The 226,090-nt window shown below is 50.5% G+C and overlaps 10 protein-coding genes, 1 non-coding gene and 1 pseudogene across 23 annotated transcripts; 4 read left to right on the plus strand and 8 right to left on the minus strand.

Annotated features, from left to right (window-relative positions):
- Nucleotides 1-888: 888 nt before the first annotated feature.
- LOC131482355 (leucine-rich repeat-containing protein 37A-like) lies at nucleotides 889-40,437 on the minus strand. Its single transcript, XM_058675811.1, has 9 exons — nucleotides 40,206-40,437; nucleotides 17,599-17,670; nucleotides 16,657-16,728; nucleotides 13,690-13,770; nucleotides 12,495-12,566; nucleotides 11,829-11,903; nucleotides 5,082-5,200; nucleotides 2,637-2,869; nucleotides 889-1,373 (listed from the first exon to the last, which is right to left on the minus strand). The coding sequence occupies exons 1-9, from the start codon at nucleotides 40,343-40,345 to the stop codon at nucleotides 1,005-1,007; spliced, it is 1,233 nt and encodes a 410-aa protein (XP_058531794.1). The 5' UTR covers nucleotides 40,346-40,437; the 3' UTR covers nucleotides 889-1,004.
- Nucleotides 6,509-6,615, plus strand: LOC131482456 (U6 spliceosomal RNA). The gene has a single exon (XR_009247012.1). It is a non-coding gene; the product is annotated as a U6 spliceosomal RNA (small nuclear RNA).
- Nucleotides 40,438-72,351: 31,914 nt separating the features above from the next.
- LOC101530902 (tubulin gamma-1 chain) lies at nucleotides 72,352-77,793 on the minus strand. The gene is made up of 11 exons (XM_004599123.4): nucleotides 77,516-77,793; nucleotides 77,118-77,230; nucleotides 76,783-76,950; nucleotides 75,370-75,438; nucleotides 75,026-75,105; nucleotides 74,541-74,667; nucleotides 73,953-74,039; nucleotides 73,701-73,850; nucleotides 73,139-73,291; nucleotides 72,897-73,058; nucleotides 72,352-72,743 (listed from the first exon to the last, which is right to left on the minus strand). The coding sequence occupies exons 1-11, from the start codon at nucleotides 77,562-77,564 to the stop codon at nucleotides 72,546-72,548; spliced, it is 1,356 nt and encodes a 451-aa protein (XP_004599180.1). The 5' UTR covers nucleotides 77,565-77,793; the 3' UTR covers nucleotides 72,352-72,545.
- Nucleotides 77,794-77,871: 78 nt separating this feature from the next.
- Nucleotides 77,872-101,155, plus strand: RETREG3 (reticulophagy regulator family member 3). 3 transcript variants are annotated; one of them, XR_009246882.1, is made up of 9 exons: nucleotides 77,872-78,176; nucleotides 90,502-90,608; nucleotides 93,413-93,443; nucleotides 94,349-94,475; nucleotides 95,128-95,212; nucleotides 96,378-96,515; nucleotides 97,718-97,800; nucleotides 98,593-98,702; nucleotides 99,081-99,216. XR_009246882.1 is itself a non-coding variant. In XM_004599122.2 (9 exons), the coding sequence occupies exons 1-9, from the start codon at nucleotides 77,938-77,940 to the stop codon at nucleotides 99,524-99,526; spliced, it is 1,389 nt and encodes a 462-aa protein (XP_004599179.2). In that variant the 5' UTR covers nucleotides 77,875-77,937; the 3' UTR covers nucleotides 99,527-101,154. The 3 variants fall into 3 exon arrangements, 2 of the variants coding, with proteins under 2 accessions (XP_004599179.2, XP_058531194.1); XM_004599122.2 differs by having other exon boundaries at nucleotides 77,875-78,176; nucleotides 98,570-98,702; nucleotides 99,081-101,154; XM_058675211.1 differs by lacking the exon at nucleotides 77,872-78,176 and adding an exon at nucleotides 78,198-78,491 and having other exon boundaries at nucleotides 98,570-98,702; nucleotides 99,081-101,155.
- A 956-nt stretch (nucleotides 101,156-102,111) lies between these two features.
- On the plus strand, nucleotides 102,112-105,375 carry PSMC3IP (PSMC3 interacting protein). Its single transcript, XM_004599120.4, has 8 exons — nucleotides 102,112-102,247; nucleotides 102,345-102,445; nucleotides 102,554-102,643; nucleotides 103,953-104,064; nucleotides 104,503-104,648; nucleotides 104,722-104,775; nucleotides 104,905-104,964; nucleotides 105,043-105,375. Exons 1-8 carry the CDS (start codon nucleotides 102,214-102,216, stop codon nucleotides 105,097-105,099), a joined length of 654 nt encoding a protein of 217 aa, XP_004599177.2. The 5' UTR covers nucleotides 102,112-102,213; the 3' UTR covers nucleotides 105,100-105,375.
- Nucleotides 105,376-106,269: 894 nt separating this feature from the next.
- Nucleotides 106,270-109,680, minus strand: MLX (MAX dimerization protein MLX). 2 transcript variants are annotated; one of them, XM_004599118.3, is made up of 8 exons: nucleotides 109,571-109,680; nucleotides 109,297-109,330; nucleotides 108,819-108,908; nucleotides 108,511-108,617; nucleotides 108,256-108,355; nucleotides 108,010-108,109; nucleotides 107,516-107,717; nucleotides 106,270-106,519 (listed from the first exon to the last, which is right to left on the minus strand). In XM_004599118.3, exons 1-8 carry the CDS (start codon nucleotides 109,610-109,612, stop codon nucleotides 106,463-106,465), a joined length of 732 nt encoding a protein of 243 aa, XP_004599175.1. In that variant the 5' UTR covers nucleotides 109,613-109,680; the 3' UTR covers nucleotides 106,270-106,462. The 2 variants fall into 2 exon arrangements, with proteins under 2 accessions (XP_004599175.1, XP_004599176.1); XM_004599119.3 differs by lacking the exon at nucleotides 108,819-108,908.
- Nucleotides 109,681-110,172: 492 nt separating this feature from the next.
- On the minus strand, nucleotides 110,173-113,902 carry COASY (Coenzyme A synthase). Its single transcript, XM_004599161.3, has 10 exons — nucleotides 113,776-113,902; nucleotides 112,861-113,568; nucleotides 112,105-112,319; nucleotides 111,730-111,861; nucleotides 111,443-111,632; nucleotides 111,307-111,371; nucleotides 111,080-111,164; nucleotides 110,877-110,974; nucleotides 110,636-110,782; nucleotides 110,173-110,527 (listed from the first exon to the last, which is right to left on the minus strand). The coding sequence occupies exons 2-10, from the start codon at nucleotides 113,555-113,557 to the stop codon at nucleotides 110,474-110,476; spliced, it is 1,683 nt and encodes a 560-aa protein (XP_004599218.2). The 5' UTR covers nucleotides 113,558-113,568; nucleotides 113,776-113,902; the 3' UTR covers nucleotides 110,173-110,473.
- Nucleotides 113,903-118,590: 4,688 nt separating this feature from the next.
- HSD17B1 (hydroxysteroid 17-beta dehydrogenase 1) lies at nucleotides 118,591-120,362 on the minus strand. Its single transcript, XM_004599160.2, has 6 exons — nucleotides 120,126-120,362; nucleotides 119,872-120,039; nucleotides 119,586-119,765; nucleotides 119,385-119,478; nucleotides 118,900-119,077; nucleotides 118,591-118,806 (listed from the first exon to the last, which is right to left on the minus strand). Exons 1-6 carry the CDS (start codon nucleotides 120,220-120,222, stop codon nucleotides 118,591-118,593), a joined length of 933 nt encoding a protein of 310 aa, XP_004599217.2. The 5' UTR covers nucleotides 120,223-120,362.
- A 471-nt stretch (nucleotides 120,363-120,833) lies between these two features.
- On the minus strand, nucleotides 120,834-129,990 carry NAGLU (N-acetyl-alpha-glucosaminidase). Its single transcript, XM_058675978.1, has 6 exons — nucleotides 129,570-129,990; nucleotides 128,924-129,071; nucleotides 128,298-128,444; nucleotides 128,049-128,134; nucleotides 126,849-127,105; nucleotides 120,834-122,160 (listed from the first exon to the last, which is right to left on the minus strand). The coding sequence occupies exons 1-6, from the start codon at nucleotides 129,947-129,949 to the stop codon at nucleotides 120,950-120,952; spliced, it is 2,229 nt and encodes a 742-aa protein (XP_058531961.1). The 5' UTR covers nucleotides 129,950-129,990; the 3' UTR covers nucleotides 120,834-120,949.
- Nucleotides 129,991-138,597: 8,607 nt separating this feature from the next.
- On the minus strand, nucleotides 138,598-190,262 carry ATP6V0A1 (ATPase H+ transporting V0 subunit a1). 9 transcript variants are annotated; one of them, XM_058676583.1, is made up of 22 exons: nucleotides 190,154-190,262; nucleotides 187,751-187,912; nucleotides 178,533-178,611; nucleotides 173,944-174,041; nucleotides 173,280-173,408; nucleotides 167,338-167,420; nucleotides 166,949-167,075; nucleotides 165,304-165,386; nucleotides 164,382-164,475; nucleotides 161,639-161,851; nucleotides 159,710-159,860; nucleotides 157,767-157,906; nucleotides 157,307-157,464; nucleotides 156,786-156,876; nucleotides 155,197-155,315; nucleotides 153,816-154,032; nucleotides 152,680-152,787; nucleotides 151,762-151,836; nucleotides 148,437-148,544; nucleotides 143,609-143,726; nucleotides 143,171-143,342; nucleotides 138,598-138,845 (listed from the first exon to the last, which is right to left on the minus strand). In XM_058676583.1, exons 2-22 carry the CDS (start codon nucleotides 187,865-187,867, stop codon nucleotides 138,752-138,754), a joined length of 2,574 nt encoding a protein of 857 aa, XP_058532566.1. In that variant the 5' UTR covers nucleotides 187,868-187,912; nucleotides 190,154-190,262; the 3' UTR covers nucleotides 138,598-138,751. The 9 variants fall into 9 exon arrangements, with proteins under 9 accessions (XP_058532566.1, XP_058532562.1, XP_058532563.1 ...); XM_058676579.1 differs by lacking the exon at nucleotides 151,762-151,836 and having other exon boundaries at nucleotides 167,338-167,441; XM_058676580.1 differs by lacking the exons at nucleotides 148,437-148,544; nucleotides 190,154-190,262 and adding an exon at nucleotides 188,908-189,108 and having other exon boundaries at nucleotides 167,338-167,441.
- On the minus strand, nucleotides 187,227-187,323 carry LOC118759701 (U6 spliceosomal RNA; annotated as a pseudogene).
- A 15,301-nt stretch (nucleotides 190,263-205,563) lies between the features above and the next one.
- Nucleotides 205,564-216,833, plus strand: CAVIN1 (caveolae associated protein 1). 2 transcript variants are annotated; one of them, XM_004599113.2, is made up of 2 exons: nucleotides 205,564-206,474; nucleotides 215,673-216,833. In XM_004599113.2, exons 1-2 carry the CDS (start codon nucleotides 206,004-206,006, stop codon nucleotides 216,372-216,374), a joined length of 1,173 nt encoding a protein of 390 aa, XP_004599170.1. In that variant the 5' UTR covers nucleotides 205,564-206,003; the 3' UTR covers nucleotides 216,375-216,833. The 2 variants fall into 2 exon arrangements, with proteins under 2 accessions (XP_004599170.1, XP_058532201.1); XM_058676218.1 differs by lacking the exon at nucleotides 215,673-216,833 and adding an exon at nucleotides 211,689-212,246 and having other exon boundaries at nucleotides 205,805-206,474.
- The last annotated feature ends 9,257 nt before the right edge of the window (nucleotides 216,834-226,090 follow it).

Genomic DNA, 226,090 nt, shown 5'->3' on the forward strand with positions numbered 1-226,090 from the left:
AAGGAATACACTTTTTGCAACTGAACAATAGGTGAACAAAGCCAGGATCCAGAAATGGGATATGACAAACACAGCACATCTCAGGGTTCAGCTTAGGAAGCAGGATTCAGTTACATTTAGGTGCATAAACAACCTGTCTTTAGACCTGCCTTATGTATTAGAACAGGTAGAATCTTCACCATTTGTTTTCTGGCGGTGTCCTGAGGACAGTAACCATTCTGTGAGGTGAGGTGAGGTGAGGTGAGGTGAGGTGAGGGTGCTGATACAGCTCTCATCATTTCACCAACGAGAAGAGACATCAGCAGTAGCAGAGGGGGGAGTGGTAAGCACATCAAACAGTTGACATAGCTGTGGGGAAATGTTATCATCTATGAAATCTGGTCTTCCACTTCACCTCTCACAATAGCCAGTGGCTTGGCTTGCTATCTAGTTTCCAGCTGCACTGAGATTTCCTGGGAGTAGGGTCTATTCAAAATCTCAAGCGTATGCTTTTCAGGAAAGAATGTCAACTGGCAGTATGTGGGCAAGTGGCCTTGATGTTCACTCTGTGCATTCAAATCTGTTGCAAAGAAAGGATGTTCTAGAAATCTGAGTAAATCGTTGTCCTTACCCCAACAAGACAGGCTCCCATTATTAAGATCACCACTGCTACAGTGACAGATATTGCCATGATCAGTGTTTTGTGAAGGGTGTATCTTGGGACTTCTTTTCTGAGCTAAAAGAAAAGAAAAAGAACAATTAAAACAGATCAAATAAAGAGACAGCATGAGCACTTCACTATTCCAGCCCATATTCTTCCAGGTGAGTGGCTTATAGGATCTTCAAGACCACACAAGATCCAATGTTACATGATCTATTGTCACACAGGTACTCTACAGGTACTCTAGCTTGTCAGGGCTGCTTCATTCTCTAAAGGAGCAAAGTGGGAAATCACCACCTTGGCCAAAGTTATGTGCCCAATACAAGATATGGACTGGGAGCCCCTGTTCCTCCTCCTTGGTGCTTTAATGACACTTCCTAAGCGACAGGAAAGGGCAGGTCTCCTGTCTCGTGGCCGTCCTCACCTCGGTTGACTCGATCATTCCTGCATCACTCAGGCGTCCCGGGCTCTCGCTGATGTAGTGCTCTTCTTCTCGCCGGTCTGTGTCCCATTCCGCCTTGGCCGCCGTTACTGGCTGCCGCTCACTGAGGAGCTTCATGAGGAGGCCCGTGCTGGAGATGAGCTTGGCGCAGGACAGCTGCACCTGGGGGTCTGCACAGTCCGTTTGCACAGTATGGATTACGAGTGAGATGAACTTTCTCACATCATTATTGGGGATGAGGGACCGTAGCTGCTGGTTCAGTTGACTTTCCAACTGGTCCCCTGGGGATGACTGCAGGGGGTAAGTAGTGCCTGTGGGTATGGAGGGGATGTCCTTGCCCATGTTAGGGTTCCCCCATTGCATTTTCTCAGTCACCACTACTGAGTTGGGGGCAATCTCAGGGGAACCAGCGGCCAATGGATGCCCCTGGGTTGTGCTGGCAGGGGGAGATTTTCCTAAGTCATTTCCTGCAGCAAGGCTGGCTTCAAGAATGTCTTCTGCAGGAGGTATTGGAAGAGCCTTCGCTTCCGGGGATGGAATATCCTGAGAACTCGGGTCTCCAGAAGAGGGAGAAGGCTCTCGGGGAGGGGAATCGATGAGACTCTGTAGGGCAAGGAGCGGAGGCCTCTTTACAGAGCTCTGTGTGTTGAGGGAATTCTTCCTTCTCAACTGCAGTCTCCGTTTGGCTTTGCGGGTTTTGAACACTGGATGGAGATCAATTTTATTGAAGTGGTACTTCACTCTGGAATCTGTGTTTGGTTCTGTTGCCACTTTTGTTTTCACTTTGCTCTTGGATGTTCTAAAGATAGGATGAGGATCAATTCTGTGTAAGCGGTAATTCACTCTGGAATACGAACTTTGTTCTGCTGCCTCTGTCTTTTTTGTCCTCATTTTCATGGTGTCAATTAACCCTTTTTCTAGGTCAGCGAGGGACTTTACAAGGAGTGCAGCAGATGGTCGGTCCACCATGTTCCTCTTCAGGGAAGAGGCGGCCCTGACACTGTGCTCCTCTGTGAGTGGGGGCTCTGGGTGGAAGGAGTTGGCCACCAGGTGCCAGGGCCTCTGGGCCACATGAAGCTCCTCCTGCTCCGTGGCACCTGTGCTTCCCAGCTCGCCTTGCACGGTGCCCTCCACAAGGGGGCGCGCGTTCTCTCTCCTCCTCCTGATTGCCTCCCGCTGCTGCCTTTTCCTCAGGCCCTCTGACCCCTTGATGACATTTTTCTGTCTCTGTAATCTTTGTCTTGTGCTTGGGGTGGGCGCCAGGCTGATCTGCTGTGATCGGGTCCTTTTTAACTTCCTTAAGAAGAATCGTCGTTTCCCTCTGATATCTAACGGAGGCTGCATCAGCATGGCAGTTTTTGTGTCTTTAACCTCACCCATTTTTTCCTGAATTTCAGAGTTTATCAATTTTTCTAGAAAGTGGATCTCTCCCAATTTACGTTTTTGTGCTTTCACAGAGAAGTCTTCTAGATGGTTTGTCAAGTGATCCACAGATCTATCTTCTTCTGGACTTGAAAAAATCAACTTGATGTAGGGTAGTAACGCTGACTCTACGTCTTCTAGATTGCTGCCTGAGAAATAACGCAGCACGTAATTTAGTGCACTGATAAAGTCAACTTTTTCATTCAAGTCTAGCTGCTCATTTGTAGAGTCTAGAATGTCAAGTGTATGTTTTTCTGAATTATCCGTCTCTGAAGTAATAATTAATTCGGTGCTAGTGTTCTTCTTCCGGGCTTGCAGTATCTTCAGGAATTCTGCTTTGGGATTCTCTGTCGATGGTTCTGGTACTGTCAGAAAGGAAGAGAATGCTTTCGTTAACAGGAAACTGAGTGTCAGTGTACAGTCATAGATCCCCAGCAGTTTAGGCTCGGAGTCACCACCATTTGGTTACCACATAGGAAGAAAAATTAACCCAAGCTGAAGTCTATGAAATGGCAGCAACAGAAAAGAAGAAAAAAGTGTTTTTTTAAAAGAGTATCCTCAGAGGAGTCCCGAGTATGAAAAAGCAGTCACTGTTTAGGATTGTTCCTTGGCTCCCCAGTGGTCAACTGCCCAGCACCCAGTAAAAGCCCAAGGCTGGGAGACGGTCTCCGTGCAGCTGCCCAGTGTGGAAGCGCCCGCCTCACAGGCACATGCTGCACCGTCCTGCCTCAGACACCCAGGGAGCACAAGGCTTCCTCTCCAGCAACCTTGTCTTCTGGCTGCTGTCAACAGGTGACCATGGCCAAATGCATTCACATGAGGGGAGCGAAGGCACAGATGCTAAAACAGGAGCCTGCTCCTCATTGGATGTGTCCTTTTCCATCGAGGCAACGGTTACTTGGTCCCTGCTCAATGTTTCCTAGCTCTTATCACAGAAGGTTCTTCATACAGAAAACCACATCCACCCTGGTTCTTTCAATCTGGGCAGGTCTGGGATGTAGGTGGAGTGATGTGTAGGTTGCTAGGTGGTATGCATGCACAGATTGTTCTGTGAGCTCTCTGGGGTGGTAGCAGTGTCTGGGTAAATGTTGCTCAGTGCCCTAAAATGCAAAAGGGAAAGACGCTGGAGCCCTGGAGTGGTAGCCTAGTGGCTAAAGTCCTCACCCAGTATGTACCGGGATCCCACATGGGCACCAGCTCATATCCCAGGGGTTCCACTTCTCCTTTCGCTCCCTGTTTGTTGCCTGGGAAAGTAATCAGGGATAGTCCAAACTCTTGGGACCCTGTACCCATGTGGGAGACTAGAAGACACTCATGGCTCCTGGCTTCAGATCAACTCAGTTCTGGCCATGGCTTCCACTTGGGGAGTGATCCAGTGGATAGAAATTTTTTTTCTCTCTGCCTCCCTTTCTCGCGGTAAATCTGAGTTTCCAATAAAAATAAATAAATCTTTTTAAAAAAAAAAGGGAGGGGGGAAGAAGCCGCTTTTGCAAATGCCGGTTTTGCTTTCATTTCTAGTATTTCCAGCTTGACTTGGGGATGTCTTCAAGCTTCCAAGTGCAGGAAGGTCAAGTGTGCTGTTGTGTGGCTGGGCTTCTGTCCCAGACCCTGCCGTGCCAGTGAGAGCAGGAGGTGAGCAACACGAGAAAGAAGGAACATGACAGCGTGGAGAGTCCACGGTGGGCAGAAGACCGGGTGTCTGGCTTCACCCCTTCATGCCTCCGTCTTGTGTCTCCTCTCTGTGAAAGCCCATTAAATTGTTTGTGCTGCCCCCTCTTGGAGAGAAGGGGTTACCAGGTGGAAAAGTGTTCTGGACAATAAACAACACTGTTTGTCAGCCAGCAGTGCGCTAAAGTCCTGGATCCTGACAGAGATGTATATTCAAGCTCTAGGGAGAGTAAAGCAGTCTTGTCTGGAATCCCAACATTAGTGGGACTTCCAGTTAGTTGGTGGAGTTTAGTTACTTACTTAGTGGCACTTCACATATCCAGAAAACCACAGCAAAGCCCCTGGGTAACTGCCCAATGAGAAGTCTGAGCCTCGGAGCAGGTTCAGAGCTGGGCTGTCTACAGTGGAACGGCATTCCGCTCCATCAGAGGAGCCAGGCGGCCATGCCTGGCTTGGCACCACAAACTCCCAGGCTCAGAATCAAGTAGTGTCACTTGTACTCTTTTCCACAATTGCAAAAACAAGTCAAACAACAATGTTCTGCACCTGTTCTCTAGGGCAGAGGCACTGGAGGCTGCTGTGTATAAAAGCAGGCTACAGGCTGTGGTGCAGTGCCCAAATGAGTGCTCATGGAAGCAAAGCACCAAGCTGAGAGCACGGTGCACCGTGTGGCCCTCAGCGTTAATTCCTTCCCTTCCATTTCTTTCCTGGGATTCTTTACGCACAAGGAACAGTTAGAGCATCAAATTTCCTATCAGTCACTGGGAGCCTGATGTTCACTGACAGAGTAGTTCAGAAATTGAGAGTTTTACTCTGAATAAATGAACTAAAATAATTACATTATAACTTTAAGCATTTATCTCTAATTTACAAAGAAGAAATTAAAATCACCAGGCATCTCAGACTCACCACAAGATAGAGGGTTTGTCAGACATTCATTGCGACAATGCAGCTTGACTGTCTTGCAGACAGTCTCAATGTCCTTTTTAAATTGGCAGAGGCAGCAGGCCATGTGGCTAGGTAAGATCCTGTTAAAGGGAAACACAGAGAATTCAGCTACAAATTAAGGGATTACCTTGGTAGGTCAAGAGGCAGGCCAAGGCTGTGAAAAAAGAAATCTTGAGATGTGGCATCAGGCTATGTGGCTGGGAACCCGATGACCAAGTGCTGCTCTTAAATGCTGCAAATATGGGGAGGAGGCAGAGGTGCCCAACAGAAAGGCAAACAAGGCAGTGGATGTGGTATGCTCGGGATAAAGGTGACAGGGGCTGGAAGTGAGTGCCACTGGTCAGCACTGTCACTCAGGAGCATCTTCCCCCAGCTCACAAGTCTCACTCTGGGATAATGTCAGACTTGTGAGAAGGAGTCAGAGCCCACAGCCTAGGGAGTGCCTTTCTCATCTGCTGTTGGAAGGATCTAATATTAGAAATTACTCTAACTGCAGAAAAGACTGACTAGCAATTGTTGGGAGAAAGATACAGAGTAAAAGGATCTCACAATCAAGGTTGGGGTCTACAAAAAGTTTGCCAGGGGTAGGCGTTTGGCCCAATGGTGAATATGTTGCTTGGCAACCCACAGTCCATGAACCTGGGTTTGAATCCTGTCTCCCCTTCCACCAGTGAATTCCCTGGGAGGTGTCAGGTAAAGCTTAATAAATACCCAGAAGTAGAATAGCTGGAACATATGGTAGGTCTTAAAGTTTTTATGATACTCCGAAACTAATTTGATTAAAAGCTTTTCTTGAGACATATTTTAAAAAATTATTTGAAAGGTGGAGAGAAAAACAGAGACAGGAATGTTCCATCAGCTGGTTCACTCCAAATATCTACCAGAGTCGGGGCTGGGCCAGACTGACATCGGGAACCCAGAACTCAACTTGAGTCTCCCGCATAGGAGGCAAGAACCCAAGAACTTGGGCCATCAGCTACTGCCTCCCAGGGTGCACATTAGCAGGAAGCTAGAGTTGGAAATGAATCCGGCACTTGAATTCAATCACTTTGATGTGCAGTATGCGTGTCCCAGGTGGTGGCTTACTGCTGCTCTTGTAACAGCTTCATTTGTGATAACCAAAACTAGAAAGAACCCAAGTGTCCGTCGACAGATGAGTGGATAGATGATACTGAGTTCACATAATGAGATGCTGTTCCACCAGAAAAAGAAATGAGCGATTGCTACAGACAACAGTGTGTCTTAATCATATTACGTAAATAAAGATGATGAGAAAGAGTGCATAGTGTTTAATTCCATTCATATAAAATTCTAGAAAATGCATTGTATAGTAACAGAAAGATGCTGAGACTTACACAGACACTGGGGAGAGCAAGAGTGATGGGACAGTGCTCGCTTCGGCAGCACATATACTAAAATTGGAACGATACAGAGAAGATTAGCATGGCCCCTGCGCAAGGATGACACGCAAATTCGTGAAGCGTTCCATATTTTAAAAAAAAAAAAAAAAAAAAAAAAAAAAAAAAAAAAAAAAAAAAAAAGAGTGATGGGACAGAAGGATTCCAGAGAGATAAGGACCTGTTGATGTGGTACATTTGGAGTTGGGTGATGGCTTCATTGTATAGACATATATCTATACCTTATTTATGGTCTCAATTATGCTTCATCTCTAGCATTATTGTGAAACTGAAGGAAGAAGGAAGGGAGGACGGGAAGAGGAGAATAAGGAAGGGAAGAAGACAGGCTACTCCAAATCTACGGGACAGGTATATGGACAACCATTATATTCTGTCCGTAAGTTTGAATTTGTAAAAATATTTACTTGAGGGTGCTGCTGAGTGTGTGGAGAGACAGGGACAGAATTAAGCAGAAGAGAGGCAGGAAGCGCAGAATTGCAGGAAAAGATGTCCGAAGCTCCGTGAAGTTGGTGAAACTGAGGCAACTTTCACACAGGCAAGAAAGAACCTGGAAGAACTCTCAGGACGGCAACCTGCAGCCTGAGCTTGTGGAGACGGATACCAGGACACCATCCGGGACAGGCAGGGACTCAGTAAAAACCTGGTGAGTCATGAATTGACGCAGGGAAGACACCAGCAGGAGCCTTGGCCTGCCCATAAGAGACAGAGGGAGTCAGAAGGACTCTCAGATCAGGACACTGGTGGGATTAAAAAAAATGGCCCAATGAGGAAACTATAGGCACAGATATGAGCAGCCTCTCCCAGAGGAGTGAACGCCTTTGGGGAAAGGGTAGTTGGGAAGTGAAGGGTGAGGGTCGGAGACACAGTTGGCAAGGTTTCTCAGACTTGGGCCACCCAGAGGGATGCCAGAATCCCCCAAAATGGAGATGCAGGAGCCCCCAGGGTTAGAGGTTTCTCTCAGTGACCCAGCAGCATAACAGCAGACTCCAAAAGTGCTTGAGAGTAGGTTAGTGCCATACCAACACCCAGCAGACCGCAGAAGAACCCAGCGGTGGAGGTACAAATTCCAGGGCAAACCAAAGCCACATAACCCCCTGCCGTCACTTGCCCATTGGAGGTGAGGGAAGGCGTGATGCACCCCAGAGTGCGGAGATCCCAGCCACTGACTGTACACTGTGGAGCAGAGGCTGGGTCATTTCCACTCTTGGCAACTGCACAGCGGGCAGAGGCTGTGAAGGCGCTGGGCAGCAGGGGGCTTGCACACAGAACTGGAATTGGCAGGCTTTTGGTTGCAAAGCTCCACACAAATGATGAGGAGAGTGAAAGCACCGGTCGCCCACAAGGTGGCAGCAGCTGACAAACATCCTAGTTACCTGGCTGTCGGAGACGCCTCACAACCCACAGGGCAGCTGACAGATACAGTGCTCCCAGAAACCCCCAAAGCACATCAGAGCTAAAATCTCAAAATGACAAGAAGGCACAAAGCAATGGGAAGAAATACCAGAAAAACTATTCAGATGAAAGAGCCAGTACTCCCCTCAAAAATGACCAAAAAATAACCTGCCTCAGAGTTGTAACAAGAAGACATTGATAAGGAATATTAAAAAAATGAGCATGAAACTCGTCATAGGGCCCGGCAGCGTGGCCTAGTGGCTAAAGTCCTCGTCTTGAACGCGCCGGGATCACATATGGGTGCCAGTATCACATATGGGCGCCTGTTCTAATCCCGGCAGCTCCACTTCCCATCTAGCTCCCTGCTTGTGGCCTGGGAAAGCAGTCGAGGACGGCCCAATGCCTTGGGACCCTGCACCCGCGTGGGTGACCCGGAAGAGGTTCCTGGTTCCCGGCATCGGATCGGTGCAGCACCGGCCCGTTGTGGCTCACTTGGGGAGTGAATCATCGGATGGAAGATCTTCCTCTCTGTCTCTCCTCCTCTCTGTAGATCTGACTTTGTAATAAAAATAAATCTTAAAAAAAAAAAAAGAAAGAAAAAAACTCTTCATAGACAGTGAGAAGTGTTGGGAAGAGCTCAAAGAATTCAAAAGTAACATTATCACAGAAATTAAACACGTCCAAAATGAAATTTCGGAACTGAAAAATATGGTAGCAAGCTTGACAATAGAATCAATGCTGCAGAGGAAAGAATTTCAGACATAGAAGGTAACCAAAATGAGATACACAACAGAGAAGAAAATGAAATACCTGGGAATAAACTTAACAAAGGATGTGGAAGATCTCCATGAGGAAAACTAAAAAACGTCAAGAGAAGAAATAGAAGACTTCAAAAAAGTGGAGAAAAATACCATGTTCCTGGATGGGCAGAGTCAACATCATCAAAATGTCCACACTTCCAAATGGAAAATATGTATTCAACATGATTCCAGTCAAAATACCAAGAAATTTCTTCACAGAGCTGGAAAAGATGATACAAAGGCTCATTTGGAAACACAAAAAACCATAAATAGCCAGAACCATCCTGAAGAATAAGAGCCTAGTGGGAGGGATCACAATCCCAGATCTTTGGACATACTATAGGGCGGCAGTTATCAAAACAGCCTGGTACTGGTACAGAAACAGAGAGGTAGATCAATGGAGAACAGGACATCCAGAAGGGAAGCCACATATGCACAACTATCTAATCTTCAACAAGAAAACAGAAAACAATCTGGGGAAAGGAAGGGCTCTTCAACAGATGCTGTTGGCACGACTGGTAATAGTCTGCAAGACCCACACCTTTCTCCACACACAAAGATCAACTCTAAATGGATAAAATCTAAATCTACACCCAGAAACCATCAAACTTTTGGAAGAAAAAGTTGGAAATACTCTGCAAGATATAGGTATATGCACTGACTTCCTAGAAAAATCATCCAAAGCAAAGGAAGCCAAGACCAAAATAAACAAATGGGACCTACATTAAGCTAAGAAGCTTCTGCACAGCAAAGGAAACAATCAACAAAGTAAAAAGGCAACCAACAGAATGGGAGAAGATCTTTGCACGTTACACAGGAGACAAAGGGCTACTTTCCTGAATATACAAAGGACTCCAGAACAATAATACAAACACACCAGTCAAGAAATGGGCAGGGGAAATGGACAGACACCTTTACAAAGGAACAAATTCAAATGGCTAACAGACACATGAAAAAATGCTCAAGCTCTCTGACAATAGGGGAAATTCAAATTAAAAACAACACCACTTAACACCAGAAAGAATTGCCCACATGCAGAAAACTACCAACACCACCTGCTGGCAAGGTTGCGCAGAAAAAGCAACCCTACTTCCACTGCTGGTAGGAATGCAGGCTGGTGCAGCCACTGTGGAAGTCAGTATGGAGAACACTTAGGCAATTAAAAATCCACCTACCATATGACCCAGCAATACCACTACTACTAGGAATATATACAAAAGACTTGTTACATGAGAAAGCAACACACACACCAATGTTCACTGCAGCGCAATCTACTATTGCAAGAACATGGAAACAACCGAAATGCCCACTAACAGTGGACTGGATAAAAAAAACTGTGGTTCATCTACACTATGCAATACTACTCGGGTATTAAAAAAAAGAAATACAATATTTTGTGGACAAATGGGCCAAACTAGAGACCATTATGCTAAGGGAAATGAGTCAACCTTAAAATGTCAGGTATCATATATTTGCTCTAATATAATATGATGTCAAATCTAGGGATATTATATGTCAATCTTACTCTATGTCACTTCATACTTACCTGTACCTTGTGTAATAAGGTGGAGAAGCAATTGTGTAATAAGATCTTGTGATGTAATTCACTAATCAGACATCCATAAGAGACCGATTATTTATAATTAAAAAAAAAATACAATGGTAAAAATATTTACTTGAAAAGTAGAGTGTTGGAGACACACACACACATACCACAAGAGAGAGAGAGGAAGAGAGTTAATCTTCCATCCTTGGATGGGGCTGGGCCAGGCTGAAGCCAGGAGCCAAAAGCTCCATCTAATCTCCTACCCCTGGCACTTTGGTCTTCTTCTGTTGCCTTCCCAATCACATTAATAGAAAACTGGGTTAGAAGCAGAGAAGCCAAGATTCAAACCAGCACTCCTAAGCTGCTGTGCCACAATCCTGGGCCCCATGTAGGTTTGAATTTTCTCACAACAAAATCTTGCAGCGAAAGATAGCCAAACTGATTGTCTTATGAGTCAAGGCTTCCTGCAGGTAGTTTCAGGGAGAGAACAGCAGTCTCTAACCGCTGTGCCACACTGCCCACTCACTACAAAATAAATTGAAATGGAAACACACAGATTGCAACCAGAAGTGGAGCAATCATGACTTCCATACCCTGCTGGTGACAATGCAAACAGCACTGTCATTTTAGGAAACTGTTGAACAGTTTCTTAAGGAGGAAAAAATGCAGTTAGTAGTTGCTGCAGTGATCCTAGCCTTGTGTTTATCCCCTAAGAAGGGAAAACATGTTTAGACAAAGGTCTGCCTAGGAGTGCTCTTAACAGCTTTATTCATCATTACAAAAATTGAGAAAGTCCAGATATGCAAACTGATGAGTGACTAAAACAAACTGGCCTATCCACACAACTGGGACATTACTCAGCCACAGCACTGCTGCTGCAGCCAACACCAGGGTAACAGCGTAATCTCACAAAGATTGTGCCCAGTTAAACAAGTCCAATGCTAAAGCCTACCACTGACCAGGGCCTATCACAATGGCTCAATTGCCTAATTCACCTCCTTCAAGCAACAATTTCTCTATGGGTGCCACTTCATGTCCTGGCTGCTCCACTTTCCATCCATCTCCCTGTTTACAGCCTGGGAAGACAACAGAGGATGGCCCCAAATCTTGGGATCCTGCACCCACATGGGAGACTCAGAAGAAGCTCCTGGCTCTTGTCTTCAGATTGGCTCAGTTCTGATCATTGTAGACACTTCAGGAGTGAACCATTGAATAGATTTTTGTCTCTCCCTCTCTATATATCTGCTATTAAATAAAAATAAATCTTGCTAACATTAAAAAAAAAACTCAGTAATGTTGAAAAGGCAAAAGCAACAGGTGTTTGGGTTGGAAAGGGTTGACTGCAAAGGGTTCAGAGGGCCCTTTTTGGCATGTCAGAAGCAATCTATAGTAGGAATTTAGTGGTGATTTTATAATGACACATATGATGAAATTTATCACACTGCATACTTAAAAGTTTTATGATGTGCAAATTATTCCTGAATAAGTCTGATGTAAGAAAGCAATTAAATCTTCAAAATGACAAAAACATAACCCTAAGAGAGTAACTTACAGTTTTTCCAGTTCGAGAGTCTTCATGAGGATGTTCTCAACTGTGCTGATGGACACCTGCGTTCTTCCGAGGTCTCTGAGGGAGAAAGCCCAAACATTCATGATGTGAACCCCAAGAAAAAGTTCTGTCCTTAAAAAGATGATTTCAAGGAACAAAATCTAATAAAATAAAATTGAAATGAAACGAAAAACTCAGATTTTTTTAAAAGTACAGAGTATTTTAAGAGCATGTGGTTGCATTAATTTTTGGCTACTCTGTAAAACAAGGCAGCTTGAGAGTTTGTCAAGGCAGATCCTTCCAAGAAATTCTCATTGAAGAAATTTAAGTTACTCTGCACTGTCAAGTCAGTGACCTTGGCACTGAAGGACAAAACCTGCACCGTTGTTGTTTTTTTTTTACCATTATCTTCCTTTTCATTTGCCTATTTCACTCCTTGGCTACTTAATATCTTTTCATCTGCTTTGTATTTCGACATGTATCCGAATATGCTCTTCCACACTGTCTCTCTGCTGGGGCTGTTTTACACATTGTACAGCTTAATCCAGGAGCCCAGTTCAACTTAAAATTGCAACTTTTTAGCCTCAATGCAAAATAAATTTTGATCAAAGTAAAAAACAAGGAGTATAAATCACTCCATGATTCATGAGGTTTATTTTTCATACTTACAGATATTTTAATGCTGGCAAATTAAAAAGATAGGAATCTTCAATAGTTGTCAATGGATTCTGATCAAGATTTCTGAAAAATGCAATGAGATTAAAATTATACACCTCTTCTCTATGTACAAACATGTGCAAAAGCTTGTATACATATACATATATATGAGAATTTGTAAATTAAAAAAAAAATTTTATGGGCCTGCCCAGTAGCCTGGTAACTGAAGTCCTTGGTTTGATCATGCTGGGATCCCCCCATACAGACACTGGTTCTAATCCTGGCAGCCCTGCTTCCCATCCGGCTCCATGCTTGTGGCCTGAGAGGGCAGTGAAGGATGGCCAAGGCTTGGGACCCTGCACCACATGAATGGAGGGAGGGAGGAGGCCATACAGCCTGATCTGCAACAACGGCTGGTCCACTCACTCCCAGCATATCTTAAGCCCCTCCCTCGAGCGCAAATGGAACTGTGAAATCATGAAGCACAGGACAGGTGGCTATCTTGTCCAAGGTCAGGCTTGGAAGAAAATCTCCATCTCGAATCTCAATTCCCCAGGCCGTGGACTATCACAGAATTGTTAAACTGGGAGGGAATAAAACTGCAACATTTCATTCAAGTGTGCCCAGGATGCAAACAAAATCAGGCTAGAGCAATGCTTTCCTATTACTGTTCACACCACAGCTTAACATAAACACCACCTTGGCTTACTTCAAAAGTTCCCTTGCCCACAGATGGTCCATAACTTCACAGATAAATACCTGTCAAAATACAGCATGAGCTGGGTGACTGTGTTGAATTTTCAGTTGTTCTTTCTGCTTTATCACTTAGAAGAAAATGATCCTGAGAAAGCACCAGCACCTCGGCTCCCCACACTGAGCGGCAATCCCAGTTAGATTCGGGGTGGAATCTCAAGGAGCATTTGGGAATCAGAGCAGCACTGTGGGGACTCTGGTAGCAGTGCTAACTGGAGTAGTATTTGCTTGATGTGCTCTCTTGCCCAAGGCCAAGATCAGCACGAGGAAAAGCAGAGCATGTCAGCTGTCACACACCTCAATGCACCTTGGTGTCCTCATTTTAAAAAAAAAGAGTGAAACTTAAGCCATACTTTGCAGAGTTTGTACATGACTTACACTCAGCTAACGATAACTGTATGGATTTTACATATACACAGCTCTTTAATATTTGTTTATCTTGTATTTCACTTACACCACGTGCAAAAAATGCATTCCATGCCATGCCTGAAATGTGCCCAAACTCACTTCTGTGAGTAAATTGCAGCCAAGATTTCTGTAAAAAGACACAAATTAAGAAGAAAGTTACTCTTTTAGAACATTCATCATTCAGCAGTGATCCTAATTTGTACAGGTGAAACATCTCCTCCACACACTAAAGACTTCCCAGTTGGAAGACTCTGGCTTCTGACTCAACACGTTCCCATTTGCACCTGTGGAGCATGAGGTGCACCAAACCACACGCAACAAATACTTGTGCTCAGTGATCTTCATCTCCTCTCTTTAGAACAAGTTTCACAACTTGAGCATTTAGACGTTTTGGGCTGAGTGATTCTTCCTTGTGGAGGTCTGTTCTGTACATGGCAGTTGTTCTAGAACAACTCATGGCAGGTGGTTTCGCAGCACTCTGACCTTGGCCCAAAATATCTCTGGAGACCAGAAAGAATTGCTACATAATTCTAGCGAATTTCCTACAAGTAGAATTATAATGATGTTGCAAAATATGAGTGACTAACAAGGGGGGTTACAATTAAGACTTACTCTAATTCCAAAGATGACATTATAACTTACACAGACTTCAAAAAGGGAAGTGATTCAAATGTACGTCTTTCAATAAACTGTATTTTATTACAGGATAAATCCCTAGGAAAAGAAAAAAGAAAATGTCTATTAGATCTCTAGTGAGTAGGAAGGAACAGAATTTGCATTTCTTAATGTTGAATATTCAGTTTTTGTCTAAACTACACCTTTGGACATCTGTTTGAGCATTCCAGAGCTCCTAATCAAACTTAACCTCTCCTAACAGTCTCACCTTCAGAGTCTATAGCCCTTGATAAGACCCTGAAGGGAAAATTTCCTGGCAGCAAGAGATATGATCAGATGACCTTTGGGTAGTCTCATCAAATTCAAGATAATGAGATCAAATTTGCATCTCTATCTGTAACTTCTAATATTCAGATGAATATTCTACTTTTATACCTTCCTGGTGTGGTTCTCTTTTTGGAACTAATTCAGTTCCAGAATAAATCAGAGAACCTTTCAAATCATTTGAAAGGAAGTTACTCCTCAGAGGAACTCATCATTTTGAATTAATTCAGAATTATATTATCATTAGTAGGAATTCTTTTCTGATTTCACGTTGTCTTGACATTGCATTAAAGCAGATTTGTTTCAGTTGCACAGTGGCAGAACAGAAAACACCATGGAGATGGATTCTTGTTGGAAAACACTCACTTGTGACCATAGTTACATGGATCCCAGCTTGCCTCACTCCTCACCCACATGGCTGCCACCTGCCCACTGTGGCTGTCTCCATCTCTAGTCTCTCTTCTGGAACTCTCCAGAAGTGATTCTCAAACACTGGCTTCACCTAGGCACTGAAGATGCAAATTCTCAGCCCGGATCTAGACCTCAGTCAGGAACTCAGCAGGGCTGGGGGTGGTAGAGACAGAACCTAGCCCTGCAAACCCCTGGATGATGTTGATGCAGGCTCAGTTTTGCTGTAGAGTGCTGCCAGGAACATGTGGCTCTCCTGGCTGGTGACTTTTTCCATGACAGTCAAAGCCCTGGAGGCTGTGGCCCAACACTCCTTATGGTTTTCTTCCGTGGATTCCACAGGTACTCTTGGCGTTCCTCAGACACTCTCCTGTGTTTTGCCTTTCTCTCACTTTCCTTCTGCAATCTGAGGGTATTGCCCATGTGTCCTTCCAATGATGCCCAGTGGCTCTACACAGTGTCCTTCCAATGATGCCCTGTTTAACCAATATCACCCTAGCTACAGCCCCTGATCCAGAAACAATTTACACATCATGTCTGTGCCCTTTTCTTGTTCACATTGCTACCCTTGCCTCTCCAGTTCCTTCAAAGCATAAACACCTTGAAAGCATGGACTTGGCCTTGCTCATGTGCACTGCTCACCATGTTTCCACCTGGCTCGTGGAAACAAAGCAAACTCAGATACTTAGGAAATAAAGGAATAGCTAAGGAGTGACTGAATGGAAAGAGGAACAAGTTACTAGTTTTTTTTTTCTTTTAAATTTTTTTCTGAATCACTAGTTTTTAAGGACTGTGGTTGCATTACTCCACGACCCTCTGCAGTGTGTTGTCATGACCTTTGTTGGATCATGCTTGATTTCTGTGCTTGTTTCCCCTGCGACCTTGCAGCTCCCAGGAGGGTAGGAAGCCTGCCTTACACATTTTAGAGCCTCAAACTAGACAAAGTGCTTAGCATTCTGTTTTAGCTTTAAACACTGATGGCATTTTAAAAAGCAATGACAATATAGATGCTGACAGAGAATAACTAGCTTGCAAAGGACTTCCTACTAAAAGCAAGGAAGGGCCTATTGTGCTGGACAGTTATTATCTCTTCTGTTTTTCTCCAGCTCAGGTCTATAAGGTTTGGGAGTCCAGAAGTAAAGATGGAAGCAATTGTCCCCTTCAGGCCTAGAGAGCTTGGTCATTCAAAGGATTATTGTTAGTGTCAGATAAGGCTGTTTCTATCCACTGTCCTTCAGCTGTATACATTGGAAAGAAGAATCTATTTCCTACAGAGTATCAATAATTGGCCTAATAAAGATGAATGGCATTTAGAGCCCATTGTGGTATAGTAGGTAAAACAGCCCTGCCGTGCCAACATCCCATATGGGCCCTGGTTTGAGTTCACTGCTCCACTTCCCATCTACATTCCTGCTATATGCCTGGAAAGGCAGTGGAAGATGGCCAAATCCTTGGCACTCCTCCCCCTGACCAACCCTCTCTAAAAGCCCAGCTAATATGCTTGAAGAATACAAAATAAATAGTATGGATTCAATGCATGAGACCCTATACATACTTACAGAATTGTTATTTTCATACTAGAGGAAACTAGAGATTATTTAAACACCTTACTCATTTTATAGAAAACAACTAAAATCTCAGAAATAAATGTGCTTAACTAACTTACAAGTGCTTCAGGGATAGCAGGCCTTCAAATGAATCCTTATGTAATTCAGTCAAATAATTTTCGCTGAGAATCCTGGATCAAAATGAAGAATAACAACAATTTTTATTCAGGAATAACTCTGATGTGGAGGAAACCTCAATAGGGTGCCACTAAATGCAGGTTAGATCTTTCTCCCTTTCTCTGTAACTCTGAATTTCAAGTAAAACAAATACATCTTTTTTTTTTTTTTCAAAAGCCCACATATCACACTAGTTTTCCTATATCTAAATTCTGTACAGAAAAACATCAGAGAAGGTCTGGAGCGATGTATATCACAGTCACAGAAGTTTACCTCAGGGATGGAATGTTACACTACAACAAGATTTTTACTGTATCAGTTTTTAGTCTCTTAAGAACATAATCATGGAGCCCAGCATGAAAGCTCAATGGCTAAATCCTCACCTTGCAAGAGCTGGGATCCAATGTGGGCACCAGTGCATGTACTTTCCATCCAGTGCTCCACTTTCCATCCAGCTCCCTACCTTAGGGCCTGGAAGAGCAGTAGAAGATGGCCTAAAGCCTTAGGACCCTGAACCCATAAGAGAGAGCCAGAGAGGCTCTTGGCTCCTGGTTTCACCTTGGCTGAGCTCTGCCTGTTGAGGCCACTTCGGAAGTGAGCCAACAGATACAAGATCTTTCTGTCTCTCCTCTTTGTAAGAATAATCTGTCCAACAAAAGCAAAGAAATCTTAAAATAAAAAAAAATACAATCATGTATTACTTGCAAGATGAAAAATAAACTTCAGTGGTCTCATTGCAAATACTGTGTTTTAGTAGAGGTTGATTTGTTAACACGAAGGGGTAAATACCTTTTCTGAGACATTCTGACCTCTAAATACTGGACCAAAGAGTTTGAGATGCAGTTGCATTTTTTTGTATCCATATTTAGAGAGAATATACTCACAGAGTCTCAACCCAGCGATATGCTTTCCACACATTTTTGTCAATGTAGGATATAGCGTTTCCTTGTAGATTTCTGTAAAGAAGCACAGTTCATATCCTTGAATAGATAGGAACACAATGAACAGAACAAGGAAAAACAATCATAGCAACTTCATGGGGATATCGAATATGGATATTACTACCAGTTTTCTAGTTTCTAGAGCTTCACCTGGGGCAGGCACAATTACGAAAGAACATGGGGCCCTGGCACAAACGTTGCGGTGTCACTTCAGAAGCTTAACTTCCTGTTGGTGCAATCTCGTTGACAGATAATGCCAATCAGTTGCATTTGAGGCACATACTGTCTCCAAAATTCCCTAGGTGTCTAAACTGACTCCTTTTGCAAATCAGTAAGAAAATAATTCAACTGAGAACAAGGGACCAATTTATCTTTATCAGTAAGTAAGAATAAAGAAACTCCAACATACAGTAATTTTAACTTTGGCCAAGTACCTTCTACTGAAATTATTCTACCTATGTGAATGGACATGGACAATGAAAAATCAGATGGACTAATGTGTTGACATGAATGGGTCACTGGCAATACCCATGGTGAGGGATGGAAAACACAAATGACTGAGCCAGGAGCAAAACATCACCTCCCTCAGGGGAAAAGTGCAAAGGAGAGAAACTGGAAGGAGGGACACATATCGCGATGGGAACGGGAGTGAATTATGGATAATAGAGAGGATAGGATGATAAAGGGTGTAGGGGTGCAGATTGATATTTTTCTCTATGTTCCATGACCCTTTGGCAAAGTGAGAATGTACCCATGAATGATGCACGTTCCAAAGCAGTCTGAAATACTGTGAGTTTCAAGTCTGAGTAACTTGGAGTCTTTACCTGTGCGTCTGTCTGCACTCCATCATCAACAGTGCACCTGCATGGCTTATGTACACGGTTGTACCTCTGTGTTCTTCTGCCTGGTGGACATTTCACTTAACCAGAAGGCTTTGTTTGCTCTATGTTCATCAACATGAAGTATTAAAACTGAACACACCTAGGGCCCGGCGGCGTGGCCTAGCAGCTAAAGTCCTCGCTTTGAACGCACCAGGATCCCATATGGGTGCAGGTTCTAATCCTGGCAGCTCCACTTCCCATCCAGCTCCCTGCTTGTGGCCTGAGAAAGCAATTGGGGATGGCCCAAAGCCTTAGGACCCTGCACCCGCATGTGGGACCCAGAAGAGGTTTCCGGTTCCCGCCATCGGATCGGCGCAGCACCAGCATTTGCAGTCACTTGGGGAGTGAATCATTAGACTGAAAATCTTTGTTTCTCTTCCTCTCTGTGTATCTGACTTTGTAATAAAAGTAAATCTTAAAAAAAAAAAAAAAAAAACCTGAACACACCTCCCTAAGATTGCCTCTCCTTTCTGATTGCTGTCTGCACCTGTGAGGCCATTCATTCTCACCAGGACAAATCTTGCAGTCATATTTTTTTCTTCTGTGCAACATCCACCACCAGCCTATGATCAGTCTCTAGGTCTGTCCGTCCTTTGTCATCTCAGGGACTTTCTTTTCATTCCTATCATAACTGGTGACTTAGTCCCATTCTCATTTTATTCCTTGATTTTACCAGAGGTCTTTTTTTTTTAAATGTCCTTGAAGTAAGCTTTCCTCTCTAGATGATTCTCCATACAGTGTCTAAAATCATATTTCTGGAACAGGCATTTGGCCTGGTTACTAAAACACATCTCACGTCAGAGTGCCTGGGCTCGCTACCCAGCTCCCGTTACTGACTTCAGCTTTCTGCCCACACACACCCAGAAGGTGGTGGAGCTGGCTCAAATAGTTGTCCTCCTGCCACCCTCATGGCAGACCTGGATTGGGTTCTTAGCCCACTTTGACCAACACAGTGCCTGCTGTTCAGGCATTTAGAGAATGAACTAGCAGATGGAAACTCTCTCTGAATCTGTCTCTCTGCCTTTCAAGTAAATGCATAGAAAAAAATTAAGACAATGATCAATTTCTTTAAAAACGTAAAAAAAAATAATCTTTCTGTTTTGATCACCTCTCTCTTGCTTGAAAACTTTCAGGGTTCTCTGCAGCTCGCAGTATAACTTTGAAACCCCTGTAGCTGATATTCAAGGTTGTTCATTTAATATCTTTGACTGCTTTGTAAGTCAGTTCTTTGCAGCCAGACTGTCTACTAACTCTTGCTGATTCCAACAGTCAAGTGTAACAGGCTGGGCCATCAGGATGCTGGCAGCCCAGACATATGGATACTGGTTTGATTACCAGCTTCTCCACTTCCTGTCCAGCTCCCTGCTAATGTGCCTGGGAATAGTGGGAAATGGCTCAAGTGCTTGGGCCTCTGACCCCACACAGGAGACCCAGAAGAAGCTCTTGCTCCTTACCTTTGGCCCGGCCCAGCCCCAGCCATTGTGGCAACATGAGGAGTAAAGCAGCAGAAGAAAGATCACTTTTTCTTCTTGCTGTAACTCTGCCTTTCCAGTAAATCTAATATTTTTTTTTTTTAAAGAGAAGGAGAAGGAGGGCCCGGCAACATGGCCTAGCGGCTAAAGTCCTCGCCTTGAACATGCCAGGATCCCATATGGGCGCCGGTTCTAGTCCCGGCAGCTCCACTTCCCATCCAGCACCCTGCTTGTGGCCGGGGAAAGCAGTCGAGGACGGCCCAAAGCCTTGGGACCCTGTACCTGTGTGGGAGACCTAGAAGAGGTTCCAGGTTCCCAGCTTCGGATCGGCGCAGCACCGGCTCACTTGGGGAGTGAACTCACTTGGGGAGTGAACCATCGGACGGAAGATCTTCCTCTCTGTCTCTCCTCCTCTCTGTATATCTGACCTTCCAATAAAAATAAATAAATCTTTAAAAAAAAGAGAGAGAGAGAGAAGGAGAAGGAAAGTTGACAAGAAAAATGTCACAACAGGAAGTCAGGAAAAACAGGTTGAGTCAGGAGGAAGGCCCAGCAAGGTATTGAGCAATAAAAGGCTACCATGACAGACAAGATCTAGAGAAGTCTGAGGAAGGGTAGTTCTTACAAGATGGTGAAGCTGGTGTCATTGCGGGCACCGAAGGATCCTGGCACAGGCACTTGGTGGAGCTTCTGCCACGGGCTGAGATTGGTACATGACAGTGTCTTATCTTTGCAGGTACACAGCTTGCAGAGGTCCGTATCATATTCAGCAGGATGTGCAGTCTGAAACTGCCCTAGAGGTGGAGCTGTAGTCTTCAGGATTTTAGAAGGGTCAACCTCTGGAGCAAGGACTGGAGCTTTGATAGGCTCCACCTCTGAAGGCTGACCCGTGACCCGGGGCGATGTTCCTACAGTTACAGTCTCAACAGCTGGCTCTGGTGGCTTAGTTAGAGTAACCAGAATAGTTGTAGGCTTGACCTCTGCAGACAAATTGAGAGGCTTGCCTGTGACTTGCTGAGTCTGGCTCCGGTCTGTGTATGTAGGTGGCACCTCAGAATGCCTTGGACGAGCAGCTAGTGTAGTCTCCAGGGCTGTAGACTGTTGAGCCAGTGTGGTGGGTTCTGCGATCCTGAAAAGTGCTGTCTTCACAGCTTGAACTGTGACACTGACTGGCACTATATGCTGAGTTTCAGCTACAACCTCCAATGGAGGCTCAGCTGAGGTCTCCTGCAGGGCTGGAGACGATTCAACCTCCGCAATTCTGGACTGAAAAGCCAGCTGAATAGCAAAAGCTTGAATTGTGATTCCAGTCAGGTTTGGCTGCTGAACCTGAACCAGGTCTGCCTGTGGAAGTGTCGCCTCAGGGACACGTTGGGGCGGTGTTGTGGCAGTCCTCGGGGCAGAACTCAGGTTTACATCCTGAGTCAGAATTGTGTCTGGACTCGTTCCTGTAGGCTCTTTCAGGGCGGTTGCATGCTCATCCTCTGCAGTGGGTTCTGGACCATTGGTAGGTGGTAGGTTCAAGGTCTGATCTGTGACACTGGGTGGCACTGGAGGTTGAGGTGGCGTTGGAATGGCCACCTCTTGCAACACTTGAAGTTGAGCTCCCACCTCTGTAGATGGCTCTGTAAGCTGCATAGGGGTCTCCTGAGTGGTTGGAGCCTGGTCAACCTCTGTATTGAGTTCTGGAGTTGGGGTATCTCCCAGGTCCCAGTGTGCAACTGTGACTTCGGGCAGGACTGCATGGTGAGTCTGGACCTGGTCTGGACGTGAAATGTCTCTCTCAGAGTCCGGAGGGGTTGTGGTCTTCAGGGCTGTGGAATGTTCAGCCTCTACACTGGGTCCTGGAGTTATGGTCAGCTCTACTTTCAAAGGCTGAAATGTGATCCTGGGTGACAGGAGATAGGGAGCCTGTTCCTGAGCTGGATTGGGGACTGTTACCTCCTCATGTACCTGCAATGGAGGTATAACTTCTTGAGGTGACTCTGGCATTTGGGTTAGGGGCTCAGAAAAAAGGACATCCTCCATAGTAGGAGGTGGAGCCGGGTGATATACTCGGGGTTGGGTTTTGGAGCCCACAGTCACTTCTGGATGCTGAGTTGAGACTTCCAGCCATGGTGGAGACGGGAGGGTGACGTGAAGGGTCTCCAGGGGTTCAGCTGGAGATTCCTGTCCTGTTGGAAACGGCTCTGTCTCCTTGGGGGAAGCTGCAGTCTCATCCACGCCCTCTGGCTCAGCTGCAGAAGGTAAGGCTGGGTAAGGTTCAACCTCTGAAGGTGAAGTGAAGGTGACCTCAAGATGGGCGGGTCTCTCCATAGTTGTGGGCAATGTAAGATGGTGACCTCTTGACAGGACTGTCAGGTCAAGTGGTAAAAGTGTCGTTGAGGTCTCTGGCAGCAGAGCTGGGGCTTCCTGCTGGGCTGGAGACAATCTGATTTCCTCAGATGAGGGTCCCTCTTCCTGAGGTACTTCTGGTGAAGGCATAGACTCAACCTCTTCCAAATTCTCCAAATGTGCAGGTTTAGCAGCCATATTGGGCAAGTCTGTGTGTTCTTGCTGGTGCTCTGGAGGTTGAACTGCGTCTTCTTCACGCTGGGTTTTGGATGATTCAATAGGTGCAAAGAACTCGGATGGCTGAGCAGACTGTTCCTGCTGGCCTGGAGAAGGTTCTGCCTCCACTGAAGGATCAGCATCCTGAGTTGGCTGCTCCAGCTGGGTGGGAGGAGATGTGACCTCCACATAAGGACGTGGAGTCTGAGCTGGGGTCACCTGGTGGCCTACAAAAGATTCTGTTCCCACAGCTGGGCCTGGAGCTGGAAGAATTGGGGCCACCTGCTGGCCTAGAGAAGGTTCCTCCTCCACTGAAGGCTCAGCATACTGAGCAGACTCCTCTTGCTTACCTCGAAGAGGCTCTGTACGCACAGTTGGGCCAGGAGTCTGAACTGGAGCCTCTTGTGGGATTGAGCGAGGGGATTCCCCTTCCAAGATCTCCGCAGGCTGAACTGGGGCCTGCAGCTGGCCCAGAGTACTGTAAGCTTCACCGCCTGGCTGTGGAACCTGGGCTAGGCCTTCTTTCAGAAGTATCGTTGGCTGGCCCTCCTCAAGAGTCTCGAGGCTTTGAGGTACGTCCTCTGGCTGCAGTTCAGACAGTTCTGCCCCATCAAAGGGCTCCAGGAGCTCACCTGGGTGCTCCTCCCACTCCTTGGGGAAGGCACCAGAAGAGATGACTTTGTCATCCTGCATAGAGCCCAGGTCGTCAAAGACACTGGGGTCTGTTTGGGGTGTCAGCGCACTGAGCAACTCATCTGGTCGACCCATGGATTGGGTAGACCAGGCCTGAGGAGTCAGCTGGACCAAGTCCTGGTCCCACTCCTGAGGAGGAGTTGCCTGCACCAATGCCAACACAAAATAGAGCCATAGGCTCATGTTGGCGGGGGACGGGCGGGGGTTTTGAGTTTTTTGGAAATAGTAAATCGAACTACCAAGGGAAACGCAATCCACCTTGTTAAAGGGTGCAAAGCAATATGGCAGTCCCTTGGCACCTGTTCCTTAGTAACCTTGCCTTCTGCCCCGCCCTTTACTTATGACATCATCATTACACAGCCTTTGTTGGCCTCTGCTGCTCTGAACTTGGGCGCCTTTTTCTCACAGTCACTGCTGTCCTTCTCCTGAAGGAAAGACAACTGTTCCCACTATAGCCCCTCTATTCCCATGGCAAGGCAGGCTGTGGATCACAAGCCCAGGTGGCCCCAGGACACTAGCAGACCATTGTAGTGGGGGAAGGGAGGCAAAGCTTCCCAAGGAAGTCACAAGACCTGTCTTCTTGGGGTATTCAGAATGGCTAGTCTGAATCTGGTAGCCAGAACTCTGCCTCCCCTTAAGTTGAAATCTAAGAGATGCTCTTCCTCTCACCAGAGACAGCTTAAACGATCTCATCAATCTATGGTGATTATGTGATAACTTTTATAATGCCACTTTAAAGATTTTTTTTTGATATGTGTGAGAGAGGAAGAGAAAGAATATCTTCCATCTGTTGCTTCCCTGTCCAAATGGCTGCAATGGTCAGTGACTTTTACCCAGGTTTCCAACAAGGGTGCAATTGTGCAAGCACTTGGGCCATCTTCCACTACTTTCCAGTACTTTCCCAGGGACCTGGTGGGGGAGCCTGGGGGACTCCCCAACTACTGGGCTGTAGCTCCCACTCGTGAGCACAAGAGTTTGGGTGGTTGTGGGCCAGACCAGGCAAGGATGGTCCAAACTGTAGCACAGTAGTATACACAGTAGTCGGGATAGGCTGTGGGCCGTGTCAGGCCAGGCCTGGGTTATATCACTGCAACCACAAGCACACGCAGGAACTGTCGCTGCGAACTAGCCTGGTCAGGAAATGAGGAGAAACACCCCCCCACACACACACCATCCCAACTGGTAAACCCAAGAGCCGGGAATGTGGGTGCATTGGGCTGAACATGGCTACAATGTCTGTCTACAAGTGTGTGGCTTGGGTCTTGAAATGTGTGAGTCTTGGCTAGGCTCCAGCACCTGCTGTTCGTGAGAGGCAACGGATGTGGGATAGGCTAAACTGGGTCCAAGCACCCACTGATCCACATCAGAGCTGGGTCTAAGGGTGGGCTAGGCAGGGCTGGGCAGTGGTACCCCACCAGTGAAGAGATGGAATAGGTGCAGGTTGATCTGGCAAGGTAATAGTACCTGCCAGTGAAGGTCGGGACTGAAAGTGGGCTAAGTCAGGCTGAGTTCCGCAACAATGTGTGTGCAGGACTGGGAGTGTTCTCACAGGGGAACTTAGGGAACCTCACTGTTAAAAGATGCAGCCCCTGCTGGTCAGCCTGAGAACCAAGGCTGGAGGCATTCCAGCCCAGGCAGGTTAGTAAGTCAGGACAGGGCGCAGGCCAGGAAGCAGCACCCTCCAGCATGAGCTGGGACTGGGGCAGTCTGGGCAGAACCAGGCTGTAGTACCTGCTGGCAAATGCCTATTTGAGGCAGGCCATGCAAGACCGGCCACCGGCACACTCAAGACCTGGGGACAGGAAAAGCCTGTTGGGGGTGCTTCAGGGGCTTCCCTGCTGGCCACTGTTCCAACTAGTGAGCCTGAAAGCTGGAACTGAGGGCAGTCTGGGCTGCAACAGACCTTGGGCAACTGCAAGAATTGCCAGCCTGCATAACTGGGTTTGGGAAAGGGACAGGCTAAGTGCAAGTAGTATCAGACTGGACTATGATACTCCCTGGAAGCAGCAAGATCTGGGATGGGAACTAGGCCTTGCAGGGAAACTGGGCACTCCCCTGCTTGGCTGCAGCTTCCACTGGTGTACATGATAGTCAGGGCTAAGGGTAGACGGGGATAGACAAGGCAGCAGCACTTGTCAGCACACGTATGGACTGGTTAGTGTGGTGGGGTGGGCTGAGCTAAGCTACAACACACATAGTATATGAGAGCCCAACTGGGAGCCCACTTCTCATTCAGCTCCCTGTTAACAAGCTAGGGAAGCAGCAAAAGACAATCCAAGTCCTAGTGCCCCTACACCATAATGTTTCCTTAAAATACACATTACCAAATGACATTAGTTTCTTGAATACAGTTACAAGCGATAGTTCACAGGAGGTAGTAGAGCTCTTTTCATCAACCAAATCTATTTTTTTTAAGATTTATTTATTTTTATTACAAAGTCAGATATACAGAGAGGAGGAGAGACAGAGAGGAAGATCTTCCATCCAATGATTCACTCCCCAAGTGAGCTGCAACGGGCCAGTGCTGCGCTGATCCGAAGCCAGGAAACCAGGAACCTCTTCCAGGTCTCCCACGCGGGTACAGGGTCCTAAAGCATTGGGCCGTCCTCAACTGCTTTCCTAGGCCACAAGCAGGGAGCTGGATGGGAAGTGGAGATGCCGGGACTAGAACCAGCGCCCCTATGGGATCCCGAGGCGTTCAAGGCGAGGACTTTAGCTGCTAGGCTACCATGCTGGGCCCAAAAGAATGGTTTAAAAATTAAATTAAATTTAGTTTGTACTACTTTATCATTTCAGTACAAAAATTCTTATTCATAATTACACAGATAAATCAAACAGATACAGGCTGCTGCCATGGCATACTAAGTTAAGCCTCCACCTGTGATGTAAGAATCCCACGAGTGCCAGTTTGCGTCCAAGCTCCCTGCTAATGCACTTGGGGAAAGCAGCTGAAGATGGCCCAAGTCTTTGGGCTCCTGCCCACGTAGGCCACACAGAATAAGCTCCTAGCTTCGAACCAGTCCAGCTCTGATGGTTGTGACCACTTAGAAAGTGAAGATCTCTCTCCTCTGTAAATCTCCCTTTCAAATAAAAATTTTTGTTGTTGTTGTTGCTTTATTCTAACCCAGCCACCCCCCAGGGATGTCACCAGCACACTCAAGGCCTGAGGACACTGGATGGCTGCAGAGGTGTGTCCCAGGACCCCCTCCCCTCAAGGTGGTGGGGGGCCTACACAGGCACTCAGGGTTCTCAGTTTTATTTCCCAAGGTTCTTTCCTACCACCACCTCTGTCCTCCATTACAGATTTCATTCTTTCCGGAGTAAGTGAAGGCCCCTAAACACCGCAAACGTCAGTGGAGGAACAGCTAAAGTCGAGGTCAAGTTCCCCAGAGGGTGCCCCTCCCCCCTCTGAGGCCGAAGGAACCTCGACCTCTTACCCCATTGCTCCCCCAGTGAAGCTAAGGGAAATCTCGGCTGCCCAGCCAGGAGCCTGAGTGACCATTTCGTCCCTGGTCCAGGGAGGGGGAGGACGGGGAGTGAGGCCGGACACCTGCTCCAGGATGCCCCTCAGCCCTGCAGTGGGCATTCCTAAGGCTGCAGGCCAGATTCTGGTCCCCTTCGTGCCAGGGGAGCACGAATCATTTTACGTAATTCGTTGCCACCCGAGATTCCAAGAAGCCAAAGGGGAAACTGAGGCCGAGCAGTGCAGCCGAAGGGCAGTGGCACGCGAAACCCGGAGCTCCGGCCCCTCGGTCACCGTGAAGCCCCTCGGCAGAAGGGCTCGAAATGGAGGGGTGTGGGGTGCGTTGGTCCCAGGCTGGGGACAGGTGGACCCCAAGTTGTCAGCTAGAAGGAAGGACCACCCGGGGCAGCGCCAGGGCAGGAGCAAACGTGAGGAGCCTCGGTTCTGAGGGCCCGCCACAGCACCCAGCGCCCAGAGCGTCCGGGCAGGGAACGCACTGCCCGCACTCCGGCGAGCACCCCGGGGCCCGGCGCTCCCCACACCCTGCGACCCCAGGCCCCACTCACTCACCGCAAGCGGCCGGCAGTTCTCTCTCAAATAAAAATAAATCTTCTTTTAAAAAAACTAGTAAGTTGGGCCCGGCGGCGTGGCTTAGTGGCTAAAGTCTTCGCCTTGAACGCCCCGGGATCCCATATGGGCGCTGGTTCTAATCCCAGCAGCTCCACTTCCCATCCAGCTCCCTGCTTGTGGCCTGGGAAAGCAGTTGAGGACGGTCCAATGCTTTAGGACCCTGTACCCGCGTGGGAGACCTGGAAGAGGTTCCTGGTTTCCTGGCTTCGGATCAGCGCAGCACTGGCCCGTTGCAGCTCACTTGGGGAGTGAATCATCGGATGGAAGATCTTCCTCTCTGTCTCTCCTCCTCTCTGTATATCTGACTTTGTAATAAAAATAATAAAAATCTTAAAAAAAAAAAAAAACTAGTAAGTTGGCACAAGCCTTAATTGATGGGAATCACAATTACCAAGACTGAGGCCTGCACTGTGGTGTAGCAAGTTAAGCCTCTCCTGTGATGCAGAATTTCCAAATGGGCCTGGTTCCTGCTCTGACTACTCCAATCCAGCTTCCTGCTAATGGCATAAGAAAGCAGCGAGAGACTGCCCAAGGACCTGGGCTGGTGCAGTCCACATGAGAAACTGGGAAGAACATCCTCACTCCTGGATCTGGCCTGGTCCAGCCTGGCTCTTGTAGCTATTTAGGGACTAACGCACAGATGCATCACTAACTTGGTAAGTTTTCTGCTTCTGTTTATTGCATATTGAGCCCTTTGACTTTATAGAACTGAGAAGTTTCTGGGCCCTGCGCAATAGCTTAGTGGCTAAATCCTCATCTTGCATACACCGGGATTCAATATGGATGCCAGCTAGTATTCCCAGCTGTTCGACTTCCCATCCAGCTCCCTGCCTGTGGCCTGGGAAAGCAGTCGAGGACGGCTGAAGCCTTGGGACCCTGCACCTGAACGGCAGATCTGGAAGAAGCTCCCAGCTTCAAATCAGCTCAGATCAGCTCAGCTCAGCTCAGCTCTGGCCGTTGTGGCCACTTAGGGAGTTGAACCAGAGGATAGAAGATTTTTTTTTTTAATCTCGTTCATCCATTTTTTTTAATCTAAGATCTTTCTCTATATACCTATCTTTCCAATAAAAATAAATCTTTTTTTGAATGAAATTTGAACCTTTCTTTACATTTAGTTTATGAGCATAATTTTCCTAGGAACATGGTAGAAAACTCACTATATACACATAAAAGGTTATGGATTTCTGCCCAGCTTGCAAATAACCCATTTTGGCCAATATTGAGGCAGAGAGTAAGAATTGAAAATTAATTAAAACACTATTCAATAGGGCCCGGCGGCGTGGTCTAGCGGCTAAAGTCCTCACCTTGAAAGCCCCGGGATCCCATATGGGCGCCGGTTCTAATCCCGGCAGCTCCACTTCCCATCCAGCTCCCTACTTGTGGCCTGGGAAAGCAGTTGAGGACGGCCCAATGCATTGGGACCCTGCACCCACGTGGGAGACCCGGAAGAGGTTCCAGGTTCCCGGCTTCGGATCGGCGCGCACCGGCCGTTGCGGCTCACTTGGGGAGTGAATCATCGGACGGAAGATCTTCCTCTCTGTCTCTCCTCCTCTGTGTATATCTGGCTGTAATAAAATGAATAAATCTTTAAAAAAAAAAAAAAAAACACTATTCAATAATAGAATGTGGTGGGCTCGGCAGCGTGGTCTAGTGGCTAAGGTCCTTGCCTTGATCCCATATGGCCACTGGTTCTGGTCCCGGCAGCTCCACTTCCTCTCTATCTCTCCTCCTCTCAGTATATCTGACTTTGTAATAAAAATAAAATAAATCTTTTTTTTTTTTTTTTTTTTTTTTTGCTATATATAAACATTTATTTTTTTTTTTTTATATATAATCCATTTTATTGTATTGTTGTTGACAATCTTTACATAGTTAACTATAGTTGAAGGAAAATCAAGAAAGAGAAGGAAAAAAAAAAAAAAAAAAAGGTTCAGGGGGATAGGGAGGTGGGCAATGCTATTATGTCCATATTGTTTCCATCATGTATCTGAGGTAAAAGGGGGTATTGAGGGAGAAGCCCCACCCGGTTTCCCGCCCACCCCAAGTCCCATATGTGGGGCATGCTCTGAGATATGTGCTCAAGTGGAGTTAATAGTTCTCCAGTTATGAGTCACTGCCAGTTTCGCTCGATGAGGTGGTCCACTGATTGATATGGTCCATCATGAAGTCTCCATTTGTCCCATATTTCGCTGCCAACATGTAGCTGAGATGAATGATTGTCCTATTCTGTCTTCTGTCTTTTCTTGGTTAGAATTCTGAGTCCAGCAGTTCAAGTGGGGAGATCTCCAAAGATACTTTGAGGTATTCCCAGACCAGATTCTTGTATGTTCTAGCAAGCACAGGGCCCGGCACAGTCCATCACCTTGATCAGCTGGTGGCTGCAATTGCTGTGTTGGTTCTGTTTTCAGTCCCGAGTTGCACTGGAACCAATGGGTGTTGCAGTCCAGTCTGGTTCGGCCCTTACATCAACCAGTGGGAGCTGCAGCCTAGTTGGGGCGACCCACAATAACCCCCACCAGACCGCCCCCTACCCTGGTTTGCCAGTATGTGTAGCAGAAGACCAATCTGTCCCCCATCCCATTTGGCTCTGGTACTTGTCAATGGGTATTAAAGCTTGGGTTCAGCTAACCAACTCAACCATCCAGCCCTCACGGGTATTGTTGAGTACCTCTCTATCTAGCCATCCCAGCCCCCGTCCTAGTTTTCATGCCCTCCCACGGGAATAGTGACCCAAGAAGGGGGAACCCACTTTTTCCCTCCCAGGTCTCTCTGTCCCGGTTTATGCACTCTTTAGGTGGTCCTGTGATTTGACTCGACAGAATTAGTCCCCAGTGCCAGCTTCTGCCAGCTGATGCTGTGGCCCTGATCTTGTCCACATGCAGCGCACAGGTGTTGTAGCCTTGCTTAGTCATGTCTGTCTCTATCCCAGCCAACACTCTCCAGTGGGAGTGGTTGTCCAGCGAGGGGACCAGCCCCTTAACCCCCCCGCCAGCTCTGCCCCTCCTTTCCTGGATCTCACGTGTGCTGGATGGGTGCTGCATTCATATCCAGTACAGGCAACCACGCCCTGGCGTTCCATAATGTGTACTGGTTTTGTCGCAACCAAACCCGGCCCATTCCACACTCTGTTCTGGTGATCGGATTTGCCAGAGGATGACATGAACTGATTCAGCCTGGTCTGCTCCTGACCCATGCCGAATGCATGCCAGTGGGAAACTTTCCATGGCCTATTCTGGGCTGTTTCCAATCATGCTTCTCGCGCTTACCTGCAGGGACTGTGTCCTGCCAGAGGAGTTGCCCAGGCTCCTCCATCAGAACCCCTCCCAATGCCAGATTTTGCGCTTGCCAGGGGGTTCTTGAGCCAACACTACTCAGTTCACCTCCTGTCCTAGCAGGAACAGTGGCTTTTCCTGGCTGGCTTTCACCCCATTCTGACTCTTGTTGTTGGATGTTTCAGCCCAGCCATGGCTCGTCCATACCCACATACAGCTCACACATGGCTCAGAAGGGGATTGAGACCCAGCCTAGTCAGTCCCACATCTACCCTGTTTCTCCGTAACACCAGATGGTGCTGGGATCTGAACCGGCCTGGTGCATCCAATCCCAGCCCACACTAGTGCCTCGGGTGACTGCAACTGTTTCCTAGATAGAACGCAGCCCCCATTCCAGCACATACACCCCTTGGTGGGAACCTCATCCCAGCTGTGGCATCCCAGATTGGGACCGTTCCTAGCCGTAAATCACGCACCTGCACGTGGTTGCTCCGAGGACCATTAGGTGCCAGCCTGCTACACAAGCCGGAGCTTATCTTTTACTTGATAGGTGTTCAAAGCTCAGCATTATTAAGGGATTGGAAGTTCTTCAAAGGAAGAGTTACTGGCATTGGGAATCTTTAGGATTGACTCAGATCCCAGAAACAGTGGGGTCACTCTAGAGCTATCTCAGCAGCGATTCAGATGTCCAATACCCCAGAGCCCCCCGGCCGGGCGGCCAGCAGACTCAGCCTGGCGCCAAATGGCACACTGGCCACCCGGGCCCAGCCCGCCATGAGCCATGGGCACATGGCGGACTGGGTTCGGGATCCGAGCTAGACGTCCTCTCCCGCAGCCCTCGGCTCGCCTCTGGCAGCCGGAGGTTAAATCCTGCAGGCCCAAGGTTGCGCCCCTCCCCAATCCCGTTCACCCACCACCCAATGAGGGTGGTGGATGGGTCCCGGACATGCCCAGTCACGGAGGCCTCCCCCCTCGGCGTACTCACCCCAGAAGGAAGCAGGCCGCACCCAGGCATGTCCGGGCCCAGCCCGCCATGAGCCATGGGCACATGGCGGACTGGGTTCGGGATCCGAGCTAGACGTCCTCTCCCGCAGCCCTCCACAATACAATTTTAAATTTGAAATAGCAACAATGGTAGAATCAAGATGGCGGAATAGGGTAAGGACATGTTTATACAGACGGAAAAACATTTAATCAGGATGAAGCAGAGAGGACATATTTCAGGTTGTAGGAAAGGACAGAACAACAGCAGAGGGGTACCTGGAGACTGACCAACACAGGAAAGCAGCGGACACAACGGTGTGGTGCTGCAGAGACTGATATTCCAGCATGGCGATCTGAACTCCACAGCAGCCGAAATCCCACCAGCAACCAGGTGGGAAGAGACTTTCACTGGGAGCTTGGGAGGTGAACCCAGACAAACAACTGTCCATCCTGCTGGTCCATTTGATTTGACCAGGAGCAGAGACAGAGCAGCAGATCTCAGAGAGGCAGTATGAGAACAGAGTGGATTTCACAGCCCAGTCAGCCCCCTAGAGCTGAATTGGGCGCCATTTTGTGTAAAGAGGAAAGGGCAAGGGAAAGGACGGAGCATGCGCTGAGCTGGGAGTGAAATCATTTCTGTCTCAGTGAACTGCAACGACATGGCATTCTACGTGTTCCACCCAGGGCAGGTCTGGGATAGCCCTCGGGTCTGACGGCCAGCAAATCAAGAATCTTAGTGGTTGTACATCAGGCGCCATTTTGGGCACTGTGGCAATAGCTTTAGGACTGCAGGGAACAATAGTGAACTGCGCATGTGCTGATCTCGCTAGAACTTGCTGAGGTCCGTGACTGCACTGGTCCCACAGGAAAATAATACCGACTGTGACATCGTACCGGCCAAAATAGGTCCGTGTGGCACCCAGACCTAACGTCCAACAGGTTCCAACAAGATCAGCACCACCAACAACCTAACTATATAGGACACCTGGTGTCTCTCTAATCCTGGGACCTGCTCCAACTGAAAGTGGGAGAAAGGTTGCAGAGACAACTGTGAAGCCTCAGCACGGTATCACAGGAGGTGGAGAGTGGTGAGCCAAGAGCTGGGACTGTGGAGACCACAGTGGAAATCTGACGAACCCAAACCTGGAACTCGCTGGAGGTTGTAGCACAAGTGGCTGCAAGCAAAAAGGTGTGTACCAACTGCAATAAGTAAAATCGCATTGTAGACCTGTGGGTGACACAGCTTAGAAACCTACTCCAAGGAGAAGACTCTGCTAACCAGAAGTACAATGATCAAGAGCAAAAGAAGGGACAAAGGCACAATGAATATTCCCGAAAACTCCCCTGAAAGGGAGCAAAACCCTATGCCAACCTCAGAGTTAACTGAGGAAGACATCGAGACAATGGGGCACACAGAATCCATAAGACTCATTTTAAAGATTCTGATTAACAATGAGAAGCTCATGCAAGAGTTCAAAGAATTTAAGGAAGCAATAAAGCAAATCAAGGCTGGTATATCAGAAATCAAGAACACAGTGGAGCAAATTAAGAGTACAGTGGAGAGTCTCCAAAACAGAATGAAGCAAGCAGAAGAAAGAATCTCAGAATTGGAAGGTATTTCCTGTCATCAGCGGGAAGCAAATAAAAAGCTGGAAGCAGAGCTGGATCAGGCCAAAAAAAGTATTCAAGAATTGAAAGACACTATTAGGAGGCCAAATATAAGAGTTATGGGAGTCCCAGAAGGGGCAGAAAAAGAAGCTGAGTTTGCAAATGTATTTAATGAAATAATAAAGGAAAATTTCCCTAACCTAGAGGAAGAACTGGGAAACAAGTTCCAGGAGGGGCATAGAACTCCTAACAGGCTTGATCAAAAACGATCTTCACCACGACATATGATCTTCAAGCTCTCTTCAATTGAACATAAGGAAAAAATCCTTAAATGTGCATGTGAAAAAAATCAATTGACATATAAAGGAATGCCAATTAAGCTCACAGGAGATCTCTCACAGGAAACTCTACAGGCAAGAAGAGAATGGAGTGACATATTCCAGATTCTAAAAGAAAAAAATTTTCGGCCCAGGATAATATATCCAGCAAAGCTTTCTTTCGTCTTTGAAAATGAAATAAAATTCTTCCACAGTAAAGAAAAGCTAAAGGAATTTGCCTCTTCCAAACCTGCCCTACAAGGGATACTTAAAGATGTTCTCTTCACAGAGAAGAGGAATAGCACCTACCCAAACCAAAGGCAAACAGGAAGAACATCCCAGTAAAATGACAACAGAAGACTAAACCAATGAACAACCCATTCCTAAAATGACAGGACCAAAGTACCACCCATGTATATTAAACTCTGAATGTAAATGGCTTAAGCTCAATCAAACGTCATAGATTAGTACACTGGATTAAAAATCAAAACCCATCTTTTTATTGTCTGGAGGAGACTCACTTCAACAAAGATCAGCAGAAACTATATCACATGGGTTTTGTTGTTTTCTATCAGTTTCATCTCTTCAAAACACTTCCTTCTGATTAAATCATTCAATGACTCGTAGATCATGCAGTGGCATCATTTTCTTCAAGAAGGTTCTTGATTTTCATTTCTTCAGCTACACATTAGTCATTTAATAACATGTTATTTAACTTCTTGATGTTGTTAATTTCTTTTTTCTCCCAGATGTTGATTTTGTTTTGTGGCTCTTCATTTAAGGGGATGTATAGTAGCTGTGTAATGGAGACCATCATATCTAGTAACATGTCATTTAACTACAGGCATTGTAAATTTCTATTTTTCTTTTAATTGTTGATTTTGTATCACGACTTTTCATTTAAGGGAATGTACAGCAGTTGTGTAATGGAGACTGTCATATCTAGTAACATGTCATTTAACTTCATGGCATTGTAAATTTCTATTTTTCTTTCTATTGTTGATTTTGAATCATGACTTTTCATTTAAGGGGATGTATGGTAGCTGTGAAATGGAGACTAACATTCAGATGTGAGGATGTAGTGTGGTATGCATTTCTACTTTCAGACAAAGATGGACTTACAATGAAACTGTTTACTATATCTTGACAATAGGATTCTGGACTCGCTGCCATTGTCCGTGCCCACAATGATGGACATATGACTGAGTATGAAGAACTTTATGTTAGTAATGATATAGCGAAACGGGGGGAGGGGGGAGGGAACTGGGGAGGGGATAAGGGAATATGAAACTGTATTATAAAATAATAACAATAATAAAAAATGTATTTAAAAAAAAAAAGAAAGAAATAGCAACAATGCACCTGGATACCTGCATCCAGTTAGCTCTCGGGCCTCATCTCTCATGACTCTATGAAACAGGCCACACTTTGCTCTGTTATCTGAAATTTGTCAAGAACTCTCCATCTACAGAGGCTTAGCAAACTCTCCATTCCTGCCTACTCCTTCTCATCGCTGAAATCTCAGATTACACGTCACTTCGTGAATAGACTCATCCTCACCACACGCTGACACTGACATACACCCTCCGAACACTCTCACCTTGCCTCCCTGTGGCACCCACAGTTGTAACTCTATGATGCGTATAATATGCTTAAGTGATTACCTCTCTCTACCCTATCCCCATGAAAACAGGCAAGTCATTCTCTCTCTCCCAGTCTACTAGTACCCCAGCATATAGTGAGCATTCCACAGAGACCTAAAGACTGCATCAATCAAGTCCCAATACCCTCCAGTGTGAGGTGTTTTGTATTCCTTTATCTTAAAAGCAGAAAGAAACAGTTCCTATCCACTGCCTGACTTCTTAACTGTCCACAATGGCTAGAAACTTATCTAGATCTCCCACCTAGGAGGGGACCAATTACTTGAACCTTCACTGTTGACCTCTCCCCTACACCCCTATCCAACATCTACATCAGCAGGAAGCTGGAGTCAGGAGCCAGCGCCAGCGATCAACAAGAGATACAGGGCATTTAAACTCCTACTCCAGATAATGCCAGTTAAGGAGGTAAGGTCTCCTCATACATGGTCTATTTACAGAAGATCCCTTGAAAGTTCATTAACTGATTTCTTAAAAAGATTTATTTATTTTAATTGGAAAGGCAGATATACAGATATACTCAACTCTGATCTGGAATAGATCTTTCAGGAAGCTTTTAGGAAAATAAAACACAAGTTAAGATTGAACATAAGAAGGTATTTGGTGCAGCTGTGTAAATGTTCCTTGGAACACCTGCATCCCACGTTGAAGTGCAGGTCTGAGTAACGGCTCATCTGCTTCCAGTTTCGCTATCATTAATGTACTTCCTGGGACAGAGAAGTTGGGCTCCATCGCCCATGTGGGAGATGCACAAACACCCCCAGGTTCCTGGCTTCAGTGTGGCCCAGTCCTGACTGCTACTGGCATTTGGAGTGACCAGCAGATGGTGGGTCTCTGTCTTTACACCTTTCAAATAAAATGAAGATAAATATAAATTAAAAAGAAAATGAATAACAATGCCCAACAGGAAGACCTATAAGCTTGACAGTAAACTTCCAAAAACCAACAGGAAAACAAAAACCTCCAGGATGGCGCTGTGCAGGCGCACTGCTGCTACAACACCGGCATCTCATAAGAGCATCAAGTCTCAGCTGCTTCACTTTCCATACAGCCCTCAGGGAAAGTGATGAAAGACAGCCAAAGTGCTCAAGTCCTTTTGCCCACCTGGGACACACCAAGAGTCCTAGAGTCCCAGGCTCCTGGCTCCTGTCTTCCGTGGCCCAGCCTCAGCCACTAAGCCACTAATGGAGTGAAGCAGTAAACCCCTCTATGTCTCCATCATTCAAACAGACATAAATTTTAAACAGAAGCAGAAACCTACTGAACACAGATTACAGTATCCAGGTTAAAACAGACTAAAAGCTTAGGAAAAAATACAAGTATTCTTGATAGCACATTTGTTTCCCTGAGGTTCTTACAAAGCTACTTAGGGAAGAAAAGTCCACATATGTGGTTCAGGTGCCTTACTGATCTAACACCACACTCGAGACACTATTAGGAAAAATTATTTCAACAGCAAGCACTTACTACAGCACAGGCCCAGAAAAAACCAAATTGAAGCAAAATGAAAAACAGATCCCAAAATTCATAACAAAATAACAGAAGAGGGCCCGGTACTTTAGATCAGTGGCTAATGCCCTCGCCTCACACACGCTGGGATGCCATACAGGCACCAGTTCTAATCCTGACAGCCCCACTTCCCATCCAGCTCCCTGACTGGAAAGCAGTCAAGGATGGCCCAAAGCTTTGGCACCCTGCACCCACATGGGAGACCTGGAACAGGCTCCAGGCTGCTGGCTTAGGGTTGGCTCAACTTGGCCACTGTGGCCATTGGACAGTGAATCAGCAGACAGAAGCTCTTCCTCTAATAAAAACAAATCTTTAAAAACAAAAAATAGCAGGAAGAAAAAGAAACCCAAAACTCACAGAGAGGAAAGCAGAGCAATATAAAAACCCTAAGTGAAAGAAAGCAAACACATGAGCATATACGAAACAGCAAGCTCACATATGTAATACCTCTACTTCTACGACCAAAACCAAGCACTGAAATGTTTATTAAAACACACAAGTTTAAAACAAAACACCACACACACACACACACACACACACACACAAAGGTTCCTGAATTTCAACCGAGATGATGATCTCTAAATCCCCACCACTTCCAAGGTGACATTGGTAAACAAGGACATAACTGGTCACAACAAATCTGAGATAATGCAGAATTTTCAAAGAAACAGTTATATGTCCACTGTACCAAGACAGAAAGATATATGGAACACCTTTGGAAGAGTCAAACTTAAATTCTTTTAAGCAAACATGAAATCAGTCAACTGAAAATAATTAGACAAATAAGGTGGAAAATATACAAATATATATTTGCCAAAATTTCAACTATAAGAAACAATTCTTACAACTGCTAGAAGAGTCAAGGACTTATAAAATTTCACTGTTTTCCCTCTTGCAGGTAGGAAAAAAGAAAAAAAGCCACAATTCTATGAGAAGAGCTTGCAATTTTCAGAGAAATGATCCATTTGTAATTTAAAAACATCACTTAAAAACAACTACTGGGGGGCCCCCTCCCGGTGGCATGGCTTAGCGGCTAAAGTCCTCACCCCGGGATCCCATAAGGGCGCCTGTTCTAATCCCGCAGTTGCACTTCCCATCCAGCGCCCTGCTTGTGGCCTGGGAAAGCAGTCGAGGACGGCCCAATGCCTTGGGACCCTGCACCCACGTGGGAGACCTGGAAGAGGTTCCTGGTTCCTGGCATCGGATCGGCGCAGCACCGGCCTGTTGTGGCTCACTTGGGGAGTGAATCATCGGACGGAACAGCTTCCTCTCTGTCTCTCCTCCTCTCTGTATATCTGACTTTGTAATGAAAATGAAATCTTTAAAAAAAAAAAAAAACTACTCAATCTCCTATTCAACATAATTCCCTAGTTACCCAGCGAAAATTTAGCCCAAGGTGTCCCTTGCAAATGAATGGATTAAGGGCACCAGGGAAGCAGAAACTGATCAGTTAGGATCCCAAAATGTTAACCAACTTCTCATTCTAGGACTCAACTGCTATCAGTGTAAGCAGATTTGGGAGGTACTATTATAAAACAAAAGGAAAACTTCTCTACATCCAAGGAACAACTTCCCTTTTTTCTCTTATTTTTTTATTTTAATGAAAGCAATGCTTCTAGGCATACTGCCTGGCCAACTGTGAGTGCAGAAATCAATAGACACCTGCTCAATGAGAAGTTTAAGGTTGCAAATACTTTCTGATGGCTTTAAACACATTATAATGTGCAAAAAGTACATTTACTTGATAGTAATTTTAGTGCTCAAATGTCTTTACTTAAACATATCTGAAACATGAAAATTCACTTTTTAAAAACACTACTTCACTGACTTCAAAAGAGTTCCAAAATTTCTCAAAATGACACCTTCACCTTGGCTGTCCTTATACTTCACACTCTTCCAAGCACCACACACTTCTGTGAAAAAACAGCTCAAAACCAAGTGATGAATGAATGGACTAGCTCTAGAAAAATCAAGTCATTATCCTATTTTTTTTACAGTAAGAAAAGCTCTCTCAGTTATTTTCACTTTATCAGACTGGAACACTCACTCAATAACATTACCAAAAGTCAGAAATGCTTTCAATAGAATGTATCTTTTGAAAACAGTTAACTTTGCAGTTCTAAATATACAAAGTAAGAACGTAACAATTTAAAATGCTTCAACCATAATGTCTGTTATACATTAAAAACAAAACAACATTCACCAAGGTATTTTTCACCTGGGCAGTACAGTCACCGAGTATGATGTCAGAGCTACTGGCAAGCTTTCTTCAGCTAATAAACCATTTAAAGGAAGACAGCAGCAAACCTCTGAAACGCAGCTGCTTTGAACGTGAAGATGGAAGTAGACGTGAGTACAATAAGCCAACAAATCATCATAGAACTGGAGTTACAAGAAATTCAGCAAAAATGATCCAGACTTTTCTCAAAATAAAAATGACACACATTGTAATCCATGTAGGCAATATAAATAAAATTAAGAAACTAAGTAGTCTGCTTAAAAACACAGTTGTTTAATCAAGACCTCCAGAGAAAAATTCAGTAACCCTTTTCACTGTCACCCAATCACCAGATAAGGAAAACTTCATGTTTCTAACACGCTCGCACATTTCAACCTTCTCTCACAATCCAGAGAGCAGTATCTCTACCCAAACTATCCTGCTCCTGTTCTGTAACTTCCTGTGTCCCTTCTCATAATGCCTGTTAGCACAGATCCACTGACCTCTCAGTGTGTTTGAAGTATATAAAGGTGGGACTGGTAGGCAAGAATAAGATGAGGCTCTTTGGGCTCCATGATGCTAATCTGCAGTGCCACTCATGAAGAGCTGCTTACAAGTTCCCCCAGTTCCCCCAACAAATGCGGAAAAACCAGGAACGATTTATCCAAGCTGTGCCAATACACTTAGCCAAGAGAAAATAAAACATGAATCTGATAAAGCAGGCTCTTTTAGGAAAACCAACAAGCTGTGAAAGTGGACGGAAAGGCAACCAAGAAAATATTCTCAAGCATCTTTTGTCTGTCCTGACAACATAAAGAAAATCCAAGTGCTATAAAAAAGCTAAAAACCGGTTTTGCACTCTGAAAGTTCAATTTTAACCAACTACAAATTCCAGTATGATCAGGTCAACTAAACCTTTGTCTCCACTTACTAGAAATAACAAAATCTGAGTAGTCAAGCCACAAACACTTAACCAAGATGTCCTAAAGCTTCAAAAGAAAGTTAAATTGTTCACTGTGAAAGTACTGGTACAATTCTGCAAATCAGTTATCTTGCTTTTTTCTTAAGTAAGATTTGAAAGGAAATCAAGGCCTTTTAGCCTATAACACACACACTACGCAAGTATCTTCCATTTTTCACTAGAAGCTAAACACAACAGCCTACCTAAGATTAGGAAACAGACAAATGGAACCTAGAACACCTATGCAGAATCTCTCTCTCCACCAGGAGGATTCCTTCAGCCTTTCCTCCTTCCCCCACAATCCACAAGGACAACCGGCATGGGTTCTACTCACAGGGGCTCGTGACGCTGCTCAGCATCCGCTCTGGTCAGTTCTTCCTCTTCTATGTCAGACTCTCCTCCTGAACTACTGTCAGTGACATCGGAATCAAAGGCTTGTTCACTGCACCTCAAGTTGGATATGCCACTAGCCATCAATCTTTCCAATTCTTCTGAAATTGAGTCACTTTTCAAGAAGTTGCTAAGTCCCTCTGAAGTGGTAGTCTCGTTGGCAGCTTTTCTCAAGGCAGCTTCAGCCTTTCTTTTTTTTAAAAAAAAAAAAGATTTATTATTTTTATTACAAAGTCAGATATACAGAGAGGAAGAGAGACAGAGAGGAAGATCTTCCATCCGATGATTCACTGCCCAAGTGAGCTGCAATGGGCCGGTGCGCGCCGATCCGAAGCCAGGAACCAGGAACCTCTTCCAGGTCTTCCACGTAAGTGCAGGGTCCCAAGGCTCTGGGCCGTCCTCGACTGCTTTCCCAGGCCACAAGCAGGGAGCTGGATGGGAAGTGGAGCTGCTGGGATTAGAACAGGTGCCCATATGGGATCCCGGGGCGTTCAAGGCGAGGACTTAAGCCTCTAGGCCATGCCGCCGGGCCCTTAACTGTTCTTTTTAAACAACTAAATTGGGTTACATATTATCTCAAAGGCACAACCTATCAATTTTTTAAAAAGATTTATTTTATTTTTATTACAAAGTCAGATATACTGAGAGGAGGAGAGACAGAGAGGAAGTGGAGCTGCCGGGTTTAGAACCAGCAGCCATATGGGATCAAGGCGAGGACCTCAGCCACTAGGCCACGCTGCCAAGCCCAACCTATCAATTTTAAATGCCAATTATCCAAACTTGTACTCAGCAACTGTATCAAGAATCTACCCAACAGAAATATTCTCATGGGTACACAAAGATATATTTATGATTCTTTCACTTCAGAAATGTAATTTCCCCCCCAAAGACTAAATTTTAAAAGATCAAAATAATTAACAAGCAGAATCACATTTAGCAAAAATAATGACTATATCAAACCATAGTTAGTATTTATTTCTTGCTCTGAATTTAAGTCTTCTAAGGCAAGGAGGAAAAATATACTTCTATCTATAACAAACTTTAATGATGCAAGTGCTTCTGAACAACTGTGAAAGTAGAAACTGCTTAAAATTTCAAGCAAAAAGTTCTTTCTGGGGGACAATGGCCAAATTCCAGTTATCTCCCTGAACATCAACTTTTCCAATGTCGGGAGATTTAGAAGTTAACACTAACATTTTTGGGTCTTCAAGAGGCCAAATCAAGCAATGAGCAGCTAACTGCAAAAAAAGCAGTTGGTACACTTAAGATGTCCAACCAAACAGTTCAGTGAAAGCTATGACAATTCAACTACAAGACTGGCATTTCTGCAAAGCCTCTCCACTCAGGGACAAGGACCTCATCAGCTGTAGCCGCTCTCCGTTCACACCCTCTGGCGGAGGTGCTAACAAGCAGTTCCAAAGGTCAAAGAGCAAGGGCCAAGAGGAAGCCTGGGTAACAATTCTTAGCAATTTTTGATTTATCATCCTAACAATACAATTGTTATTCATCTTTTTTCATAAAGTAACCTTTATTAAACAAGTATTATTTGCTACACTTGCTGCCCAAAGTCAAATCAAAAATATTAAATGTTTTCTTCACCTTGAAGAGCCTGTTCACATAAAAGTTTACAATCTTTCACGTTTTCTTTTAAACTTCCTGAAGAAATGTTTCACTCATGAGCTGTGCTCTCTACATTGTAGAAATCAGTTTCCTCCAACTCTGCATTTTAACTTTACCATTATTTACCTACAAAATTCAAGCAGCAGCTCAACATATAAAGGAAAAACACCCACTGCAGCCTCTTTGGGAGTCTAGGCTCTTTGTTCCAAAATACAAACGGTATCTAGCAGGACCATCCCCATTAACTGGTCTTAGGATCCTCAATTATCTCCATGATCTGCAAGTGACACTCAAAGATACCACTTAGCTGCTCTCTCTTTTGGTAGCCTTCAACAACTGTAGATGTGGGATATTTGTCTTTTCCAACTATACTGGGAGCTCACGTTCCAAAGTACTTGTGAGACAGTCTTATCTAGTTTTGTGTTACGGACTGTTACACTCTGGCAAAAATATCTGCACAACTTCTAGCATACCTGGAAGCTACATGCAATTCATTAAAGTAGAAACTACAATTTCAACATACATCTTCAGAAGGAACATGAGAACTCAAAAACCAGGCTTAATATAGATTTTCAGGAAAAAGAAGTTCTATTTTAGGAAAAGGACTGCACTGTCACAGTAGGCAGACCAGGGGTCCGGGGTCGTTTTATCTGAGACACCAGTGCTGTAGTTCTTCCTGAAGTGAGAAAGCAGAGCACCATTATATAAAATACGAACAGCATAATGTATTCAAAGTGGGACTTACTACATGGAGAAAAGAGAGAAAGGCACTTTGAAACCCGGAGGCTCAAGAGGCTAATCCTCTGCATGCAAATGTCAACATCCCATGTCATTACATCCCCGGTGTCCAAGCTGCTCCACTTCCAATTCAGCTCTGTGGATGGCCTGGAAAGGAAGTGAAGGATGATGACCCAAGTCCTTGGGATGCTGCTCCCGCGTGGGAGACGCGGATGAAGGTCCTGGCTCCTGGGTTCAAATCGCCTCAGTTCCGGCAATTGTGACTATTTGGGAGTGACCTAGAGGGTAGAAGATCTTTCTAACACTCCTTCTCTGTAAATCTACCTTCCCAATAAAAATAAATAGGCCTTTAAAAAAAAAAAAAGATACTGGGCCCGGCGGCGTGGTCTTGCGGCTATAGTCCTTGCCTTGAACCCCCCAGGATCCTATATCGGCGTTGGTTCTAATCCCGGCAGCTCCACTTCCCATCCAGCTCCCTGCTTGTGGCCTGGGAAAGCAGTCGAGGACGGCCCAAAGCCTTGGGACCCTGCACCCGCACGTGGGACACCTGGAGGAGGTTCCTGGTTCCTGGCTTCGGATCGGCACGCACCGGCCCGTTGCGGCTCACTTGGGTAGTGAATCATCGGATGGAAGATCTTCCTCTCTGTCTCTCCTCCTCTCTGTATATCCGGCTTTCCAATAATAACAAATCTTTAAAACAAACAAAAAGATACTATATAACTCTACAGACTAAATGATGTGATCTCCATGAGGCAGTGAGTAGTCTAAACTCTTCTCTCTAAATTTAAGGGAATGGTGGGCATCTTTCCTAGTAGAGGAAGGACCAGTAGCTCTTGGTGGCAGGGTCCCAATGCATTGGGGGGTCCTCTGCTTCGTTCCCAGGCCACAAGCAGGGAGCTGGATGCGAAGTGAGGCAGCTGGGACAGGAACCAAAGCACATATGGGATTCTGGCACTTGAAAGGGAAGGATTAGAAAATTCAGACATTGTGCTGGACCCTGTAAATTTAAAAAGATTTATTTATTTTATTGCAAAGTCAGATAGTGAGGAGGAGAGACAAAGAGGAAGATCTTCTCTCTGATGCTTCACTCCCCAAGTGAAGTGACTGCAAAGGCCGGTGCTGCACCGATCTGAAGCCGGGAACCAGGAACCCACATGAGTGCAGGGTCCCAAGGCTTTGGGCCGTCCTCGACCGCTCTCCCAGGCCACAAGCAGGGAGCTGGATGGGAAGTGGAGCTGCCGGGATTAGAAGCAGCACCCATATGGGATCCCGGCGCGTTCAAGGCGAGGACTTTAGACACTAGGCTACTGCACTGGGCCCAAATTTGAAAATTATATCAAACTATCCTGATTTTCTGAAAGCTCAACTTTAATTCATTAAAACAAACTTGGGGACTTGGCACAAATAGTCCAGCGGCTAAATCTTTGCCTTGCACGTGTCAGGAACCCATATGGGCACCAGTTCATGTCCCAGCTGCCCCGCTTGCCATCCAGCTCTCTATTTACAGCCTGGAAAATCAATAGAGGGGGGCCCGGCGGTGTGGCCTAGCGGCTAAAGTCCTCGCCTTGAAAGCCCCGGGATCCCATTTGGGCGCCTGTTCTAATCCCGGCAGCTCCACTTCCCATCCAGCTCCCTGCTTGTGGCCTGGGAAAGCAGTCGAGGACGGTCCAATGCCTTGGGACCCTGCACCCACGTGGGAGACCCGGAAGAGGTTCCTGGTTCCCGGCTTCAGATCGGCGCACACCGGCCCATTGCAGCTCACTTGGGGAGTGAAACATCGGACGGAAGATCTTCCTCTCTGTCTCTCCTCCTCTGTGTATATCTGGCTGTAATAAAATGAATAAATCTTAAAAAAAAAAAAAAAAGAGAATCAGTAGAAGATGGTCCAAAGCCTTGGAAATCTGCACCCATGGGGGAGATCTGAAAGATCAGAAAATAAGAAACCAGTTTCATAATAAGGGTAAGAAAATTATTAATGTTTTAAAAATACCTGCAAATATGAGCCTATATGAGTATGGCAAAATGATATAAGGGGAGAAGGAAAATATGAACTATAAGGTTATCAAAAACTTTTTAAATTACAGTACCTTCTACAATATGAAATTGTATTGATACATATTTGTTAATTTATAAACATTTCTGTTTATTTCCTAAAGTCATTGTAAAAATGGCTTCTTAATAAATTTATTACAAAAAATATCTTTTAAAAAGGGCACTTCAAAATTTGTGGAAGGTAAAATGGAAATATTAATTTTGGCATGAAAAATTTTTAAATGTATGCATATGCAGGATCTTCAGAAAACTCAGAAAAGTATGTTATGAAAAACGATGTGTTGGGCCCGCTGCAGTGGCATAATATCCAAACCCTCCACATGCGGCATGCGCACCTCACATGGACACCAGTTCCTGTCCCGACTGCTTCGCTTCCTATCCAGCTGCCCTCTTACAACCTAGGAAAGCAGCAAAGGACGGCCCAAGGCCTTGGGACCCTGCACACACGGGGGAGACCCAGAAGAGTCTTCTGACTCCTGGCTTTGGATCAATTCACCTACAGTCGATAAGGCCTTTTGGGGAGTGAATCAGCAATGGAAGATCTTTGTTTCTCTAAGTCTTTAAATAAACGTGAAAAGTTGTGCATGGGCTTCAAGTTTTGTTATATCAAATGTATTTCTTGGGCCCATCACAGTAGCCTAGTGGCTAAGGTCCTCGCCTTGCATACGCCAGGATCCCATGTGGGCGCTGGTTCTAATCCCACCAGTCCTGCTTCCCATTCAGCTTTGCAAAGTCAGATATACAGAGAGGAGGAGAGACAGAGAAGATCTTCCATCCGATGATTCACTCCACAAGTAAAGTGAGCCGCAACGGCCGGTGCCGCGCCGATCCGAATCCGGGAACCAGGAACGTCTTCCAGGTCTCCCACGTGGGTGCAGGGTCCCAAGGCATTGGGCCGTCCTCGACTGCTTTCCCAGGCCACAAACAGGGAGCTGGATGGGAAGTGGAGCTGCCGGGATTAGAACCGGCGCCCAAATGGGATCCCGGGGCTTTCAAGGCGAGGACTATAGCCGCTAGGCCACACTGCCAGGCCCAAACAAATCTTAAAATGTATTCCTTTTAATTCCACTTTTCCATGAATTTTCTGAATTGCCCTCACAAAAATCTGCAATAGGTCACTTAATTGCTGTGCTTTAACCATCTCACCAAAAACAAAAATACCTAACAGTCACTAGCAGTAAAGCCTCCAGGAAGTTGAACAAACATGAAAGGAACATGCATCACTCTTGCAAGGCATGGTTTCCTATTACTACTGTTTAGTAACTCCAATGTGTTTCGTTAGAGTATTTTAAAAACTGATTTCTAATAACTAAGCCTTCATCAAGTTTGGGCCTAACCTCTTAATAAAAGTATCATCAACCACAGCGGCACAAGGTTTACTGACTACATGAAGCAGGTCCTATCAAATGGAACAGAGCTATAACCTGTTTATCGTTCAGTTTAAAATACAAGTAAAATCTGGAGTCAACCCCTTAAATCCAGGGAATGTAGAGACACTGGCTGCAGCGCAGCATTTGCTACTAGGAACCCAGAGAGTGCTTGAAGGAAAACAAAAAGGTAAGATAACTATTTTCCTCCCTTCTCATCTCAGTAAAAGTTCACAAGCGAATTAGGCTTACTCATTTTCTAGCTTCAAGAACTTCCTCAACAGGACACTGATAAGTCACCTAACAATCAAAAAAGTGCTCTGTAGGTTCAACGTTACAAATAACGTATAGGCAATAAGAAGGAAAACCAAACAGAAATTTCACATCTCACTGAGGTAAAGGCACCAAAACACAAAAATAAATGAATAAATAAATACTGATGGTATGAATCAGGCTTCCGGGCAAGATGCGGGAACAATTCTAAACATCTCACTTCCACTGGGGAAAGACCAAAGCCTCACTGGACCAAAAAGCCCTACCGTTAACTGATCGCTCAGCTGTTTACAGCCACAACTCACAAGTACCGATCGTGTAACCACTTAAAGGAGGCAGTCATCAGAGACCACCATCGTCAGCACAATACAGGGTAATATTAAGAACGCCTATGTCACCTGATGTGTCCACCAAGTACTTCACACTTGAGAAACGCAGTCAACCACCTCAAATCATGAGGTCACTAACAAGCACATCAAATAAGCTAAAGGTCAAAAGTACTGCATATTTCACTGGAAATCCAACTAAGAAGTTTGACTAAAGGTAATTATCCAGCATTTATAATACATGTTTTTAAGTTCTTGAGGGATAAGCATTTTTTACCTTGCCTTATTTTTAGAACTACACATCACACTGCACATATCACATGACATGATGTAACTGCTAGCAAAGAAAACGGCTCAAACCATTGAAAATACTCCCAAGAAACAAATCGGTGCATGCTTCACAACGTTTCATGTTTACTTTTTTAAAAAGTACAATTTAACATACCATAGGTTTTTTCCATTGGAAAAATGTCTATCAGATTACATTAAAAACAACAGAAGTGTACTGTGTATTTTACAATAAATCTACCCAATCATTGGGAAAACTGACAAGAACCAACAGATAACTTTCTTCTAAAAGCTGCAGGATTAAAGGCCAATATTCTCTGGATTAAAACTGCAACAGAAATGTTGATGAAACGCCCAAAGGTAAGAAACAGTTGTTACTTACAAGTATTCACTGTTGTTAGGAGAAAAAGAAACATAGTTTAAACTGTCACGCATGCACACAATGACATTTTCTCAATTGGTCAGTGTGTTAGAAAAGGAACTGAGTGCAGCCTATAAAAGAGGGGGAGGGGAAAACACACCCACTTCAGCCTTTGCAAATAGTGATACTTTAAATGACCCAAAGGCAGGGAAAATAAGACTACGTGCCATCCTGAGAAATGGAAAACACGTCCTAATGCACTACTTTCCACACTTGAAAGTGCTTTCCATACGAAGTTGGGTAACAATCTACAACTATATCATGATTATGCAAGTCAAAGATGATGTAAGTTTAACGTTTATTTTAAAATGTTCTCCGATTCTAAACACTAAAACCACCAAGATATTTTGATTTCGCCAATGGGGAGGGAGAATATTCCTAGGGCCATAATTTAAAAACATAAGCATACACCTCCAAACAACCCACAATGATTGCTAGCCACGTGACAAAGGCGATGGCAACATCAGGCCTGTGAATGGAGGGGAGGGAGGCGAGGCTGGAGCTAAGGACACTTCTGGGGAACTTTGGGGACCGCGGGACTCGGGGCGCCGACCCTCGAGGTACCAAAGTCTAGCCCCCCACGAGCGTGCCGCCAACACCCTCAAGTGCAGTTTTTACTGCTAGGTCACGGAGAATGCTCCGGTCACCTCCAGGATCAACGGGGAGAAACGCAGGAGCAAAGAGAGCAATTCAAAGAGGCGCCATCACGTCACCCCTTCTCCCCTAAGGCAATCAATAACCAATAGTTCAGTAACAAGTTTCTCCAAAACCCGAAATCAGAATTCCAACACTGAAACACAAAAGGATTTTTAATAACACATGGGAGGAGCGGTATTTCGCATATGTAAAATAAACTATTTCCTAAAAATCAAAAGACCGTCAGCCGGAAAAGAGGTCCCCCCTCAAATAAAGCTGTTAAGGAGTCCAACTCACAAAAATAAATTTCCCTTCCTCTTTCAACACACACTCTCAAACACCTCAAACGCACTCGCCTGAAGGAGACTAGATCTGAAAACCTAAGTGACCTCAATTTACAGGCAACAAAATAACAAATGAAGCAATCAGAGTTGGGATACAAACCGTGAAACGCGCAAGATGTGTTTCAGCAAAGAAAGGCCTTTCGCAGTCCAGAGAAGTTAAAGGCGAGAGGCAGAGTTTGTTGTGGGAATTTTTACGGGAATAAACTATGTTCCAAGGGCCGCCTTTTCAAATAGAACGCCAAAGCCAAAGCTAGCGAACGAGGCGGCAGCTGGCGGGGAAGGGCCCCGCACACCCCCGCCCTTGGGGCGACTCCCAGCCCGGACCCGCCGCTCTCCTCCCCCCCGGCGCCCGGAGCCGCTTTTTCTTCTCTTCCGAGCCCTTCCTCCGGCCTTGCTCCGCTCCGGCGGAGCCCGGGCGCGGCCGGGGACCGCAGCCCCGCCGGGAGAACGGACGAACAGGGCAGAGGGCGAAGCCGCCCCCCACGCCCCGCACAAACAAGCGCCGCCGGCTGCAGCCCGAGCCCGCACCCCGGCCGCCACCCCAGGCCGCCTCTTCCCGGCCGGGGAGCGCGCTCCGGCCGCCCCCCGAGCCGCCGCGGCGAGACCAGTCGGCTTCGCTACGGCGAAGACAGCATGGGCTGGACGGGCGCCCGCCCGCCCGGGGTGAGGCTCACCTGAGGCACTGCCGCCGTGACCGTCTCTCGGCGCCGCGCGCCAGCTCTGAGGGACGAGGCGGACTGCGCGCCGGGGGACGTGAGGGGGGAACTGTGCACTGTGTGAGGACGGGGCCACGTTACTCCAGGGTCGGCAGTGCCCTCCGCCGGCACGAGGCTCCCCGGCCCGCGGGGCGCCCCGCCGCCCGCCCTTTGTGCCGGCAGCCGGCCGAGCACTGCCGCACCGCCGGGCACTCGCCCCAGCACCGCGCTCCGCAGCCGCCGCGGGCGGGGGAGCACGTCGCCGCTGCGCAGGCGCGAGCTGCGGCCCGCGCCAGGCCAGCCCGGGAAGGGGCGGCGGGAGGCGAGGGAAAGTGCTGGCCCACCAGCGCCGGGCCCGCTGGGAACTGTAGTTTTCATGAAGAAACACGCGTCTTGTTTGGGGTGTCAGGACTTGGCAGATCCGGCCGAACACACAATCAGTATTTATACTTTCTGCCGCCACCAAAAGGAAGTTCACTGCCATGCTAAAGTTTAACAAAGAACTCCACGGAGAAACCCGAATCTCACAACGGAAAGCAAACTTCCCGGTTTGATACCGGAGCTGGTTTAGAGTTACAGTATCTTACCATGTTTCTAGACCAATCAGTTCATTACTTTAATCCTTTCCCAAAATAGGGCCTTAACGTAATGCTGCTGCTTCTAGATTTACAAAATTTAATTCCACCATCTAGTAAGGCTAAAGTTGCCAACCGATGGGTTCAATGCCCCGAGGTTTATCCAGATTAGCTGAGTTGGTCTCCTGTTTAAGCATCACGTTTGAGAGGCCTGCATGGCGAATCAGTCAGCCTCAGCAGCTGGTGGCAGAAGGCGAGGCTCCTCACGTGCGAGAACCGGCTGCAGGTGCTCTGTGTGAATGACCCTCTGCCTCTCATATACAGATAATCTTTTCAAGAATAAAAGTGACTGAGGAAAAAAGGTAGTTCCAACAATTAAGTCATGAAATTCAGCATTCAAGGTGTGCTATACTAACAAACAAAAAGATGTAAAATGCTCACTACTTTTTTGTGGTTTGCCAGAACCAATATCCGGTGTTATGCGTCACTTCTGCTCATCAAAAAAACACCCATTTTTTAATTAATGAAATTACCAGAGTGGCAAGGATAACAACAAACAATTGGATGCTCACGAAATGAGACCAAATGCATTAATACAAAGAAGCTTTTTTGTTGTTTGCATGACATACAACAGAGAACTTAAGATGATCATAAAAAATAATTTAGGCAACTAATAAGAAACTGTTTTGCTCCACAATAACTTTAATTGCTGCCTTACTATCTTTTTAAAAAAAAATTTAATAATCTTAATTGATTAGGGTACAAAGGGTCAAGGGCTACAGGGTGAAAGTGGGTAATACCATTGTTTCCACACTAACATTATCACTTTTTCCTGTATCTGGGGTCAAGGGAGAAACAAAGGGAAAAGCCCCACCCAACCTCCCACCCATCCCCAGATACCCAACGGGAGGCATGCTCCGAGGGTCCTGCTAAAACAGTTTCAATAGTTCATCAGTTCTGGATTGCTGCCAATCTCGCAGCTCCAATCGCAATGAATCCTATTCAGACTCCACTGGCTGACAGTCTCTTCATGGTGGTGGTTCTAAGATCAGCAGTTCAGTTGGAGGGATCTCCAAAGAAACTTCATCTGAGATGATCCCAGACCTGATTCTTGCATGAGTTTGCTAGTACAGACTCCAACACCGTCTGTCACACCAATCAGCTTATGCACATGCTGGTTGTTGTGATTATTGGGAACGTTCTGTTTCCAGCCCTGTCTTCCTCGTGAACCAACGGGGTTGTAGTCCAGCTCGATCCTGCCCACTTCATACTCGGTCCTCATGCAAACCAGTTGGAGCTACAGCCTAGTTGGAGCGACTCCCCATGACCCCCACCAGTTCTGCCCCCTACCCTAGTTCCCATGCTTGCCAGTATGTACCGCAGGTTTGTCCAGTCTGTCCCACATCCCATTTAGCTCTCGCCTATCTCAATGGGCATTGAAGCCTAGTTCAACCCAACCAACATACTATCCAGCCCATACACCCACTGGCAGGTGCCCTTCTGTCTAGCCACCCCTGCCCCTGTTCTGGTTTTTGTGCTGTCCAGTGAGAGTGGTAACCCCGAGGGAGGTGCCCACTATTTCCCTTATAGCTGCGTTACTATCTGCAGCACTTACTGAAACCTTGTCTAACACTAAGCTATTTAACCTATGTGCAATGTCAAGAGTGACTTTAGCTACTTTTTCTTTCATACATTCCTAAGCCAGGTACACTACACGTATTTGTCTGAATCCCAAATAAATCAGTGTAAAGCCTGACAATCAGTCTAGTCTTTCTTTTAGCCTGGGCATACTTACCCTTTTGGGTTTAACTAATACTCTATGCACTGAGCACATTTGGCCAGGATTCCATGGTTAAATGGACAATTCACTTTTCTTATAACTGGAAATCATTACAACATCTTCTGGTATTCACTGCAGCATCACATCAATGCCTTCTTTTGAATTTGTGGTGGTCACTTGTAATTTCTTTGGTAATTATCATGAATTTGCTTTCACTTATGGCTGAATGGCAATGCTAATATGAAATGAGAATTAATGCCAGACATACAAGCACAAGTACAAGTTGTTCGGGGGGCAGGAATTTTAATAGAATTCAACTGGATATCTAAATTAAATCCACTTTTATTAATAACATATTAGAAGCTGATTAAGTCCCAAGAACAAAAATGAAATCTCTCTACAGGTTTCAGATTCATAATTTAAGAATTTCAGGCCCGGCGGCGTGGCCTAGCAACTAAAGTCCTCGCCTTGAATGCGCCAGGATCCCATATGGGTGCTGGTTCTAATCCCGGCAGCTCCACTTCCCATCCAGCTCCTGCTTGTGGCCTGGGAAAGCAGACGAGGACAGCCCAATGGCTTGGGACCCTGTACCCGCGTGGGAGATCCGGAGGAGGTTCCTGGTTCCCAGCTTCAGATCAGCGCAGCACTGGCCATTGCGGTCACTCGGGGAGTCAATCATCAGACAGAAGATCTTCCCACTGTCTCTCCTCCTCTCTGTATATCTGACTTTGTAATAAAAAATAAATAAATCTTCCACCATCCATTCATTTCCCAAATGCCTGCAACAGCCAGGGCTAAGCCAGGTCGAAGTCAGGAACCAGGAACTCCACCCAGACCTCCCAGGTGAGTGGCAGGAACTCTGGTATTTGGGTCATCCATACCCATACCCACATGAGAGATTTGCATACACCAGGATCCCATATGGGTACCGGTTCATGTCCTGGCTGTTCCACTTCCCTTCCAGCTCCTTGCTTGTGGCCTGGAAAAATAGTTAAGGACAGCCCAAAACCTTGGGACCCTGCAACCCATGTGGGAGACCCAGAAGAAGCTTCTGCCTCCTAACTTTGGATCGGCTCAGCTCCGACCATTATGGCTGCTTGAGGAGTAAATCATTCGGTAGAACATCTTTCTGCATCTTCTTCTCACTGTAAAACTGACTTTTCAATAAAAATGAATTTTAAAAAAGGAGAGAGAAATGGATATAATAGAGATTAAAGAATGAGAAGCTCCCAGTACCATGGATCACGAGGGTGTGGGTGGGGGCTGACAGCAGGTCACAAAGTGACGGGACAGTCGGCTTCCAGATCCTTTTACCCACTCAAGAAGCAAACTGGAGGTCTGCCTTTTGGGAAGATGGATCCAGAGGCTGGCTTGCTAACAATGGGAGGATTTGGTAAACCCCGACCTTCTGGTGTCTCCGCAAGAGGCTAAAACACTGGGGAACAGAGGAGAAAAATCTTCATGTGGGCTTGTCATGGTAGCCTAGTGGCTAAAGTCCTTGTCTTGCTTGCGTCAGAATCCCATACGAGTGTTGGTTTGTATTCCAGCTGCTCCACTTCCCATCCAGCTCTCTGCTTGTGACCTAGAAAAGCAGTAGTGGATGACCCAAGGCCTTGGAGTCCTGTGCCTATATGAGAGACCCAGAGCAGGCTCCTGGCTTCTGGCTTCAGATCAGCTCTCTGGGGAATGAACCAGTTGATGGAAGATCTTTCTGTCTCTTCTCTCTATAAATCTGACTTTCCAATAAAAATAAATAAATCTAAAAACTTTTTTTAGTAAATGCTCTAATGGCTGGTGTGGTGGTTCAACAGGTTAATCCTCTACCCTGTATTGCTGGCATCCCGTATGGATGCCAGTTTATATCCCAGCTGCTCCACTTTCCATCCAGTTCCCTGTTTATAGCCTGGAAAAGGTGGTCTGAAGTCTTGGGATCCTGAAACTATGTGAGAGACCTGTAAGAAACTCCTGGTTCCTGGCTTCAGATCAGGGAGCTCCAGCCATTGCAGCCATATGGGAAATGAACCAGCATATGGAAGATCAATCTCTCTGTCTCTCCTTCTGTACAAATATGCCTTTCCAATAAAAAAATAAATCTTTTTTTTAAGATTTTTAAATTTTTATTACAAAGTCAGATGTACAGAGAGGAGCAGAGACAGAGAGGAAGCTCTTCCGTCTGATGTTTCACTCCCCAAGTGAGCCGCAATGGGGTTGGTGCTGTGCCGACCTGAAGCCAGGAACCAAGAACCTCTTCCATGTCTCCCACATGGGTACAGGGTCCCAAGGCATTGGGCCATCCTCGACTGCTTTCCCAGGCCACAAGCAGGAGGCTGGATGGGAAGTGGAGCTGCTGGGATTAGAACCGGTGCCCCACGCTGGCGTGGATGTGGGGAGAAAGGCACCCTCCTTCACTGCTGGTGGGAGTGTAGGCTAGTACAACCACTTTGGAAATCAGTATGGAGAGTGCTTGCAAAATTGCAAATAAACCTGCCATATGACCCAGCAATCCCGCTCTTAGGAATATACCCAAAAGGAGTGAAATCTGCATATGAGAAGGGGATCTGAAATCCTATATTTACAGCAGCACAATCTACAATAGCAAAGTCATGGAAACAAAACAGATGTGCGTCCAAAGAAGAGTGGTTAAAGAAACTGTGGTACATCTACTCTATGGAATATTATTCAGCTATTAAGAAGAATGATATTATTCTATTTAAAACCAGGTGGTCCCAACTAGAAGCCATTATGTTCAGTGAAACGAGTCAATCACAAAAGAACAAATACCATATATTCTCTCTCATATAAGGAAGCCAACATGGAAAGTGTAACTCCAACAGTCCAATCTATACTGGTTTTTTTTTTCTTTTTTTTTAATTTTTATTTATATATTTATTTATTTTTTGATTGTTTGCTCTTTTGGCTATACCTCATATGTTTTGATGTTTTTATGTCAATTTGCTTGCTTCCAAATAATCTCTTTTCTCTGGTAGAATTCATCAAGTGCTCATGAGGCATACGATGGCATCATCTTTCCAAGAGACTTCTGTGTTTCCTTTTAGTTAAGCATGTGTTGCTTACTCAGTGGCACATTGTTTTATCAGAGTGTTACAATGTGTTGTTGATGTTGTTGTTGTTGTTGTTGTGCTCGATGTGGCTGTTATGAAATGATGTCAATCCGAAAAACAGTAATATTATTTCAACCCCAAACAGCCTGTATCTCATGCAATAAGATATTGTGAAGTAACCAATGATATGTGGCAGAGTGCTTATGATCTACATCAAAGAATTGTAAAACCTAATGTACTTGTAAGGCCCCATGATACTTGGAAATGGGGAGGGAGAGCAGAGAAGTCTTACATCACCCTGGAAGGTGTGAGGAAGACGGGAAATATAACCTATCAGGATCATAACTGGTAACTCATAGACAACAGACTCGAATTAGCATTAGACAATAGCAAAACTACAAAGGCATATGGGAGAATCAGGAGTAATCCTAACAACCTCTTTACAGGCGGTCATACGCATAGAGCAGGGGGGGAACCCAGAGTGGAGCAGGCAGACAGGAGGAGGCTTTTATCCCAACCCTGAAGACTCCCAGATCCTCACCAAGGACTATCAGTACGAACACCGAGGACTACATCCCTACTGCCAAGGAGACCACGGGGAAATGGAGTGCCTTCGGAGACCACGAACTCTGAGGTCAACCACCCCCATTTGGATCTACCACATGGGATGGAAGAAGCCCAAATTCTGCCTTGCAGGATCCAAGGCCATCGGAACAACAACCAGGATCCCTGAGCGGTCCGCAGAAACAGAAGAACAGTAAACTTCCTTCGGGACTAGGGAGAGGAGCTTTCTCTGGTCCTTGCCTGCTTCCAACTTTGGGTCCCTACCCCCTCTCATAATAACCATCAGGAGCGCTCCAGAAACCCCTCAAAACAAACAAACAAACAAACAAAACTAGAATAGATAGACAGTGAACAACAAGGAAAGCTTAGAACCAGACAGGAAACGGTCAGCGGGGATGCACTTATACCTCACTGGGTGGGACACAAAGATTAGTTACTCCTAACTGGGGTATGGAAGATTTCTCTGCACACCTCTCCTAAACATGCTCACCTAAACTGTTGACCTATATCCTGTTAGAATTATAGAGTTAGACCACCCGAAAAACAGCCAGGTTCAGCGAAATCATGCTTCAATGCTATAAACTGCTAAAGACTAAAATTAAAATAGGCATGAGACAGCTGAATAGCAATCTAAGCCATTTTAAGGTGTATAGAACACGGTTGAATGTAAACCAAAATTGAAATGTCTATGAAGAAGTCACAGGTTGTGGTTGAGAACCTGCATTTTCCTATTAACATGTTGGTTAATCAATACCATGTCAATTAATGCCATAATGTTGTAAATGGTTGGAAATATTATGTTGGGGCTTTTGGTTGATTGGGATGATGCTCTGCTGGCTCTGCCTTCAGACCAGAGATGGTCTCACCAAGAAACCATTGAACTTACCAGGACAATAAGCGGCTGAACTTTATGCTTGGTAAATACCTCCAATGAAAGAATGCCAACTGAATTTGAACTATGGAAATGCAACAAGGTGGAGCAATCCACCGTGGGGGGAAGGTTTGGGGAGGGGCGGGGGGAATCCCAGTGCATAAAAAATGTATCACATAATGCAATGTAATTAATAAAAAAAAAGGAAAAAAAAACAAAACAAACCAAAAAAAAAAAAAGAACCGGTGCCCATATGGGATCCCGGTGCATTCAAGGCGAGGACTTTAGCCGCTAGGCCACGCCGCCGGGCCCAAAAAATAAATAAATCTTAAAGAGAGAGAAATAAGTTCGATTCTAGTGGTCTTCTTACAGGTCAAGCAGCTCATATTAGACCTTGTTGCTTTCTGGCCTTCCCTGTCACTCAGACACAGAAGATCCCTTGTCACTGGCTCCCCTCCCAGGCCGGTCCTTTCTCTCTGGCCACATTAGCCTCCTGGCTGTACTTTGAGCCCATCAGGCTTGCCCCTGCCGCAGCCTGCCCCACCTGCAGAATTAGGTATTTCCTGTGCTCAGATTTTTTTCCCAGACATTAATGGAGAAGAAGTTGAGGTGATGAAATCAAGGCCTGTCTCTGGGGGACACAAGGGTACAAAGCCGGGCGGGAGGCTTCTGTCGGCCACCTGAGGGCTTGTCTAGGTCCTGTTCATGCTCCCTCCTGCTGCTTTTCCAGAGAGAGAGGGCAAAGGAACTCACACCTCCGTCTTGAGCTTCCTGAGATTATACCAGCAATTCTTTGAAATATGTCACTGTCATGACAGTGGTTTCGTGAAAGGGCACCTGGAGTCACAGGCAGGTTGAGTCACACACAGGCAAGGCCATGCGGGCAGCTGAAGAGCTACAACAGAGCCCTGTGCCCATTCCATGCCACCTCTGCTGCTCCGAAACCGCTATGAGCTGCCCGAGTCGCACACCGCTGCATTGATATGCTGTTTATACGTGAAACAAACAGCTGGTAGCATAATCATCCTCCTTGGGCAGATAGACAGCCAAGGCTCAGAGGGGTCGGATCACTTGTTTATGGTCACACAGCTAACGAGAACCAAACCTGACCTGCCTCACTGCAAACCCAGAGGCAAGGGGAGAGGTGTAAGCGGGTGCCCTGAGATGGAAGGAACGTCCTACAAGGAAAGAATCATCTTCCAAAGGGAAGAAACAAAATAAATTCAGGGGCTGGTACTTGGGTGTGCTGTGCCAGATTTTGCGATCTCCAGAAAATCAGCAAGAGTCTGAAGTCAACGCAAACGCATAAAGATGGTTTATTCAGAACTAACCTAGGCTCCCAGTTCAGCAGGACAGGGAAGCAGTAGCAGCCACCCCGGCGATGGCCACTACTGCCGCCAAGGTGCTAGATTGGTTTCCTAGAAGGCAGTCTTGGGCACATTTGTTCCTTTATTCATCAAATATTTATCACATTCCCATTGTGACTCAGCCCTGCTCTATGTGTCAGAGACACTACAGCAACTGTAGCAAAAAAGGTCCTTGCTCCCATCAAATACAAGTCCTTGGTCAGTCCTGGTGAGGAAACAGCCAAAATGCAAGAAAACAAGTGAGGTAATTTGAGGCAGGCTGTGGCAAAGATAACAGCCACGGCCAATGGGAAAGGGAGGAACCAGAAGCGCCTTCTGGTTTCACAGCCACCGGAACCTCAGCACGCTGGGACATCCAAGCTGAGCCTGGGTGTCACAAACTGGGGCATGGAGCTCTGAGCAGAGGCTCAGCCAGTGCTGGAGGCAAGTGGGTACCCCAGGGCTCTGCACTCAAAGTATCGGTTTTGATTCCTGACTTCAGCTTCAAGCCAGTGCAGTCCCTGGGGAGCAGATGTGATGGCTCAAGTAGTCAGATCCCTGCTCCTGTGCTCCCCCCTCTTCCCCAGCAGACCTGGGTGGAGTTCCTGATCCCTAGATCCACTCTCAGCCCAGTTCTGTCTCTCAAAGAATATCTTAAAACAGAGACCACAATGGACTAGTGCTGAGCTTTTGAAGCTGGTAGCCATGAGCACTAGCAATGTGGCTAGTCCAAGCTGAGATGTGCCATAAGTATGCAGTCAGCACACACCAGGTTCCAGAGGCATGACATGAAAACATTTACAACGGTTCATTAGTATTTTATTGATTACATATTGATCACATATTTTGGGTACTTTGAATATACCTTTACAGAAATGTAGAACCACCTCGGCCAAGGTCACTTTCTTCAGGGCACAGCCTATTGTATGTAGTGCACACACCATGGTCTCAGGACCTCGGCTCAGGACAACTTCACAGGACCCAGTGGGACATACATTGCAGGTTTTTTTTCCAGGTTTCCATAGAGGAGCAGCGAAGGGGGCTGCTCCTTACTGTCAAACTACATCACCATCCAGGCATAGGAGACAGTGATTTGATGACACCTTAGAGATCCCAGTGTGGGTAAGAGTATTCCAAGGGTGTCACTTGAGCAATTTTGATAGTTCTGAAAAGTTGTTGGTTTCATTGTTCCAGGGTTGAGAAAATCTTTCCAAGATCTATTGGGTCCACATACCCAGAAACATGCTGCAAAGCTTGGCTAGGAAAATTTTCCAGGTTGTTCTGCTTTCCATCCTGTGATGAAGCTGTTGATGTCCACTGCTGGTCTAGATGAACTGGCTGTCATATTCTTTATATACATCCGGACATGTTGTCCACTGCACAGGCATTAGCAATTGAGAAAGCCCAATCTTGATACACGTACTCCAAGGCTGGACCATACATCCCGTGATTTTCGCTGTGGCTGGGGTCTGAGTGCAGCAGACTAATATGAGAGCAGCCCAAGGAACCTCACCTGGGGCGACCTTGGATTTGACGCTTGTGTATACCAGACAGCACAGGGTCAGGTTCAGTTTGTCATCTGCAGCAGCCAATGCACATACTGGTATTTGCAGCTTCCTGGTTAATTCCCTCCCAGCTCCATCTCTTACTTAAAATAATTACATCAAGTTTTTAATATTTGTAACGTAAGATATATTTATCATAGAGACAGGGATGTGGTGCAGTACTTAAGTTCCTGCTTGGGACATCTACATGTCCTGCTGAAGTCCTGATTCTGCCACTTCTGGTCCAGCTTCGTGTTTTGGGGCACTCAGGGAGATAGCAGGTGATGGCTCAAGTAATAAGGTCACTGCCCAACTTCAGGGGAGACCCAAACTGAGTTCCAGGCTCCTGGCTTGGGCCTGGCTCTAGCTGCTGTAGGCATTTGAATAGTAAACCAGTGAAAAGAGGATTGTTTTGTTTGTTTGTTTGTTTTTCTGCTTTTCAAATGAAATGTGCACACACACACACGCAGTGGTAAATACAGGTAAGTATAAAAATAAAATAACCTGGAAGGATTGATACAGACCTTTTGGGAATTCCTAATTCTGCTCTTTTCAGTATGTAAGGATTTAAATTGTATTTGGTGGTGCTTGAACTAGTTTTAAGGTCCAGTTAGTAGATTTCAGTTCAATAGCACCTCAGGGTAAATATTGAGTTCCCAGTAGTAACGAATCAATAGGGTGCTGTTTTTGTTTTTCTTTGAAAGAAAACCTTAAGGCATATCCATTTCATTTCAGGTGTGTCTAGGTTTGTTTCCAGCCCCTCCTCACACCCTAGTCAGTGATGTTTCTTTTTAGCTCAGTGTGTAGAGAAGGCACATAAGGATACATAAGGATACTTTACAATGTTTGTGGATAATAGAAACACATTTGGATGCCTACATAAGTATAAGCCATGCACATAAGAGATGGTCAAAAAGGCCACCAAAATGTGTATTATGAAGAAACTAGGCATAAATCTCAAAGCTTTTTCATCAAAATAAAGTTACTGAGGTGGTTGCAGTAGTGTATTGGAGCAGTGGTCCATGTCTTGATTCTCCTACTTCCAATCCAACTTACTGTTAATATGGCTGGGAAGGCAACAGAAGATGGCCCAATTATCTGAATTTCTGCCAACCATGTGGGAGACCCAGATGGGGTTTCCGCTTCCTGGCTTTAGCCTGTGCCAATCCTGGCTATTGGCAGCACCTGGAGAATGAGCCAGCCAATAGAAAATCTCTCACTCTCTCCTCCTTCTCTTGGCTGTTGTACCTATCAAAAAAATCTTTCAAAACCCTACCTTACCTTTTGGTTCCATTGTATATAAGCGTTTTGAAGTCCTCTCCTGTCATGTGATCCTGCCCTTTGAATTGGAACAGATTAAATTTTACCAACTATTATTTACACTCCTGGGTGACCATTAGAATTGGGTAATGCAAAAGTCTGATACTGAGACTCTGGCATCACTTCCATTTGGAAGATGTGTCAGTGCCAAATGGCAAAGTGCCAGTGGTGAATTCCTTTTTATCTGCAATGAGAGGCTAGGGTTGTTCCCCAAGACAGAATCTGCATGGCCACTGTGTCCTTGTGGAGTGCAGCATGAGCTTAGAGTGGCAGACTCTCCCACAAGCTCCACCCGAGGACCCCTAGTCAGACACAGGTACTCCCCTCCCAGTTTCCCTCTGGGACCTGGTCCAACCTCCGTGAGAGCCTTAATCATACAGGAGCGCGGGGCTCTGTTGATGTTAGCGCAGCAACAACAGAATGAGAAATCCTTCCGCTGGGTTGTATCTTGCTCATCTTTGTTGTCTCAGCACTTAGCACTGTACCCAGGACTTATTAGCTTTTCAATAAATATTAGCTGAGTGAATAAATAATGAAACTAAGGTCCAGAGAGGAAATGACCTGCCCAGGATCTCAAATCTAGTTAGTGGCAATGTTCTCAGAAACAAGTCATGCTAACATTTCAATAACACTGCATTTCTGGAAAACATACAGAAAAGCATGTATTGATGTGGATTTTGAAACAAACATTTGGTGAAAAGATAGTCACAGAATTTGAGACTCACATAATCATCCAAATCTAAGAGCATCTGAAGAGCTTTGATATTTTGATGCCTTAGACTTGTTTAAGTATATTTGAGTGGCATAGTTGCAGAGACAGAAACAGAATCTTCCATCAGGGATTCGTTCTGCAAACCCCTGCAGTAGTTGGCCATGTTGAAGCCAGAAACTCCATCCAAGTTGGCCATATACTGCTTGTGCCATCCTCTGCCAACTCCCAGTGTGCTTGTCAGCAGGAAGCTGAATCACAAAAGGAGGCAGAGCTCAGTATCAGCACTGAGCTATGGCTGAAGTTGTACCAAGCGTGGTCTAAACCACGGTACTGCACTGCCTACCCCTGGACATGCGTTGAATTGCTCCTGTTGTGCTGGTCGCCATGAGGAGCCGTGTTCCTGGTGAGGGAGGATGTCACCTGGTGACTCTCTTGTGATGGGTGAGTCTAGAACAGCAGCAGTCACTCCCTGTGGAAGGACAGGAAGAATGTTTTCTCCGCAATGTTCATAGCGAATGCACATTAAGAGTTTCCCCTTAGGCCTGGGGAATACGTTCTAAGACCCCTATGGATGCCTGAAACCCTGGGAAGTCCTAAACCCTCTGTATGGTGTGTGTTTTCTAACATGAACATGCCTGTAATAAGGTTTACTTCTTACAAAAAAAAGATTTATGGGCCTGGTGGATAGCCTAGCAGCTAAAGTCCTCACCTTGCATGTGCCAGATTCCTTATGGGCACCAATTCTAATCCCAGCAGCCCCACTTCCCATCCAGATCCCTGTTTATAGCCTGGGAAAGCAGTCGGATGGCCCAAAGCCTAGGGATCCTGCACCCACATGGGAGACCCGGAAGAGGATCTTGGCTCCTGGCTTTGGATCGACGCAGCTCAGGCCATTGCAGCCACTTGGGGGGTGGTGAGTCAACAGATGGAAGATCTTCCTCTCTGTCCCTCCTCCTCTCAGTAAAACTGACTTTCCAACAAAAGTAAAATGAATGTTTTTTCAAAAAGATTTATTATTTTTATTGGAAAGGCAAATTTATAGAGAGAGACAGAAAGATCGTCCATCTGCTGGTTCATTCCAGAAATGGCCACGATCGCTGGAGCTGAACTGATGAAGTTCCAGGCTCCTAGGCTTCAACCCCTTCCAGCCTTGGCTGTTGAGGACATTTGAGGAATGAGCCAGCATATGGAAGAGTGACAGATCTATCTAGCTACCATCTACCTATCATCTACCCACCTCCCCACCTCCCTGTCATCCTGCATTTTTATAAGTCCTTTTATAGGGCCCAGAGTCATGGCTCAATAGCTAATTCCTAATCTTGCAAGTGCTGGAATCCCATATGGGTGCTGGTTCATGTCCTGCCTATTCCAAGTATTTGGAATAGCATCTTCCGCTGCTTTTCCAAGTACATTAACATAGAATTGGATCAGTTGAGGAGGACCATGGCACACAGAAACTGGGGAAAGTGAAAACTTGGATGCTGTGTATGAATTGGGGGTGGCTGCAGGAATCATTTTGCACAAAAATTGGGAAAGCTGAAGTAATGCTTTGTGCCTGTGATAAGCACCTAGGATTGTGCCAAAATCAAGGCTGTTTTTGTTTGGTTGAGATGGAGGGGGTTGGAGTGGGATGTTAGCATTGAAACATACAGGTGCCTTTGGTCTTGAGGAGGTCAGAGTGACCCAGGAAATGTAATCCAGCTACGTGGCCAGGTGGCCATTGTCACTGAGTTCACTCAGCAGAACGCTCTAACAGGCCTCAAGATGTTGCTACTGGTTTTTCCACAGAGAGCTGGGGTGTGGCAGGTAGACAGGAAAGGAGAAGAGGGGAAACCAAAGAGATGCTATGCCCAGCAGACCTAGTGAAGGCCTTTTGCACCCATATTTCTTTTTCTTTTCAGAACATATTTTCATTCTATTTGAAACGCAGAGAAAGAGAAAGATATCTTGCATCCACTGGTTCAGTCCCCAAATGCCCACGGTAGTTGGGCCTGGACCAGGTGGAAGCTAGGAATCCAAACTCAGTCTGGATCTCCTGCAAGGGTGGCAGAGACCTACATGTTGAGCCTTTTTTTCTGCAGCTTCCCACATTAGCAGGAAGCCGAGTTAAGACTTGAGTCTAGGCACTCCGATAGGGGAACAGGCCTCTCAAGTCCCATCTTAACTGCTGTGCCAAATGGTTCATTTGTTTCAAGGTGACAGAGTGAACCCCAGATTCATCTGCCAAGCCTTGGGAAAGGTGAGAGAGGTTGGGTTTGAGAACCAGTTGGAACCTGTGTGTTGGGTTCGTAGGAGCTCTTTCCTGCCTCAGTGGACATGATGAGTGCTGCCGGAGCTCAGTGGACAGGTGACAGCAGCACCCGGCTGCACACAGATCAGGTTGGCTAACTTTTCCCCCAAACATTTTACAGGTTTTAATGTATATGGAAAGCATGTAGGAGAAAGATTTAAATTTAGGCTTTCATTCTTTTGACTGCCTATTAAAAAGTGTCCTTATTTCTTAACATCAAGAATTGTAGCATCAGGCTGGGATACCAGGAATGAGCTTTGTGAGTTATGAATGACTTTTTTTTTAGTTGCCATCAATGTCTTGAAGGAGCAAACATCGTAGTGCAGTGCCTGTGACACCTGTATCCCATATACTGCTGGTTCGAATCCCCACTGTTCCACTTCTGATCTAACTCCTTGTTAATGTGCCTGTAGAACCAACAGGGAATGGCTCAGGCCCTTGGACTCTTGTACCCATGTGGGAGACCAAAAGAAAGCCCCTTGTTCCTGGCTACTGGCTTGAGGCTGGTTCAACCCTGGGTGTTGTGGCTATTTGAGGAATGAACCAGCAAATGGAAGATCTCGCTCGCTCACTCCCTCTCTCTCCCTCCCTCCATCCCTCCCTCTGTCTGTAATTCTACCTCTCAAATTAAATATTTTTCTTTAAAAAAAAAAAAAAAGAACAACTGGTATGGGGAAAGCAGAAGGAATGTGTTTACTTATAGGGACCTGTTCACATGGTGGGTACAAAAATGGCTGGAGTGAGAAAGTGTGGAAATGCTCAGACTGGGAGCCCAGGGTGTATTAGCAGCTGCAAGATCATCTGATAACAGTAGTTACCTAAAGGCATGTGCACTGAGATGGGTTAGAAGTAGAAGAAAGAAACTTGCTGAGTGAGCTAGCTAGGGGTAACTGCAGTACCTTCATCAAAGGAAGAGACCCTGTAGGAATAGCACAGTCACTGCAGTGAGATCATGGGCACAGCTGGATGCCAGACGGGTAGGGTGTTTTTCTCAGTCCTGATCTGATTACAGAGTTTTCCAAGGGTCACACTGGACTTCAGTTTCAGGTTGTTTCCCAGCCCTGGGTGGGACACAGTCTTGGATGTTGTTGCCCATGGTTGTGTCTTAGAAGCAGAGGTGATCTGGCCTTCTTGGTCCTGTTCATCTCTTCTGCATCCTTTGCATGAGCCTTGGGGACCCAGCATTCTTTGTAGCTATTCTGGGGCCCACATTCTCCGGGATTCTTGCCCATCCTTGGTTGGGATCCAAGACTGATGGGTGCACAGGGAAGAACTATTTTCAGAACTGGAGACCTAGGTGGACAAGACAGCAGAGTTTCAGAGAGTGGCTTTCTCTCAATTCAGGAATCCCCAGGAAGGAATGGAGTTAGAGGAACAGAAACTTTCAGGGAGGGTGTTGGGCCAGGGAAGGAGGTGGGATACTCTCAGGGCTGTGGATGAGATCTGGGACTCTATCGCCCACAGCCGCCTCTCCAGCTCACCTAGAGGAAGCCCTTGGCATCTGTCACTCTACACCAACTCCTGCTGGCCCTCCCTGGACCATGCTCTGGCGCAACAGCACAGTTGTGTGAGAAGATCACATCTAGCTGACACATTCTGTGAGAGAGATTCCAGCTGTGCCAGTTTTCTAACTGCCCCTTTTCCCAACAGACTTTGCAGCTCAGGCTTATAACTGCCTTAACCTCAGTTGATAATCTGTTTTGTGCAGCTGTCTACACAGCCAGCCCATGATTCATGACAAGTATTTGATCTTGCAGGAAGTAAAATTCTTGTAGTCACTGGTTTGTTTCCAGTCAGGTGCTCATGGCACCTTGTATAATATATCTGTTGGGAAATTTTCCAAAGGATCAAATATCAGAAATTCAGTTCTATCCAGCCATTTGTTTCCTGACACCGTAAGTGATTCAGTGTAAGAATATTGGCATACTAAATATGGCCCATGTGTGTCTGTGACTTTCTGACTTTTTAAATAAACTTTACAAAAAATAAAAAATAAAAACCTACAAATCAGAGAAATAAAACAATCTTGGGATAGCTTAACTTATATCACATGTAACAGATATAAAACAATTTATTTCTAATTGCCAAAATCCTGTATTTTTCCCCTTTGTCTGACATCTTGCAAAAAACTGCCTAGGATGAAAGAAAGTCACAATATTCCTGAGCTGCAGACCAATGTGGTGAACACATGAATTTTTCCTGGATTACAATATGATTTGATTATGTGGCAAGTCTTTTAGCATCTTGCTAAACACAAGTGGACGAGGAGAAGCTATGTCGTCATTCTTTCATTTGTTCAGCAAATGCTTGTTGGATAGCTACAATGTGCAGGACTGCCGTGGATACCAGAAACAGATATCAATGACAGTGTCCCTGCCCACAGGAAATGCTAGGACAGCCGGGAAGATGGGGGAATGAACCATGAAATGATGACCATTTATACAGTGGGAGAACAGGATGACAGAGTCCCAAGAAGGTCATTGCCTCCTGTACTGGAAAAACAGTACTCCTTAGTGTTAATCCCTGGTATTTTTTTTTTTTATCAGGAACAAATCAAGGGTTTCCAGGGATATATTTAGCCTAGCTGTTAAGATGCTGGTTAGGATGCCCAAGTCCCATACTAGAATACCTGGGTTTGGTACCCAGGCCTGGCTCTTGGTTCCAGTTTCCTTCCAATATAAGCCATGGGAGGCAGCAGGTGATGGCTCATGTAGTGGAGTCCCTTCCATCCGAATGGGAGAAACCTGGATTGAGTGTCCTTGTTCTCGTCTTTGACCTCACCTACCAAGCCCTGGCCACTCTGGGAAGTAAGCTAGCAGATGGGAACTATCTGGTGACTTCTTTTTGTTCATCCCTGTTTCTCCGCCTCTTGAATATATTAAAATTTTTTTCTCCATGTAGATAACTCACTTTAATATCCTGTAAATAACCAAATATTTTCCAAATAATTTCTGTAGGATTTGTAACTTAAAACATGGAAATTATTTTAGGTAGAAATATAGTAAAATCTATCTTTTACTTTGTTTCTTAAACAGAATCTACTGAATATAATATCCTCTTTTCCTGATGACTCAGGCACATGCCATAAATACTAGTCATTATACAAGGCTGTTCGTGGAAAATGAAATTAGGAGGCTGGCATTGTGGGAGGCAAAGCCACTGCCTGAGATGACAGTATCCCATATGAGTTCTGGTTCGAGTCCCAGCTGCTCCACTTCCCATCCAGCTCCCTGCTAATGATCTTTCATTTGCAGATTTACTCCTCAAATGACTACAACAGGTAGTCATTGAGGTTGGGTCAGTCAGAAGCCAGGAATTCCATCCAGGTCTCTCATGTGGGTGGAAGGGGCCCAGGTACTTGGGCCAATATCTGCTGCTTTCCCAAGCATATTAACAGGAATCTGGATTGTAAATACATATAATTTATTTGAAAGACAGAGTTACAGCAAGAGAGAAGAAGAAGCAGAGAGAGAAATCTTTCATCCACTGACTCACTCCCCAAATGGCTACAATGGCCAGAACTGGGCTGGTTTGAAGTCAGGAGCCTGGAGCTTCTTCTTGGTCTTGTACATGGTTGCAGGTGCTTTTGTACTTGGTTCATCTTTCACTGCTTTCCCAGGTACATAAGCAAGGAGCTGGATCAGAAGTGGAGCAGCTGGGACTCAAACCAGAGTCTACATAAGATGCAGACACCATAGGCGCCAGCCCCCCATACACACACACACACATAAATATTAAAAACAGAAAGTGAAATATCACTGAACACTTTTGAAATTTAACACTAAGTGATTCCAATTTGATCTACATACCAGCTCAAGCTGTCACTTCCCAGCTCACCATCCCACACCTTCAGGGCAGGCATACCTCTGAGCATTTCCCAGACACTGGCTGTGGCAGGAAGATTGTGGAGTTGATTTGGAGGCAGAGGACCTGATAAGTGCCTTTCACTTATCAGCTGTGCCATCTTGCACCAGTTACTTTACATTCCTGAGTCTAGAGTCCTCTGATGAAAAATGAAGAAATTCCTCCCCAAAAGGCCCAGCTAATTCATGTGTGTGAAAGGCTAGCTAATTCATGTGGGGTAAAATGCTGCATTCCTTCTTCTGGTGAAATCAGAAACTCCCTTAGGTAAGATCCATTGCGATACTTATTGCTGGGTAAAGTGGTCTCCATTTTAAAGGAATGTTTGCTTGCTTGGGGCTGGTGTGATGGCTCAAATGGCTGATCCTCTGCCTGCAAGTGCCAAGGATCCAATATTGGCCTTGGTTCATCCACTTTCTTTCCAGCTCCCTGCTTATGGCCTGAGAAAGCAGTGGAGCATGGCCCAAAGTCTTGGGACCCTGCATCCATGTGGGAGACCCAAAAGAAGAAGATCCTGGCTCCTGGCTTTGGATTGGCTCAGCAATAACTATTTTGTGGCTATTTGGGGAGTGAACCAACAGATGGAAGACCTTATCCTTTGTCTTTCTTTTACTCTATAAATCTGTCTTTCCAATAAAAATAAAGGAATCTTAAAAAAAAATTGATTACTTAAATCATGAATAAACATCCATCAGGCCTTAATTCAGTTCTGATCATTCATATGTATGGCTTCTGTGTTTTCTTTTAGTTTTTCCTCTGAGAGGTAAAGAGATAGAGACACCAAGAACTTCCAACTGCTGGCCCACTCTCCGGGTGCCTACAAAAGCTGGCAGTGTGCAGAGCCCAAGCTAGGAGCTGGGGACTCAACTGAACTTTCTCACGTGAGTGTCAGGAAATGAAAGAATTTCAATCTTAAGACCAAATTGTTGGCGGGGTTGGGAGGGGGCAGCTCTCAGGCTCAGGACTTCCCTGCTACAACCAGAATGGATTAGTCACCCCATTAATCATTGAGTGATAGAATGGAGGACTGGAGGGAGGAGCTGCCCAGCTCTGGCTTCCATAGCAGATCAGGCCAGCATAAGAGAGGAAGGCATTTCACTTTGGGTCTCCTAGGGGCTTCATACCCTGATTACGGGGGCCCTCGAGAATTGAATGAAAACTTAACAGCTAACAGATTAGTCATCAGAATGTCAGTTCGAAATATTTGTATTCTTCACTAGGGCAAGCCCTTTCCTGCTTAAGGTATCTGAGAGGGAACTGATCAGGAGTGAGCACTGGCGGGAACACCACTGAAGGGTGCATTCTGTGTTGGATGGTAACTAACTCCACTGAATCAGGAAAACTGTTTTCTGGAAAGACCTAGAATGTGAGGCTGGTGCAGTGGCATATTAGGTTAAACCTCTTCCTGAGATGCCAACAACCCATTTTCAAGTCCTGGCTGTTCTACTTCTGATCCAGCTCCCTGCTTACAGCCTGCAAAAGTAGAGGAGGGTGGCCCAATTGCATGGGCCCTTGCATTCACATGGGAGACTGGAAGAAACTCTTGAATTCTGCTTTAGACTGACCCAACTCTGAACATTGCTCGCACTTGGAAAGTGAAGCAGCAGATGGAAGATCTCTGGCTCAGTGTATCTCTCTCCTCTCTCTCTAACTCTAACTTTCAAGTAAAAAATAGATAAAGCTTAAAAAAAAACCCTAGAACTTTCATGTCTGGTGAACACCACTGACAAGCATACCAACTAACCCATCCTTTTTCTGCAGTCAGTGCTCACCATGGATCCTGATCTTGATTTGTGGTTATCATCTTTTTGCTGCATGCATTCCTCTTTCTAAGTTATAGTCTATACATTTTGTTTATGTAACTCAGTTTTGTGTATTTGCCTACTGCAAGTCCCAGGGTCTCTGAGGTCACATCACGCTGGAGTTTTCTAGGAATGTTACCTTTGTTTTGTTTTTAAAGCCTGTTCATTTATTACTCTTCTAGAATTTGAAAGGCAGAGACAAAGATCGCCATCTGCTGGTTCACTCCCCACCTGCCTGTAAGAGCTAGGACCAGACCGGGCAGCCACCAACAATCTGTAACTCAATCTAGGTCTCCCATGGGGATGGCAGGGACCCAAGTACCTGAGCCATCAACTGCTATCACCCAGGTGTGCATTAGCAGGCCACTGGAACTGGAAATGGAGCCAGGACTCAAACCCAGGTCCCCTGATATGGCCTGCAGGTATCGCAAGTCAGGACTTCACTGCTGCTGAAGCAAATGCATGCCTGAAGCCTTCCCTTTCTGTGCCAATTTTCTCTTGTTGGGTTAGTTAACAGAGGTTCCTTTCCCAGGCTGGAGCATTGACCTTCCCTCCAACTTTCTCATGGCAGCCTTGTCTCTGCAGGAACAGTGACTTTGGTGCTAGCTGATAGTCTCACACCATGGGGACTCTTCTTTCCTAGCACCATCTGTTGCCTTCATCCCAGATGCCTCTGTCCCTTCCCACTGAACTTGGCACTGCCCTGTGTTTGACACACTTAAGAGTTTGCCAGTGGTCAAGAACGGGCTAGACTGCAGCTGGGGGATGGGAGATCTGGAAATAACCTCCAGGGAGGGGCCTGGTCCTGAGTCTAGCACTGAAGTGCTTGTCAGGCCTGGCACTGGGACAGAAAAAGCAGGCAGCCTTGCCAGTCCAGTGAATCAACAGGCCCTCTGGGTTGGTGATTTGTACTATATGATCCAACATTGTTTTACTAGGGACCATCTGGGTATGACTGCCTGGGACGCCACACTCTGTTGAAACGGATTCCTGAGACTGAATGTAGCGTGGAGGTAGGCCAGGTGGCTGCTCAGTTCTAGCGGCCTTGTTCCACTGGCCGGGCCAGGATGTCCGACTCACCACCGACCACTTGAGCAGATGTCCTAAGTGATGAAAGGCTGGTTGTGAGGGGGGTGGAATGGGGCAACACAACGGGAGGACACTGAGGCCAGGCCAGGGGGACAGAAGTAGAAGATGGAGCTGAAGAGAGACCAGGTGCGCATGGGTTGTCATGAAGTCTCACCCCATCCTGGGAGCACAGGCAGCTGGTGAGCACCCACCTACTGGCTCTGCCTGAGACTCCTCTGCCACCCTGGCGATGAGAGCAACAGGCTTATGGGCTCCCTGTCACCTCTCAAGCAGCTTGGGGCCTGGCTTCCAGTCTGTTCTTGGCTCATCAACGGTCCTCTCTGTTCATCAGGGTCTGGCCTGTTTGTTGCTTACTCTGCTTGCACGCAGGGCTAAAGAGAAATGAGCTCAGGGCCAGTACTGTGGTGCAGTGGATTACGCTACTGCCTGTGATACCATCATCCCTGTGGAGTGTCAGTTCAAGTCCCAGTTATCCGTTACTGAGCCTGGGAAGGCAGCAGATAATGGCCCACGTGGCTCCTGCCACGTGTTGGGAGATCTGGATGGAGTTCCAGATGCCTGGTTTCAGCTTGGCCCACTCTTGGTTGTTCTGTCCATCTGGGGAGTGAACCGGCAGATGGAAGATCTCTCCAGAATTCTGCCTTTCAAATAAATATAAACTTGGTAAGTGAATTTTTAAGATAAAATGGGCTTATGGGAGGCAGAATGTGAGCAGGCCGACGCGCACAAGGATGGATTCTGATGGAAAAGGAGGAACATCCACACCTGCACAGATCACTCTGCTCCTCAGCACAGGGAGAACGGCACGAGCACCCCTGGGCTCCTGCTTCACCTTCCGGCTGATGCCACCAAGGAGGGATTCCCAGACATCCTGATGTGGGTACAGGATGCCAGTGACCCCCACCTGAGTGATGGGGACACCCCACCCCACCTCCACGTGCTTAACCTGTCTTCTCTGCACATGGGGTTCAAGGTTCCCACTTTCCCTGACAACCGTGGACTCATGCTGTGGCTCCAAAAATTCTCTGAAACAGGACAATTCTGTAGCAGCCTTTAAGGTATTAGAAAAGGCAAGAGAGTGCACTGATTAGGGGCACAGATGTCAATCAAACCAGGGTTGACTTCCACTCTGCCCTTTACTAACTCGGTGCCTCAGCCTCAGTTTCCCCACTTTTTTTTAAAATGCTCATTTTCATTTATTTGACAGCCAGAATGATAGGGGGAAATCTTTCATCTACTGGTTTATCCCTATAATGCCAACAACAGCCTAGACTGGCAAAGACCAAAGTCGGGTGCTTGATTCCTGGGTCTCTGATGTGGGTGGGTGTACTTGAGTCATCCCCTGCTGTCTCCCAGGATACACGTGAGCAAGAAGCTGGATGAGAAGCAGAGGGGCTGGACTTGAGTCAGGCACTGCAGTGTCTTAAGTCACTGCAACACAAACACTTGTCCATTTTGTCTTAAAAAGTCCTTACCTTGTATACACAGGGATCCCATATGGATGCCGGTTCATGTCCCAGCAGCCCTGCTTCCCATCCAGCTCCGTTTGTGGCCTGGGAAGGCAGTAGAGGACGGCCCAAAGCCTTGGGACCCTGCACCTACGTGAGAGACCTGGAAGAGGCTCTGGGCTCCTGGCTCCTGGGCCGCTGCAGTTCTAGCCGTTGTGGCTGCTTGGGGAGTAGATCAATGGATGAAACATCTTCCTTTCAGTCTCTCTGACTTTCAAATAAAAATAAACCTTAAAAAAGTTTTTTACAATCCTTGTCACTTTATAGGAATGTCATGAGAATTAAGCAAAAATAATGCAGTCAGCATGGTGCAGGCATGCTTGTTGGCTGTCACTACAACCCTCAACTCTGGGTTTTCTAAGAGCCTAATGGAGCCCTGACAATGCCCTGGAGTCTACAGAGAACCTGCTTCGCTCTTCCCAGCCTGAAGATTTAAATCCCTGAGTACTGCTGCTTCTCTGCCATCTTTGCACCAGATAAGGAAGGTACTGGCCATTTAAATATCTGGACATCTCCTGAGGAGGGAACAATGATGCAATAGCTAGAGACCACTTTCAGCCCTGCTTGCAGGTTATGGTCTCTTACTTAATGTTGCCACTGCAGCTGCCTGAAGCAGAGGCCTGGTGACAGGCTCAGCAGCAACGCCCTGCGACCAAGAAATTCACAAGCACTCGGTCTGATTCTGCTTGTCCTGGCTTACTGTTGAAGGCTGTAGTTGTAATGGGACACAGGACATGCTGATGTGAGACAGAGAAATGGCTGGCCTGTTCACTGACTCAGAAGGGGACAGGAACATCACACAGAGCACACCTTCCTCGCTGGGGGCCTTTGTGCCCTGAGCAAAGTTCAGGTGTGTCACACCCCACCCGTGTTCTCCAAGCCTGGGTGGGAAAAGCTGCGCTAAGTTGAAGAAACTGGAGGTAGGGGCAGCTGCTTGTCAGAGCGAGGGACAAAGAACAGACGTTGCTGCCTCTTGCGGCTTGAAGGCTGCACAGAGACCAGTGACTTGAATGCTCACCAGTGCTTTATTAAAGATAGTCTCATATGAGGAGAAGTGAATGCGCCCCCAGGCCAACAGAGTACGTGGACGTGTGCATGAGGAAGTGACCCGTGAGGTCCCTGATCTGTACTGAGGGGTGGTCGGGCAGGCGGGGCCTGGGCCGACCAGTAAGGCAGATGAGGGTCCCGGGCCTGGGAGACTCACTGCTCCTGAGTGCCCCAGGAGATGTAGTCCGGCCGGGTGGCTGCGTGGTACTCATCAATGAGCTGCTGCACAATCTCCCTGGATGTGTCCATCTCGTCAAAGTTGTCCTTAAAGATGTCCTCCTTACGGAACTGCTCCATGAAGGCCTCCCGCTTCCGTAACTTGTCGAACTGGCGACACGTCCGTTCAAACAGCTTGGGAATGGTGGAGAACAGGGGTCACAAAAAAGGTGGAGGAACAGTGTGGCCCAGAGCCTAAGGATGTAGGCCAGGCTATCCCCCAAGCCAGAAGTGGGACCAGTAGGGCCTTGGCAGAGGGACAGAGCAGCCAAAGAGCAGCAGACTCACTGAGGAGATGCTGGTATGGTTGGCCATCATGAGCCCGCTGACCCGGTGGGCTGAGGGCAGGTAGGGAGACTTCCTCGACAGGGCCACCTGGATGCTGGCCGGGCCCCAGGGGATGAAGTTGGCTAGTTTGCGCTCCCGGATCCTCTGCAGGCTCTTGTGCACCTGGCGGGCACAGGGAGGGTGAGGGCAGTCTGTTTCCTGGGGCCCTATGGGTTCAGGGCTCGAGGGCAGGGCCTCCCTACCTGGGTGGGGTCCACCTCCCCCTGGATGATGTTGAGGATGGCGATGTAGCAGTGGTTAGTCTGGCGGTCCCGGCCTGTGGACACCATCACATTCTTGGGCTGCAGCAGCCTCCGCATGACGTCCAGGACTGTGGTCTTCCTCACGCTGGCCACCTGAGGCATGGGACAGTGGGTCACAGGGGCCCGCAGGCAGGGCACCATTTGGGGACACAAAGGAGGCAACATGTGTGTCCTGCAGACTCAGAGCAGATGCTGTCTGCCGTGGGAGGGGCATTTCCGTGGCTCTCAGCCCAGCAACTCCCAGGGTCCCTCTGTGCTATCACAGTAGCTGACCACACGCCCTCTGTGCCACAGCAGCTGACCCCATGTCCCTCTGTGCCACCACAGCAGCTGACCCCATGGCCCCCTAGGCCCACAGGATCACAGAGCAAAGGGAAGATGGAGACATGGCAGTAAGGCCCTCACTTGCTCTGTGCCAGTCCCTGAGCATGAGGGCACTGCCATGGGAGGAGAGAAAGGCTGGTTCAGGGCTCGGCCCAGGGACCCTGACAGCTGCTCTTACTGACTGGTCCGTGGTGAGGGGGGTGTAGCCGGTCATGAGGAAGTGGAGTCGGGGTGTGGGGATGAGCGAGGCGATGAGGCCGATGAGGTCGTTGTTCATGTAGCCGGGGTAGCGCAGGGTGGTGGTGCTGGCTGACATGATGGTGGACACCTGGGGACGGGAAGCTGCGTCATGGGCCTGACCTGGGCAGGACCTCCCTTCCCCAGAAGGCCTCCAGCAAGAGGTTTTCCGGTGTGATGGAGTAGGGCTCACCAGCTGGTTGATCTGGGAGAAGGACGGGTTCTGGATGTGCAGGCGGTCGGTGGCTATCAGGTTCAGGGCTGTGTTGTCCAGCACCACCTGGGGAGACAGAGAAGCGTGTGGCCTGTTTATGGGATGAGAAATCACAAGGCCCACCTGAGACTGGGTTCCCAGGCCTTGGCTTTCATCGTCAGAAAAAGCCATCTAAAAGGAATTGTGCACATGGTTAAAAGACACATTGTAAAGGGCTCAGGAAGGCTGTATGGACATTGTGAAGAAATTATGTATTTATTTACTTATTTAACAGGCAGAAACAAAGGGAGTAGACAGAGAGCTAACAACTGCTGGTTCACTCCCGGAATGCCTTCAAGTGCTACAGGCCCAAGCTACACGATGGCAGGAGCCTACGCAATCTGAGCCACTGCCTCTGCCTCCCAGGGGCTGCTTCAGCAGAAGTTGAAGTCAAAGCTTGAGCTGGGCACTGAAACCGGGTACTCTAGTGTGAGACACAAGCACCTTAATGCTAAATGCCCAACAAAACTAGATATCCTAAGTGTGTGACAGGGATTATCAGTGTGGACAGGCAGACCCCAGACTCACCACGCAGTCTGCATTCTGGGTCAGTCTCTTGAGTGTGAGGAGCGAGTTATAGGGCTGGACCACCACATCGCTCATCTCGTCCTGGTTGGGAAACACCGAGTAGGTTTGCACCAGCTTCTTGGGGTACCTGGTGGTGGTGGAGGTAGGAACAGAGCATCAGTGCAGCAGACTTGAGGCTTGGCGAAGGAGCTCCCCAAAAGCTATCCCAATGTTCATGGGGTTATTGGGTTATAACCTTCAGTACTGAAGGGGAGACTTGGCTTTGAAACACCGTAGTCCCAAAGAGCAAAGACAGAGAGGCAACTTGCTAGCTAGGGTTCCAACTGCAAATCCAGCCACAATCCCCTGACCAAATCCAGGCCCAAGTCCCAGTACTGGGAGCTTGGCTTCACACTTACAACTCACTTTCCTCAGCAGGGAGGAAACACAGGCTCTTTCTGCTGAAGAAACAGGGAGCAGCTCCGTTGCTCCAAATACAGGCTTACCTGTCATTCAGCCTCTCCAGCAGGTAAGAGCCGAGGCCAGAGCCTGTCCCGCCAGCGATGGAGTGACACAGCACGAAGCCCTGTGCAAAGAAAGGGCAGTCAGAGCCTAGGAGTCTGGTGGCAGGATTTCAAACTTGATCCATCCTATCATCTCATGCACGATGATCTTCTCAAGTGCCTCCCCCTTCCCTCCAGTCCCCTCACATACGCCGTTGGAGACTCTGCCCCATCCTGGGGAAGGCCCGTGGCTTCGGTCCAGTGCACAGGGTACACAAGTGGGCCTGGTGCCTCAGGGGCTTGAGGGTGTCACCCAGCCTGGCCACCAGCTCTCCTGCCACGCTCACCTCCAGACTGTCGCTCCCATCCGCCTCTCGGTCTATGATGTCAAAGATGTCCTCGTGGATCTTCTCCCCCTGTGCAGGCACGATAGGGCCAGCGTGGGACAGGGCTGTGGTGACAACTGGGCCTTAGCAGAGCCCGATCCCCTCACAGGCCTCCGGGTCCTTTGTGGGAGCATGGCTGCCTCACTTTTCACCTTTCTGAGGCTACACATCACAGTGGTCCCAAGTATACTATACACAGGTCACTGGAGTCCTGTGTCAGCTCTTGTTCTATTGAGCTAAGGGGCTGTGGGCAGGTTACTTAGTCTCTCAATGCCCTGGTTTCTGCATCTGTATAATCAGTGTAATAACACAAGTCCACATCTCTTATCTACAATTCTTGGGGCTGGAACAGTGTTGTGGTGCTATGGATTAAGTCACTGCCTGCAAGGCCAATATCCCGTAGTGAAATGCCAGCTGCTCCGCTTCCCAGCCTGCTTTCTACTAATGTATCCTGGGAATGCAATGAATGATGGCCCAAGCACTAGGGTCCTGTGAGACTTGGATACAGTTACTGGGTCCTAGCTTCAGCCTGGACTAGCTCTGCTTGTTGTGGTAATTTAAGGAACCAGTGGATTTAAACTCATTCTCTCTCTCTCTCTCTCTCCCCTTCATTTTCTGGGCAGTCTGGCCTATCTCTGGCTGTTGGGAGAATTTGGAGAAAGAACCAATAGAAGCTCCTTCTCTTACATTGTTGTTCTGCTTTCAATAAATACATAAATCTTAAAAAACAAACAAACAGGACCCAGCGCCGTGGCCTAGCGGCTAAAGTCTTTGCCTTGAACGCGCTGGGATCCCATATGGGCACCGGTTCTAATGCTGGCAGCCCCACTTCCCATCCAGCTCACTGCTTGTGACCTGGGAAAGCAGTCAACGATGGCCCAAAGCCTTGGACCCTGCACCCGTGTGGGAGACCTGGAAGAGGATCTGGGCTCCTGACTTCGGATCAGCGCAACACCGGCCATTGAGGTCACTTGGGGAGTGAATCCTCGGGTGGAAGATATTTCTCTCTGTCTCTCCTCTCTGTATATATCTGACTTTGCAATAAAATAAATAAATCTTTAAGAACAAACAAAAAACATAAAACAGTCTATTTCCACTGTGATTTGTTGTTGCTGCTAAGCAAGCCCTAAGTCTTCACTGAGTTTTTTGGATTCTGAAAATGCAGACAGGCGCCTGGGAGGGTTAAACCATTTAGTAGAGGGAAGCAATTAGAATGGCCTAGCAGATTATTGATACTGGCAATCCATCGTTAACTCCCCATAGCCTCTCTCTCTCTCCCCCAAAAGCACTCACACATCCCAGAGCCCATGCAAAGTCAAAGGGGCTTCTCCCCTCTCAGGGACCTGCAAGTGGTTCAAGGAAATAGCAAATGACCTGGGAGAATCCGCTAGCCCAGTTGTTGCCAGCTCCGCCTCCATGTTCGGACAGGTAGATGTTTTCTGGGTTGTAGAGCTTGGCGTAGGGAGAGTTGAGGATGGAGTGGATCACCCGGGGCTCCAGGTCCAGCAGCACGGCTCGTGGGATGTAGTGCTCATCATCTGCCTGCGAGCAGGGGTCCAAGGAGGGGCCCTGTCAGCCAGCGCCCGCCTGGTCCTCAGGCCCCCCCAACCCTGGCTCATGCCCGCCCTCCTGCCTCAAGCCAGACTGGGCAGGGAGATTTTCAGGCCCCCTGCGGGGTGGGGAGGCCCTGGTAGAGTCACTGGGGGCACCTGGTAGAAAAAGACGTCCTTGCGGTCCGTGCCCTCGGTGGCAAATTCCTCCACGATGCCCTCCGGGCTGATACCATGCTCAGCGCAAAGCTGTTTCCAGAACTCGAACCCAACTGGAGGAAGAGGTAGGCGGGGAAGAAACAGGATATGTGGGGCTGGGTAGGTTCCGAGTGGGAGCTAGAAGACTGAGAACCTAGGTCGAGCTGCAGGACTCGCCTGCGAGCGAGACACAGGCTGCCTGACTGCGACCGGGCAGGGGAGGGCCCCTCGGGGAAGGGCGACGGGACCCCGGGCTCAGGGTCGTCCCTCCTTCCGCACGACTACGATTCTGCAAAGGGCAGCGAGGTCCCACTGCAGCTAAGCAACCTGGCTGGTGGAGGGGCCGGAGGTTCGCTCACTCTGATTGCCGCACTGGCCCAACTGCAGCGTGATGATCTCCCTCGGCATCGCTGCCAGGTACAAGCGTTGCAATCCCTCCCGCCAGCAACGCCGCCGCTCGCCGCCCGCTGGTCGCAGGACGCAGGCGTCTCACACCCCACGCCGCCCGCGAACTTTCTCCGCTCCAATGAGAGCCGAGTTCTGCTTCCTCATCCATTCAGCTTCAATCCTGCCAACTGCGCGTGCGCTGCCCCAGACCCGGTCTCTGCGCACTGGAACGTAGCGTCCTCCACGCCTCCGCGGGAAAACGCGTGCCTGGGCGAGTGCGCAAGCGCGCAGTGGCGGGGCTCCCGCCTCCTCCTCCGAGCTGCGCGTCTGCGCAGTTGATGTTATTGTGACTGTCGGGGCGGCGGACCCGGATGCTGTGGCTGCGGCCGAGGAGATGGCGGAGTTTGAAGGGGTGGCTGCGGCCCCGGGCCCATCTGCTGGGTCGACTTTCAGGGGCCGCGGCGCAGTGACAGGCTTCTGCGAGCGAGACCAGCAGGTGGAGGCGGTGCAAAGGGCCCTGGTGGAGGTGCTGGGGCCGTACGAGCCTCTCCTGAGCCGGGTGCAGGCAGCCCTGGTGTGGGAGCGGCCAGCCCGGAGCGCCCTGTGGTGCCTGGGGCTGAACGCGGCTTTCTGGTGAGAGACATGGATGGACCCTCGGGAACTCAGCGTGGCGCGAATTCGTCGGGTTTCCTTGGGGGTGCTCCCTCTGATCTGCCGCGTCTTTCCTGGACGCACTGGCTGCTCTCTGTACTGGTCTCGTTGTACCTCTCCTGCTTCGACCCCATCCCACCTCCCTGATTGACCTGCATCCTCACCCTGTCCCCGCACGCCCAGCCGGGGAGCTACTCGCCCCGTACGTTGGAAGGCGCCTCTTAGCTGGGATCTATGAGGACTCCACTTCCTCTTCCTTGTCTTGGATGCTCCCGTGTGCAAACTGTCCCCGGAGATGTGAGTCGCTCTCTTGGGAGTGGAGGCAGGTGTTGAAAGAGCACGGTCCCTAGGTTGGTGAGAAAACCAGCTGGAGTGGTTAGCGTGAATTGGCAGGTGCAAGGTTTTTCTCGCCCACTGCTGGAAGTTTGTGAAGTCGGCTTCACGGTGTCAGCTTCCTGAGCTGAGATGCAAAGAAAATTAGGAGATTGAGAAAGAAGAAGAAGAACTCTAACACTTTTGAGGGAGCTATTGTGAGTTTTCAGAGCCACTTAGGATTGCAACTTGCAAGAGTAACCAGCAGGGAGATTAGGGTGTCTGATGGTGGCTGGCTGGTGATGTGTGCATTCTCAGCTGGCCTGGGGCGCTGCACTTCTGCTGAAGTATCTGTGTGTGTGCTGCTGTTTTGGGAAAACGGAGCAGCTCCTGCCGTTTGTCACCCAAAGTGGACGGAGGTGGCCATAGGATCTACCAGGCTCATGTGAGTTTGTGAGCAATAAGGAAGTGTTAGGAATCCAGTTCCAAGGGACACATAGGAAGCATAGCCTGACAACAAGGGTTGTTGTTTTTAAAATGGGACTTCCTCAAATCAAAGCATTTACCTTTCTCTTGTTTGAAGAGGGTTTTTGGTGAGGCACATTCGCTGACGGGAAGCTGCGAAGTTAACTTTCTCCCAGCTTGAAGGAAAGCCAGGCTTAAAGGTGTTCTGGCTGTCTTTGGGTGTCTTGCTTCCACAGCCCTCAGCGATCTGGATGACAACTTTTTCTTCTACAACCCTCACTTTTTGGTTCCACCCTTCCTTGACACTCCCCCCCACACACCTTCCCTGCCCTTGAACTACCTAGCTCCTCATTCAGGGGTGTTTACCCAGCAGAGCCCGACTTCCTCCGTGGCCTTAATACTGCCTGGAGAAAGTTGATTCTCATTAAATGAGTTTGTGTCAGTGTGACTGGCTGATAGAAAAAACAAGTTTATTTTTTAACTTGTTTTTTTGAAAGATGGGATTAGAGATAAAAGAGCGAGAAACAGAGATCTTCCATCTGCTGGTTCACTCTCCCCACAAAAGGCTTCAAGGGCCAGGGCTGGGCCAGGCTGAAACCAGGAGCCAGGAACTTCCTCTGCATCTCCCACAGGGATACAAGGGCCCAAGTGCCTGGACCATCCTTGGCTGCTTTCCCAGGTGCCTTAGCAGGGAGCTGGAATAGATACAGAGCAGCTGGAACTCAAACCACTGCTTGTAAGGGGCGCTGGTATTGCAGATGGTAGCTTAGGTCACTATGCCACAGTGCTGCACCCCCCCTTTTTTTTCTTTTAAAGTCTTATTTTTATTGAAAAGCAGATTTATAGAGAGAAGGAGATATGGAAAGAAAGATCTTCTGTCCTCTGGTTCACTCCCCAAGTGGGCTCGGTAGCTAGAGCTGAATTGATCTGAAGCCAGGAGCCAGGAGCTTCTTCCAGATCTCCCATGTAGACACAGGGTTCCAAGGCTTTGGGCCATCCTCCACTGCTCTCCCAGGCCACAAGCAGGGAGCTGGATGGGAAGTGGAGCAGCTGGGGCACGAACTGGAGCCCTTGTAGGATCCTAGTGCATGCAAGATGAAGATTTGGCCACTAGGCCAATGCACCGGACCCACAGTGCCAGACTTTTAAATGAGTTTTCAAATTTTATTTGAAAGAGAGAGAGCTTCCATCCCCTGATCGACTCCCCAGATGCCTGCAGCAGGTGGAACTAGGCCAGGCCAAAGCCAGGAGACCAGAACTTAACCTAGGTCTCCCACCTGAGCTTTAGGGGACCCGGTGCTGGAGTGATCACTGCTGTCTCCCTGCATTCTTGTTAGTAGGAAGGTGAAGGTGGGAACTGAGCTGGGATGCCCACTCAGGAGCTTTCCTGTGGGATGCAGGTGTCCCAAGGAACATCTTAAACCACTGGACCGAATGCCCACCCCTGACTGAAATGCATTTTTAAGATTTGTGGAAAGGCACATCTACAGAGAGACAGAAAAATCTTCCATGTATTTGTTGGTTCACTCCCCAAGTGGCTACGACGGCTGGAGCTGAGTGAATCTGAAGCCAGGAGCCAGGATCTTCTTCTGAGACTCCCATGTGGGTGCAGGGTCCCAAGGCTTTGGGCTGTCCTGTGCTGCTTTCTCAGGCTACAGGCAGGGAGCTGGATGGGAAGTGCAGCAGTCAAGACACAAGCCGGCACCCATATGGGATCCCGGTGCTCAAGGGGGGAGGGTTAGTCAATTGAGTCATCATGTCAGACCCTGAAATGCATTGTACGCCAAAATTTTTACAAATGTAAGCAAGCATTTGATGGCTTATAGATGATGTTATTTCTGAGGAGAGAACTTTCCGCATACCCCTTGCCTGAGAGATTCCTGAAGCTGCATTTGAGGTTGGGGTCTGCTGGTAACAGCTCGCTGCTGTGCCTGCGATCCACCTGTACATGGTAACAGTGATCTTTAACTTGCTGGTCCCCATCAAGGTGGACTCCAGGTTGCTAGGTTAGGTTTGCACTCTTACCCAGAACCCCCTTTTGTACTGCTCTTCTCTTACTGTATGATTGTGGTTGGGCGTTACCTCTAGCCTTTCCTGACAGCTCAGCTCTGGCCCTCCAAAACACAGTTCTCCTGTTAAGATTCCCTTCCCCGACACTCTGGGAAGGTGGCAAGAGAAATGGTAACACGAGGGTCTGGGTAGGCCATTTACAGAGAGGTGTCCTACTGAAGAATGGTGCAAAGAGTGTGAAGCCCCTGGAGACTGGGGTAGACCGGCATTGGGGTTCACAGAATGGTCTAGGGGCTAGTGAGTGTCCCTTGGAGGTAGTTTGAGGTTTAAACAGAAAGTTCAGACTTCATGTCCAAGTCATGTATTGTTGGGCAGGCTTGGTAGCATCTCCAGAAAAACGTCCATGGAACGCTTAGGCACTTTTTTTTTTTTTTGTAAGATTCATTTATTTTTATTGGAAAGAAAGATCAGATTTTCATAGAGAAGGAGAGACAGAGAGAAAGATCTTCCATCTGCTGGTTCACTCCCCAAGTGGCCACAACAGTCAGAGCTGAGCCAATCCAAATCCAGCAGCCAGGAGCTTCTTCCAGGTCTCCCACGTAGGTGCAGGTTCTCAAGGCTTTGGGCCATCCTCAACTGCTTTCCCAGGCCACAGAGTGGAGCAGCCAGTGCCTGTATGGGATCCCAGCGCTTAGAAGGTGAGGATTAAGCCATTGAGCCATCCGGCTGTGTCCGCTTTTAGGAATTTAAATTGTTTCGAAAAGAGAGGAGTGTCATTGACCCAGACCAGAAAAAATCAAACCTGAAATAATGTTTCTGTCATGAGCTGTTGGTGTAATGGCACATCATTTACTGAGGCATTTAGAAGCAATGGAAGACTGGATAGAAGTGCAGAAAAGCCTGGGATTCAAGTGGATGACTTCCACTGCTCTGTTTTTCTCTCACGGTTTTCCTGTAGCTGTGAATGTGCTCCCCTCACAGCTCAAAAAAAGCTAAAGCCTAGAGCTCCTTTATCCCAGGACTGCAAGGCTCTCCTTGTCGGCCTTCAGGTTGCAGAGGGGTTAGGGTGTGTCACCTGCCACAGGTCTTGCAGCCCAGGTGACTGGTGGCGGCTCTGTCGATACTGTCTCTGGGAATGTCAGGCCCTGTATTCCATTAGCCTCAACCCCAACTGTGAGTAATGGGGGAAGAATTTGATGGTCAGCCAGAGTGCATCCTGACAGGCTCAGCAAAGAACAGGTCCGGCTGACTCCTGGGTTGGAGTCATACAGCCAGACCTGAGCGGAGGGCCAAGAACCCCTGGGAACGGGGGTGAAGGGTGTGAGCTCCAGGCCGCCTTCCCGTATGGTGAAGAACACCCGGAAGGCTGCAAGACCCCGAGCTCCTTTCTTTCCTGTGATTTTGGGGAGCTTTGGATTCGGGGTATGGACTGAGAGACTGGGGCCCTGCTGTACTGCCTGTTGGCATCTGCTCTTACAGTCACTACTTGGAGTTAGCTCCAGTAAGCTGGGAACAGACAATCTGTTTCCACCAATTGAAAAAAAAAAGTGGGTTAGGGTGAGGGGGTGGGATGTGGCTCTTCCCTCTAAAAGACAAACAGAAAAATTACTTGAGAAGCGATTAAGAGTATTCAGAAAGTCTGACTTAGAAAGTTGGAATTTGAGGGGCCAGCACCATGGCTCAGAAGGTTAATCCTCCACCTTCAAGCTCTGGCATCCCATATGGGAACCAGTTCATGTACTGGCTTTCTTTTTTTAATTATATTTTTGGCAATCTTTACATAGTTAATTAGGGTAAAAAAGGTTCAAGGGCTATAGGAAAGTGGGTAAGACTATTATTTCCATATTGTTTCCTTCATGTTTAAAGGGGGGTATTAAGGGAGAAGGCCCACCCAATTTCCCACCCTCCCCAGGTCCCGGATGTAGGGCATGCTCCGAGGTTCTTGCTCAAGTGGTTTTGATAATTCACCAGTTACGAATCGCTGCCAATCTTGCCATTCCAAGCACGATGAGGTCTTCGAAGAATCCACTGATTGACATAGTCCATCATAGAGTCTTCGTTTGCCCCATATTTCGCTGCCAACATATAGCTCAGATGATTGATTGACCTGTTCTGTCTTCTGTCTTTTCTTGGTTAGGGTTCTGAGTCCAGCATTTCGATTGGGGTGATCTCCAAAGAAACTTTGTCTGAGGTGTTCTCAGACCAGATTCTTGTATGTACTAGCAAGTACGGGGCCCGGCACAGTCCATTGCCCTGATCAGCTGGTGGTTGCGATCGCTGGGTTGGTTCTGTTTTCAGCCCCGACTTCCACTTTCTACTAAAATAAATCTTAAAAAAAAAAAAAAAAAAGGGATGAGGAAGAAGAGATGTAAGAAAGGGCCCATTTAAATGAGATTTGTTCTATAGGGGGAAAAAACAATTACTTGTGAAACAGCTGAGTAGGTGTGCCTGATGCTAGCATTTGGGGGGCTCTGTGGCCTCTGTACCAGGACGTCTTGGCTAAGGTTGCTGCCAGGAGGAGGCTGCGGTCCCTTGGCTTTGGGGAGTCCGTCCCCACGGTAAGGCTGCTTCTTCCCCTGTGTAGCGTACAGTGGGTCCTCTGGGTCCTCAGCGGCCAGCCAGTTTCATTTCAGCTTTCCCGCAAGCAACAGCTATCACTCCATGGCAGAGGTTGGCTTAATTCTTTCCTTGTAAATTACCAGTGTCTGGTTCATTAACTAGTGACAAGTGCTGTGTAATAATGGGCTAACTGTCCCTGTGGGTTGGGAAGCTTTGTTCTGAAGTGCCTGTCAGACAGGCTCCCTCCGTGGAAACAAAGGGACCAAGAAATGACATCTTAGGCTAAAAACAGTCATGGGCCACTCCTGATCATAACATACCCTAGCTTACCTGGATGAGTAGTCTGCAATTATGGCGTAATTATCCTAGAAAACGCTGTTTGGTTGTAGAATTTCTCATCTTGTTTGGATACCATGTTGCTCTTCTTACATAGGAAGGTAGTTTCATTGGGTTATAAACCCCTATTAAAGTGGAGGTACAGTCTGTACAAGAGGAAAAATAATAGTGACTAACAGTTTCATCTTCACTAGTAATTTAAAAATGCAAATGGAAGCAAGTTACTAATTTCTGCTTATTCAGTTTGAAAATTTAATAATATTTATGTGTGGAGCAAATGCAGAAAACTGAGCTTATGGCTGATAGAAATATAGGTTAGGTAGCCTTGTTTGGAAAGCAGTCTGAAGGCTGATGCTAAAATACTTCAAAGGTTTCCATCTTTTCCAAGGCCAGGAAATGAGCGGTTGCTGATAGATAAGGTGTCTTTGGGCGTAACACATGTTCGAACACCAGATAATGTATTACGTTGAGTCAGTCAACCTCATACAGTGAGTTTTAGGGACCCCAGACTCCAGGAATAAAGCTGTCATTTTAAAAAGCTCATGCTTTTTGACCCAGTAATTCTTCAGCGTTTGTCACAGCAACAAAGATTTATGCTTAATGAGATATACTCCAGCTTTTCTTCATTACATCAGAAATTAGAAACATCTGAGCTTAAGGAGAAGCTTTAAAGAGTGGAGATGCAATCATTTTTAAAAGTTTTTCAGACTTTTTTGGCAATGTGAAAAAATGTGTGTGTATTATAAAGTGTAAAAGAAGGTTTTAGGGCCCAATGCGATAGCCTAGCAGCTCAAGTCCTTGCCTTGCATGCGCCGGGATCAAATAACGCCAGCAGTTCTGCTTCATCCAGTTCCCTGCTTGTGGCCTGGGAAAGTTGAGGACGGCCCAAAGCTTTGGGACTCTGCACCCATGTGGGAGACCCTGAGGAAGTTCCTGACTTCTGGCTTTGGATTGGCACAGCACCGGCCGTTGCAGCTCACTTGGGGAGTGAATCATCAGACAGAAGATCTTCCTCTCTGTCCCTCCTCCTCTCTGTATATCTGCCTTTCCAATAAAAATAAGAAAATCTTAAAAAAAAAAAAAAAAAAAAAAGGTTTTTAAACCAGAAATGTTGTCTACTTCTACAGCGTTTTCCTAAACGATTTTTTTATGACAGAAATAATCAGTGTTCACATTGTAGGCTGTGCTTGTGAATGGTTGATGGTCTTTTATGAAAAGGCTGATATTATGTACTTTTAAGTGTTTTCCAGTTTATGGCCAGTTTTTGTGTCTTTGACTCTTTCCGACCCCCTCTGTTGCCTTGAGGCAATTCCTAGATAGCACATCTTTTAATCTATAGATACAGCTTAAAAAATTGGGTCTCTTAAAGACCATTCCCATCACCATACATGTAAAAGTTGTAGCAATTTCCAGTCAGAGTTCACCTGTCCAGCCTTGTGGTTGATGTTGTGACTCTTTGTTTTGATGAGGTTCATGTGCCGTTGTCCCGCGGAGGGTGCTGCAGGCTGGCTTTGCTCACTGTGCCCTGTGGCTCAGCTGTGTCCCCGTTCGCTCTGTAATTGCCTACAAATTGGTGGTTGGAGCTCACAGCTTGATCAGATTGTCTCAGAGATAGAGATGTACGAATTTCACTTTTATCTTTATTTGTGGACTTTCTTTTGACTCTTGGCACTCGTTTTCACATGGGAAGCTCTCATGCTTATTGTAGTTGCTGAAAATGTATCTTTTTTTTTAAAGATTTATTTATTTTATTACAAAGTCAGATATACAGAGAGGAGGAGAGACAGAGAGGAAGATCTTCCATCCGATGATTCACTCCCCAAGTGAGCCGCAACGGGCCGGTGTGCGCCGATCCGAAGCCGGGAACCTGGAACCTCTTCTGGGTCTCCCACGTGGGTGCAGGGTCCCAAAGCTTTGGGCCATCCTCGACTGCTTTGCCAGGCCACAAGCAGGGAGCTGGATGGGAAGTGGAGCTGCCGGGATTAGAACCGGTGCCCACATGGGATCCCGGGCGTTCAAGACGAGGACTTTAGCTGCTAGGCCGTGCCGCCGGGCCCGAAAATTATCTTTTTTAGAGAGAGAGAGAGAGCCATCTTCCATCTACTGGTGTATTCTCCGATGGTCACAATAGCCAAGGCTGGGCCAGGCCAAAACACCAGGAGCCAGGAACTCCATTTGGGTGACAGGGACGCAAATACTGGAGCAAACTTTTGATAGTTTTCCAAGTTGCATTAGGAATGAGCTGGTTCTCCAAATTTGGGATGCCAGCATCACAGGCAGCAACTTAACCCACTAGTTACGTCGCCCCCTGCCTGTTGTCTTAACAGAATTCTACGTAGCTCTGTCACGTTGTTGGCCTACGTGAATATAAATTGCAGACTAAACTAACTCCAAGGAACTCTCTTTTATTTTTCTGCCATCCTTCACAATCTCATGTCTTCATTATGTCTTGTAAATAGTTGTCCTTGTATAGATTTATTTCTTTATTACAGATTTATTTATTTGAAAGGGAGAGTTGAGTAAGCCCTCTCATCCTCTGGTACACTCCCCAAATGGCCACAACAGCTGGAGCTGGGCCAATCCAAATCCAGAAGACCTGAGCTGCTTCTGTGTCTCCCGTGTGTGTGTCTGCAGGGGCCCAAGAACTTGGGTCATCTGCTGCTTTCCTAGGCACATTAGTGGGGAGCTGGATTGAAAGTGAAGCAGCTTGGGCTTGACGTGGTGGTCTAGTGGCTAAAGTCCTTGCCTTGAACACACCAGGTTCCCCTATGGACACCGGTTCTAATCCCAGCAGCTCCACTTCCCATCCAGCTCCCTGCTTGTGGCCTGGGAAGGCAGTCAGGGATGGCCCAAGGCCTTGGAACCCTGCACCCGTGTGGGAGACCTGGAAGAGGTTCCTGACTCCTGGCTTCGGATTGGCACAGCACTGGACGGAAGATCTTCCCCTGTCTCTCCTCTTCTGTATATCTGACTTTGTAATAAAAATAAATAAATCTTTAAAAAAAAAAAAAGTGAAGCAGCTGGAACTTGAACCAGCACTGGTGTGGGATGCTGGCACTGCAGGTGCTGGCATTATAGTTCTGGGCCCTGAAGTCTCAGTGGGGAGGAGGACAATGGTGTTTTCCTGCCAGCAACCCCTGAGATCACCAAGGGGGTGAGGCAATGGCCGGAGACAGCCTGATTGGACATGTCCCTTTATTGTAAAGCAAACACAACTTATGTAGACTAGGAAAGGGGAAGGCAGAAGGGTGGTCCCAGATAGTCCTCCCACCCAACAGTAACATTGTAACTGGCTAGAAGGCTTGTCTATCTCTTAGGACCCTCCAGCCAAGTCACAGGTCACACACAGCTGGAAGCTGTGCCTCAGGTCATGGGCAGGTTAACAGCTAAATCTCACCCACCAGCTAGCATGCAGGGATCCAGGGGCCACAGGCAGGGAGCTGGATGGGGAGTGGAGCAGCTCGGATTAGAACCGGTGTCCATCTGGGATCCTGGCATGTGCAAGGCGAGGACTTTCGCCCCTAGGCTACTGTGCCGGGCCCTGTGTCTCAATTCTATCAGACTGCTTCTGCTTCCTTAGCTGGAGCTTGCTAGCTCGCCATCCTCTCTGAAGGTCCTTCCTCACCTCTTTTTGCCCCTATTTCTTTACCATCTGCTGTCCAAATCTGAGTTTGTCTTCTTTGTTACTACCATGTTAGTTGTATATTTGTTCTAAGCGCACATGCACAGCTTGGGAGAGGGGTTCATGTCTTTTTCCGACAACAGAATTGCCCATGTACATACAGTAGCACTCAGTAAATGTTGGGTTGAGGTACCGTTCATGAGGATGGAATGTAGAGGCTGCGGGAGGGCACAGAAACCATCCAGGTCTTGGGGAAAGCGATTTTACTGCCATTGCAGAAAACCAGCCTTGCTAGGCAAGCCCTGTGTCCTCTTCCCACCCCAGTTGCTATTTGTGTTAGTGATCACACGCTGGAAACCCGAGAGCACGTAGCCTGGCTCCCCTCCCTAGAAAGCTCTTTCAGGTGCTCTGGAGAGAACAGCTGGCCTGTCACAGCCTCCTGCTGGCACTGGGAGGGCAGCAAGCTGGGGGATAAGGCACTCGGCTTTGGCGTTGGCTTTGCTGAGTTTGCCCATTTGTTGGGATGATGCCCTGGCTCTGTGGAGGGAATTAACATCCTGGGGCTGCTTTAAGGGTTTGTTGCTGTTAAGCTGCTTTCATCCTTTGATCTCACGCGTAATTACAGAGGGATGGAAAAATTAGAATAGGATTGTCATTGGTGACTGCATTTCTAAATACTTTGTCTTCTTTCATCCCTCATTCTTTGTTTGGTTTTAGAAATTGTCATTTAAAAAATTATACTGAGATGGGCCTGGTGTGGTAGCCTAGTGGCTAAAGTCCTTACCTTGCATGCACCGGGTTCCTATATGGGCGCTGATTCTAATCCCAGTGATCCCACTTCCCATCCAGCTCCCTGCTTGTGACCTGGGAAAGCAGTTGAGAACAGTCCAAAGCCTTGGGACCCTGCACCCATATGGGAGACTTGGAAGAGGTTCTGGGCTTCTGGCTTCAGATTGGCTCAGCTCCAGCCGTTTTGTGGCCACTTGGGGAGTGAATCATCAGACAGAGATCCTCTCTGTCTCCTCCTCCTCCTCCGTGTATCTGACTTTTCAATGAAAAGAAATAAAATCTTTTAAAAAATTTGTACTGAGATGGGCATTTAACCAAGAGTCAGCATGCCTATGTCCAGGGGTGGGCCTTGTGACACAGCTGATTAAACCCTGGTTTGGGACACTTAGATCCCACAGAGTTACCTGTTCAAGTCCTGGCACCTCCCCTTGTGATCGGCTTCCCTGCACACCTGGGAAGCAGCACATGCTGTTCCGAGTCACTGGGTTCCTGTGCTGTCGCGGGAGAACCAGCTAGAGTTTCTGGCTCCTGACTTCAGCCTGGCCCAGCCCTGGCTATTGTGGGCATTTTGGGGAATGAACCAGTGGATGAAGTTTCTCTGTCTCAAATAAATAAACTAATTAAAATTATACAACTTAATGGGTGAATGCAGCAAAATTATTAAGACAGCAAAAAAAATGACTAGAGGCTAAAGATAACCATCTGTGTATCTCTATATTCATGTATATGCCCAGGTGGAGTTTTTGGTTTTGGTTTTTATGATGCAGGAGTTGTACTCTTAGTATTGTCCTGTGTTTATGTCAAGTCATTTGGCCATGTGTCCTGTTGAGAAGAGGTCATTACAGATGCATCGATTTCTAACCAAACCTTGGTTATTTTGTAAAAATAGCTTTATTGCTTTATTTATTTGAAAGGCAGAGCAAGAGAGAGAAGCGAGAGGGAGCAAGAACAGGAACGCTTGCGTCTGCAGGGTTTCTCCCAAATGGCAGTAAAGGCCAAGGCTGAATCGGGCTGAAGGCAGACGCCTGAACCTCCACCCCAGTCACCCGTGGGGTGGCAGAGCCCCAAGCACTTGGGCCTTTTTCCGTTTCCCTCCCAGGTGCATCAGTTAGAGTGCTGGGTGGCAAACAGGGCGGCTGGGACTTGAACCGGCATTCATGTGAGATGCCAGCATTGCAGGCATCAGCTTATCTTGGGCATCACAATGCTGGCCCCATCTTGGACCATTCTTACTCTGATCAATTGCAGTTGTAATATGTAGCTAATAACATTGTTACTTTGTACAATTGCATGGAAGTGGGGCTACTGGGATTAGAACCAGCACCCATATGGGATCCCAGCATGTGCAAGGCGAGGACTTTAGCCACTAGGCTACCGCGCCAGGCCCAAAAGTTTTGTTGTGTTTGAGAGGTAGAGAGAGAGCAGGAGCTAGCAGATGGGCAGAGTGAGTGAGCTCCTGACTGCTGGCTCAGTTCCCAAGTGTCTGCTATGGCTGGGACAGTGCTAGCAAAGCTGGGAGCTGGGCACCCAAGATTCCAGTGCAGGGGATGGGAACCCAATTATTTGGATAATCACCAGCACTGCCCGGAAGCTGGATTTAGGTGCTGAAACTGGGAATTGACCCACATACTTGGTTGTAGAATGCAGGTATCAACCAGGAGGCTGAGTAAACTCCCACTCGTATTTTAGTGAGAGTGTTTGCATCTGGATTCCTAAGGGATATTGGCCCAAAGTTTTCGCATAGCCTTATTCTCAGCATCAGAATAATTTTGACCTCACAAAATAAAATGTACCAACACTCATGCGTTTTTATCTATATTTATTTAAAAGGCAGAAAAAATACCAACAGGACTCAGTCTCCTACGCACCAGATCACAGATAGTGCTGGGCAGGCCAGAGTCGGGAGCTGACAGTCTGTCACCTGGGTGGAGGGATCCAACTTCATACCACCCTTCTGGGCGCACATCAGCAGGACACTACAGTTGGCAACAGAGCCGGACCTCAAGCGCAAGTGTTCCAAAGTAGGATGCGCTGGACCAAATACCCGCACCCCCACCGAAACGCTCTTTAATGCCTATCAAGTCAGTGCCAGCACAGCGAAAAAAGAAACCCCCTGGAGTTCAAGTCTACCACTCGCAGCCTGCGGTGCGGTGCCCATTTCTTGAAGTGAACTTGACTCGGTAATGGTCTCCTTCGGGCTTTCCTTTCTCGCAGGTTCCTGGCGCTGACTTCCCTCCGTCTGGTGTTCCTACTTGCGTTTGGCCTGATGATCATTGTGTGTATTGATCAGTGGAAGAACAAAATTTGGCCTGAGATGAAAGGTGAGTCTCACAGCATTTGGAATACTCAGAGGCAGGAAGGGGTCTCTTCTCAGCTCTGTACCTTTAGTTTTGGGGGGGTTCCCTCATCGGTAGTGGAGCTGGGGCTCTCATTTGAAGGGTTTGCTTCAGAGGACACTTGCAGCGCTCGTGATGCTGCGTTGGTGGTTCCATGGAACTGGTCCGGCCTTCCCACGGTTGGGAAGCTCAGGAAGTGTGTTGTTCCCCACGTTTTGACGGGGGACATTCTTGCCAGCTTAATTGCCCTTGGGAAGAAGTGACCTTTAGTTTTTTTTGTTTTTTTTTTTTTTTTTTAGAGTGCATTTTATTTTATTGGAGGAGTTGAAAAGGAAATATACACACTTTTCTATGAAATACGTGCCTGTTCTATGAAAATTCTTACCATTGATACAAACGTATTAGGGTTGGCATCATTGTGCTGTGCTCCCTGGTACAGTATATTCTTTTTTTTTTTTTTTTTAATTATTTATTATTTAACTTCAGTAATTACATTGTATTATGTGACACAGTTACATAGATACTTGGGTTCTCCCCACCCCTCCCCAAACCCTCCCACCATGGTGGATTCCTCCACCTTATTGCATAACCACAGCTCAAGTTCAGTGACCTTTAGTTTTGATTTTTTGATTTTTGTTTGTTTATTTTCCAACAATTCTCTTTGGATACCACATCTTTACTCCTGAAGCAATATCAATTTACCTCTCAGGAATTTCTTTAAAATTTTTTTAAAGATATTATTTATTTTTATTGGAAAGGCAGATATACAGAGAGGAGGAGATACAGAGAGGAAGATCTTCTGTCTGATGGTTCACTCCCCAAGCGGCCGCAATGGCTGGAACTGAACCAATCCGAAGCCAGGAGCCGAGAGCTCTTCTCCGGATCTCCCACGTGGGCGCAGGGTCCCAAAGCTTTGGGTCATCCTCTACTGCTTTCTCAGGCCACAAGCAGGGAGCTGGATAGTAAGTAGGGCAGCCAGGATTACAACCAGTGCCCATATGGGATCCCAGCCCATGCAAGGCGAGGACCTTAACTGCTGCGCTTTCGTGCCGGGACCCTAAATTGTTTTGATCTAATTTTAATTTCTTTGAATTTTTGAGGCAGTCAGCCTTTGTAAGTTACAGCAAATGCCCTAAGATCAGGTTTCTCCTTCAACGACTGAACATGCATGGACTAGACATATCCACATACATAAACATATGGACAGTTAAATGACAGATGCAGAGCAGTATCAGAGATGTCACACTGCCGTGTGTGACCCAAATATTTGTCCTGTATTTTGGCCGTAGCTTAAGAAATGAGTGAAATCATTATTTGGACAGGTGGAGAGAAAGTGTATCCAGAGGGGTTCCTGCCTCCATTATCCTAACAAGCACAATTAAAAAAGAATGAGGGCCCGGCGGCGTGGCCTAGCGGCTAAAGTCTTTGCCTTGAACGCGCTGGGATCCCATATGGGCGCCGGTTCTAATCCCGGCAGCTCCACTTCCCATTCAGCTCCCTGCTTGTGGCCTGGGAAGGCAGTTGAGGATGACCCAATGCTTTGGGACTCTGCACCTGCGTGGGAGACCCGGAGGAGGTTCCTGGTTCCCGGCTTCGGATCGGCGCAGCACCGGCTGTTGCTCTCACTTGGGGAGTGAATCATCGGACGGAAGATCTTCCTCTCTGTCTCTCCTCCTCTCTGTATATCTGACTTTGTAATAAAAATAAATAAATCTTTAAAAAAAAAAAGAATGAGAGCAGAAAACTGATCGCTGTGTTTAGAATGAAGAGTTCGTTAGAGAACCAGGTGGCTTTCAAATACATAAATAAATCTTTAGAAAAAAATAGCTGGGCAATAAAGCCTGTTTGGGTTAGATCTTCTGAGGCCTTGCAGTAAAAGCTGGAAGTTTAGGCTTTATTCTGTAACTAGTGGGTGTTCTTTGGGATGTCCTGAAATCAGCGCCTCCTGCTGAGGTGACGGGATGAGTTTGCTAACATTAAGTTAGGACCACGTGGAAGGGAGCTGGGAAGAGGGCTACCTGTTGGAGGGGACTTGTGGCATTGTCCTTGTGCGAAGTGGTGAGAGAAGTGTGGTAAAAACAAAGGTTGGATGGCTTGAAGAGGTTTGAGGAAGATGCATCAAGACCAGTAATGGTTGGCCTGGGAAGCAGAAGAATACAAACTACTGTTGCGACTTCACAGGTCAGAAGGGGCAAGAGGCGTGCAGTCCGCCGATGACAGCAGGGACTTGCCTGGGAGTGTGAGTGAGGAAAATGGTCATTGGTGAGGCATTGGCATGCTATTAAAACCAGACCAGAGAGCAGTGTTTAAATACATCCCCATCCTGTTTTATAGAGACTTCAAGGAATCGTGTAGTTCATGTGCTTGATTTATGGCTGGTGAACGGCAAGAGATGATGTTGTTTGGAGCAGATAATGGGTCCCTTTAAAGAGAACAGGCAAATTTATAGGATTGGCATCCTTACATCATGCCACAGCAGCCTGGCATGCTCAAGGGGTGGGATGGACCGTTTTACTCAGACACCTCTGCTCTCAGCAGAGGTCATTAGAACGAGACTCCCTTGTCCCCTTCCCCCACCCGACATGAAGAAACGAACAGAAAGAAGGCATTGTTCCCTTGTCCCCAGCTCCCTGACACTGACAGTGTAACCTGGTGTCTCCTTTGTGTTGGATTTTACTGTTTTCTCTCCCCAAAACCTGTTAAAACATGAGCTGTCAGACCAACAGCCTAACATTCTTGTGTTTAGTTTTTCCTACCAACTAATGCTGGTGTTTGTTTTAATATTGTAGTGCCAAGACCCGACGCGTTAGACAATGAGAGGTACGGACCACTGATCCCTTCTTTGTCGCTCTGATTGACTCTTCTATAATAATCCAGTTATGTGTTGCTAACCCGTGCTCTGGACCCAGTGTAAGCGGAGAATGTGATCTGCTCCAAGTATTTGTTTTAGCAAGTCCTAGAGTTGAGGCAGCAGCACGCTGAGAGGGGCCGGTGTGCTGTGAGCAGTAGGAGTCCCACGAGAGCAGTGTCCTAGTGCCCCATCCCCTGACGTGCCAGGGTGTTCACAGCAGTGTGCCCCAGTGTGAAAACAGAGAGACGGCTGATTCTGTCTGCCTCCCGGTTTTTCTGCCAGGTCATGTAGTGTTTTCTGTGACCTCTGGCTATTTAAAGATGCTGGTCAGAAAACACACTGGTTCCTGGCATCGGCCAATGCCAAAGATTCTGTTTGTGTCTTACAGTTCCCACTTTCATTGCTCAGTTCATCCACCCCTTATGTTTGGTCTGAGGAGTTTTCTCTACTGTGGTTAGTTTTGGATTTGCTGTATTCGTTTTCCCTCTGAGGGGCGCATCCCTCTGCTCTCCCTCCCTGCCCCCGGCAGCAGTGGTGGCCATCGGGCTGTGCTGTTCTTTGCCCCCGGGGGACAGAAGTCCCAATGAACCCCAGTGGCCTGAGTACAGGGGGAGAAAGACTTCCAGGGCCCTGGTGCTGGTGGCAGGTTTACACACGTGGCCTGGGCTGCTTGCTCACAGGGTGGAGTTGTCAGAACAAGTTTCGCCTCCCTGTCCCCAAATTCAAGTTTCAACCTGGAGAGCCGGGAAGAGTCACGCTTCCCCTCCTGAGCACCTGGGACTAGCCACTCCCCAACCCTGTTCAGACCACAGGCAGCCAGATGGGGGGACCCTCAGCACCTTCCTTTCACAGCTCCCCCTTCTCTCTCCCGTAGCTGGGGCTTTGTGCACCCTCGGTTGCTCAGCGTGCCCGAGCTCTGCCACCATGTAGCTGAAGTCTGGGTTAGTGGGACCATTTTCATAAGGAACCTGTTGCTTTTCAAAAAGCAAAACCCAGGCAAGGTAAGACTCTTCCCTTTCTCACTTCCCTCTCCAGCCTGTCAGTTCAGTTCGTGCTAACCCGACATGGCTGTTCTATGGGGTGTCCTCACTGAAGGAAGAAAAGGTTGGGACACTTCCTGGAGGCCAGGGGGGTTGTAGGAAGGGTTCCGTGCAGCCACTGAGACCGCGGGTGTGGCGGGCCTCCAAGGGGCGGTGTGCTCACCCCTTTTCTCAGGCCATGTTCTTGTTCCAAGAGGGGGAAAAGAAAGCTTGCTTGTGTGCATTCTATGTCATTTAAAACATGTGGCAGGCTGTTGGGTTTTTTGGTTTTGTTTTTTTTTTCTTTTTTTTGCTTGTTTGTTTTGTTTTGTTATGTTTTGTTTCTCACTTTGACTTTAAAAAACCCAATGCTAACGCTTGCTTTCAGAGAGAATTTTTGGCTCAGTCCTGTTTGAACCAGTTTTCTGGCATGAAAGGTGTAGCCCTGTGAGGTTAGCTATGTAAAAGCAGTTTGAGTGGAAGGGGTTGGTCCTCCTTTTTCTCCCAAACTGGATATAAGAGTGGCAGCTTTGTCACTGATGTGTCCATTCTGAGTCACATTGCCACATTTCACCCCCACCCCAACCTCCACCATGTGGCAGAAACTTAATGCTGTGTCTCTCTTCCCCCCCAGTTCTGCCTGCTGAGCTGCGGGGTCCTGACCTTTCTGGCCGTCCTGGGTCGTTATGTGCCCGGGCTCCTGCTGTCCTACCTGCTGCGTGAGTATGCCACACACCTACACCATAAGTGTTTCCAGTTACAGCCAGCTCTGGGGCAGAGGGAAGACTTTTGTTGTATTTTGGTTCTTTAGGAAATAACCTTTTCATTTTATGGCCTGTTTAGTATGTTGAAAATACTTTTCTTCTCACCTGTAGTCAGCTCCCCACATATAGTCTTTTTTTTTTTTTTTTAAGTTTAAAAATACATTTAGTGTCATCTACTTGAAAGGCACAAGAGAGAGGTAAAGAGAGAGCTTCCACCATCTGCTGTTTTGCTTTCCAAATACCTGCAGCAGCCAGGGCTGCGCCAGACCACGGCTGGAAGCCTACCCAATAGAGGTCCCATACACGAGGGGCCTGTGCCCAAGCACTTGGGCCGTTGTCTGCTGCCCCCCAGGCGCACTCACAGGAAGATGGATGAGAAGTGGAGTGGCCAGGGCTCACACTGGGACCCCAAGAGCGGGTACGGGTACCACCACCAGCAGCTTCTTCAGTCCACTCTGCCCCTCAAGTCTGTTTCTTCAAGCTTGATCTTAGAAACTGACAAGAGTCCAGTAACACTATATAACCAACTGTACTCAAGCTGCGTGTCCCTGTTCGAGTAGGGAATTAGAGAGTCTGCAGAGCTCTGGCTGCTCTCAGATGTACTCAAGCTGCGTTTCCCTGTTCGAGTAGGGAATTAGAGAGTCTGCAGAGCTCTGGCTGCTCTCAGAGGGCTCCTCTGCGAGGGTCTTTCATGCTGGGGCACCGCCCCAATCCTGGACATTTTTGTAAATGGAGCCACTTGCTGTGGTATGTGCTCTGCTGGTTGGGGACTAGAAGAACTGAGTCGCTCTGCCAGTGCCCACTGTATCTCAGGATCCCACGTGATTTATCGTATAGTTTCTGAGGCATCGCCACCATTTAGCAGTGCTTACAGCTCGTGACACATGCACATGACCACCACCTCGCTCTGTCCGTACTCTTGTTGGGTGCAGCCCTGTTCTAGGCCCTGTGGGTGGCCTAGGCCATGGAAATCCCCCCGCCTTCAATGACCATAAGAAATAAGGAGAACTCTTTCACACCAAGTGTTGAAGCCCTAAGGACACAACAGCACCAGGACAGTGGGATTGGTTTTTGTAGCCCATTCTTCATTTTTCCACCCATTTCCCTGTCTTGGTCCCAGTTGTGTCCATGATGATGTGGCCCCTTGCTGTGTACCACCGACTGTGGGATCGAGCATATGTACGGCTGAGGCCAGCCCTGCAGCGGCTGGACTTCAGCGTCCGTGGCTACGTGATGTCGAAGCAGAGAGAAAGACAGTGTAAGTTGCACATGGGGAGACTTCCTTTCACTTGGGCAATCTGGGGCAGAGAAGAAGCCACTGGGGTGGACATGCAGGTCCCTGAAAGCAGAAAGATGGTACGATTAGGAAACAGCTAGCTCTGTCCCAGGGAATCCTCTCTCTCTCTCTCTCTCTCTTTTTCAAAAAATTTATTTTTATTGGAATGGCAGATTTACAGAAAGAGGGAGAAAGATCTTCTATCCACTGGTTCGCTCCCCAAGTGACCACAACGGCCAGAGCTGAGCCAATCTGAAGCCAGGAGCCTCTTTCAGGTCTCCCACACGAGTGCAGGGTCCCAAGACTTTAGACTGTCCTGTACTGCTTTCCCAGGCCACAAGGAGGGAGCTGGATGGGAAGTGGAGCAGGCAGGACACGAACCAGCGCCCATATGGGATGCCAGTGATGATTAAAACTGCCAAGGACATTCGGATACTGACCAGAGGGACACCCAGCACTGAACTTTTCCGTCTATCTAGTCTCGTCAAGTTGGGTATTTCATTAACCCTTGGCTTCAAAGAGCCCTGCATGTGGTCATCAAGGTCCATCTGCCCATGGGCCAGTCTGATGAATTGTACAAGTCCTTAAAAACCAGATTTTAGGACAAAAATTTTAATTTTTATTTTATTTGAAAAGCAGAAAGAAACAGAAATCTTCCATCTGCTTGTTCACTCTCCACATGCCTGCAGTAGGCAGGGCTGGGACAGGCTGGATGCAGGAGCCAGGTGCTCCATCCAGGGTCCTGCGTAGTGCCTAAGGACTGCAGAGTCTGCATTGTCAGGAAGTTGGATGGGAAGCAGGTCCACCAGGACTCCAATCCAGCGCTCCAACATGGGATGGCCACATCTTCGCCCTACAAAAGCCTGATCTAGTCTTACCACCTTTCTTCTCTCCCAGCCCATCTGAGAATTGCTGGCAAGCCTGATAGCTAGTCATCTGACTGCAATGGAAATGTGCTGGTGTTGGTGCAGGGAGGGACTCTAGGAGAGAGCCAGCCTGGTCCTGTGTTGATAGCTTACACTGTCTCTCGGGCTCAGCATCCTGTCCTTCAGGGTGCAATGGACACTTAGGGCTGCCCTCACAGGGGCTCCTGGCTGTCCTGCTCTGACTTCCTGCCTTGAAAGTTTAATGAGGGGTTTGTCCCTTGAAGAAAAGCCTCAAAGCCGCCTTCTCTGTCTACGCAGTGCGCCGCCGAGCTCTGCATCCTGACCGGCCCACGGACAGTCCCAGCGACAGCGAAGAGGAGCTTGCTGCCTTCTGCCCTCAGGTACCTGGTGGGTGGGAGCTGCGCCGCTGGCTGCTTGTCTTGACTCCCCCTGCTCCCACTCTGGCAGTTCACAGAAGTTACAGGCAGTTCCCTGGAGACCCTTGCTCCCAGGAGCACTGGTGAGGGGAGGAGCTTGCTGGGTCTCTGCAGCCTGGGTAACCAGCACTCCTTCATCCACGTCCCCTTTCACTGCCATGGAAGAACTCCCAAAGCTGTGTTTGTGTGAACTTTTATTTATTTGAAAGGGAAGAGTTAGAGGAGGGGCTGTCTGCTAGTTCACTCCCCCAGATGGCTGCAGTGATCGGGGCTGGGCCAGGCCAAAGAGAGGGGCCAGGAATGCCATCCGGGTCTTCCATGTTGGTGGCAGAAGCCTGAGCACCTGGGCCATCCTTTGCCACTTTCCCAGGCACATTAACAGGCAAGATCAGAACTGGAGAAGCTGAGACTCAACCAGCACTCAAACGGGATAATAGTGTGGCCGATGGCAGCTTAACCACCTGCTCCGTGCTTCTTGCCCCTGATGTGGTCATTGTCTGAACGGCTAACCCACCCTGAGGTCTGGGCAGTGTGTGTGTCTTGCTGCTCACCTGTGGGAAATATGTTCTGAATCAGTGACATGGTAAAGATGGAGACCAAGATTTCTGTCTGCTCCTGGTAGAGCTGGGTCCCTGGGTGGTGCCCAGGGCCAGCTTGTGAGTGAAGGCTGTCACTGCGGGCTGCTCCCGGCGACATCCTCTCCTCAGGCGTGTCGCTCTTCTCTTCCCCTAAGCTGGATGATTCTGCTGTTGCCAGGGAATTGGCCATCACCGACTCCGAGCACTCAGACGCTGAGGTCTCGTGTACAGACAATGGCACATTCAACCTCTCAAGGGGCCAAACACCACTCACAGAAGGCTCCGAAGGTGAGGGCTCCGACTGCTGCTTCTAGGTGTCCCTGGACAGAGGGGACACTGATGCTGCCACCTTCCCGTGTCCCGAGCTGTCCACTAAGGGGCCAACAAGGCACCAGCCCTGTTTGAACCCTTAGTCCGTAAGTGGAGAGGAAAAGCCAGCCATCCCTGTGGGTTTTCCTTTATTCTGGAATCCATGGAGGGAAAAATAGTCATGTGGGGTTAGTGGGGAATGGGGCAGGGAATTGCACTGGGGCTGAGCACTGTGATGGCTCAGACACCCCGTGTGTGTGTGTGTGTGTGTGTGTGTGTGTGTGTGTAGTGCCAGGCGTGTGTGTGGAGTGCTTGGACTGAGCACAACCATGGCTCAGGCACTGCTGTGTTCCCCAGACCTCGATGGGCACAGCGATCCGGAGGAATCCTTTGCCAGAGACCTTCCCGACTTCCCTTCCATCAATGTGGATCCCGCCGGCCTGGATGACGAGGATGACACCAGCATCGGGATGCCCAGTCTCTTGTCCCGTGTGCCAGCAGGCGCCGAGGAGCCCCAGGCGCCCACTGCCCGCCGCGATGAAGCCATGCTGCTTGGTGCTTTACCTGCAGGTTCCAGGCTCACCAGCAGCCTCGCCAGCTTGGTCTCACAGGGCATGATCCAGCTGGCCTTGTCCGGGGCCTCCCAGCCAGGCCCAGCCGGCCCACCAACCCGGAGAGCAGCAAGAGGCCTCCTCCAGGCTCCCAGTTCAGACCTGGACACTGATGCTGAGGGAGATGACTTTGAACTTCTGGACCAGTCAGAGCTGAGTCAGATGGACCCTGCAAGTTCTAGGAGTCACTGAGACAGGACTGCTTTTGGGGATCACTGTGGTTTAGGTTTTTTTCCCCCATCCCACTTAGGGTGACGGGACAAAGGCAGAGTACAGGTCCCATGCCCTGACACACGTATGCCGGGGGGCCTGGCTGACGCACAGAGGCTGCCTTAGTGGGGGACACTCACTCCCCCGTCCCCAGCTGCACCCTCATTTCTGTGCTCAGTCACTGAAGTAAAAGTGTGCCACTTCCCCCAGGAAGGCTTCCATCTGTCACGCTGGTACTTTGGGGACAGAGTAGTCAGGGACATTGCTTCCCCTCCAAGTAGGTGCTGCTGTTTGCTGTTAGGCTCGGGTCCTCTGGGACCCTCAGTGATAGACAAATCCATCCCTTCCTTCCTCCTGTCTCTGCTCCCCGCAGCCCCAAAGACGGACAGCAGCCACGCAGACGGGGTCATCATCTTTTGTTGAAACAGTTTGGTTTTATCAAGTGAGCTTGTCCTTTGGTTCTGCTGCGCAGACCTGCTCCCCACAGCCTGGCCCAGCCCAGGGCTCCAGAGTACTGCTGTGAGGTTGAAGTGATGTGGGTATGATGCAGGGATGAGCCTCTTCCACACCAGCCCAGGCCCTGCAGGTGGGGGCAGCTGGCTGGGAGGAGCCGTGAGCATCCCAAGGTCTCGTGGAATCTTCTGGAGCTGTGTGGTTGTCCTTGGTGCTGCTAAGTCCTGGCTGTGTTGGACCATCACAGCCTGAGCAGTGAGCAAAGCAATACCATACCTACGTCTGGTCCTCGCGCTGCCCTGCTCCTCCTCTGGAGAGGCAGTAACCCCCTGGGGGATGGCGAAGTAGCACTTTACAAGCGGCTCCCTGGCCCTCCTCCCTGGGGCCACCAGCTCCTCTTGCACCAGCTCTTCCTACTCGTCAGTCGGCTCCTTCCCTGCTTTTCAGCTGCTTCCCAGCGTGGCAGGGCCCCCTTGAAGGATGAGCCCAGTCAGCAAGCTGTAACCAGCAGGGACCACTCTGAGGGTCACTTGTTCTGCAGTCCCCCTATTCCCTTGTGAAATCATGTGAGACAAACCCAAAAAGGGTGATTGGCACTAAACCTGTGCCAGTCAGCTCAAGCCAAACCCTGCGTCCCTCTTGCCCTCTACGTGAATCCTTTGCTAATCCTCAGGGACCACTCCCCCTTGACACCCCGGTACTTGGGTGAGGGATGTTGGACAGAGCTCATTTTCACGTGCAGTGTGCAGCCATGTTTGCCCGTGGTTAGTGGACGGGGTGGAGATGGTGAACAGTGCGAGGGGAGGAGCCAGGAGTCCGCTGTGCAGTCACTCACCTTTGTGTGAAGTTAGGGGGAAGGGTGTCCCTCCCCCCGCAGGCTGCTTAGACGGGCTCCGGACACCTTGACGGCTCCTCTGTGAGTTCTGATGTGGGGAAGATGGGAGGTGGGGAAGGAGTGGAATTGTGTGTTCGCATGAATGTGTGCAGCTTCAGGCCGTGGGAGTTGGCAAGAGGGAGGGAAGGAAAGAGAGCAAAACCTTTGAACAGTGTCTTCTTGTACCTGGGGGGATCCTGCTCTGAATCTCCTTCGTCCTCCACTGTGAATTGGGAGTGTGGGGGGTGGGTGCTGGGGAATAAATCTTGTATGAGAACAATCTTCAAGAGACTGATGTTGAACTGATGTCCTGTCTCGATAGATCTTGTCTGTTGCTCTAAGTTCTGATGAATCTGTCACGCTGACAGACTCCTCAGAAGAGGAAAGTCAGGCCCAGGGTTCCCTTTGTGATGGCCAGAGCCACAGTATGAGGCCACGCCCCCTCCTGGGGCACCCAGAGTGTGGTTGGCACTCACCTGGCCTTGAGCCCGCAGTTCCTCCCCAGTCCTCTTCTGCCTTCCCAGGCCACAAGCAGGGAGCTGGATGGGAAGTGGCGCGTTCAAGGCGAGGACTTTAACGGCTAGGCTACCGCGCCGAGCCCCAGCTCTGTACTCTGCTTCTCGGGATTGCCTCCTAAATATGGAAGACAGCCCGGGTTTCCAAGGGTCAGGGAGTACCAGGCTCCTCCGTGGGATTCTGAGCTGCCAAGGACAGCTGCTCTCTGGCCTTCAGATGACCTTAGAAACTAGAAATGCTTATTTCGGGCACTGGCCTGTTGGTCACTGTGGTCAGGAGTGGAAAGCACCTGTCAGGTGTTGCCGTGGCATTGGGCTAACGAGAAACTTGTGCAAGCTTTGTGGCTGAAAAACGGCCCCTTCTACCCTACTCTTCCTGGGTGAACCAACCACAGCGGTTGGGGAGCGCCCCCTGTAAGCGAATCTGGGTAACGGGGTTCGGGCTCGCCCTGTGGTTATTCTTATAGATGACTGCCCGAGGAACAGCTGGGATCCGAACTCGAGCCCCAGAGCTGGTGGGAGGCCCCGGCCAGGGAGGCTGTTCCTGAGGTTGGTTCCTGTCCTTGGTCTAGCCAGGCGCACCAGTGCTCGGCGGCGGCTGCAACCGGGTCTGGAAGCCCGAAGGCGTCCTTGGCCGCCTCGCTCCCCAGGGGCGCAGAACCCGAGGCGAGGGGCGAGGGGTTGAGGCGGACAACAGCGTCTGGCCGGCACCGCGAAGCCCTTGAGCCAATCACCGCTTGAGGCTCTCCCTCACGTCCTCGCCGCCGGAAGGAGCGTCGCCCCGAGCAACCAGCACGGCCGGTTTTCGATTGTGGCGGCGGGAAGCCATGAGTAAAGGCCGAGCCGAGGCGGCGGCGGGAGGTAACCGGGGGTTGGGGTCCCGCGGGAGGCCTGGGGGGCCGCGAAGGAGGAGTTGGAGGCCGGCTGACACCCCGCCCGGCGTCGGCGCCCCCCGCAGCCCCCGCCATCCTCCTGAAGTACCTGCAGGAGCAGAACCGGCCCTACAGCGCCCAGGATGTGTTCGGGAACCTGCAACGGGAACATGGACTGGGCAAGACGGTGAGGGCCCTTTCTCGGAGGCCCCTCCCCGTGGGTCAGGCCGGGGTCCTGCCGCCGCCCGGGCCCAAGACGCCACCGGCGGCCCCTCCTCCCCTCTCCCCCTTCCAGGCGGTAGTGAAGGCGCTGGAGCAGCTGGCCCAGCAAGGCAAGATCAAAGAAAAGGTGTACGGCAAGCAGAAGATCTATTTCGCTGATCAGGTGAGGGCGACCCGCACGGATGACCCGGCTTTGTGTGTGAGCGTCGAGCCCCCAGGAAGGTGGTCTGTGGCAGGCTGGTTCCAAGGGGGCGTCTTTAACCCAAGTCGTGCAGGCTGGCCTCTTCGTGCCAGCCAGACTTCGTGAGGGTTCAGTCCTACGTGCCCTTCTGGACTCTGACAGTCACAGGGCCTAAATGCAGGCGTGCTCCTTCACTTTTCTTCCTTGTGACTCACACAAAGCTAGGCAGTCTCCATGGGATAGAAAATGGACCACCCGAGGGACCCTGGCTCACCAGCCCCATGTGTCCCTGAAAGCCAGACAGCCCAGAGGTGGTGGTGCCCCGATCCCTTTGTGCTTCGCTTGGAGTTTGGGACCCTTCTGCCTCTGCCCAGCCTGCAATTACCTTTTAGAATTGGCCTGGGGTGTCACCTGCCCAGGCAGCCTTCCCAATACTCAGCCACCTGATGCTCTTGCAGGCCTTTATTAGCCCTTCCGACACCAGCTGGGGCTGGTTACCTTGGTCGGGCCTGAAGCTCCTCCAGGGCACACCCTGGCCCCATCTCACATTCATTGTCATTTGTCCATTCAGCACCCCTGGGTGTCTGACAGCGGCAGACATTATCTGTTTGGCCCAAGCTTCAGGCAGGGATCACTCCCCCACTCAGTGTGACTGCTCTGTTGACTTCTGGGGCGGGGGGTGTGCCTGATCTGTCTTCATTCCTCCGCCCTGCTGTGACGGGACAGCAGGCACCAGGGACTATAACAAATGGCCTGGCTTTTCCCAACACTTGTCTTTGGCAGCCGCGAGCTGGCTGGCCCAGTTGGCTAGCCTCTGCACCGAAGGTTCACCTTGCCCAAGCCTAAGGCCCCAAACTGCCTGCAGGATCCTCACTGGTCCCTGGCAGGGTCCCCTGGAGCAGCCGGGAGGGAAGAGCCCGCAGACTTGCGCTGGAGCCCCTTATTCAGTGAGCTCCCACCAGGCCCTGCTACTGGCAGGCTTCCTGTTCTGGAGCCCTGCACGCAGGGCTGCCCCATGATACTATCTCCAACCTGGTGAGGGCTGTAGCTGGTGGTGGCATGGTATTTCTGTACCGCTGAGTGTCCTGAAAGCTTGGCAGTGCCTGGTGACAGGCATCAGGTTCCACATTTCTTTTTAAATCTTTTATTGGGACCAGTACTCACTGATTTTTCTCCAAAGTGACCTCCATGGTCTCCTCAGGGCCCCCTCAATGGTTTGCAGGCTTTTTTCCCAGCTGCGTTCCCATCTGTCCTCACATCACGTGGCTGTGCTTGCCCTTGTCTCTGGCAGGCCCAGTTTGATGCAGTGAGCGACGCTGACCTCCAAGGCCTGGATGCCCAGATCGTGGCCCTGACCACCAAGGTGCAGAGCTTGCAGCAGAGCTGCCGCCACATGGAGGCTGGTAGGCCTGGGTCAGCCCTGCAAGACGCCGCAGTGCCAGGTTCCTTGTGCAGGTCAGGAATTAGTACTCAGTGAGGGGTTCGCTTCAGCCAAGACTCCTCTCCTGCCCCATTGGGCACTGCATGACACGTCTGATAACTGATGGCTTCTGTGTCCTGCAAGCAGCACACACATGTGCCTTCCCTGCCACCAACATGGGTACGTGTGCCACATCCCCCTTTACATGAGCTTAACTGGCTGCTCCCAGGTCTGCTGGCCCACACCCCCACCACTTCCAGATACAGGAAGAACAGGAAGATGCTTTGTTGTGTCAACCCTGTCCCCAGAAGGGAATCTGTTGTGGACAGAGCAGGGAGCATGACAGGAGACAGCTCAGGAAGCACACCTGGTGGGGGGCAAGTCCCCTCCTCGGGCAGTGACCCCACTGGGGTGCTTTCAGAGCTGAAGGACCTGACGAGTGCCCTGACCACTCCGGAGATGCAGAAGGAGATCCAGGAGTTGAGGAAGGAATGTGCGGGTTACAGGGACAGACTTGAGAACATCCGAGCGGCCACCAACCACGTGACTCCTCAGGAGAAGGAGCAGGTGAGCCGGGAGGGCCGTGACCCAGTGGGCTGCCACTGGCCAAGGACTTAGAGTAGCCTGTTGCTCCCTCCAGGTGTACAGGGAGAGAGAGAAGTACTGCAAGGAGTGGAGGAAGCGGAAGAGGATGGTGAGTGTGTGGGATTCCCAAGGCAGGCTCTCACACGTCTGGAACTGGCCACTGCCTATGGTCATGGACCGCACCGGCGATGTCCAGGCCTGCCCCTCTGAAATGGGGTGCGGTCTTGTTTCTTGTCAGGCCACGGAGCTGTCTGATGCAATCCTCGAAGGATACCCCAAGAGCAAGAAGCACTTCTTTGTAAGTGACACTTGCTGCCCTCCCTGCCCCGCTGGCTCCTGTCGGGGAGAGCTCATGCCTTGTCTCCCTGCCTCACAGGAGGAAGTTGGGATAGAGACAGACGAAGATCATAATGTCAAGCTCCCAGACCCCTGAGGGTCTTCTCACAGGCTTGATGGAGAGGAGCGTGGGCCATGCTGGACGGGCCACCTCATCAGCGCGGCCCTGTTGCTGTAGCTGTTCCTGCTGCTTCCTCCTGTGAGCTGAGTGGTGGGAAGGCACAGACCATGTGTCAGGTGGACAGGGATGGGCTGAGGGTGGAAGTCATACCCACTGTCCACACTGCAGTGACAAGCTTGACACATAAGGTGCAACCATGCTAAAGGAAAGCATTTGGCAGTATTTATTGTAATATAATCTGTTATAAAAATATTGCATTGCCTCTGGATAGTCATGCCCTACCTGATAAATCTGAGGGCGGCTCTGCAGGGAACCTGGGGGATAGGACAGGGAGCCTGTCACACACATGGCATCTGGGAGCCCAGGGCTTTCACCCACCAGAGTCCTGGGGGGTGCAGGCAAGGTGGCACAATGACTTCAGGCACCTATATCCCATGTTCGAGTGCTGGTTTGAGTCCCAGCAGTTCCACTGCCATCCAGTTTCCTGTTAATTCATCCTGGAGGCAACAGATGGTGGCTCATCTGCCACTCACATGGGAGAGCTAGGCAGATCTGGGCTTTGGCTTCACCCAGGCCCAGTCTTGGCTATTGTCAGCATTTGGGGAGGGAACCAGCAGATGGAAGATCTCTCACTGTTGCTGTGCATCTTGAGTCCATAAAAACAGACATTTAAAGTAAACGAGATCTTGGAGTTAAGAGCCTCCCTCATCCTTCTTTAAAAAATAAAAAGTTTGGGTTAGTTTTGAGGTCTAGTTAATTTTCCAAAGTGATAGCTTTAAGAAAACTGGTGTTTAGAAAAATAAAACATCTCAGATACATAGTGCTATGTCACATCTGCCTTTGCATGAAGTGTGGGGACAGGAAAGCAGAAGTAGCAGCACACACAGGCCATTTCTCCCACCCAGGGCAGGGCAGGGAGCAGAGTGGGAGCAAAGGGAGACGCCCAGGAACCCCAGGTCTCACCCCAGTGCCTGGGGGAGGGTCTCCACTGACTGCTCCCAGCAGCTGTCAGAACGGCCAGGCGTCACCCAAGATCAAAGTCCCAGCAGGTGCAACCACAAGCACAGGTCCAAGGCCAGTGCCCCCCAGGAGCCTGGAGCAGACCTCCCACCAAGGACTTCTTGGGGGTAGGGGAGACCAGGTAGGTTCAGGTTTTATGGTCACTATAATAAATTAATCAGGAGCTTTGACAAAACACACAGCCCAGCCCCACAGAAGATGGAATGGGACTGGGGAAACCAGACAGCAAGTAGGAGGCAGCTGACCCATGTGAAGTGTCACAGTCCAGGCTTGAAGGCCCAGGGGCTCCAGGGCCAGCCTGGTGGGGCTCTCAGGACCATCAGTACAGCTGGTTTTTCAGCTGGTGAAGGACGCCAATCACGATCTCACGCAGGGTCTGGCAGGGCAGTGGAGGGAGAAGACTGTGCTGAGTGGAGGCCAGGCTGAATCAGGAAGCCTGGCCCGCCCGGCCTGCCCTGCGCTTGGGGACTGGAGTGCTATCTAAAATCAACCCGTATCATGGTCAAAGTCAGAGTAAAAATATTGGGAAACAGGAATCTCTGATACAAGCTGCAGCCTTCGGAAAAACTGAGAAAGGAAGCAGTGCCCTTGAAATGTCCCAGCAGCCCTAGGGCTGGTGACCTCAGGCAGCTGGGGCGGGGAGTGGAACCTCCTGCAGCACCAAAGCTGGGAGTAAGGCCTGGCATCCTGTTTGCCAGATGAAGCCCCCATGGAAACGTGAGCCACAGCAAAGCAGCAGAAGCTGGAAACAGAAAACACTCTCAAGAAGCCAAAATCTGGAACCCAGCACAGTAGCCTAGTGGCTAAAGTCCTCACCTTGCACGTACCAGGATCCCATATGGACACGGGTTCGCGTCCCAGCTGCTCTACTTCCCATCTGGCTCCCTCCCTACAGTCGAGGATGGCCCAAAGCCTTGGGACCTGCACCCACATGGGAGACCTAGAGGAAATTCTTTCCTGGCTTCGGATTGGCTCAGCTGGCCGTTGAGCCGCTGGGGAGTGAGCCAGCTGATGGAAGATCCTTCTGTCTTCCTTTCTCTCTGTAAATCTTTCCAACTATAAAGAATCTGATATGGAACAGGCATTGAAGCACAGCAAGTTAAGCAGGCATTTGAGCACCCTGGAGTGTGGGTTCAAGTCCCAGCTGCTCCGCTTCCAAAGCAGCTTCCTCAGTCCTTCCCCCACCAAGCAGGCGGGAGATGAGGTTGGAGCCTGGGGCTCCTGGCTTCAGCCTGACATTATCACTTCCTTTCCAATCACTTTTTAAAGCCTACAAGTAGCTGCCTTGCTCTTCTGAATGAATGATGCCGTGGCCCCCTATGTCTGTGGCAGGCAAGAAACCCAGCCCCTCCACTGGCCCTGGGCCCTGTACCTGCGGCTTGCAGTGCTCCTCGATCCAGCTGAAGACGCAGGCCGACAGCTCCTGGAAGCTGGCCACTGAGATGGAGGCATTGAAGGACTGGAACAGCGAGTCCATGATGCCTTGAAACACATTGAACTTGACCTGGTCTGAGACCTGGTCCTTGCCCTCATGGGGGTTGTCCTGGTGCGCCTTCACAATCTGCTCATAGTTCCTGGGAGCAAGCAGGTCAGGGTTGAGGGGCAACAGCACACCCCGGCCAGGGAAACCCACCCATGTGTGGGCCATGCGAGCTAGACACGGCTTCCAAGTCAGAAGTGGTGACCCCTTCAACCTTCTCGGCATCAGTTTCACAGGCACCCGCTGTGTTTGGGCCATTAAGTGGCACCTCAGGAAGTGGCTGTTGTCTGAGGTGGCGTGTGAAAACCAGCAAGACAGGCCCAGATCTGGCTCCCAGTCCCCTCTAGAGCTCTAGCTGGCTCCCCCAGCTTAGCACCCCCTCTTACACTTTCATGATTTTTAGGGCTGTGACGTCCTTGCGGAGCGTGGACACCTCCTCTTCCTGCTTTTTCTTCTCTTTGTGCAAAAACTGGATGTAGTCAATGGCTGGGTGGGGGTGAGAAGGGCATGGGACTAAGGCTGGCATCCCTCCTCCGTGCCCCCGTCAGTGCACTGTGGCCAAGGGGGCAGGGTGCAGAGCCCAGGCCTCCTCTCCGCTCCAAGCTCCCCAGGCGCCCCAGCCCCAGTCTTACTCTTCTGCAGAACGATGGCTTTGCTGAGCTTCTGGGAGCCTATGGAGAAATCCTGCTGCTGGCAGGTGGGGACGATGGTTTGAAGGTCGTCATAGCCTCTCTGTGGGGACAGCGGGGAAATGGCGTCTTCAGCCCTTCCATGAGACTCCAACAGCACGCTCAGCGCTGGGGGTGGGGGACCTTTTGTGCCAGGGCTAAGCAAGCTGGCCTCAATGGTGGGGCAGACCCCGAACCTGCCCAGGCCTCCCCTCTGACCTTGATGGCGTCCCTCCGCTTCTGCTCAGCCTGCGTGTGTGCTCGCCGCCGCCGGTCCTTGTAAGACTCCTTGTAAGACTCCTGCTGGTAGTCGCTGTCCTCGTCATCTGTACGCATTTGGGGACAGCAAGAGGTCACCCCAGGGCCCTGTGATCCTCGGTTCGTCCAGCTTCAAGGAACCTCAGATGCTACAGGTAGCCAGTGTCCTGGGTCTGGCCCCTGAGCTCCAGCACCCCCACGTAGGCAGACACTAAAACTAGAGCCTGTCGGCCTCCCTCCTAGTCAGGGAGGCGGGTACTGCTGCCTACCTGTGTTGGGGACAGAAGAGGCACTGGTGGACCCGATGCTGTTAGCTCTGGACACTACACTCCCCTTGCTGGCGTTGTCTACAAAAAGCCCTGCAAGAGAAACTCCCCAGTTACTCTGCGGGAGGAGTTGTAGGGCGAAGCGCAATGCCAGGCCTTCAGGCACAGCCACAGGATCTTGGCTCCAGCCACAGCCACACTGGGCCTCCCTCTGCTATCCCGTGCCACACTGCTCTGCCTCCGGTGTCTGCACTGCCTCGTGGGACCTCTGGCTCGCAGACAGACACTGTGGGGGTGGGGAAGAGAGTGGCCAGGTGCCCCAGTTCCATCATTTCACTACGCGGGGGGCCCAGGGAATTAGGGGTCACCCTCGGTCGCTTCCGGCCCGCGGCTCCTCCCTCGCTTCTCTGCAGCCGGGAAGCCGGCTGGGGACGGTGGACTGTGCTCAGGTGTGGCTGTCAAGGCCAAGGGGAGCACTCACCGGAGTCCACGTTCTCGCTGTAGGCGTACTCCACCTGCGCACAGAGCCGCGAGAAGCGTCAATCGCGGCGCCCCGGGCCCACACTCGCCGGGCCCGCCTCCCCGCCCGCTCCCCGCCTCGCAGGTCTCCCCACCTGGTCTTCTCTGCAGCCCCGGGGCCCGGACACCAGGGGGGACTTGGGGGACAGGAGGGCAGCCCCTCGTCTTCCGGACCCCTTACGTGCACGAACCCGGCCCGCCCTCCCCTCGCTGGCGTGCGCGCCCACGGGGCTTGCCTTGACCCAGGGGTCCTCCGGAGAGGCGCCCGGCTCTGTCATCCTGGACCCACCGAACCGGAAACCAGCCAGCAGGCGCCCCCGCCCCGCGAGGTCGAGGGCTGCGTGCCCACGTGAGCCCGCCCGCCAATCCGCGCTCGGCTGCAGGGGGAGGGGACTGCCCATTGCGCACGCGCAGCTCGGAGGCTGTAACCAGCAGCTGGAGCTGGCCGAGCCGGGCGCTTGGTGTAGCCCTGGGGTTGGGGGCTCCCTGCCCTTCTCGCGCTCGGCACCGGGATGGTGGCGATATGAGGCATCTGATGCTCTAAAACGTCTCCATTCCAATGGCTCCTCTGTATACGGCGACAGATGATACGCGCACCGGCCCATGGCACCGATTCCCACTTGTCACATCATCTGACCCCACGCGTGCACAGGCCCCAGCGCCACCCTGCCCAGTGCCTGGCGGGGCACTTGCGGAATTAACTCCTGCCCAGGGCCGGTTCTGTGGCTTCCCAGGAAAGGAAGGACCACAGCCAAAGTTGGCCTGGGTCTGGGCAGCTGCAGCCCCCGAACTTCAGGCCTGAGGACTCCAGTGATGCAAGCAGACAGCACACCGCAGCAACAATCAGAAACATTTACGTTTAATTCTGTTACAAGTTCTGGTGTTCTTTCTGGACCCATTAGCCCTGGTGTCAGACACCTGTGGACAAGACTGGGCGTGGAACCGCAAGAAGGGCCTCCCTCAGGAGCCCCATCCTCACTGCTGGCCAAATTCCAGCATGCTGAGTGGGCTGCCTGAACCACCAGGCTGGCTGCGTCCTGCACAGCTTAGCATGGAGTCCCCAGGCTCGACCCAGGACCAGCATCAAGGTCCTCGTTTCTGCTCACCACTGGGTCACCGTCAGCAGTCTGCCCTGGCCTCTAGGCCTGAGCCTGGGGTATGCGCTTCTGCAGGAGGTCCCAGGCCTTCTCCACCTTCACACAGTCCAGAACGTGGGAAGGAAGAGAGGCTGAGGTCAGCCAGGCACCTGCAAGGATGTCCCCACACCCTGGCCCCTACCCAGCCCTGCCCTGGGCCCTGACCTGGCGCTGGATGACCTGTGGCTCCCACAACGTGCTCAGCACCACGTGACTCTGGTCCACAAGCTGCTGCCCGCTCATCTGGCTCTGCAGCCGGCTTTGGGCTGCAGCCTCACTCAGGCCATCCCGTTCCACGATACGCCGGACAGCCTGGGCAGACCACGAGTCCTGGCTCAGCCACCGGCTCTGCAGGCTCCCGCCAGTGGGGGCCCGCGGTGGGCAGCGGGCAGTGGGCTCAAGCTACCTCAGTCTCCGGGATGACCACGGTCCACACCTCATGCACCATGTTCTGCCAGCCGGCTTCCAGCAGCACGGCGGCATCAATCACGCACACACGCTTGCCTGCGGGGACACCTTGGTCACTGCCAGTAGCACTTGCAACTAGCCACATGGCTGAGGACACACAGGCAGGCTGGAGGCAGGGGCAGCCTTCATGTCCCCACTCACCCTCCGCCACGGCCAACTCCATCTCCTCTCGGGTCAGCTTCGCAATAACCGGCCACATGATGTCCGTGAGCACCTTCAGCTGCTTCTGCATATGGGGAAGGAGGCAGGCAGGCCAGAGGTCAGGCAGGAGTGGGAAGAGATGCGTGAAAGTTGGGCTATCCCTTGCCAGATCAGAGCCCAGAGGATCAGGGTGGCTGAGGGGCCTGGGCCAGGGAGTGGGCGGTTACCTTGTTCCCAAACACCCGGCTGCCCAGGACCTTCCTATTGATGATGCCATCCTTGTGCAGGATATCTGGATGGCAGAGGCGGGGGCTGAGCGGGGCGACCAGGTCGCCTGCAGCCTCCCCAGGCACCACGGGTTACCTGTTCCAAAGGCTTCCACCACTGGCTGGTAGGCAGGGCCCCCAGGCGCGTAGGCGCGATGGCCGAGCTGGTCGCTGTCGATGATGAAGGCCCCCAGGCCCTTGAGGAGTTTGGCGACAGTGCTCTTTCCGGAGCCGCTGATGCCAGTCAGCCCTAGTACATAAAGCTGCGAGGGCAGGTCTGGCCGCTCCTGGGAGTGGGTGAAAGGGAGTCCTCAGGCTCAGGGGTGCCACCCGCCCCCCCATCCTCCACAGCTCCCTCACACCCAGGGTCCGGGGAAGTCTTACGTTGGGAGGCCGGAGCAGGTTTCCCAGCATTCGCTGGCGGAGGCTGGAGGAGCTAACTTTGTCCTCTTCATTTTCTTGGTGGCTTGGGTCCTTTAGCAGCTGGATCTGGTACAAGGCAAGTTCCTTCAGGCCCTGTAGGGCAGCAGGGAGAAAGGGAAGACAGAAGGTGCCAGTGGGAGGAAGGCCAAAGCTGGACACCCAACGCAGCCCCCTTGCTCCCCTGACCTACCCCAGGTTCCAACTCCATGGGCCAGAGGGGCCAGTACTTCCTAGCATCTGCCCGCCTCCTGAGCCCAGGCTTTCCCTCCCCTGGGGGCCCTGGCGGCCTTCCTCCTCCCCCGTCCACTCCCTCTGCCCATCTCCCTCTGGGGTTACATTCTCGAGGCGGAAGCGGTTGACGGCCATCCCCCCGCGATGGGTCTCCTCGCTGACCACCAGGAACTCCAGGCCAGGGTCAGAGCCCGCGGGCCCATAGGGGTCCAGTAGGGGGGTGATATCAAAAGTCAAGGAGGGTTTGACGTCCACCAGGAACTCACTCAGGTGGTCCACACGTTCAGTGTAGGGCTGGAGCAGCTCGGGGAGCAACTTGCCTGCAGAGGGAGCCCAAGAGATTAGGACTTCAGGCTGAGGGGGGCCGAGCGTGGGGGGTGCGGCAGTGGGAGCACTGTTGGGAGTACTGTGCCTCCACGGGAGCGGGCGCGGGCAGGAAGAAGGGGCACCGCGGGGAAGGCCTTTGGTGGTGGCCAGAAGGTGCTGGTTGGCAGCTGCACAGAGACAGAACCACCACAGGGGGGCGCCTGGAGGGCCGACGGGGAGAGCAGCCCAGGGATCGTTCCAAAGGCCAGAGTCCTGTTCAAGTGCCCACTTGCTGTCCCGGGCACACTGCCTACATAGAGCTGACTCTCCTGCAAGTGGGTACAGTTCAGACACTGGGGGGGTTCCAGTCTGCGCCAGCTGAGAAAGCTGCATTTATTCACTGAACCCAATTCCATAGCATAGCCCAGGTCTCGGGCACCAGGACACAGGGAGGTGACCAGGGAGGGCGCTGCCCGTCCCGAACCTTGGTATGAGAAGGGGGTCGGGGAGGGAGGTGACACTCCACTGACTTCATCCAAGGTCCCTCTCACTCACTCTTCAACAGGTCTTTATCCGCTACTCCCACCACAAGCTGCTCCTGGGCCAGGACGCAGGCGACACTGAGCAACACCTTGTGGGCATTGTGCAGACGGTCAAAGGTGCCCCCCACGGCCCCGCGGTGGTAGCCGCGCACGGGCTGCTTGGGTGACCTGGCCACAGGGGAGGCAGGTCTGATGGTGGAAGGGAGGACATCCAGGGGCCGGGTGGGCAGCTCCCCCGCGCCGTAGTCGGGGGACAGCAGCACGGACGTGAGCTGCGGACAGCAGCTGTAGCAGCTGGTGGCGTAACGTTCCAACTGCTGCTTGACCGGGTTGTACTGGCTTCCGTCGAGGGTCTGGAAGTCTGTCAGCACCACTTCTGGCGGGTGGGCCAGATTCTGGACGGCGCTGGGCAGGGGTGGGAGGAGGGTGCTCTTGGTGTGGATGTTGGTCAGCAGGATCCTCACGTCCAGGTGCCGGTGGACGTCGGCGCCGGTGTACAGGTGCGAGAGGAAATCGAGGACCTCAAAGGTGGCCTGCACGGGGCTGGACCGGGGCTGCGCCGGGCCCTCGAGGCTCAGGCCCGGCTGCAGGTGGACATAGAGGGTGTGATTTACCAGCTGGGAGGCCGAGGTCAGGATGGGCCCCAGACGCGAGGCCAGCGAGCCCAGCGGCGTGGTGAGCACCAGGAGGCCCGAGCGGAACACGGCCATGGTGTCCTGGCCTGCGGACGGGCAGGGGCAGTGGGGTGGAAGGAGAGTGACCACCGGGCCCGCGGCCGAGCCCTACACCGGGGTAGTGAACCTGGCCGGTCGCTGACGCAGCGAGCTGGGAAGCCCCAAGTCCCCGGGGCCGCTCGCTGAGCCGCCCGAGGACCAGGAGGAGGGGACCGCAGGAGGACGCTCGGGCGCAGGCCGGCCGCCCTACTCACTCGGGGCTTTGGCTGCGTTCGCGCCGCCACGGACGCCTCCCCGGCCGGCGGGCCCAGAAGCACTAGCTCGGGAACGCGCGACTCGGCCGCGACGGAAACCGAGCAAAAGCCGAGCAACTCCTCCCTCGGTCGGGACGGCCTTCTCGCGAGACTTCCCGCCCGGCGAGGAAGGCGCTCGGGGGTGGGGCGGGGCCTGCGACGTAGGTTCGAGTCCGTGCACGGCGGAGTGGAAAGTCACGCACGCCGCGGCTTTTCTGCGTTCCGGGGACCGGGGCGGGAGTTGAGGGAAGGGGGAGTGCAGCTCTCCGGACGCCCCAGCAGCCCCTGTGCAAGTCCTCGTTTCTCAGATGGGGAATCTGAAGCCCCAAACGGGGCAGGGATGCGCGAAGGGCAGTACCCGCGGCTCCTGGAAGATGCTCGGGGTGCAGGGAGGTGCTTGGTGGCAGGGGAGGGAAGAAGCCGCCAGGAGGTCCAGGGGTAGGAAACCGGGAGGCATGGGGCATGGATGAGCCCCTGAGGGAAGGCCGACAACTGAGGCTGGTGATCTGGGGCCTGGCTGCCATAGGTGACTTTGTCATGAAACTTCAGTAATGCAGCGTGGCTTGTTTTCTGCAACCACATAAATGTCTGCTTTTTAAAACGTGTATATTTATTTTGAAATGTTTTCATCGGAAAGGCAGACCTATCACTTCTCGGCCTTTTGGCTAAGATCAAGTGTGGAAAGGCAGACCTACACAGACAATGGAGAGACACAAGGAGCCAAGAGCTACTTCTGGATCTCCCCACATGGGTGCAGGGTCCCAAGTTTTCCACCATAGGCAATGTCTTTATGATCTCTTCCTAGCCTCATTGGGCTTCTGTTCCTACCCTGCATGATGAACGTAGCTCAGAAGTTTCTCTCAGGAACAAGTGGCTGCTTCAATCATGAGCCATCACACAGGTAGAAAGCTGAGGACTCTCCTCCAACTGCCCCACATCACTGTGCCCGGTGCCCTCTCTACACAGGGTCAGGAGCAAGGAGAGAAACTTGCATTTTTTGCCCTCCAGATAGTAAACAGATATAAATACATCATCTCCCACCAAGGACTCTTACACTACATTTCAAAAAAACAATCTAATCTGTCTACCACCTTCTCTGCATCTTATTCCCACCTGAGAGCAAGACCCACCAAGAGTGAATGCCTGTGGGGAGGGGAGCATTGGTGCAATGACTCAACTGGTTAATCCTCTCCCTTCAAGTGCCAGGATCCCATGTGGGCACCTGTTCATGTCCCAACTGCTCCACTTCCCTTCCAGCTCCTTACTTGTGGCCTGGGAGAACAGCAGAGGATGGCCCCAAAGCCTTGGGACCCTGCAGCTGCGTGGGAGACCCAGAAGTGACTCCTAGCTTTGGATCGGCTTAGCTCCAGCCATTGCCATTTGGGGAGTGAACCAATGGATGGAAGATCTTTTTTCTCTATCCTTCTCTGTAAATCTGCCTTTCTGATGAAAATAAAATACATCTTCATTGAAAAAAAAAGAATAAAACAGGGCCCAGTGTCATGGCCTAGTGGCTAAAGTCCTCACCTTGAACATGACAGGATCCCATATGGGCGCCAGTTCTAATCCCGGCAGCCTACTTCCCATCCAGCTCCCTGCTTGTGTCTTGGGAAAGCAGTCGAGGAAGGCCCAATGCCTTGGGACCCTGCACCTGCGTGGGAGACCTGGAAGAGCTCCTGGTTCCTGGCTTCAGATTGGTGCAGCACCAGCAGTTGTGGTCACTTGGGGAGTGAATCATCGGATGGAAGATAGTTCTTTCTGTCCTCTCTGTATATCTGACTTTGCAATAAAAATAAAATAAATCTTCTAAAAAATAAATAAAACAGCAAGAAGGAGGCAAGAGTAGCTGTTACACCTTAGATGACAAGGAGCAGAAAGTGTTGGGAGATGAGGCTGGAAAGGAGACCTGATGGGAATGAAGTTGAGGTGGGAAGGCATGGGAAAGGCCTGGAGCAGAGCCATAAGCAGACTTGGATTTTTTTTTTTAAATATTATCTTGCAGCAGCCAGGAATTTCCTCCATGGCACCCATGCAGGTTCAGGGCCCCAAACATTTGGGCCATCCTCTGGTGTCCTCAGTAGCTGAGCCGCCAGAACCTTGACTGCTGCTCTTATGTGGCCCAGAGGACACCACAGCCATAAGCCTCACCTGCTGCACCCCGACACAGGCCCCCAGACTTCCAATTTATTATTATCATTATTATTATTGGAAAGTCAGATCTACAGAGAGGGGGAGAAGCAGAGAGGAAGATCTTCTGTCTGCTAGTCACTCCCCAAGTGGCCACAATGGCCGAGGCTGAGCTGATCCAGGAGCCAGGAGCTTCCTCCAGGTCTCCCACGCGGGTGCAGGGTCCCAAGGCTGTGGGCCGTCCTCTACTGCTTTTCCAGGCCACAAACAGGGAGCTGGATGGGAAGTGGGGCTGCCAGGGTTAGAATCCACACACATATGGGATCCTGGCATGGGCAAAGTAAGGAATTTAGCCACTAGGCTGCCATGCATGGCCCCCGACTTCCAATGTTAAAAAAGATTTATTTTACTTATTTGGTAGAATGAGGGAAAGAGATCTTCTATTCCCTGCTTCATTCCTTAAATGCTCACAATGGCTGGGGTTGAACCAGGCCAGAAGCAGGAGCCTGAATCTTTCTCCTGGTCTTCCACATGACTGCAGGGTTCCAAGGCCTGGGGCCATCCTTCGCTGCTTTCCCAGGGACAATAGCAGAGAGCTGGATCAGAAAATGGAACAGCCAGGACTCAAACCACTGCCCATGTGGAATCCTGGCAATGTAAGTAGCGGCTTACCCAACTAAACCACAGCACTGGCTCCCAGACTTGGAGTTTAAAATGGTCATTCTGACTGCACTGTGATCAGGGGAGTTCAGAAACTTAGGCGGCTGCGGCAGCAGGCAGAGAGCAAGTTAACAGTGCCTGGAGTCTGGTGGCTTCCAGCACGTTCTGGACTGTAGGTGGAACTGTCGGTGCCAAGGAGGAGAAGAGGAAGAGTCAGGGTCACCACTGGTCCACAGCCCTGGCACATGAATGGGGGGCAAAGCTGTCATTGGAAATGAGCAAAACTTGGGGACTGGCGTGGTAGCTTAGCAGCTACAGTACTCACCTTAAACACGCCAGGATCACATATGGACGCCGGTTCTAATCCCAGCAGCCCCATTTTCCATCCAGCTCCCTGCTTGTGGCCTGGGAAAGCAGTTGAGGACAGCCTAAACCCTTGGGACCCTGCACCTGTGTGCGAAACCCAGAAGAGGCTCCGGGCTCCTGGCTTCAGATTGGCTCAGCTCCAGCCATTGCGGCCGTTTGGGGAGTGAACCATTGGACAGAAGATCTTCCTCTCTGTCTCTCCTCCTTTCTGTGTATCTGCCTTTTCAATAAAAATAAATTTTTTAAAAAATTTAGGGGCTGCCGCTGTGGCATACGTAGTATTTTAAGCCTCTGCCTGTGGTGCTGACATTCCATACAGGTGCTGGTTTGAGTCCTGACCGCTCCACTTCTGATCCAGTTCCCTTCTTACATGCCTGGGAAAGCAGCAGAAGATGACTCAAGTGCTTGGGCTCCTGTAGCTACATGGGAGACCTGGAAGAAGCTCCAGGCTTTTGCCTGGCCCAGTCAGGCCATCATGGTCATTTGGGTGTGAACCGGCAGATGGCAGATCTGTCTCTCCTCTCTCTGCCTTTCAAATAAAAGTGAATAAATCTTTGAGAGGATGAGTATATGCAAGAGTGGGGTCACACTTCGTCTCTGCTCCACACAGAGGCGTGAGGCATGGGTGGGGCGTGTTCAGAACTCCACATCCCCCACATCCCTCTGCTTCCTGCATGCTTTGTGCACAGCACATCAGCTGGGCCAGCAGGACAGGGAGGTCCAGGTGGCAGGGCAACTGGGAGGTCCTCCCCTGGGGCAAAGGCCCAGACAAGACCCTCTTATGGATACGGGTGTGGACTCAGTGCCCCCCTTCCCAGACACCCCCCACAAAGCCCCAAGACTGCAGAAGGGTTCTCTCCACTTCCACTCCCCAGCTGCTCCACAGCCACACTGCCTCACACCGCAGGCCCTCATCCCACCCTTCCTGGGAGGTGGTACCCCCAGGCCAATCCCCACCCCCAATCATCCTTTCCTGGGGCAGGCCTGTGCACCTGCAGCCTCCTCACTTGACCTCCACCTGCCCTCTGCCCCCCCCCCCCCCCCCGGAACTTAGGAGCTGGGCTGTACCCTTTCTGCAGGCCCGGATCACCCAGTCCTGCCACAAGACAAACCGTGGGGTAGTCCAGCCAAGCCTGGCCCGCAGCTCTGCTCCAGACTTCTGCTTCCTGCCAACCAGATGCTGGGAGCCGCAGGCAGGACCCCGCTGGCTTTGCGCTCCCAGCTTCTGCTGGTCTGGCCCAGGCTGTTGAGAGCATCTGCGGAAGTGAACCAGCTGAAGGGAGTGAGCGCTTTGTGTCTCTTCCCCTCTCCAATTACAAATGGAGGCCTCTCTCCTAACCCCTTTCAGGCCTTCTCTCGCTTCATTATTGGGTCCATTTTACAGATAAGAAAATGGATAGTACAGATCAATTACGACATTATGGCTTGTTCTCCCCAACAAGTCCACCCGACTCCATGCTGTGGGCTGCTGAAGCCCGGACCCTGGGCTGGCTCTGTCCTCTGTCTCTGCTTCTGTTTCCGTGCAGGCGTAACCGGGGCTAGCAGGACCCACGCAGCTGCCACCCTGCCCCATGCGTGGAAGTGCACATTGAGAAGCAAAGGAGGGCACAGCAAGCCAAGTTTTTATTGTGGGATGGCAGCAGCGGCGCCGGGCTCAGGTCCCCCGGGTCCTTGGGCCATAGGCCAGGCGCACTGATCCGCGAACACCACACGGTGCATCGCGGCGATGTAGTTGTCGCCGCTGGGATCGTCCAGACGCAGCCGTGTTAAGGGCAGGAAGCGGTTGGTGCTGAAGTAGCGCAGGGCAGGCTTCGGGGCGCTCAGCGCGGTGAGGAAGACCTGCGGCGGAGGGAGCGGCGCTGGTCCGGGATGCGCCACCGCGCCACAAACCGCCCCCGCTCCCCGGCCCGGACTCCCGGACCCAGCTCCCACCTCCGTCACCTCCTCGGGGTCCTGCCCCATCTCGCGGAAGACCTCCTGGCTGTGGCGCTCATAAAGAGAGTAGAGCTGGCGAGTCTGGGCGTCCGCACGTTCCAGGGAGCCGCCGGGGCCGCCTTCCAGCTTCTCCAGGAAAGCGGTGTGCACAGGGCCGCACTCGACGAGGCTCAAGCTGAGGGCGGGGAGGCGAGGGGGTCAGTGCACGCCGGCGGCGGCGGGACTTGGGCCATGCGGGCCCCCGCAGCAGCTGTGAGACCTAGGGCCACTCACCTGGCTGTAACCAACCCACGCCTTCCCCTGTGGCAGGAACCGCGCATGGGCGCAACACGATGTGCGCCAGCCAAGTGCCCTCCTGCACGGTGCCTGGCACCCACTCTTGACCCGGGACCAGGATCTCGTTCGAGAGCGGCCGGTCCAGTAGGACGCGCGTCTGGGGAGGGGGGTCCCCGGGGGCTCACGGGGCTTGGGAAGCGACTCACTGGACCCCAAAGTGTGGCAGCAGAACCGCCAGACTCTCGCATAAACCTTCGATCGCGAACTTGCTGGCGCAGTAGACGTCATTGAAGGGCAGCCCTTGAAGAGGACGTGGTTGGAAAGACCGGTGCAAGAAGGGAATCTCCGCTAACAGGTGGCGCTTGCCCTCAAGCCCCACCCCTGCGCTCCAGCTTATCCCGGCTCACCCATCAAGCCCCCCATGCTGCCGGTCACCAACACGCGACCCGAGCCGCGCCGCTTCATGTCTGGCAGGAAGGCCTGCAGTGTCCGCACCATCCCCACCACGTTCACGTCCAGTACGGAGGCCACTGTGTCCACCGAGTGCGCCTCCAGCGGCCCGAGCACTCCCCGGCCGGCGTTACACACTGCAGCGAGAGGGGCCAGACCCCGACCACCTCACCCAAGGCTCCTAGGCACAGCCCCACCGGCTAGGGCCCCTATGGCTATGACACAAGGGTAAGGAAGGCTCACCCAACACATCCACGCGGCCTTCGGTCACGTGTGCCCGGGCTGCAGCTACAGAGTCTGAATCCCTTACATCCAGTTGCAAAGTCTCCAGGGAGCCTGGCGGACATCCGCGGGCCCGGGCTGCCTCCAGTAGCGGGCCCTGCGCTGCCAGATCTCTCAGCGTGGCGTACACTGGAGGTGTGAGAGAAGGTAGTCCTGAGGACCCCACGTCCTCCTAGGGGCTCTGGCTCTTCTTTCTGCCCTGTTGGCCTCCGTACCTTTGAATCTCTGGGATGGGTCGGCGGCCAGGCGCACCGCCAGGTGCAGGCCGATGCCAGAGGAGCAGCCGGTAATGAGCACCACTGTGTGGTCCATGGTGCAGCGGCTCAGGAGCACTGGGGGAGCACAGAGCCGGGGGAGGAGGGCAGCTTTTCAAGGACTTTGCCCCGCCCCCTGCCTGTGGGTACCCCACCCCTTGTTGTGTCTGCAGGGCAATCTCAAGGCCCAGCTGAGCACCCACTCCACCCCACCCCTTCTGCCCCGCAGCTCTGGGTCCGAAATGAGGAGGCTGCAGGGGAATGCCACTGTTTCCAGCTGCAGGAACAGCTGTGCGATTAGATGTGGGTGTCCTGGGGGCGCCCAGTGCCTCCCCCATTCCCTGGGGACAGATCTTCGCTGGTGGGGGGGGGAGTGACAGTTACCAAAGCTTCCTGGAAACATCAGTGCTTTGAAGGTAAACACAGTGATGCTGAGGCAAGGGCAGAGGAGAGCTGGCCCTCACGCCAGGGTCCCTGCTACACCCTCCAGTCCTCCTCCCACCCACCTCCGGGTGACCTCACCACAACAAAGACTGGCTCATCTGTTTATTAAACAGATAGAAAATGGCACACCGAACCCAGCTTTGGGGTGCTGAAAGGCATGTGCGTCTTTTCCCTGTCATCCCTTTGTGCTGGACCCCACCACAGGTGCTTCTCCCCTGCCCCAGTGGGCTGGGGGTGCAGGTGAGGCAGGCTATGCACTTGGCGTCCGTCCAGCTCCAGGTTCCGGGGAATCAGCTTCCACCTGGAGTTTGAGAACGCAGCTCAGAGGTGGTTCATCTGTCTCACGGTGAGGCAACTGCCTCCTGGGGACAATATTTAAGGAAGATCCTCTTGGCCAGTTCGACTGTGTCACCTTGGGGCCTAGTGGGATACTGGTGGGAGCCAAGAACGAAGGCCAGCTCCGCCTGGAAGACGAGTTTGTCAAAGGCATGCTGTTGGAAAGGGGTGCCCTGGGCCAGGCTCTTGGCCAGGGCCTCCATAAAGAGATGCCAGCGCGGGGTATAGTAGTCGGCCACCAGCCCAGCCAGCTGCTTGTTGGCGTAGTCCAAGATGTTGCCCTCTGGTCCCCACAGGGTCAGCTGGTAGCGGCTATTCTGCTCATACAACTGGGCCTCTGCCTCACTGCTCGCTGCAGCCCGGGCCTGCTGCAGCCAGCTGCCCAGCAGAAAGCGGCTGTCTGTGGCCAGCACCTTGTCCAGGGCAGGCAGGAGTTCGTAGGCTAGAATGCCTCCAGCTCTCAGCAGGGGCACTAGCTCCTTAGCCAGGTAGGCGGTCCTGGCCTTCTCGTAGTATACACTGACCAGCTCCTGCAGCGCCTGCCGAGTGATGTCCAGCAGGTCGTAGCGGAAGGTAGGACTGGTGGCCAGGGTTGGGGCAGCTGTGAGCAGCAGGTGCCAGGCCTTAAACACATCTGAGCGGTTGTACCATGTGGTGGTGTTCATCTGGAGGGAAGGCCGCCTGACCAGTGGGCTGTGGTTGTGTCCCCGGCAGGTGTCACCAGAGCAGTTGTACACGCTCTGCAACAGCAACCTCCAGGCAGCCTCTGCGTCAGGCTGGGAGGCCCCATACCGCCGCCTGGCCCAGTCTGTCACCCACGCCTCAAGGTCCTGCACTGGGTCCTTCCGCCAGCCCAGCTCAGCCATGAGGGCGTAGACCACCTCGTTCTGGCCAATACCCTCAGGCACGATGCCCGTGCCGACCATGGTGGAGTTGGGGAAGCGGCGGGCAGCAGCGGGGCCTTGATTGACGGCTCCCAGAGCCCCAAACAGGCCATGGTTGCCCCCGAAGTTGTGGAGCATGCACCAGATGAAGGGCTGACCCTGGAAGGAGTCACTGCGGCTATACACGGGCTCGTTCTCAGCGAACAGGTCCAGCACCAGGAGGCGGCCACGGGGCACAGCCCTCAGCACCGCCTTGAGCTGGGAGGGCCCCCAGAACTGGGGCTGGTGCTGGAAAAGCCAGCCTTGGAGCAGCCACACAGCTTCAGGATCCACTGCAGTGGGGTGGGAGGGAGGGACAGAAGAGGGTGATGAGAAGAGAGGGGCCTGCCTACGGATGCAAACAAGTCCCCCACTCCCTCCTGCCTTCCTCCCTCAGGTCCACTGGGTCACACAGAGCCCCCCCAAGCAAGTCCCACCCCTTCCGTTATGGGCTTGCTCTTCAGGCACTTGCCCTGAGCTACTCTGACCCTGTCAGGGACCTCAAGGCAATTGCTGTAACCTGTGGCCTTGGAAACCCACAAGCTGACAACTGGTGTCCAAGTGCAAGCCACAGAGAAGCCAGAGCTAGACACACTGTCTGCCCGGCATCGGAGGCTTTTGTCTCCTTGGAAACCCATGACTACAGTTCTTTGATGGAAAGTGAGACAGCCACCAGCATCCGTGCTTTAGGTGGGTGTTTTCAGGAGCTGGAAAACACTATTGTATACCACTCTGTATGCATCAGATTGGTCTTTAAGGTACGCGGAAACAAACATAGTGGAAAAACTTTCTATCTGATGTCCTGCCTCAAAAATTGCAATCATCAACGTTGCTATGTTGGGTCAATAAATACAGCACAGTAGGGTGGGATGGGCTGCTGGCCCTGGTGCCTCTAAGCCTGGGACCCTGGCTACTCGCTTTGCTAGTTACTTTGTGTGCTCTCATTCTTCCAGCGCCTGTCTTCCAGCCTTGCTTGTTGCAGCCTGGAACCCCAGCTCTGGGTCAGCGCCAGCTAAGCAGTGTGACCACTAGGATGTCCAGGGAGCTTGCAGAAGCACACACTCTGGGTCCCCAGCTGCTGGCCCTTCTGACTGCAGAAATCCAGGGTGATGCCCAGGAATCTGCATGTCTGACCCTGCTAGGGTTCGAGTGTGTCGGCCAGCGCATGTGTGATGAATTTGAGCCCCACTGTGAGGTCTCAGGAGGGCAGAAGCTGAATCTGGCCAGTGTTCATAGGAGAGGCCTCTGGGAGGCGGCTGGGACTAGGCCAAGGTCAAGGGGGAATCTCAGTGGCTCCCTAAGGAGACAGCAGAGAAGACACTGCGCATACTCCCTGTCTTCTGCCAGGGGCTGGGGGATGCCCTGCACCCCTGCACAGCTCTGTCAGCAGGAGGACCATTGCCCGAGATGGACCTGCCCTTGGAACTGGACTTTAAGCTGAAATGAGCTTGTTCAACTACCTGGTTTCCTTGTACCTGGGCAAGTGTTACACTGCTGGGAGAGAGGCAGCCAGGAGCTGGCTATTTGGGCCAAATTTGTGTTAACTAGACCAGTGTGCCAGCCTAGTTACTTATTCTTTTGTTGTTGTTTTTTTGTTTGTTTGTTTGTTTTGTTTAGGTAAGTCAAGAAAGGCAGTAAACTCCTGGCCAGGACACGCTACCACAGCCCCCAGGTTGGGGGTGGGGAAGGGCTATAAACTACTCAGGAAAGACAGTCTGGGGACTATTGGAGTGGGAGTGGCTCAGGGCAGGTTTGACAGGGAAGGAATGACTTCTGGGATCTTCTATGGACCAGGCCACTGCACTTGCAGGTAGCAAGAGAGCTGAGATAGAGTGGTTTGGGGGGGAGGGGACAAGAGGGCATGTCTGAGTCAGGCCAAGGCATCCACACATGTGGGAAACCTGAACTGGGCTAAATGGTATTGCCTGCCACCCTATGGTGCATATAAAAGCTGGGGGTCGGGGTTGTGCCTGGCTGGGCTAGGCTGTGGTACCTCCTGGTGAGTGTCAGCACAGGGGGTGGGCCATGTCAGGCTGGGCTACAGCACCCACTAGAATGTAAGACAACTGGATCTGGGGGCAGATTTCTGTAGGAGACTTATGCGCTCCCCTCTGTGGGACTGCAACACCCACTGGTTTATGCAGAGAGCTGGGGATGGTTATAAGGCCGAGGCAGGCTGGACCATAGAACTCACCTAACAGGAATCTACCTAACACTCATAGGAGCTGGGGCCAGGCTGTAGCACTGCTGCCACATGCAAGGGATGGGACTGAGGGCAGCCCATGCCAAGCAAGGGCTGTTGCTCCCGCTGGCTCTCATGAGATCGGGGACTGGCAGCAGGCCTGGTAGGGGAATTTGAGAAACTTTCCTACTAGGCTGCAGCTCCTACTAGGGAGCATGGGAGCTGGGGCTGAAGGTAGGCCAAGCTAGGTCAGCCTCAGCACCCACTGGCACACACGAGAGCCAGGACAAAGTGGGTTGCACCTGGCTAGGCTGGACTACAACACCCACCAGCAAGAGCTGAGGCTGCAGCTGGGCCATGCCAGGCTGGAATGAAGCACCTGCCAGCATGTGCAAGACCTGGGTTTGGGAATGGGCCAGGTAGGGGAACTTTGGGGACTTTCCTGCTGGCTGCAGCTCCCACTGGTGACTGTGAGAGCTGGGGCTAGGGGTGGACCAGGTAGGGCTAGGGTATAGCATCTATCAGTTCATGTGAGACATATAGGGCTGGGCAGAACTGCATCTACCAGTATGTGCAATGGCTGGTGCAGGTGACAGACTGCATGTGACCCTGTACAGCCTGACACACACAGAATCAAGTCTGAGGTCACCCCAAATGAGGTTTCTTGGAAGACTCCTTGACTAGATCGCTGGACTCAGACAATGGCCACAGGAAAAATCACAGGATCTGTGGTTCAACCTTGCAGTACATGTATCAGGACTGGGCCTCCTCAGTTGCTGATGCCAGTGCAGTGGACAGCACACCTAGATGCACATGGGATGTGATGGCCAGCTCATCGAGGCCATCAGGGGACGGTGACTGCCTTGTCAGAGGATGGAAAGCAGAACAGGTGGATTTTGTCAACTTTCTCCACCCTGGAGCAGCGAAAGCAACAACTTCTCAGATCCATCAAAACCACTCAAGTAACACCTTCAGAACAATCTTTCCCACATCAGGGTTTCTAAGACGTCATCAGATGAGAGTCCCCCATCCCTGGGTGCTGACACTGTTTGACAGTAAAGAGTGGCCCCTTTCTTCTCCTCCCCTGCAGATACAGGAGAAAAAATAAACAAACCTGAAACATGGGCCCCACCCACCTTCCTCCCTACCTGACCCTCCCCGCGCTAATTGGAGACCCACATGGGCATGCAGCTCTCTCAACTATGTAAAAAATATTTAAAAGGAAATGAAAATTTGGAAAAAAAAAAGAAATGAGTCAATTTCTTTCATAAAGCCCCAAGCCTCTGGCTGCATGACAGCAATGGCAGCAGACTATACAGAAACTGGGTGCTGGGGAGTGGAGTCGCTGTTGTCGCTACCTCCGAACGGCATCAGTGGCTCAGGGAGGAGGCGGTCAGCCAAGGCCGACAGAGCTGGGAGGAGCAAGTAGAGGTCTGGGCGTCGCAGGACTGCGTCTCAGTCCCAAGAGTTTGTGCCAAGCTGAGGTGACGTCATATCTGCTTTTACAGTGGGATTTGGGAGCCATAGAAGCCTTGTGATGCAGTGGGTGAAGCCACTGCCTGCTGCACCAGCATCCCTTATGGGCACTGGCCTGTGTCCCGGCTGCTCCGCTTCCCATCCAGCTCCCTGCTTGTGGCCTGGGAAAGCAGTCGAGGACGGCCCAGGGCTTTGGGACCCTGTACCCGCGTGGGAGACCTGGAGGAAGCTCCTGCCTCCAGCCTGACCCAGCCCTGGCCATTTCAGCCATGTGGGGAGCGAATCAAAGGATGGAAGAGTCTTTCTCTCCCTGTAACTCTGCCTCCCAAATAAATAAATAAATAAATAATTTCAAGAAATGATTGTAACCCGAAACAAACAAACAAACAAAAAAAAACCACCATTCGGTTACACCGGGAGAAACATCAGTCTCCAAGAATCACAGAAATTTAAAAAGTATTTGTTTTCCTATTCTGGATGTAACTGGGAAGACCCACTGTAGGGGAGGCATTCCGCAAGGATCAGGAATGCCCCAAGGATGGACGATGTGAAACAAAATTACTTCAGAAATGACTAACCTGGGTGAGATCTTAAGGAAAATATGTGTGAACCGAAAGCTTCCAGGAAAATCAACACGTTCCCAAGGACAAACCCGGGAAGACCAAAGGGCAAACAACCCAAAGTGGGCTCCGGTCCTCCATGCTCCCCTAGCAAGGTAGCTGGCCTCCATGCCTGCCAGCCAGGACCAACCCCACAGGGCACCCTCATGGTTCCACTTCTGTCCCCACTCTCAGGAAGTCACCCTGATCTTCCTCGAGGTTTCTGGAGCTCCAGCTGCCCACTTCCTGGTGGAATAAGAAGCCATTCTGGCCAGGGGCCCATCCCTTCTGACCCTGGAGGGGCAGGGAGGAGGCCTGGCGGGCCAGGCACCCACTGGCTGCGGGCACAGCTCCTGGACTATGGTCTGCATCCCTGCCTCAGTTGGCAACAAGGTGAAAGGCTGTACGAGACCTTCAAGGGCTCGCGCTTGACGACCCTTGGCTGGGCAGGGCGTCACGCTCCCTGGGATGCAGCCCAGGTTAAGGATGAAGCAACAGATAGCAAAAGGGACAAGGGTTATTTGTCTAACTAGGTCAGCCAGCCAGCCAACAATCACTCACGCTGGGCTTTGTCCCTGCTTGCCCCATCCATTTCCATATGCGCCGCCCCCAATTCTTGTTGCAAAATGAATGTGGCTGCTTCCATGACAGCAAGGGGGAGGGGGCTAGCGGTCCCTTGGGGGGCAGTGGTTCGGACAACTCCTTCCCACCCCAGGCAGTGTACCTGCGGTCATGGCCTCAAAGACGGCGGCTGTAGCCGCAGCCAGGTAGGAGGGCTCCGACGAGGGGGGCTGCATCTCATTGAATGTGTCGGCTCCATAAACATGGTCGCTGCCAAACTCTCGGGTCAGCTCCCGAAGGAAGAGGCTCCCGATGATGGGGAACAGGGGGTCCCCTGGCGCCAGCAGGAAGGGGCAGGAGTAGGAACAGTTGAAGTGCCCCCAGCTGCCTAGCTGGGTGACATTGACCTGAGGGAACACCCTGGGGAGAGGGGAGCCAGAGCTCAGGTATTGCTGAAAACTGACAAGCATCTCCTGACTTCCACAAGGCCTGTTACTCATGTGGCCCACAATCATCCCCCAGCCCCCAGGCTCTCTGAGTCAGCACCTTCCTTCTCCCCCCTCCCCCAAGGGCAGGGCCAGCTCCTGATGTTGTCTGACTTCCAGGGTGATCTGTTACTCATCTGACCCATAGCCCCTCTCGCCCCAGGCTCGCTGATTCAGCTAGCAGTCAGCTCCAGGCGCCTCCAGCTGCCTGGACCTCTAGGCCTTTGCATACAAGGAGTTCTCTGTCCTCCCTGCATCCCCCAGCTCCTCTTCAACATCCCTCAAGCTTCACTCACCTGGAAAGCTTTTCCTAGCCCCTCCACCCTCGTTCCCACTGTTGGAGGAAGCATCTGGCTCACCAAAGATCAGGGCCCTTTCCGCATAGTCCTGCCCTTGTCACTGCACTGTGTGCCACTGCCAATGCAGCCCCCTTCCATGGCAGACCTGCACAGAGGAGGCCGCCAAGGGAAGTGGCAGGATCCCCAGGGTGAGGGGAGATTTCCCCTGGTCCCAAGAGATGGGGGTGAGGGCGGCCCCGGGTGTAGCAGAGGATTGAGGGGGCAGTTCTACTATGCTGCCACATGAGGGCGCAGTCATGTCCTGACAGCCAAGGTCAACACAGATACAAGATTGGTAGGGTAAGGGTTAGAGATACAGATAGGGACAAAGATAGAGACAGGCACATAGACACACTATGCAGAGACAGACAAGGAGATAGGCATAAAGTGAAAGGGAACCGGGAGAGAGCAGTGCAGGAAGGTGGGAGGGAGGAAAAGGAGAGGATGGGAGAGGATTGGAGCCAGAGTCGTGGTGTCACATCTTTCAGGACATAAAGAATTCCCAGCCCGAGCTGAGTGGCGGACGAGGGTGGCTCTCACCTGGTGATGGCCTTGGGGACGTGCCCAGCGAAGGCAGGCAGCACCGCGGTCATGCCGAATGAGCGCATGCGCTCCAGGATGCGGTGCTGCAGCAACAGCAGGGAGCTGATGAACGGTGCTGCCATGGCCTCCCGGTGGGCGGGCAGAGGGACCCCACCTCGGCTGCCCGCAGCATCCACATGGTCCCCCTGGGAGCCCCAAGGCTGGTCGACATTCTCTGGCCGTCCCTCTTTCTCCCTGTGGTCTTACCTGCAGGTAAAGCTGCTTGCGGTGCCAGGAGGCGGGCAGGGGGCCACCCCACGTGTGCAGGTTGCCCATGCGCCCCCAGGCCAGGAAGGCAGGACCCGTGAAGTATTCATCAACCTCCGACTGGGTCAGGCCCAGGCCCAGGTATACCTGAGAGGATAAGGACAGCCACACATAGAAACGCATTCTTCTCCACGGATTCATTTTCACCTTCCCTGTACTTAGCGCTGAGACAAAAAGTAAGCTCCTACCTGCCAGGCGCCCACTGCCAGAAGGGCGTGAGATACACCTGGCACAGGTGAGCTCACTGTGTGCAGAGGAGGTGGGACACAGGGAGGGGTTGGGGGAGCTGCATGGTCAAGGCTGCCTGCACAGAAGGGGGAACTGGGGCAGCCCCAGGAGCAGCCAGATCACAGGTGGGCTCCCAGGGAGGGAGGGGATGAAGGCTGCGGGGAATGCCACAGTGGGCAGAGTCAGGTGATGAGCCGTGCTGGGGTCACCAGGAGGAAGGAGTCTCCCCCCACCTCTCCTACACCCAGTGTTGGTGAGCCTGTGACTGTGTTTAGGGAGTCCACGTGCAGGCCACAGACACCCCCAGGCTTCAGTGTGGTGTTCGGGTGGGCACACACCTGCTGCCAGATGGCCTCCTGGCCGCTCCAGGCCAGCGCCAGGTTGATGCCATTCAGGGCCATCCAGTCGATCTCCTGCTCCCAGCGGGCCCAGTCCCACCACACGAACGAGTAGCTTTGCGTGCACACATTCTGGTAATAGCGGTACCTGTAGGCACGGGTAGGGGGGCTGAGGACAAGTGCCAGAGGGTCCTGTCCCTCATTGGGCTGAAACTTGGGCATCTGAGCGTATTCCATTTGCCTGTGACGTGTCAGAGCCCCTGCTCTGGGAACTGCTCCCTCAAGGGCAGGGTGCCGCTATCCCGCATTCTAACGCTGCTGGCTCTGATGTGTGATGCTTTGCTTGCTGTGGGGAGGGGGACCGGCAGGCAGCTTCAAACAGAGGTTGGGAGTGCAAGTGCACTGGGCGTCACCGGGCACGCTCTCACAACCTGCTCGGTGGGGCTCGGACATCGCTACTGCCACCCTTCCGATGGGCCGCCAGGCGTCCGGTGTCACGGGCAGAGCCGAACTTGGGAGGCGGACTTGCTGCACGGCGAGGCCAGCGCTGGCTTCGCAGGCCTCCAGCCTAGGCAGGAGCGCGGCGGGGACTCCAGGAAGCTGGAGGTGGCCGCCGGGAGCAGCGAGGGCCTGGCGGGTGCGATACCTGTGGGGCGTGGCCTCCGTCAGCTCCTCGGGCACTGCGGGCAGCGGGCGCGGCAGGTGCAGCTGCGAGCCGGACCAGGCCACGTGGCAGCCGCAGAAATCGCGCAGGTAGCGGTGCAGCCCGGCGGCCGCCGCCACACCGCTGGAGCCGCACACCCGCACGGGCGTCCCGCCGCCGCCGCCGCTCAGCCTGTAGGTGTCCAAGCCGGACTCGGCCGCCAGCGCGCGCTCCACCGACACCACGAACTCGGCCGCCCGCTCGGGCCCCAGCAGCCGGGCGACGAGCGCCCGCACGGCCGCCGCCTCCCGGGCCTCATCGCCGGCCGAGCCCCCGGCCAACAGCAGGAACCCCAGAGCTGTGGCCAACGTCGCCGCCGGCATGGTGTCCGCCCGGGGGTGGCCGCGCCCACCATCAGCCAATCTGGGATCCGGGACTTGGAGGGACGGGACGGTCAGCGCCCAATCAGCTGCGCATCTCGGGTCACGTGGACGCGAGAGCCGAGCGGCGGCTGCGGTGGGGCGCCTTGGACTTCCGGGTCTCGGACTGCGCCCTCGGGGCGTCCTCTGACCTCACCAGGTGGCGGAGCGCGAGACCCCAGCAACGTCGGAGGCCCCCCACAGACGGCAGAGACCCAGCTGGGGGGCAGTGTGTTCTCACGCGCAGAGCCTGCCCCTGCCATCCATCCACCTAACGACTTTGGGGTTGACTTTGCATGGGCACAGCTGGCCACCGCGCTGGTCTGCAGGAAGCAAACCCTCACACGGCTGCGAGACTGCAAGGGTGTGTTGAGGCCCCCCAGTCCCATGCTTCCAAGAGGAATCCTGGGATGAACTGGAACCTGCTGGAAGGAGTGGGAGGGGGAAAAAGACCCCGAGGCCCAGTGCTGGGGGTGTTGGAGGAGCTAAGTGACCCAGAACCGGGCAGGAGCCTGGTGAGGGCACTCCACCCCACAGTGCCAGGGCTCAGGGCAGCAGTCGTCATGCTGAGGGCTGGGGGACAGAGTGATGGGATAGGGAATGTGTGTATGGGGTATATGTGTCTGCTAGCAGATGGGAGGGCAGTGCTGGGTGGAGAGTATGGGACTCCCACAACAGAGCTGCCCATCACTGAATTCCAGGCCCTGGGACTCGTCCAGCTGCTGCCTGTGCAAGGCATGGCTGACTGTGGCCAGCTGTGGCCGGTGGGGGAGAGAGTAGTGGGCTCTTTATATATGAAGATTTGAGAGAGAGAGAGAGAGAGAGAGAGAGAGAGAGAGAGAGAGGCTGATTTCATCTCTTGTTTCATTCCCCAAATGCTGCCTTGGTCAGGACTGGGACAGGCTGAAATCAGGAACCAGGAGCTCCCTCCCTGTCGCCCACATGGCTGCATGAGGGCAGGAAGCTGCATCCTGGCCCTAGATGTGAGGCTGTGTTGTCAGGCGAGCAAGAATGCAAAGGAGAGAGGGACAAAGAAATGGCTGAGAGTTCTGGTAAGACAGGAGGGGGACCCGAGATCTGGGTGCCCCGTAAGGAAGTGTGTACCCAACTGCGTCACCGGGCTGGGCACAGGCTGGGGTTGGGTCCACAGGAGCTGAGGTCGGGGCAGGGTTAGGGTTGGTCCGCCCGAGAGCCTGGCAGGAGCTGAGGTCAGAGTGTCTTTTTTCCTGCACCCTCCAAGCACAGAAGGGAGCTGGACAGGTCAGGTCCAGGCTGATGTTCAGATGGGAAGCAAAGTGATGGAGGAAAGGGAAGTGTGAGCATACAGGTCCCGGCCTGCCTCCCCTCTCCCTACAAGGTCCTGGGTCATCCTTGGCCTTCCCAGGTGCTTTGGCAGGGAGCTGGATTGCTTTTATTTAGTTAGTTTTGGAAAATCAGATATACAGAGAAGAGGAGGGACAGAGAGGAGGATCTTCTGTCTACTGATTTCATTCCCCAAGTGGCCAGTGCTGCACCAATCCAAAGCCAGGAGCCCAGAGCCTCTTCTGAGTCTTCCATGCAGGTGCAGGATCCCAAGGCTTTGGGCCAACCTTGACTGCTTTCCCAGGCCACAGGCAGGGAGCTGGATGGGAATCAGGGCTGCTGGGATTAGAACTGATGCCTATATGGGATCCTGGCGCGTGCAAGGCGAGGACTTTAGCCACTAGCCTACAGGGCTTAGGTAGCTGGATTGAAAGGGGAGCAGTTGGGACTGGGGCTGGTACTGTTATGGGATGTGGAGCTGCAAGTGGCGGCTTCATCTGCAGTTGCCACAACCCTAGCACCAGAGGGCTTTAGATAGGCCACTCTTGGGGCTGGCACTTGGCCTGGCAGTGAACACACCATTGACTTGGAGTTCTTGCTTCAGCTTCCTGTCGGTGATGACTCAGGTGGTTGGATTCCTCTTACCTGTGTGTGGCACCTGAGTTGGGGAGCAAGCAGGACAGCCTTTCTCATTCTTTCTAAATTGATTCTAAGTCTTCTGCAGGTAGGTGTGGATTTTTCTGGATGGCTAGGACCTTAGGGATAAGGAGAGGACAAGTTATGGGTGGTGCCGTGTAGAGAATCCAGGGCAAGAACAATGGATGAGAGAAAAGTTTCAGGATGTTCTAGATTTAATGACAGATTGAAAGGGAAGAGATGAGGCAAGCTGGTCAAAAAGCTACAGGCCGTGGCCGGCACCTGTGTGGTGCCGCAGGTTACACCGCTGGATGCCGGCTCCCCACTTCAGATTGCCGGCTGCTCTGCTTCTGATTCAGCTCCCTGCTAAAGCAGCAGAGTGTGGCCCGAGTGCGTGGGCTTCTACCCTCTAAGGGGGAGACCTGGAAGCAGCTGAAGGTCCTCATTGTCCTGGCCTGGGAAAAACACATATGTCTGCCAACAACAGCAACAGAAAGCTGCTGGGTAGAAGATCCCAAGGCCAAGGGTGTTCCACATTCCTGCCCGTGACCGCTGCCGTGCCCTGCTGCACCCCTGCCAGCCCAGCAGCAGCCTGCATTGTCCTTTCCACCTCCACCTGCAGCTGTGGGGGACTGTCCCCAAACTAGCTGGCATCAACAGTAGCTAACTGAGCCCATTCATCTTAGAACCTCCTCACTTGGCCTCGGGAGTTCTGGTTTCAAGCCTGTCTGGTTTGCTGCTGCCCTGCTAAGGCAGGAGGTGCACCAAGCCACTCCTGCAGGGGGAGTGTGTGCCCCTCCACTCCCTCCAGCCCTCTACTCAGTTTCATGAACAAGGAAATTCTCAGGCCTTTTTGGGAAGCAGCTCCAAGACCGGCCCCCAGGGGTCCTCCTATAGGACTTGGGTGTTGCACTGTGGCGGGTCACTCTCTGGCCTTCTGCTCTTCTTTCTTCTCCCTCCCCAGGGCAGCTCATGCCCACTAGAGCTAGCCTGAAGCCAACCCCAAAGCCCAGGAATGTTATTTAACCTTTCCTCACCTTTCTGACAGTGGCTGATCCTTGTAGATATTGAGTCACACAGAAGTCATGCCTTGTCTCTGGTGGCAGGAATGCTGTGCAGAGATCACCAGGTCCGGGACACAACTGGCATGGCTAGCCTTTCCGCTGAGGTGGCCACCACCTTTAGAAAGCCTCCAAATCCCATGACACTGTAGCTGGGGATCTGTTTTGCTTTTCTCTTGCTAATGTCTTCCACAGAGGCACTGGCTGCAACTCTCACTCTGGGAGAGACAGAGGAGCCCACCCTTCTGTGTCCCAAAAGGGATGGCTGCTTTGGATATTCTGAAAACTGCACTTAAAGACAAGTACCCGTGCAAGGCTCAACTGGCTGCTCCTGTACCTGTAAGCATCAGCATCCCATATGGGCACCAGTACATGTCCCAGCTGCTGTACTTCCCATCCAGTTCCTTAATGATCTGGGAAAGCAGCAGAGAGCCCAAAATGCTTGGGTATCTGTATCCACATGGGAGTACTGGAAGAAGCTCCTGGCACCTGGCTTTAGACTGGTCCAGCTCTGGCTGTAGTGGTATTTAGGGAGTGAGTGAACCAGCAGGTCGAAGATCTATTTCTCCCTCTCTTTCCCCGTGACTCTTTCAAGTGAACTAAATCTTTCAAAAAAGGTCAAAGTGGTATGGTACATTACTGTGTATGTGAAAAAAAATGAGGAGCTCTCAAACAGAAGGTGCCCTGGGGTAGTAGGATGCTGGTGCGGAAATCTTGACTTTCTAATATGGCCTTACAGTGACACATGATTTTCTGCATTAAGTGATACAAGGAGGCTGGGCTCTGCTTGCCGTCCATCTCGTTACTTTTTTTTTTTTTTAAAGATTTACTTATTTTTATTGGAAAGGCAGACATACAGAGAGGAGGAGAGAGGAAGATCTTCCGATCAATGGTTCACTCCCCAAGTGACCTCAATGGCTGGAGCTGAGCCAATCCGAAGCCAGGAGCTCTTCTGGGTCTCCCACGCAGGTGCAGGGTCCCAATTCTCTGGGCCGTCCTCGACTGCTTTCCCAGGCCACAAGCAGGGAGCTGGATGGGAAGCGGGGCTGCCGGGATTAGAACTGCGACGACATGGGATCCTGGTGCTTGCAAGGCAAGGACTTTAACCACTACACTGTTACACCAGGCCCAGTCTCGTTACATTTTTGCTCTGGACCTGTCTGTGCTCTATCCACACGCATCAGGGCCAGGCTCACTCTCCACCCTGCTCGGGCCTGGCCAACCGACTCTGCCTGTCACAGCCCATCTTGACTAAGGAGGAAAGAAACCTTCCCAGCGTGACCACCAGGGAGCAGCCAGAGGCTAGGACATGCCCTGGGGAGGCAGGTGGCTCCTCCCAGGCTGCCAGCAGGCCTTGGACGCCATTCCCCTAGCTCCCCAGGGGCAGAAAGGGGGGGCGATCACACACAGGGAGTGCTGCCACTGTCCCCTCCCACCCCCATCCCCCAGGGTCTCAGGGCTGAGACTTCCCAGGCACAGCAGACCTCATCCCCCACACTGGTTCTGGGCTTGATGAGGCTGTTCCCTGGCCAGGGGCCCAGGCCCACCAGACAGATGGCAAGGTGGAGGGCGTTCCTTGTGTTAGCATGTCCCTTGAGAATGATCCAGCCTCTTCCTCGCCCCATCTCCAGGGCTCTGGAGCTTCCAGCACATTCCTGGCTCCTCAGTGGCTGGGCTAGATGCCGCCCAAGGCCACTAGACCAAGGGAATGTGGTCCAGCCAAGGACCCTCTGGCCCTGTGCTACCAGCTTCTATCACAGGGGACGGAGTCTTCACCTCAGGTCTCTCCGGCTCCCCTTTTATTCAGATTGTATGCCTTAAGATTATTTCATTTGAGGGCCCGGTGGCGTGGCCTAGTGGCTAAAGTCCTCGCCTTGAAAGCCCCGGGATCCCATGTGGGCGCCGGTTCTAATCCCGGCAGCTCCACTTCCCATCCAGCTCCCTGCTTGTGGCCTGGGAAAGCAGGAGAGGACAGCTCAAAGCTTTGGGACTCTGCACCCGTGTGGGAGACCCGGAAGAAGTTCCTGGTTCCCAGCTTCGGATTGGCGCATACCAGCCCGTTGCGGCTCACTTGGGGAGTGAAACATCGGATGGAAGATCTTCCTCTCTGTCTCTCCTCCTCTCTGTATATCTGGCTTTCCAATAATAATAAAATCTTAAAAAAAAAAGATTATTTCATTTGACAAAATGAGCAACCATCCGCCAGTTCACTTTTGAATGCCCTCTACAGCCAGATGCTGGAAACTCAATCCCAGTCTCCCGTGTGAGTGGCAGAGACCTGGCCACTGGCACCGTCATCACCGCCTCCCAGGGTCGGCATCAGCAGGAAGCTGCAGTCAGGAGCCAGAAGTGGGAATTGTGCAGGTTGGCATGAACTGAGGCACCCCAACTCGGAAAACGGGCACCTTAACTGGCGTCTCACTGCAGACTCAGTGCCTGCCTTGGGGCTGACGCGGGGAGCTCCAGAGCTTTTAGTGTGTTCACAGGCTTGTGCTACCATCACCATAGTCTGTCTTCACAATATTGCCATTCCCAGTGGAACCCCGTGTCTCCTGGCCCATCTTAACCCTCTCCTCCAGTCCAAGGCTCTGACAACACCAATTTACTTTCTCCTGTCTAGACCTTTCACAGAAACACAACCTTGCGCCAGGTCAGCTTCTGCTTGCCTTCTGCGTGAGGTTTGCCATGCCGCAGCATGGTCAGTGCTTCATCCCTTCTTACTGCAGACTAGCATAGTGTGGGGCCAGGGCCTTATCTACACCTGCCCACCTGCTGGTGGACTTCAGGCTGTCCTCACTGTTGGGTCATTACATGCAGTGCTGCTACCGACACTCACCGGTAGGTCGTTCATCTTGAGTAGATATCCAGAAGTAAAAATTCTCTTTCAATTTTAATTTTAAATTTTTTTTATTAATTTATTTGAAAGGCAGAGGTAGATACTCCATTTGCTGGTTCTGTTCCCTACAGCTGCCCCAGGGCTGGATGAGGCTGCGGTGTGGAGCCTGGAACTCCAGCTGGGCCTCTCGCATTGGGCCATCCTCCACTGCTTTCCCAGGTGTGTGAGCAGGGAGCTGGATCAGAGTGGAGCAGTCGGGACTCACGTGAACACTCACATGCCTCACCACGCTGGGCTGCGGCTACTTTCCAAAGCAACTGTGCATTTTACATTCCCAGCAGCAGGCATCTGGGGTTCTAATTTCTGCTTGCCATGACCCGGAATTATCTTCTTTAGCACAGCTTTTTAGTGGATTGGTGTGGAAATGCTGGAGTTCTTTTTTGCTTGTCCATGGTACAATAATGAGGTTGAGCACCTTCCCAGGGGCTCACTTACATAGTTATTTGGAGAAATGCCCACTCAAATTGCTGTGTAAAAGCCACCTTTATTAATGAGTTGTGAACCATTTACATATCTTACCTACATATCATCCCTTATCAGATGGGTAATTGGCAAATACAAAGGGTCTCCATGAACTATGGACTATGCACAGCAACATTTAACTCTACGTTCCACGAATGTTCTAGGCATCCTTAGCTTCCTGACCCTGACCACAGACACGTTTTCAGTTGTGCTCCATTCCAGCTTCCCTTACTGACAACCCTTGCACTTGGGTGCTACATTCCTGCCTTCCACATGGGATACTCACACGGAATCTTGCCTGGCCCCAGACTTTAACCTGAGCCAGCTCTGGTTTGGTGCTATTTGCAACCTCTGTTTCTCTGCCTTTTGAGTAAAAATCAGTCATTGTCCGACTTGAGGTCATGAAGGCGTGCTCCTGTGGCTCTACTTTTAGGGCTGGGATCTACCTGGAACTGGTGTTGGTAATGGGGTGGGGGGAATAGGGGTTCAACTTTGTTCCTTTGTGTGAATGTCCAGCTGTCCCAGCTGCTGAAAGAGTTCTTCATTTGGTCATCTTGGCCCCTTGTCGAAAATCATTTGACTGTCAGTGTGAGCATCTATTCCTGGATCCTCAGTGCTATCCCAGTGATTCTAAATATTCTTACCCTGTTTTGACTCAGCAACAGCCGGAGGTTCAAAGAGCTCATTGCCTGGTCCTTACACTCCAAAGCCAACATGAGCAGCCTGGTAGGGCTGCAGCCCCCAGGGCCTGCTCCAGGTGCAGAGGGATGGAGTAGAGTGGGGTGTACCTTGGCTTCTACTTCCTGCTTGCCTTCCCTGGGGCAGCAGCCATCCAGCTGCTGTGCAACCCTGAGCAGGTGCTGCAAGCTGCAGGAATGAGGAACGGATGGTGGGAGCAGAGGCCACACTCCCTGCCTTGATGGCATGCAAGCTGTGGACCTTTCGGCCTGCTGCCTGCCGACCTCAGCACCTTGCACTGTCCAGCTGCCCTGAGGATCCCATGGTGGGCCTCCTTTAGACTAAGACGAAGGCAGCAGGGCCCAAAATAGTCATGGAGCAGGAGCACACTCAGAGGAGGGAGGGGGAAGGCAGAGGCCCAGAACCCCTCTTCCCCCAGGCGGTTTGGATGTACAGCTGGAGAGAAGTCTCCACCCCTCCCCACAGCCCAGCAAGGCTGTTTTGGTGCTGGGGAGTGGGAAGGCATCTGGGAAAGCTGAGATAAGGTAAGAATTTCACAAGCTGTCTGCCAGCCAAGGTCTTTGATCGGAGATTAGCAGCAGTGCCGGAGGAGGCGGGGAGTAGGGAAGGCCAGGCTGAGGACTCAGGGCTGTGGGCAGAGAAAGAAGGCTTCCCGGGAAGTCAGATACACTTTATTCAGTGTGGGAATGTTTGACACAGGGGCCCCTGACAGAGAACTTCCAACCCCTCGGTGAACGAAGCAGGTGAACAGGGGTGGGAAGGGGAGGAGTGGGGAGAGCTGCACACAAGGTCTAGATCAAGTCACAATGCTCAGCGTTGGGTGAAGCTGGGGCGGGTGGCCAAGCCCAGGGCTGCCCTGCCTGCAAGTTGAGGGAGCAGCTCCAAGCGGCCCCCAAGGAATTACAGGGTAGGAGGCGGCCATGGGTGGCATTGTCTGGACCACCGAGGGTAGTGAGGAGGAGTTCAGCTGGGCCAGCACGTAATTAGAAGGCCTGGGGATATACAGCCCTGTGCAGGTACAGGACTAACAACGCTGGCACCTGGCCAGGGTCAGACAGCTCTCAGAAGGACCGGCAGGCTTGCCAGTACCTCCCACGGGTTCGTGGGGAAGGGAAGAGGGTCCCCTGGGGGAAGGGGCTGGAGCCAGGCAGGCTGGCAGGCAGCAGTGGCCTGGGCCACAGTTTCACACTCAAGACTTCATGATCTGGGTGGCGAAGGTCTCTGGATCTCCCTCAGGACAAAGTGTCCATCTTTCTCCTGAGGGCATGCTTGTGGGTGGGGCCTGAGGGAGACCCACATCTGCTGAACCCGTCAGGGGCTGTCTGCATTCCCAGTTGTGCTATACTGTGCTGGGTACAATCAGGGAGGGTTGGGGGACAGTGCAGGGCGGGGCTAGGAAGGTGCTGCTGGGTGTCTAGGGCACCTTGGGGAGGAGTCCCTGGTAATGGCCCAGGTGGCTCTAGCTGAATTCCTGATTGAAAGCACTGGAGGGAACACCCCTTTCTGGATCCCCCTGACTAGGGGAAAACAGCACAGAGAACCTGTTGTGCCGACTTCTCTGCAGGAGATCATGACACACAGCAAGCTGGGCAGGGGGAGCCAGGTGCCAGGGGCAACACAGAGCCTGATACCTGGGATCACAACCAAAAGCCAGAAGGAACACAACCAATCACCACGCAGGGCAGGAGGGGCCAGGGTCACATCAGCGGCTCACTCGTCAAACTTCCCCTCCCGAATGTGCTCGAAGGAGAAGGGTAGGAACTTGAACCCAGACCCAGTGTAGAACTTGTTCTGGAACTCAACCCTAGAGGGAGGGAAGAGGAGGGGTATCAATTACAGAGGCCTCCTGAAAGCTGGGAGATACCATAGTGGGGCCAGGAGGACGCCACAGTAGGGCTGTGAGAAGGCCTGGCCCCCTCTTCCTGACATGCAGCCATGGGCAGCGTGCTCTCAGGTGGCTGTGCACACACACAAGTTGCCCATGTTAAGCCTCACTCTCACCTGTCCTCGTCCTTGCCCTGTGTCATGAGGAAAGGAGCCGGCTTTGTGGCGCTGAACCTAAGCCCTTGGCTGAGTCCCTGAGAGCCACAGGACAAGTCCCAAGAGCCCTCCTGGCAGGGTGCCCACAGCCCACTCCCATGGGAAGCCCTGCAGGGAAGCCGGGGCACCCGGGGGTGTCTTGCTTCTCCCTTTCCTTGGGGGAGGGGGTGACACCAAGGGCTGACGGTGTGATTCTGGACCCTAAGGTCAGGGGAGGAATTCCCAGGGGCAGGAACAGAAGCCTTCTGTGATCACAAAATCTTCTGGGAGTTTCTCTCCTGGGGACCAAAAGGAAAAGCTGAGGTGGACTGCCTTCCCAGGCATCCGGCATGCATCCCAGCAGGCTCCTTGGGGGCCCTGTCCACTGGGGGGAGGGAGGGCAGGAAGGCCACCCCCTCCTGCAGAGGAGTGGGCTGGGTTTCCTCCCTGGGCTTGCCCTGGACGGCTGCCCACAGCCAGATCACCACCAAATATGGGCCGAAAAATGCATGATTCAGAGGAGAAAGCATCAGCAGGGAGCTGCCCAAAGGAATAGTTTCCACTCTGTGACCTGGGGCTCCATGCGTGGAGCATAGGGGGCTGTGGTAGGCCAAGGCCCCAGCAGGCGGAGGCACCCAGATCTCACTAGTTCCCCTACCTCCCTCAGCTTTTAGCCCCAGCTTCCACCCCCAAATCAGAAGGCAGCGGGTACAGGGGGTGCCTCGGAGCTGCTGGGAGGGGAGTAGGAGCAGACTAATTCTCCCAGGGGAGCAGGATTCAGCCCAGCTCTCCCTGCTGATAGGAGCAAGTCTGCATCCTGGGGAGGCGGTGGCCACATCTGACAAGAAAGCTTTTGAAAGCAAATTCCCATGACTCAGACCCCAACCTGTGACCCAGGGCAGATGCTGGGGGTGGGGAGGGACTCTCCAGAACTGAGCCCCCAGCTGGCAACCCACACAGACAACTCTTAATACATGCTGTTCAGAAGTGTGGGGATAGCATCCTCTTCCTGGCACCCCTCTGGGGCCTCCTATAGGTCCAGGCTCCATGGGAAACAAGGGACATGGCACACAGGTTCTGTTGTGAGGGCAGATGGTGGCTGACCCCTTTAATAGACCACCGATGCTTAGGCCTGGGGTGGCCATAACCGGGGACTTCATGCACTGATCTCAGGGTTGGTCACCTAAGTCCACCTGCCCCACAGCCATCTCCACCTCAACCCCACTGCACAAACATAGAAGCTATTCCCTGGCAGATGCCCCATCATCCTCTCCCAACCCAGGGAAACAGCACTTCCTGAGAAAGGACAAACACGGAGCTCTCCAGCGCAGGCAGGCCCTGTCTCTCTACTGGCTGCTGCTCTGCTTGGGCCCCTCTGGGACCTGTGTGCACTAAGCCACCGAGATGCCCTGCTGTGCAAATGGGCTCCTCCATCACCCACTGCAGCCTCAGCAAGGGGCCTAATGGGGATGGGGATGGGGGTGGGGACAGTGCCTGTGGCACACGGCAGCAGATCCTGGCTGGGCCAGCAGGGCATGTGGGGCCTCGCCAGCTCTGTGCCCAGTGACTTCTCTGGCTCCTTCCCCAGTGCTGGACACACATGTGTCTGATGGTGTGAAGGGCAGGCCCTGCTGCTGACACTGAACTCCACCCAGGGGTGCTTCCTTCGAGGCCGCCTGCCTGCTCCAGGCTGTCACGTGTGGCAACTCTGTGGTCCATCTTGTAACCGGGTCCCCAAGCCTGTCTCCTGAACCACTGGCCAGTCGTACATGCACATGTGCTGCAGTCTGCCAGCTGAGCTCTGCTGGCCACAGGTATAGCCATGACACAGCCTGGCCTACGCCTGCTGAGGAAACGAGGACGGCTGCTCACAGGAGGCAGAAAGGCCAGCATGCCTCACGAGGCCCATGGCACAGGGGACACAGCGAAGGGGGCCGTGGGATACTGTCAAAGGTCACCCACCTTTTAGGACCCCCACATGAATCTCAGACAAGAGCAGCCTCTTATCAGATCCAGAGCTTTCCCTGTCAGCCAGCCAAACAGACATAGAATGTGTGTCATGGGGCATCCCAGAAAACACCAAGAAAGCTGGCAGGGGGCCCCTAGCCCTCAGCAGGGGAGAGACCAGCACCCAAGGCGCTGCCATGCTTGAGGGGAGGGGGCGCACAGCACCAGTCCCACTACTCCTCTGGTGGTGGGGAAGATACTACAGGGACCCCCTGCCCCACGAAGGCACAAAGGAGGCCTCACAGATTTTCCTCAGCCACATCATTTTTCTATGACTAAATGCATAATTTAAGCATGACTCGTATGGCGAGCCTGTTCCCCTAACCACACCTGAGGGGTATTTAGACGCCCTCATGGGGCTCCCCTAGGGTCACCCTTTGCTGTAGGCGTCTCTCAAGCAGGACAGCCATGATCCCTACTTGTACCCTTGTTGACAGTGGCCAGGGTGCCAGCCCAGACCCAGGGGCATGATCATTTCTGTTTGTCATCAGACCCCCGGTCCCGTGGGTATGGTGTTGGAGGTTCAGGGGGCAGTGTCCTGCCCAGGGGCTCCAGACCATCTGCCAGAATGGCATAGCTGCGACTCCAGCCCAGGTGGCCAATCTGGAGCTTACCCTGGCCTTCATTCTCTCTCTTTCTCTCTCTCTCTCTCTCTCTCTCTCACACACAAACACACACACACACACACACACTCCCATCCTGGAGGATGTGGGCAACACCTTCACTGGGAGGCGCTGGTGAGCTGAGAGAGCCAAGGACTCAGCACAGCACGGTCCCCTCCTCACTGAGTGGCAGCTCCCCACAAGGTGGGGCGGTCACTGCTCCCTTCAGCTGGGGCACAACAGATAGAGTGAACAAGGGTGGCAGGCAGCCAAGAGGGCTGGGCAAAGTCACCGAGCCTGGCTCCTCAGCTGGCCTTGGCCCGAGCCCTGAGGAAGTGTGCTGGGGAGAGCGGACTGATAAGGAGGGCCGTGATAACAGGTCCTGGCCAGTGCTCTCAGCATGGGCTCTCCTGAGGTTCCCCCACCCCTCGCCACCACTCCACAGTGAACAAGGCTGACAGGGAGTGGGCAGCTTGGAGGGAGGTTGGGGTGGGAGAGCTGGGCTAGAGGCGGCAGCCTGGAGCGAGGTCATGCCTTGCCCTCATGGGCCTCATTTCTCTCCCCCAGAATTTCCCATCTATAGTGGAATCTTTGAGGAGGCTGAGCTGCAACCCAGCCAGGAGAAAGCTTCAGGGCAAACGGAGGGAGGGGGATAAGGGTTTCCCAGGTGTAGAGGCCTGGGAGGACTAAGCGAGATGCCCGGAGGCCTCCTCAGGCCCAGAGAGGACCCCATATGGTGGTCACCAAGCAGGCTGCATTACAGCACTGTGAGGAGGGAGGTCTCCCTTGGAGCAAGGGTCCAGGGTCTCAGATCTGGGGGTTTGAGACACTCCCAAAAGAGGGAGAATCTCCACATAATGGAGGGAGTAGCAATCCCCCAGGCAGATGTGGAAAATCCTGGTTCTCTGGGTCTCAGAGTGCATACGCCAAAAATTTCAAGCTCAGTGTACCCAAGTGCCGTCTATTCTGATTCGTTAAATCTTGCAACCCAAGTGTGAGGTCATGTTCACTGCGCACACAGATCTGGCTTTCCCTCATGGGGCCAAGAGGGGGGCCCAGGAATCCTGACCCCACAGGGGCACAGCCAGGGGTTGACCCAGAGAGCACTGGGGCAGAATGGGTATAGCAGCTGCAAGCTCCTTTCTGGACTTTGGAGATTATTCTAGAATAGCTTTCACTGCTCTCAAGTCAGGGCAGTGACACACCAGTGCAAGACACAAACAAGCCTCAACCAAAAACCACAAGACCTCAGCAGCTCTCACCAGCCACAAAACCATGCAGGCAGGAGCTGGGACCTGACCACACTCGCCAGGGACCTGGCCTGGGTACCTGTGAGTTGGCAAGCTCAGCTTCCCTGGCTGTGCTCAGACCTCATGGCTCAAGCAGGTGCCAGGCTGCTGCCGTGAGCAAGTCCAGGTCATGCTTCCTGGTGAAGGGACTCAGGCCCACGCCAGAACTGAAGAGTGGCCCTCCTGCCACCCCAGGCCCCAGCGCCACTCACCAGTGCAGCCGCAGGGCATGCAGGAAGGCCGAGAGGCCCTCCATGATCAGCAGGATGGCCACAGTTAGGGTGGCAAAGGCGGTGAAGATGAAGAACAGCGCCAGGCCTCCCGCCAGGCTCTTCACGCTCAGGCCCAGGTGAATCACCATGGTCCACAGCACTTCAGACAGCTCTGTGGACAGAAGATACAGCACCCTGGTCACAGGACAGTAGGCGGCGACTGTGGGCCTCGGGATTGCCTCTCCTGGGATGTCCCCACCCTCAGGGTCCCTGAGTGGGATGACCCCAACTCACAGCCCATCCAGCGCAAGCGCAGGTCCTATCGTCTGCACTCATCCTCCTCCCAGCCCATGGCCAGTCTCACTCCATCTAAGCCGCCCACTCAGGGAACCTGCAGAGAAGGCAGCCCACGGCCATGCGTGGGACAGGCACACTCACGTGCATGCGCCAGGCTGAGGGCCCAGAGTCGCAGATAGGAGGCAGTGTTGGAGATGCAGCCCAGGCAGTACTCGATGGTGTGGATGGCCTGGTACACCATGGTGTCCCCAAAGTCAAACTGTTGTGGAGGGAACCAGACAGAAGACGTGAGGCCGGGACTGGAAGGCGCAGCAGGGCAGGGAGACTGGCCCAGTGCAGGGGCCTGCCCTTCTCACCCTCTACCTCAAGCAGATGCCTTTCAACCTCAGGTACTCCTCCCTGAGGACGAGGCAGCCACAGGGATCCTAGGGATGGCCTGAGGCCCACTGGTCTGATTCCCACTCCTGGAGCCTGGTAGGAAAGCAGAACTGCTGGGACCAAGTCCCCCAGCCTTAGTGGGAAGCCTCCTGGAGATGTCTAAGACTACCAGGGCCACTTTCCTCTCCGTGTTACAGCCTCTGAGAGCCACAGGACCTCCTCTGGCTCACTATGACCACTCTGCAGAGACAACACAGGGACACTGTGGCTCAAGTCCCACAGTTCCCACGGGTGCGTCTGGTGCATGCCCTGCTTTTTACTGTCTGCCTCACGCTCCCTTTCTCTCAGCTTCCCTCCCAACACCAACAACGATTTGCAGACCGGAGGGGTGCTGGAACCAACTCTGCAAGCCCACAGGAGGACTTTCAGGGCAGCTTGGGCGGACATAGAGTGTTCTAGAAGTCCTAGGTGCTTTCTCTGGCCTCCAGGGGGCAGCAGGTTACCTAGGGCTCCTTTTGGAGTGCAGCCCAAGACTCCTTAGTCAGGCAGGCCCTCACATCAAGGTCTCTTTTTTCATTGGTTTAACTCCATTCCACAAGGTCCTCAGCGCTGCCTCGGAATCACCCAAGGGCCGAAGGAGGGAGAGAGGCTGGGCCAGGCCAGCCATCAGGGCCTGTTTCCCACTCCTGACTTCCCACAGTGAAGTTGTGAGCACTTCTCCTGAGCTAGGCTCTTCAACTACGACCCCAAAAGCTTCGGTTCCCCTAGCCACCCGGAGCCACCTCAACCCAATCCTGAGGCTAAGAGGCCTCCCCCACTGGCACAGCAGTGGCCCCCAGCTGTACTGAGAGGGAAAGCCAGCTGCTCTGGACAGCACAGAACTAGGTCTGGAGAGCTTGGGGGCTCCTCCGTCCGCCTTCCCATTCCACGTGGAGTTTCCCCTCCGAGAAGGGGAGAGGGGAAGGGAAGCACCATCCCAGCAGGGCCCTTGCTGTCCCTCACTCCATCCTCTTGCTCTCCAGCCCTGGGCAAGCTCTTAGGAGGGGTGAGACATGAGAGAAACCCAGGCCTGCACATGGTGGTCTGTTACTCGGCACAGCCTGGCACAAGCCAGCGTGTATGAGCCTAGGGTCATTGTAGTTCCTCCCTGCTTGGCCACTCTGTCTCCCTCGTGGCGTGTCCCCTCTGCTCCACACGCCAGTGACTCTTCTCAGCAAGGTCACCTGTGTCTGTCACCATCACCCCCACCCCACTCTCCTGTCAGTTTTTCCCAAGGGTGCCAGTCTGAAGGTACCCAATCCTTGGAGACCTCTCTGGCCACTCCGGGAAGTGGACATCCCCATGTGTGTGCACTGCCTATCCCCAGCCAGCCATGCTACCTGCTCCTGCTGTACCGGGGGGGGGGTGCCTCCGTAGCACTCAATGCCGCTCACACTCACCTCGTCGGCTTCTCTCCTTCACCCCTGCCAAGCCCTCTTCCTACTCCGGTCCCATGTCCACAGAGCAGCCTGGGAAGTCAGACTTCAATTTTCACTCACTCTTGGACTTTTACCAAGGCCTGGGGATCTGCAACTTCCACTATGCTCAATCTCGTATCAGCCCCTTCCTTTCCAGTTCACCCTGGTCCACAGCTCCCCTGAACCCCAGCAAGCTTGGTGGTATCTGGGCCTCCATGCTGCACCCCTGCCCAGCCTGCATGCCCTGCAACACCATCCCTGGGGATTTCCAGAAGCATGTGCATGAATCTGTCACTTCTGGCCTTACTGCCTTCAATGGCTCCCTGTCGCCCAAATGAGGCAATATCAACAGTGGCTGGACCAGGCCAGACACCAGCCTCACCCCTGCTCAGTTCCTGAAGTCCTGATTGCACCACAGCCAAGTTGAACTCTGGCCCATCCCGCCCTCTCATCTCCACACACGAAGCTTTGGGGTTACCACCCAGGGAATAGGAATCCCTTCCCTGAACCCCTTTCCCCAGCCTCAGCGTCTGCAGGTGCCTCTTCTGTGATCCCATAGTGCCCCGGGCTCTCTCCCCACCTTGTCTGTGAGATCCTTAAAGGTAAGAGCTTATTTTTTTTTTCATTCAGTTTCTAAACAGCGTTTGACACACAGGGTGAATGGAGGCAGGGACAGTGGGTAAGCATCTGGTGGGAAGACACAGTGGGAGACACAGGTGCCGCCCTTGCTGCATGGTTAGGATTTCCCAGGCAGCAACTGGCTGGTCTCTGGCTTGCAGCCAGCCTGAAGGCCCCCAGGGAAAGAGACAATACCTCCACCAGACCAAAACAATGGCCTGCGTGGGATGATTTTCATTGCCAAAATCTGGGAAGGTTGGGGGTGGAGAATTTTAAAAGCAGCCTGCATATTTTTAAAAGAACCTGTTTAATTCAAAATCATTAAGTAATTGTCACATTCATTCTCAGTTAGGCTGGAGGCAAGTGGCCTGATAAAAATGTTATGGCTACTAAGGCAGCCAAGGAAGTCAAGTCCTTGAGTGGCCGCCCAGGACTGGGGAGAACAAATTAGAGACCTCCTTCCAGTTCCCTCGCCATGGACTGGCTGCAAGTAAGGACACCAGGCAGGCTGGGTGGCTGGATTGTTCTGACAATGACCATGGCACTGGGTGTGTGGCCTGGAAGGCCTTTAGAAAGCAGCACTGCAGAGGTGGTGATACTGGGAGCGGGCAGGAGCTTCCCCCAGCATGCCAGGCAGCTCAGCCAGTTCCGGCACAGGTGAGCAGCCAGGAACACGATGCCAGCCAAGGAGCCTCTCCAGACCATAGGAAGTCCAGGCAGTGCCTGGTGCTACCTCCAGCAGCAAAGCTTCCCCACCCCCAGCCCTCTGTCCCTCAAAGAGAACCATGGAAGGCAGGAAAGGGAAGGGTTTCATTGTTGACAGGTGCAGGTATCTGAGAGAGACAATTTGGGGGAAGATGCAAACAGTGCAGCACGGCCTTAACAAAAACAAACGAACACCAATTCAAAACGTGTGTGTGGCCCAGGGAGTCACTGCTGGGCGAGGCATTCTACTCTAGACAGGGCCCAAATACTGAGCCAATCTCCGTTCCATCCTCTTGTCACTCCCATGCGTGGCTGACACACTAAGCCCCTTGCACAGAAGGCTTAATTTTTCTGGGAAGGCCTCCCACGCCTCAGCTGGGCCGCTGGGTGACAGGGCGAACCCCGAGCCAGGGGTGGGGATCTTGACTGGAAGTGTGGTCAAGCTGACGAGGGCAGCGGGAAGAGGAGGCTGTGTCTCAGCGAGGAAGGGGAAGCTCTGCTCATAAGTGCTGAGAGGAGCAGGGAGGAGACAGCCGCCCCCGGCAGCCGGCAGAAGCTGCCACAACACCAGATCAGGAGGAAGGCACAGGCCAACGGCTTGGAAGCCCCAGGAGCCCCCGCAAGAAAGCCACTGCAGCCATTACTCGCACCTCCTTCAAAGCCATTCTCAGAGGTATCAGATCAGCCAAGTCAACGAACGACACAGAGACAGAGGGGACCAACACGAGATGTAGTGAATGGAGATGAGCTTGCTCAGAACACAGGTTCACGGAGGGGTTAGAAATGGCCGGTGAGATGCAGGATGCGCGGTGTCAGGTGCAGCCCCGGGGTGCGGCAGGGTCAGCAGAGTGATCACAAGGATGAGGAGAAACCCCAGATACAAGGAAAGGCAAAGCCGGCTGTCGTCTTACCACCTCGTCCTCGGTAGGCTTGCAAACATAAATTCACACTTAGTGGGCGGCCATGGCACACACAGGGTCACAAGGGAGGAACGCAAGGCTACTAGCTGCATCTGGGCAGGACTGTCAGTGTGGACCAGGCCTTCCACGTGGGATGGTGGCCTCCTCAGAAACGCACAGGGAAAGCCAGAGGCATTCAGAGCAGTGGATATGTGGTTTCTAAAAGGCACCCCAATCCTTGCAATTTCTTATGTTAAAAAAAAAAAATCCTACACACAATGAAAGTGGCCAGAGTCCAACTGTGTCCTCAACTCCTACTTGCCTTGTTCAAAAAAGTCCCTACATGACTAGATGAGCCCAATAGCGCAGTTAGCTTTGCTCTGAGGTTTTGGGCTACAAGGATGCCAGGCAAGGAGGGTGATTTTTAAAAGCTGGCTTGGAAATGGTATATCAGGCAAAAGTGTAGCTTGGCTGACTCCTCTGCGAAGTTCCTGTAAAAATGTAGGGAAACCAGTGGTTCAAACAAACAGGTGCAGCAAAGCCACACCATGGGCTGGGAGTCACAAAGTGCCAGCAGCTACAAAGGGGGAGCAGCTTCACTGGATGACTCCTGCAAGGATCTAGGGTTGAAGAAAGTAGCCAAGTGAGGTGGCCTGGTATCCAGTAACAAGAGCTGGGACGTGGGGGCCTGGGGCTGTAGGGGTGGTGTGCTGGGCACTGAGAACCTCGGGTGCTGAGGGCAACACTTGGAGGCTGGGGCAAGTCTCTGGAAAAGGCTGTGGGGCTCTGAGAGGCCCAGAAAGCAGAACCAGCTCCAAGCATTCCTCATGGAGAACACTGGTGAGAGTCCCTCGGCTGCCCAAGGGCTGGCCCGAGGTGGAGGGAGAGGAAGCCCCCAGCACAGGATCTTACCTCTTCCGCGTCCTCTGAGTGGGTGGAGAGCTGGTCATGCTGAATAATCTCAGCATCCTCCTCTGTGGGTCCATTGCCCACCCTGATCCCACCAAAGTTGAGAGTTCCCTACACAGATGAACAGAAAGAGTAGAATTTGCCTGGGCTTTAGTGTACCGTTCTGTGAGGTGGAGAAGGGCGATGGTTAGTACATACAAACCTCAGAGAGGCATAGATTGCAACAACCAAACAGGACCCACACCTGTTCCAGCCCCAGCCACCACCTCCCCAGTCCCAGCCCTAGCCCCGCACACCCAAAACCTATGTTTCCCAGGTCCGCCATGTGCACCAAGGACAACAGTGTGGCTTTAGTCACACTGCTAACTGGGACTCCTGCCTGAATGAAAAGCAAGCGTGGCTCTCTGCGAAGCCTAAGCTTTTCTGGAACAACAGATTTGCCTGTGCAGGCGGGACCCAGGCTGCCTGTAGCAGGAGCCGAGGCAATGCACAGTGGCTCTGTCCAGGAACAAGGAGCTGTCAGGGTCAGGGAAGGAGAAAAGCTTAATGGATACGTGTCTATGCCTAGAGGACACTGAATGAAGAACAAACAACAGGAGTCCCCTTGCCCTCAGTGTGGGAATGTGGGGCGTGAAAGCCCCCCACCCCACCCCCTACCCCCACAACACGGGCATGGTACTGACTGAGCAGGACTGTAAAGTCAACTGGATGCAAAAAACCATGAGCTTATTGAGGCCAACAGACCCTTTGGGGACAAAGAACAGGCAGAAGCTGATCCAGTCTGACAGGTCCCGAGGGGTGCTGCCCTGGCATGGAGGCAGGACTTGAGGACAGTCCCATGGTCCTGTCCCCCAGAGAGCTGGGCAGGAGTCAGAGCTGCATGAGGGCCTCTGGGAAAGTGGGCTTGGTCTGCTGCCCTGCAGGCCCCACCCTCAGCTTCACCTTGTGGGGTACACTGCCTACCACACTTCTACTCCAGCCTGCTCACCAGCACAGACCGCAGGGTCTGTGCAAATGCTGCCTCTTCTGGCAGTGGTCCTCATGCACTGGTCAGAGAGCCATCTGCACAGCAGTGACCTCCGAAGCTGCATTCTGAACACAGGGGCTCAGATACTGCCCCGAGGTAAATTTGGTAGGGTTGGGGTGGGGCCTAGGGACTCCACATTGCCAAACAGTTTCTCCAAGCACCCAAAGTGTGACCAACATGAAGGGTCTGTCAGGGTCTGCAACCACACATTCGTGCAACCTGGTGGCCCCACGGCTGGGACAGCTATACTTGTGGGACTGACAAGACATATGGCCAAGGATACTCCCTGCTGTGTTGTTTGTGATCACATACAACTGGGAACAACCAACATATCCAACAACAACAGAGCAATGACATAATTTTGGCATATCCAACAGAGTATTTCATGGACTGCTGGGCCACCACCAAAAAGTGATTCTCACTACAAGACAGCCTCTAAGATACCCTCAAATGTTTAAAGACTGAGTAAATCCAGGGGAAGAAAATGCAATGCTACAGTTTAAAACACAACTCCTAACATGGCTCTTGCGCTTCACAAACGCAGCGGACAGAGTGAGGGTCAGTCAGGTGAAGTCTCCGTAGCGAGATGCTATAGAGGATGCTACAGAGGATCCCTTCAGAACACTAGGAGTGAGAGTAACAGAAAAGGGGCTGAGAGACACAGCAGCAAAAAGGGGAAATGGGGTAGTGAAATGCCACTCACAGACACCCTGTGGGTGAGGAACAGAAGCCGAGCAGAAAGGACAACCCAACGCTCTTCTGAGAACCGCCTCTGAGCTGCTCTCTGGGAACACATCTGGCTGGACAAGGTGGGAGATAAAACCTTACCAGATCAGGGTGGGGTCAGGGAGGCTTTGAACTTGCAGTTGATCTGAGAAGTGGCCAGAGTTCAGAGACTCAAGATCTGTTCAGAAGCACACGTACGGACACTAAACAGCAGAGTGTGCAAAAGAAATGTCAGGATGGTGGTTTGTGCTTCAAGGGTTTTTAATTCCTTGTGGGAAAGAAGAGGCCAGGCCCCTGCTTGAGAACAACCCTTAATGGCAAGACTGTCATTTCCTGGGACCCAGGAGATCAGGGTTCTAGAAGGACAAGGAAGGAGCTTTGCAACTTCAGAACGATTGGGAACAATTAGTGGAGGAAGCGGCTGCCACATCATCTCTTACTTTCATTCAAGGAGGGTACACTACTAAAAGTGCAAGTGCACGAGCAGTCATAGTCACTGCTAGGCAGATCTGGAAAACTTGTAGATTCATAACTTAGAAAACGATGGATTCATCAGATATGAATACAGCCTGAGACTTTGGTTAACGGATGTGTCTAAGGACAAATGCTCAAATGCTCAACACTCAGGTGTTATTACTGAATCATGCGTTAGTGCCCAACGAAGCAAAATCAACATGGATGCCTCTGATTATAACAGGGATTCACAGAACACACGAGGCCCCTGGCAGAGTGGGGGCTTCACAGAGACAGCAGAGGATCTGGGGGTTTCTGAGTGTCCCCAAAAAGAGGAAGAGAGAATACACCGTCATAAATGTGAAGAGAGAGTCACTGCTCACAGGGCCCTGTGGCCACCGTCCCTGTGAAGCAGAGCTCAAGGTACAAAGAGCTCAACTGAAGACAAAATCATCCAACACATGACCATGAAGCAGAGGCATGAAAGTGGTGAGAAGTTCAGGAGCTGCCATGATGAATTAAAAGGTTGGGCAGCAGCCACTTTGCTTCTGCAGACACAATGGCACTCACATATCTGAACAGAAACTTGGATCACCAGCGAACAGGACACCAGAATTGACTCGAGGGGTCCGTGCTATGGAGCAGCAGGTTAAGCTGGCATGCTACATGAGCACCGGTTTGAGTCCCAGCTGCTCCACTTCTGATCCAGATTCCTGCTAATGTGCTTGGGAAAGCCGTGAAAGGCGGTTCAAATACTTGGGCCCCTGCACCCATGTGGGACACCTGGATGGGGTTCCAGGCTCTTGGCCTTGGCCTGGCCCAAACCTGGCTGTTGCAGCCATTTGGAGAGTGAACCAGTGGATGGAAGGTCTCTCTGATTTTCTTTCCCCCTCCTCCCCTCTTTAACATTGTCTTTCAAATAAAATAATTTTTTTTTAAGGCAGAAGAATCTACTCTTTAAGAGGTGGCAATCTCTTCTGTCATCGTGGTTTTGGTGGTAACAAGGACACACTCTGTGAGAGCGCATGCTCCATGATCTCTGTATGGTCCAAAAGAATGCTGCTGCACTGTTTGCTGCTTGGTGAGCCAAACGGGACACTTTGTGGGGTTTAGTTCACTCACTGTTGCAGCCGTTGCTGCCTCTAGTGCCTGCTGGGTCGGGGCTGGACTGACTAGGGCCGCCACAGGTTGCCCTTCCTGATAGTGATGGGAAGAAAAGAGGAAGGGAGAAGAAAACAAATGGGGGAGGGGACGAGGGGGATGAATGGAGGGCACATGGGAGGATGAAGATGGTCAGAGAGGGGAGAAGGAGGGGCTCGTAACTCAGCTGCTCTCCAACAGGAGGGACCGTCCCACAGGGGCACTCGAGTTTGCATGCACCAGGGTCACTGGGCTTTCCCAGGCAGTGTGATATGCAAGCATTATTGGATAGCCAGAAATTATGCACAACACTGAACATTGGGCACACTTAATATTGTGTGTTTATGTAGAATTTGTATGTACATATACACGAAGTAGGAACATAGGCATATACTACTTTTTAAAAAAGTAAAAAACAAACAAACAAACAAAAAAAAAACGCATCAGCATGCTTTAACCAAACCCTCTGACCAGCTTTACTGGCTGGGAAAAGTGTCAGCGTCTAGTTTCACAAAACGTGTGGGAGTCAGTGCTGTGGCTGCCTGGGCAAACCACCTGGGTGACTCAGCCGCCCGTAGCTCCTGCAGGCTGGCCTGGGCCTCTGCTGCCTGAGTCAGGCCTGAGCCTGGATGCTGGCTTCTGCTGAGCACAGCAGGAACAAAGCAATACAAAAGCTTAGGACTTGCTGCTTTAGCTCAGTGCTGAGTCCAGATGTGTGAGGGGCAAATATGTATCTCTCTCCTTGAGCACACCCAGTGCTCCCTCTGGGCTGTTAACACCATGCACTCTGAGAGGCCATAGATTCAGGTACAATGACTCAGATCCACTGGGAACTCGCTTGGATCTTAAAAAAAAAAAAAAATAGCAGTCTGGTTGCTTTAGCAACAGAAATATACCCACCAAATGCTTCCTCCTCAGATACTGATGGCGAAGAACCAGGGGCTTAAACAGCAGCATCCAAGGGACACACAGCAGTGCAACCACCACCAGGAAACACTGAATTCCTTTCTGCCAAGTAAAAAGAAAAGAAAAATGAACATCACAGGAATATCCACTACGTGGGATGTTGCAGCACAGTGCGTTAAGCCATCGTGTGGGACACCAACATCCCAGGTTGGATGTGGATGTTCAAGTGTCTTGGCTGCTCTATTTTTGACGCAGCTTCCTGCTAAGCTGTGCCTGGGAAGGCAGCAGATGACACCACTAGTAAGTAGATCCTGTTGTTCATGTGAAAGACCCAAATGGAACTGCAAGCTCTGGACTTCAGCCTGTCGCAGCCCTGGCTGCTGTAGGTATCTGGGGGAGTGAACCAGTGGATGGAAGAGCTCTCTCCCTCTGCCCCTGCAGCCCCTCTCTGAGTCTGCATTTTAAGTGAATGAAAATAAATGCTAACTTTGTTGTGTGAATTTATTTAAGAAGCAGAGTTTCAGAGACAGGAGGACAGTCAGAGAAATCCTCCATCTGCTAGTTCACTCCCAAAATGGTCACAACAGCCACGGTTAACCAGGCCAAAGCTAGGAGCCTGTAGCTTCTTTCAGGTCTCCCACATGGGTGCAGGGACCCAAGCCCTTGGGCCATGCTTCACTGACTTCCTAGGTACATTAGCAGGGAGCTGGATTAGAAGTAGAGAAGCTGGGACTTGAACTGGCACCCATATGAGATGCTGGCATTAGCAAGCACAGGTTTAGCATGCGACACTGCAACAATGATCCCTAATTTTTTTTAAGTTCACTGTTTAAATATGCAGCTTCCAATGCTGGCACAAATTTACCCCAAACAGTGTGAATGCCACTGATCTATGAATACCACTCTCTAATTTCTCAAGATAACTAACAGATGCTGTGGCAAAACCCACAGATCATTAAGTCCACCCTTTCTTTCTGGATCCCGCAATGTGAGGACAGCGGAGCCTTGCAAGCTACAGAGGATGGTCAGAATTCAGATCCAGAAGCATGGACTAAAAAGCAAAGACCAGAGAATGGTATTTCTAGACTTTCTTTAGGATGACCCAGATGGGCCCACTTTCACTGACGCACCTGTCCAGAATACAGCATCGAAGCACCAGAGTCCGGGTAGGAAAAGAGGAACATGTTAATGAAATGGATCAGAAGGCTCGGCGCGTGCTCAGATGTGTGTGCGTCATAGGCTGTCCACTTATAGAAGATGAGGATGACCAGGTAGCCAAACAGCGAGGTCATGAAGATTATTTCAGGAATAAAGCCGAAGTAGATATTCAGGGATTTCTTGAAGTAGCTAACGAGGAGGGAAAAAAAAGAATGCTACAGGTAAAGAGACCCACGGCCGCTTATGCACGCAGCTCAGTACTCCTCAGACTTTTCTGTCGCAGTAGCCTGAAGCTTTGAAGACAACACTGTGCAGGATTAACTGCAGCTTCCAGACATTTGGACTCAGTGTCCCTAGTGGAACCCCCATAAAAAAGACTTATTTATTTATTTTTATTGGAAAAGCAAATATACATAGAGAAGGAGATTCAGCAAGAAAGATCTTCCATCCATTGGTTCACTCCCCAAGCAATGGTAATGGCCAGAGCTGAGCCAATCCAAAGTCAGGAGCCAGGAGCTTCTTCTGGAACTCCTATGTGGGTACAGCGTCCCAAGGCTCTGGGCCATCCCCCACTGCTTTCCTAGGCCACAAGCAGGTAGCTGGATGGGAAGTGGAGCATCCAGGACATGAACTGGTACCCATATGGGATCCCAGTGCATGCAAAGTGAGGACTTTAGCCACTAAGCTATGGCACCGGGCCCTATTAAGTTAAAAAAATTTTTTCTGAGGTATCGGCACAGTGGTGTAGCAGCGCCAACATCCCATCTGGGGACCAGTTCTAGTCCCAGTTGCTTCACTTCTGATTTAGATTCCTGCTTATGGACTGGGACAGTGGCAGAGAACAGCTTGAGTCCTTGAATTCCTGAACCCACATGGGAGAGCTGGAAAAAGCTCCAAGCTCCTGGCTCCTGGCTTTGGATGGGCCCAGCTCTAGCTATTGCAACCACTGGGGGGGAGTGAATCAATGGATGAAGATCTCTCGCTCTCTTCTCTTTGTAACTCTGCCTTCCCAAATAAATCTTTGAAAAAAATCAGTTTGAGAGGCACAGAGCACATTCACTGGGTCACTCTAAATGTATGTACTGGCCTGGGGCTGGGAGTCTCCCAGGGGATGGCAGGAGGGCAGCTGCTGCTACTGCCTGCTGGGGCCAGTACTGGCAGGAAGCTGAGCCAGGAGCAGAGATGGGAACCCTAACCAGCAGCTTCCCAGCAAGCTAAGTGCCTGCCTCAGGGCTGCATGTCTACAGTGCAGGATGGGTCCCTCGTGAGTGAGCCCCCTGCAATACGCTGTGATTCCTTCGGAGAGGCATGCACTAAGCTCCACACCCGCTCTGCACCAAAACGGCAACTCACATGTGGTTGAAGAGGCTCAGGCTGACGCCAAACAGCATGTGGATGATGCCGAGCACAACAGACATCTTCATCTTGAAGGAGTTGAGGAAGGTCAGCTTATTGGTAGCAATGTTCCAGATCTGCCACCACCCGAGAGAACAAGAGGTATCACAAAGAGTTCTCCAAGGGAAGAATACTGCATGTCGGTTTAAAAAAGCTTTTTGCTTTATACTATGGACAATTCTAAATGTGTACTCCAGTAGACAGAACTGTGTAACAAGCGCCCAGCTTCAACATTCATTCTCAACTCAGACTCATACCTATCGTGTATCAACAAACCCACCTTCAGCTCTGTATCAGAATTCAGATACCATGTCATTTTATCTGTAAATATTCCAGCATGGCTTTATAAAAGGTGAGGACTCTTTTTTTTTTAATTTTTAATGACCATTCTACTGTCATCAACGCAAAAGAACAATTATTCTTTTATTAAAGATGTATCTATTTATTTGAAACAGCAACAAAGAAAAGGAGAGGAACACATACAGAGGTAGGTAGGTAGATTGGCACAGATCTTCCACCCACTGTTCACACCCTGAATGGCCACAATAACCAGGGCTGAGCCAGGGCTGAGCCAGGAGCGTGGAACCCCACCCTGTACTCTCACTTGGGTGGCAGGGCCCAGGCACTTGGGTCATCAACTGGTCTTCACCAGGCACATCAGCAGGAGGTTGGACTGGAAGTAAAGGGGGGACTTGATCCCAGGAACTACAACACAAAATGCAGGCATCCCTACAGGGGGCTAAAGCTACTGTGTGACCGTGCCCTTCGCCCAATTGTTAAAAGAAATTCATTTATTACAGCAGACAACATCCAGGCCCAGGCCTGACATAGTTCTAACTTTCTAACCCCTAGGCTTTCCTTACAGGATGGCCAGCTCACTCATGCTCTAGTGTTCCCACTGTCTGTGAGCTGCCACTCCCGCCCTGGGGTACTGCCGCTCCATCTGGTTTGAAGCCTTGGTTCTTATCACCTACAGCCTGGGACACTTTCCTGACAATTTTGACTTAGCCAACAGCTCATGCTCGCCAAATCATGACTCTCATTTAACATTTTCCTGCGATTTCCTGTTGCCTGTGTTGGAGACCCACATGGAGTTCCCAAGTCCTGGCTTCCACCTGGATCAGCTCTGGCTGCTGTGGGAATTTGGAGAATGAACTAGTAGATGGAAGATCTCTCTGTCTTTCTCCCCTTCTTTCTGTCACACTGCCTTCCAAGTAAATGTTCAAAAAAATCTGCTGAAAAAAAGAAAAAGCAAGCACAAATAGGAATCTGGAGGAGTCTGGAACATCTGCCTCCCCCGGGTTAACACCTGGGCCACCTCAGAAAGAAGTGGCGTGGGAAGAACACAGACCTGTCCCCCCAGTATACCCCTCCTCACCCCTCCCCAAGATTCTCAGACCTCCAATGGCTTTGAAGTACCCTGAGCAAACACATCAAGGTTTTCTGTCAACTGAAAACCAAATCAATAGTTATTTTCACTTCAGTTCTCTCACTTCAGGGTCAGAGTGAACACACTGAGGGTTGACATATAGCAAAGGAGTTGTTACCGGATCAATGCCAAAAGGGTACGGTCCACCGAAAACACCAGGGACAGACGGGTTCAGCTGGAGTACAGGGTTTCCCCGGAGTGTGTCCTCCCTACACACGAGCACAAAAAAATGTCATGCTTAGTTTTGGTCAAAAGCAGGAAACTTTGGCGTTCAGAAACTGATCCCAAAAGAAACAACAACAGCTAATTTCCTCCTCTTCATAAAGAGGAGGTGCTAATAGCCAAGACTGACAAGGGATCAGAGATGACAAAAGGAAAAATTAAACACTTTTAATACACTTTCCAGCTACATCAGGAACACATGTACCTAGTTGATATTCTCGGTTCCCTGACCCTTGCTGGACACATCCCAAGGCATGGTGTAGGCTGAAGCACAAACCTCAGGAGACCCTGAATTCTTCTGGGGTGGGCTTGGACAACTGTTCCGGAACGAAGGAGTGTTAGGTTACTGTGTGTCTCACAAATGAAGGAGGGATATGAGAACCACAGGTTTTCACTGTTAGTTTTTCCATAACTTACGTCCAATTATATATAGTGAACATTGGTCGTACACTCCAGGATGACCCAAAAATGTTCAGAGACTTGGAAAAGCAATCATTGTAGATGAGGCCAGTGTAGATTGAGAACACGCCCATCAACAGAATAATGTAGCGGCCACTGAACACAGTGCTGAACATCTGGGGAAAGAAGGAAGAAGGAAGGAGTGAGAATGGACTCACTGCAGCTCATAATGAATGCCACTTAGAACATACCAGCCCCTGCCTCCCATCTTACTGTGCCCCACCCTGGTTCAAGGAGCTTCAAGCAGATGCCAGAGGCCAGACTGCAACATCAATGAGAAATTTCTGAGAAATTCACTTGTACAACACACGGCCTCATACTCAACATTTGTACTTCCTTTTGGTAAATGTACGGATCAAAGACTTCCACATCAGAGTTTCCAGAATGAAAGCAAGAGAAACGACGTGGAAAACATCACCTCGTTCTCATTCTTCTGGGAGAGGATCCGGCTCTCCCTCAACACCATCCACACCGCAAAAAGAGTCATCAAGATGCCATGGCCAAAGTCTCCAAACATCACAGCAAACAGGAAGGGGAATGTGATGATGGTATAGGGAGCTACAAAGAAACCCAAGAAAGAAACAAGTTACAGGAAACCACAAGTCCCCAAAGGTCAACCTGGAGCCATTCGGTCCCCCGCCACTGCACAGAGGGACGTCAGGCAGCTCTTTCAGGGCAGGCTCTGACCCCGTCGCAGGGTGGCTATGGGGATTTTGAGCTCCTGCTAACATTTTAAACATAGATGACCACAGGAGATGAGCATGCAGCCCCAGTGAAGCCAGCTTCATCCTTCAGTTCCCTTCTTCTAACCCTTGGGACACTGCTCCAGGGACAGGCCAAATGTGCTCTTATGGTGCAGCCACGTTTTAAGATTTACTTCTTATTTGACAGGCAGAGAAGAGGCGAGAGGAAGAGAAAGGAAAAAGAGGGGAAGAGGGAGAGAGAGGGAGGGAGACATAGAAATCTACCATCGAAGATTCCCTTCACACAGGTCCAGCCCAGGCTGAGGCTAGGAGCTTGGAACTCCATCCAGGACCCCCAACATTAAATGGCAGGAGCCCAAGTATTTGGGCCATTATCCACTGCTTTTCCAAATACATTAGCAGGGAGCTGGATTAGAAGCAGAAAAGCCTGGACTGGAACCAGCATTTGGATGTGGGATGCAGGTATTGCAGGTGGCAGCTTAACCTGAGCACAGCATTAGCCTTGGGACCATTTCTGAGCTGAGTAGCAAGTAGATGGGGAACCCACGGCTGAAGCAGGGCAGGGTGTACAGAAGCTGCTAGCTGAAACCAAATCCTGACTTCATTTAATCATTAACTTTCTTTTTTTAAAGATTTCTTTTTTTTTTTTTTTTGGAAAGTCAGATATACAGAAAGGAGGGACAGAGAAGAAGATCTTCGCCTGTTGATTTACTCCCCAGGAGGCTGCCAATGGCTGGAGCTGAGCCAATCTGAAGTCAGGAGCCAGGAGCCTCTTCCAGGTGTCCCACATGGGTACAGGGTCCCAAGGCTTTGAGCTGTCCTCTACTGCTTTCCCGGGCCACAAGCAGGGAGGGAGCTCGATGGGAAGCAGGGCTGCCAGGATTAGAACTGGCACCCACATGTGATCCTGGTGCATGCGAGGTGAGGACTTCAGCTGCTGAACTACCGCGCCAGGCCCTAATCATTAACTTTCAAACAAAGAATGAATCTGCCCTGGTCCCAAAACAGCAAAATGTTGTCTCAGGGCCAGCACAATGGCTCTGGCTCCTCCTCCACCTCTAAGCACCGGGATCCCATATGGGCACCAGTTCATGTCCTGGCTGCTCCACTTCCCATCCACCTTCCTGTCTATGACCTGGGAAACCAGTCAAGGATGGCCCAAAGCCTTAGAACCCTGAACCCGTGTGGGAGACTCAGGAGAAGCTCCTGGCTCCTGGCTTTGAATCAGCTCAGCTCCAGCTGTTGTGGTCTTTGGGGAGTGAACCAGCAGATGGAAGATCTTTCTCTGTCTCTCCTTCTCTCTGTAAACTTTGTTTCCAATAAAAATAAATGTTCAAAAAAAATCTCATCTATCTTTCTATCCTATCGCAGGAAGGCCACAAGAAGCCATTTATAAACACTAGGTATCTCAGAAGAAACAGTTTTCAAGTGGCTCCCATACACTGCTTCTGGAGAAAGTCAGGAGTTAGTAGCCCCTGGGTGACTAGCTCCTCACGACCTCTTCCCGAGAGGTGTTGATACTCCTACTCCCTACACCCATGATTACCTCCCAGGGATTCTATAACAGCTGAGATCAACTGCTGTAAAGCATTAGTGAGGAATTAAAACATATACCCAAACAAGAAGTTCTGGAGGGAAAGGACTCAAGCTGCCTTACCTGGATTTATCTCTCGGTAAGTTCCAATTCCATAAGCATCGACCAGGTTCTGAAAGCCGCATGTGAACTTGTTGGTTTTGTTATAGGTTGGGGGAGTCTGGTTTGTCTGCATCCTATTCAGAATGGAGGGCACGGTGGAGCCACTGTGTTCCTGGAGACACCAGCACAGACATCAACATCAGGCTGGCTTCCTGCTGCTGGTGCTAGCCACACAGCTGAGTCTATCAAAATTCACCAAGCTCTGCACACTAAATACACGTCTTTTATGTGCAAATTGTTATCCTAATAAAACTAATTAAAAAAACAAATTACAGGCTATTTGCCCCTGCATTTAGAGAACTGGGATGAGGTATAAGATGTATACTGGCAGATTCCAATGAAGCCTTGGGAAGGATATGGTTTCCATGAAAGAAAATGTGTCCGAGGGGAATGAATCAGTGGACAGAAGATCATCCTCTCTGTCTCTCCTCCTCTTTGTATATCTGACATTCCAATAAAAATAAATAAATAATAATAAAAAATGTGTCAGCAGAGCCAACGGGAGCCCTCCTCTGCAGCTGCTTTCTGAGTACTATCATTCTCTGCTCCTCTCACAGCGAAAACACCCCCTTACTTTCTACTCCCAGATCTGTGCCGTGTGTCTGAGTGTGTTTAATCAAAGTGGGCTCATTACCCCATCTGAGGTTCTTTCTTCCCGTAAACAAGTCACCAGCCCTGCAGATCTCCCTGCTTAGGGAAAGTGCCTGTATCCCTCAGGCACCCCGTTCTGGTCATCAGCCTCTGTTGGCTTTCTCTTCTGCCTAAGGGCCTTGCTTTCTGTGCCACTGCCCCGTCCCCTTGGTTGTCTCTCACCATTCTCATCCCTTTAGCTTTGTCCCATGGGGACTTTGATCTAGCACCTCCTTACAACTACAACTTAACACACGCTCCCCTGTCAGTTAAGACTGTGGTGAAGTGTTGACTACCATGAAGGGAATCTACATCCCCCTCGTTAACTATGTTCATCTGTTCTCTTTGCTCCTCCTGCACCTGGCTAGGAGCACAGCCTTTCCACCAGCCCACTACTTCCTTTTCCCACTGTCAAGCCCTATCTTGGAGGTCCTCATCACTTATATGTCTCTGATAACCTCCTAACTGACCCGCACCCACACACTCTCTTCCCTAGAGATCAGTAGCAGATTCTTCTTTTTTTTAAAATTCTTTTAAAACCACATTAATTATGTCCTTTCTCTGTTCCCACTAGGATTGGATCTAAACCCTCTAATCTGTTTGGTTAGCACCTTCCTATCAGGTTCTAATTCATTGCTGCAGGTCCACCTCCTGTTCTTTGAGCCAGCCCATTCCAGTTCTTGCTCTTTCCCAACCACGTCCTGTTGCACCGTATTTCCTGCCTTTGTCCATGTTGTTTTCCTCTCCTCATTACCCATTCTTCAAAGTCCTCATCAAATGGCACCTTCCTGAAGCTGTTCCCAGTCCCCGCAAAGGGAGAAGCTCCACCCTCTCCATATATGTGCCACTCTTGGCACAGTCTGTCTCGGGGTCGGCACGTTGCCCTTTCCCACTAAGCCACAAGGGGCTCACGGCCCTCTCCGTGCCCCTCCAGGCTCTCAGAGCAGTGTCTCGGCTCAAGCAGCTGCTCTAACCGAAATTAACATGTAAGCAAATTGGGGATGGGTCAAGAAACTGATGCGCAGGTCATGAGCTACCCAGAAAGATCACGGGCCTCTGATCAAATCATTCACCTCTGTAAAGCGCAGCTTCCCCAAGTGCAAAACAGGGCTCAGACTCCAGGCTACATTAGAAACCTACCAGGGTATGAGGTGAACACATTAAGATCTGTGTCAGTAAAAAGGCCGCTAACCTGGAGACACCAACCCATGGGACCCTCTCATCCTGGACAAAGACCACGCTGCCAGCCTGGGGTCTTACCGTGCCTCTTCTGAGTGCAAACTGTATGGAGTCGAGGTCAGTGACGGGACACCACACTTCCGCAATCAGGCACTTCTGGGTCACATCTATGTTGCACAGGTTCAGTGTGTGGTAGATGGCTTTCATCTTCCGCACCTTGATGAACCAGACCCGGATGTTCTTAGCCGCAGCCTGAAGAACCCGCTGGCGGTGATCCTCCGTTTGATTCAGAACCTTTTGGAAAAGGAACAAGGGAGAGAGCCTTCTAACCCCAGGCTTGGAGCTAAGGGTATGAATGGGGGAAAGGCCATTCTTTCCCTAAACGAAAAGACAGAGAACTGTCTTCTGCTCTGGCTAGGTTACACACAAACAGGTATATGTATTTGCAAAACTACACAAGATGTGAGTTAGTAACATTCATTTCCATTGAGCTTCACATTGAACACAAGTAAGGGAAAATGATTTTTGCTTCTCTCTTTATATTCAAACTAAATTCCAACACAAAGCAAACACACAAAGGTTACCAGCTGTATCTGAATCTCAGAGCACAGGCCCAGGAGCTGTCAAACACGCAACGCACAGTCCAGAGCAAGCTGCAGGAGCCCTTGCCCATGAGCCAGCACCAGGGCTCTGTGGGAAACTCTGCCTGCCAGTGTCAGCCTTGAGACACTTGGACTCAATGGCACCTCAGGAGTGCCACTGTAGCTTCCATGGCTTCTGGCCCTCATGGTGGCAGACCCTTACAGCAGCAGGGTCTCAAGGCCTGTGGCCCTCACGGCATGGCCACAGGCCCTCATGGTCTGTGACCCTCACGGCCTGTGGCCCTCATGGCATGGTGGCAGGCCATTATGGCCTGTGGTCTTCACAGTGGCAGGCCCTCACAGCCGACAGGCTCTTGTGGCCTGTGACCCTCACTGAGGCAGGCAGGCCATTATGCTTCTGTCTGGCTTCTCAGAGGAAGGAGGCTTTAGTGTGACTCCTTTTGGAAACCAGTGCAGAGCTCCCGCAGAGGAATCACTGCCAAGATCAGGGTGAGATGAAGGGGCAGGGATATTTCACATTCCATTGCCTTAGTTACCACCAAATGCTGCAAGTTTCCAAAGCTAGAAAGGTTAAATCCTTGGCTTGTGATGGGGAGGGATTAAGCAAAGAACTCACCACTCACATTCCTATGGAAATCTCCACATCTGTCTGAAAACAGCCACATGCTAACCACATTAATTAGTCAAGTCCCACCATGGAAGGTTCTTTAAGCCAGTTCAGGACAAAACAGCAGCTATCCCCCTGAGGACCTTTTGGGTGAAGACAGGTGGCTTCCCCAGACAGCCTGCCACGACCTGCTGTGAAGCTCTTACCGTCACTTGAGAACAGCGACTTCCCCTCCCAGCTGCTGACCATTTCACAATCACTTTGTATCCCCTCTAGAAGGGCAAGCTTGCAAGAAACCCTCTGTTGGGTTTTCTCTTTCCCCATCCTACTCCACGGTTCCTTATCCCTTTCTAAAGATCCAGCTGCAGAGCCAGCACCAGAGCCATAGTGTGTTAAGCGGCCACCTGCAATGCTGGCATCTCATATGGGCACTTGTTTGAGTCTCAGTAGCTCCATTTTTTGACTCAGCTTCCTGCTAATGCACCTAAGAAAGCAGCAGAGGCTAGCTCAGCTGTTTGGGACCCTGCACCCACATGGGAGACCTGGAAGAAGCTCTTGGCTTCTGGCTTCTGCCTGGCCTAGTCCTGGCCTTTGGGGAGCGAATCAGTAGATGGAAGATCTTTTTCACATGCTCTCTGTAATTCTGCCTTTCAAATATTTTTTAAAATTTATTACTTATTTGAAAGACAGACAAAATGAGTAAATACAAGCAAGAACAAAAGACAGCAGATACACTACTATCCACACCAAATAACTACAACAGCCAGAGAAGCCACAGCCCTGAGCCAGGAACTCATGCGGCTGGTAGGAAGCTGACTACCTGAGCCATTACTGCTGCCTCCCAGAATCAACATTAGCAGGAAGCTACAATTAGCCGCCAGTGCTAGGCGCTGATCAAAGGCGAATGGCTGTGGGTATGAGATGCCAAAGCAAATTTACATGGACTCCTTTATCATTTGTTAACTAATTGCATGCATTTTATAATTATGAAAAATATTTCAGGGGCTAGTACTGTGGTGCGGCACATTAAGCTAATGCCTGTGATGCTGACATCCCATATGAGCTCCAGTTCAAGTTCTGGCTGCTGCATTTCTGATCCAGCTCCTTGCTAATGTTCCTGGGAAAAGAGCAGGAAATGACCCAAGCACCTGGGCCCCCATTACCCATGTGGGAAACATGGATGGAGTTCCTGGCTCCTTGCTTTGGCTTGGCCCAGCCCAGGACATCACAGCCATCTGGGGACTGAACTAACAGATGGAAGATCACCCTGTCTTGGGGTGTGTGTGCGTGTGTGTGTGTGTCCTTCTCTCTAACTGCCTTCCAAGTAAATAAATACACCTCTAAAACCCACTCAGACTTTTGAGGCCTATGGGCACACAGGAACCGAATACTCTGAGCGACTCAGATTCCAGGCGCACAGCATTCCTGTCTTGCTATTTTGAGCAACCGTTCCCTGAGACATTCCGCAGCTCCTGGACAGTCGTGTCAGCCATGGGCATTTCTTTTTTTGGTATCCTGGGCTGCTCCAGGTGCCTGATAAACTGCCAGGGTCGGAAGGAAGGCGAGCAGTATCCCGCCATAGTATTTCACAACTTCCCCCAGGCCCTCTGTGTACCATTTGGAGATCATCAATCCTGGTGTTCACTCCAGAAGCCATCTCCTTCCTCTCCTGCGGAGTCTCTGGGCAGGGATAGAGTGAGGCTCGGAACCTGGGACACACAGAGCTGGCCTTAGAATCAGGCTTAATGTCAGCAACATTATTTATGTCCAATAGTCTATGGGCAGGGCTAGGATGTTTGAACTGGACATTCTTTGTAGCTACACAATTTTGTTGAAACAAACAAACAAACAAAAAAAGCAAAACGTGCCATAAATTACTAGAGAAAAGTGATGCGGGGGTGGGGGGAACCTGTCCATGAGGCAGAATTAAAAAAAAAACAACACAGAAAGATTCAACCTCCATGGCTTGGAGGCTGGGCGCACACGCCACTATCCCCAAGTGACCTGTCCCTTAGAGTCCTGGTTACTTTTGCCAGGGAAAAGGAAGCCCTGGCTCTAACAGGGCTTTCACAAAGTGAGCCTGGGCTACTTAGAGTTGTTTGAAAAGACCGTAAGTGATTAAAAGGTAGACCCTGCAGGGAGGCCAAAGAACAGGATTCCCTTTCGTCCTCGCCTTGAACGCCCCGGGATCCCATATGAATGGTGGTTCTAATCCCGGCAGCCCCACTTCCCATCTAGCTCCCTGCTTGTGGCCTGGGAAAGCAGTCGAGGATGGTCCAATGCATTGTGACCCTGCACCCGCGTGGGAGACCTGGAGGAGGTTCCTGGTTCCCGGCTTCGGATTGGCACACACCGGCCCGTTGCGGCTCACTTGGGGAGTGAGTCATCGGACAGAAGATCTTTCTGTCTCTCCTCTCTGTATATCTGACTTTGTAATCAAATAAATAAATCTTTTTTTTTAAAAAAAAAAAAAAAGGATTCCCTTTCGCAGCCAGGCTGCGCTCCTTCGTGTGAAGGCCCGCCCACACATCTCTTACCCTTCGCAGATTTTCTTGACTCTGTTTTTCAACTGATCGCCTTGGAAGAAAATGATAAACACAGACTTGTGCACGTAGTCACCCTAGACCCCAGAATCAAAAAACCAAGAGTTCAGGCCTCTGAGTCAGAAGGAAACTCAAGTTACTTTCTGGGTGACACAGGAACAAGGAGGTTCCTGCAAGGGAGTGGCAATCCTATACGTCAACTGCTGTCGCACTCCACTCGTAAGCTTCTGTAAGAACATATACCCTCTAATTTCCAATCTCTAAGCTCCTCCTCTACTTGTTACTGAGCCAACCAGGAGCTTGGCAGAGAAGCTAAGATGATGTTCTTCTTAGCATTAATGAGCCTTATGCACAATTCAGCTTTAAACCTTACATTGCCTAAATGATCAAAGTTGAGCAGAGAGGAAAAAGCAGTCGCCTCTCCTGTCAGATCCAGGAGGACTCATACACTCCCAGGTAGAGGGGCTGCGGAATTACAAGGAACCGAGTTGACCGAGAACCTCCTGACTTACGAATGCACGCTGTGGCAAGAGAGGCAGGCAACTCATTCTGAACATGTACCATCTTTGTGTGAGAATACAAACTTCTGGAGTTCAAAAACCACAGAGACAGAGGCCCTCGGTCTGAGAGTCTGATCTCTCAGCTGCCTATGAGGCTCCTTCTCTGTGCTGTTCTGCATAGACTTTGGGCCCCTTTCCCAGCTGCCCAGAGGAAGCCTGACTGCATGTTCCCAAGAACAGCTCACGTCAGGTGTATCCGCAGGATACAGCATTTTCATAACCTGAACGCGTTGGTCAGACTGTACAGCCGAGCCCCTAGAGAGGCATGCAATTCCCTCAGCCCACAGAGGGTCCGAGCTGGAGGTGCAGGATCTGCCCGACCCGAGATGTCTCACAACTCAATCTTTCTTGTCAGGCAAGCAAAGAATATGCAGAGCTGAGAAACCAACTCCAACTTTCTAAGTAATATGAAAACCTGAAGGGAAGTGAAGTATTTGCAGTACGTGTAATCTCTGTTTGCAATCCTTGGTGTCAGGACTGGCCATACTTGGGTATAAGTGCTCAGGTTATCCACTCCCGTCCCAGCAAGTCAAATGCCAGCACGCTAAGCTGTCCCCCCTTGCCAAAGCACTGAGTTGGGAGGGTCACCCTAACTCACGCAGTATCTGCTCTTATATTTGGTTTCTAATTCTCCTAACAAAGACCAGAAACAAACCATCACAAGCAAAACTTTATCAGCTTACAAAATCACAGTTGAGAAAATCTCTCCTCCTTTCATATTATAGATACTCCCAATTTTGAAATCACCTGTTTTAAGTTAATTTTCATAAAAGGCATATTTTCTGTTAGTCCCAGATCAGTAAGAGAAAAATACAAAGTGACAGTATAAACTAAATGAAGATGCAGATTTCTCCTAAAAATAATAGCCATACGGAATGAGCTGGGAAAGTGTGTATGCCACGCACATGGCATGGGTCCAGCTCACTGGAGCCCATGTGGAGGAAACATCAAGGCCAAGGCAGGGATAAATGTCAGGGCCCCTCGGTAGCAGGGTCAGATTTGGGGGGCCCTGGCTGGGCCTCCTGCTCTGGGCTCCCTCTGCAAGGCCCACGCCACACAGTGCAATCTCCTTGTCTTACAGTCACGGGATCCTCCAGGGGACTCTCGATCTCGGCCTGTCGCAGGAACACGTTGCCCCGGCACACCCGCCAGAGCATGCGCTCGAAAGTCGGGATGCGCTCACGGTTAATGACACCAGCCACGAAGCTGCGGGGAGAGGAGTGAGGGTGGGTGCTTGGCTCCACACAGAAGAAGGGTTGATTTTAGGACAAACGGGAATGATGAAAAGGGCAGAGCAAATGGAGGAGGTGATGTGCTATGGGGTCCAAACGGTTGGTAGACAGCTCAGGGGCAGAAGGCAGAGACCGAGCGACAGCCCACAACAGGCTCAGGAGAGTGAGTCCTCAGCCCCAGTGTTCTGTGAAGCAGCAGCGGTGAGGACGGGCAGACAGACAGCTATGATCCTTACCCCAGTCTCAGCGGTGTGCCTCTTCCCATCTCACTCGGCTCCAGGAGGGATGAGGATTCTTCCAACAGGTCTGGATCCGCCATCTGCTGATGATGCAATTCAGCCTGAATTCACAAATCAATTAATATCTAATGAAAATAGTTAGTGGCATGCAGGGAACGAGGAACCAGGAGACAGGTTCAGAAAATAAAGATGAAAAGGAAAACCAAACCACCAAAAGACAAGACACACCCACAAAAGACAAGAAGAGGGGAAGAAAACAAACAAATACGGATGAGATAAAGAAAGCATAACTGCCCCCAGGAAAGCATCTGGGGAGATGGTTTTGGAAATAAGGAACAAAAGCAAAAACATTCAATGATGGTGGCGTGTATAAACCTGCTACTTGTGGAAGCCATTTTTTCTGCTGAACCACCCACAAGAAAACCAGGAAGCACCTTTGCTCCCTTGCGAGCAAAACAGAAGCAGTTGTGCAAATGCTCTCTAATTTAACTCCAAGGCAGCTGCAAATGGGAATGTCCCCTATGTGAGCGGGGGGAGACAGAGCCTCTCACCAGGCGAGAGGTTAGGCAGCACCTGTGGCATTCAGGGTGACCCAAGAAACACACAGGGGCGTCTCCAGAGGCCTGGGTTTGCCAGGCTTTACAAGTTCCTAATTGGAGAGCCTGCAGCACAGCCACGTATGAAATGCCTCAAATGGTGGGATGTAAAGTGCATTTCTTTCTTCCCAAGGATAAACAGCAACATAGCTGGGTGGGCCTGGGCCTCCGTTGTGTCCACAGAGGGAAGAGTGAGCTTCTACAGGTGCGCCCATGTCTGACCAGGGCTCTAGGAAGATGGAGGTCACGTGGGCTTCGCAGCAAAGGATTCCTGCGCATGTGCTTGGGAGTCAGTGAAGGAAAAGGCAACAGACAGGAAACCAGTCTGGGGCACGTGGGCCAGGGTGATTGGCTAGGCTCAGAATGACTTCCACTGTGACAGTTTATACAGGGCAGCGAGGGGAAGAGGAGCTTTCCCCACACCAGGCCTCTCTCTGCCCCACTCCCTTAGCCCTGCTTACTCCCAGGAAAAAGCAGAAGCTGCCCTGCTGACACAGCCCAGTCAACTTCCCCATTGCCTGCGCTCCTCGACCGGGCAATCCACATGCTGCTTGCCTGACCAAAGGCTAGAAGCCACAACAACCTTTCCTGTGGACAAAACATCAACAGAACTGTTCTCTACCATCTTCATGCCAAACTTCAACCAGATTCTGCTCCTGTCAACCACACTACCATAAAATGTTGCTCGGGGACTCACTTGAAGGGCACATGTGTAACGAAGGGTGTAAACCAGACGCTGGGTGTGAAGCCCTAAGCCGTGAAGGCAATGGTTTTGGGAAGCAGAGACAAACACCAAAAAAGTAGAAGAAAAAGGGAGTGGGGCAGCAGTGATGAGCACACCCGGGGCAGAGCAATCCCACATGAGATTCAAGACGTTCAGGGTGACCCTGTGCGGATGCTGGTCACTGCCTGCTCCACATGGAAATTCAGGGGGTTCTTTTGCTTCTACTTAAATTCCATCATCTGACTGTGGGCAGCTTTTTGAGGATCCAGTCAGTTGCAGCATTTCAACATATTTGTCCCTGGGCAAAACCCAGCGAAACCACCTGCTACCCACAAGACTCCCCCCTACTTGCCTGTCTGGGTCATAAGACTGACTTTATACCCCACACATCAGACTCCATGCAAACACAGGTGCTCTAAAGGGAACAACCGAGGGGACAACAAACGGCACTCGGCAACCACACCACTCCAAAAATGGAGCGAGAGCTCTCAAGATAAAAGGCTTCAGATGAAACAGAAGCTTAGAGAACATTCTGATACTCATTTCACTACTTCAGACTTAGGAATCCCAAGTCTTAGGGAACTTACACATTTCTAAAAAACTGTGCCTGGCAGGGAAGTAGGAGGACCAGAGCCCCTAATGGAGGGCCTTAAAAGCAACACCTGACCACCGTGCTGTTGAGTGTTGAAATCTCAACCTCAGATTCTGGCAGTGGCGACACCAACAGTGCCAACATCCCTCTCAACAACTTGCTACGTCCCCGGCCCTGCTCAGACACTAACAACCAGGACCCATGGAAAGCGGAATTTCAGTTCCATTTCTATCTTTTTTCCTCCAATTTCTATCTTCTATGCGCTGAAGTCTAAGCAACACAGCCAATCAAGCCACATTAGTCACCAAGAGCAAACGCTTTCACCGTCCGGCTGCAGGGAGAGACAGACTGTATCTCGACACGTAAGGGTGCTCACCCAAGCCCCAGCGAAGATGGCACATGGGAAAGAAAATAAAGAAAGCAGATGGATGGAAAACTCAGAAGGGAAGGAAGGCGGGGAGCTGCATGCCATTAACCATTACTTTTCCAGTCTTCTTTACGTTCTCATATGTTATGGTGCTTATGGTAAAAGATGCAGAGAAATCTCTCCAGCTCTTACAGCTCTTCATAAGCAAGAAGACTGAGAAAAGGATAATCATCAACACGTCATTTTTAAATGCTCTACATAAGAAAAGGCGACACTGGAACCTGTGTTCCTCCCACATCATAAGTGCATTCAATATGCTTATTGTCCCCTTTCACAACCCCATGCCCGAACACAGAAAGGCTCATTTTTGGACTGAGCCGTTTTCTGCCAACTGAAAGTACTGACTAGATTCACCAAATGAGAAGAAAGAAAAAAAAGATATAAAACTGGTGGTGTTTTAGGTCATTTGTAAACATCACACTTTCTGGCATGGAAGATAAACCCTAGGTTTCGGATATTTAAGTGTCTTCTGGTTTCCTTGTCTTTCGCCGTAAGGGCGGAGTGAGCATTCTGGAAGCCTCACCTATGGCCGTGGCAGGCACTGTTCTGCAGCACAGGGCCAGGTCTGTGCCAGGGACACGACTGTGTCCAGGGCCAGTGCCAAGCAGCAGCAAAGAGCTGACAGTGCACCTGGAGAGAAGAGGCAAGTGGCTCTGGCTGGCCCACTTCCTGAGGCACCATCAGGGGGCCGGGAAGACAGAAGGGGAGGGAGAAGCACCCACAGCCCAGGGCTCCAAATACCCACACTTCCAGAGATTTAAAAAAAAAAAAAACTTATGTAAATATGAGAACAGCCCACCCCAGGTGGGGCATGCAAGGTCATGAAGACCCAGAATCTGCCTCAAATAAATAAAGATGCTTACTTTCATAACCTGCAAGGTTTAAAACTGTCTACCATCTTTGGGAATGGTTCCTCTTATTTCAGTTTTACTTTATTTAAAAATCATTTCATAAAAATAAAAAAACATTTCATTTAAGGGAGCCCACTTGTCAGTTTTCACTGAGAATTTTCTCCTAAAAAGACCAAGAACAGGAGACTTACTCCAATCCGTAGACTCAGGTCATGAAAGACGTGTTTATACAATCATGGTAACACCCACACAGGGAATCAATGGGCATGTCAGAAGGGGGAAAAGCAGATGAGAACAGAATTAAGCTCCAAATGATGTTAAAAGTAGCAAGTCTTGACCAAGAGGCAAGGTTTATGCTGGATCTGTGGACAGCAGCTTGAGCTCATTTAGAAATCCAACATTTGCAGACTGCCACTGTGGTGTAGCAGGTAAAGCTGTCCCCTGGGATGCCAGCATACTGTCTGGGAACAGGTTTGTGTCCCAGCTGCTCCACTTCCAATCCAGCTGGAGGACGGCCCAGGAGTTTGGGCCACCCACGTGGAAGACCAGGATAAAGCTCCTGGCTTCATTCAGATCAGCCTAGCCCTGGGTACTGTGGCCATCTTGGAGAGCAAACCAGTAGATCAAGGATTCTCGCTCTCTCTCTCTCTGTAACTCTTTCAAATAAATAAATATTTTAAAAAAAATAGAGAGAGAGAAAGGGGGCCCGGGACGGTAGCCTAATGGCTAAAGTCCTTGCCTTGCATGCACAGGGATCCCATAGGGACGCAGGTTCTAATCCTGACAGTCCCACTTCCCATCCAGCTCCCTACTGGTGGCCTGGGAAAGCATTAGAGGACAGTTCAAAGCCTTGGGATCCTGCACCTGTGTGAGAGACCTGGAAGAAGCTCTGGGCTCCTGGCATCAGATCGGTACAGCTCTGGCTGTTGTGGCTGCTTGGGGAATGAATCAACAGACAGAAGATCTTCCTCTCTATCTCTCCTCCTCTCTGTATATCTGACTTTGCAATAAAATAAATAAATCTTAAAAAAAGAAAAAAAAAAGACATGGCATTAAAAAAAAAAGCCATATCTGTGGCAAAAGACCTCAAACACTCGGAAAGAGCTGGTCCCATTGCCCCACTGCCCCACTGCCTGCAGCATGGTGAGCCCAGGGACTGGTCAGAGAAGTGAGCACCAGTCTCAGAATTCTCCACCCAATGAGCAAGCTGCGCAGCCACGGCAGATCTCTGATTCTTGGAAGGACCTTGGGCTTAGATTCACAAGAGCCTTTCCCCTTCCTAGCTCCAGCTGACATTTTTAATAAGCTCAGCTTTTCCGAGCCAAATCCCTGCCTCCTGAGGAATGCACCACAGCTGCAGCAGACTCTCACCCACTGCTTTTCTAACTAGTACTCCTCAGCATCCCCTTAGTCAGACAGTTGGGTGCCATCCTTAAGGTGTGTGCTTCAGCAGGTGCATTTCTAGCAGGAGCCTTACAGTGTGGAGAAGCCCAGCTCCAGCCTAGAGAACCAAGGAGAATTGGTCTCTTCTCAAAAGACAGAAATCAAAACCAGGAACACACAAGACACTAAATAAATGAGTCCTCTGCATTCAAATGTTTTGCCAAGTTTGTTGTTGCTGTTAGGTAGAGGAAATAAAGAATCTTATAGAACTACACAGTGACTAGAACAATCTCACATGTGTCAAATGTTGCTAATCTGCTAGCCAAAACATCTGACAAAGAGTGACCTCAGGGCTGGTAATGTGGTGTACTATGTAAATTTGTCACCTGTGGCACTGGCATCCCATATGGGATAGTCCCAGCTTCTCCATTTCGAACTTAACTTCCAGCTAATGTGCTCGGGAAAGCAGTGGAAGTTCACCCAAATGTTTGAGCCTCTGCACCTATGTGGAAGACCAGTGCAAAGCTCCTGGCTCGTGGCTTTGGCCTGGCCCAGCCCCGGCCATTGTATTCATTGGAAAGTCAATCAGCAAGATGGAAGACCTCTCTCTCTCTGAATATACCTTTCCAATAAATAAGTAAATCGAAAAAGAGAGAGAGAGAGAAACCGGCATTTTAGGCCATCAGAAAAGCCACACCAAGGGTGAGAGCTAAGATTTCTCCTGGGGTTTAATTAGAAGGACGCATTCTGCCGCCAAATCCTTCCCATGGGATCATCCCAGCAAGCTGTCACCTGGCAGTTTAAGCTGCCTATGTTTGTGACCCAGGAGCTTATAAGAACATTTCCTCCATAACATTTCCATGTGACACAATGAAAAAAGTCTTGAAAACTCTGTGTGACATTGTGCTATCCAAAGTTCTGGAAAATCTACCCAAGGGTTGATAAACAAACACAGAGAATAATACATAAATAAAAATTTGATGGCAAAAGGCCTGGAAATTCAACCTTTGTTATACTTTGGTATATCACCACGCTTATTTCTTCCACTTTAACCAAAAGCATATACTTACCTTACAGTATCCAACACGGAAAGGTGACTTAACATATTTCAACTATGCTTACACAGCTACTTTAGGGTTCCTTTCCCCATCTTGAGATGAAAAATTGCAGAAAATGTGAAACCATGGGCTGACTGTACTGCATGAAAAATGGAACATAATCTGACATTTCTTCAACTAAAATAGGGTGCAAAAATGATACTGCTTCCAAACTAGCAAATTAAAAATAATTACTGGAATAAAAATATGGCCCACTTGTGCGAGTGTAGTATCAGCTGGTCAAATACTAAAAGAAACAATAGTCTGACCTCATCAAAAAACTGCTGGGTTTTTCGAAGTATAAATTTTAATTCAGTTAGTTCCAGGAAGTTTCTCTTCAGCGCTTCCTGGTTCGTGTTGATTTCTTTCAGCTCATTTTCAATCTTCTCAAAATTGGCCTAGGAAGAAGGGAAATACATGAACTCGGACGAAGCATAGGATGCTTCCTTGTAGAGATGTGAACGGAATTTGTCCCACTGAACTGCTAAACTGCTGAGTTCAAAGATGCTCCACCACCCAGCAGAGGCTGTGTTGCCGACGCGCAATTTTCCACACGCTATTTTTTTTTTTTACTTCAAATATTCCTGCTTTGTCTATAGATCCTACTCTGTGTGTGGTCAATTTCTCGGAATTTCAAATGGATAGAATAATGATCAAAAGACCCATTGGCTACTCATTTACTCTGTGAAATTAATAAACTGCTAGATAGATTCACATTTATACGAAAGTTTCAATGAACCAATGATACTCTTCAAGATACTATTTGCTTTAAAAAATAAGAGAGAGTCCATTTCAGTCCCAAGCACAAGAAATGTGCAGTTAACTGACTACGCTGACAAGTCCAGCAAGAATTACCTGACTGTCCCACGCTCAGGTGAGGGATGTGGGTGCCAGATTGGAGAGACATGCGGCCCTCGCAGGAGCATGGCTTACCTCCAAGTCAATCATGTCCCTTGGGAAGGGCACCTCGGGATTTTCGCCTGTGTCCATGATTGGGATGTTAGCTTTTCTGATTTCTTTCTCAACAAATCCTGAAACAACAGAAACCAAACATTCAAAAGAAGTTGCCCATGCCTGAAAGTGTCAGTATTTAGCAGGGGAAGAGGATGGCAAGTTTCAAAATCTGGCTACAGTTTCTAAAAAAAAAAATTTTTTTTTAAAGATTAAAAAGGCAAATCAGATTATGGAGAGCAGAGACAGACAGAAACATCTTCCATCTGCTGGTTCACTCCCCAAATGGCTGCAACAGCCAGAGCTGAGCAAATCAAAGCCAAGACCTTCTTTCGGGTGTCCCACACAGGCACAAGGTCCTGAGGCTTTAGGCCTCGACCGCTTTCCCAGGCCATAAGCAAGAAGCTGGATGGTAACTGAAGCAGCCGGGACATGAACTGATGCCCATATATGATTCCGGCACGTGCAAGCTGAGAATTTAGCCATTGAGCCAACGTCAGGGCCCAAGAAAAACCTTTCCTGTGGAAACAACTGTTTCCCTCCACATCCTCCCTCTGCCATCTCACACTCTGTAAAGCAAGCCCAGAGAGGGCAGCTACCCTGTGCTGCCTTCCTTCCCTCTTCTGCTTCAGTTCTCCACCTTCTGCAGCTGCCACCCCAAGTCACAGTGAGACTGGTTACAGACACCGTTGGCGAAGCAGAGCTACTGGAAATTGAGTTCAACAAAACATTTAGTGAGACAGAGGCTCCTGTAACACCAGGAAGGCACAGGCACCTGGCCCAGCAGAGAGGACTCCGGTAGGGACATGGGGTCCCCTATCGGAGCGCCTGAGTTAGAGCCTCAGCTCCATTTCTGATCCCGCTCCTGTTGAAATGTCTCCTCGGAAGCCGATGGCTCAGATGCTTGGCTTCCCACTGTGCATGTGGGATTCCCAGATTAAGTTCCCGACTCCCAGTTTTGGTTTGGCACACTTCTGCCAATCACGGTCATTTTTTGGGGGGGGTGTAGTTAACAGATGGAAAGTTTGTTGTTCTACTTATGTTTTTTCTATTTATTTTTTTTTCTATTTTTTTAAAAGATTTATTTATTTTATTACAAAGTCACATATGCAGAGAGGAGGAGAGACAGAAGGGAAGATCTTTCGTCCGATGATTCACTCCCCAAGTGAGCCGCAATGGGCCGGTGCGCGCCGATCCGAAGCCGGGAACCAGGAACCTCTTCTGGGTCTCCCACACGGGTGCAGGGTCCCAAATCTTTGGGCCGTCCTCGACTGCTTTCCCAGGCCACAAGCAGGGAGCTGGATGGGAAGTGGAGCTGCCGGGATTAGAACCAGTGACCACATGGGATCCCGGGGCATTCAAGGCGAGGACCTTCGCCGCTAGGCCACGCCACCGGGCCCTCTCCTATTTATTTTTTAAAAACAAACAAATAAATAACAAAACGCCAGGGGCTGGGTTTGCGGTGCAGAGAGTTAAGCTGCCAGTATCCTATATGAGTGCTGGTTTGAGTCTTGGCTGCTGGCTGCTGTTCTTGTAATTCAGCTCCCTGCAACTTGCACTTGGGAAGGTAGCAAGAAATGGCCCAAGTGCTTGGGCTCCGGCCACCCCTGTGAAAGATCCAGATGGAGTTCCAAGCACCTGGCTTCAACCTGAATCAGCTCTGGCCATTGTAGCCATTTGGGGACAGAGATCTTTGTCTCTAACTCAGCCTTTCAAATAAAATAAATCTTCAACAAACACCCATCACCTGAAACACCTCACACGTTTTAGGTGGAGGCCAAATCCACTGTGAGCTACCTGAAGGCTGCTCTAGCAAGGCAGCCAAGTCGGGGCTGAGAGCCAGTTAGCTCCCAGCTGATTCCTTCCCAGCTGCTCATGCTCCTGGGTAGGGCACCGAACCTCTTGCAGATTCCTTAGTCAACAAGGGAAGTAGCACCTTCATTCTTTTTTTTTTTTTAATCAAAAAAGTATATGTATCTTTTATTTATTTGAAATGTGAAGTTACAGAGAAGGAGAGAGAGAGAGAGAGAAAGAAAGAAAGAAAGAAAGAAAGAAAGAAAGGCTTTCCACCTCTTGGTTCATTCTCGAGGTGGCCGCAATGGCCAGGAGAGAGCCAGGCTGAAGTCAGGAGTTTCTTCCGGGTCGGCCACATTGGAGACAGGGGCCCAAGCCCTTAAGCCATCCTCCCCTGATTTCCCAGACTCATTAGCAGCGAGCTGGACTGGAAGTAGAGCAGCTGAGTCTTAATTGCCTATATAGATTTAATCTGCTTTTCAGCCTCAAGCACTTTTTTTTTCCTTCTTTTTCCTTCCTTCTTCCTTTCTTCTTTCTTTAATCAGATTTCTTCAAAGATTTGTTTTTATTGGAAATGCAGATTCACAAAGATAAGGAGAGACAGAAACGTCTTCCATCTGCTGGTTCACTCCCCAAATAACTGCATCAGCTGGAGCTTAGCCAATCTGAAGACAGGAGCCAGAAGCTTCTTTTGGGTCTCTCACATAGGTGCAGGGTTCCATGGCTTTGGGCCATCCTTTTCTGCTGCTTTCCCATAAACAAGAAGCTGAATGGGAAGTGGAGCAGCTGGAGCACAAACCGGTACCTATATGGAATTCCAGTACTTGCAGGTGGAGAATTAGTCTGTTAAGCCACCATTCCTGCAAGGGTGGGAGGGTGGGGAGGTGGGGGTGCATTCTTGAAGAAATGCTGTGGGGAATAAATAAAACAAAGTATAAAAGCACCTGAACCTCCAATAGGACCTTAACCGATGACAGTTTACTCCCTCATAAATAGCTCAGATTAAAAGATGGTTCTGGGGCCCAGCGCCGTGGCCACTGGCTAAAGTCCTCACCTTGCATGCGCTGGGATCACATATGGGTGCCAGTTCTAATCTTGGCAGTCCTGCTTCCCATCCAGCTCCCTGCTTGTGGCCTGGGAAAGCAGTCGAGGACAGCCCAAACCCTTGGGACCTGCACCCGTGTGGGAGACCAGGAAGAAACTCTTGGCTCCTGGCTTCAGATTGGCACAGCTCCAGCCGTTGTGGCCACTTGGGGAGTGAATTATTGGACAAAAGATCTTCCTCTCTCTTTCCTTCTCTCTATATAGCTGACTTTCCAATAAAACTTTTAAAAATCTTAAAAAAAAAAAAAAAGATGACTCTGGTGCTGCTGCCTCCAATGACAACATCCCAAACGGTCACTGGTTCATGTCCTAGTTGCTCTATTTTTGACCCAGCTCCCTGCCAGTGATCTGGGAAAAGCAGGGAAGATGGCCCAAGTGTGGGGGACCTGGATGAAACTCTCTTGACCTCTGACTTTGGCCTGACCCAGCACTGGCCACTGAGGTCAGTTGCGGAGTGGATCAGCAAACGGAAGAAGACATCTCTCTCTCCCTGTCTTTCTACAACTCTGACTTTCAAAATCAACAAAATTAATTTTTAATGATTTATCTTACTTGCAAGTCTGAGTTACAGACAGGAAGTGTAAGGAGCAGAGGCCTGGAAAACTAACCCCACCATCCTGGACTCAGCCCACCTCCAATGCCTGTTTATCATAAGCCTCCTAGGTCTCAGCCCACTGAAGGCCCACTTGCCTAAGTAAGCTTAGTGACTTTCAGGCCCACCAATCCCCCGAAGCATTGAGCCTGGTACCCCTGCAGCTGCACCTGCCCATCCCCACCCTACACTCCCCACACCCCCCTCCGGGCTGTAAAGGTGCCTCTCCCCTTCGTTCTGGTCTCTCCTCCACATGCTGTCTGCCTCTCTCCCCTCCTCGTCCTCTGCTCTGCTCTTCTGTCTCTCTTCTCCCCTTCTGCTTAGTTTCTTTCTGCTCTTCTCTCTGTCGCTTTCTCCCTGCCCCACAGCTATTTGGAAATAAAGACATCTCGTGTGGCTTGCTGATTGTGTCTGGCATCTTGAGTTTATAGAAAAAGCTAACAGGGAGAGAGACATCTTCCGTCTTCTATCTGCTGGTTTACTCCCTAAATGGTTGCCATGGAAAAAGCTGGACTAATTTGAAGCCGAGAGACAGAAGCTTTTTCCAGGTCTCCCGTGTGGGCGCAGGGGCCCAAAGCTTTGGACCTTCCTCCCCTGTTTTCCCAGTCCATCAGCAGGGAGCTGGATCAGAAATGGAGCAGTCAGAACAAGAACAGATGTCCATATGGGATGCCAGCACTTGCAGGCGGAGGATTAGCATGCCACATCACCATGCCAGCCTCAATAAAATGCACGTTAAAAAGAGCAGGGTGAGGCAGGGGAGAAGGGAGAGAGAGAGAGAGAGGGGTGGTTGTGCTGACACTGACAGTACCCTGTGCTGTGTTGGAGCTCAGCCATATGGTTAAGGTCCCATAGTGGTTTCAGCTTGCATCCTGTTGTTTCAAACCAGGTTTACACCCAGCACCCCACCAGCCAGAACACTACAAAGTCCATTTGTACACCAGAAAATCATCTCAACGTTAGAATCACAAGAGTGATCTTCTTTTCATCTTCTCCTTCCTTGATTCTTCCTTTATTAAGATAACTGATCTAACACCAACGATTCGTTACAGAATACCATACAAGAAAAAATCACACGTACGGAGCTTCCGATCCATCTCTTCACATCTTCTCACTTCATTCACAAATTTTCGCTGGAAAACATTCACATCCGGATTCAACTGGAAAAAAAAAAAAAAAAAGAATATCAAACATTCAAATGCTGACTCTGGTTCCTCTATTTCAAAAGTGTTTCCAGGGCCCGGCGGCGTGGTCTAGCGGCTAAAGTCCTCGCCTTGAAAGCCCCGGGATCCCATATGGGCGCCGGTTCTAATCCCGGCAGCTCCACTTCCCATCCAGCTCCCTGCTTGTGGCCTGGGAAAGCAGTTGAGGACGGCCCAATGCTTTGGGACACTGCACCCGCGTGGGAGACCCGGAAGAGGTTCCAGGTTCCCGGCATCGGATCGGCGCGCATCGGCCCGTTGCGGCTCACTTGGGGAGTGAATCATCGGACGGAAGATCTTCCTCTCTGTCTCTCCTCCTCTGTGTATATCTGGCTGTAATAAAATGAATAAATCTTTAAAAAAAAAAAAAAAGTGTTTCCTGCAAGATGAAAACAGCTTTGTGTCAACAGAGATTGTAACACTAACAATAACCGCCTTCTGCATCATGTGCCTTCCTTGAGCCTCCTCACTTGAGCCTGAAACAGAGCACCTGAGGGCAGACAAGCAGGCTCAGAGCTTCCAGAGCTTCAGAGAACCAGCCCCTGGGCCAAGGACATCACAGCAGCTCTATGGGGTTTCCCTTCTCTTGTCTTACCCTGAGCACAAGAGAAAGAAGGCAAACTTCCGTGTCTCCTGCCCCAGGTGGGGTATTTATCTTGTCAAGGCTGCTGGTTTTTCACTCACACACCACAAGCAATGTACAAAGCAATGTTACAGACATCCTGGGGTGTTAAAAAATAAGTAAGTAAAACAAATTCCCATTCAGGGAGAAGCTTGCAGTATAACAAAGAAGGAAGAGGAACAGAATGGCTTTTGGGCCTGAACCAGCAGGTGGGAGCCTGCGCTGCCTCATGGACACATATACTCTCTCTCTTTGTCTCTCTAAATAAAATGCTAAATAAATACTGTAAGAAGTTGAACTCACACAAGCAGAGAGCAGAGGCTGGCTCTCAAGGCTGGCAGAGGGCAGGAGGTGGGAGTGGAGAGATTACAAGCTGGTGGTCAAAGGGCACAAAGTTCCAGACACAACAAAGGCCCGAGCGTTCCTGCACAGCAGACTGACAGCAGTCAATAATATTTGGTATCCTTTCCAAACAACAAAGAAAGGACATTTCAAATGTCTTACCACAAAAAACGCTAAGTGAGCTGGTGCACCTGTTACTTGGTTTGATTCCATCTTTCTGCCTCATGTACCTATCTCAAAATGTCACTCTAGACGCTGTACATGTATATAATGATGCTTTCTCAACTGCCCTAATATTTTTTAAAACAAGGAAAATTACAACTATTGGGAAGGATACAAAGAAGTCAGAATTCTGACACATGCTGAGAGGAACAGAGCACAGCGCGGAGCCTGGTGGTCCCTCAAAGGGCTGACACAGCAGGATTCACACGACTCAGCCATTCCAGCCCTGGCCATGTGCCCAAAAGATCTGAAAACAAGACCTTAATAAGCACAGAAGCCCAAAAGGTAGAAGCCTTGCATCAGCCAACAGAAGACTGCGGCCGCACAACAGAACAGACAGGGATGAGGCAGCAGCACACAGGATCCTTGGGAAGAACACACTGAAGGAAAGACATCAGACACAAAAGACCCTGAATCATGCCCTGTGTGTATGGGATGCACAGAACAGGTGAGTCTGTAGAGGCAGAAGGAAGACGAGTGGTTGCCAGGGGCAAAGGGAGAGGAAAATGGTTAGTGACTGCTAATGGGTACAAGGCTTTCTATTGGGGTGATGAAATGGACTGGAACTGGAGAGCAGAGGGGCTGGCGCCATGGTGTAGCAAGCATGGTGCTGGCTTCAGACATGCCCACTTCTATCTGATGTGATCACTTCAGTAGTAGCTAGCAGATGAAAGATTTCTCTTAGGACCAGTGCAATAGCTCAATTAGCTAATCCTTTACCTTCAGGTGCAAGGATCCCATACGGGTGCCAGTTTGTGTCCCAGCTGCTCCACTTCCCATCCAGCTCCCTGTTTATGGCCTGGGAAAGAAGTCAAGGATGGCCCAATGCTTTGAGACTCTGCACCCACATGACAGACCAGGAGGAAGTTCCTGGCTCCTGACTCTGGACTGGCTCAGCTTCGGCCTCTGGCTGTTGTAATCATTTGGGGAATGAACCAGTGGATGAAAGATCTTTCTGTCTCTCCTCTCTGTAAATCTGATCTGTCTTTCCAATAAAAACAAATAAATTTTCAAAAAACAACAAGAAAAAGAAAGATTTCTCTCCCTCCCCAACAAATGTCTCTCAAACAAATAAACCAATCTATAAAAACAAACCAAAACAGCAGCTGGCACAATAGTTCAGCTGGTTAACCCTTCCTTTTCAAGCACTGGCAACCCAGCTCCATCTGTTGCAGCCACTTGGGAAGTAAACCAGTGGATGGAAGATGTTTCTCTCTGTCTCTCCTCTCTATAAATTTGCCTTTCCAATAAAAATAATAAATCTTTTAAAGATGGCAGCAGCCCCTACTGGTTGGGGGGCATGTAAGGAAAGCCTAAAACAACCAGGCAAAAGCTTGACCTCCTGGTACAAATGGGGGTTGCCATGACTGACAGTGCTGGGGGGCCAAGGAATAGGGAAAAGAACACGTAAACAACTAGACTGGGTCGAGGGCCCAGGTCCTGCTGGGGGAAGTGGAAGCATTCCTCTCTGACTTTCACTCTGGAATTCACAGTGCTACCTTTGGCAGGGAAGAGTGAACTACATTAAACCCAAACCAATCACTTTAATCTGTTACACGATGTCCTATTTCAAAAACTCCCAAAAAGATACCAATACACGTATGAAAGCACAGTGGTATGTGAGAGAAAGGTCACAGAAGACTACACAGCACACACCTGCATCAAGGGATTGCATGGACAGCTAACCCGACGCAGAGGGCAGGGCCACAGAGCGAATGTGCCAGGCGGGGAGGAAACAACTGGTAATGGGCAAGAGTTTCAAAAAGCTGAGACTGGTTGTGGTATGATTGCATCTTTAAGCATTGTAAAGATACCCTGAAGTGCAACTCATGTTGTGGCAAAGCAGATAAAACCACTGCCTACAAAGCTATCATCCCATATGGCAGGTGTCTGAGTCCTAGCTGCCTTACTTTCTATTCAGCTGTCTGTTAATGAACTGAGAAAGCAGCAGAAGACACCCAAGTGCTGGGACTTGCCACCTATGTGGGAGACCAGGCTGAAGTTTCTAGCTCCTGACTTCAGCCTGGGCCAGAACAGGCCATTGCAGCAATCTGGAGAGTAAACCAGTGGATGGAAGATTGACCTTTCTGTCTCTCCCTTTCTCTTTCAAAATAAGTAAATAAATCTTAAAAACAAACAAAAATACTGGGTCCAGTGTAGTCGTAGGTAAACCTGTCGATTGTGATGCCAGGATCCCATAACCAACTCCCCGTTAATGGCCTGGGAAAAGTCATGAGGATGGTCCAAAGGCTCAGGTCCCTGCAATCCATGCTGGAGACCTAGAACAAGGTCCTGGCTCCTGACTTCAAGCTGGTCCAGCTTCAGCCGCTGTAATCATCCGGGGAGTGAACCAGCAGATGGAAGATCTCTTTCCCTCCTGTCTCTTCCTCTCTTCTCATAACTCTTTCAAATAAATAAGTACATCTTTATTAAAAACAAAATACTGAAGTATACATTCTATTTTTAGAAAACCATTTGCAATTCAAGAGACTACTTCACTCCCTGGTTCATTCCTCAAATGCCAAATCAGCCAGGCTTGGGCTGGGCTGAAGCTGAGAGCCAATAACTCAATTTAGGCCTTCGATGTGGGTGGCAGGAAGCCAACAGCTTGAGTCATCACAGCCACCTCCCAGGAGATCGACAGGAGACTTGAATCAGGGATCAAATTCAGGTACCTTCGTATGGGCTGCAGGACTCCTTTTTTTTAAAAAAAAAAAAAATCATATTTTATTTGTTAAATAAGTCATATTTTATTTATTAATTTTTAAAGATATTTACTTATTTAAAGTCAGAGTTACACAGAGAGAGAATAAGCTCTTCCATCTGCCCGAATGGCTGCAATGACCAGGGCTGGGCTAGGCTTGAAGCCTGGAGTTTGGAGCTGTCTCTGGATCTCCCATACTGGTGTAAGGGCCCAACCACTGGGGCCCTTTTCTGCTGTTTTTCTAGGCTGTTAGCAGGGAGCTGGAAGTGGAGATCAAATACAGAGCACCCAGGTCTTGAATTAGGATGGCGCGGTGTTGCAGGCTGTAGCTTACCTGCTATATCACAATACCAACCCCCATTTCAAACTATATATATATTCTTATCTTTTAACTTGGTCTTTCTAAAAGATTAGTTTATTTTAATGTTAGATTAACAGAAAAAGCTTCCACCTACTGATTGGTTCACTGCTGAAATGCACACAGCTGCTAGGGCTGAGCCCGGGCAGAAGCCAAGAACCACAAAGTCCATCTGAATCTCTTGTGTGTGTGAAAAGGACCCAAGTACCTGAGCCATCACCCACTGCCTTCCCAGGTGTGTAAGTGGGCAGCCGGAACTGAAATAAGAAACCCCTACTCTGATATGGATATGTGCCATACTCTACCATGACGCCTACCCCCGTGGTACAGGATTCCTAACTGGCACAGTAACCTTGAGGTTAAACATCTGCTACTGAACTCTATACTTTGGAGGAATTATACGGTACATGAATCTTTTATCTCAGTAAAGTTACTGAGAAAAAAAAATCCCAGACATGGGGCTCAGCACGATAGCATAGCAGTTAAAGTCCTCATCTTGCATGCACCAGGATCCCATATGGGCGCTGGTTCCAGTCCGGTGGCCCCACTTCCTATCCAGCTCCCTGCTTGTGGCCTGGGAAAGCAGTGGAGGACGGCCCAAAGCCTTGGGACCCTGCACCCACATGGGAGACCTGGAAAGAAGTTCCTGGCTCCTAGCTTCGGATTGGCACAGCACCGGCCATCGGGGCTACTTGGGGAGTGAATCATCGGACGGAAGATCTTCCTCTCTGTCTCTCCTCCTCTATGTACATCTGCCTTTCCAATAAAATAAAATCTTTAAAAAACTATGTATTTGAGCCCGGCGGCATGGCCTAGCGACTAAAGTCCTCACCTTGAATGCCCCGGGATCCCATATGGGCGCCGGTTCTAATCCCGGCAGCTCCACTTCCCATCCAGCTCCCTACTTGTGGCCTGGGAAAGCAGTCGAGGATGGCCCAATGCTTTGGGACCCTGCACCCGTGTGGGAGACCCGGAAGAGGTTCCAGGTTCCCGGCTTCGGATCTGCGCGCACCGGCCGTTGCGGCTCACTTGGGGAGTGAAACATCGGATGGAAGATCTTCCTCTCTGTCTCTCCTCCTCTCTGTATATCTGACTTTGTAATAAAATAAATAAATCTTTAAGAAAAAATAAAGGATGAAACAAGACTACACGCAGACCAGTGAATTTTCAGAAAATCAAACACCTTTATAAACTATTAGAATTTTATATAAAAGATACTTTGTCATATCAACAAGAGGGGCGTGTTGAGATTTGAGTATTTACAGTCTGCACCCATACTCTGAGCAACAGTAGGCAGTTTTCTTTCCTTCTGCTTGTTATTTCTTAATTTTTTAAAGATTTTTAAAAACTTTTCTTGGAAAGTTAGTTTTACAGGAAAGGACAGAGAGAAAGATCTTTCATCCATTTGTTCACTCCCCAGGTGGCTGCAACAGTCACAGCTAAGCCAATCTGAAGCCAGAAGCCAGGAGCTTCTTCTGGATCTCCCACATGGTTATAGGGTCCCAAGGCTTTGGGCCATCCTTGACTGCTTTCCCAGGTGCATTAGCAAGGAACTGGGTTGGAAACAGAGCAGCTAGAACTCAAACTAGTACCTGTATGGGATTCAGCCACAGCAACTCAACCCATTGTACCATAACACTGGCCCCTAAAAAAAATGTATTTCCTTTATTTGAAAGTCAATAACAGAGAGAGAGATCAACCTTCCATCTGCTGATTCACTCCCAAAATGACTTCAATACCCAGGGCTTGGCCAGGCTAATGAACATGGCTGAATATCTGGGTCTGCTATAGTGGGTGGCAGAAACTCAAATTACCTGAGCGATCAATCATTTACTGCCTCCCAGGGTGCATACTAGTAAGAAGCTGGATGAAAAGTAGATCTGCGAACAGGTGTTCTGGCTTATGGGCACTGCCACTTGCAGTGCCAACACCCTATATGGGTATTGGTTTGAGTTCTAGGTGCTCCACTTCCAGCCCAGCTTCTTGTTAATACACCTGGAAAAGCAGCAGATAATGGCTCAAGTATTTGGGCTCCTGAACGCACATGGACGAACCAGAAGGAACTCCTGGCTCTTAGCTTCAGGCCAGCCCAGCTTCTAGCCTTGTGGCCATTTGGGGAGTTAATCAGCAAATTGAAGATGTGTATGTGTGTCCCTCTCTTTAACTCTACCTTTCATATAATGAATCTTAGAATAATCTTAAAAAAAAAAAAAAAAACACCTGCTGTGTGAACACCCAGCCCTGTTCCCCACACTTTTTCTGCATGACTGAAAACATGGCATAAGTAAAAGAGAAAGAAGGCTGGACAGCAAGGAGACACCAATGGCACCGGATAAAGAATTGCAAGTGAAAGGCAATAGGTTTGACTCAGGTTTCAAGCCTGGAAAGCTAGGAAAATCTCAATGCATTGGCTCATGTTTGGGACATCATGATGAAGAAACAGTGTGTGCAATGACACAATGTCAGAACTTAACAAGCTGAGCTGGAACAGCAGGGAGAATTGCTGAGTGTCAGCAAGCAGAAAGGGCTGTGGTGACAGGGACAGAAACCATGAGGTCAGGGCCAGAGGTAAGAGATGAGGCAGCCTGCTCGATAAAAAGGAAGACTCGTGAGCTCACCAACATGGATGAAAAAGCAAAAGCTGACCTGGGGCACACAGACACCTGGGGAAGAGAGTGGAGATCAGAGAGAAGCCAATGGAAGATGCAGCGAGTTTTCACAAAGAAAGGCATCAGGGAGGACAACACTTGAACACAGCTGTGACAAAATGGTTTACAGAGAACAAGGATGAGACCAGTCATGCAATTACATTTATGCAATTCTCGGACTGGGAAGTTCCTGAAAAGCTGCTCATTTACAAAGGCCGACATGGACAAACCCCCTCCTAACCATGGTTCCTCTTTCATCCATTCATTCATTGCAACAAACACTGATTCAAGGCCTTATGTGGGAGCACCCAAGACACAGTACTGAGTAAAAGCAGAGACGGCCCTTGTCTTCTGGTGCTTAGTGCACACTGGAGCAGAAAGACTTCAATCAACTCCTCCTGCTGATGAATGTGAAGCTGCAACCACGGGGCTGGCACTACAGCACAGCAGTAAAGCCACTGCCAGTGGTGTTGGTGTGCCATCTGAGCACCAGGTCAAGTTCCAGCTGCTCCATTTCCAATCCAGTTTCTAGAACTGGGAAAGCATGGAAGATGATCCACATTCTTGGGCCAAGGGCCCCACACCCATGTCAGAGACCTGGAAAAAGCTCCTGGCTTCAGAATAGCCCAGCTCTCATCATTGCCGCCATTTGGGAAGGAAATCAGGTTATGCAAGATCTCTCCCTCGCTCTCTCTTTCAGTAATTTTTCCTTTCAAATAAAGGAATCTTTTTTAAAATACAACATCAGTCATCCCATTAAGATAAATGTTTTTTAAAAAGCAAACTAGGGGCTGGCACATTGGAAATGGAGAATTAAGCAACTGAGCCAAACAATGGGATTCCCATATAGGCGCCAATTCATGTCTTGGCTACTCCACTTCTTTCTTATCCAGCAACCTGCTTATAGTCTGGGAAATCAGTAGAGGATGGTCCAATGCCTTGGGACCCCACACCCACATGGGGGAGACCCAGGAAAAGCTCCTGGGTCCTGGCTTTAGATCAGCTCAGCTCTGGTCGTTGTGCCCAGTTGGGGATTGAACCAGTGGACAGATGTTTCTGTCTCTTTCTCTCTCTGTAAATCTGCCTTTCCCATAAAAAGACAACCTTTTAAAATAAATAAATAAATAAATAGGGTCTGGCACGGAAACCTAGTATCTAAAGTCCTTGCCTTACAGGCGCCAGGATACCATATGGGCACTGGTTCTAATCCTGGTGGCCCCGCTTCCCAATCAGCTCCCTGCTTGTGGCCTGGGACAGCAATCGAGGACGACCCAAAGCCTTGGCACCCGGCACCAGGATGGGAGACCTGGAGGAGCCTCCTGACTCCCAGCTTCAGATCGGCACAGCTCCAGTCATTGTGGTTGACCGAGCAGTGAACCAATGGATAAAGATCTTCCTCTCTGTCTCTCCCCTCCTCTGTATATCTGACTTTCCAATAAAAAATAAAATCTTTAAAAAAAATTAAAAAGCAAAAACAAAGCTGCAACATAATAATGTCAAACAGAAGTACATGGAGCTTCGAGACTAATGAGAGGATTCTGGTCAGGCACACCAGCAAACTGCTAACTACCTCCTTCATTCAGCAACACACACTGTGACTTTTTAATCAGGCCATACACCTCACGTAGCACACAGTTTTACTCTTAGCCTGTTCATTTTCTTTCAATATCTTTTTTTAAAAAAATGTTTCACATATTTGCTGATCATTATTATTCAGGGTCATGCTAATCTTCCCTGTAGTGTTCCAGTTTTAGTATATGTGCTGCCAAAGCAAGCAAGCAGCTCAACATCTTCTTCAACTGCCTAAGAAAATGCTGCAAAACAACGGCCATTCACTACCTCCTTACTTACACATAGCTGTAGAAATGCCTCATACTCTAAACACACACAAATCCTAAACTTCAACAATCCCTTCAAACATTCAACAGTGAGTGTTAAAATGTCAAAAACCCCTGAGCAGGTTAGTCAGGCAGCCTCTTCAGGCCTCGGAGTGCTTGGTGTGGTTCTCAGAGGGGTAGGGCTGGCCAAAGCACAGAAGGACCAGCACAAACACTCCAGAGGTAGCCTGAAGGGCGGTCAGCCAGTGTTTTATAAAATTACTCTTGCAAATAAAAACCACATCAGTCATCACAAGGCGATTGGGCAGGGTGAGAAAACCAAGGGTTCAGTGGCCAGCAAGAAGCAACCACACCACTACTTACATCACGAAACTGCACCTTGCCGAGCTCCCCTAACTCACTGACACAGCAGTAAGCCGCCTCGGACTGTAGGAAGAGCTGCGCCAGCGTCATCTCCTCGCTGCGGAAGAGCTCCCCCATGGTGGCGACAGTCCACTCCACCGAGGGCCAGGACTTCTCTCCAACCTGGGGCAGGGGAGCAAAGGACAGGATTTGGTTGAGCTGAAACAACATTCCCAGCAGGCTCCTGCCTTTGGCATTTTAGCTTTTCCACCCCAGGCTGCCGGATCTTTAGCAGCAGGTCTGACATCCCATTTAGACAAGTGGAAACCAGCAACTCTGTGTGTATATGTGTGCGTGTGTATGTGTGTGTATGTGTTGCAAAGGCAGTTACTGAATCCTGCCCTTCTCAGTGCAGATTAAAAGTCATTTCCTTTGCAGTCAACACTGCGATCAAATGACAATATTTTAGGAAACCAAGAACATTATAGATTAAAGATAGGGATAGATGCTAGACTGTCTGACATTGTCTGTACCAGCAATGTCAGGGCACACTTAAATAACAGACTGATGGGGCTTGGCGGTGTGGCCTAGTGGCTAAGGTCCTCGCCTTGATCCCATATGGCCGCTGGTTCTAATCCCAGCAGCTCCACTTCCTCTCTGTGTCTCCTCCTCTCAGTATATCTGGCTTTGTAATAAAAATAAAATTAAAAAAAAATAACAGACTGATGGACTTATGACTGCTTATGAAGGACTGTACTATTGTAACAATATGGGAAAAATCAGTTGGGCGGTGGAAATTTGGGGAGGGGGTAGGGAAATCTAAGACCCTGTCGAGTTGTACCATAAAATTAAAAATTAAAAAAAGATAGGGATAGCAACAGGAACACACAGCTTTTTCAATACCCTGGACACATTCTCTGAGGCAGTGATGCTCACACTGCCCACTCTTCATTGCTTGTACAGGAAACAAACAAAAGAACCTCTTACAAAATGTGGTCAGTGTCGCTTTTCTCCCGTCTCTTGACAATATCATTTCTAACAGAGTTGCAGCACTACCCCAACGCTACAGTCCCACGAAAGGGCTTAACCTTCCAGACGCCCCAGCAAACACCCTCGCCCTCACACGCACCTACAGAACCCAATAAACAAGGAGTATATTCAAGGAGGAACCAGCTTACGTATTAGAATCAATTTCAAAGCAACACACTGACAATGACAAAGCAGTTTCAGCAAGGCAGGGAGAACAAGCCTTCCACCCGCGCAGCTGTCTGCTTGTCCTGTCCATCTTCTAGGTTAATCACAGGCTTCCATCTGTCACATCCTCTCATGCATGAAACCACTAAACATCTCGACTGAGTCTCCACTGCCGCCAGTAGGAAAAGCGGCTGGCGCTATCAGTGGTCCTGAAACGCGATTATTTCTTCTCAATCACCTTCTGCAGGGCACAGACTGCACAGAATCTAGATACAACAAAACACGCAGGCTTTGGAGCATCCTAGGGTCCCCCCAGTTTCAATAGAGACAGATGAATCTAACCTCAAAGGAAGATGGGCTCCACGAGAAGGCGGGGAGACATCTTAGAAACTCCGAAGGACAAAACCTTCACGTACTGCATATTCAGGGCAGCAAGGACAACCTGCTTACAAACAAGCATTGGTCCGGAGACTCCCTGACTTGGCGACGTGTGCGCATCCGAATCAGCTGTTTCCAGCCCCACCTGCCTCACCTGCACCAAGTAGAGAGGCTCCACAACCGCTCAACACAGGACAGCTCGCCTCGTCAGCATCCTTTGGGGGCTGACAATGATAGTCTGTCATGAGTCCCTCCCCACTCCCACCCTCTAATGACTAGGTCTCCGAAAACATCTCCAGACCACTGCAGCCAAACAAAAAACCACGCCAAAGCTGTTCTGGGAGGAATGGGGGAGTCACAACACGAAATCTAACAATCAGCAAGACTACACAAGATGGGGCCCACCCGCAGCGCCTCCCTGCCTCCCTCCCCCACCGCCAGCCTCTGGGATCATCTGTCACTCATTCCTAACCTCCCATCAGGGAATGATTCACCTGCTGCCCAGAGAGAAAACAGGAATTCTCTGGACCCAAGTACACCTCCCTCTTTGTACGTGGCGGGTATCACCGAAATTGGGAGCCCCTCTAAAAAGTCTCCCCAAATTCTGCTTCCCCAGGAACCCTCAGTCCTTCTGCTTTTCCCCTCCATGGGGGAAAATAAGGCCTCTATAGGGCACGGAACCTCCGGATTTTCTGCCCACAGGAGGGGTCCCCAATAGGAGGTGAGCCCCTATTTTCTCCCGCCGATCTGAGACGCCTGCTAATTCCTTTAATGAGTGACGGGGTGACCAGGGTTTCCTGAGTCCCTCGAAGGCTGCTGCCTGCCGAGCTGTCCCTACATCCCCCAGCTCACCTCCCGGAACCGGCCCAACCGCTGCCACAGAGAGCCGCCGCAGACAAGCCCACAGCTCCGCGGCTCCAGGCAGCAGCAGCAGCGCCTCGACGTGCGTGCGTCACCAGGGCCCCGCCCCCGCGCAGCCGCCGGACCCCGCCCGCGATGACCTCATCGCAGTCCGCCAATTGGAGGCGGCCTGGCCTGGGTGGCCGCAGTGCGGGGCGGTGGAGTGCGGGCGGGGCCCGGCGTGCTGACGCCATCTTGGCCGCTGGCGGGGCAGGCTTGGGGCTGTGGGACTGGCTGGAACAGTTCGGAGTCCGTTCTGCGACGGGCAAGGTCGTCCGGTTTCCTCATTGTCCTAACTTGGGGATTCACTATTTTGTCTCCTGGAGAAGTAGTAGGATGAAAGGGGCGATACCTTCATGAAACGACCTAAGACCTGGAGGCGCTGGAAAATGCGCATAGTGCTGACCCTTTTTGACAGACTTTCTCCTCATTTCTCTAAAAAAAGTGAAAACCCATGAACTCCAGCCTGTGGCTTAGGGGGATCACGTGAGCCCAGTCTTTAACGAGGCGCGTGCCTTATCCCTTCCAGCGACTCTCCATGGTCTGTTTTTCTCCAGCAAAAAAAACTCCCACCCGCACCCCAAAGACCATAGGTTACAGAAGTAGATTTTTCTCTTGCTTGGTGGTAATACCTGTGGCCCGTTTAGCCACTTAAAGGTTTTCAATTCCTCAAATTTGGTATTACAATACCACATTTCTTATCACAGAGGTGATGCTTTGGATGTTTTTAAAACGTCTTTCTCAAATATATTGATACTTTTTATCACCTTTTTATCAAGGTAAAGTGGGAACGTCTTGGTAATAAATAGAACCGTATCAGGAAAAACTCGCAAAACTAGTTGTTCTGTCTCTCTGGGTGGTAGAGCCCCTTTGAGATTCAAGGATAAGGAGAAATTTTTCATTTTTAAAGAAAGAATCTCATGCTAATTGATTTTGTCTTCTTGGCAAAAAGCATCACCACCCTGCTTAGCCAGCCTAGCAAAGAAAGGTAAAAATAGCCATTGGGCCTCATGCTGTGAATAGAGAGAATTTGATTGTTCTCTCTCTCTTTTTTTTTTTTTTTTTTCCTTTCATACCTTAGAGAACCCAAACCCTTGCCTCCTTTTTCCACTCAACTTTCTCAGGCAAATCAGACAACCACATTTGAAAACCTGCCAAGTTTTAGAAAGCGGTTTCACAATGCTTGTCATTTCCTTCCTTTGAGTAAAAAAATAGAGAGTACCCTCAGAGTCAGCTGCCTGCTAACCACATGGTTTTCACACTACCTTTCAGACAGCTTTCCCTCTGGGCCGGCCTAAGCTCCTTTGAAATCTTCTATTGGCTTTCCTGAAAGTCTGCCCTTGCTGTTCCTCTTACGGATGCCATCCATCTCTCTCTAGTACCCTACTTCTTTTCCTTCTGTTCTCTACTCTTGTCTGCAGTCAGGCTTAAACGTCTGTGTAGTGGGCTGGGATCTACCTTCCCAATCACTCTTTCCCCCCCCCCCCCAAGGCTTAGAAATGAAATTTCAAGGGCTGACACTGTAGAGTAGCCGGTTCAGTCTCCACCTCCCATGCCAGTATCCTGAAGAAGCACCGGGCACCAGTTCATGTCCTGGTTGTTGCTTCATTCCTATCCAGTTCCTTGCTTATGTGCCTGGGGAAGCAGAGGAGGACGGTCGAAGGCCTTGGGTCCCTATACCCACGTGGGAGACCTGAAGAAGGCTCCAGGCTCCTGCCATTGTGGCCATTTGGGAACTAAACCAGCGGATGGTACATCTCTCTCTGGTCTCTCCTGTAAATCTGCCTTTCAGATAAAAATAAATCTTTTTTGTTTTAAATGAAATGACATTTAAAATAGCCATTTAAATCAGGGCTTACTATGCGCCAGACACAGATGGTTCTAGAAGCTAGGGATTAGAATAAGAAACAGACCCATTTCTACCCTAGAGGAGCTCACAGGCCAGTGAGAAGTCAAGTCCCAGTCATGAAAAGGCAGAGCTGGGTGTGAGGATGAATACTGCTGTCAGGCTGCTCTGCTAAGGGCTTGGTAGGCAGGACCTCACTTAATCCTCACCACAACACTCAGAGACAGATGCTACTGCCCTAATTTAGTAGATGATAGAAAATGGAGGCCTGTGTCCACCAAGATGAATTTTGAAATGTTGCTCTAGAAGACATTTGCATTCCCTAAGGGGCTTAGCCAATGATGGCAGTTTTGTCTAAACGGACTTAATTTATGATTTTTCTAAAACTTTACTTACTTGATGGACACTGGTATCGTGGTGCAACAGTGGGTTAAGCCACTGCCTGCGCTGCTGCCATTGTATACTATAGTCCAGTTTCCTGCTAAAGCATCTGAAAAGGGGTGGGAAGATGACCCAGGTACCTGGGGAGACCTGAATGGAATCCCAGGCTCCTGGCTAGGGCCTGGCCCAAGTCCAGCCATTACAACTATTTGAGGAGTGATGGAGTGGATAAAGATTGCTTTCTATCTTTGCTTCTCTCTGTGTCACTGCCTTTCAAATCAATAAATCTTTTGGGGAAAAAAAATTGTTAGTTGAGAGTCAAAAAGTAAAATACCAGTAGACAGAGCTCCCATCTGTTGCATCACTGCCCTAAATGCTGCAATAGCCAGACCCAAACCAAGCAGGAGCCTGGAGGTGTACCTGGATCTGCAGGAACCAAGGAATTGAGCCATTACCAGCAACCTCCCAGCATGCATGTTAGAAGGAATCTGAATCCAAATCAGAGTCGCGACTTGAGCCCAGCACTCTAGTATGAGAAGTGAACATTTCAAGGGATGTCTTCATTGCTGTGCCCCGGATTTTAAAGTCACAGTCTTGAATTTTTTCAGTAGATCATTTAAATGGTTCTTTTTTTTTTTTTTAAGATTTTATTTATTTTTATTGGAAAGGCAGATATACATAGAGGAGGAGAGACAGAGAGGAAGATCTTCCATCCAATGATTCACTCCCCAAGTGAGCTTAATGGCCTGTGCGCGCCGATCCGAAGCCAGGAACCTGGAACCTCCTCCAGGTCTCCCACACGGGGGCAGGAACCCAAGGCTTTGGGCCATCCTCGACTGCTTTCCCAGGCCACAAGCAGGGAGCTGGATGGGAAGTGGAGCTGCCGGGATTAAATCGGCGCCCATATGGGATCCCGGTGCATTCAGAGCGAGGACTTTAGCTGCTAGGCCACGCCTCCGGGCCCTAAATGGTTCTATCTTATTAAATAAGTTTTAAAATGTTTTCCTCCTCTGTCAAAATTAACTCTAATTCTTATAAACTCTTTTGTTAAAAATTTGTTAATTTTTATTGGAAAGTCAGCTATACAGAGAGCACAGAGAGGAAGATCTTCTGTCCACTGGTGCACTACCCAAGTGGCCACATAGCCGAAACTGAGCTGAAGCTGGAAGCAAGGAACCTCCTCCAGGTCTCCCAGGTGAGTACAGGGTTCCAAGACTTTGGCCGTCCTTAACTGCTTTCCTGGGCTACAAGTAGGGCACTGATGGGAAATGGAGATGCTGGGACACAACCCAGCACCCATATGGCATCCCAGTGCATGCAAGGCAAGGAGTTCAGCCACTAGGCTACAATACAGAGTCCTTTATGAGCTCTTCTACCAAGAATCTTTGATGGGAGTGTTTCAGATCCTCTGACTGCTGTTCTGCAATGTTGGCTTGCAGATTTCCATGGAAATAGTCCCTTTTACAATTTCATCTTGAATTCCTCAAGCTAACACTTCCACTTTACTTTAAAAGCCTGTGAGTGTTTAAGTTAAGGTTTTGTTGTTTGGGATTTTGTTCTGTTTTGGTAAAAAAAAAAAAAAAGCAATAGCTAAAACTTCTGCCTACCAGATTGTGAGGCTTGCTTTGAAGTTAAAGGGAGATCAGAATCCTTTAACTCTGCTAATGATTACACGGATAAGGAGATCGGAATGAGCCGGAGGCATGTGACACTTTGTACACTCCATGTGACTCCCATGAAGGGCATGTGAGACAGAGAGTCTTCCGGCCAGTGGGAATTAGAAATGCCATGCTAGGGGCCCAGCGGTGTGGCCTAGCGGCTGAACTCCTCGCTTTGAACACCCCAGGATCCCATATGGGCACCGGTTTAATCCCGGCAGCCCTACTTCCCATCCAGCTCCCTGCTTGTGGCCTGGGAAAGCAGTTGAAGATGGCCCAAAGCCTTGGGACTTTACACCTGTGTGGGAGACCTGGAAAGAAGTTCCTGGTTCCTGGTTTTGGATCGGCTGAACTCCAGCCATAGCAGCTATTTGGGGAGTAGAACAGAAGATGGAAGATCTGTCTCTCCTCCTCACTGTAAAAATCTGACTATGCAATAAAAATAAATAAAATTTTTTTAAAAAGACTTAGTTGTATGCCTTAAGTAAATAACTGGGTATATGAATTATATCTTGATAGAGCTGTAACAACCAAATTTAAAAACAAGAACCTTATAGGTTATTCAGAAATTTAAACATTTCAATGACAAAAAGATTAAAAAAGATTAAGTCAACAAAATTGGAGAAGACTCTGAACTGACTAGAAGTACAACCAAACTGACCCATCTTTCAAATGAATAACACCATACTAAAAAAGAAAATGAACTAACTCAAGTAATTTTTTTCCAAAAGGCAGAAAGAGCTCCTGTTGCTGAGCCCATTCCCCGAATGCCTACAGCAACCAGAAAGCCAGTGCCAGGAACAGGAACTTAATACAGGTCTCCTACGGTGTTGGCAGGGCCCAGGTATTGAAGCCACCGGGGTCTGTCCCTGCAGGAAGCTGTGGTCGCAGGAGCCAGAGCCGAGAACTGAACACAGGCACTCTGACGTGGAAGGTGGTACCCAGCCAGCACTTCAGGCCTGAGAACCACAACTTTTCCCCTAGATCGCTTTTGAATAAAATATGATTCCTGGGCCTTCCCAGTCTTGACAGGAAAAACAGCAAGAAAAAACTCTTCATGGTTTTGTTTTTCATAGTGGCATGGGAATAGGAATTATGCACCTGCTGTAGAAATGAGCAAATGACATGTCTACTGATTTGGGAGCAAGAGTTCTCACTGTGGGGGGAAAAAACAGATGCGGGAGCACAGATGAGGGGTGCTGGCAGTGTGGGGAGTGGGTTAAGCTGCAGCTTGCAACACTAGCATCCCACATGGAAGTGTCATGTGAGGTGCTGGCTGCCCTGCTTCCAATCCAGCTTCTTGTTAATATGCCCGGGAAGGCAACAGAAAATGGCTCAAGTCCTTGGTCCCCATCACGCCTGTGGGAGACCCTTGTGGAGTGCTTGTCTCTTCGCTTCAGCTTGGCTGTGTGGCCATCTAGGGAGTAAGCAAGCAGATGGAAGTCATCTCTCTCTGGATCTACCATCCTGCCTTTTAAACAGATTAATAAACCATGTTTATATACATAGAGAGGACAACCAGAGCCAACCAAGCCCTTGCCGCGATTTCTGGGCGACTGGTGCCCTGGGACTGGGCCAAAAAAGCGTGGAGGAACTGGTGAGAGAAGTGCGGGATCCGCCAAGCCACCCGGGCCACTGCTGGCTGGAGCCTGGGGTGGTGGCAAAGCACTCCAAGACCTGGTTGAGACCTGGTTGAGGCCTTGTGGAGGTGGAACCAGAGCTGGGTTGCTAAGGGAGGCCTGCGGGAGGCGATTGTGTATGGTGCAACCCCGGGGAAGCTGAAGGTCAGCCAGTAGGAGTCCTGAGGTTGTTTAGGGGTGTTTGATATAGCTCTTCTTTCAGTCTTCTTCGGGGTTTGGGCTTCCACATTCACGGATGGAGAGACCAACCCAGCCGTGCAGCTGTGCTATGGACCTCTGTAACATGTGGATTGACCCTCGCTGACTGCACTGCTTGCAGCCCTGCCGCTCCTTATCAGGAGCAAGGGAGACCCAGCTGTACCTCTTCTCAATTTCTTTTCCCTTGTCCACTCCCCCTCCCACATATTTTGAGGGGTTGGGGGGCCTGGGTTATTCTTATGAACCCCTATTTAGGAGTGGGGTGTATGAATCTGAGGCCTGAGGGTCCTTCTATGTTTCTGTAACATGTGTTTGTTTGTGTACATTTTGCTCTTCAGTTTATAAATAAACATATAGAGAGTGGGGAAAATACACTTTTTTGAAATTTATTTCTTTTAAATAAAATTTTATTTTTATTGGAAAGACAGATTTGGAGAGTGAAGGAGATACAAGAGGAAGATCTTCTGTCCACTGCCTCACTCCCCAAGTGGCTGCAACAGCCAGAGCTGAGCTGATCCAAAGCCAAGAACTTCTTCCAGTTCTCCCGTATGGGTGCAGGGTCCCGAGGTTTTGAGCCATCCGTTACTACTGTCGTGGGCCACAAGCAGGGAGCTGGATGGGAAGTGGAGCAGCTGCAGCAGCCATATAGGATACGGTACCACAGGCAGGGGATTAGCCTGGCAGCCACATCATTTTTAAACATTTTTTAAAGATTTACTTATTTTATTAAATAGGTGGAGTTACAAAAAAAATGGAGAGGAAGGCCCAGCGCAATGGCTCAGTGGTTAAATCCTTACCTTGCTTGTGCTGGGATCCCATATGGGCGCGAGTTCATGTCCTAGCTGCTAGGACAGAAGAGGAGAGAGATCTTCCATCTGCTGGTTTGCTTCCCAAATACATGCAAAAGCAGGGCTGGTTTCAGCTGAAGCCAGGAATCTGGAATTTAAGGAGTAGAACTTCATCCAGATCTGGCACACAGATTCAGGGACCCAAGAACTCAGGCTATCTTCTGCTGTCTTCCCAGGTGCACTGGAAAGGAGTTGGATTAGAACTGAATCAGGCTCATGTGGAATGCTGGCTGGCATTGCAGGCGGCATCTTAACTGAGCATGCCACAACACTGACACCAATCATTTAGACATTTTTGGAGTGAAAACCTTTTCCCAGATAGTCTCCACATTTTGTTTTACTTTTAATTCTTTTCAATTTTTGAAGAAAATCTTAATTCAGCTCCTAAACTTTAGTTGAACTAGTTCATACCCATTTGCATTGATTAAGAGACATTTTTGGGGGAAGCTCTTCTCCTTCTTGTGTATTTATTTCCTCAGTGACATTATTAAGCCCTTGAAATATATAAATTATTCATCATTCCTTCGTATCCCTGTGCTTGGCACAGAGCCTTTTTTTGACAATGCCAGCAGGCGTGGGGCGTGAGTGATCTGAACAGTTCAACTGCCTCATTCTTTTTTTTAAAAAAAGATTTATTTATTTTTATTTATTTTTTAAAGATTTATCTATTTTTATTACAAAGTCAGATATACAGAGAGGAGGAGAGACAGTCCTCAACTGCTTTCCTATGCCACAAGCAGGGAGCTGGATGGGAAGTGGAGCTGCCGGGATTAAATCGGCGCCCATATGGGATCCTGGTGCGTTCAAGGTGAGGACTTTAGCCACTAGGCCATGCTGCCGGGCCCCAACTGCCTCATTCTTTTCAAGCTAATGGAAGAAGCATTTAAATGATCTCTTTGGAGTTGAACACTTGGAAACAAGTCAGTGCTGCCCGCTCTTTCACACCCGTGTGCGGCTCCTGGGATTCGTAGAACTATGTACCTGGGTGGAAAAATGAGTCATTGCTCTTAAGGACACACAGCACAATGGGAGTGTGGAAACTGAGCAGAGCACTGAGGATCAATGTGCAAACAAGAGTTCATACTCTTCCTGTTCCTGACGTGGAGCGGAAGCACTGTTCTCTGGGATAAGGGCCAGATTCCACAAACAAAATGGTTTTTGCCAACAGGCACACATCTGTTGAACACATACTACATGTGTTGAGAGTGGCTCATTCGAAAGCTTTGCTCATGGTTGCAGCAGGAAAGCAGAAAGGAAAAAGGCTCATCTTTTAAAATTATTTTTTATTTATTCATGTGTTTGTTTTAGAGATTTCTTTTTATTTTTTATTGGGAAAGCAGATGTACGGAGTGAAGGAGAGACAGAAAGATTTGTTCGCTGCCTCACTTCCTAAGTGGCCGCAACGACTGGAGCCCAGCAGATCTGAAGCCAGGAGCCAGGAGCTTCTTCCAGGTCTCCCAGGGAACCTGAACCTCTGTGATTTCCCCTTTTTCATAATCCTCTCTTTCTTTCTTCCTTTCAAATCACCCATTCCGGCAGTCAGTTTGCCACTGCTTCTCCGGGTCTGCATTAGCAGGAGAGTAAATTAATTCCTCCTTCCAATTTGGTTAAACTACTTCAACCATGCCACATACCTGTGCAATGCAGCCTAGACCTGCTAGCAGGCCTTCCAAGATGCTCTGTGCTGGGCAACATGTACCTGCCCTGCATTCACTCCTATATCCCAGCTTATGGCTCAGATGTCCTTGTGCTTTTACCAAGTTCTTTCTTCTGCTTAGAAAGCCAACTCCTTGCCATTTTTTTTCTGCTCAGCAGCTGTCTATTCATTCCTTTTTACTTTTTAAGGTTTTCTTTAATTGTTTTTAAAATTTATTTGAAAGGCAGAGAGAAAGAGTCTCTCCCCACTGGCTCATGGGGATATAAATAGAGTGTGTCTCTCCCCATTGGCTCCCTAAATGCCTTCAATAGTGAAAGTTTAACCAGGCCAAAGCCAGAAACTCAAGTCAGTGGTTAGCAAGGACCCAAACTCCTGTTTCGGCTGTCATCTGCTGCCCCCAGGCTGTGCATCAGCAGGAACTTAGAATCAGGAGCCCAGTCAAAACTGGAACCCAGGCACGCTCACACAGAATGTGTGTGTGTGTGTATTTTTTTTTTAAGATTTATTTATTTTTATTACAAAGTCAGATATACACAGAGGAGAGACAGAGAGAAAGATCTTCCATCCGATGATTCACTCTCCAAGTGAGCCTCAACGGCCGGTGCTGCGCCGATCCGAAGCCAGGAACCTGGAACCTCTTCCAGGTCTCGCACACAGGTGCAGGGTCCCAAAGCTTTGGGCCATCCTCTGCGGCTGCTTTCCCAGGCCACAAGCAGGGAGCTGGATGGGAAGTGGGGCTGCCGGGATTAAATCGGCGCCCATATGGGATCCTGGTGCGTTCAAGGTGAGGACTTTAGCTGCTAGGCCACGCCGCCGGGCCCATGTGTGTATATTTTAAGGTGGACTTTGAGAGACTTTGGAAAGATTTGCTCAATCCTGGTCCTTCTAAAGCAATGATGTCTCAGAACTATCAAAACCACTCAACTAACACTCCCTTTCCCCACACCACCGTCTCTAAAACATCATTGAAGCATCATACCCTCATTCCTGGATGATGATATAGTTTGACAGCAAGGTGCAGCTCTCTCTCCTCCCTTGCAGACACAGTAGAAAAAACAACTGAACTCTTTGTCCCACTCACTTTTCTCTATATCTCAACCCTTCCTACCCTAGTTGGGGACCACTGGGCTTGCATCCCTCTCAACTATGTAAACAATGTTAAAATAAAATCAAAATGTAAAATTAAAAAAAGAAAATGTCATGAAAGCTCATAGTTGAATTATTCGTACTAGCCTGCAGACGAAAACAACTCAAATTTCCATCAACTGATGAACAAACACCATATGGCATGTTCATACAAAGGGAGATTATCCTGCTACAAAAACAACGGAAGTCTTGACCCACCCTGCAACATGTGATACTAACTCATTATGCCAGGACTGCCCGGCATTTGGTGCAGCATCTGGGACACCCCTGGTACGCCTATGTTCAAGCCCAAACTCCACCTGCAATCCCAGTTTTCTGCTCCTGTGCACCCTGGGAGGCAGCAGCTGACAGTTCAAGTTCCTGGGCCTCGGGCCACCTGTGTGGAAGACCTAGATCGAGTTCCCAGCTTCCAGCTTCAACCTTGGCCAGCCCCAGCTGTTACAGGCATTTAGCGAATGAACTGCAATGGGAGCCCAGTCTGTCTCTAAAATAAGAAATTTAAAAAATGTAAAAGTGAAACAAAAAAAATACTGAATTATATGCTTTAAACTGTGTGGTATGTGAATTATACCTTCATAAAGCGGCCAATTTCTTGTACTTTTGCCAACAGTTACTAAAACTGATTTTCAAAAAAAGAAAATATAATCTACCATATAGGACAAGAAAGAAATAAAAATAACACTGTGTCCCAAGGCCTAATGGAAGATTCCCCAAGGACATATTGGTCAGCAAGGATAAAATAATAATAAAAGTCTGCTTTATTTAAAGCAGAGCTCAAATAAAATTAGAAAAGGAGAGGTAATTGGTGGAATATGGTTTCTGGGTGGCTTTTGAATGCCCTTCTTTTAGCAGACAGGAAGGCTCCATTTGGGATAAATTCTAGAAGCTCAGGGTGAGGGACTGGTGGGTGCACTGATAGAAGACAGAGTCTGAACAGAAAGAGAGAACAGGTGGCTCCAATCTCGAGCAGTCTGGACAGGGCCATCCATTGACCCTGGCACTTGTGTGTGTGCGTCTGTGTTCATTTTGTGCATGCTCAAGGCAAGAACGAGGGATTTCGTGGGATGCTCACTGCCTTATTTTCTTGGTATTTTCAGGACATGGGCCTGAAATGTAGTTTCCCTGAAACAAAATTTCCCACCCCACAGCAAACACACTGGCTGTGTCCTTGAAGTGGGTTTTTTTGTTGTTGTTGTTGTTGTTAATTTTTTTCTAAAGATTTATTCATTTTATTACAGCCAGATATACACAGAGGAGGAGAGACAGAGAGGAAGATCTTCCATCCGATGATTCACTCCCCAAGTGAGCCGCAACGGGCCGGTGCGCGCCGATCCAAAGCCGGGAACCTGGAACCTCTTACGGGTCTCCCACGCGGGTGCAGTGTCCCAATGCATTGGGCCGTCCTCCACTGCTTTCCCAGGCCACAAGCAGGGAGCTGGATGGGAAGTGGAGCTGCCGGGATTAGAACCGGCGCCCATATGGGATCCCGGGGCTTTCAAGGCGAGGACTTTAGCCGCTAGGCCATGCCGCCAGGCCCTGAAGTGGGTTTTACCACCCAAGTGACACCTCCAAACAACAGTCCTGGCTTTCTGGCTCAAGAAAGTTGCCCCACCTCCTAATGTTTGAAGAAAAAAAGAAGGCACTTTTGAAGAAGGCACATCTCACTGACAACAAGGATAGGACAGGGCCTAGCAAGCCAGCAAGTTGCACAAATGGAAAATTCCCATTCCTGCATGTGGAAGCTGAAAACCAGCTGTCAGGGGTTGGTCCTCCGCACACACAGCACAGCTTCTCTGACGTGCAGGTACATCCCTTATCCCAGCTGGTCATGATTAGCAAAACCCACTGCCACCCCAGGAGCTCTCCCAGTACAGCTGCAGCACCAAGTATAGCATAGCACACCTTTGGCTGGATATCCCTAGATGTAAATGGATAAAACTCAGAGCAGAACCAGGGTAAGAGGGGATGAGCGAGGCCTAGTCAGCCCCTGAACATCATCAGACCTTATGTGATTCCTGAGGTTAGGAGGCGCTGCCTGCCTTGTCTATCAAACCTAGACACTGTGCCCTCCCCAAAGAGTGACCACCTTCCCTAAGCTGCTGGGGTACCTGTCTTGTTATGCTAGAAGCTGCTTATCTGTCTGTCTTGATAAGAGAAACTGGACTTTATTCATTCATTCTTTTAGAGTCCCCAGCCCAAGACCTATCTCACGGTTAACAGTCACACTTTACTGAAGACATGGAGAGAGGGAGCGAAGGAGAGAGGAAGGGTAAGGGAGGTAGGAGGAATGCTCCAGGGCACTGAGATTCTAACTGCTGACAGGCCTGCCTCCTGGTGTTCTTTTTCAGGGCCACAGGGTTGTTTGCTTTGACCTCACTCTCCCTCTTGCAGGCTCTGTTTCTGGGGCTGAAAGCACACAATGGGACAGTGTGCCTGTGGGCGAGCCCAGCAAGCCAGGGGAAATGCAAAGCTGGGTGTGCTGACCTCCTCATGGGGGAATGACTGCTTCTTTTCCCTGTAACCGAGTGGAATGTTCCAGAAAGGACTGTTGTGACATGGTGGCGGTGGTGGTGGGTGCATAGGGGTGTTGGTGAAGCTGGTGCAGCATGGCTCAGCATGCCCTCTGTTGGATGTAGTTGGCAGTTAGCAAGAAGTGGGACAGTGAGAGAAACTTTGTCTCCAACATAGCTATGGAAGGACAGAGCCTTTTTGCAAGAATTCTGTGAAGGAGGCATTAAATGAGTCAGAGATGCACTCCCTGGACTTGTCTTGGAGTATAATTTGATTCATGCACAAGAACTGACATTCCTTCTTGAACAAGGAGAAGTGAAACACATTTCCAGAGTGGTATGGACTGAATTTCTCCTAGTAAACAGACAACCAGAAACAAAACAATGTAACAGTAAAATTGTTTCAAAGCTACCCTTCCTGAGGGCTTATATTGTAATCTGCAAATTTCCCTTGGTGGGGATCTGGTTAAACAAATACAGTATAATCCCGACATTGTCGTTCCATATGTACTGACAAGAAACAACACCCAGCATACATTCACAGCTAGGAAAAAAAAAGCACAATGCTGAGATGTATTTGTTGGCACATATAAGGATGCTTCAAAAGTTCATGGAAAATGGCTCTTATCCCTCCCGCTCTTACCCCGCTCTTATCCCGCTCTTATCCTGCTCTTATCCCGCTCTTATCCCTCTCTTACCCCCCTCTCTTCTCCACCCCTCTTTCTTGCTGTTCCTGCTCCGTTGGAATAAACCTCCTAAGATACAAAAAAAAAAAAAAAAAAGTTCATGGAAAATGGAATTAAAAGTTATGCACTTTTGGGCCCGGCACGATAGCGTAGTGGTTAAAGTCCTCGCCTTGAAAGCCCCGGGATCCCATATGGGCGCCGGTTCTAATCCCGGCAGCTCCACTTCCCATCCAGCTCCCTGCTTGTGGCCTGGGAAAGCAGCCGCAGAGGATGGCCCAAAGCCTTGGCACCCACAAGGGAGACTTGGAGGAAGTTCCTGGCTCCTGGCTTCAGATCGGCACAGCACTGGCCATTGCGGTCACTTGGGGAGTGAATCATCGGACAGAAGATCTTCCTCTCTGTCTCTCCTCCTCTGTGTAAATCTGACTTTGCAATAAAAATAAAATAAATCTTTTTTTTATAAAATAAATCTTTTAAGAAAAAGTTATGCACTTTTCCACAAACACTTTCAAGTACCCTCATATACAACAGTGCTTTCAAAAAGTCCATGGAAAATATTCAGTATTTTTAAATTTCACTTTTGCCACCAACTTCGGAAGCTCACTTGTCTATGATCATAATACAGCATTTTCTAGAGAAAATGGTAACTACAGTTGTCTCATGAAACAGAAAATAGTTTCTAGGGGTAGAGGTATTTCTTGCCACTGTGTTTCTTGGAGTGTTTTTTGCAATTTGTATATCAAGTGTTACCTGCTAAAATAACCAACCTTAGGATTTAAGAACGTGGATCTGACGCAAAGGCTCAACTGGCTAATCCTCCCCCCATGTAATTGCTAGAATCCCATATGGGCACTCCTGGCTCATGTGCCTGCTGCTCCACTTCCCACCCTGCTCCCTGCTTGTGGCCTGGGAAAGCAGTAGAGGATGACCCAAAGGCCTGGGACCCTAATACCTGCGTGGGAGACTAAAAAAAAGCTCCTGGCTCCTGGCTTCAGAATTGCTCAGTTCCGGCCACTGCAGCCATTTGGGGAGTGAACCAATAGATGCAAGATACATCTTTCTATCTCTCATTCTCTCTGTAAATATAATTTTTAAAAGATGTTTAAAATCTTTTTCGTCTTTTTTTAAGATTTATTTCATTTTTCTTGGAAAGCCAGATATACAGAGAAGAGAGGCAGAGAGGAAGATCCATTCATTGATTCACTCCCCAAGCGGTCGCAACAGCTAGAGATGTGCCAATCTGAAGCCAGGAGCCAGGAGCTTCTTTTGGGTCTCCCATGCAGGTGCAGGGTCCCAAGGCTTTGGGTCATCCTTGACTGCTTTCCCAGGTCACAAGCAGGGAGCTGGATGGGAAACAGGGCCACCGGGATTAGAAGCAGCACGCATATGGGATGCCAGTGTGTGCAAGGCGAGGACTTTGGCCACTAGGCTACAGCACCGGGCGCTCTCTCTCTCTCTCTCTCTCTCTCTCTCTCTCTCTCTCTATATATATATATATATATATATATATATATATATATTTTAAGATCTAAGACCCTTATGAAGGTTTGTCAGGTTCTCTACTGTCACTGTATCCTCTAATGGCTTTATCAGGAACGTAAACTATTGTAACAGATGCCTTTCCAATGCTAAGACTAGTTGCTAACCTGCTGGTTCTAGTAGCTATAGACATTAAGGAATACAGGATTTCAGACACCAGTTTACTCTCTTTCAGCCCCATGTATGAAACCCACATGTTCCTGCAGGAAAAATACTTGATTCAATGGCTATTAGGGCACTGCCCGGGCCATTGTCAGTGGCCCTTGCTTGGCTGGTGGCCGCTCTGGCAGCCTGACAGAGTCTGGAATCTATGCAGGGCAGCTTTTCACCTCTCCCAAGGGGGATGGGTGCCACACCAGCAGTGACCTTTTGTCAACCTCATCTGTGGCCAGCCAGGGAAGCTCAGGCCTGATTTCCCAAGCAGGGAAAAGGTTTGTAACTTTTCTGTGGGAAAGGGAGCTGGTGCCACTCCAGGGGACTCTGCCAGCAAAATGGAGGAGGGCAGGCACTTCTGTGGCCACGCTGCTACTTTGTACCCGCCGCAGGTGAGGTGTAGCTCAGTGACCATTCCGCCAGCACGCTCAAAAACAGCACATGTGTTTTGGCCATGCTTGCCAACCTCCCAGTCTCTACCCAAGCTTTAGAGTGCTGAGGAGGTGGGAAGGTGGGAGGCGGGGTCCAGGCAGGCACCTGGCTTCAACAGGGGCCTCTTCTCCTCATTGTAGGACATGGAGGTGGAATTCCAGGGCCTCTTCTAGCGTCACTCAATTCTCAGGGCGCTGGTGCACTGGAAGAGAGGGTGGGTTGATAGAGGTGTAAGGTGGATGAAGGTTTTCCTCTGGATCTCATTGCCCATCCTAGCTCGGCGGTCAGGGTCGTCCCAGGGGAACAGGAGCTGGCAGCCCTCACCCCACGGACTTAGACTCCGACTTAAGATCTCCCTTCCTTTCCTCAAACGATCCCTAAAGCTTTTCCAACACTTGGGAGTGTCAGACGTTCCTTGAAAACGGACAGGGATCCGTTCACTCCTCAAACCAAAAGACACAGGCAAGTGGAAGGGGTCTTTGACAAGTTCGTGGAAAAATGCACCTTCAGGTGATCTTTTGGAATACCCTCCGTACCGCAATGCTCGCTTGGTGAGCAGCCACCTGACTCTCGAGGAGCCTTGAATAGCTGAAGGGAGTCTTGCGGCTTTTTTTTTTTTTTTTTTTTTTTTTTTTAAGCCAGAGGGAAACTAGAGCAACACTCCCAGGACCTGATTCCTGCCCCCACCCCACCCCTTCACATTCCTCCACCCGCGTCCAGTGCCCTCCGCCTCCGCAGCCCAAGCCCGGGTCTCCCGCTCCAACTATTCCAACCATGCTGGGCAGGGTGGGGCGCTCGGCTCTCGGGCCCCCCTCCGTGGCACCCCTCCTCCGAGTCAGTCACCCCTACTGCCCCGGTCCCTCCCTTTCTGGGGTGGGGCCAGCCAATGGGGGACTAGGCTCCAGGGTTTGGCCCTGGTGCCGGTTGCTCTCGGATCCCCCGCCCCACAGTGCTGGCCGGCGTCCCGGTGCGCACGGACGTGGCTTGAGTTTCCTCGCCTCTCGGTTCTCGCTCTCTTCCTCCTCTCGCTCCCCCTTTCTCTCCGGATCCTCTCACTCCGCTCCAGCTCCAGCTCCGCTCGGCCGGTCCCGCACCGCTCCGGGGAGCCATGGAGGACGTCACACTTCATATCGTGGAGCGGCCGTTTTCCGGGACGCCCGAAGTTGAAGATCGTGAGCCCTCCCAGGTGGGGGCACCGGCCGCTGAGGAGCCGTCGGGGACCGGCTCGGAGGAGCTGATCAAGTCGGACCAGGTGAATGGCGTGCTGGTGCTGAGCCTCTTGGACAAGATCATCGGCGCCGTCGACCAGATTCAGCTGACCCAAGCCCAGCTGGAGGAGCGGCAGGCGGAGATGGAGGGCGCGGTGCAGAGCATCCAGGGCGAACTGGCCAAGCTGGGCAAGGCGCACGCCACCACGAGCAACACGGTGAGCAAGCTCCTGGAGAAGGTGCGCAAGGTCAGCGTCAACGTGAAGACCGTACGAGGCAGCCTGGAGCGCCAGGCCGGTCAGATCAAGAAGCTGGAGGTCAACGAGGCCGAGCTGCTGCGGCGCCGCAACTTCAAAGTCATGATCTACCAGGTGAGACCGCGGAGAGGACCGCGCCCAGCGTTAGCGCTGCTCCGGCCCGGGGCTCGGGGCTGGCAGGCCGGCTCCAGGCGCGACTCTTCAGTCCGCCCGGGCCCGTGTCCTGGCACGGGATCCGCCCTCCTTCCAGCCCAGTCCCTGCGGGAGTGGGGTGCGGTCAGGGAAAGCGGCGGGATTTAGGGTCGCGCCTGTACTCCTTGCCCTCCCAGCCAGGCCCCTCCCTCGGATCCCAAACTCCTAATGGGACTAGGTTAAGGAGCTGGACTTGGGAACCCTGCCCCTCGCAGACCACTCCGCTCCCAACTAGAATCGGGTGAAGCGCTTTCCTATTTGGGGGCCGTTTCCAGGAACGCCAGGGGTCCGTAGCGGCTTTGGGGGGCCCCCGCTGTAAGCAGACACTGGCAGCGGGGCCCGGACCTGGGGCCTTCGGCGCTGCCCGCCCGATATAGCCGGTGATTCAGGGCTCAGGAACGCACCGGCGGGGGCTGCGCCAGGCGGGGACGCCACCGACCGCCAGCCCCGCTTCCCGGACCCCACGCCCCCGCACCAGCCTGCGCGATCCAGCCCTGACTTCTCGCTGTGACCTGTTCCCTGCCTCCGGGCGCTTTTAGGCCCGCCCTTGGAGACACCCTCCGGGTGCGCGCCCATCGCCTGGGCCTCCGGGAGGCTTGCGGAGGAGGAGAGTAGGCGGGTGGCTGGCTGGGCTGTGCGGTTTGGGCGCAGTGAATCATCCCGCACATCTGCGGGGGCGAGGGCTGGGAGCGGCCAGGCAGTGGGCTGGAGGAGGTTAGGAGGTTGGCGGGCCCCAAGCCGCTGGATGCTCTCTGTGCACCTCTTCCCTCCGGGTCCCGCTTGTATATAAATGCGATTTTTGAAACCTATCCCGAAATACACCCCGGAATCTCTGTGTAGCTCCTCCCCTCCACTCCTGTGCAGGGTCCCGATAGGGCTGGGCTGGGCCGGGAGCGACCATGTCCGGCCTCCCTTTTCCCTGCTGCCCGCGGACCTGACTTAAGCTGTTACCCCAGGGAGGCGGGATCCTGGGGTCCCAGGGAGGGCTAGCGTAGGCTCCTTCTTACCCTCCTCCTCCCTGCTGGAAGGTTGGAAAGGCCAGGAAGGCTAGAACATGCCGCTGCAACTTAATGGGATCCTTCTGGGAGCCCTGTTCCCTGACAGTCCCAGGGCCTGGTTAAGCTGCATTTCGGAAGAGTCCTCAGGCTCTATTAGGGAGAGCTCAGAGAAGAGCACAGGGAGCAGAGGTTGGGGTGGAGGAAGTGATAGAGACAGGGAGGCGAGCGTGCTGGAGCTGGTCCTTGGGACTAAGGCAGAAATGGCTTTGTCCCCCTCTCCATCCTTTCCCACTGTTTGCTAAGAGGCACTTTCTCGGCCAATAGTAGAGCTATTGGGTACACAATGTTTGCCTGAGGCTGTGTCCATAAAGAATTTGGAGGAAACAGGATGGGGATGGGGTGGAGGTTTGAGAAATTGTTAGAGACCTGAGTCACCCCCGAGGGACATAGGAGGGAGAGGTACAAGGTGTGAGCCTGGAGCAGCAGCTCCTGACAGCTGGATAATCACTGTCGGCCTTTGACAGACTGTCCTAAAGCAGGGCCAGGAAGGGGCAGAGAGCCAACCTCCCACATCCCACCAAACCACTGGGGAAATAAGTGTTGGGAGCTCAGAGGTGAAGAAGAGACTCCAACAGCTGGGGTGGGGCTGAACTTGAACTTCCCTGAGCTGCAGAACAGATGTTCCAGGTGGGGGCTGAGGGGTGGGGCTCAGCCTGGGGGAAGGCAGAGGCAGGGCCTCCCCTGAGAAGAGAATGAAGTAAAAATAGCCATGTGCCTTGGCAGCCCTAATAGGGAAGACTGGGGGCAGCAGCGTTTATGGTAAAGTCAGGCCCAGGGGAGTAGGACGCCCTGCGTGTAACTGCAGCCAGGCCAAGACAGGGAAGGACTGGGCAAAGAACTGGACAAGCGCTTTCTGTGCAAGGGAAGGCAGTGATGCAGCTGCAGATGGGGGAGGTATAATGTGGCATTGGGACGGGCTGGAGGAGGACACCCAGCGGATGAACCCCTGTGTGGCTCCTTGCTGGGTTCAGGGACCAGGGAAGTCACAGACACCCCTTTTTACCCCCAATCCATAAACAGCAGATGCAGCCCTCCCTTGGAGCCCACTTCTGAGGTCCCCTGGGGGCATTTTCCCTCCTGTACCCAGAACAGGACTAACAGCTTGGCAGCCCCCTCCCCTGGGTCAGCAGCTGAGGCAAGGGGTGGGGGTGTGGGGGTTGGGGATCGTGAACTCCACCAAGAACAGGAATTAGCAACAGGAATTAGTGGACTGAGGACTGGTGGGCGGGTCAGGACAAGTGGCACTGGCTCCAAAACCCCATGCACAGGCCAGTTCCTTAGAGTTCTTTGAGAACCCAGCAGAGGAGGTTTATACAATGGAAATAGAGGTTTCTAGAGTTGATGAACTACACCTAGGGACTGGCAATTGAAACCCCCAGCTCTGCTGCCAAGGTTTAGGGAGCCTCTGGAATGCCTGGGCAGTGGCGGATAGCTTGGCTGGCTCCGCCTTGCCAAGTCCCAACCCCACTCAAATCTCCCTCCCTCACAGTTCCCTTGACTCCAGAAGAACCCCAAACCTGTGTCCAAAAATGTTACCACATCAAGACTCTGGTTACTCTCAGCCCGTACAGCCAATGGCCACGGAGAGCATGCCTTCCATACTCTTCCTCCAAAATAGCTGTTTGGTTTTTTTGTTTGTTTTGTTTGTTTGTTTGTTTGTTTTTTCCTCCTGGGCAGAGTCCAAAGCTAAGAGGGTATTTGTAGAGTATGCTCAGGATTAACGGAAATCATGCCAGCCACGTGCTCCTCCCTTTTCAGTTTAATACAATTTTGACTATCATAAAGGTCACAGTTGTGAAGGTGAGGTGATGAGCTGGCAGCTGAGAGTCAGGCAACATATATTATGAAAAAAAACTGCAAGTGATTGTTTTTCCATGAACTTTAAAAAAAAGAGTTATTTTATTTCTATTGGAAAGTCAGCTATGCAGAGAGAAAGAGAGACAGAAAAAGATCTTCCATCTGCTGGTTCACTCCCCAAGCAGCCACAAATGGCTGGAGTTCAGCCAATCCGAAGCCAAGAGCCAGGAGCCTCCCCCAGGTCTCCCACACATGTGCCAGGTCCCAAGGCTTTGGGCTGTCCTCGACTGCTTTCCCACACCACAAGCAGGGAGCTGGATGGGAAGTGGGGCTGCTGGAACACGAATCGTCACCCATATGGGACCCTGATACATTCAAGGCAAGGACTTTAGCCACTAGGTTATTGCACTGGGCCCTCTATAAGCTTTTAAAAGTAGCCTTTTCCTGGATGTTCGATCTTGAAGACACCTGAAAGATACCCACGTCATCTCCTTCCTGTCCTAGCTTGGGAACTCTCCACCCACCCCACCCAGACTCCAAGAGGGGCAATCACTTGTTCATTGTCATTCAAGTAGGGATGCCCAGGGGCTGCAGGAGAGGCTCACTCTTCCCATCTCCACCTTCTTTTCCAGGCTTTGCGGCATATATCAGGGTGGGGCCTTGTCCTACACTGGGGCATAGCATCCCCATTCTCTAATGCAGACAGTTGGGCATTGGGCTACCCTGTGTGTGTTTGCGTAGGAGTGTGCAGTATTGGCTACCAGCGGCCAGCATTGATGGCCATTAGCTGCTCAGCCTCTGAATGCCGGAGTAGGCCAATGTGTACTCAATAGTGTGGACTAAGTACCTGCCTTGAGGGCCACATGGGACCCATTGCTTATTTTTTTTTTTTTAAGATTTATTTATTTTATTACATAGTCAGATATACAGAGAGGAGGAGAGACAGAGAAGAAGATCTTCCATCCGATGATTCACTCCCCAAGTGAGCCGCAACGGGCCGGTGCGCGCCGATCCGAAGCCGGGAACCTGGAACCTCTTCTGGGTCTCCCACGCGGGTGCAGTGTCCCAATGCATTGGGCCGTCCTCAACTGCCTTCCCAGGCCACAAGCAGGGAGCTGGATGGGAAGTGGAGCTGCCAGGATTAGAACCAGCGCCCACATGGGACCCCGGGGCTTTCTTTTTTTTTTTTTTTTTTTTTTTTTTTTTTTATGTCGGTGATGCTCAGCTCAAGTTGCACTTGAACTGACTTTTTTTTTTTTTTTTAAAGATTTATTTTATTTTTATTACAAAGTCGGATATACTGAGAGGAGGAGAGAGAGAGAGGAAGTGGAGCTGCTGGGATTAGAACCAGCAGCCATATGGGATCAAGGCGAGGACCTTAGCCACTAGGCCATGCTGCCAAGCCCGACCCCGGGGCTTTCAAGGCGAGGACTTTAGCCGCTAGGCCACGCCGCCAGGCCCGACCCATTGCTTGTTATTGGCGACTTTCGGCCTTACTGCTCCCATCATTTCTTGCGTCTGGCAGTGCTGACGTCCCTTTCTGTTGACTTCCGAATGCCCAAAGCAAGAGTGACAGCCTAGCCCCTCAGCGGGGAGGGTTGGGAGCCACTGAGGGTTCCCTGAGACACAGGCCGATCTGTCCTCAAGCCAGCTTGGCCTTCCATCCTGATCTCTCTGTGCGTTTTAATGCCTGACATCATCCCGAGCTTTGAGGGGCGGGGAAGGGAGGGTGGCAAGGGTAGCAGGAGGCGAGGATGTGGCCAAGGGGAAAAATAGCCCGGAAGGTGCGCTTCTGTGCCTATCCGGGGCGGTGCCCAGTGTCCACCCTGCCCCAAAGAAGAGCAAGAGCTGGAATGGGCGGTGTCTGCGTCCACAGACAGTGGAGTTGTGTGCCTCCCTCTCACTCTGCAGAGCCTCCCCAGGCAGAGGCCAGCAATGGGCCTCTTGGGAAATGCCTTCCCCCGCCCTCCCCTCCCCACTGCATCCCACTCTCATGGTAGCCATGGTCATCGTGCCACCATGGCTGGGGAAAGGTGGACAGTAGGTGCCCAGGGATGTGGTGGGGTAGGTGGGGTGCATTGGTGGACGTGGGCTTGTTTCACCTGAGTGTACCCTGACTGCCTGGATGTGGCATCTAAACTGTGATTTCCATTCCCTCTAATGTATGGTGTGTCTCTCACTCCTCACCAGCCCTTTGTCAGCATGTCCCCAAGTCCCTGACACACACAACCCTTCCCACTCCTACCCCAAGCCCCCGTTAAACCCGTTTTCCTCATCTTAGCCCAAGAAGAAGCCGAAGGCATCCTCTGAGCCGGCCACACCCAAGACCGTGCCTTTGGACCTTCTGCCTGAGACTGAACCCTTTGACCTGCAGCCCGACCCCGTGCCCGAGTGTGCAGCCTTTGAGCAGGCACCCAGGACCCTGCCCTATTACCCGGAGCCTGTCCCAGAGAAGCCAACAGCGGAGGCGGGACTCTAGGGTCGTGGTGGGGCTGTGGTGGGCACAGGAGGTCATTCCTGCCTGCCATTGGCTCCTTGCTTGGTGGCGGCCAGAGCAGGATGCCCACTGCTGTGTGTTTGTGTGTGGCAGGCATGGGGAAGCTCCTGGTGCTACGTAGAGTTCAAGTGAATGTGAAATATGTGTGTGTGAGGGGGAGGTGATGGGTGGGGACCTGCTGCCTGGCTTCTGTTTCCATGGTAGGCTAGCCCCTTACCTGCACTTTGCCCAGGCCGCCCTGCATGAAGCTGTGCACGCAGCAGCCGGGTCCCCTCCCTGCCCCCTCTGCCTGCTGCCTCAGCCACAGCCTTCCAAGCCACCCCCGCCTCTCTGGGTGGGGTGGGGGGGAGTGGCGGGCTGATGCATGTCCTCTACACATCCTCCCTGGAGCTGAGGGAAACATTGACGCAGATTTTTTTCCAGGTTTTTTTTTTTTTTAAGCTGTTTTGCAAAGCGATCCCTCCTGTTTGCCAGAGTCTGCCCTGGGCGGAGCTTCCCACAGCTGCCAGCTCAGAGAGGCCCTGCGAGGCGGCCTTGGCTGTCTTGGCCCAGACCCTTCAGCCTCCTGGGAGCACAGCTATTTCTCAAGTTCTTCTTTTTTTCATGAGCACTCCTTCCCTCAAAAGGAGCTTTTTTTTTTTTTTTTTTTTTTAATAATTTCCCTCTAATTGCCATCTGTTCCTCCCCATGACATTTCCATAGACATAAATAACCTTTCAGTTTATGTTCACGGCTCTCTGGAGGGGTAGCCCAAGTCCCTTCTCCCTGGCCTGCCCCTGTCGAGAGTGCTCATGGCAGCAGGAAGGGGGTCCCCTGCCTGTGGTGGCTTTCACCTCCTAGTCTCAGCCTGTTCCAGTGGTGGGCTTTGAGTGTCTAGGACCCTCCCTCCACCTGCACCATTATTCCCCACTGCTCCCTCCAGTGTCCTCTCTGGCCATTCCTCGACAGGGATTGGGAACAAAACTGGCTAGCACTGAGTCAAGAGAGGTTCTTATTTGGCCCTCTTTTCCCCTTCACAAATGTGAAGTGCCTAGCTGAGGGCCAGGTGCATTGTAGGTGCTCAATAAAATGACAACCTTCACCAAAGCCACTTCAGCCAGAAGAGCTTGGCTTTATACGATGAGGTTGGGGATGGAGATGGGGCAGGGATTGGAAACTTCCCTGGGATTCCTCTAAATCCATCCTCAACTGGTGCCTTCCTGGGTGTGGGAGCTGCTGTGTGCACATGGGGCAGGGTGCAGCGGGGGGTGGGGGAGTGTGGTGGGGACATGCTCGGAGGCCATGCATGGTTTTGTTCTGACCTGGTCATTAAAGGTCACTCTGGACACCAGCCTGTTGGGAGTGGTGGTTTTGTTGAATGCAAAGGGGAAAACAGCAGGAGAGCAGGACCTTTCCCCTCCTGGGGCTCAGGAGCTCTGCCAGGGAGGAGGGGTGGGACAAAGGTGCCTGCTGGTGCAACCAGGGGGGGAGACAGTTTTGGATTGTGTTGAAGGTTGTTGTAGCAACAGGCAGACTGGGTGGGCCCATCCAGCACTCCAAGGCAATGAGTCACGGGGGAAACCTGACTTGCCAAGGAAGGAGGCGGGGAGGGAGAGAAGCCCATGAATGGAGGGGAGAGGGTGTGGCACCTTCCTCTCCAGCACCAGGCCCAAAGGATGGTGTCCAGGCAGCCAAGGCCACTTCATCTGTCTCCTGTCTGTCCACCAAGAATGCAGCATCCAGGGACGGCCACTGGGAATGGAGGTTATTACAGTCCCGGGCCTCCCAGGACCTTCCCGCCCCACTCAGGAAGACACGAGGGGTAAACCTCCCCTCTGTGGGCTTGCTCTCAGTTGGTGCAGTCCTTGGCTGTCAACCTTGGCTGCCAACAGCCTGCAGTGCCCTCCACAGTTCTGCCCACTCCCAAGCTCAGCTAGCCAAAGAAGCTAGAGGCAGGAAAATCGCCTTCTGGGGTGGAACAGGAGGGAGAGGCAGGGATGCTGGGGGCGGGGCAGGGAGACAATGTGGCTTTGTGTTCCAGCAGCTGGGGCAGTTTCCTGGCTGTTCCCCCACAGTCACCCTAGAGCCCTCCCCAGCACATCCACATTGTCTAGGCTTAGGGAGAGGAAAGGCTCTTCCCCATACTTTGGTGAGGTGTGGCTTTTTTTTCCCCCTTAGGTTGAGAGAGCCAAGAGGAGGGAAGAAAGGAAATGTTTTTGATAATGGGGTAGCAGGTAACTTCCAGCTGACGAGGGGTGAAGAGATGGCGGAGAGCTGGGTCCCAGAGGATACATAAAAGCCTTAGGGAACCCCGAGTCTCCAGTACCAGTCAGGAAGAATGACTGCGCAAGACCCCCGGAGGACAACTGGAAATTGGAGGCGATGCCACCGGGGATCGGGCCCCTTCCTATACTCAGAACCAAACATCCTCTTTAATGATTCGGTAGATGATAAGAGGCAGAGGCATAGACAGAAAGGTCGAAGATGCCCAGGATAGCGAGGAGCCATTTATGGCAGGTGGAGACTACAAGTCCCAGCATGCCCTGTGCCCAGGTCACCTGCCTGCTGGGAGGTGTAGTAGGGTAACAGAGCACTTGGAATGGCTGGGTGCCCTGCGGAGCTGGTGGCCAGCTGGGAGAAGTGGAGCCAGCATTCCTTCTTTGTCCGTGCTAATGCTATTGACTGGGAGGGAAGGAAGTTAGGAGAGGATGTTCCTTAGTCTTCAGTGTAAACCAGGAAATTGCGGGGCGGGGTGGGGGGGTGGAGCTGGATGGGAGGGAAGAGGAAAGAGACTCAGGGCTGGGTAGTGCAGTTCTGTGCAGGTGGTACAAAGATTCCCAGGAGCGCCCGGGAGGGGGGGGTGTTTGTGACTTGGAGCTGCCCGTTTAGAAGTCCTTTAGAAAAACTGCTGCAAACAGCACAGAGCCTGCGGTGGCATCAGCCCTTTCCGACAGCTTGGCTGGACTTCCTTTGCTCCTGGTGGTGGTGGTGGTGGTGGTGGTGGTGGTGGTGAGCGAGCAGGGATCCTGAGACCGGATGTTGGAGTCTTGGAATGGAAAACGTTGGTAGCACTGAATTCACCAAGGGAAAGAGGGAAGGGCAGAGGCTGCTCTGAGCTCTGGGATCAGGGGGAATTTGGAACCATCCACCGATCCCGGGCCCTTGGAGCTAGCTCAGCCTGGTTGAAGGGGAGGGGCTGGGACAGAGCCAAATAGTAATGAGGAGATAAGGGGGGGGGGAGCGTGGCTAGGACCACCGCTGTCCTCCCCACCGAAGGCTGATCTGACATGGCTTGAATGTAGGCCACGGATGCCCATGACGTTACTTTCACATCACCCTCCTTGGGCGCCGCTAGAGGTGGCCGTTGAGCTCAACTCTTACACCCCAACCCATCTGAACCAACTCGGCCACTCGCTGGTGCTGAGGCCTGGCTCGGGCAGTGTGGGGCACGGAGCACCAGAGGGCGCTCTGCCCATTTCCAATGTCGAGCTGGATCTCCCGAGGCCGCAAGCGGTGCCATTGCTCGGACCGGTGCGTGCAGGGCGCGAGGACAAGATTCTAACCCAGACCCATCCTAACCTGAAGCCTGGAGTCACCCCTCGGGTTGTCTGTACGATGGAGCGCCCGCAGCAGGCCCAAGTACCATCCAGGGCGCCCCCCACTCCCTAGCTCATCACCAGCCCCTGCGTCCCCATCCCCACCCCCCTCACTGGCCCCAAGTCGTCCTCGCCCAGCCCTTCTCTTGAACCCTCTCACTCAAGTCCGCTCTGCTTTTCCTCCCCCTCGCAGGACGAAGTGAAACTGCCGGCCAAACTGAGCATCAGCAAGTCGCTGAAGGAGTCGGAGGCGCTGCCGGAGAAGGAGGGCGACGAGGCCGGCGAGGGCGAGCGGCCCGAGGAGGACACAGCGGCGCTGGAGCTGTCGTCGGACGAGGCGGTGGAGGTGGAGGAGGTCGTCGAGGAGTCGCGCGCCGAGCGCATCAAGCGCAGCGGCCTGCGGCGCGTGGACGACTTCAAGAAGGCCTTTTCCAAGGAGAAGATGGAGAAGACCAGGGTGCGCACGCGTGAGAACCTGGAGAAGACGCGCCTGAAGACCAAAGAGAACCTGGAGAAGACGCGCCACACCCTGGAGAAGCGCATGAACAAGCTGGGCACGCGCCTCGTGCCGGCCGAGCGGCGCGAGAAGCTCAAGACGTCCCGGGACAAGCTGCGCAAGTCCTTCACGCCCGACCACGTGGTGTACGCGCGCTCCAAGACGGCCGTGTACAAGGTGCCGCCCTTCACCTTCCACGTCAAGAAGATCCGCGAGGGCGAGGTGGAGGTGCTCAAAGCCACCGAGATGGTGGAGGTGGGTCCCGACGACGAGGAGGCTGGCGCCGAGCCCGGCGAGGCGGGCGACCTGCTGCGCGCCAGCAGCCCCGACGTGCACACGCTGCTGGAGATCACCGAGGAGTCGGATGCCGTGCTGGTGGACCGGAGCGACAGCGACTGAGCCCGCCCCACCCCACCCCGCGCTTGCCCCCCGCCCCCCCACATACTTTCCTCTTTCGCACCACCTGCGCTCCTCTACCCCCTCCTACTCCTTAGTCCTCCACTCCCAGATTCGCTGCTGGGGTCCGCTGTGGAAAACAGCACCCCTTACCCCCAAGAGGGCGGAGCGGGAGGCAGCCCCAGTGCAGACGTAGTCTGGGTGAAAATACGGGCTCCGTGTTGGAGATCCAGGAGGAAGTCGCTGCCAGGCCTTGGTGGGCTCTCCCGATGGGTGGGTGGAGGACTGCCTGCCCTTTGGCCGCACTCACGCTCCGAAACTGCCACGCGCCTGCGTGAGCTCTTTTTCCTGCTCTTCTGGGCCCACTCTTCAAAGCCAGATTTTCCAAAGAGGAAAATGGAATCCTGCAGGGGACCTTGGCTCACGTAGAAGACCCGCCCCCCACGCTTTGCAGTCGGATCTGAGACCTAGGGTAGGGGGAGGAGAGAGTCACGCAAGGGCTTTAGCGGGACGGGGGCCCCGCAATAAGGAAGAGCTTTGGGGAAAGTGGACGTGGGGAAGCGACCCACAAACTTCCATGTTTACGCATTTGCACGCAGGAGCGTGCACACGGCTGTGGCTTTGGGAAAAGGAACGGGAAAGAGAAGGTGGCAATGGGCACAGAGAGGATTCGTCCCCTCGTTAGCAGCATGCTAAATCCCGGAACAGCAGGTCCCTTTTTAGGGTCAGGAGGAAGGAGTGTGTGAGGAAGGTAAGATTTAAAGGGAAGAAAGTGAAGTCTCACCAGTCCCACGTCCAGGGGCCTGGGTGGTGCCTGCAGCCTGTTCTCGCAAAGCTGGGAAAACGAATGTTCCAGAAGGGGGCAGCAGCAGGCTGCAGAGTGCAGAGAGTTGGGAGGAAGAAAGAGCCGAAAAAGCTGAGAATGGCCGACTACCCAGCCGGTGGGGAGAGCGCCGTGCACAGCAGCTAGCCCTGCAGCCCGCCTCATCCACGGCAGCATTTCCAGAACCTTCCCCAGAGTTGCCACCCAAAGCTGCAGGACTTGCCAAGATCCCACTGGTTTCCCTGCCTCTCCAGGGCAGCTTTCCTGAATCTTGTGTGTGTGTGTGTGTTGAGGGGGAGCTCCTGCCTGTCCGGAGCCTCATTTTCTGGAGTCCACTGCCCAGAGATGCCCCTGGGCAGAAGCAAACGCATACCCCATCGCACTGCCCGTCAACGCCAGAGGGAGGGATCCCAAAGTGGATGCCTCCCCCTCCTTTCCCAGCTCTGCTTTATAGAATTGCTTAAATTGTTTAAAGGGGTGGGGGGTGGGGCGAGCCTGGGGACACAACCTTTTATACAATACAAGCTTGGCTTTTTTTTTCTTCCTTTTCCTTTTCTCGGTTCCCTAATGTTCTGGGAGTGGTTGGAGGAGGTTAGCTGAGGGAGGATGGGGACGTGCAGCCAGGTCCCCTGGTGCTGATGGGCAGAGGGGCCTGAGCTGTGAGCTGAAACAGTTTCCTGCGGCCCTTGGGGAGCCTGTCCCCTTGCTGTGTCCTGGTGAGCAGCCGACCAATAAACCTGCTTTTCTAGAAGGATGTGTGTTGGAGTGTTTCCTGAAGGCAGCTGGTACTAAAGGAAGTGTAGAGCTCTGATTTTATGTATTTTAAAAATAGCTGGAATGACAAAGGGAGAGAGACACACAAGGGTGGCAGGGGTCCAAGCAAATGGGCCATCTTCCACTGCCTTGGGGAGCAGCAGGGATTCGAACAGTCACTGTGATACAGAACGCCAGCATGGCCAGTAGCAGTACATTAACTTGCAACGCCAGCCCACTTGATTTTTTTTTTCTTTTTCAAAGATATATTTATTTATTCGTTTTTCTTTGAGAGGTAGATTTATAGAGAGACTGTTGATTCACTCCCCAAATGGCTGCAACAGCTGGAGCTGAGCCAATCCAGAGCCAGGAGCCGTCTCTGGATTTCCCATGTGGGAGTAGAGGCCCAAGGACTTGAGCTGTCCTCTGCTGTTTTCCCAGGCCAGAAGCAGGGAGCTGGACCAGAAGTAGAGCAACCAGGACTAGAACTGGCATCCTTGCAGGCAGAGGATTAGCCTTTACAGCCACTGCAACCCCAGCCCCCATCCTCACACTACCCCTGGAGCTTTAACTTTATACCAGGAACTGTTATGAGCCCTTTTGGCCTGGATTTGCTTTTTTAATTTAGTTTCACCTATTTCCAATTTTATTTGAACAGCGGAAACATCTTCTGTCCTCTGGTTTATTCCCCAAATGTCTGCAATAGCCAGGACCGGGCCCTGCCGAAGCCAGGAACCAGAAGCTCAAACTGTGTCTCTCCTATGGGTGGCAGGGACCCAAGCACTTGAACCATCATCACCTGCCATTCCTGGTTGTCCACCTGTAGCAAGATGGATTGGAAGCAGGAGAGCCAGGACTTCAACAGGAATTCCAATGTGGAATGCGGTTGTCCTGAGTGACTGCTTAACCCTTGCAAATAATATGTGCCCCTTGCTTTTGGAGTCTCCTGAGGGCCCCATGAGCCAGAACTGGCTATCATCATCCCATTTTAGAGAGAAGGAAACTGATAGTGACTTGTTGTAAGCCACTCAGCTGGTACCTGGCTGAGGTGGTGTTCTAAAGCAGGCATCCTGGCTCCATAGCCCAATGGTCAGAGTTTGGACCTTGTATCCCTGGGGGAGTCACTTCCTTGCTGTGAGGCACAGCAGCCTGTGCTTTCCCCAGAGGCTCCCTTCAGCATCCCTGGCCCAAAGGAGGCAGCTGTGGGGATGCGACATCGATGGCTATGCTCAGAGAAGATGAACATCAAAGAGAAGAGGGTATGGGCCCGGCGGCGTGGCCTAGCGGCCAAAGTCCTCGCCTTGAACGCGCCGGGATCCCATATGGGCACCGGTTCTAATCCCGGCAGCTCCACTTCCCATCCAGCTCCCTGCTTGTGGCCTGGGAAAGCAGTTGAGGACGGCCCAATGCCTTGGGACACTGCACCCGCGTGGGAGACCCGGAAGAGGTTCCAGGTTCCCGGCTTTGGATCGGCACGCACCAGCCCGTTGCGGCTCACTTGGGGAGTGAATCATCGGACGGAAGATCTTCCTCTCTGTCTCTCCTCCTCTGTGTATATCTGGCTGTAATAAAATGAATAAATCTTAAAAAAAAAAAGAGAGAGAGAGAGAAGAGGGTGTGCAGAATGGAATAAGAAATGTGAAGTTGGTGCCTAGTTTTTCATAATCCACATTTTCCATGGACTTTTTGAAGGCTTCTCATAGACATGAATTTCAGAATATCTTGCACCAAAATACATTTCTATTTGAATACTATTTTCTGTGCATTTTTGGAAGTACCTTTGTACATGTCAGTTACATCCCTACAGCATCCTTCTTTCTGCCGACTGTGATGGGCAAGATACTTGTCTGATACTCTGTATGCTTCCCCCAGGTTATGGATTTCCTGGAGCAGAGGACTCGGAACATTACACGGGTCTGCCTGCAACAGAACCACCTGAGGAGGGGCAGCCCTGATCAAAACAATGCTGTGTTTGTGTTGCACCTCAGCTTGCTGCCACCGGCCCAACATGTGCACTCTGCCACCCGGGGGGGGGCTGAACATTCCCCTGCCTCCTAGAACAGCATTCAGGACAGACCATTCCAGAAAGTGTTAGGAGCCTATAAAAGGAAATGGAGTTTGAAATCAGAGCCTGGGATCCAGGAACTTTGTTCCTGCCAAGAGAGACCTATCAAGAGTATTTCTCTGGGACAGAAGGACACCACAACCCCAGCTGCAGAGAGCCCTGGGATATCCAGCCATTGCCACAGGTGAAAACCTCTGGGCTCTGCCCCCTTCCACCTCAAGTCATGCCCCTCACTGCCCCCCTCAGCTTTGCTTTCCATACTAAGCAGTGCTGTGCAGCTTTGGGCCATCCTCGACTGCTTTCCCAGGCCACAAGCAGGGAGCTGGATGGAAAATGGAGCTGCTGGGATTAGAACCGGCGCCCATATGGGATCACGGCGCGTTCAAGGAGAGGACTTTAGCCGCTAGGCCACGCTGCTGGGCCCTGCAGCTCTGTTCTTACCCAGTGCTGTCCTGCCCACCTTTTATTAAGAGTAGTGCCTCTGGGCTTCCTCAGTTGCAGATGGCTGTGCAGTGGACAACAAGCCCAGATGCACATGGGAACATGATAGCTTTGGACATGATAGATTTTACAGAGAAGGAGAGACAGAAAAACATTCTGTCTGCTGGCTCACTCCCTAAGTGGCCAAAATGGCCAGAGTTGAGTTAATCTGAAGCCAGGAGCCAGGAGCTTCTTCTGGGCCTTCTACATGGGTGCAGGATCCCAAGGCTTTGGGCTGTCCTCTACAGTTTTCTCAGGCCACAGGCAGGGAGCTGGAAGGGAGTATAACAGCTAGGATATGAACTGGTGTCCATATGGGATGGGACCTCAGTGCATGTAAGGTGAGGATTTTAGCCACTAGGCTATCACATTGGGCCCCATTTGTGTCTTTTTTTTTTTAAATTCATTTATGGGCCCAACAGCGTGGCCTAGCACCTAAAGTCCTCTCCTTGAACGTGCCGGGATCCCATATGGGTGCTGGCTCTAGTCCTGGCCGCTCCACTTCCCAAGCAGCTCCCTACTTGTGGCCTGGGAAAGCAGTCAAGGACAGCCCAAAGCCTTAGGACACTGCACCTGTGTGCGAGACCCGGAAGAAGCTCCTGACTCCTGGCTTTGGGTCGGCATAGCACCGGCCGTTGTGGTCACTTGGGGAGTGACTCATCGGATGGAAGATATTTCTCTCTGTCTCTATATATCTGACTTTGCAATAAAAACAAATAAATCTTAAAAAAAAATCATTTATGGGGCCAGTGGTATGGTGAGTGCTATGGCGTAACAGTTAAAGCCATTTCGTATGAGGCCGGCATCCCAGATGGGCACCAATTCAAGTCCCAGCTGCTCCATTTCTGATCCAACTCCCTGCTAATGTGCCTGGGAGAGCATCAGAGGGTGGCGCAAGTCCTTGGGTCCCTGCATCCAAGTGGGAAACCAGATAAAGCTTCTCGATTCAAACCCTGTCCTGCTCTGGCCACTGCAGCCATTTGAGGAGTGAATCAGCAAAAGAAAGATCTCTTTCTCTATCCTTCCCTCCCTCTCTTTCTCTCTGTAACTCTGGCTTTCAAGTAAGTAAATACATCTTTCACTTTCATCTATTATTATTTTATTTATCCAATAGGCAAAAACACAGAGTTTCCACCCACTGGTTCACTTTCTAAAAGCCCACAACAGCCTGGAAAATCAGGAACCAGAACTGGAACTCACAAGCATGTGATTATTTCTAGAACATGCTGGAAATGTGAAATTAAAAGTGAAAATGGGATAGCTGATATCAGTAGAAAGTGGAAAGGAAAATGCACAGGCAAAAACAGCAGAGGTTCCTCCCAAATAACCTGTTTGTATCTGTGCCAGGAGCCGGAGACGAGGAGACGAGATGTGGTTTTTGGCTTTCAAGGCTTGCAATTAGTGGGAGAGGCAGATGGTCAAACAGCTTAGAGAGAGATGACGAGAGATAAACCATCCAGGCCAGCAGGACCCTGGAGGTGGGTTAATGCTGCTTGGGGGAAATGGGAAAACTTAAGGGAGGGGGGCTTTTCTGTCACTGCCATAAATATGGCGAGGATCCCAGGAGATGCCGCTACTGGACAGAGGCAGCTTTTTGCTTGACGCTTGTGTCATCAGCGCCTCAACATGTCTTAAACTGGACAGTCTTGGTTAAGGTTGAGAATACAGTCATGCATTCTGTAAAGACAGGGGGCATATGACGGGTGCCCACATGACTGCAGGTGATTTCACAGTGCCAACAGCAGAGTGTGCGTTCAGAGACGGAGACAGCGACCACTTCCCTGTATGACACCATCCTAGGCGACTTCTGCCTGATAGACAGTCCGTGGTTGAATGTTCTGATGGGATGCGTGAGTGTGGAAGAAAAGGACGTTGGCCAGCTTACAGTGAAAAAGAAAATCATGCTGGAAGGTGGCCAAGAAAGTCAAGCACCCCAGGGAATCGGTACACACAGGCGGGAAGAGCAGGAACTGGGGTCCTCCGGGACTCTGCAGAAGGATTGATGGAGCCAAAGTGCTAGACCTTAATGGAACTCAGCTCTGAGAGCTTCCAGGCTCTGGTGCTCTCCATCTCTTTCCCTCTCTCTCTCTCTCTGTTCCTTTCTCTCTCTTTCTTTTCCCTTTTTATTTTAAGCTTTATTTTTATTCGAAAGGCAGATTTTACAGAGAAGGAGGGACAGAGATCCGCTGATTCACTCCCTGAAATGACCCCAGTGGCCAGAGTTGAGCTAGCCCAAACCCAGGAGCTTCTGGACCTTGCACGTGGGTGCAGGACCCCAGTACTTGGGCTATCTTCTGTCAGACCCTAAGAAATTTTGTTGAGAGATAAGGAAGCAGCAGGTGTCCCTTTGCAGAAGTTGCTGCAGATTCAAGAGAGAAAATATTGTATCTTTGCTTAATGAAGTTTAGTATAGAAGAATTATCAGAAGCAAGGTAGTTGTTGAGGCCAGGGGTTTGTCTAGTGATTAAGAGTCAGTTAGGGGGTCTGGCAGGCTGGCTAGATTATTGTGCCAGACCCCCAAATAAACAAATCTGAGAGAGAGAGAGAGAGAATGAATGACGTTTCAATTGGATCCAGCTTCTCACCCCAGCTACCGGGAACATGGACTCTGGAAAGCAACAGTGAGGGCTCAAAGAACTGGCTTACTACCACCCACATGGGAGAGTGTATTGAGTTCCCAACGTCCTGGCTCTTGCCCTGGTCTGGCCATTGGGGGCATCTGGGGAGAAAGGAGCTCTCTGTCTAAAAATAAATAAAAACGAGAAACAAACAAAAAGCTGATTGTTGAGGTGCTAAGAGCAGATGAGTTTGCCAGAGGACGGGAGGATAGAGAGAAGAGGATAGAAGAGGATCGAGTTTAGGATTCAAGCCAGGATGATCTCCTTCAGTGGGTGATGGAGCAAGTGAGGAACTAGGAGACTAGACTGGGGAGGTCTCACGGGAGCGACATCCTGTAGGGGGTGGGGTTCTCATAAGCATTAACTAGGATAATTCTGATATACATGTATGTGCTAGCCCCTGCCAGGAGAGGTCCTTGCTTCTTCCCTCCAAGGCTTTGCCTCTAGCTGGAAGGCTCATTCGCCTGCCCCTGTGAACAGCTCCTCTGTCAAGGATGGCTTTCCAGGGCTGGCAATGTGACATGGGTTAAGCCACGGTCCACCACATTAGCATCCCATATTGGAATACTGATTCTAATCACAGATACTCTGTCTTTTTTTTTTTTTTAAGATTTATTTATTTTTATTGGAAAGTCAGATATACAGAGAAGAGGAGAGACAAAGAGGAAGATCTTCCACACGTTGATTCACTCCCTAAGTGGTTGCAACTGCTGGAGCTGAGCCGATCCGAAGCTAGGAGTCCAGAGCCTCCTCTGAGTTTCCCACATGGGTGCAGGGTCTCAAGGCTTTGGGCCATCCTGTACTGCTTCCCCAGACCTCAAGCAGGGAGCTGGATGGGAAGTGGGGCTGCTGCGACATGAACTGGCACCCATATGGGCTCCTGGCACATGCAAGGCGGGACTTGAGCCACTAGGCTACTGCACTGGGCCCAATGCTTTGTTTCTTAACCCAGCTCTCTGCTAATGCACCTGGGAGGCAGCAGAAGGTGAGCCAAGTGGTTGGGCCCCTGCCACGCATGTGGGAGACACTGAGGAATTTCCTGGTTCCTGGCTCAGCCTGGCTATTGCAGCCACTTGGGGAGTGAATCAGCAAATGGAAGATCTGTGTGTGTGTTTATCTCCCTCCTTCTCTGTAATTCTACCTTTGAAATAAATCCATTAAAACTCTCTTGAAAAACCTGCACACCCACCTATGGTGTTGGTGGCACTTTCCTGTGCCTATGTCATGCACAAGGACATGCAGGTTCAGAGAGTTTCAACAACTAGCCTAGGGTCTCTTGTGCAGTAGGCGGAGTGGTGAAGCAGTGGACCGTGTGCCACGACCTGACTCTTACCCACCAGGCTGCATGGTCGGCTTGAGGATGTGTTCCAACTGAAAGCACTTTCCTCCACAAACACCAGGTTAGAATCATGTTCTCCAGGGACAGATGAGGATGCCAAGGCTCCGAAAAGCTCAGGCGCTCCCTCAAGGTTGTACAGCTATCAGACAATGGCTTGAAACTCAGCGTGTCTCACTTTGGTTCCCATGAGCTTTCAAGTTAACGCAATTGCTTCCATCGACCGCTGTGATGGAAGGAATGTCAGGATGCCGGACAGCATCAACCTCTGCAGCAAAGGAAAGTGACGGAGAGGACCCTGGTGACCTTCAAGAGCGAGGTCCTTCGGACAGGGGATGGTTGAAGCCACTGCTGGGGAGTAGGAGGGGATCTGGCGGTTATGAGAAGAAGTGGAGGCATAACTTGAGGAAATACTGGGATCAAGACAAAAAAGAGGAAGTATATTCAGAGACAGGGAGAGAACCGATAAGGCATGAAGAGAGAAGTGGGGAGCAGGAACATGCCGCTTGAATCCCCACTGATGCAGCTCCGATTCTGTGCCCTGCCCTGTGCCAGGCACTGGGGAGACGAGAGAGCATCGCACAAAACCAGTATAAGGAAAGCCAGATAAGGAACTCCATCAACAGATGAATAAAATCCAAACTGTGATAAGAGTTACAGAAAACAGGATAAGGAGAGACGGACAAGCTGGGAGCAAGACAGACTCAGAGTAAGATGGGAGTGGTGAGAGTGAGGTAGCTCTGCCAAAGGCAGGCAGAGAAGCAGGAACAGCATGGGCAATGGCTGCGGGCTGGCACGTGGGCTGGCTGGAATCCTGTAGGCAACATGAGCATCAGCGAGCTCAGAGCAATGGGCAGGGCCTTGACGGCACAAGGTAAAGGAAAAGCCCTCCCCGCTGAGCACCATGGGAAGCCTCTGGAGGAACAGAATGAGATGGTGCGAATGAGACAGCCCCAGAAACAGTGAAGAGGGACTGTTCTTGTGCTGGGGGAGAGACGCTTGCAGGAGGATGCCTGAGCAAAGGTCAGGGGAGCTCCCAGCGCACACACACACCTGCTCTCCTGGACCACGTCAGCTGGGGGTCAGTTGGGCAGGCCTGTGAAACAGCCTTTCTGTTGCTGCAGCTCGCCTTGCAGGTATAGGTTGCCCCTTTGCTGTCCTTTGGCGCCACAGTGACTTGCCACTCACTCATCACCTCCGGGGTAGAATTGGATCTTCTTCGTCATGCCACCTGCTTGAAGATTTTTTTTAAGAGACAGACATTTCTTTCATTTGTTGGTTTATACCCCAAATACTTGCAATAGCCAGGACAGGGCCAGCTGAGGCTGGGAGCCAAGAACTCAATCCAGGTCTCCCATAAAGAGGATCCACCTGCTTGAGCAATCATTTGCTACCATCCTGGGTGCAAACTGGCAGGCAGTTAGAGTTGGCAGTGGAGGTGAGGTTGGAGCCCAGGCATTCAGATTCAGCATTCCATTTCCTTCTTCTTCTTCTTCTTCTTCTTTTTTTTAAGATTTATTTATTTTTATTGGAAAGGCAGATTTTACAGAGAGGAGGGACAGATACAAAGATATTCGGTCCGTTGGTTCACTCCCCAAGTGGTCTCCCATATGGATGCAGGGTCCTAAGGCTTTAGGCTGTCTT

Source organism: Ochotona princeps, chromosome 17 (assembly GCF_030435755.1).
Source record: "Ochotona princeps isolate mOchPri1 chromosome 17, mOchPri1.hap1, whole genome shotgun sequence".
Taxonomy (NCBI): Eukaryota; Metazoa; Chordata; class Mammalia; order Lagomorpha; family Ochotonidae; genus Ochotona; species Ochotona princeps.

Coding starts and splice junctions, on each gene's coding strand:
- LOC131482355 (XM_058675811.1), bottom strand. CDS start 40,345: ATGGCTAGTGGCATATCCAACTTGAGGTGCAGTGAACAAGCCTTTGAT. Junction 2,870..5,081: donor GACAAACCCTCTATCTTGTG/GTGAGTCTGAGA, acceptor CCTTTCTGACAG/TACCAGAACCATCGACAGAG. Junction 1,374..2,636: donor CAGGCAGCAATCTAGAAGAC/GTAGAGTCAGCG, acceptor TACCCCCTGCAG/TCATCCCCAGGGGACCAGTT.
- LOC101530902 (XM_004599123.4), bottom strand. CDS start 77,564: ATGCCGAGGGAGATCATCACGCTGCAGTTGGGCCAGTGCGGCAATCAG. Junction 76,951..77,117: donor AGGACGTCTTTTTCTACCAG/GTGCCCCCAGTG, acceptor CCCTGCTCGCAG/GCAGATGATGAGCACTACAT. Junction 75,439..76,782: donor GGGCTAGCGGATTCTCCCAG/GTCATTTGCTAT, acceptor GTGCCTGCACAG/GGGGAGAAGATCCACGAGGA.
- RETREG3 (XM_004599122.2), top strand. CDS start 77,938: ATGGCGGAGTTTGAAGGGGTGGCTGCGGCCCCGGGCCCATCTGCTGGG. Junction 97,801..98,569: donor TTGCTGCCTTCTGCCCTCAG/GTACCTGGTGGG, acceptor TCTTCCCCTAAG/CTGGATGATTCTGCTGTTGC. Junction 98,703..99,080: donor ACTCACAGAAGGCTCCGAAG/GTGAGGGCTCCG, acceptor TGTGTTCCCCAG/ACCTCGATGGGCACAGCGAT.
- PSMC3IP (XM_004599120.4), top strand. CDS start 102,214: ATGAGTAAAGGCCGAGCCGAGGCGGCGGCGGGAG. Junction 102,446..102,553: donor AACATGGACTGGGCAAGACG/GTGAGGGCCCTT, acceptor TCCCCCTTCCAG/GCGGTAGTGAAGGCGCTGGA. Junction 104,649..104,721: donor CTCCTCAGGAGAAGGAGCAG/GTGAGCCGGGAG, acceptor TGCTCCCTCCAG/GTGTACAGGGAGAGAGAGAA.
- MLX (XM_004599118.3), bottom strand. CDS start 109,612: ATGACAGAGCCGGGCGCCTCTCCGGAGGACCCCTGGGTCAAG. Junction 108,618..108,818: donor CTCTTCTGTCCCCAACACAG/GTAGGCAGCAGT, acceptor AAATGCGTACAG/ATGACGAGGACAGCGACTAC. Junction 108,356..108,510: donor AGCGGAGGGACGCCATCAAG/GTCAGAGGGGAG, acceptor CTGTCCCCACAG/AGAGGCTATGACGACCTTCA.
- COASY (XM_004599161.3), bottom strand. CDS start 113,557: ATGGCCGTGTTCCGCTCGGGCCTCCTGGTGCTCACCACGCCGCTGGGC. Junction 111,633..111,729: donor ACCTGCTCCGGCCTCCCAAC/GTAAGACTTCCC, acceptor ACCCACTCCCAG/GAGCGGCCAGACCTGCCCTC. Junction 111,372..111,442: donor GGTGGAAGCCTTTGGAACAG/GTAACCCGTGGT, acceptor TCTGCCATCCAG/ATATCCTGCACAAGGATGGC.
- HSD17B1 (XM_004599160.2), bottom strand. CDS start 120,222: ATGGACCACACAGTGGTGCTCATTACCGGCTGCTCCTCTGGCATCGGC. Junction 119,766..119,871: donor AGGCCGCGTGGATGTGTTGG/GTGAGCCTTCCT, acceptor CTCTCGCTGCAG/TGTGTAACGCCGGCCGGGGA. Junction 118,807..118,899: donor ACCCCGAGGAGGTGACGGAG/GTGGGAGCTGGG, acceptor CCTCCGCCGCAG/GTCTTCCTCACCGCGCTGAG.
- NAGLU (XM_058675978.1), bottom strand. CDS start 129,949: ATGCCGGCGGCGACGTTGGCCACAGCTCTGGGGTTCCTGCTGTTGGCC. Junction 129,072..129,569: donor ACGGAGGCCACGCCCCACAG/GTATCGCACCCG, acceptor CCGTGCCTACAG/GTACCGCTATTACCAGAATG. Junction 128,135..128,297: donor GCAAGCAGCTTTACCTGCAG/GTAAGACCACAG, acceptor CTGTTGCTGCAG/CACCGCATCCTGGAGCGCAT.
- ATP6V0A1 (XM_058676583.1), bottom strand. CDS start 187,867: ATGGGGGAGCTCTTCCGCAGCGAGGAGATGACGCTGGCGCAGCTCTTC. Junction 167,076..167,337: donor GGCACACCGCTGAGACTGGG/GTAAGGATCATA, acceptor CTCTCCCCGCAG/CTTCGTGGCTGGTGTCATTA. Junction 143,343..143,608: donor CCTCAGCCTGGCGCATGCAC/GTGAGTGTGCCT, acceptor TTCTGTCCACAG/AGCTGTCTGAAGTGCTGTGG.
- CAVIN1 (XM_004599113.2), top strand. CDS start 206,004: ATGGAGGACGTCACACTTCATATCGTGGAGCGGCCGTTTTCCGGGACG. Junction 206,475..215,672: donor TCAAAGTCATGATCTACCAG/GTGAGACCGCGG, acceptor TCCCCCTCGCAG/GACGAAGTGAAACTGCCGGC.